At 30.7% G+C, this 279674-nt stretch overlaps 48 protein-coding genes and 2 pseudogenes across 56 annotated transcripts; 36 read left to right on the top strand and 14 right to left on the bottom strand.

Annotated features, from left to right (window-relative positions):
- The first annotated feature begins 9072 nt into the window (after positions 1 to 9072).
- Positions 9073 to 10624, top strand: LOC124916527. 2 transcript variants are annotated; one of them, XM_047457258.1, is made up of 4 exons: positions 9073 to 9472; positions 9563 to 9790; positions 9940 to 10073; positions 10384 to 10624. In XM_047457258.1, the coding sequence occupies exons 1-3, from the start codon at positions 9236 to 9238 to the stop codon at positions 10027 to 10029; spliced, it is 555 nt and encodes a 184-aa protein (XP_047313214.1). In that variant the 5' UTR covers positions 9073 to 9235; the 3' UTR covers positions 10030 to 10073; positions 10384 to 10624. The 2 variants fall into 2 exon arrangements, with proteins under 2 accessions (XP_047313214.1, XP_047313213.1); XM_047457257.1 differs by lacking the exon at positions 10384 to 10624 and having other exon boundaries at positions 9940 to 10303.
- A 1014-nt stretch (positions 10625 to 11638) lies between these two features.
- Positions 11639 to 14799, top strand: LOC124914097 (acidic leucine-rich nuclear phosphoprotein 32-related protein-like). 3 transcript variants are annotated; one of them, XR_007096799.1, is made up of 3 exons: positions 11640 to 13075; positions 13872 to 14247; positions 14472 to 14799. XR_007096799.1 is itself a non-coding variant. In XM_047454576.1 (2 exons), the coding sequence occupies exons 1-2, from the start codon at positions 11969 to 11971 to the stop codon at positions 14175 to 14177; spliced, it is 1230 nt and encodes a 409-aa protein (XP_047310532.1). In that variant the 5' UTR covers positions 11639 to 11968; the 3' UTR covers positions 14178 to 14799. The 3 variants fall into 3 exon arrangements, 2 of the variants coding, with proteins under 2 accessions (XP_047310532.1, XP_047310530.1); XM_047454576.1 differs by having other exon boundaries at positions 11639 to 12892; positions 13872 to 14799; XM_047454574.1 differs by having other exon boundaries at positions 13872 to 14799.
- Positions 14800 to 16445: 1646 nt separating this feature from the next.
- Positions 16446 to 19243, top strand: LOC124915445 (F-box protein At5g49610-like). 2 transcript variants are annotated; one of them, XM_047456159.1, is made up of 3 exons: positions 16446 to 16563; positions 17772 to 17991; positions 18082 to 19243. In XM_047456159.1, exons 2-3 carry the CDS (start codon positions 17776 to 17778, stop codon positions 19231 to 19233), a joined length of 1368 nt encoding a protein of 455 aa, XP_047312115.1. In that variant the 5' UTR covers positions 16446 to 16563; positions 17772 to 17775; the 3' UTR covers positions 19234 to 19243. The 2 variants fall into 2 exon arrangements, with proteins under 2 accessions (XP_047312115.1, XP_047312114.1); XM_047456158.1 differs by lacking the exon at positions 16446 to 16563 and having other exon boundaries at positions 17687 to 17991.
- A 357-nt stretch (positions 19244 to 19600) lies between these two features.
- LOC124916141 (extensin-like) lies at positions 19601 to 20417 on the top strand. The gene is made up of 2 exons (XM_047456875.1): positions 19601 to 20280; positions 20381 to 20417. Exons 1-2 carry the CDS (start codon positions 19601 to 19603, stop codon positions 20415 to 20417), a joined length of 717 nt encoding a protein of 238 aa, XP_047312831.1.
- A 68-nt stretch (positions 20418 to 20485) lies between these two features.
- On the top strand, positions 20486 to 22576 carry LOC124915492 (proline-rich receptor-like protein kinase PERK4). Its single transcript, XM_047456216.1, has 6 exons — positions 20486 to 20854; positions 20939 to 21028; positions 21634 to 21704; positions 21772 to 21848; positions 21917 to 22064; positions 22142 to 22576. Exons 1-6 carry the CDS (start codon positions 20518 to 20520, stop codon positions 22553 to 22555), a joined length of 1137 nt encoding a protein of 378 aa, XP_047312172.1. The 5' UTR covers positions 20486 to 20517; the 3' UTR covers positions 22556 to 22576.
- A 7617-nt stretch (positions 22577 to 30193) lies between these two features.
- On the top strand, positions 30194 to 35525 carry LOC124914382 (ATP-dependent DNA helicase DDM1). 2 transcript variants are annotated; one of them, XM_047454921.1, is made up of 15 exons: positions 30194 to 30325; positions 30471 to 30554; positions 30805 to 31059; positions 31137 to 31223; positions 31543 to 31886; positions 31983 to 32172; positions 32273 to 32448; positions 32915 to 32984; positions 33078 to 33267; positions 33841 to 33936; positions 34027 to 34121; positions 34249 to 34368; positions 34582 to 34701; positions 34803 to 35009; positions 35087 to 35525. In XM_047454921.1, exons 2-15 carry the CDS (start codon positions 30486 to 30488, stop codon positions 35342 to 35344), a joined length of 2277 nt encoding a protein of 758 aa, XP_047310877.1. In that variant the 5' UTR covers positions 30194 to 30325; positions 30471 to 30485; the 3' UTR covers positions 35345 to 35525. The 2 variants fall into 2 exon arrangements, with proteins under 2 accessions (XP_047310877.1, XP_047310876.1); XM_047454920.1 differs by having other exon boundaries at positions 31540 to 31886.
- A 12126-nt stretch (positions 35526 to 47651) lies between these two features.
- On the top strand, positions 47652 to 49741 carry LOC124916140 (cytochrome P450 90B1). The gene is made up of 8 exons (XM_047456873.1): positions 47652 to 47886; positions 47962 to 48289; positions 48360 to 48512; positions 48588 to 48857; positions 48954 to 49037; positions 49123 to 49201; positions 49288 to 49394; positions 49505 to 49741. Exons 1-8 carry the CDS (start codon positions 47669 to 47671, stop codon positions 49739 to 49741), a joined length of 1476 nt encoding a protein of 491 aa, XP_047312829.1. The 5' UTR covers positions 47652 to 47668.
- Positions 49742 to 51930: 2189 nt separating this feature from the next.
- Positions 51931 to 58464, top strand: LOC124914130 (succinate dehydrogenase [ubiquinone] flavoprotein subunit 1, mitochondrial). Its single transcript, XM_047454615.1, has 16 exons — positions 51931 to 52140; positions 52355 to 52519; positions 53424 to 53511; positions 53607 to 53753; positions 53846 to 53986; positions 55125 to 55210; positions 55302 to 55394; positions 55474 to 55537; positions 55657 to 55800; positions 56213 to 56400; positions 56658 to 56832; positions 56915 to 57085; positions 57276 to 57345; positions 57432 to 57552; positions 57652 to 57689; positions 58150 to 58464. Exons 1-16 carry the CDS (start codon positions 52051 to 52053, stop codon positions 58250 to 58252), a joined length of 1884 nt encoding a protein of 627 aa, XP_047310571.1. The 5' UTR covers positions 51931 to 52050; the 3' UTR covers positions 58253 to 58464.
- Positions 58465 to 59749: 1285 nt separating this feature from the next.
- Positions 59750 to 62028, top strand: LOC124915135 (SCARECROW-LIKE protein 7). The gene has a single exon (XM_047455799.1). It carries the CDS (start codon positions 60049 to 60051, stop codon positions 61849 to 61851), a length of 1803 nt encoding a protein of 600 aa, XP_047311755.1. The 5' UTR covers positions 59750 to 60048; the 3' UTR covers positions 61852 to 62028.
- A 47-nt stretch (positions 62029 to 62075) lies between these two features.
- Positions 62076 to 62887, top strand: LOC124915137. The gene is made up of 2 exons (XM_047455800.1): positions 62076 to 62501; positions 62589 to 62887. Exons 1-2 carry the CDS (start codon positions 62371 to 62373, stop codon positions 62800 to 62802), a joined length of 345 nt encoding a protein of 114 aa, XP_047311756.1. The 5' UTR covers positions 62076 to 62370; the 3' UTR covers positions 62803 to 62887.
- A 6737-nt stretch (positions 62888 to 69624) lies between these two features.
- LOC124915050 (phosphatidylinositol transfer protein 3-like) lies at positions 69625 to 71676 on the top strand. Its single transcript, XM_047455699.1, has 6 exons — positions 69625 to 69643; positions 70540 to 70625; positions 70700 to 70876; positions 70948 to 71046; positions 71120 to 71365; positions 71425 to 71676. The coding sequence occupies exons 2-6, from the start codon at positions 70551 to 70553 to the stop codon at positions 71659 to 71661; spliced, it is 834 nt and encodes a 277-aa protein (XP_047311655.1). The 5' UTR covers positions 69625 to 69643; positions 70540 to 70550; the 3' UTR covers positions 71662 to 71676.
- A 16576-nt stretch (positions 71677 to 88252) lies between these two features.
- On the top strand, positions 88253 to 88951 carry LOC124916139 (agamous-like MADS-box protein AGL61). The gene has a single exon (XM_047456872.1). It carries the CDS (start codon positions 88253 to 88255, stop codon positions 88949 to 88951), a length of 699 nt encoding a protein of 232 aa, XP_047312828.1.
- A 3118-nt stretch (positions 88952 to 92069) lies between these two features.
- LOC124914940 (7-methyl-GTP pyrophosphatase) lies at positions 92070 to 93785 on the top strand. Of its 2 annotated transcripts, none has more exons than XR_007096837.1 (9): positions 92070 to 92229; positions 92350 to 92421; positions 92593 to 92667; positions 92736 to 92819; positions 92904 to 92973; positions 93053 to 93144; positions 93226 to 93267; positions 93345 to 93430; positions 93525 to 93580. XR_007096837.1 is itself a non-coding variant. In XM_047455573.1 (9 exons), exons 1-9 carry the CDS (start codon positions 92203 to 92205, stop codon positions 93597 to 93599), a joined length of 618 nt encoding a protein of 205 aa, XP_047311529.1. In that variant the 5' UTR covers positions 92071 to 92202; the 3' UTR covers positions 93600 to 93785. The 2 variants fall into 2 exon arrangements, 1 of the variants encoding a protein (XP_047311529.1); XM_047455573.1 differs by having other exon boundaries at positions 92071 to 92229; positions 93350 to 93430; positions 93525 to 93785.
- Positions 93786 to 95505: 1720 nt separating this feature from the next.
- LOC124915602 (epoxide hydrolase 4) lies at positions 95506 to 97087 on the top strand. Its single transcript, XM_047456359.1, has 4 exons — positions 95506 to 96202; positions 96370 to 96459; positions 96553 to 96620; positions 96704 to 97087. Exons 1-4 carry the CDS (start codon positions 95567 to 95569, stop codon positions 96837 to 96839), a joined length of 930 nt encoding a protein of 309 aa, XP_047312315.1. The 5' UTR covers positions 95506 to 95566; the 3' UTR covers positions 96840 to 97087.
- Positions 97088 to 105383: 8296 nt separating this feature from the next.
- LOC124914845 (zinc-finger homeodomain protein 6-like) lies at positions 105384 to 107063 on the top strand. The gene has a single exon (XM_047455458.1). The coding sequence runs from the start codon at positions 105988 to 105990 to the stop codon at positions 106930 to 106932; it is 945 nt and encodes a 314-aa protein (XP_047311414.1). The 5' UTR covers positions 105384 to 105987; the 3' UTR covers positions 106933 to 107063.
- Positions 107064 to 110335: 3272 nt separating this feature from the next.
- LOC124916138 lies at positions 110336 to 111119 on the bottom strand. Its single transcript, XM_047456871.1, has 3 exons — positions 110968 to 111119; positions 110847 to 110899; positions 110336 to 110781 (listed from the first exon to the last, which is right to left on the bottom strand). The coding sequence occupies exons 1-3, from the start codon at positions 111117 to 111119 to the stop codon at positions 110336 to 110338; spliced, it is 651 nt and encodes a 216-aa protein (XP_047312827.1).
- Positions 111120 to 115195: 4076 nt separating this feature from the next.
- LOC124913910 (U-box domain-containing protein 45-like) lies at positions 115196 to 117523 on the top strand. Its single transcript, XM_047454344.1, has 4 exons — positions 115196 to 115552; positions 115634 to 115741; positions 115813 to 116564; positions 116643 to 117523. The coding sequence occupies exons 1-4, from the start codon at positions 115304 to 115306 to the stop codon at positions 117409 to 117411; spliced, it is 1878 nt and encodes a 625-aa protein (XP_047310300.1). The 5' UTR covers positions 115196 to 115303; the 3' UTR covers positions 117412 to 117523.
- A 17-nt stretch (positions 117524 to 117540) lies between these two features.
- Positions 117541 to 119531, bottom strand: LOC124913911 (tubby-like F-box protein 2). Its single transcript, XM_047454345.1, has 4 exons — positions 119177 to 119531; positions 118563 to 118943; positions 118410 to 118497; positions 117541 to 118315 (listed from the first exon to the last, which is right to left on the bottom strand). The coding sequence occupies exons 2-4, from the start codon at positions 118911 to 118913 to the stop codon at positions 117663 to 117665; spliced, it is 1092 nt and encodes a 363-aa protein (XP_047310301.1). The 5' UTR covers positions 118914 to 118943; positions 119177 to 119531; the 3' UTR covers positions 117541 to 117662.
- A 3945-nt stretch (positions 119532 to 123476) lies between these two features.
- Positions 123477 to 125481, top strand: LOC124915667 (laccase-11-like). Its single transcript, XM_047456428.1, has 5 exons — positions 123477 to 123596; positions 123665 to 123816; positions 123907 to 124151; positions 124215 to 124343; positions 124421 to 125481. The coding sequence occupies exons 1-5, from the start codon at positions 123477 to 123479 to the stop codon at positions 125479 to 125481; spliced, it is 1707 nt and encodes a 568-aa protein (XP_047312384.1).
- Positions 125482 to 126765: 1284 nt separating this feature from the next.
- Positions 126766 to 128918, top strand: LOC124915828 (putative glucose-6-phosphate 1-epimerase). The gene is made up of 10 exons (XM_047456577.1): positions 126766 to 126926; positions 127100 to 127210; positions 127345 to 127455; positions 127658 to 127709; positions 127793 to 127930; positions 127999 to 128097; positions 128175 to 128272; positions 128349 to 128456; positions 128544 to 128625; positions 128696 to 128918. Exons 1-10 carry the CDS (start codon positions 126853 to 126855, stop codon positions 128759 to 128761), a joined length of 939 nt encoding a protein of 312 aa, XP_047312533.1. The 5' UTR covers positions 126766 to 126852; the 3' UTR covers positions 128762 to 128918.
- LOC124915829 (syntaxin-112) lies at positions 128858 to 130030 on the bottom strand. The gene is made up of 2 exons (XM_047456578.1): positions 129968 to 130030; positions 128858 to 129869 (listed from the first exon to the last, which is right to left on the bottom strand). The coding sequence occupies exon 2, from the start codon at positions 129862 to 129864 to the stop codon at positions 128974 to 128976; it is 891 nt and encodes a 296-aa protein (XP_047312534.1). The 5' UTR covers positions 129865 to 129869; positions 129968 to 130030; the 3' UTR covers positions 128858 to 128973.
- A 236-nt stretch (positions 130031 to 130266) lies between these two features.
- LOC124916137 (transmembrane protein 53-like) lies at positions 130267 to 131576 on the bottom strand. The gene is made up of 4 exons (XM_047456870.1): positions 131200 to 131576; positions 130999 to 131101; positions 130740 to 130921; positions 130267 to 130671 (listed from the first exon to the last, which is right to left on the bottom strand). The coding sequence occupies exons 1-4, from the start codon at positions 131574 to 131576 to the stop codon at positions 130353 to 130355; spliced, it is 981 nt and encodes a 326-aa protein (XP_047312826.1). The 3' UTR covers positions 130267 to 130352.
- A 1634-nt stretch (positions 131577 to 133210) lies between these two features.
- Positions 133211 to 137130, top strand: LOC124914064 (pheophytinase, chloroplastic). The gene is made up of 7 exons (XM_047454537.1): positions 133211 to 133374; positions 133470 to 133580; positions 134321 to 134459; positions 135096 to 135266; positions 136159 to 136399; positions 136486 to 136577; positions 136658 to 137130. Exons 1-7 carry the CDS (start codon positions 133275 to 133277, stop codon positions 136923 to 136925), a joined length of 1122 nt encoding a protein of 373 aa, XP_047310493.1. The 5' UTR covers positions 133211 to 133274; the 3' UTR covers positions 136926 to 137130.
- A 123-nt stretch (positions 137131 to 137253) lies between these two features.
- LOC124914062 lies at positions 137254 to 141207 on the top strand. The gene is made up of 11 exons (XM_047454536.1): positions 137254 to 138822; positions 138894 to 139004; positions 139084 to 139116; positions 139182 to 139359; positions 139509 to 139690; positions 139980 to 140116; positions 140208 to 140303; positions 140489 to 140558; positions 140670 to 140744; positions 140816 to 140861; positions 140945 to 141207. Exons 1-11 carry the CDS (start codon positions 137632 to 137634, stop codon positions 140998 to 141000), a joined length of 2175 nt encoding a protein of 724 aa, XP_047310492.1. The 5' UTR covers positions 137254 to 137631; the 3' UTR covers positions 141001 to 141207.
- An 863-nt stretch (positions 141208 to 142070) lies between these two features.
- On the top strand, positions 142071 to 148001 carry LOC124916136. Its single transcript, XM_047456869.1, has 9 exons — positions 142071 to 142194; positions 142359 to 142387; positions 142598 to 142663; positions 143274 to 143381; positions 143465 to 143530; positions 143825 to 143945; positions 144108 to 144401; positions 146775 to 147102; positions 147947 to 148001. Exons 1-9 carry the CDS (start codon positions 142095 to 142097, stop codon positions 147999 to 148001), a joined length of 1167 nt encoding a protein of 388 aa, XP_047312825.1. The 5' UTR covers positions 142071 to 142094.
- Positions 148002 to 149092: 1091 nt separating this feature from the next.
- On the top strand, positions 149093 to 152352 carry LOC124915502 (gamma carbonic anhydrase 1, mitochondrial-like). The gene is made up of 5 exons (XM_047456227.1): positions 149093 to 149357; positions 150445 to 150588; positions 150814 to 150939; positions 151020 to 151171; positions 151810 to 152352. Exons 1-5 carry the CDS (start codon positions 149243 to 149245, stop codon positions 152089 to 152091), a joined length of 819 nt encoding a protein of 272 aa, XP_047312183.1. The 5' UTR covers positions 149093 to 149242; the 3' UTR covers positions 152092 to 152352.
- Positions 152353 to 152937: 585 nt separating this feature from the next.
- On the top strand, positions 152938 to 153312 carry LOC124916135. Its single transcript, XM_047456868.1, has one exon. It carries the CDS (start codon positions 152938 to 152940, stop codon positions 153310 to 153312), a length of 375 nt encoding a protein of 124 aa, XP_047312824.1.
- A 45-nt stretch (positions 153313 to 153357) lies between these two features.
- Positions 153358 to 154537, bottom strand: LOC124915042 (lipid phosphate phosphatase epsilon 2, chloroplastic-like). Its single transcript, XM_047455689.1, has 4 exons — positions 154261 to 154537; positions 153946 to 154171; positions 153772 to 153845; positions 153358 to 153688 (listed from the first exon to the last, which is right to left on the bottom strand). Exons 1-4 carry the CDS (start codon positions 154531 to 154533, stop codon positions 153449 to 153451), a joined length of 813 nt encoding a protein of 270 aa, XP_047311645.1. The 5' UTR covers positions 154534 to 154537; the 3' UTR covers positions 153358 to 153448.
- Positions 154538 to 162891: 8354 nt separating this feature from the next.
- LOC124916707 lies at positions 162892 to 163695 on the top strand. Its single transcript, XM_047457459.1, has one exon. The coding sequence runs from the start codon at positions 162939 to 162941 to the stop codon at positions 163623 to 163625; it is 687 nt and encodes a 228-aa protein (XP_047313415.1). The 5' UTR covers positions 162892 to 162938; the 3' UTR covers positions 163626 to 163695.
- Positions 163696 to 169170: 5475 nt separating this feature from the next.
- Positions 169171 to 169668, top strand: LOC124916134 (heavy metal-associated isoprenylated plant protein 2-like). The gene is made up of 2 exons (XM_047456867.1): positions 169171 to 169262; positions 169343 to 169668. The coding sequence occupies exons 1-2, from the start codon at positions 169178 to 169180 to the stop codon at positions 169666 to 169668; spliced, it is 411 nt and encodes a 136-aa protein (XP_047312823.1). The 5' UTR covers positions 169171 to 169177.
- A 1080-nt stretch (positions 169669 to 170748) lies between these two features.
- Positions 170749 to 173049, bottom strand: LOC124916133 (annotated as a pseudogene).
- Positions 173050 to 177238: 4189 nt separating this feature from the next.
- On the top strand, positions 177239 to 178982 carry LOC124913984 (AAA-ATPase At2g18193-like). The gene is made up of 2 exons (XM_047454440.1): positions 177239 to 178239; positions 178317 to 178982. Exons 1-2 carry the CDS (start codon positions 177256 to 177258, stop codon positions 178779 to 178781), a joined length of 1449 nt encoding a protein of 482 aa, XP_047310396.1. The 5' UTR covers positions 177239 to 177255; the 3' UTR covers positions 178782 to 178982.
- An 8941-nt stretch (positions 178983 to 187923) lies between these two features.
- LOC124916132 (AAA-ATPase At2g18193-like) lies at positions 187924 to 189432 on the top strand. The gene is made up of 2 exons (XM_047456865.1): positions 187924 to 188898; positions 188968 to 189432. The coding sequence occupies exons 1-2, from the start codon at positions 187924 to 187926 to the stop codon at positions 189430 to 189432; spliced, it is 1440 nt and encodes a 479-aa protein (XP_047312821.1).
- Positions 189433 to 195374: 5942 nt separating this feature from the next.
- LOC124916131 (60S ribosomal protein L23-like) lies at positions 195375 to 196342 on the top strand. The gene is made up of 4 exons (XM_047456864.1): positions 195375 to 195387; positions 195477 to 195791; positions 196161 to 196202; positions 196296 to 196342. Exons 1-4 carry the CDS (start codon positions 195375 to 195377, stop codon positions 196340 to 196342), a joined length of 417 nt encoding a protein of 138 aa, XP_047312820.1.
- Positions 196343 to 196657: 315 nt separating this feature from the next.
- On the bottom strand, positions 196658 to 197873 carry LOC124916129 (annotated as a pseudogene).
- A 794-nt stretch (positions 197874 to 198667) lies between these two features.
- On the bottom strand, positions 198668 to 199967 carry LOC124916128 (protein FAR1-RELATED SEQUENCE 5-like). The gene is made up of 4 exons (XM_047456863.1): positions 199573 to 199967; positions 199246 to 199402; positions 198779 to 199022; positions 198668 to 198702 (listed from the first exon to the last, which is right to left on the bottom strand). Exons 1-4 carry the CDS (start codon positions 199965 to 199967, stop codon positions 198668 to 198670), a joined length of 831 nt encoding a protein of 276 aa, XP_047312819.1.
- A 159-nt stretch (positions 199968 to 200126) lies between these two features.
- On the bottom strand, positions 200127 to 200945 carry LOC124916127 (protein FAR1-RELATED SEQUENCE 5-like). The gene is made up of 2 exons (XM_047456862.1): positions 200799 to 200945; positions 200127 to 200723 (listed from the first exon to the last, which is right to left on the bottom strand). Exons 1-2 carry the CDS (start codon positions 200943 to 200945, stop codon positions 200127 to 200129), a joined length of 744 nt encoding a protein of 247 aa, XP_047312818.1.
- Positions 200946 to 207966: 7021 nt separating this feature from the next.
- Positions 207967 to 209567, top strand: LOC124913985 (AAA-ATPase At2g18193-like). The gene is made up of 2 exons (XM_047454441.1): positions 207967 to 208947; positions 209014 to 209567. The coding sequence occupies exons 1-2, from the start codon at positions 207967 to 207969 to the stop codon at positions 209476 to 209478; spliced, it is 1446 nt and encodes a 481-aa protein (XP_047310397.1). The 3' UTR covers positions 209479 to 209567.
- Positions 209568 to 222485: 12918 nt separating this feature from the next.
- On the top strand, positions 222486 to 224019 carry LOC124916126 (AAA-ATPase At2g18193-like). The gene is given in 3 exon segments (XM_047456861.1): positions 222486 to 223466; positions 223544 to 223663; positions 223665 to 224019. Coding segments are annotated over 3 exon segments (1416 nt in total). The 3' UTR covers positions 223980 to 224019.
- Positions 224020 to 228255: 4236 nt separating this feature from the next.
- On the top strand, positions 228256 to 229972 carry LOC124915056 (AAA-ATPase At2g18193-like). Its single transcript, XM_047455704.1, has 2 exons — positions 228256 to 229251; positions 229320 to 229972. The coding sequence occupies exons 1-2, from the start codon at positions 228271 to 228273 to the stop codon at positions 229788 to 229790; spliced, it is 1452 nt and encodes a 483-aa protein (XP_047311660.1). The 5' UTR covers positions 228256 to 228270; the 3' UTR covers positions 229791 to 229972.
- A 3115-nt stretch (positions 229973 to 233087) lies between these two features.
- On the top strand, positions 233088 to 237439 carry LOC124913905 (phosphatidylinositol/phosphatidylcholine transfer protein SFH12-like). 2 transcript variants are annotated; one of them, XM_047454340.1, is made up of 15 exons: positions 233088 to 233323; positions 233517 to 233607; positions 233798 to 234029; positions 234430 to 234529; positions 234621 to 234887; positions 234999 to 235076; positions 235194 to 235295; positions 235373 to 235422; positions 235520 to 235619; positions 235699 to 235794; positions 235996 to 236097; positions 236379 to 236505; positions 236619 to 236989; positions 237067 to 237147; positions 237244 to 237439. In XM_047454340.1, exons 2-15 carry the CDS (start codon positions 233589 to 233591, stop codon positions 237283 to 237285), a joined length of 1767 nt encoding a protein of 588 aa, XP_047310296.1. In that variant the 5' UTR covers positions 233088 to 233323; positions 233517 to 233588; the 3' UTR covers positions 237286 to 237439. The 2 variants fall into 2 exon arrangements, with proteins under 2 accessions (XP_047310296.1, XP_047310295.1); XM_047454339.1 differs by having other exon boundaries at positions 236583 to 236989.
- A 483-nt stretch (positions 237440 to 237922) lies between these two features.
- On the top strand, positions 237923 to 239895 carry LOC124913907 (mitogen-activated protein kinase 7-like). Of its 2 annotated transcripts, none has more exons than XM_047454342.1 (3): positions 237923 to 238392; positions 238523 to 238978; positions 239059 to 239895. In XM_047454342.1, the coding sequence occupies exons 2-3, from the start codon at positions 238553 to 238555 to the stop codon at positions 239725 to 239727; spliced, it is 1095 nt and encodes a 364-aa protein (XP_047310298.1). In that variant the 5' UTR covers positions 237923 to 238392; positions 238523 to 238552; the 3' UTR covers positions 239728 to 239895. The 2 variants fall into 2 exon arrangements, with proteins under 2 accessions (XP_047310298.1, XP_047310297.1); XM_047454341.1 differs by having other exon boundaries at positions 237923 to 238396.
- Positions 239896 to 241204: 1309 nt separating this feature from the next.
- LOC124913908 (bZIP transcription factor 11-like) lies at positions 241205 to 242202 on the top strand. The gene has a single exon (XM_047454343.1). The coding sequence runs from the start codon at positions 241562 to 241564 to the stop codon at positions 242051 to 242053; it is 492 nt and encodes a 163-aa protein (XP_047310299.1). The 5' UTR covers positions 241205 to 241561; the 3' UTR covers positions 242054 to 242202.
- Positions 242203 to 250885: 8683 nt separating this feature from the next.
- Positions 250886 to 252972, bottom strand: LOC124914543 (pentatricopeptide repeat-containing protein At5g44230-like). The gene has a single exon (XM_047455119.1). It carries the CDS (start codon positions 252943 to 252945, stop codon positions 250990 to 250992), a length of 1956 nt encoding a protein of 651 aa, XP_047311075.1. The 5' UTR covers positions 252946 to 252972; the 3' UTR covers positions 250886 to 250989.
- Positions 252973 to 253443: 471 nt separating this feature from the next.
- On the bottom strand, positions 253444 to 256000 carry LOC124914959. Its single transcript, XM_047455594.1, has 7 exons — positions 255354 to 256000; positions 255135 to 255277; positions 254799 to 255070; positions 254561 to 254715; positions 254214 to 254476; positions 254022 to 254084; positions 253444 to 253932 (listed from the first exon to the last, which is right to left on the bottom strand). Exons 1-7 carry the CDS (start codon positions 255622 to 255624, stop codon positions 253672 to 253674), a joined length of 1428 nt encoding a protein of 475 aa, XP_047311550.1. The 5' UTR covers positions 255625 to 256000; the 3' UTR covers positions 253444 to 253671.
- A 7289-nt stretch (positions 256001 to 263289) lies between these two features.
- On the top strand, positions 263290 to 264453 carry LOC124915693 (peroxidase 72-like). Its single transcript, XM_047456455.1, has 3 exons — positions 263290 to 263523; positions 263591 to 263782; positions 263872 to 264453. Exons 1-3 carry the CDS (start codon positions 263290 to 263292, stop codon positions 264451 to 264453), a joined length of 1008 nt encoding a protein of 335 aa, XP_047312411.1.
- A 1107-nt stretch (positions 264454 to 265560) lies between these two features.
- Positions 265561 to 266310, top strand: LOC124915643 (50S ribosomal protein L7/L12). The gene has a single exon (XM_047456399.1). It carries the CDS (start codon positions 265739 to 265741, stop codon positions 266276 to 266278), a length of 540 nt encoding a protein of 179 aa, XP_047312355.1. The 5' UTR covers positions 265561 to 265738; the 3' UTR covers positions 266279 to 266310.
- A 62-nt stretch (positions 266311 to 266372) lies between these two features.
- On the bottom strand, positions 266373 to 267695 carry LOC124915642 (probable ubiquitin-conjugating enzyme E2 16). The gene is made up of 6 exons (XM_047456398.1): positions 267540 to 267695; positions 267199 to 267302; positions 267011 to 267113; positions 266874 to 266937; positions 266713 to 266801; positions 266373 to 266623 (listed from the first exon to the last, which is right to left on the bottom strand). The coding sequence occupies exons 1-6, from the start codon at positions 267672 to 267674 to the stop codon at positions 266528 to 266530; spliced, it is 591 nt and encodes a 196-aa protein (XP_047312354.1). The 5' UTR covers positions 267675 to 267695; the 3' UTR covers positions 266373 to 266527.
- A 927-nt stretch (positions 267696 to 268622) lies between these two features.
- On the bottom strand, positions 268623 to 276248 carry LOC124915213 (D-2-hydroxyglutarate dehydrogenase, mitochondrial). The gene is made up of 16 exons (XM_047455890.1): positions 276034 to 276248; positions 275186 to 275517; positions 274480 to 274581; positions 274308 to 274355; positions 273507 to 273577; positions 272565 to 272683; positions 271768 to 271863; positions 271547 to 271656; positions 271353 to 271433; positions 270863 to 270963; positions 270317 to 270425; positions 269844 to 269949; positions 269548 to 269633; positions 269341 to 269466; positions 269075 to 269171; positions 268623 to 268854 (listed from the first exon to the last, which is right to left on the bottom strand). Exons 1-15 carry the CDS (start codon positions 276146 to 276148, stop codon positions 269082 to 269084), a joined length of 1692 nt encoding a protein of 563 aa, XP_047311846.1. The 5' UTR covers positions 276149 to 276248; the 3' UTR covers positions 268623 to 268854; positions 269075 to 269081.
- A 385-nt stretch (positions 276249 to 276633) lies between these two features.
- Positions 276634 to 277796, bottom strand: LOC124915278. The gene is made up of 3 exons (XM_047455969.1): positions 277433 to 277796; positions 277180 to 277301; positions 276634 to 277098 (listed from the first exon to the last, which is right to left on the bottom strand). Exons 1-3 carry the CDS (start codon positions 277668 to 277670, stop codon positions 276934 to 276936), a joined length of 525 nt encoding a protein of 174 aa, XP_047311925.1. The 5' UTR covers positions 277671 to 277796; the 3' UTR covers positions 276634 to 276933.
- Between the last annotated feature and the right edge of the window lie 1878 nt (positions 277797 to 279674).

Genomic DNA, 279674 nt, shown 5'->3' with positions numbered 1-279674 from the left:
ATCAGAAAACTAACCAAATCGAAACAAATCGGGTTATCCAAAATATAAACAATCACAGAATAAATTATCTAACTCTAATGATTTCAAGAAAAACCTAAGTTAATTGTGTTTTCATTTTTCTATCTCTAAATTCTAATTTAAGTGACTATTCAGTAATACAATGATAGCCTGTTTTTTATAAATTTTGAAATTTGAGTGTGTGGTAGCTAGCATTATTTAAATCATTTTTAGTGTGTTGTCTTATTAAGAGGGCAATAAACGTCTCCCATGCAATATGAACAAAAAAAAAAAAAGGTCACAAGTTGGCATTGCCTGTTGACTTAACAAAACATAAAAAGGTCCGTCATTAAATATAAATCCAGTGCATGCCACTGCTTTTCCATCAAGAGGGGTCAGTTCAGAGTTCAGACTAATTATCAAATATCGACAGTATAGTAATAAATATAATATATATATATATATATATATATTAAAATAATAAGAAAATTAAAACATACCAACACCCCCACCCGTTATTAGAGTTGGACAATTATATATTAAAATTTAGAAAAATATAATGATACCATCAATTCATTATTAGATATCAGAGTTGAGACATTCATATTTTCTTTGTCTCTTGTATATTTTATCTTACAATTTTTTTTACCACAATTGCCTGAAAACATTCTTTTTAATATAATTGTTTATTACATCATAAAATATACTATAAAGTGTAACCAATCTCAAATTAAACTTTGATATTTTAAATATTTTGAAAAATTCTCTCTCTATATAATATACATACTATATCAAACGATTTTTTAATTGTGTAACTGTGTGTCATTGTCGAGTTATTTAGAAACAACATAATTCGTGCTCTCGCGCATGATTAAATATTCAACTCTAATTACGTGACTCACTCATTTTTTGTGAAATTTGGAAAGATACCTTTATATTTATTTTTATTAGTTTGATAATATTAACATTGTATGTATATTAAAAGTCAAATATTTAGATACAATGAATTTCACATTATTTATATATAAATGTATATAAAAATAAATTTTGTTATAACTATTTTATTTTGAAATATCCATGTACTCTCCATTTTATGTCCACATACTTAAAATCCTATATTATTCCTATTTTGTTGCTTCAATTGAATTAATTTGAAGTTATATAAGATAACAATTTTATTATTTTTAACTTTAAAAAAAAATATTTAATTAAAACCTAAGATCATTCTAGCTCTTATTGTTTTTTTTTAAATACTTTATTAAATTATTAATGTTTAGATAAAATATTTATTTATGTTTATAATAATTAAATTAATTTTTGGCTTAAACAATAACAATCATGGATAAAAATAGAAACAAAAATAATAATAAAATATTTAAAAAAAAAAAAATAAGAGCTAGACTGATCTTAGGTTTTAATTAAATATATTTTTTTTTTAAGTTAAATAAAATAAAATTGTTATATCACTTTCATTCTAATTATCTAATTATTTAAATTTGGAAAGGGTAAAAAGTAACAAATTATTCAATATTTTATTTTATTTATACATATCCTATGTGCATTAAATTATTCAATATTTCATTTTATTTTTCATTTTATCTATACATATCCTATGTGCATTATTATCTATCTCATTAATGTGTGTTGTGTTGGTGTGTTCCTGACCCTCCAAACAGAATGTGATAAAATTAAATGTACATAATTTTATTAAATTGGTTGCTTTATAATAGAATGACTATATTGGGTTAAGATTCCAAATCAGTTTGTGTTAAGTAACCGTGTCTAGTAATAATAGTTATCTCAATTTTATTTAAAATATGTTTAATAGGAATCTAATTTGAGATATTTAATATAAATTTTTGTCGAGCTAAGTTCACAGTTTAATCCTATTTCTCATCATTCATTTTGTTTTTCACTATTGTTCACAAATCCAATCAAATCATGTTTCAATTAAAGAGCAAAAACACAGAAAATTTAAAATGGTATTAGATTCAATTTATATATGCCATACAACTAGTTTAATTAGAAAAAAGTTTTGAGATTATATATATATATATATATATATATATATATATATATATATACACGAAGATAATTGCAATTTTGATTTTGTTAAATTTACATTTTAATGGGTTTCAACATTCATATCACTTAAAAAAACAAATTGTGTTAACTAATTCATAATACATAATAATTTATAGATTTTTTTTTAAAAAAAAATTAGAAAATGATAAAAAAGAAATATTCATAGATAAATGTTACACTAAAACAAAAAAAAAACACAAACTTGTTTTTCAGTAAGTCCAAGATGGCCATGGTCCACCTATGAGATCTCATACAATTATGTGAACATAGAAATGTGACTAATTTGCACTAACATAATAAAAAATTTGGTCAGCTTCTTATGAATAAAATCAATAATAATATTAAATGATATAATTTAGCTAGTGGGTTGTTATGAGTTATGACAAAGTAGCCAATATCACAAAAATAGGAAAAGTGTTTAGTAGTCAATTAATCTTTTTTTATCAAATAAATTTCAATGGGACAATTGTCTTCTTTTTCATGGTTTTTGAATTGGATTTGGTTTGCAATTTCCATGGTGTAATGTGATGCAATGGAACACGTAAATATTAATGCTCAATCTATTAATTTAGTACTAACATTAATACTCCTAGAGCTAATATGATGTTGAATTTTTTTTTATTATATTTTAAAACTAACTCATCATTCAATATAATAAAATGTTCTTACTTTTTTTATTTACAAATTTAAATTTTAAATACAAAACATTATAATAATTCAACTAATTAAAAACTGAAACATAATTTATCAATAAACATTGTTTTTTAAAAAAATGCAATAAAAATCCTAAATAACCACCATCAAGAAACTCTAATAAGTAGAATACTAATACATATAATCATAATTGACAAATACATATACCTAATCATCCCGACTCTTTTTCGTTTTTTTATTAATATTTTTAACCCACAATGTAAAACGTGTATAAAATATATATATAATAAACCACAAAAATAAAAGTCAATATATATTATAATATTAAATAGTATAAATTTGTGTTTACACATCTTTACTCCAATGCAAAGCAAGTCAAGACAACTTTCTCTTACATTAATTTGGAAAACAAATTTATTATTTTTTTTTGTTATATAATGAATCAATTAATTATATAAAATTAAGTTTAAATAATAGGAAAGTCTATTTCATATTTATTTACATTCTGATGTTGCTATTAATGTTGTTTGGTCATTATCTGACAAGACCCACTACCCCATAAGCCATATATTCGATCCAATTTATACCGAAAGTTTTGGTAATTGATAAAGCAAAAAAAACTTTCAATTTTTTTTTATGACTTGATTTAGTTGTAATTACTTTTTGTGACTTATAAACTTGGACATTAAGATTTGTTTTCGTGTTTTTCCACTCTTGTAATGTTTGTAATTTTTGTTGAATTTAACTTTTATAGAAAAATTTAATAGAACACAAATAAATTATGATAACAAATTAAAGAAACTCAAAAACAATATGACAATATATAATGGAGAAAGCGAGAGTTGCATATGAATGAGTTATGAGAGGGTCATTCCCAACTCCCAATATGAGTAAAATGAAGACCATGCATTCAATTCTATCTGAATAAGTGATTTTTGAAATGTGAAAATTTAAAGAGTTCCTTTAAAATCAATAAAAGAAAATCAATTTTGTATCTTATTTATATCAAATACATCTATATATATATATATATTTATCTTAAATACAAATTATTTTTATAATACTTCAAATATTGAATGGTTTAGGGTAAAGAAATGTATTTGCTATTTCTATATATATATTTGTCATCCTAGGAATAATGGGAAAAAAAAGTAAAATAAAGAATAAAGAGTCAATCAACATATATGTGAACTCCTCGAACATAATCATTTAAAACGGTATGAACCGATCTTATTCAATTCAAACTAAAACATTTGATCAATTGAAATAAAAATCGATATAACACGGTCTAATATAAGGTTTATTCAAACACCCGAACCAAATAAATCACTCTAGAAATATATTAGTTAAAATTATGATGTTAGGAATAAATTTTATGGATATATCAACTTGATTTTTGTTTTTATTTAATAAAAAAATATTTGAAATTATTATTTTCTTGACATTTTGTAGTTCATTTTGTTTTACTTGGTTAAAATTAGTTTACAAGTTGTCAGACTATAAATTATTGGATGTACATGTATGGTGAAATATCCAAACAAATTTATTAAACTGGCTCAATATAAGATATGATATTGATAGAATATAACTCACATATTAGAATATTATAAAATTATAAAAATCAAAGAAACAATCGAATATAATCTTCAATCATCCCATTAATTTCACATGATCCCTACTCACCCCTCACTATCCTTATTAGTTGAAACAATCATTTTTTATATATATTTATTGCATAGATAAATATGTATTTGTATATTTGTTTGACATGATTTGTCATATTTTTTTATTTTAGTTAATTTTGTTTATAAATATAAAGGGATTGTTTGTATAATAGAAATAACCGTTAAAAACATAATTAATAAAATAATATTTCTAAATTTTTACTGAAAACACTCTTAAAAATGTTTTGATTTGTAGTGAGAGTCATGACTATAAAGTGTCATTAGTTCTTTTAAGAAAAATAATATTAATGCTCTAAACAAAACTAATATTGTCATGTTATAGTAAAAAAAAATGCCCCGATTTTTTTTTTACTTTTTTTTCCGCTAATTAGATGGCCGCCAGATTATTTGGTATTTCACCTTTTTTTCTTGCTAATGTTAATAGTTAGGCCACAAAATTAATGTTGCTTATTATGTATGCTTAAAATATCACAATTCTAGCAAGTCATTTAATAACTTTTACATTTAGCCCAATCCATCGCACTAAGTTACTCTTTCACCAAATATTCTATCATCCTTGAGTTTTCTAGAAATTTCCACAAGCTTCTAGGTTATTCCTATCCTTCTATCTAACATCTTCTATGGCCTCGTTTGATTAAAGAGTTTTTGGGATAAAACTCAGATTTTATCCCAAAATTCAAACATCTTATCAACCATTAAATCAAATAATTTTATTATATAAATATTAAAATTACTCTCTAATTTTATCTCATCTCAATAAACTATCATTTTCTCACCTACACCATATTTTTTAAAGTCAAAATGTAAATTAGTATTTTAATTTTAAAAATTAATTTTTTCCTAATTTTTATCAAATAAGAGTTTTTAGGATAAAACTCAAGTAAAACAATAAAAAACAAGAGGAAACAAGCTCACTTTCTAACAAATTTCCAAATTTTGAATGATCAATTCAATAATATTTCAATTTTCAAATATAGCAAGAAAAACCTAGGTCACTGACTCATTGTAAGCTTTTGAAGTATATTAATTTTTTAAAAAAATTAGCATGTATAGTCAAATTTAAACTGTAAAAGAAAAAAAAGATTGGGTGGACTTCACATCCCCAGTCCTGCATAAAATAATTATTTATTGTGGGACGTGAGATTAATTTAATGCTAATACTTGTATAGTAAATAAAAGTAGTACTTTTCTTAACCGACCAATTATCATATTTTGATTATCATGAAAACTATAAAAAAAATATATATTAATTACTAGTCTATTATTAATTTTAATTAAAGGGTTATTTTGTGATAATAAATAACATTAAAATGTACAAGAAAAAATAAACTAAAAATATTTAGTAAAAAAAAGCATGTAATTCGACATGATTGTTGTATAGAAAATATCGATTACTATTTCGTTTTACTACATCATAATAAGTATTAAGTTTTTTAATATAAAAATTTTGCACGATAGTGAGTAATCTTTTTTCAGTTCAAGACATTTTAAGTAATAATCGAACTCGTAATTTTTGGTCTTTTATTTTAATTTCGTTATAATAGTTAAAGTTATTAAGATGTAGTCTAACTTTAGAACTGTCTTTTTATTTAAAATAAAACAAATTAGGGATTTAGTTCAATTTCTATTAAAAAAACGTTATAAATTGTGTTAAATAATTGAGTTACCTAAAATAAAAAATAAAGAATTCGGCCTTAAATATTTTTTTTTTGTTGGTAAAGTTGTTAGGGCATGCTTGGGCCTAAGAGTAATCATTTATAGATTTAGCTTCTTGGACTTTGAAATGGGCATTATTGAGCCTTAAGAGTAAAATATGACCTTATATTTAGCCTGATTCAGTAATTCTGTTAAGCTTCTTGGACTTTGATATGGGCCGTGGGCGACCCTTGGAGCAAGATAAAAATATTATTACTGTATGGGAATATAGCTCTCAAGAGGGCCCAAAATTTGTAAGATGTGTTAAAAGATTAATTCTCTATATTAATTTGGGCTCTATTAAATCTATATTTTCTTGGAAAAAGTTTGAATTTCAAAATCAAAACTTTTCTTTTTGTTTTTAGTTTAACAACTCAAAAGTAAGAGAAATGACCAATTATCAAGGCTAAATTTTGATTAAAAAAATTAAACTATCTAAGAGTATCTAATTAGAAAAAAAACATAAATTACATAGAAGCAGACAACTAAATCATACAAATCCTATTACTTTCAATTTAGCCAACATTATTTCATCTGCTTTCGGATCCCAATCTGATGCTCTCGCAGACTCGCAGCCCAACCACTTTGCATAATCATTTGTTACTCTATGCTTCATTATTAGTGATTGAACTGTTATATTTGATGATAATTGCTTGTAAGCATTGACCTCATTCCTTTTGATTAGTTTCTTTTTAGAAGAGTCATCACTAATATGATAAAAGGAATTCTGTTTCAATATTTTATGAATTACCTTTACTTGTACATTCTTTTACTTCATTTTTGTTTGATTTTATTCAGTCTACTTTCAAAGTTTTCTTTTCACTTTTCTCCATTGCATTTTTATCACTTTCTTAATATAATTTTCCTTTACTTTCATTCTTGATTCTTCCCATTTTTCATCATCTGATTCTTCTCATTTTTCATCCTTCAATTCTTTTTTTTCATTCTCTAATTCTTCGTCCTTTGATTCTTCATCATTCACATTCTTTGCATCTCCATCTTCAGCTTTCTCATTTTGATTTCTCGATTATTCAGTTTCAGTATTCTCATTCTGCTCCTGAATTTTTAACTTTTCCTACTAGCTATTTTTCAATTGCTTTTTCACATTTATTACTGGAATGTTCAAAAATATTATTTAACACACATTTGTTTGGCCTTCAATCATACGTAATATCCATGCATGTGGGTTTGCCTCTTATGTCAATTACTATCATATTTTCTAGTAAATTGCTTCTATGATGCACTTCATTTTTTATGTGATGTATTTGTTTTCCTCCGTTATTTGGTCCATATATACAATAATTTTCTCAAGAGACTAACGAAATGGCTAAGTGCTTCTGCATTATACATATGAATGATAATGTTTTTTAGTTTGAACTAAAAATCAAAACTCTGTTGAGCCAAACATATCACTTATAAGGTCTTGAGTGTCCTCGATTTTGATATATATCTGATTTTGAAGAAGTAGACAATGTAAGTTTGTCTTGAGTCTTCTCGACTTTCGATTAGTATATTATTTTGAGGAAATAAGGCGATGGAAGTTCATTTTGGATGTCATCAATTTTCGATAGATATATAATTCTGAAAAGGAATAAGACATAAATAGAGAGGCAAATCAAGATGAAGACAGTCGTTAAGAATAAAATCTATGTTTCTTCGACTACTTTCTCTTCACTCTCTATATACCTAGGTTTAATTATATATTTCCGTCATTGGTGAAGATACATTTTATATATATGTGCCATCTTTGATGATTATGATGTTTTTGAAGGTTTATGTAATCCGTTATGTTGTAAATCTTAATTTGCAAAAACATTATGTACCTTATTATATGTGATATAATGGATGATTTAAGTGGTCTAAGGGTCTCATGGTTTTACTCTTGTCGAATGGTTTTCCATGCTAAAGTTCGATGTGTGGTTGTACATCGAGATGAGAATAATCGAGGCAAGAGAAGTTGTTATCAAGACTTTAATTGTTGACAAATCAAATGATGGAAGACAAAAAGGAGATGACTTGTAAATCAAGGTGGAGGTATATTAATGGTACACAATTTTGGTACAAAAAAAGGAGTATATTCAACCCAAAAAAAACTATATATTTTGGTGTATCATTTTGATATTTGGAAATAAGATTAACACAAAAAAATAGATATTTTTCTATGAAAATATAGTTAGAAAATGTGGTAAGAATATTTTGGAAGCTATAGGAGAGATTTGAACAAGATATTGATATTGACCTAATTAAGAGTTTATTTAAATATATAGTTGGTCGCTTTAGAAAACCAAGTCTTTGCCTAAAGAGCATCACTTTCTTATTAATTGTGTGTGAGTTTTCACTACGAGAGAATAATTGTAATACTCCTATAACAATCTTGATAATAAAGTTGAGAGTCTTTTGTTCTTCGAAAGTGAATATATAAATATATTTTGACCGAACCACTATAAATCTTGTGGTTGCGTATTTAGTTGTTTTATTTCGTTTCAACAATTATGCATTAAAAAATACTCCATCTTCTGATATTCCAACAATTGTCATCATTTTATTGTCAAAATTTGCTGGCTTATTTTATATTATTTTATTATTATATGAAATAGTGACCAGTTGAATCAGTAATCTAGTGACTCAATCCCTTCACCGTATTGATGACCGACCGAGTTTCAAAACTATGTTTTTAACTTAGACTATCTTTTAAAAATTTAACTCATAAGTTTTTTTTAAATGCTTATTTTGATTCTTTTTTAAGTAGACTAATCTTTGCGAGTTAAACACATAAGCCCACAAACGCATAGAGTTTGTGGTCTGACGTACCTGAACTCAGGTACTGAGACCGGATTTATACTATAATTTTGATTTACTTAAAATTGGTTTGATAATCACAATTATGTATATTTATCTATATAGAAAAAAAAAAAGTTTTCTTTTCACCTGAAAAAACACTTCCCTCTATGTGGGTGATCAGATCGATCGATCGTCTTTCTACCAAACCTGTTTGTTCTTGGAGGACTGTACGTAACGTATGTAAGTAATAGCTCAAATGTGATAAAATTAAAGATCATCCATCCATCCACATAGAATCGAATCGTACCCATCTATCTATCTATTGTGATCGCAGCAGCATGAAGGATGACGATACTCTTCCTGTATCAATGTCATTTTCAAGGAAAGAGATCTCCGATTCTACGTACCACCCATTTGGTAGGGGTAGGTATAAATTCTGGGCTCTAACCGCACTTTTGCTCCTCGCTTTCTGCTCCATCCTCACCGGCACCGTCACTCTCCGCTGGTCTCTCGGCAATCTCAATCGTTTCTCCGACGAATTCGACAAACTCAATTCCGACGATTTAGATGCCCTTGTAGGAAGAATTCCACAAACTCAATTCCTGAAAAGAAAAATTCAATCTTTATGCATATCTTAATCAGGGTCTTAATTTGTTTGTCTGCAGGAATTGGAGGAGAGGGCGGTGGTAGTTAATCATATGTGGGACGTGTACACGAATAGCCGTCGGATCAGATTGCCTCGGTTCTGGCAAGAGGCTTTTGTGTCTGCCTATGAATATTTAACCAGTGATGATTCTGGCGTTCGTGAGGCTGCTGTATCAGAGATCGCTAAGATGTCCTTGCGTTCACTCAGTCTCGATCTTCCTCCTTCTTCAACTATCCAACAACTGCCGGTTAGTAGCTTAAGAAAATTTCAGTAAAGAAAATTTCAGTAGATGGGTTATGGTTAAAAGACTTTGTTTTACAAAGGGTTTGGTTATTGAACCATAATTCTGTGACATGGTTGTTATTTGAGTGATGAATTCATATGTTGTTTGTACAGAGTAAAGAAGAAGGTAAGGCAGTGCAGCAGGAAACAGGAATGGGGAAGAATGAGAAGATGAGTTCTAAGGAAGAACGCAGCAGTCTATGAATTTGCAATGCACAAGTTTCTCAGTGTTTCTCTGCCATTGACATGTATTTACTAACACCACTTATTCTTCTTTTTCTTATGAATAAGATCAAAGTTTGAGACCAAATAGTTCCACATTGGATTTTCTACACTAATTGGAGAATAACTTATTGCTTATTCAATGGGAAAACAGTTATGCAAAGTTAGTGTTCATGAGACATTTGGAAAATTTGAAGAAACTTTTGACATGCATTATCTGAGTTATAGAAAGAATGAATTGAAGATTGCAAGATCTATGTTCAACAACATGTTCTGGTTATAGTCAGATCAAAGATTTTACGAGATAACTTTGAGTTGAATTATTAATTTTCGCAGAAAATTTCAGCAGAGGCATTCGATCTCACCTTATAGTCGAATCAAACTTTTTACGAGAGGACTTTGAGTTAGGATTCAAGAAACTTTGAGAATTTTTTATCAATATGATGATGACTATCTTAGTTAATGGGAGTTTTTGAGACTTTTGTATGATTCTTGTAATGTTTTTGAGTTTAATTTTGTTTTCTTCTTTTATGATCACAAATGTTTGATGATCCCATGATTGCCTTTTGAGATTTATGACAAATTTTATAATAATTTGATTTGTATTGATATTTTTTCACCTGAGAAGTTGCATGATTGTATCATGAATCATTTGGAAACATTACCATATTTAATCAATTTATTTGAACACACAATTAGGTTGGTGAAACATATCATAAACAATCTTCAATATGTGAAATATAGTGTGGTATAATAGTAACCCATCAACATTTCTGAATTAATTAATTAACCCTTTTATCAAATCATTATAATTATCTAATTTCTTATATTTTTTATTATGTGACCTAAATAACCTAATTAATATTTTTTCTAACAAAATAACCTATTAATTAATCCACTTTTCATCAAATCATATTAAAAACAATTTATTTTAAAATAAACTTAGATCAACTAACCCTTATTTTTACTTTCTTATGTCAAAGTGAAAACAAAATTAATGATTAATTATTTAATTACTGTTCAAAATATATATGTATTAATTTTAGTTTTTCTATTAATTATAAAAAAATAACACAATCAAAATGGAGAATGTTGACATTTGAGCTAACTAATAAACTTTAACACATTAAATGCAAAGTATATATATATATATATATATATTTATTTATGTTTTTTTTATTAATTTTTTTTATTTAATATTAAATATTTAGGCATCTTTCTTTGGAACTAAAAAAAAAGTCGGACGTAAATAGCTGAATTCCTTCATTCTATATGGGTGTGGTATTCCAGTAAATAATTGGATAGAACGGGGTAAATCCGTAATTAGCAGATATTTACAAAATGCAATGACGTGTCCAACTCGGGCAGCGCGATAATTTGATCAAATTCTCTCCTTGTATTATCTCGTCCCCATCCCAATAATAATATTGACAGCCTTCCAGAAAACAAACACACTTATAATACATCTCCACCGTTTATTTTCTCCAACTCATCGATCCGCGTCTTCTTCATCCAACGGCTGTAGTGCCCCAAAAGATGAGCGGACAAAATAGTCAAATTTGCCCAAACCCTAGGGTTGGGTCAAGTTAACCCAGTATTGTATGTGTATGTGTGTGTGTGAGAGAGATACATAGAAAGGAGGGAGAGCAATAGAGATATATAGAGAGAGAGACGGGTCCTATAAGCCGTTCGAAGTTGCAGAGAAGGAATCTTTAAAGGGTAGGGTTTTGAGCCGTGAAAGGGGATTAGATAGATAGATATATATTAGGTTTTGATTTCTCAATTACCCATCATCTTCTTTGCCAGTTTTTGGAACCCATTCAGAAAATATTATAAAAAATCTACTGATTTCCGTATTGTGAGTTGATTTTGTTGTCTGAAAATTGTTGCATGAGATAAGAGCACAGGATTGATATAGGTTATGGACGAGATCTGGGAAAGGGCTGTGGAGACGGCGCTCGATGGACAAACGGATGTTGCTTCTGTTCGTACCTTAACGTTGGACGGGGCTGTAAAGTGCGTTCACGGCCGTCTTCCTCCTCCTTCGATTCTAGAGAAATTTCATGGTTTACAACATCTTTCCCTTGCAAACATCGGTTTAGCATCTCTCGAACAATTTCCCCGCCTTCAAAATCTTCAAAAACTAATCCTATCTGATAATAGAATCGCTGGCGGGCTAGAGCTTCTTGTTGAAGCTGGACTACAGTCATTGAGAGATCTTGATTTGTCAAATAATAGAATCCAGGATATAAATGATCTGCAGCCTCTTGCTGAGCTTAAGGTTGTTTCTCTTGACCTATATGAGTGTCCAGTTACTCGTGTAAAGGACTATAGATCAAGGGTTTTTGGTTTGATTAAGTCTTTAAAGTATTTGGATAAAATGGATGCTGATGAGAATGAGAGACCTGAATCTGATGATGAGGAAGAGGATGATGATGAAGAAGATGATGATCCGGGAAGTGGTGAAGTAGATGGAGAGGAACATCCTTTAACTTTGAATAATGGGCATAGTTCTGGGGCTGATGGGATTGTTGATGTTGATGAAGATGAAGAGAGTGATGCAGATGAAGAAGAAACTGAGACTGTTAGGGGAGCTGGGCGTTCAAATCAGGCTCTTACTAATAATGTTTCAAACGGATTTGGAGTGGTAGCTTCTGGGAATGCAGAGGAAGATGAGGATGATGGGGATGATGAAGAAGATGATACTTATTCAATGGAAGAGATTGATGAAGATGATGGCGAGGATGAAGATGTTGTGGAGGTTCATGATGTTGATGATAGTGACGATGAAGATGGGGTTGAGGATGATGATGAAGATGATGAGGAGGATGATGATGAAGAAGAGGTTGATAACGATGAAGGGGATTTGGGGTTGCCGGAGAGTACTGGTAGATTGACTAGTACTGAGGGAGAGATAGATGGGCATGAGCAGGGTGAGGAAGGTCCTGACGAGGATGATGATGGGGAAACTGGAGAGGAAGAGCATCTTGCTGTTGATGGTGTTGATTTTGAGGATGATGAAGAAGAGGTATACAATTTTCCTCTTTACTATTAATTTGACATCATTTCCACTGTCCTGCATCCTTTTTTAACTAACTTTGCAGGTAACATCGATCTTATTATTCGGGTTCATTCTTGCTTATTTTTTGCTTTTTTCACTTAATAGTACTGGTAGAATAATTTTCAGTTTCCTTGTTAAAATACCCAATGATTGACCTGTTTTTCTTTAAAATTTGCTTTCAAGCTTAAGTTGGCTGTTTTTCGAGTAAATGCTTGATTGCTTGCAAAAAAGTTACATGGTTCATTTCTGTTAACAAAGTTACTGAGAAAGATGACAATTATGCTCCTTCAATGGTCATTTTGATCATTTTTTGGTTCAACGGAATAGTCAGTTTGCTAGCCATAGCTAGTGATTGAATTGCTCTTTACCTGAGTTTTATAAGAACTTCCCTCTGTCTTCAATTGTTGGTTGTCTGCTTCGTTCTTAGTATTTAGAATGATCTAGTTCTTGCTCACATGATCCTCTTTCTGTTCCCTTTTAGATTCTTTAAGCAACATTCACTGCTTCAGACCCTCATTTTCTTTTGATATTTTTGAAGGGAATACTATTTTTGTTCTTGTTTTGTGAAGTTTAATTTTTGGACAATGATGTCACCTCACCAACACACTTTCAGATTAGAATCTCCCATCTCAAGATATTTTGTTAATTTCATGATTTTTTAATGATCTGACATCTGTAAATGTCTTTAAAATGGCAGAATAACGATTTTTGGTTAAGTTTCTGACATCTTCCTCTTGGATATAATAATATTGATTGTTTGCAGGATGAAGATTATGGGGAAGGTTACTTGGTTCAACCAGTTAGTCAAGTTGGAGATGAAGTTGATGCCAGTGATATGGAACCTGGTAAAGAAGATGACGATGATGACGACGATGAAGATGGCTTGGAAGAAGATGTGGAAGATGAAGAAGGAGAGGAAGACGATGATGGCGAAGTTCAGGCTGTAGCACCTTCATCCTCTCATCCAAAGAGGAAGAGAGACGATGATGATGATGATGACGACGATGATGGCGACGATGATGATGATGATGATGTGGAGAACAGTAGATCTTCGTCAAAGAAAAGATAGTAGTGTGTGATGATGATCATGAACATCCATGGTGGTGGTTGATTTCATGAAGAAGAAGAAAGAAGAAGAGGTTGGTAACATAAAACTATTAGTATTAATATTAGTGGATGGATGGATGGATAGCTTTTATTTGCTATGAGCAGCAGTAGTGAAAAAATGGCGCCAATTTTTAAGATGGGAATGATGGTAATGCATGCCATCAATCATCATCATCATAATTCAAAAGTTAGTTGGTCCCCTTCTTTGCCTTCCTACCTATGTAGTAACGTTAACTTTTGTGATTTCAAATGGTAGTTTATTTTGGCGGTTACTCTTCACGGGTCGGGCATTGGCAAAGAGGTAACTGGTAAGAAGAAGGAAAAAAAACTCCGGATATATGTAATCTCTCTCTCTCTCTCTCTTTTTTTTTTATAAAAAAAGGAAAAAGGAAACTCTTGGATGATGGTGGTGGTATTGAAGTTGTTATTATTGTTTGTAAAGAACGGTTGTAGATTACTTTGGGTGATTCCTGCAACATTGAATCATCCCCTCCTCCCTCCTACTGAACTTGTCAGTAATTGTGCTTTTTTCTCATTTGACGCGTGGATTTTGCTAAATGAATCTTTGTTTTTTCGATGGTTGACGTGGCGTTTTGTAGTAGACACTTGAGACACTAATATATTTCTTTTCTCTCTCTCTTACCATTTAATTCTTCTTCTTCTTCTTAATGGGCCTTGAAACATTTGTATATTGTGTTATCTATGGGCTTGCGAAACTCAACTGTTGGAATTGAATGGTGGGCTTGGGTATGTAAGAACATTGCGGGATTCTTTTATTTATTTACATTTTCATATAAGAAAGTTCACCCACAGCTTGATCTATCTGGTTGCTTTCATGTTTAAACTTTTACAAGATATGAAAATATATTTTTAGTAATTTAATCATTTAAAAACACCAATAATAACATATTATTTTATCAAACAATAAGCTTAATAAAATCTCTAAATAACTCAATCAAACAAGCTCTTAATAGGAGGGAGTTTGCATGATATACCTAACTTTTAAAATCATACTAAGAAGATTGACTGTCTATACCTGTTTAGAAAATGAAATAAATTTATTAACTTTGAGAGAATTAATACACTCTTAGAGCAACTCCAACAGTGGACACCTATTCTCAAACTAAAAATGGGTTTTCATCAATTTTCTCTCTCTTGCAAATGCAAATATACGTTTGCATTGATCACAATATAAGTATATACAATTTTTTCAATTCTAACTTTTTAGTGATGTATTTTTTTTAATTAAAAGGAGGTAGGTGTAGGGATGATAATGGGTACCCTTATATCCGATACTTATGGTACCCAATGGTCGGGTTTAGGTTTGAGTATTTTAAATCGAGGTCGAGGTCGAGGTCGGGTATGGGGCGTGAAAATGATTACTTGGTCGGGTTCAAGGTCGGGAATGGAGAGTGTACAAAACCTAAACCCGATACTTCATACCCGAAATATTATATATATATTTATTAAAAAATTAAATAAATTTTCAAATTTCATATTAATACCATCATTAGAAATTTATATTAAATATATTATTCAATTAATTATACCAACACTCTAAGATTCATTCCTGCATGCCATCATTAATTTAATTCATATTTTCTATTACTTTTAATCTTTCATTTCTTTAATAACAAAATATATTTTCTTTCTCTAATTATTTATTACTTTCAAGATTAATATCTATCTATTCGTTTTTTTCAACATTTTTTTTAATTTTTGCTAAACTTCTCTTTAATTTTTTTTAAGTTCATATATATTGTTCAACTTCGATAATATAATTATACAAGTAAGTAATATTTTTTTATATGTGTTTTTAATATTTAGTATTTAGTATATTTAGAAAATAATAAATAAAAATTCATTTTTAATCGGGCAATTGGTACCCGTCGAGTATCGGGTACCCAATGAATCGGGAATGAAGATACAAATAGATATACTCGGGAATAAGTAATAAAATAAAAATCGATTTTGGAAATCTTCGCTACCCAACCGTTGTCATCCCTGTATAGGTGAAAAGATTAATATAAAAGGATTGAAAACCAGTAAAATTGAAAGTATTGAAATAAGGGTTTTATTTCTTAAAAAAAAAATTCAAACAAATAGACGGATTGAATTTGACAGGTGGCTCATTTGTATTTTCATTTTTTTTTTATAATAAACATTTGAATTATTATTATTTATTTAAGGAAGAAAAGACCCAAAATAAAAATGAAGGAAAAGAGTATATTTAGGCTACCTTACCTCGTATAAATAGTTAATTCTTCTTCTTCTAATAAGCGATCCCACCCACTATAGGGAATTTAAGAACACGTACAGAGTTTGAAGACGAAGTCATATCTTCCCAGGTATATTCATCCTTCTATATATCATCATGATTAATATTGATCAATTAAATCTTCGTACATTATTAATCGTTAAATCATATTATTCAGAGGAAATCGATTCTTATGCTTTGTCTTTCTACCAAAATCACTAATTAGGGTTAATTTTATTTATGGGAAACACAATCACTTTATTATATAGTTAATCTTAAGATCCCATTATTATACATTTAGGGTTTTATAAATTGTGGATTCAAGATTGAAGAATTTCAATATCCGGTTCTTATTTTATTAGGCATAACAAATCTCTAACATCTATGCGTTTTGATGAACATGCTTGCGGTTATGAGTGTTCTTCGAGGAAAGATGCAATTTCAGAAAAGAAAAAGAAAACCTAATATCCATATTTCATTTTACAGTGACACAAAATTCAATATAGGGACAAAAAACTCTCACCTAATCTATAATAAATATGTTAAATAATACATTGGTGCATATAACACCTTAAGTCTAGCTCAATTTTACTTGATTTTTTCAACTTTCTACTAATCTCAACATATATTAATGTTTAATGTCAGTTCATAATTTTAGGCTTACTTGTTTAATGTTTAATCTGAATAAACCCATTAAATCAATGATCCTATGACTCTTATAAAAGTATAGATAAAGCTATGTCTTTTTGCTTCATTACAAACTCTTTGCTTTTCTTTACATGACTTACTTTTTTCAATTTGCCTTTATGTTTTTCTTATTTCATGTTGGAAATTCATTTGGGTTTGCTTTTTTTTTTTTTTTTCTTTTAGTTTCGAAACAAAAACAAAATGCTTGAAAATTCATGATAGTGAATGGTGATTTATGATGATTGATTAGGGTTAAATTATGTTGATCTAGTTAACAGTGATTATGATGGTTTCAGTTTTCATTGAAATGGATAATTAAATGAACCATTTTGTTACTAGTTATCCAAATGACATATGCTTTTTTACTTTGTAATGAAGAAATGTAGTACTATTATATTTTAAGACTTGATACTAGTCAAGCCAATAGATATTTGACACGTTTATCACATAAACAAACAATTTCTTCCACATTGCTAAAGTCGAAGAAATTAAGATTGGAGAATTGAAAGAAAGACTGTAATTCATTTGACCCACAATAATCATCTTCTCTCTAATCTGTTCTTCTTCACTGGTTATATTTTTATGATTCGATCAAACCCTTGATTCATACAGCAAAATGGAACGGCAGCTGTCTGAAGATGATGATGATGATGATAATTCATATGTCATAGTTGATTTCGAGAATTTCCCTAAAATCTTTAGTGATTCCGACAAGATATCATATGCATCCGACAACTCCTCCGGCGAGGTACAAGTAACAGAGCCGTCATCGGACACAGACACAGACACGAGCAATGGTTGTTGGGAATTCAACAACGATGTGGAAGAAGAGGTATGTATGTATGTATGTTGAATGTTTTCTCCTTTTTTTTTTATTTTTTTATAAAACTTGATGATTTTGATATGGGTTTCTTCTTCCCAGCAATTATGTCCATTTGAAACCAATATCTGTCTGCAAGAACCTGATAATCTTAGCTGTCCTTATGAAGTTGATGAGAAAAACAGAGAACTGAAAGACATTGTCAAATTTGAAGTTCTTCCATTACTTCCTGCAAAACTGCTTCTCAAATTCCGGTCTGTTTCTAAAGATTGGGATAGATGGATCTCCTCACCCTTCCTGGCTCATCAGCAAAGCTATCTTCACAGAGATTTATCGGGATTCTTTCGTCAATCAGGCCAAGATGAAGATGATAATCCTACTTCTATAACTTTCATTGCGTTTGACGACAAATCTTCATGTTCTGGCATTCCCAAACCACTTGAATTCCTGCCTGAATCTATCTCGTTGATAACATCCAACCATGGCCTGCTTTTATGCAGAGGCAATGGTTGGGAAAATGAAGGGGCTTACTATGTCTGCAATCCTTTGACCAAACAATATCGTGAGCTTCCTAAAAGCAATTATCTTCACTGTCAGGAATCTGCAATTCTGGTTTTCGAGCCATCAGTGCTCAATTTCGCAGCTGAATATCAAGTGGTCGCTGCCCATTCCATGATGGACCAACCCTTTGTCCTTTTCGAAATCTATTCATCTAAAGACAATACATGGAGATGCTCAGAGACTATTTGTTTGGAACTTGAAGAGAATGTTGAATTCGTTGAATGTTTTTACATGAAGGGACATGTATATTGGCAAACAACCTCTCGTTCAATTCTGGCTTTCGATTTGAAAACAGAACATTGTGGTGTTATGTCACTTCCTATGGCTGTTGGGTTAAAGAAAGGGGTGTTAACTGAATTGCAGGGCGAGTTTAGCTATGTTCAGATAGAGTCACGTCGATCATCCGATGCAATCGTGATTAATATCTACCAAGGATGGGATTTTGGGGTGATGAAAACATTGAAGTTGCCGATTGCTCGTAATGCGATGACTGCGGGGATTATTGATAGGGATGATTGTTGCCGTCTTCTACAATCTGTTGAAGGTGAAATATTGATTCTATTATGTGAAGACAGGGTTTATGGTTACCATTTGAAGGAAAAAGAAATCGTTTTGATGAATAAAAACGTGGGTAACAAATGGGAAGCTAAGTACCTTACTTATGTCAACAGTCTTGTTACTGTTGATCCTTAAATCTAATCACTTTTATGTTTGTTTTCTTTGTTTTGTTAGAGATTCCTCTGTTTTGAATCAATGTGTGTTTTGAATGTTGAATAAAAGTTTGATGTTTTTTTTGAAAATGGATCATATTAATTTGCTATTCTATTATTAGTATGGATATGTTTAGGAGCAAATAACTGAACATGTTAGATTCTTTTTAGAGAGAGAGAGGGGGTAAAAACAGAGAGAAACAGAGGGGAGAGAGAGAGAGAAGAGATCTCCTCTCCGTTTCGAAATGGAGAAACCCAGAAAGTAATATTGAGAATCATTGTTCAATCTTTAATAATAATAATAATAAGGTTTAAGGATTTCTGTGAGCAGTTACGTTTTCCGGTGAAAGATGGCCAACGTGACTGCTCCGGCGCCTGAATCAAATTCATCTCCACCGGACAAAACAGCATTAGACACTTCATTAATGTCAGATTTTTCTTCTTCACCGACCAACACTGATTCATCTCCTCCGCCACCTGAATCATCTCCTCCCGATGAATCATCGACACCACCTCCACCTGAACCGTCAGAATCGCCTCCACCTCCATCTGAACCGTCAGAATCTCCTCCTCCTCCTCCCCCACCTGAATCATCAGAATCTCCTCCACCGCCTGAACCGTCGTCAGAATCTCCACCACCACCGTCTGAATCGTCAACAACTCCTCCCCCATCGCCTGAAAAGTCAAAAGATGAATCTTCACCACCTCCTTCCAAAAATCATGATCATGAAGCTTCCCCGCCATCATCTTCAACAGTTCCATCGCCACCTCAGCAGACGAATTCTCCTCCATTTTCAGAACAAACACGGCCACCTCCGCCGGCTGTTAAGTCTTCGCATTCGTCGTCAAAGGACAAGTCCCCTTCTTCGGGTTCGTCACGAACATCTCACCCAGGTGGGTCATCGGGAAATGGGTCATCTTCAGAGAATACGGGATTGATTATCGCATTAGCAATAACCTGTATCATCATTTTCGCGATGGCAATCATCGGGGTAATTTGTTGTATGAGGAGAAAGAAGAGAAGAACGCCGTACCCTCCACCACCCGCGGGTAAAAAAGCAACCTTTAATATCAAATTAACAAAAAAAATCCAACTTTTTAACAAACATGATAATAATTTTAAAGATCAGGTGGCAATTTATATGGGAAGAACACGGCGGGGGGTGATCACATAGTAAAGCTTCAACCACCACCGGGAATGATGGGTTCGTCTTCTCAACTAAATAGCTCTGGTTTCTCAGGTGGGCCACATTACACGCCTGTGTCAATGTCTCCGAGCATGAACCTAAGCGGGAACAACATCCTATTCACTTACGAAGAACTGGCAGCCGCCACCGGTGGTTTCTCTCAGGCGAACGTAATAGGTCAAGGTGGGTTTGGGTTCGTTCACAAAGGGATATTGCCAAATGGAAAGGAGGTGGCAGTTAAGAGTCTTAAGTCCGGTAGTGGGCAAGGAGATAGAGAGTTTCAAGCAGAGGTTGATATCATTAGCCGTGTTCATCATCGTCATCTTGTTTCGCTTGTTGGGTATTCCATAGCCGATGGTCAACGCATTTTGGTTTATGAATTTGTTCCTAATCAAACATTGGAATACCATCTTCATGGTAATATTAATCAATGGTTTCCTTGATTTTAAGGTTTGTTTAACCATATTGTGAAACAAAATGCTGTTTTTTTTACAATTACAGGTAAATCAGGTCAGGCTCCCATGAGTTGGGGAACTAGGTTGAAGATTGCCCTTGGATCAGCCAAAGGACTTGCTTACCTTCACGAGGATTGTAAGTCTACAAAATTCAAAAAACATATAAATTAATAGTCATGATCATATAATCTTCATCCACTGTCAAATACATTATAAAACAAATATTTAATTTAAAAAATAATAAATTAAAATGAGTTTTAGGAGAAAAAAAAAAGTCAAATATACAAATAATAAAGAAAAGTGTCAAGATTTAACCCTTAAAAAACAAAATATGTTATGCTAGAAAGACAAAAAAAAAAATCACATATGTGTAAATGGGCCGGATCTACATTAAAGTTGAGTTGGAAGGGCTAAGTCCAACCTAAAAATGTATCATAACCCTAACTTTTTAATTTTTTAATTTATATTATTATTTATTTTTTTAATTCTTAAAAATAGGCAAAAATCTAAGTTAATCTATTCGTTTAAATTTCCAAAAAAAATTCTAACTTCTATTCAAACTTTTTTTTTTCCAGTTCACCCTAACTTTAATTCTTGATCCGTCAGTATTGTATTATCTAACTTGTCAAAAAAAAATTATGAATCGGTCAGAACTCGGTTTTGATAAATCGGTTTATAATTATTTTAGTTGATTTTTCATCGATTTGACTTTATTTTTTCGATTTTTTTTACGCATCACAGGTCATCCACGAATTATACATCGGGACATTAAAACTGCCAACATCCTAATAGACTACAACTTTGAAGCCATGGTAATTAATAAGTTTTTACTTTCATTTTTTCTTGATTATAATTCATTTATTTTGCTTACCAATCCAGGTGGCTGATTTTGGGCTAGCCAAGCTAACAGTTGACAACGATACTCATGTCTCCACCCGAGTTATGGGAACTTTTGGGTAAATATTTTACCAATACTTAATTCCTATAATGAGCAATACTAATAAAATGGTGATTACTAATCTAGGTATCTAGCTCCCGAGTATGCATCGAGTGGGAAGCTTAGCGAGAAATCCGATGTCTTCTCCTTCGGTGTTATGCTTCTCGAGCTTATAACCGGAAGAAGACCACTAGATCCGACGGGCCAAATCATGGAGGATACCTTGGTAGATTGGGTAAGTATATTCAATATTCAAATGTATTTTAATTTGATCAACCAAATAAAATAATTAATCTAAGAATTGTTTATCAGGCTAGGCCACTTCTTGTTAAAGCCCTAGAAGATGGGAATTTCAATGAGGTAGCGGATCCATTGATGGAGGGGAACTATGACCATACTGAGATGTCACATATGGTTGCTTGCGCTAGCGCTAGTGTTCGTCATTCTGCTAAAAGACGCCCAAAAATGAGCCAAATTGTTCGCAGCTTAGAAGGGGACTTACCTCTCGACGCTCTTAATGATTCTAAGTCCGGTCAGGGTAATTCGTCGGCGTATGATACGGGCGCATACAATGCCGACATGACCAAGTTTAGGCAGATGGTTATGTCTAATCAAGATTTCAATAGCAGTGAATATGGTGATACAAGTGAATATAGACTCAATCATTCTGAAAGTTCGAGTGATTCATCGATGGAGATGCGATCTATGGGAAAACCGAGAATTTAAAAAGATTACGTTATAATACTAATAAATAAAAGGATAACAATGATGAGGATGAGATATATGTATTGAAATTTTTTACAACATTAATTAGTATTCACGACTAATTCATGACTAATTGTGTTTAAATTTTTTGATTAGAGAAAAAAGAGGTAAATTAAAAATATTCTAATAATATTTTGTGAAAAGGTACAAAGATGCCGATTTATTATGGACCACGAGGTATGAGTGAACGTACGGCTAGTTAAAAGTCTGACATCACTTTTCATGAAATGTGCCAAAGTTTCAAATTTGTTATTGAAGAAAAATAAAGCAATAAAAAAACAAAAGGTCAAAGCTCAACCAAAATAAGGGTACAAAAGTACGATTCACCTTAATTTTATTTTTGTTTGCATTATGGAGATAAAGAATTTATTTATTTTTCAAAAATGGTTAGACCTAGTCTCGTTTGATTTGATGAAAGAGTTTTTGGGATAAAACTCAGTTTTTATTCTAAAACTCAAATATCTTATCAATTATCAAATCAAATCAAATAATTTTATCATTTAAATATCAAAATTACCTTCTAACTTTATCCTTTATCTCTAAACCACCATTTTCTCACCTACACCATATTCTAAAAATTCAAAAGGCAAATTAGTCTTCAAATTTTAAAATCTATTTTTTTTCTATTTTTTATCAAACAATTTTTTTTTTTAATAAAACTCAGGTAAAATCTAAAAATTTCTTTCCTCAAACAAGCCCATAACCTAACCATGGTTATGAGTTCCATTTTTATTAACAATGTTTTAATTAAAGTAAATGACCATTACTAGTAATAACAATGGAACATATTTCTTTTCAAGATTATTTTACTCTCAATCTATTTTACTCTGGGATATGGATGACAATGGTTATCCTACTTATTGGGTACTCTTCTCCGAACCCGAATTTTATTTTATTATCCGACCCCAACTCAAACCCGATGGGTATCTCTATTTGTATCCCATCCCCAATTCGTCGGGTACCCCATTACCCTATTAAAATATGATTTTATATTTATTATTTTCTAAATATTAAAAACAAAAATAAAATATTCTTTACTTACATTGCATAATTATGTTATTGAAGTTGAAAATTATAACAACTATATTGTTATTATATATTAGAGTTCAACAAAACTAAAGAAAAAGTGGAAAAAGTTTACAAAAACTATAGAGAAATTAGAGAAAGTTAAAAGATGGTTGAAGTTGAAAATAAAAAGTGAGTTTTTAGTGGTTAATGCAGATTTTGAATCTATTAGTCTAATCAAAGAAGGGATTACATTTGGGCACACAAGATAGAGGAGGAAAAAAATTAAGTGGAAAATTTTTGCACCCTAAAAGAGGAAGGAGGGCTAGGAATCAAGAGAGCGTGGAATAGAATAGAGACATCACTATCCGTCATATATGGGCCCTTAAAAAGAAATCCAACTACCTATGCGTTAAATGAATCCACACAAGATTAATGAAAAGATAAACTAGCATTTGGACATGCGGAATTAAGGAGGAAATGACATGGTCATTAAAAAAGTCATAATATACAGAAAGGAGGCGCATAAGATAATGAAATTCAGCATAGACAATGGAATGGAGTATTATTCTCGCATTATCTAGGGCTATAAAATAATCTCTTAATTTTTATAGAAGAATTATAAACAAGAACAATAAGAGAACAATCTTTTATCCTCGAATCTCGATCAGAGACGTAAAACATGGAAGATACAACTCAATCCTGAGAAGCATACTAGATGGAAGAATAATATTAAGCTTAATCAACAACACGTAGTTCAATGAAAAGGTTGATACTAAATGCTGGAGAAACTGAAACAAATGGAAAATTTGTAGCGCAAAAAACTTGGAAAATTTTTAGAACAAAGGAAAAGGTAGTCGATTGGCATAAAATCGTTTAGTCTACAGAGATTATCCCTCAAATTCAATTCATCTTTTGGATGACATATAAGAAAATATTGTCGACAAGAGACAGAATCAGGAAATACATGAGTATTCCAGACGTTAATTGTCCAATCTGTACAATATATGAGGAAAACATTAATCACTTGTTTGAGGAATGGTCGTTTGTATCTCAACTAGGGTTAGCAATGGGTACCCATATACCCGATACCCGTGGATACCCGATGATCGGATTCGGGTTTGAATATTTTAAATCGGGGTCGGGGTCGAAGATGAGGAATGAAAATGATTACCCGATCAGGTTCGGAGATGGGGAGTGTACAAAACGCAAACCCGATACCCGATACCCGAAATAGAAATATTAATATTAAATATATATATATTAAAAATTAAATTGACTTTTCAAATTTCAAATCAATACCATCCTTATAAATTTACATTAAATATATTAATTAATTAGTTATACCAATACTCAACCACCCACTCCCCACGCAATAATTAATTTAATTTATATTCCCCATGACTCTTAATTTTCCTTTATTTAATAACAAATATTTTCTCTCTCTATTCATTTTTTATTTTTAAGATTAACATCTCTTATTTCTCTCTTGTTTCAATTTTTTCTCTAATTTTTGTTGAAGTTCATGTATGTATATTGTTCAACTTCTACCATATAACTATATAAGTAAGTAATATTTTCATATGTACTTTTAATATTTAATATTCAGTATATTTAGAAAATAATAAATAAAAATTTATATTTTAATCGGGTAATTGGGGTACCCGTCGGGTATCGGGTACTCGGCGAATCGGGGATGATGATACAAATAGATATATATGTCGGGTTCAGGGTCGGGGATGAGTAATAAAATAAAAATTGGGTTCGGGGATGGGTACTTCACTACCCGACGGGTAAGATACCCGTTGTCATCCATAATCTCAACTTTGGTGTAAATTTGTAAAGATATGAATATTTCAAACTTTCTAGGTACATGGAATGAAATCAAAGAGCTAGTAATGAGAATGCTAAGGGCGACAACTTCTTTGTAAATGTATTCAAATTTTATTTTAGAGCCCTGGTCTACAATACCTAGAGAGAGCGAAATACAATAATTCATAGTATAAATCAAATATCAGAAGAAAATGTATAGAAAGATATAATCACATATGAAAATGCATTAATTTACACTTTGAGATGAATTTTGGAAAATGAAAACAATTTAAAGCTAAGTCGAAGAAAGAAAATTCTTTTCAAAATTGTTACAAAGAAAAATAAATCCAAAATTCAGTGTACTTCGGTTTGTTTGTGTGTTTGTTTTTGTAATTCAGTTTGGTTGCTTGAAACTTATTTGTTGTTTTCAACAAAGATATGACTTGTGACACTTGTCTAATTTGAAACTCATTATCTACTTTAATTTTTTTTTAATGAAATGACAATAAATCTTTTAAAAAAATAAAGAGCGTTTTAGTTTGGGAAGATTCAAAATTTATATAGGGTTAGTTTGAACTTAGTTAAAATTATAACATGTGTTATTTTAAAATAATGATTGACCGTAATTTTGAGAAATTATAGAATATTTTTGATAAAAATACTTAAGAGATTTAATATATAAGATTAAAATATAAATTAAATTAATTTAAAATACAATATATTTTAAGTATTTTAATTAATTAATAAAGTGATATAATATGAATGAAATAGAGTGAAATGACATTTTTTTTAATTATTTAAATAATTCAAAATAAGAACTTAATTTAAAAGAATATATATATATATATATATATATATATATATATCATTCAAATCGTATACATAGAGAGAATATGTAGTTAGACTCTCATATGTTAAAGTTATGAATGATGTTGTCATCTTTTAGGAGTCTCTCCTCTCTTACCTATATTATCTATTATGTTAATTATTTAAATTAAATTTATCATTTATTTATAATACAATTAAAATTGTATTATCTATGTAATTTTTTTTAAGAGATAAGTAAAAACTTATTATTACACTTCACTATAAAAATTACAATAATTGACGCATTAATTATTAAATTTAAATTAATATTTTATTAATTAACTTTTAATTAATTTATAAATTATTTAAATTTATAATTATATATATATATATTTATCTCATTAGTTTTGGAAAAAATAAAAACTGATGAGAAAGAAAATTTATTAATTCTTTCTCAAATTAATTATTTCAATTATTTATAATATAATATATCACAAATTTAAATATATTAGATAATATAGGTATATTTATCATTTATATATAATTATAAATTTAAATAATTTATATAATTGAACAATGAACTAATAAAAATATAATTAATTAAAAATGAACTAATAAAATAAATTTCATAATTAATTTTTCATTTCTCTTTATTTTTTAGTATAAGAATTATACATTCTAAAATTTTGATTATATTAAAAATTACAAATAAGTAAAATAAAACGAAACAAGTTATTAAACATTATCATTATGTTTTAAATCAAATATTATTTTTAAATGATATTATGCTGTTTGAGTTTGCAAAATGAATGTTTAAGGCATATACTTTAAAACAACATTTAAATATATATTTATTTGTAAATATATTTCATTATATCATTTAATTGGATTGTGTCATCCATATGATTAAGATAGTAAATTAGTGGATAAATATTTTTAATTAACATAATACAATTAATCATTATATATTAAAATTTGAATAATTTTTATTATTAAAATTAATTTTCATATTTTTTTAATAAATATAAGAAAATAAATTATTAAGCCTAAGAAATAAGTAATTAAAAAAATATTATTTTTCACTTTCTTTATGTATATATATTAAATTAATTATTTTTTTAATTATAAAAAATTTATATATAGATATATTAATAAAAAATTCATATATAATAATAATTTTATATACATGTAACAAATTGATATATATAATTTTGAAAACATATTAATAATAAATTTTCAGAGAGAGAAATTATTAAGTATTTTTTTAAAAATAAAAAATTAAAGAGAGAAACCATTAAATACGTTTAAAAAGACACGTCACATCTAAAAATAAAGAGACTGCAATAATACCGTTATTAACTAATTATCGCGGTTAAAAATAAATTTCAACTGTATCTCAATTCTATTCTAAATGAGATTTATTATTAATATATATATATATATATATATATATTTTTGTAGTTTTTAACATTCTAAATCTGATAATGCAAAACAACTTTTTTTTTTTTTTTTTATAATTAAAAAATAGTTAAAAATAGATGATCATATTTTGATAATTTAATTAAATTATAAAATAGTTAAACATAAATATCATATTTTGATAATTTAATTAATATTAAATAATGAAATAGGATGGTGATTAATATTTTTTTTCTATTAATAAATTATCTCTATTTGCCTATTAATTTGTAAATATATAATTAATATTTATTTATATATATATTTTAAATAATACTACTATTGAGTATTTATTAATTTGCAAATATATAATTAATATTTATTTATATATATATATATATATTAAATAATACTGCTATTGAGTATTGAGTGATAATTTAATAAAATTTGAGATTACACTATGTAGTTTGATTATGTAAAAATATATATTTAGATGATAGACTTTAAACAACATTGAATAATTTATTTTTGATACATATATTTTATTTACAATTGGATTGAACTATCCATATAATTAAACACTAAATTAGTGCGTGAATGTTTTTAATTAAATATAGTTCAATTAATCGTTATTTATCATAATTTGAATCATTTTCATTATTAAAAATAATTTACAAATTTTTTAAATAAATATAAGAACATAAATTATTAAGTCTAACAATAAATAAATAATTAAAAGAATATTTTTTTTTCACTTTCTCTCCCTATTATATTAATTATAAAAAAGTTATATATTTATATATAAATAACAAACTTAATATATATATATATAATAAAAATAATAATAAATATATATAGCAAATAAATATATACAATTTAAAAAACATATTAATAATTAAAAATATTAAAAAAATTATTAAATATATTTTTTAATAATAAAAAATTGAATAGAGAAATCATTAAATACTTTTATAATGATACGTAATGTTTAAAAATAAAAATAAATAAAATACGCGTTCTATTTTAAAGGTGACATTAACACGGACAAATAAAAAATAAGACCGTTAATAACTAACTATAGTTGTTGAACTATATATAATACCGTTATTAAGTAACTATCTTGCGGTTAAAAAGTAAATTTCAACTAACTATCGCAGTTAAAAGATAAATTTCAACCGTATCTCAAATTTTATTCTAAATGAGATTTATTATTAATTTATATATATACATATATTTGAGATTTTTTAATATTCTAAATTTGATAATGCAGACAAGTCTTTTTTTTTTATAATAATTAGAAAATAGATGATTATTTTGATAATTTAATTAAATTATAAAATAGTTAAACATAAAGGATCATATTTTGATAATTTAATTAATATTAAATAATAAAATAGGATGGTGATTAATATTTTTTTTATTTTTCTATTAATAAATTATCTCTATCTGCCTATTAATTATTAAATATATAATTAATATTTATTTTTATATATATATTTTAAATAATACTACTATTGAGTATTTATTAATTTGCAAATATATAATTAATATTTATTTATATATATTTTAAATAATACTGCTATTGAGCATTGATTGATGATTTAATAAAATTTGAGATTATACTATGTAGTTTGATTTTGTAAAAATATATATTTAGATGATACACTTTAAACAACATTTGAATAATTTGTTTTTGATACATATATTTTATTTACAATTAGATTGAACTATTCATATAATTAAACACTAAATTAGTGTGTGAATGTTTTTAATTAAATATAGTTCAATTAATCATTATTTATTATAATTTGAATCATTTTCATTATTAAAAATAATTTTAAAAAGTTATATATTCATATATAAATAACAAACTTAATATATAATAATAATAAATTTATATATGTAGCAAATAAATATATATAATTTTAAAAAACATATTAATAATTAAAAAATATTTTTAATAAAAAATATTAGAGAAATTATTAAATATATTTTTTAATAATAAAAAGTTGAATAGAGAAATCATTAAATACTTTTATAATGATACGTAATATTTAAAAATAAAAACAAATAAAATGATACGCGTCCTATTTTAAAGGTGACATTAACACGGAGAAATAAAAAATAAGACCGTTAATAACTAACTATAGCCGTTGAACTATTTTTAAGGTGCGATATAAAAAATATGACCGTTAATAACTAACTCTTACCGTTGAAAGGTTATCGTATCTATTTTCAACTGTATATACATCTTAATTCTAATTGCGATTTATTATTAATATATATATATATATAGTTTTATTATTAATATATATATATTTATTTATTTATTTGTGTTTTTTTTTCAACATTCCCATCTGATAATGCAGAGAAACTAATTAAAAAATAGGTGATCATATCTTCTAAATAATAAACTAGGATAGTGATTAATTTCATATGAAGATTAAATAACCCAAATGACTCAAAGTAAGAATCAACAAATTGCATTGCAGGGGTATGTTTAGTAAATAATGGAGAATCGGGGGGTGAATAAAGATCTGTCATCTCTCAAATTCCCGCCCAAACCCTATAATCAGAATTTGTCTAGAAAGGCACTTCGGCGTGAAGCAGTCGGTCCATTTCTCCCGCTTTTTAGAGTTCCTTCACTACACTAAGCGCTGTAATCTCTCCAGATCTCTCTCTCTCTCTCTCTCTCTGTAACTCGGCGAGGTTTGTCACTGCGTCATTTCTCTTCTTTTGTTTGAAGATGTTATCTATGTTTGTAGCATTCTAGTTCTAGGGTTCCTGTAATACTGTCTTTGAAATCGATATCTCATTTTTTGATTTTTTTCTTACAATGAATGTTTTGTCACAGGACATCTACATCGAAATGGCAGATGATAACGAAGCAATACCTGAGTCTTGTACGGAATCTCCGACCTCCGTACTCGAGGAAGAGGTTTGTCGTTTCTTATTTACTTTATGCATGTTTGTTTATCATTTACGATATTGGAGATTTATGTATGCGTTTCTTGTACCAACTCTATGCCGATCAGGATTAATGTATGCTAATCACTTGCATCTACCTTGAAGTAATGATGTTCCTTGAGTTATGAGATCATTAGATACAAGCTTACTAAGGCAGCGCGGTTGTATTGAGAAAATCTATCAGTGTTCTAATATGCATTTTGTTCTATTTTTTTCATTAGGAGGTGGTAGGAGTAAAGCTGGAGGAAGAGATTGTTCTTGATTCAAAAAATGGAGATTCTTCTCTCATTTCTACTTCCATGATCAAAGAAGAAGAAAAGCTAATGGAGATCCGTATGAAGGTAGAGGAGGAAAAAGCAAAAGAGCTTGAGGCACCAACACTAAATGATTCACAGTTCTCAAAATTAGACGAACTTTTAAATCAAACCCAACTTTTTTCAGAGTTTCTATTGGAAAAGATGGATCAAATAACAACAGTATGTCTTCATGCCTGATTATTAATTTATGGTAATTTTTAATGTTACTAATAAATTGAATCTTCAATTGTTGTTAGGATTATGCTCATGAAGCTGATGGAAACGTTAAAGAGAAAACTAAAGGCCGAGGACGTAAAAGAAAAGCCACTACTGTTATCAACAATGTAACTCCATGTTTTTGCATGTTTATCTATTCACTAATCATTTTGCTTCCCAAAGTTTTTGTGTACCAAATATAACATAATAAAGTGTTGGATTTTATTTGGAGATATATCTTGACTGCTGTAGTTCTTCCAACTTGTTCAATCACCTTACATTATGGTTCCTTTTGTGTGTTTAACCAGTTTGTTTTGTGTTTACATTCATTTACAGTTAGTATATATTAGATTTCATCATTTCATTGTTTCTCTAACCCTGAATTTGTTCCTTTGTTCATTAGATATTTTTTTGGTCTCTAATAATATGTTGCATATTTTTTAGAAGAAGGCCAAACGTGCTGTTGAAGCAATGCTTACGAGATCCAAGGAAGGTGATTCTGTTGAAGATACGAATCTAACTGAAGAGGAGAGACTTGAAAAAGAACAAGCTGAACTTGTGCCTTTGTTGACTGGTGGAAAACTGAAGCCTTATCAGATTAAAGGCGTGAAATGGTTGATTGCCCTATGGCAAAATGGATTGAATGGAATCCTTGCAGATCAAATGGGATTGGGAAAAACAATTCAAACTATAGGATTCCTTGCCCACCTGAAAGGGAATGGATTGGATGGCCCTTATTTGGTTATTGCTCCTCTTTCAACACTTTCAAATTGGGTAAATGAGATAGAAAGGTACTTCCCTATTTGATTATGGCCAATTGCTATTGTTGACCTGCAAATACAATAACAAACCGTTTACTTATTTGCTTGCAATTTATACATTACTAGGTTTGTGCCCTCCATAAAAGTAATTATTTATCATGGAAATAAGAAGGAAAGGAATGAGATAAGGAGGAAACACATGCCGAAGGAAGTTGGCCCCAATTTTCCTATTGTTATTACATCATATGAAATGGCATCTCTTGATGCAAAGAAGGTTTTGAAGCACTACAAATGGAAATATCTCGTGGTTGATGAGGTAAAATAGAGACTTCCCTTTTACTCACATATCTTGAATGTTAATTTGCTTTGTTGTTTGCGTTTGATTTCCTTCAACTAACTTAGATTTTGTCCTGAAGGGTCACAGGCTAAAAAATTCGAAGTGCTTGCTAGTGAAGCAATTGAAAGTTTTGCAAGTTGAAAACAAGCTTCTACTAACTGGGACACCACTGCAGAACAACTTAGCAGAGCTTTGGTCCTTGCTGAATTTTATCTTACCTGAAGTATTTGAATCTCATGAAGAATTTGAGTCATGGTCAGTATATATTATCTTTTCTGTGAAAGTTACAAGAAATAAAACCTTAGGCCAATCTTGAGCAATGTCTGGTTACGTTTCTCTGCCATTTTGTATCCAGTACTGTCTCAGTCTGAGATAAGGGTAGATTTTAGGGCACCATAAAAAGCCATTTTCCTCTACTCACAATAGCCATTATCATTAAATTGAACCTGAGGATTACTTGGATCATCATGCAACTTTTTCTGATAGAATGATAATTTTCCATTTAGCAGTTAGTAAGAATATTAAATTTCCATGTAAATAAATAGCCAAGGAACATTTTTTGTGTGGAAAATTTAATAACTAGACCATTCTTGTTCACCAAAAAAGTTTTTTAGCATCTTTTTAACTGGTCATGAATTTTCTCAAGCTTTTGTTAGCTTGTTGTTCTTTCCTGAACATGGTTGTAATCCATTTCCACTTGGATTGCATGTAATTAAATCAGGTTTGATCTGTCTGGTAAATACAACAATGAAGAAGGAAGCGAAGACATTGAAGAGAAGAGGAAGGCTCAAGTATGTTATCTGTTTGTGCCATAGAGTGAAATATACAAGTTTTCATACAATCTACTATGTACTTGATATAAACATTATTGCATTTTTCTGCAGGTAGTGGCAAAACTTCATGCAATTCTACGTCCTTTTCTTCTTCGTAGGATGAAATCAGAAGTTGAAAAGATGCTTCCTAGGAAAAAGGAGATAATTATTTATGCTAACATGACTGAGCATCAAAAGAACTTTCAAGATCATCTAGTTAATAAGACATTAGAGAACTATTTGAGCGATAAGGTGGAAATAGGTAATTATATCACTTGCTTGAATCATATATTCTCTCTAAGGTATACAATTGTTATAAAAATAAAAGGAGAAATGAAATGGTGAAAACTTTTTATTTTGTCTCCTAAATAATTGAACTATGAATGCTGACAAGCATGTTTGCTTGTTCAACTTTGTTCTGCCTATTTGTATTGTACAAGATTTGAGATCATTTTGTGAATCTCTCTAACTGGCATGATTGTTAAATGGGGAACTTTTATACATTGTTCAGAGTATGATTGTGAAATGCTATTAAGATGGCATGCATTAGGAAGATTTTCTGAATAACCTTAACTAAATGCAGCATGTTAGAACTCCAAATCATAGTGTGAATAATTTGGAGTGCACAAAACTTTGATTTTAGGGCACCATTTATGTGATTCTAAAAACCGTCACTCTGATTTTAGGGCACCATTTATGCGATTCTAAAAGCCATCTTCAGATCCAAAAATCTCAATTTTTTATATGAAATTTCTTTAGTTCAGTCTATCGATTACTTCGTATAATTTCTTATTATTTTATAGGTAAAAGCACTATTTAATATGTTTGCATGCAGGGTGTGGAATGAAGGGAAGGCTTAACAATTTGATGATTCAACTTCGGAAAAACTGCAATCATCCTGATCTTTTAGAGTCTGCTTTTAATGGCTCCTGTGAGTATTATTATATTATTTTTCTGATAACTGTGGAATTTTATTTTATGCTTCAGCTTATTAGTTCATTTTCCATCTATTTCTTCACAGTTGATTATCCTCCTGTAGAGCAGATAGTTGAACAATGTGGAAAGTTTCAGTTGTTAGAGAGATTGCTGGAAAAGCTATTTGCACACAACCACAAAGTATGTATCTATTCCTCATTTTTACCTGGCATATGAATATGTGATTTCCGGGTAGACTGTTATTAGGTTATTAGTTTCACATGCTGTGTTCTTTATCATTGACATATTGTGTCAACTTCACTTGCAGGTTTTGATATTTTCCCAGTGGACTAAGATTCTGGATATAATAGATTACTATTTCAGTGAAAAGGGATTTGAAATCTGTAGAATTGATGGATCTGTTAAATTGGATGAGAGAAGAAGACAGGTATATAGTGTCCCTTGAATGTATGACATCAATTTATGCTCATCTGTACTATCTTCACTTTTAACACCATTAAGATTGGCATAAAACTTGGACCTTGTTTTATTTTATCTAGGGTTATTTCCAAAAGTTATAATGAATTCATAGAGGGTATTTTGGAATTTGGATTGTTGATATTTGGCATAAGGTCCTGATTATTTCTCTGTTTTACTACAGATCAAGGAGTTCAATGATGAGAACAGTACTTTAAGGGTATTTCTTCTTAGCACTAGAGCTGGAGGGTTGGGTATCAATCTCACTTCAGCTGATACCTGTATCTTGTATGACAGCGATTGGGTAATATATATTGTGGCTTGATCTGTTAATTTTTTCTTTATAAATGTGTTTCTCAACTTACTGTCTACTTTGTGTGTATAATGAATTGGGTTGTGGTTCAGAATCCCCAAATGGATTTACAGGCAATGGATCGCTGCCACAGAATTGGTCAGACGAAACCAGTTCATGTTTACAGGCTAGCAACCGCCCAATCTGTAGAGACTCGAATCCTGAAAAGGGCTTTCAGTAAATTAAAGCTTGAACGTGTGGTTATCGGGAAAGGACAATTTCATGAGGTTAACCATAAGAGTACAAATGATGTGATGGAGGTTTGTTTGTACACTATTGTCATATTCAATAGAAGTGTAAGCATATATAGTATTTATTGGTTACTTGTTTTAATCAGGAACAAGAATTGCTGGCTTTACTAAAGGATGAAGAAGATATAGAGGACAAGTGGGTTCAGACATCTATAAGTGATGAAGATTTGGAAAAGGTGATGGACCGGAGTGATCTCGTGGTTTGTCCTGCTCCTCCTCCTACGGATCTGTCCAGTGAAGAACAGACCGCGGGTGGCGTTTCTGTGCTTCCAATCAAAGGACCAGGATGGGAGGTGGTTGTGCCAATTTCTGGCAGTGGAATGCTCTCTGCAATTAACAACTAAGTTTCTACTTATTACCAAGGCATTTCAATGTCTTTGCTGCATAATTAGACCTATTATGCCTTTTTGGTTTCTTTTCTGTTTGCTAGAAAAATTCCTTTTTCTATTCCTATTTTTTTGACATGCTTGAAATAGGAAACAATGTTTGTATGCTTATTAATTGAAAACTAAGCTCTTGGCTCCATTCCATTCTTCTGCTTGTGTTATTTAAAACTTTGATTCAGAATTTATAAATTTTGTTTCATTTTATGGGAGATTTGAAATAGAAAAAATAAGTGTCAAGAACCAAAAAAAAGTTTCAAACCCGGGTCTCCCGGGTGAAAGCCTGGAATTTATATGATGTGAAAACTTGTCTTTCAAGAAATAACCATCTCTCAATTATTTGATGTATATACTATATAGATATTACTTTAATTTATCTAGAAAGAGTACATTATATCCTATTAAAGTAGAAAACAATGATTGTTATTTACTAATAATTAGTTACAGATAGAACTAGTTGTTACCCACTCATGTATGATTAGACAAGGCCACTATGATTAGATTAATCATATATGTTGTACTAAAATACTAGGACTAACTAGCATTGTTTGATGGTCATGTTAGGCTAATGATGATATAGCACAAAACTATCTGATTATAAGCTTTTTAATGATTGCTGTAAACATGATTAGCCCTACTTTAGTTGCAAGTGACATTGCTGCTGATGGTAATGTAATTGACAGACAAATTTGACCATTCAAAAAAGTTTATTTGGTGCATGTGGGTCGGGAAAGGCAAACCTCTGGTCGTGCATTATATTTGTAGAAATAAGAAAAAATAAAATGACCCAAGCATCATTCATGGTAGAAAAAAAAATGACATAATAATTAATTGATCAAGCATCACATGAAGTAAAGGTGTCAACCAACCAACCCTTAATAAAAAGTAAAAATTTATATTAAATTTTTTTATTTGAAAAAGCTAGCACTCCAAGTACGGATTTAGGTTAGGGTTAGGGTGGACTACAACAAACCCATTTTTATTTTATAAAAAATTGGAAAATGACATAAACCTCTATTTTTTTTTCTTTTTTAAATAGTTCAAACAAAATAATACAAATGAGAGTCGTTTAAACTCAACGACAAAAATATTACAAAAATTGAAAGAAAAACATTTAAAAAAAGCACAACACAAATAGTTCACTAATGATCAAACAAAAAGAATAAAATTTAACGAGCACGGAGATCTTCAAAAATATCAATAAATTTTGCAACTGACTCAACTGGTTTACCTAATAAAATCTCCTTGATTGTCATAATAATAGAATTATGAATTAAACGCATTGGTGAATAACGATAACTGAACGTTCTAAGGTTTCTTTCAAGTCAAATGGTCCACTAGAATATAAGCGAGATAAGGACCCAACGACTCAGACCAACTAAACTCACTGTCTCTATCCACACTTTCTAACAACAAACGATAAACGATGGATTATGACATAACCCACTAAACACCAGTCATGTTCTATAATCAATTCCAAATCACAATCACTCCATCACAGGACAACAGTGACACATTCTGCAACGACTTGCCATAATACACTAATTTTTCACGCATTTATCATTTGTCAAAATTCATCCATGCATGACACTCCATCCAAAGAACGAGATATTCGATAGGAACTTATAGTCCCACAACTTCTCCCATATGAGACCGTAAGAAATATTTTCCGCTAACAATCACTAAAATTAAAATTATTAATATTTTAACAATACAAAATATCACACAAAGAATGATTCACTTCTTTACATCCACCAAGTTCATCACTCTATAATATGAAGCTAACTCTTCAATATTTTGTCTTCTTCTATACCTGATTCTCATTGCAAAACCATTAGAACTCGCGTCAAACATGTTTTTGACTGTAGCATCTCTACATATAGACTATAATAATCAAGGAAAGATTTCTGACACTACACCATACGTCATCCCAAAAACTAATTGAAGAATCATCGCTAACCAAAAATCTGCATTGTCCGCGAAAAGACTTCCACATTAATGAGATGTCACTCCAAATATTACATCCTACTGCCCGATTAATAGGTTTGGTGAATTAACCAGACCAATTCTGCCCATACTTGTATCTGATCATAGTAGCCACAAAGAAGTAGGCTTCGAGAAGTATCTACTACACCATTTTGATAAAAAGATCTTTGATAAACGAAGTCAAATCTTGTATACCCAAGCCCCCTTGGTCCTTAAATTTCTCATTTTATCTCAACTTACAAATGACAGAAGGATGACTAAGAGAACCTCCAAAGAAATTTACAAATATTTTTTTTCATCTTCACAACCACACTTTTAGGTATAAGAAATAGATACATCATATAAAAGACATAGATTCTAAACCACTTTTGATGAGAACCAAACACCAACCTTTTGAAATCATCTTGCTCTTATATATTGATAGCTTTTATCCCAAAAGTTTTTAAAACGGGATTAGCACCTAAAGGCATCACAAGATAAGTAGACGGAAATGATCCCATCTTGAAGCCAAGATGTTTGAAAGTGTCATCTTACTTCTATTGGATACGGAGTTTGAGAAAAAGATCTTAGACTTAAATAGGCTTAAAACAAATAGAGAATATCTCAAAGATGTTTGAAATTTCTGTGAGTGACTTGAATCATGAATAAGGTATCGTCCGCAAAAATCAATTGAAATGACAAATGGAGGCCTCCTCATCTCACAAGTCACTCCTTTAATTAGGCTAGAATGCTCAACGAAAGTCAACATTTTTGAAAAAGCTTCCATGACAATGACGAACATGAATGAAAAAAGAGGATCACCCTGTCAGATTCCCCTGGAGCTTTTGAAAAAACTTTTAGAGCTTCCATTCATTATTACAGAGAACTTAGTTGTTGACCCGTATAATTTGATCCAATCTGTCCACTTCTCTCCCATACACATTCTACCCATCACATCAAATAAAAATTCTCAATTAACATGATTATAAACTTTTTCAATATCAAATTTCACCAAGATACACTTATCTCCTCTGAAATTTGTTGAATCAATACATTAATTTGCAATAAGGGACGCATAAAAAATTTGGCGATCTTTAATAAAAGCCATTTGATATGTCGATATCACTAAATAAAAAATTCCGCGTAGTCTATTCGCCCAACATTTATACACAATCTTGTAGAAAGATGAAACAAGACTATTAGGTCTAAAATTTTTCATATCAATAGTCTTGGGTGCTTTGCGAATCAGACATATTAGCGAAGAGTTCCAACTCTTGTCAAATGATGAGAATTTATAAAAATGCTTGATCGTTTCCATGATATTATTTTTGAGAAAAAAATCACATTTAAAAAAAAGGCTAGATTAAATTCATCGTTTCTCGCTGTCTTATCATTCCTACAACCCATTACAGCTGCCTCCACTTTTTTTGTTTTTTCCGTTAAACGAGTTTTCAATGTGTTTTTTGCTCCACAGTCCACACTAATATTAGCAAAATTCACACCATCCAACTTCGGTCTAACCCTATGTGTGGTTCATTGAATGAATCTTTATAAAATTGCACAATCCTGTTTGAAATCGTAGGCTCACAATCATGGACAACACTTTGAACGAAGAATCTAGAATTGGAGAGCGAGAGAGAAGATACTAGGTTTGAATTAGGGAAAGAACATAATACTTTTATTTTGTTCAGTTTGATTTTATTATATAACTAGTTTAGGTATAATGTCACATGACTCCTTAAACTCTTAAAATATTTACATAATAACCTAAAACTAATTACAATTAAACAAATCAGCTTAAATCAAATTAAACTAATTCGATATTCTCATATCCTTTCCTCAAGATGAAAGTCTTGCAGATTTAATCATATTTTTAGCTCTGCTAAGTGGCTTCCTTCGACTGCTTTGGTGAAGATATCCGGTTAGACTATGTTATATTAGTTGATATTATATTAATATTATTATATATGATTAAATGGGCCGAAGATACAACCCATTAGGTTATAGAATGCTCATGTATATATATACTCTATACAAACCTTATTCAGGGTTAAGAATGAAATTACATTTGATATGGTATCAGAGCGTAGCAAGCACATTGAAATGGATTTACATTTCTTACGGGATCATATCCAGGATGGGACTATTGTTGCTTCCCATGTTCCCACGACTTCTCAATCGGCTGATATTCTCACTAAGCCTCTTGGGAAACAATTATTCGACCATTTTAGATCCAAGTTGGACATCTGTGATTTGCATACTCCAACTTGAGGAGGGGTGTTAGACTATGTTATATAATTAGTTGATATTCTATTATTATATATGATTAAATGGGCCGGAGATATGACCAATTAGGTTATAGAATACTCATGTATATATATACTTTATACAAACCCTATTCAGGGTTGAATGAAATTACATTTGACATGTCCGCGATTTGTTGTTTTGTTGAAATGTGATTCAAATTTATGAAATCATTTTTATATTGATTTTCGATATTCTCATACACTTTGCACCGAAATTGAGTTAATTGCATTGTTCCTAGGCTGCGCTTTTGAGACCCCTTGAAAAAATTCTAATTTTCGAAATGACAAAATTCACATTTATCCACTCGTTTTATCAATAATTTTTCTTTTCTTTTATTTCAAACCCACCTAATTTTTTAAAAATCCAGCCCAACTCTATTTCCTAGATTTGTCAATAGCTAACGCGATCTCACGATGTTGACTCTTACTTTAACCAACTCGTTATAAATGAGAATCAAACTCCATCACCTTTGTATAGGCACAATAAACACAATTAACATCCCTAATAAATTATCATTTCGTTCCTATCATGCAATATATATTAAATTTTACAAAAGTTTAGTTGTGAGTAATATTATTTATATTACATTTAAAAATAAATAAAATTTATAGAGGAAACAGTTGCAGTGGAGTGTAACTTAATGCAATCATTATTCATTAAATTATTAAAAAATTAACATATTACGACAATATAGAAGTCATGTAACCCCGGAAATTGCGTCCATAATATATATGATGATGGTATGTTCATAATTGTTTGTATTATGCTTAAAACTTTTAAATATTTGTATAGTTATATTTTTTGTTTACATAATCTTGTAAAAGATTGTTATTGTTTTAAAAAATATATATAAATCTGGTTGATCTTAAAAAATAAAATATAATTAATTTATAAAATAGAGAGAAGAGGATCTGGACACGTATTTCCTTGGTCGTCGGGGTCTACTCGTGCGCAATAATGAGTGTTATTTTGGCATTAATCTCTTGATTATGCCCTGCCCTACTATAAATAGATTATAGCCTATCTCTTAAGAAAATGAAAAGAGTGCAATCAACTATATATGGATGGTGGTTAAAGAAACAAAAGAAAAAGACATATGGTAGACTTAAAATCATATCATATCATATCAAATCTCAATTAAATTTAATTATATCATTCAAACACCAATTTCAAATTTAAATTCATTTGTTAGATACTTCACATCAATACCTACGTGTCTAAATATAATGCATCTCTCTTTAAGTTGGCTTTATGTGTATAATTTTAAAATATAGTCAAACTTCTAAGAAAGATTCCTTTAAAAGACTAATTTATCGAGACAAATATTGTATTTTTGGGATTTTGATTATTTAAACGATAAACTAATTGATTTTATTAAAATATATGTATAAGATGATGACTTGTTTAAATAAGTTGAATTGAAACCCTTTTATAAAGGCTATGGATTTTTGGGGATGTAGTGTTAAGCTTGTATTTAACAATATTAATTTTCATCCTTAGATATGTTTTGTGAAATAAGGACATTTTGTTTCTTGATGGCCAAAAGATCACAAGGATGGGTATTGCTTGTGAAGTTCAATTACTTTAACTTAAATATATTGTTGAGATAAGGAGTGTCGAGTGAATTTTGTATAAATCGAGACTAAATTAGATTATGCGCAATCTTTAGAAAGTTTTATAGTCAAGGTCTAAAAAAAATTAGAAAAAATATCACTTTTTGAAAATGGAACCGAAAATTGAGTTTGGCATGTCTTAGTGAGAAGTACATATTATTTAAAAAACGGAAGTCGATATATGAAAAGCATTAATGATTTAAACTGATAAACATATTGATCTCGACATCAATATATATTGAAATATGACATGACAAATGAAAAATGTATAGTTATAAAAGATATATAAATTGACTTGAATTAAGAAGGTGTCTGGATTAAATAAACTTAAGCCTTGTTCTCTTTGGGATTTTTTTAAAAGTTCGTCAAAAATTAATTTTTCAATCAATCACGTCTCACTAATCACATCACTCATTTCATTAAACAAAATACTAAAATACCTTATATTTTAAATTATTATTTTTTATTTTATTCATATATATCAATACCAAAAATAATCATCACCTCCTCAAAATCATCATCAATCATTACTTTTTTTCCTCTTTAGGTTTTTTCAAAACCCCAATCCGAACGAGGCCTTAGTTTCTTAATATTTATTTAGAAAAAAATGGTAAAGAAAAATATATATACCCAAGGGTCGGCCCTGTGGTAAGTTCGACAATACGGGTTAGGGCAACCCATTTAATAAAAAAATAATTTTATTTAAATTTATTAAATTTTGAACGTAATATTGTATAACATAACATAGTGTATCAAGATGAAAAAAAAAATTTATTTGGTCATGGATTCTCAATTTTCATAAAAAAAAAACACTTTTTTTTAACAATTTCTTCTAACTAAAATTAAAGCATTAAAAAAATTCACGACTTTTTTACATGGGATGGGCAGTCCATTATTGAGGTCGGCACTGTATATAGTATATACCCCATCCTTAATTTTTAACCTCTAGTGGTGGTTACGATGATGAGTGATGAGTGTGACTGGTGGTAATATCTCCAATTTATTATAACACATTTTACTATTTTATTTAATGTTTTTTTTTTGTATCACTTTGTAATAATGAAGTGGTTAGAGGAAACAAATTGATTAATGTTGGCAGAGTGGAGTCCGATCGATACATATCCTTCCTTTATTTAATTACATCCCTATATTTCTTTCTTCATCTCTATTGTATAATCAATAATTCAATAAATATATATATACACTTATATTAATATGGCATGGTCTTACCAAATTTGGTACTCCAATTTCCAGCTAAGCATTATTGGGATCACTCACCCTTTTGCTTCACTTGTCCCATCATTACCTAATTAAGTTTAATATATCACTAATTCATGAGGTAACTCAAGTGGTTAGTGAATTTTAAAATGAGTTCGGTTCCTAATTAAAATATTTTAAATAAAAGTGGAGATGTCATATTTACTTTTTACATTATATATATATATATATATATATATATATATATATTAAAGCTCTTACAATTTTATTACTCAATCTAACTTAAGTTATTTTGGGAATTAAATTTCAATATTGTATGTAAGATTTTTTTTTTATTTAAGTAACTTATGTTCTAATAGGTTTATTAACTGAGTTCAAATATGCTGTTTCAAATGATATGTTTTATTTTATACCACCTTCACAAAAATGAATTATTTTAAAGAATAAATCAAAAGTAATAAAGAGAGAGAAAAAAAAATCCACATATTTTATAAAATGGTACAAAGTGGGAACATAAATTTTGAAACCGTAGATCTCATCTCTTATTAACTTTAAGGAAAATATATTTTCTATTAATTTGTTTGTTTTATTCTCTTAACCTTCTTTATAGATTTGGTTATATTTGATTGACCTTAATTCATAATTGTCTATAACAATGTTTTTTACTAAGTGCTTTGGTTGTTAATATATATAAAAATTAATTTTATAATTTGAATTTATAATAGTTATTTTAAAATGATTATAAATTAAAATAATTTTTTTTTAGGAAGTAGGACAAGTGTTGAAATCGAAGTGGGCCAACCCGCACGAGTGGTAAGGAAATTGGACTGTTGTTCATTGATTGTTAGGTCAATATTGGCCCATCATCAATAGATATGATTTGTAATTATATTGGTCCACGTTTACTCATTCCTGACCCTTTGATTGGATAGCTTTTATCGAGAAAATTGTTATCCACGATTTTGATCTCTTAGATAGATTATTTTCATGTATTTTATCTACATATTAAATATCATGTAAAAGTTAATAATAATAATTTTCAGCTATTTAATAGAATTATGTATATAGGGTTATAGTATGAACAAATGACAGCAAAGAAAAGGTAATAATGAATGTGATAATAATTCATGATTGATAATTCTGAGTGGTGTATTTATTATATGCATGGGAATTGAAATTTGGTGCATAGCCCTTAGCAGAAAAAGTGTCGATGTCGTCGACCATATAATTGCATATCCATGTATCCACATCATTCATTTCCCCACTTTCTAATTACCTCTTCCAAACAATATGGTCAAATGCAATTTTGTTACATCTAACTAATACTAATGATAATGTTTTATTATTGGTTAAGGACCACATTTTTAATTTCAATGATTTGGATTTGAGTGTAAATGAGAATAAGTATCTTTTTTGGATTAATATACTAGTCATTACATGAGTCAATATATATATAATCAAACCAATATGATTGGTTATAGGAACATATTTTTTTTATTTCAAATTATTTGGATTTAAGTGTAAATGAGAATAAGTATTTTATGTGATTAATATAATAGTCATTACATTAGTCAATATACGAATCAAACCAATGATTAATATCAATTAATATATTAATACGTAAATTATAAATATAAATTAACCATTTTAAATATTTAAGAATTAACGTGGTCATATTTAAAAAATTATTAAAAATTATTATTTTATCAAGTTATATATACGTGAGAGGGTAATGACAAGTTAGTTGGTGTAAAATATCGTTAGTGAGGATAGAAGGTTGGTAATGACGATGAATTAATACGCGTAAGTGTAAAAGAGATTTAAATTGAATATCTGTAATTGTTAAAAATTTTAAGCTTACGTTAATGTTCTTATTTTAATGACGATGAATTAATATGCGATTTACGTGTGAAAGAGATTTAAATTGAATATATGTAATTGTTAGAAATTTTAAGCTTATGTTAATGTATTTATTTTATTTAATTCACAATTGATTTCAATGAAAGTAATAATGGAATATTTTATGTTTAATTATTTTTAAATAAAATATTTCTTTTATTTACTTATTTGTAGTCAATATAAGTTATATAATATATGACAAATGTTGATTTATACAATACATGTATTTTACATAATTTTTTAAATAATCTAATTAGTTTAACATTACTTTTATTTACATAATATATTATTAACATTTTTTGTGTGATTATAATCGTATTTTGGAACACATTATTTTTTTTCGTGATATGTTCGTAAAAATAAAATGGAAAAAATGCCAATTTTACACACCAAGTTGTAAGAATGTGTCAAATTTATTTATTAAGTATCAAAATTCTATTTATGTATACTAACTTGTCAAAAAGTGTCAAATTTATTTAAAATAACGGAAAAGTTAAACGGAGTTAAAAACTTTGCCACATGTAATATACACTTATTTTTTTATTTAATTTAATTATTTGTACTCAATATAAAAGTTATAATATATGGCAAATATTTATTTATACAGTACATATATTTTACATAGTTTTTGAAATAATCTAAATAGTTTGACCTTACTTTTATTTACATAATATATTAATAACATTTTTTGTGTGATTATAATCGTATTTTGGAACACATTATTTTTTTTCGTGATATGTTCGTAAAAATAAAATGGGAAGAATGCCAATTTTACACACCAAGTTGTAAGAATGTATTAAATTTACTCATTAAATATCAAAATTCTATTTATATATACTAACTTGTCAAAAAGTGTCAAATTTATTTAAAATAACGGAAAAGTTAAACGGAGTTAAAAACTTTGCCACATGTAATATCCACTTATTTTTTTATTTATTTTTAATTTACATTACTTTAATTTTTTTTCCATTTAAACAAAACATCCAAATTTTTTCTCTCTTTCTTTACCCCAACTCTTCATTCTAACTGTTCATTTTTATTTCTTCATCTCTAATATGAGTAATCTGTTTTTTTTCTAAAATCTTTATAATGATCACGAACACCATTTCTATAACTCTCATTGTCTATTTTTGTTTATGTTATAGCTGGAATTAAAATTGATCTGATAGTGTATAGGTTACTGTAACGAAGATTAAATTATGAAATAATGAACTAATCATTTATAAAGATCTTTTCTTTTTTAACTTTTTCCAGAAAATTAAAGAACCAGCTAGGTTGAAGTCAGATAATAATATTGTGACGGAAGAACAACCAAGTGGCCGAAAAACTGTGACGGCGGTGAAGGTGGACAGCCGATGAAGTGTTCGAGATGCGATTCTCCAAACACGAAATTCTGTTACTACAACAACTACAGCCTCGCGCAGCCGATGCATTTCTGCAAGACTTGTAGAAGGTACTAGACAAAAGGTGGGACCCTCCGTAGACTTGATATTTAATGAGTAAATTTGACACTTTCTTACAACTTGGTTTGTAAAATTAACATTTTTCCCAAAATAAAATATATGCCTAAATTAAAAGAGAAAAACATCATTTTAGATTATTGTCAAAGTTAATCATATAATAATTTAATTAAAATGGTAATATGTCCGTTAATAATTATACCTCAATAGCTATATGTGCAAATCAACAGTGCATATTGCAAGTAAGTAAACGTTTAGTCTACTATATTTGTAATAAAATTTGAATTTACTTTTAACATTTAATGAATTAAACTTGATATTTGTTATGAATTTTATAAATTATTACGTATTTGATTATGTATTTTAACTTTTAATTATCAGCAGTTAAGTTTAACAATAATTTATTTCGATAAAATCCACACAAGTTTTTGAATTTTGCGAGTGTTCGCCTATAACTTTTCAAGATTATTATTACATTTCTCAATTTTTTAACTCACTGTATATACATATTAAAAATGAAATTCACATCATAATTAATATTTACAAATAGTTGTTATATATGACTTCTTGTGTGAATATTATAATTTTTTCCCACTAATTTGTAACAAAGAAAGAATTAGTAACTAATTTAAAACACTTTACTAAGGAACACTTTTTGGTGGTCACTGTGTTATTTTTCTTTTATTACTTAGATAATGTGAATGTAAGAATTTTATTTTGTAAAACATCTATAATGATGGAATTTATTAGTTTAAAGTCCCCCCCCCCCCCCCCCCCCCCCTGAATATTATGAAATTATGAAGATGACATAATGTAAATTATGTATAGAAGAATGATTGTATTGAGATAATGCTCTAGGTAATTTGAGACAAGAAAAATTGAGTTTGATTATAACAAGAAGGAAGATGTGTTTGGTTGATCATAACTGTCAACATGACTAGAGGAAGATTTATTAGCTAGAGGAAGATTGTCTTATAGCTAGCTGACATATAAGATTTATGTGAATTTTGGTGAAATTATTGTTGTATGAGTATCATTTTAAAGAAAGAAAACAAGAGTTTTTACTTTTTATAGATTAAGATAGAAAATAGATCTATAGTAACTTCTATTGTTACCCAATAATATATTTTTTCAGTATTGTTCTTCATCTTTTTTCTTGTACATTCTTAGTTGTAACAACTTGTTGACATATAATCAATGTTTTTTTCTGTCTTGACAATGAATTTAAGTAATTTTGAACTAACCCACTATAAATTTGATATTCTTTCTTTATTACTCATTTATTTTATCTTTCTCCAACTCTTGAGGGGAATAAATTATGTTGTTAGGATTGTTTTGTATTATTTCCTTATTACTTATTTATGTTATCTTTCTCCAACTCTTGAGGGGAACAAATTATGTTGTTGAAGATTGTTTTGATTTTGATTGTGTGTTGTTTTAAGATAAATTTAAAAGCATTAGAGGTGCTCTATTGGCTACTACACATACTATATTTAAATGAAAACTCGGCTCATTAATAGTGAAAAGTTCGAGATAAAAAGAAAAGGACTTGAAAGAGCCGATTCGTTTAATCAACCATTCTCATATTTGTTTCTCAATTCTATCTGAAAAAGAGTTGAGCTAGTGTAGTGATTTTTTTTATTGGAATTCTTTCATTTTTATTGTGTTTCTTTCTTGACCATCAACTAAAAATATTTTTACTTTAGAATATTTATATAATTAAGCTCAAAACTACTATTTTTCCCTCTATAAATAGAAACATGGTTTCAACTAATATGTTCCACCAACTAAAAAGAATAGAAAGAAAGAAGCAAAACATATCAATGTCTGACATGGAGTTTCTCATCTATGTTTTCTCATCAGTAGTACTGTTGTTGTCGGTACTAATGTTTATATTTGTCTCGAAAAGCCTGGGGCAAAACCCTGATCTGAATCTTCCACCAGGTCAATCCGGTTGGCCTTTCATTGGCGAAACAATCGGTTACTTGAAGCCATACACAGCCACCACAATAGGTCAATTCATGGAAGAACATATATCCAGGTATAACAAAAACAGAGCCATCTTAATTAATATATATTACAAGTTAAACTAATTAATGAATATATATCTCTTCAGGTACGGAAAGATCTTCAGGTCCAACTTGTTTGGAGAGAAGACAGTCGTGTCGGCCGATCCTGGTCTAAACAAGTACATATTACAGAACGAAGGAAGGTTATTCGAGTGCAGCTATCCGAGCAGCATAGGTGGGATTCTTGGAAAATGGTCGATGTTAGTCCTTGTTGGGGACATGCATAGAGACATGAGAATGATCTCTTTAAACTTCCTTAGTAATCATAGGCTTAGGACACTTGTCTTGCCTGAGGTTGAGAAACAAACCCTTTTCGTCCTCAATTCTTGGAAACTCAATTCCCACGTCTTTTCAGCTCAGCACGAGGCTAAAAGGGTAAGTACAATTGTTTTATTTTTTTTAAAGATTCGAACTCATGACATTGAAAACACGAGTTTATGTGCAGTTTACGTTTAACTTGATGGCGAAGAATATAATGAGCTTGGATCCAGAGAATACACAGACTGATGAACTGAAAAAAGAGTATACCACTTTCATGAAAGGAGTCATATCTCCTCCTTTAAACTTGCCTGGGACTGCTTATAGCAAGGCCTTAAAGGTTATTATCATTAATGATCATCACCAAATTGAAATATATACTAGTTCTTAATAATTTTTTAATTGTTTTAAGCAGTCTCGATCCAGGATTCTTAAATTTATCGAGGAAAGAATGGAGGAAAGGAAGATTGAAACAACAAGATTAGTATTGAATGGTGAGGAACAACAAGAAGAAGATGTTGATGATCTATTGTGGTGGGTCTTAAGGAATTCAAATCTAACAAAGGAACAAATCCTAGACTTGGTCCTTAGCTTGCTTTTCGCCGGCCACGAGACATCTTCGATTTCCATTTCCCTCGCCATCTACTTCCTTAGCTCTTGTCCCGACTCTGTTCGTCGGTTGAGAGTAAGATTGCAATATCAATATATCTATTATTATTATTGTTATTGTCTTGAATTAATTAATTAAGTTCTATTGATGATAATTGATAATGATGATCAGGAAGAGCATAGTGAGATTGCAAGAGACAAGAAACAAACAGAGTTAAATTGGGATGACTACAAGAAAATGGAGTTTACTCAATGTGTGAGTGTCTCCATTTCTCAATCTTGAATAAATAAATAAATTAATATGTGTGTTGTTTAATTTAATTATGAATTGAGTTAATTAGGTAATTAATGAGACATTAAGGTACGGTAACGTTGTAAGATTCCTTCATAGAAGGGCTATAAAGGACATCAAGTACAAAGGTAAGTACCTACTTTGTTAGGTATTAAGTAATAATATTTTGTTAAAAAAGTGAAGATACCCTTAATTATTTTTGAAAAAAATGAAGGATATGACATTCCACGTGGGTGGAAAGTTCTACCAGTGATTGCAGCCGTGCATTATGATCCATCAGTTTTCGACAATCCTCATCAATTCGATCCATCGAGATGGCAGGTTCGTTATTAATTTACATGTCTAGGTACTAGGTACGGCACACGCGACGTATACATGTCTTGTTGTGGTGTGGAGATTTAATTGGCCTTGATTTGAAATGAACTTTGCAGAGTAGGAGTAGAGAAGTGGCGTCGGTTATGAACAACAACTTCATGCCGTTTGGGGGAGGGGCTCGGCTTTGTGCGGGGTTAGAGCTGGCCAAATTGGAAATGGCCATTTTCATTCACCATCTTGTTCTTAATTTTCATTGGGAGCTTGTTCAACCGGTAGACCATCCTCTTGCTTACCCTTTCCTAGATTTCCCCAAAGGTCTTCCAATTAAAGTATGGCCTTGCACCACTTTATAATTATAAAGTGTACCATGTTCTATAATAATGTAATCATATATATAATTTATGTTTTAAAGTCAATAACACCTCTTTGTTATTGTTATTTTAAATTATAGCATCTAGTGGGAAAATATTGATAGATTTCTGGGACCTCTGTTATTAAGACTTGATACAAGTACTAGAAGTTAATATGAACCTCAAATTAAAGTGTTTGTCCTTCACTTGTTTATAAAGGGGATGGATTAAAAGGTTAATTCACGTGCAAGGACATTAATAGTAAATAGTAATGCATGTGAATCATTGCAAGTGGGTTGAAGAGTGAAAGGGACAAAACATGACTTTTTAGTACGTATCTAGCTGCTAGGGGGATCAAGCTAGCATATCTTATAAGGATGATGTATCATTATCCATTAATTAGGTAATGTGACCGACAGAACATTCAAGTGCAGAACAATTACTTCACACTCCACTCGTGTGTCCAAACAGATCTACCAGGGTCCGAAATTATTCTAAAACTAAAAATTACAAATCATTATAATCATTATCAATATGGGCAAATACAAGCTAAAGTTTCAAATCTACCGAGCTATTTTTTTTTTAAATCTATCCGGACTAGCATGATTTAAGTAAAAAATAAAATAAATCAAGTTTATTGTCGATTATATTCTTTAGCGACGAAAAACATACAAAAGATATTGGGCTACCCGAACGGTTGCCCGGGCATCCTTGTACCCATGAATATGGGTTTTAATTTAATGTTGCTTTGTAAACTTTATTTATTGTCTTCATGTTTTTTTTAAATATGTTACTATTTCCACACTCCAGATTGACAAGTTAATGAGTTGAACGAAATTAATATGAATATTATATGTTTAGTAATTTGGATAAAAAATTCTAATATGAATCTGATATGTTTATTTGTAATTGACACGAACCCAATATGAATTAACCCGATATAATTAATTCGCATCTCTATATTTCAATTTAAAATGACATAAACACAAAATAAGAATAAACTAAATTATAAATTCCTTTACAAAAATCATACAAAAAGAAATAGTAAGTAAATAGAAAAAAAAATCATAAAAAAAAAGGTAAACAAATTGACGTGTTTATTAGATTTTTGACCTGAACCCAACCCAACCCAACCCAACCCAACCCAACCCAACCCAACCCTACCCTACCCTTGATTTTCCAGGTCTTCAAGATTGAGTTACTAAGGATAAAAATTAATATTTTAAATGGTATTATTTCATATTATTGTACCCATTAATGAATTAATGAAATTTTGGACAACATAAATATACACTGTTTCTGGCCCAATAAAAGATTGAGTAAGTGGCACTTGAGAAAGCCATTACAAATGGGCTTGGACTTGACATTATACAGCCCATAATTTTGTGAAGAATAAAGAATTTTTAATGGAGCCCAGTAACGACGTGGGAGAATGTATAAAGTAATCTTTTAGTGGATATGAAACCTGAAGCGCGTTACACTTATTAACCGTAAACATTGCTTGATTCTCTTCTTCCCCTTCATATTAGGCTAACCATCTTCAATTATGACTTTTCTTCTTAATATATATATATATATATATATATTTCATTATAGCCGCCATAAACTAACAACAATACTAATCTCAATGCCAAAATATAAGCCCCCAGACCTAACAATAATAATAAAAAGATATAGAAACATTATAGTTTAGATTTGGTACGAGTAACTCAGTCACAAATCTTGGTATAGAGAATTTAAAAAAATTAAAATGTCTCAAATTTAATACTTAAAAAAAAAAATACTAATGTGTCAATTTCATTAATAGATTAGCCCAGAGTTTGGATAATGTCATTACGGAAAGAGATGTCAAAATGTTAGCAATCATAACAAAAATAAAAGGCAAAACAAAGGAAATGACTAATAAATCACAAATTTAAATAATTTTTTATTAATTAACAAATAATTAAAGGTAGAATAGTTTAATGATGAAACATATTTTAATCTAAACCCTAATTAGGATAACTTATGTGAAAAATGTATTGATTAAGTTTCAAATTTGATTACTAATGGATTAAGTTGAATAAGATTAATATATATTTTTAATCTAAATTTAATTAATTAAAAAAAAAGAAAACAGCGGCAAAAAGCCTAAAATCATTGTAATAAATGGGGAAATGTTGTTTTACTAATTTCCTAATATCATTTTTCAGACCTTCTTTTCACCATTACCATCTGGAGGGGAAGAGCCGCCCGCAGTCAGTCGGACACACGCCCATTCTCGTGTATAGATCTGTAGAGAGAGATACAGAGAGCGGCAGAGAGACACAGCGATGTGGCGTTGCGCTTCTCGCGGATTTCGTTTTCCTTCAAAGAGATCGATAGCCGGAGAATCTCTTAAAAGACTTTTCTCTACGCAATCGGTGAGTCGATTTCTTAAGATTATATGTCTATCTTAAGATTTAGAACCTAATTCTCATTCTGCTTTAAACTCAGTTAGTGTCGATGCTTGTTGATTCTTCATTCATCTGTGTCGAGTTATACTTTCTTTTTTTACTGACTGATATATTTGATTCCGATCTTTTGTGCGATTTTATGCCTTTGTAATGTGATATTTGTTTTTACAACCTTTATCAGAATGCTGGAGGATCATACACCATTGTCGATCATACATACGATGCTGTTGTCGTAGGAGCAGGTGGTGCTGGATTAAGAGCAGCCATAGGTCTATCTGAGCATGGATTCAATACTGCTTGTATTACCAAGCTCTTTCCCACTCGGTCGCACACTGTTGCAGCTCAGGTATTTGCCCCAGACATTCTATGATCTATAATCGACTTGATACCATATTTAACCTTATAGCACTTATCACTGACTATATCTAAGAGTAATTCACACACTAATTTGACTATCCTATTGAGTTAGGGTTCATGTGAAGCACAAATCCTCTTGTATGGTATGGACAAGAGTACTTGAAACCATAATCTCATTTGAATGCATCAACTTCATTGATCAAATGATTTTATAGGCTTTAACATGGAAGGAGGAAGAAATATAACATTCCTGTTATCTCTTTTGTTTATCTGTTTACTGACACCTTTAGTTGTTTTTATGGTATTGGCCAAGCTGCTTTTTTTGTAATTTGCAATGCATATTGATGATTCATGTACATTGTCGAATATGTGTTGCTACAAGCACCAATAAGAAGTATATATATATTTTCCCAAAAGAAGTATATTTTCATTATAAAACATGTTATAGGTTCTGTTTACATTGCCTTTCAAAACTAGACAGAAACTGATCCAAATCATCCTTTTGATCCTCAATAAGAGCACCTCAATGAGTATTAAAATCCTTGGACATGCACATTATATATATTTGCACTGCTTTAAGAAAATATATATTGTTCAGATTATGAGGCATCGAGAAATGTGACTATGGCTAGCTTCTCTGATGCATGGCTCATTTCTGCTTTTCTTTTATTGATGGCTGCACATTACAAGCATCCTTTGCAATGTGCCAAAACTATGTGCCTAAAAACACATGTATTGTGATTCTTATGAAGCTATGCATATATTGCATCTAGATCATTTTATTGTCTGTTTGGACGCTTTTATTTGTCATTTCTCGGGTGCTATGACAATGTTAATCTGATATTCGCAAACTTGATGCTGTTCTAAATACCAATGAAAAATATTCTGTGCAGGGCGGTATAAATGCAGCCCTAGGAAATATGACTGAAGATGATTGGAGGTGGCACATGTACGATACAGTCAAGGGAAGTGATTGGCTAGGTAAATGTTAGCAAATATGTAGATAGTCATTTTTGTTTTGTGTGGTTCCGTCTAATATATCTCATCTCGATGTCTTTGCAATCATAATCCTCCAGGTGACCAGGACGCAATTCAGTATATGTGTAGGGAGGCACCAAAAGCAGTTATTGAACTTGAGAACTATGGATTGCCATTTTCTAGAACTGATGAGGGAAAAATATACCAACGGGCATTTGGTGGACAGAGTTTGAACTTTGGGAAAGGTATTGTTAGTTGTTTCAGTTGTCATGTCAATTGTGTTATTTTAGTCCTTATTTAAGATTTATCTGGCTTGATCTCCTTCTGTTATTTGCAGGTGGTCAAGCATATCGTTGTGCCTGTGCTGCTGATCGAACTGGACATGCTCTTCTGCATACTCTTTATGGCCAAGCCATGAAGCATAACACCCAGTTCTTTGTCGAATATTTTGCATTGGATTTGTTGATGTCCAGTGATGGTAAGATCATATTTAAAAAAATGTTACTTATATATATGCATACGTTTTTTCCTGCTTGCTGATTCAACAAATGGACCAATATGCTTGAACTGTAGGAAATGGATATAGAATAGTTATTTATTTTTATTCTTTTACAAAACCTTCAGTATATCGAGTAATAGAAATATTTTGACTAAAAATACCCTTAAAAAGTAATAATATTGATTGATATTATCATGAATGAGTAAGAGTAATTGTAATGTAAAAAGTGATTGAATTTACTTTAAGTCATCTTAGAAATTGGGACAGTCATTTATAAGCTTTCATGAATGAACATGGGGAGTATATTATTTTAAGGGTGTTTTAATGTTTTTTAACCAAAATAATATATGAATTTTGAAAAAGCTCATAATTATACTGTTTTTTCTCAAAATTTCTATATCCCTTTATTGGTTACTCATTGTGATTTATGCCCTTCAATTTAAAGAATTAAAGAATATCAGCCTAGGATTTAATGGAAAAATTAAAGGTGACCTTTACCGAACTAACATGCATGGCTGTCATGTTAACAATGTAAAGGGATTAAATTAAAACCTTACTAAATAAATAAAAAGTGAAGGAACAGGTTGAAAGCCATTCATAATATGAAATTGTTTTAATTCTGTAAATTGAAAAATGCGGACAATATGGGTATAAATATAAAGATCAAGAAATAAATTTTAAAGGTTCAGTGGATTTTCTCAAGAATATTCAACATTGAAACCTACCCCACTGAGTTAACTCTGTAGAGGCGTAGAGCTAAACTTTGTATCTACTGATGATGGTTAAATATACTTTCTTGCTTTGTACCTGCAGGTAGCATTATGCAAGTAGAAACCTACAGAATCTCGATTCTGAAATTACTACTTGCAACACATATTCATATAACTTGACACAAAAGTCTTTGCACTCTATTTGTATAATGAAAGCATTGGTTCAACAGGTTCATTGAAAACATGTCTCACAAAATCTGCCACTGACATTGCAAAAAAGTTATAACAGAAAAACTGACCCATCAATGAGCTTTCTTCAAGCAAGTTACCTATAATTCAACAACAGAGATTATGCATCCTGAACAAAAATATGGATGGCATTGACTAATAGTTGCTCTGAATGTCAGGTACCTGCCAAGGAGTGATTGCATTGAACATGGAGGATGGAACTTTGCATCGATTCCAGTCTAAATCAACAATTTTGGCTACAGGGGTATTTATTGACCTCTTGACTACAATTTCACATTTCAATTTACCCATAAATATCTTTTCATTTTGTTCTCACCTTCCCATGCATATAACAGGGCTATGGGAGAACATACTTTTCAGCCACCTCAGCCCATACGTGCACTGGAGATGGCAATGCCATGGTTGCGCGTGCTGGAATTCCTCTGCAGGTTATTTTTCTTTACGTTGTAACTTCTCTAGAAAAGTTAATTTTATCTCTTATTGAACTGTTTTTCGCTCTCCTTGAAGGATCTGGAGTTTGTGCAATTCCACCCAACTGGAATATATGGTGCTGGATGCCTCATAACCGAAGGTTGCTCCTTGTAAAGACCTTTATATGTTTCTGTTTGTATAATTGCAGCATACAAAATTAAATGAAGATTTTATTTATGCCTTCACCTGGGCCTTTTTTTTCTTTTTCTTTTCCTCTAGGGTCTCGCGGCGAAGGTGGTATACTTAGAAATAGTGAAGGAGAGCGTTTCATGGAACGTTATGCCCCAACTGCTAAGGATTTAGCATCAAGGGACGTCGTTTCAAGATCCATGACAATGGAAATCCGAGAAGGGCGTGGTGTAGGTATGGCTCAACAATCGGTAGTGGAAATCTTATTTTATCAATGGTTTGAGCTCACCTTGTCTATCTACTGTTATGCTCAATTAAAAGCTCTTATCTTGGAGGCACCCACCTACCCTGGGTTGCTCAAGTGGTAGGAGTCTTGAACTAAAAAAGAGGAGGTTTTAGGCTTGAAAACATTGATTGAATTGGGGGGTCATGGTGGTGGGATGTTGTGGTAACCGCCTCCTTCAGGGAAAAAATCATGTTCTTAAACAAAATTTAATAATCTTGGAGACAAAACATTTCTTCTTGAATGTGTTGGTGCTTGCATTTCCTTTGTTCTTATATTTTGATTGTACTTTGTAGTTCCTAGTGGTTTATGTGGTTCTGCATAACACTTATAAACTCATGTGGGTATGTTTCCTTCCTGTAGGACCTCTGAAGGACCACATATATCTACACTTGAATCATTTGCCTCCTGAAGTCCTAAAGGAGAGGCTTCCTGGTATCTCTGAAACTGCTGCCATCTTTGCGGGTGTTGATGTCACAAAAGAGCCAATCCCTGTTCTACCTACTGTTCATTATAACATGGGTGGAATTCCCACAAATTACCATGGAGAGGTAGAATCGAAGCTTGTTTTATATAGTTTATTATTATTATAATTATAAACAAACCAATTTTTCTGAAAAAAAAACTTTTTTTTTATGTAAAAGTGGATTATACTAAATGACTATAACATCATTTGTATATAATATTTAAAAAAATAAAGTGAAGGTATTTTAGTTAATGATATGTTTGATGATGAGATAAAGGATTATTTATCAAACAAGGCCTATATTTCAAAGGTCCAACTATGGTGTTTTTTTCTTTTCACCAGGTTGTGACTATTAAAGGCGATAATCCAGATTCAGTGATTCCTGGATTGATGGCTGCTGGTGAGGCAGCCTGTGCATCGGTTCATGGTGCAAATAGACTTGGAGCTAATTCCCTTCTGGACATTGTTGTGTTTGGCCGGGCTTGTGCAAATAGGGTGGCAGAGATCCATCGCCCAGGTAAGTTTCTCTCCGAGTTTTTGATCTATTCACCATGAATAAATGAAGTAATAATTAAATCTTCACTTGCTTTTCTATACAGGGGATAAACAAAAGCCTTTAGAAAAGGACGCAGGCGAGAAGTGTATTGCATGGTTGGACAAGCTGAGAAATTCCAATGGCTCAATTCCAACTTCACAGATTCGTTTGAATATGCAGCGAACAATGCAGAACAATGCTGCTGTTTTCCGCACCCAAGAAACATTAGAAGAAGGTAAGAAAATAGCTTGTTTGATGTAGGGTTTTTTTTCTTAAAATAATCCGTTTGTTTTGTAAAAAACTTTGATAAAAAAGTGAATTATTTAGTATTTTAGTTGAAGAATTGGTTCATTGATGGGATAAGGGGTTTTATTTGGATCAGAATTTGTTTTTCTCCTTGGTAAATTTCAATGCAACTTTTGCAGGTGTACAGCTGATTGATAAAGTATGGAACAGCTTTCATGATGTAAAATTGGTGGATCGAAGTCTAATATGGTAGGATTCTGAAAGAAAGTTTGATTGATTTTGGTATATTATGCTTTTTTTCCTCACTAAATTTGTGGAGACAAATTGAAATTCAGGAACTCGGATCTGATTGAGACTATAGAACTCGAAAACCTTCTTATCAATGCATGCATAACAATGCACTCTGCTGAAGCTAGGAAAGAGAGCCGAGGAGCTCATGCCCGTGAAGATTTTACGGTCAGTTTTGACTGGCATAACCTCTATATTAGTAATTTGATTTGTTATATCGCCGATGAATATGACCTAATGTAGTACATAAATGCCCTTATCCTGCAGACAAGAGACGATGAGAATTGGATGAAACACACTGTCGGGTAAGTCCTATTGTTTCTTTCTTTTTCTATGTTAACTCCACTTTCCTTTGCCTTCCCGAAAATTACTATTCTCGTATAAGAGTCAATAAATATACACCATGTTGAGGTTTCTGTTTAGGGCGTACAACTTTACAACCTGATGGCTTAGACTACATTATTATTTTGCTTCAAATGCCTATTTTCCCATCTTTGTGACCTGTCATCTACATGCATGGTGGCCCCCAACCCCAACCCCTTGACACTCAGCTAACTCTACAACTTCAGAAAAAAAAAAACGGTTTTTGTTTTCGTGGACTAATTATTGGAGATGAACAGTTTTACCAATATTGTGAAATGTCAAGTAGGAGTCGGGGGACCACATGTGGCCATTTTTTATGGCCATGGTTATGCCGGTGAAGAAAAGTATATAAATTATTTAGCCATTTTGTTATGTTCCCTTAATGGATCTTGTTTTGTGCAGTTATTGGGAGGATGAGAAAGTTCGTCTAGATTACAGGCCTGTTCACTTGAACACATTAGACGACGAGGTTGAGACATTCCCTCCTAAAGCTCGTGTGTATTAATAATCTATATCAATGATTTTCTATCATAATAAGTTGATCAAAATTCAAAACCTGATATTACTACCCTTTCCTATAATAACAATAATAATAATGTACTGAATAATGCCCTTGTGGAAGGAAGCCAAATTACATGTGGTATTTCCTTTTCTTAATTTGGACATTTTTGTGTTGTTGGTTTTTATCACATGGACATGTATCAGTCCATTTTCAAATGTTGCAGTTCCATGTCTTATTTTATTTGATTTATTATGAAATTTATTGTGCAAAACCATCTATTCATCACATTATAATTAAACTTATTTGCTTTTTATTCAAGATAAGGCTTTAGTATTATTAATTGTTATTTTTTTGTACTCTATAAGTTTGATTGAATGACGTCTATGACAATAAGGTTTATCTTACATTTTGAAGATAGGGTTAACGAGAACAAAGTCATCAACAGTTGAAAAGCTTATATTAGTGGTGTGTATTGATAGTCACTATTATGAAATTATATTGGTGTTAAAGCTATAACTTAATTATAAAGTAAACAGATTGACATTATCAATCTCTGACATCAACCTTTAAGTTTAAATTAATATATGATTTGGTTAGTCACGTTATCAATGATCATAATTTTGTCTTTTTGTTTCCCAATCTTAATTATTAATTCGAGTTAGACAACACTTGATTATTAAGTTTAATAATAGCCTAAGCTTCTCTTTAATCAAGACTTGTTAAAGGAACGTTTGTTTTCCCAATAAAAAAGGAAGCTGTTCAATGTGTAAAGGTGTACTAATTAATAAGAAAGTTGGGTAAAAAGAAAAGGGAAATGAAGATGATAATTAAAGAGTCTTATTAAGGTAGAAAATAGATTGTTATGGCATAATGACCCACATTGGAAAAAAAAAATGAAGAATGTAGAGAGGGGATAAAAATTGTTATTTCCCCCCAAGATTAATGGTCCTGATTGAGATAGAGATTACTTTATATCTTTTAGAACTTTTGATCTTTTGACTTAAATCTTTTACCACAACATACATTGCCACTATTTGTGTATGGACATAAAATGGTGGCATGTCCTTTCCCATTTCATTTCCCTTATATTCATTTTGCAAGAATAATACCATATAGTCTTGAACAAGTAATATATATTTAGTCATTCCCTTATTCAAAATTCTTTTCACTTAAAACTTAAATTACCCGTTAAGTTAACTTAAATATTCTCTCGACAAAAATAATTTTTGAAGAGATGAAATGTCAAAAGTTTGATTTTCATTCAATAGAACCTCTTAAATTGAAGCGGAGTGTTATAATTATGCGGTCATTCCACGTGATCAGATAAAATTATTACAAATATTTATAACAAAAAAAAATAAATTAAAACATAATCATCAACCCAATTGTAACCATCCCATCTCTCTCCCTGCCTCACAAAAATAAAGAAGATATTTATAAAAAATAAAGAAAAGAAAGATATACAAATGAACACCATTGAAAAGAAAGAAGGAACCCTTCATAATCGCCAACCAGAGATGATATGATGACGTCATATTAGAACTCTGATATAGAATAAACCATCATCATCTTTACTCTCTCTCACTCACATACACGTAGATAGAGAGTTGCGGGCGCCTGAAGTGCAGAGTTCTGTTTGCTGTGTGTACTCTACTTCTGGAAAACACTACTGCAGAAGAAGAAGTAGGAGGAGAAGTGTAGTCTATAACCCATTTGTACTTTGAATCTCAATCTACCTCAGACAGGCAGAAAGATATGCTTTTTTAACTTCAATCCGCCGCGAGATTTGGCCGGAGAATATGGCATATATGTGCGCCGACAGCGGAAATCTGATGGCCATAGCCGAACAAGTCATCAAACAGAAGCAACAACAAGAGAAACAGCACCAACAGCAGCATCAGCAGCAACAACAACAAGAAGAACAACAAGATCAACAGCAACACCTCTTCTGTCTCGCTCCATGGACCTCCGCTCAGTCTCAGCAGGCTCTCTCCACGAGTCCTACCCTCTCCTATGGCCTACCCAGTTCCGGATTTCCCGATCCCTTTCATGTTTCAGGCCCTCCAGAGCCGCCGGATTCTGGGTTTCAGTTCCCTAATCTTGACCATCATTCGCAGGGATTCAGGTTCGCCGATTTCGGCGGCGGGGCGGCTGGGGAGTTTGACTCCGACGAGTGGATGGAGAGTTTGATTGGCGGTGGAGATTCGTCTCACGCCCCGAATCTACCTTCTTCTAGCTGCGACGCTTGGCAGGGGAACCCTGATTTCTCCTCTATCTACAACGCTGATCCTTTCTCATCCTGTCCGAGTCGACTCGGCGGCGTTAATCCGGCTTCTTCTTCCTGTTCCGATCCCAATCGCGTGGCGTTACCAAACAACACTAAGTGGGTTCAATCTTCGTCTTCTCAGTTGCCACCGGAATCATCCTCCAAGGATCGGAAACAGCCCAAGACCACCGCTTCACCGGAGATAAATCTTTCAAACTCAGTGTTGAAAACCCTTCTAGAATGCGCCCGTCTCGTAGATTCAGACCCAGATAAGGCTGCAAAATCATTGATTCGACTTAGAGAGACAGTTAACGAACAAGGAGATCCGATAGAAAGGGTGGCCTTTTATTTCACTGAAGCTCTGTACACAAGAATTTCTAACCAATCAAGCAAAGAAACTGCAATCCCCGGAATCAGTGCTGCAGAGGAGTTTTCTGTATCATACAAAGCCTTAAACGACGCTTGCCCATATTCCAAATTCGCCCATTTGACAGCAAACCAAGCTATCCTTGAAGCAACTGAGAAAGCTTCGAAAATTAACATAGTTGATTTCGGAATTGTCCAAGGGGTTCAATGGGCAGCTCTTCTACAAGCTATGGCTACAAGACCAGTCGGAAAACCCGAATTGATTCGAATTTTCGGCATCCCAGCTCCTGGTCTAGGGATATCTCCCAGTGCAGCACTTTACGCTACAGGGAACAGACTAGCTGAATTTGCAAAGCTGTTAGATTTGAAGTTTGAGTTCGTCCCTGTTCTAACCCCGATTCAAGATTTGGATAGGTCGAGTTTTAGAATTGATCAAGACGAAAAGGAAGAAGTAACCACAGTTAACTTCATGCTCCAGTTATACAATCTACTCGACGAAACTGACAGAGCTGTGGAAACAGCTCTCCAGTTAGCAAAGTCATTGAATCCCTGCATTGTAACGGTTGGGGAGTATGAAGCGAGTTTGAACGATGACGATTTTGTGGGTAGGTTCAGGAAATCGTTGATTTACTACTCTGCTGTGTTCGAATCCTTGGAGCCGAATCTGGGGAGGGAATCATCGGAGAGATTTCAAATCGAGAAACTGCTGTTGGGTCGGAGAATTGCGGGTGTGATCGGGGAAGAAGGAAGTGGGAGGGAAAGGATGGAGGGAAAAGAGAGGTGGGGAGGTCTAATGGAGGAAGCAGGATTTGAGTGTGTTGGATTGAGTAATTACGCGAGAAGTCAAGCGGATATACTGTTGTGGAGCTATAATTACAGTTCTTTATTCTCTCTGGTTCATTCGGATCCGGGTTTTCTGTCAGTAGCTTGGAGAAATGTCCCTGTTCTTACTGTTTCTTCATGGAGATGAAGAAGATGAAGTTCCATATAGCATTCTCAGATATACTTCTTCCCTTGAATTAAATTGTTATTTTTTTTTTTTTGTAGCTTTTAAGAAGATTTCATGTGTCATATACATTCTTATATAGAAGTAGTCATTTGGGCTCTTAGCATAAAATAAATATAAATGCTAGTCATTTTAATCTTATTACTTTGATTTATTGATTGATTGAGTTGGAGTTGTTTATATTGTGTTAATTTAATCTAGTCATTAACTTAACATATAATAATCTTGGTGAAATTAGATCAGTTTTTTCTCAATAGACTTCAATTGAATTTTAACCCTCCTTTGCTAAGACTGCCAGCACTGCAGGACAGGTGTCAACTTCAATGGGACACGTGTCCGATGTTTGAAAGTTGTACAGCATGACGAGGACGATGATAAGAAGAAGTAACCATTTTCGATCAACCAACAACAAATATATTTATATTTATAGCTAGGTTTGATTCTGAATCCAATCAAAAGTATTCGGTTTCAAACAGGTTCACTATGCTTGTTCACACAATCATAAGATTCATCCGCCCAACAACAGTTATCGGTCGAAGGTCTTTCAGTACACTTTCGAAACATACCGACATGGCCCAGAAGAATAACGACACCGACCCCAAACAGACATCCGGGTAAATAAACAAAATTTATAACTCTGTAATTATATATATATATGCATGCATTCCTTTAATTAATTTCTTGATCATATTGGAAAAAAGGGATGAAGAATCGCATTCATTTGGAGAAGGGTATTCTACGCGTTCTGACGATGATGGATTCGGTGCTAACCAGCAGACGCAGCAGCAGCCTCTCAATAATGATGATCAAGAAGACGCCAAGACCAAGAATTTAATCAAGGAAGGCCATCCTGAATTCGATCATACTCAGGGAAGCAAAGTTGCCGAGAAGGAGAAAGCAAGATTCCAGAAGTAGAAGAGACACAAGAAATCTCAACTCTGTTTTATGTTTATGTTTTTGTTGGATCGAGGTTAATGAATTTTACCCATGTTTGTTTCCAATTTTATTCACAGCCTAGAAAAATAACATGGCCAGACCGACCGTGGATTCTGAATCCAATTAATTAAAACACACTCACCAATTAATTAAAACTGAAATTACATATAAAACTCAAGGCCATCTACGATGCGGATCGAATGTCGGCCGTCTCTTCTTCCTCGTACTCGTCATCGTTTCCTCATGTGTCAAACTGAAATTACATATAAAACTCAAGGCCATCGACGATGCGGATCCGCAATGAATGTCGGCCGTCTCTTCTTCCTCGTACTCGTTTCCTCATGCGTCGGTCTTTTCTTTGTTTCATCCGAGCCCTGTTTTCCGTTTCTTTTTCCAAACAGCTTGGTGAACAAGTACCATGGGTTTCCACCCTTGCGAATTCTTGGGAATTCATCGTCCTCAGGCGGCGGCGGCAGCCTCATCGAGGACGAGAGGCGGTGATAATCGGCATTTCGGAAGTCGGAGGCGAGCAGGTCGCTGTTTGAACGGCAAAGTCTGCAGTCGAGCATGCTCAGGCTTCTGGTGATGGTATCCTCAGGCTTCTGGTGATGGTATCCATCTTTCTACCACAACCTTGATAGATAGATGATATTTAACGACATGGGTTTTGATTTTTTCTATATAAATAAATAAATGTTACCAACAAACAACATGTTAGACACCAACTTATGGCAAATAACAAACAATAGTCAACTATAGTAAGACATGGTTAATGAAAATTAATTAATTAGAAATATGCAATCTTGTTGAGGTTAGGTTTGGTGTTAAGAACAAATACTATCACATGCGTATGTTGTACCTAATTAATGTTTTTTTAATTATTTGGTATTTGAACTTGTAAGGTTGTATTTGGACTGATGTGTTTGTTAATTTAAGAAATTTCATAATTATTATTATTTGGGCAAGATAAGTGATGAGGAGTTTGAAAAAATAAATATAAAATGTATAATTTGGCTGGACTCATATACCGTGGGCCGTGATGTTTTATGGGTTGCATCATCCCTTAGCAAGGTCCATTTGAGTTTTGATTTGCAAGAGGTCCACGTCAAGATATTTAAACATATTTTATTTGAATGAAAGCAATAATTGAATGTAATCCTTAATTAATTTTTTTTTTTTTTTACCCTCACGAGTTTAAGGTCCTTGGGTATAATTCTAAGTTTCTAAGACCATCTCCAACCCACAAACCTATTCCTAAACCCAAAATGCAGTAAATGTCACTTCAAACAGTAATTTATCTCCAACCCAAAAACCCATTTTCAAACTCAAAAGAATATTCTTAGAATATTCTTTTCTTACACTAACTTTTTAACCTTATTAATATTATCTATATATTTATTAACTTTACATATTTAATCCTAATCTTTTTTTATTTTTAATAAAATTAAAATAAATTAATTATATATCAATAATTCATACTTAACATATAATTTAATAATATATTTAAATAAATAAACATATTATACTAAAATTTAAGTTATAGAATATAACATAAAAATATATAATAAAATAAAAAATAAATTAAATAAAATTTAAGTATAATAAAATTTAATATTTAATTATAGAGCAAATGAAATGTTTCAAATAATTCATATAAACAAGTTTAATATTTAAATTAAAGAGTGTATATATTTCAAGAGTTTATTTGAAAATTTATAAAAAAAAATTGGGAAATGAACAGTAACTACGCATATATGGGTTTTTTTGTTTTGAGAGAGAGTAAATTCTCATTTTGGGTATGCGAATGGTGGCCGGTTGAAGCAAAAATGGGAATGCGTTTGCGTTTTGGTGTCCGGTTGGAGATGGTCTAAGAACGATATAATTTCTAAAATTGTCAGAAACCATTTCATTGGCCCATATCGGGAAAGCACAAAAAAAATAAGGTTTAAACTTTAAACTTCATAAAAGGCAATTTAAATAACAAGTTATAACTTGACCAGTTAGTAATAAGTTCCAAGTAAATCAAAATACAACTCAAAACAAGAAGATAAACTCTTATTTGTTAGGAAATAAGTCAAATGTATTTAAATTTTTCTTTGTTGGTTTTGATGAAGTTTGTTTTAGAAATTTTATTCAAAATTTAACCATTTCATAGTATATTTTATCAATCATTAAATCACTTTATTTATAAACTAAAATATATTTATTTTATCTTTATAAAATTTAAATTTTAAATACAAAAAACATATTATAATAATACAACCAATTAAAAACTAAAACAACATAACTTTTCATCAAACATTAGTTTTTATTTATTTATAAAACTTTTTTTTTAACAAAATAAAAAATAAATAAAAGTATCCCTATTTATTTTATAAAACCTATCAAAAATTCTCAAATAACTAACATCAAACTACCCAAGTTAGTTAACACATATTTCATCATTAAAATTTTAGGGTGAATTTAGAAATAATATATAATATGCTCTTCTACAAAATAAAGAGAAAATGAACATATAATTGATATATATCAGATCTATTATATCAATTAAAATATAAAATATGAAACAAAATTATATCCATTAAATTATCATAGAAAAAAAACATTATATTTAATTCCGTTTAGACAATTAATGGATCTCCTAGATCAACTTGTAATCCGCCAGTTATAGATGCATGCACGAGGCTTCATGACCAATAAAATATAATAACATTTATTCACTATCATGTACCAATAGTAGGTATCTAACAAACCATTGTAATATAAAACTTAAAATATATATTTTATTTAGTAAATTAATCTCACAATGTGTCGCTGTCATATCCCTTTGTTAAAGAGATAATCTTAAATTATCAATATGGTTTGTTAGAGATTGTTACTATTTTTTTAGATTTTTTACTTATGTTATATGATATAGGAAGAAATAATTTTAAATGAATAATGAAATATGCTTATATTAGATAGAAAAAAATAAAATTATAATCACCCACTTGAACTATTGTAATGAATTCATAAAATTCATAACAATTAATAATATAAATATATAGAATAAACTCAAAAGTTTATTGTAATTATAATAGATTAAATCACAAACAAAAATTATTGTATTTCTCTTCCTCAAATAATCTTGATTTATTGTGGCATACTGGCATGTAAACGTCTATCAACAAGCAAAAACGACAATATAATATTGAAGTAACAAAAACATTTTGATTGTTATTCTTAGAACTAAACTGCCATTTATCTATACATTTAAATCTTTATATATTTTTTAATTTATACATTTATAATTTTGTGTATTATTATTATTATTATTATTAATTATTAGCAAATCTATGTTCTTTAAATGTTGTTTGTATATATATTTCAAAATTCAATGATTGTAATATTGTTAACATCTAAATATATGTTATAATTTAAAAGTGTAACAGAAAGAACAAATTTAAATAAATAATTTAATTCATCTTTTTAATATAGATATAACTAAACAATAAAAAACAATATTTTTTTTTGTTATTTAATATGAGAGATCTTTTTATTTCAAAATTATTATTCTCAAAGAAAAATTAAAGTCTATAGGTTGAACATGTGTTGGATTTTTTTTAGAAAGGTTTTGAGGTCCTTCCAAATTCCGATAACAAGTCTGTGTATTTTTTTTCATTATTCAAGGAATCTGTCCTAAAACTAATAAAAATGAATAGAGATGGAAGACTAGTCCCCAAAATGATTATTATAAAACAAAACTATGCAAGATTCTCTTATGTAGAAGTAGTATGATTTGAGTGAATGTTGAGTTCTTTCATAGCAACTAATGAAAAGTTTCATTCTGGAATAACTCCTCACGTCTTCCATTAAGCATACATAATTTCTGGGATGGAAATTAAAGCATGGATAAGTAGAAATGACAACTACTCTCGAATCATACTACTCCTACATAAGAGAATCTTGCATAGTTTTGTTTTATAATAATCGTGTTTTGGAGACTAGTCTTCTATCTCTATTCCTTTTAGTACAAATTTTTGTTCAAAGACGCTACATGTTTGATTCATCTTTAATTTGTTAACGTCTAAGAAACCAGTGTAATAGAGTCCCGCCAAATTGATAAGTTTATACCAATATGATAAAAAAAAACTGGTAAATGGTAATCTAAGGACTTAACTCTAATCGACGTCATCATTTGGCACCTTGACCACGACTCATCACATTCTGGGTTTAAATAAATGGATTAAGATATGTGCATTAGATAAATAAAACAAAATAATAAATAATAAAATCTCAAGAATGGTGAATATGATTAATTTGGATAGAATTCTAGGTTTATATGTTATTTACACTGTTTTTATTTATTTTTTTTGTTAAAAGTTTATTTAGAAAATGAAAAATAAAATAAAATAGATTTAAAATATAAATTAAATCAAATCATCCTTTGTAAGGCTTTATAATCGACTATAAATCATATATATATATATATATATATATGATTTTGGAAATTGTAAGATTTATAGTGAAAAGGAATAGGATAGTATTATCTTTATCTTCCAGAATAAATTTTGATTTATGAAATTTTAATAAACAATATTCGCATCCTTCTTTTATTCTTCTTTATGTAATTAATCTATATTCAAGAATTATAGTTTAAACACATCACTTTTTACAATAATATATATTTTTGAAATTATTTTGTACGTGTCAAAAAGTGGGGACAGGGCACCTAAATGCTTTTCTATTTTCTTACTATTAAATTATTATGATCAAACTATGTAAGCTATGACTTTACTATTCAAATCAAATCAAATCAAATTCTTGAACAAAAGTAACTGACTTTTTATTTTTATTTTTGGTCAATAATTTAAGTTATACAGTGTTTTACTAATTAAAATTTGATGTTAATTTTTAGTCAATATATCATTTTTTTAATACCAAAGTGTTTGACCAAGTTTGATATGCATAAATTTATTTCTAGAAGAGATTACCACAACAATGATTTGATTTCCAACGTTGTAGAAACATAATAAAGTTGATTACTAATCGATGGACAAAAGAACATTTTTTTTACCTTTGTCATGATATTCAATATAGATTATTTTGAGATCATACCTTGGTTCTTCAAATTATTTTACCTCATTTCTTTTTGTTGTTTAAATAATCAAATAGGTTTATCTATGTAGAGCCTAAAGTAATGGTGTTACTATAGTCTATATATGATCTTGGATTTTTGGCTGAGTTTTTAATGTCACATATTATTCTTAATCATGTCTTGTATGTGATTCACAGAGTCGGCCCTGGTGTAAGCCCGACAAGTCCCAGCTATGGTAGCCCACTCTCCAGGGCAAGACTAGGGCAGCTCAAAACTCGGTTACTCGGGACCGACTGACATTCACTGTTTAAAATTTTGATACAATTTTATTTTGTCAAGATTGTTTCTATGGGCATCTCTAATTTCTGTGAAGAAATATGATCATGAAATATTTAATATTACCAAACATAATAATAATAATAATAATAATAACAGTACTGATTATAACAAATGTAAGATCTATTTCAAAAATAAATGTTGAGCTACCACCTAAAAGAAATCTTATCATATCATGAAACACACTGGTACTATGTATTGAAAAATATTTGATAATAAATGTGAAATTATTGCAACTGCTAACAAATTAAGTCAACTCAGCCATGTTATTCTGTTCACATATTTAAAATATATATATATATATATATTATATTTAAAAAAAATCAATGAAAATTAAAGTGTCCTTAAAAAAGCACAAATATGTATGTATAAATAAATATTAATGTAGATGTTATAAGTATCTTCTATGTAAAAATGATCAGTACTGTATTTTTATTGCGCAATAACTTATAGATGAATTAACTTTAAATTTAGTATTTTATTTGTTAAGTCCAATAAGTGTTAAATTTAAACTTTAATTAATATAAAAGTTATTGTGCAAATGTATCAATGATCCCATTTGACCGGGATGATACACAAATTCTGAATTAAAAAAATATAAAATATGTATAAAAATATTAAAAATTTGTTAGTCTAAGTTTCATATTCACGAGTCTTCATAACCAGTTTTACAATTAAAACCATTATTTAAATATTTCAAGCACTGTATTGGTCCAATCTAAACGGAAGAATATATATATATATATATATATATATATATATATATATATATATATATATATATATATATATATATATATATATATTATAATAAAAATAAATATCAATTAATGTCATGACTGATTTTAGTATTAAAATGAAATGAAATATTAAAGTTTGTAAAATGTTATATTTCTCAAATAATTTTTATTTAATTGAAAATTTTATTATATTTTGATTATTATTTATTTATTTAGTGAGAAATTCTTCAATCAATTATCATTATTTATAAACTTGATATTTATATTTATTTATATTTATCATGTTAATGTTTTCATATAATTTTTTTTTTTATAAGTGCGTGATCCACGACGCTCTTCTAGATAGTGCTATTAATGATAAGTTTGATTAAGCTTTTCTATTAAAATTGTGTTTAAACTTAATTTTTTAAACACAATTTCTGCGTCAACTTACAACAAATTATTACAATTCAGTATGTGCGCGGATTAAATGCCAAATAAAAGCGCAGCTCACCAATCTGGACTCTCTCTTTCTGGGTTGAAAATTGAAACCAAACCAAACGCGATGCTTTTCTCTCTTTTCATGTTTTTGTTTGTCCAGTACATGTTGTTGAAAGTAAATGGCATTCTCAATTCGTGAAAGCAACTAACTTCATTTATCTTCTGTGTTTCTCTCTCCCTCTCTCAGGTATGTATTTGCCCTAACTCTTAATTAACTGTCATACTTACCCTACACAAAACCCATGCATTTCTCATGATCGAGATCTGCTCTTCATCATTTCGTTTGAGCTCATTCATGACTACTGATTTCGATTCTTACAATACTAACCGATTCTGCATAAATTCGTATGTTACTGTTAGCTGCTTGCTTAGATATATAACTTTATTATATATGCTGTTTCTTAATCTTGTCTTTCTCGTATTTTGATGAATCCGGAGTTGCCGGCCGGCCGACCGACGGTGTTATTAATTTAGTTTGATCTTTAATTTGGTCTAAAAGAAAATTATATATTTGTCTAACTGGGGGGCCCTGACAAACAGACGGCCATAGGAGAATTCTCCTCCTTCATTTATTTTTCATCGTCTACTGAATAGGCGAATACGATTTAGTCAACTTTGAAAATTTTCAGGATGTATAGTGGACCTCAAAATTCTATATTGAATTATTGATCCCTTATTGGTCACAATTTTGAACATGTTATATATATCACAATCCAGATTCCACATTGATTGATTTGTCAACATTAATAATAAACCGTAGGAAATGTGTTTCTCTTGTTCATTTGTCTGTTAGTCACATACAAGAATTTCAATTTGTTTGGTATCTAGCTAATTATTCTTTTTAGGGATGAATTTTAGAAAATTAAATAAAGCATCTATCTAATCTAACCTTGATTGAGTTGGGCTAGAACAAAAGTCTTAGTTTTTAGGTTGATGGGTATCTCTCATACTATTTTCATAATCTTTTCAGCTTCCATAAGTGTATGATAGATAACCTATTTAGAAAGAAAGAAAGAACCCTTAAATTAATCCTCAATTTAGCGAAATGGGGAGTTTCTTAATTAATCATTGTCTTTAAAACAGTTGGCATCATCATGTATGGAATGTCGATCTTCCGGGGGAGAAACTCTGAGAAAAAGCTGGATGATGATTCTTCTAGATTTGCAAAGGTAATGATCAGGTGTTTCTTATAAGAATCTTCTTTACAATTATGTAGATTAAATTCTCCTTTTTTCTCTAGCAGGTTAGTGAATTAAGGGATGCCCTTGGTCCTCTAAACGGTAGGACCTTACAATACTGCAATGAGGCATGCCTTAAGAGATATCTTGAAGCCCGAAACTGGAATGTCGATAAGGCAAAGAAAATGCTTGAAGAATCAATCAAGTGGAGGGCCACTTACAAACCGGAGGAAATCAGATGGGTAAGTAATTAAATTTACCTTATATATATCATACTGTCAAAATCATTTTCCATATGATTTGTTGATTTCAGCATGAAGTTGCACAAGTCGGTGAGACCGGACTTATCTCCAAGGCAAATTTCCAAGACCGGGATGGTAGGTCTGTCCTTATAATGAGGCCAGGAATGCAGGTATGTTGAGATAAGATATTTTCTTTCTTTCTTTTTCAAAAAATGATTGTATTGGTTTGGTTTCTGGTTGCAGAAAACAAAAGCAGGAGAAGGAAATCTTCGGCATCTGGTGTATCTATCAGAGAATGTTATCCTAAACCTCCCTGAAGATAAAGAACAAATGACATGGCTGATTGATTTTACTGGATGGACAATGAACACTAACGTCCCGATTTCAGTTGCAAGAGATATCATTAACGTTCTACAGAATCATTATCCTGAAAGGCTTGGTGAAGTTATCCTTTACAATCCACCTAGAATCTTTGAGGCATTTTGGAAGGTATGACAATCAATTATTCATTTTCATCATCAAAGATTGTAAATTTTGTATTGGTGCAGGCAGTGAAGCTGTTTGTTGATGCCAAAACATCCAAGAAAATGAAGTTTGTGTACCCAAAACGAAAAGACTGCGAAGAAGTTATGAATTCATCTTTTGATATTGAAAGCCTTCCAGTTGAGTTTGGGGGGAAAGTTCACCTGAAATATAATCATGAAGAGCTTTGCAGAGAAATGGCTATGGAGGATGTTAAGACTGCTAAATTTTGGCAGATCGACCCAGTTCTAATCACAGCTTAACCATTTATAATATTATTCTATAATACCATATTTGCATATCAACCTGAGCAATTTGTCAAATTTAATTATGTACTAAAAATATTTTACTTATGGTTGTGAACATTATAAAATGTATCAAATTTACTTTAACTAACATGAAAGGAAGAGTAAGGATATAAAATTTATATATAAATATTTTAAATAAAAATATTTATTTAAATATTTAAATTTATTTTAATTCAAAAAAAAAAAAATTCAAATTTAATATTTACATATATTTTTAGAATAATATAATATTCCTTATTTGTTAAATTATATAATGTTACATATTTATTTAATTATATATAAAAATAAATAATTAAATATGTGATAATAAAAAATTTATTTGAATAATACAATGTCTTAATTTATTTTTCTTATAATAATAAATAATTATAATATATAATTAAACAAATATAAAAAATATTTAAAAATAATATAAAAAATATGTCACAATGAAAAAATAATTCTTTTTAGTCTTAATTTGTTTTTTTTTATAATAATAAAAAAAATTTAAATGCATTTCTAATTAAATTTAAATTTAAATATTTTTATATACTTTTTTTTATAGTTTTATTTTTGTTTTTAACAAATATTTTTTTTATTTCTTTTATTTCAGTCTTTTTATTTAATAATATTAAATATATATATAATTATTATTTTTTATTAAAAAAACATTAATAACATTAATTGATATTTTTATTGACTTAATATTTTTTTATAATAATAAAAAAGTTTCAAATAACTTTTTAAATCATTTTAAAATTTATTATAATTATTTAAATATATTTAAATATTTATTTTCTAATTTAAATATTTTTTTTATTATTTTATGTTAAAGTTTCTTTTATTTTTTTTATGAAATATTTTTTATTTCTGTTATTTCAATCTTATTATTTAATAATATATTTAAAAATATATGATTATTATTTTTTTATTAAAAAATAACATTAATAGTTATTTTTATTTAATAATAATAATTTAATATTATAATATTTTAGTAAAAAATAAATAGACCATTATAAATAAAAATAAAAAATATTTAATAATGATTTAAAATATGTCAAAATATAATATTAAATATAGTTTTTTAGATTTATTATTTAAATATATATATTATCTATTTATTATATTTTATAGATTTTGTATGCATATTAATAAAAATAATTAATAATTTTAAAATAATAAACTAAAAGGAAAAAATATTATGTTAAATATATTAGTTTTTTAGTTAAATATTTATTAAATAATTAATTTAAATTATCATTTTACTTAATAATTATATATTATATATTATATATTATAAATATGTTATTATTAAAAAATTATAATAATAAAAATAATTATTAATTACCTTAACTATTAATATGTATATTTTTTTTCCATTTATGAATAATTATATAATTAAACATTATATATAATTAAATAATTAAAAATTTTATACTATATTTTCTCAATATTGTAACCATGAAAAAAACCCTTTTTTTTTTTTTTTCAATTTTGAAAACTCCGAGAAATTGAACATCAATGGTTTGCCTATTATGATTTTTTTCCATTTAAAATAATTTTTTTTTTTAAAAGATTTAAATAATTCTTTACAACCTTTTGAAATTTAATAGATTTTTCAAGATTCAATTTTAAATAATACAAAGATTTACAATATTCAAATCAAAATTTGATTTTTTAAAATTTTATTAGTTTAAATTAAACATAATTAATTTAAAAGATTATTTATTTTAAAATAAAGAATTGTCGATTGACTTTTTAAAAATCAATAAAAATTGGTTTATATTTATAAACTTATTGACTAGAGTTTTTTTTAGTTTGTAATTTTGAGATATTCGGGAAAAGACTTTTGCGCGCTTCATTCGCTTTACTAATTTTAAAAACGGTGATCTCTACTTTTGAAAATATATTTTTTAACATTTGAGTTTTAACGGATTATTCTTCCGTTCTTAGTCATTCTTCTAGATTTTAGCTTTATTTAAAATATTAAAATAACAATATGTAAAATGCTAGTATCTTTTACGGATGATAATTAATGGAGATTATACATAAAGAATATCAGTCATTTTAAGAGTGTTAGGATTTAGAATTAAACACTAAACTGACTTTAGTCAAAATAATTTGTGGAAATATCCAAAAATATTTTGAAAATATTTTCTAAATTTTCGAGATTTTTAGAAAATAGTTTAGGGTCCCAAAATCACAAAAATAATTTTTGATTTTGAAAAGTGGAACCAAACAGGCCTTATGATGACCCTCGTTCTGGGTGCTAAGAACTCTCGGTCTTTGGTGGAAATTACATGTCTATGTGTATAAACTTATCTGGGCTAGCTCAGAGCTAAGTCTCTCAGTCGAGGTGTATAGACCTCATGGTCCTATGCTAGCGTTAGGCTAGGTCTCTCGGTCATGGGGTTGAGAGCTATCGGACCCAAGTTTTGGATTTTCGGTCCCAAAGTTAAACCTCTCGGTCTTGAGGTTTTGGAGTCTCGGTCCTGGGTTTGGAATCCTCGATCATAGGTGAAAATCCTCAGTCGGATTTCTCAGTCGTAACTCAAGAAAATTGGTCGGACCTCTCAGTCCTGTTGAAATTCTTGGTCATAGGTTCAAATTTCTCGGTCCTAGGTTTCGGTCTAGACCGAGAATCATCGGTCAGATCAAAAATTCATTTTTTAGCTTGGATTCTTTGATCCAAGGGTTTGGGTAGTTTCACAAAGCTCTCAGGAACATTTGATCATCATCTCAAAGTATCAATCGGGTTTTTGATTTTAAAGTTATTTTAAAGTGTAAGAAGCTATCCAATAACTTCATTATACTACATATACTTGATTGGTACAAGAACAAGAATACTAGCCGTTCGTTTTCACCAAATCAAGAACTCAAAATTTTTAATTTATTTTAAAAATAAATTGATTTTGATCAAATATAATCAGGATGGATCAATCATGATCCAAACAGCTGCTCAATATCATTACTATTATGTTGGGAAACTTTCTGAGCTGTAATTCAATAGAATTAACCCAATAACAGCAAATCCGTTTTTTTTATTAATCGGTTATATCTTATCCAAATAGTTTCTAAATAATTTTAGGATCATTATTAAACCATAAAACATCATAAACAACAAGTATACAAGCTTTTGTAATTTGAAATATAAAAATTTCAAATTCAAACTATAATTATGAATTAGAGGGTGATTGCACTACAAAAAAAGTGAGATATAGCAACGCTAAGTTTGTAACAAAAATAAAATGTTGTGGTTTGCATCTAAAATAACAATAATAAAATAAATATATTAAAAATTTCAACATATATTACGACTAATATTTTGTAATTAAGAAGACTAAGTTGCACAATATATTGTAAATAAATTAGATACTAAAAATATTGGTATTGTACCACACATTTTTCAACTAATTATATTGCTATAAAATGAGTAACACTTTATTGAAACATAGTTGTAAAAAGTGTAAGCAGTTTTTTATTTTATTTATTTTTTTATATAACCTCGATACATTTTAGATATACAATTGCAAAGTTAGTCATAACAAATTAATATACAACTTATTATGCAACATTTTATTTTAAATGTTGAAAATTTAATTGCTATTATTTATTATTTATTTTTTTGTTAAAATAATTTTATTTAAATAATAACAAATTGTATTGTAACATTTAATACGGCATTAAAAATAATAAAATAATAGTGTTATTGCTGTAATTTTTGTTATTTGTCTGTGTTATGTAAAATTATGCCATATAAAAATTATTATATAAAAATTATTGTGTAACATATTATTCTATTTTTAAAATTTATATGTTATAATGCTTGTTGTTATTTTTTTTTATTATTTATTTTTAAAGTTGTGCAACTTTTTAGTAAAACTTTATTCAATCATTAATATAATAAAAAGAAATACAAATTACCCAATTTTATGTATTTTGACATAAATTTGTTTTGATAACTGAGTTAATTTTTGTTGAAAAAATCAAAGTTATTATATATAAAATATGAAAAAAAAAGTAATAATTAAATATCAATTACTTATGCAACATTATTTTATTATAACCAATAATAAAATATATATATATCAATTTATTAAAACTAATAATACAACCAATTAATTTTTTTTTATCTATGGCTACTTAATTAATTAATATATAAAATCATTCTTATTACAATTCATTATAGATACTTTTATAAATACAAATTAAAAAAAATATATTCATTTATTATGTATATCTTAATAATTATTTGATTCAAATTAATTAAGTATTTAATTATTTTGATTTATTATATATATTGTTTAAATTGTAAAAATATAAATGTAATATTATAATAATATGTGTTGATATTTATTATTGAAAATAATATGCAAATAATATGCCTACATAAACTACATCAAATTATTTTCTAACTTATTATTCAACACTTTAAAATTTAGCGTAGAAAATTTGGTTAAATATTTTATTTATTAATTATTTTATTTGTTATATAGTTAATATAAATTCTTATTATAATTTTGTACAACTTTTAATTCAACATGAAATCGTTGAGTGTCGATAATTTTCTGCTTAAATAAAATTATTTGTTTATTATTTATAAAAATATACAACATAAATTATATCAAATTATTTTCTAACTTATTATTTAACACTTTAAAATTTATGGTAGAAAATTTTGTTACAGGTCTCATTTATTAATTATTTTATTTGTTATATAGTTCCAACTAATTTACTAATATATTTTTGTACCACTATTATTTTAACATTAAAATTGATGAGCGTGGATAATTTGTTGTTTTAATAAAGTTATTTATTTATTATTGATAAAAGTGTGCAACCTAAATTACATCAAATTATTTTCTAACTTATTATTCAACACTATAAACTTTAAGGTATAAATATTTGTTAAATATCTAATTTATTAATTATTTTATATATTATATGATTCAATCTAAATTAGAAATAAATTTTTGTATAATTGTTAATTCAACATTAAAACTAATGAGTGTCTATAATTTATAATTTTTTGTTTTAATAAAGTTACATCTAATTATTTTCTAACCTATTATTAAACACTTCAAAATTTAGTATAGAAAAATGTGTTGTATGTCTCTTTTATTAATTATTTTATTTGTTATATGGTTCAATCTACTTTACTAATAAACTTTTTTACAACTATTAATTCAACAAAATTATTGAGTGTCTATATAATTTATTTTATTATTGATAAAAATATGCAACATATATTACATCCAATTATTTTCTAACTTATTATTCAACACTTTAAAATTTAAGCGTAGACAATTTTGTTGCTGGTCTCATTTATTTATTATTTTATTTGTTTTAACGGTACAATATAAATTAATAATAATTTTTTTTAGAATTATTAATTTAACATTAAAACTTACATAAATACAAATAAGTGTGTTTATAATTTATTGTTTTAATAAAGTTATTTATTTATTATTGATAAAAATAATATGCAACATAAATTACATTCAATTATTTTCTAACCTATTATTCAACACTTTAAAATTTAGGGTAGAAAGTAGTGTTGCATGTTTGGTTTATTAATAATGTTATTTGTTATATATAGTTTAATTTAAATTACTAATAATTTTTTGTACAACTATTAATTCAACATTAAAACTAATGAGTTATATAATTTATTGTTTTAATAAAGTTATTTATTTTATTATTGATAAAAATATGCAACATATATTACATCCAATTATTTTCTAACTTATTATTCAACACTTTAAAATTTAAGCGTAGACAATTTTGTTACTGGTCTCATTTATTTATTATTTTATTTGTTATAACGTACAATATAAATTAATAATAATTTTTTTTAGAATTATTAATTTAACATTAAAACTTACATAAATAAAAATAAGTGTGTTTATAATTTATTATTTTAATAAAGTTATTTATTTATTATTGATAAAAATAATATGCAACATAAATTACATCCAATTATTTTCTAACCTATTATTCAACACTTTAAAATTTAGTGTAGAAAGTAGTGTTGAATGTTTCGTTTATTAATAATGTTATTTGTTATATATAGTTTAATTTAAATTACTAATAATTTTTTGTACAACTATTAATTCAACATTAAAATTAATGAGTTATATAATTTATTGTTTTAATAAAGTTATTTATTTTATTATTGATAAAAATATGCAACATATATTACATCCAATTATTTTCTAACTTATTATTCAACACTTTAAAATTTAAGCGTAGACAATTTTGTTACTGGTCTCATTTATTTATTATTTTATTAGACAATTTTACTACTGGTCTCATTTATTTATTATTTTATTTGTTATAACGGTATAATATAAATTAATAATAATTTTTTTAGAATTACTAATTTAACATTAAAACTTACATAAATAAAAATAAGTGATTAAAACAAAAATATGCAGCATAAATTACATCAAATTATTTTTTAACCTATTATTCAACACTTTAAAATTTAGTGTAGAAAATAGTGTTGCAGGTCTCATTTATTAATTAGTTTATTTGTTACGTGGTTCCATCTAATTTACTAATAAGTTACTGTACAACTATTAATTCAACATTAAAACTTATCCACTATTAATTCAACATTAAAACGAATGAGTGTCTATAATTTGTTATTTTAATAAAGTTATTTATTTATTATTGATAAAAATATTTTGTTGAAAAAGTCAAAATTATTATATATATATTTTAAGATGTAAAAAAAATTACAAAATTACTTTTATGTAACAAATATTTATACGTTCTTTATTTCAATCAATAATACAACTATTATCACTTTTAATTTATATATATATATATATATAATTATAATTATAATTATAGGTTGAAAACTATCATAATTAAAAGAATAAAATAAAAAATAAAATAAAATTATAAATATATTAAAGATATAATATAAATTTTATTCATGATCTAACTATATTTTGTTGAAAAAGTCAGTGTTATTAACTTATTATTATCATAACTATTATTATATATTAAAGATAAGTAAATTATCAAAATTATAAAAATAAGCAAATAACATAATCAAAATAAGCTATAAAATAGGAACATACATTTTGATATATATATATATATATTATCGTATATATTTTTAAAATAAAAAATACACAATTTTTATAAATATAAATAATAAATCATCTATATATATTCTAGTATTATATTATATATATTAAATAAATAAAGATGTTATATATATATATATATTATTATTACACATGACTTATATTTTTGATTTATTATATATTGACTTTTATTTTTGATTTATTATATATTTTTTGGAGATTTAATGCGTATGTCCGTGGAAAGTGATAAACTTTAAAAACAAATAATTAAAATTACTAAAAGTAACCTATATTATAGGATATTGTTGATATTGGGTTTTTTTAATTCATTCACTATTTAATAACCATATATATATCACCTATTTTCATATTAGAATTCGTCTATGAAATAACCAATTGGAAAAGTAAGTTTTTACTTTTTTATTTAAAATTTTACCTTTAACATTGATTATTTATTTACCAAAGTTTAATGGAAAACTAAACATTCCTTTATCTTATACAGATTATAAACATGATAAGGTATGATCGTCTTTGGATGTATAACTAAAATTCATTTGATACTAAGTTTTGATTTTATTGTTAATTTATATATTTAAGTATGTGAGAACTATATATATATATTCATGAGTATGCAAATCTGGATGATCAAATATATGTATGCAAATCTGAGAACCGGCAGTTTTAGGTCTAATTATATCCATTATGTGAAAGAAATTCTTACTTAATTATATATTGACAACTAATTTTGCTCCGAAATATATGATATTCTTCATTTTTTCTTTTACTAGTATTCTAGGCTGAAATCTAAATGGGTTATCTCCTCCCTGCTTTTCTATTAGTAGAATTAGTAACTAACTATGAAAATTTTAGGGAAAATTGAAAACTTTGATATACATTAGTAAAAATAAACTTTTATAACTAAAAATTTGGCTATATTTTCTTGATATATATATATATATATATATATATATATTTAAGTTTAATTCTATTATTCTTATTTTGAAATGGTATTATAACTATAATTATATTTTATTTCCTTATTTTTTGTTATCAAACAAATAAATGATCTAAAATTCAAACTTACTGTAAATATTCTTGAATAGATAATAATGTATTATAGAATGAAAGCTATTATATCTTTTTGCAAACTAAAGTGCATTATAGATAGATTTTTAAGTTAAAATTTTGAAATAGAAATGAACATTAATTTTTTGTTGCAATAAAGTTTTTAGAAACATATGGATTGATTATTGATTTTGTGTTTTAAAGAAAAATAATAATGACTAGGCGTGGTCATCCACGCAAATTTGGTGGTGGTTGCAAGTTAACAAATTTTGATAATCCTTCCCAAGACATTTCTGGAGTCTCTTCAAAAAAGGTATATATATTTTGAATGATGACTTTTCAAATAAATTAATTATCTTATGATTAATTGATATTTTGTTATGTGCATTAATAGGTGACACCCAAGAAGAAGCCCACAAATTATAATAATGTAGCTAGTGGTCCTTCTTTCACATTTTCTTCCCAAATTCCTAATACTCAAACTATGGTACAACCAACTAGAATACCTGAAACGATAATTCCATTTCAACCTAACGATTCCGATACAACACAGTCACCATCACAACAAATGAATGAGATGAATGATGGGAATGATTTGAATGATGATATGAATGATGAGAATGAGATGAATGGGATGAATGATGGGAATGAGATGAATGGAATGAATAATGGGAATGAGATGAATGAAATAGATGGAATAGAAGTTCACCAAAAGAATATGCTTGGAGTTGTAGAAATTGCTCCCGATGGAGAAACGTAAGTATGCAAATATATTAATAGTTCCATCAGATTATGATTACACTATTGTTCGTGTTATTTCTTTTTGATTATTTTACTTTTATGTAGAACTACTCCGGATGTTACACGTCATGTCAATTCCACTATCACTAGTTTATGGAGGGGTTCGTATCTCAATTGGAGTCAAATACCCCAAGATATTAAAGACTTATGGTGGTGTCATTTTAAGGTATGCACCAATTACTTAATAGATCATTTTAGTTTTTAATAATTAATTGATTTGCAACTTTATTATAAATAGAGTAATAGTTAGGTTAATTGTATTAAATGTGAAAGATAAGTTTGTTTCTCATCTCTAAGCATTTTAGGTTTTTCACTTTTTCCTTCCATCTTTAATATCTCTTTTATCTATCTCTTATCCATTATATACCCTCTGTTATAGTACTATGCATACCTAATACCCTAGATATGTTATAATAAGCATACCTTATTATGACCGAACTAATGGGGAAATTAAAAAAAAAATATTCTACATAATTGGATTTATTTAATTCAACAGAGAATTACAAGTCTTATAAGTCTATCTTCAAAGGAAATATATTAAATATTTTTAAATATAGATGATGTGTTTGATTTTTATTGGATAAGGTTATTAGTTATTTTTATAACTAATTAATGTATTTTCCTGCTAAATAATTGGATTTATTTAATTACACACAATTACAAGAATTAAAAGAATATTAAATATTTTTAAACATAGGTGATTTGTTTTATTTTTATTGGATAAGTTTATTAATTATTTTTATAACTACTTAATGCTTTTTTTTCTGTTATGGATTTATTTAATAAAATAGAGAATTACAAGTATTCAAAGGAAATATAGTAAATATTTTTTAAACAGTGAAATGCTTGATTTTTATTGGATAAGCTGCTGATTATTAATTATTTTTATTGAATGTATATGATTGTAGCAATACTTTACTTGGCAACCGATTCATGAGGTACAAATATATAAATTTTTTAAACGAGAAGCTAGCATGAAGATTAGGAGCTTTGTCACGAGGGCCAAAAAGACTTTAAAAAAACCCATGCATGTAATGCCAGAAGATTGGGCAAAAATGCTCGATAAATTCAAAGATACAACATACTTACATACTTAGAGAGATGTAAAAAGGCAAAACAATCTCGTGATTTTTACTCAAAAAATGGGGGAGCAGTCTATTGTGGTGGCTCAATTAGCTTACAAGAGCATAGAAGAAGACTAGTAAGTACTTATTCATTCATATTTTATAATTTTTACTAATAACTTATAATTATATTCTTTTAATCTAATTTTCTCTTGTCTTATTGATAGACTATATCCCTTGGCCGAGCACCAACCATCCTAGAAATATTTGAAAAAACACATAAAAAAAAGGATGGTACATGGAGCGGTCAACGAGCTGCTATTGTTGTGGTATGATTTTTATTAGTAATATAAGTTAATCTATTATAATTATATAATATTTTAAAATTATTTTAACATGTACAGGAAAAATATGTTGAATTACAAAAGGAGCAAGAAGATGTTCCGGAAAATGAGAAGGCACCAGAAGAAGATATATGGATGAAAGCCGTTGGAGGTCCTAACAATGGACGTGTATTTGGATTGGGACATTATCAAAAATGTCGTCTTTTAATGCAAGGTTCGTCAACCTCGCTACTCATCGATGAAGTCACAACATTAAGAAATTCTTTAAGTGCAATGCATTTGGAGAACACGACCATGCACGAGACGATGAAGACTTTACAAGCTCAATTTGCTGAGACGAATGGTCAAGTAGCGGAATTGATGGCTTATATACGTAATAGGCCAATTTAAGATTTTAGTGCATATGAATTCATTTTAGTATGTTTATGATGAATGTTTGAATATGATAATGTTTGGTAGATAAGACAATGGTTTTAGCTTTGATTTTGGTTAAAAAATATATTAACTTTGGGCTCTATTTTAATATTAATAGTTAATTTTAATATTATTAAATATTTTATTCTTATATAAATATTATATTATTTTATAAAATTTATTGAAATTGTTATTAATTTATAGTTGCAGACAAAATAGTTCATAAGTTTGTTGTTATAATTGTTTTGTCAAATATTATATTCTATGTTGGTGATTAGTTGCAAAGATAAATAATTAAATTGATATAAATAGTTTCTAATTTAGATGCAAAATAATTGCACAAAATGTTTTAATAAAAGTTGAAAAATAGTTACAAAGTTTAATAGTTGCATAATTTAATAGATGCAAAAAAAGTTTGAAAGGTGTATATTCAATAGTGTTACAAACTTTATTACAAAGAATAGTTATAAAATATATTACAAATTATTTTTTAAAATAGTTGCATAAAGAAAAATATTTATTTTATTGAAAATAAATAAATAAAATATAGTTCAATAATATGTTGAAAATATAACGTGAAAAATAAAGTTGCAATGTTCAGTTGAAATTTTGGTTGCCAAAAATTCGTTGGAATAGGATTGGTCCATTCTGCAATATTTCCAAGAATCGAGGGATTATTTGTTGTAATTTTATCATGTGTCGCCAAAATTATTACAAATTATTTTAAAAGTTACTACTTTTGTTGCTGTATATGCGATGCAAAATATCATTTTTTTTGTAGTGTTGGATCCTTACCAATGATTGGAGAACACTACTTAGACTTTAGAAAAGTTGTTGGGATGCACAAATACAAATTGTAAGGCATTATCCAAAGTTTTCAAAAAATCCGAAAGCTTGAAGTTTTAATGGCGGATTTCTGAAAATCGAAGATTGGAAGGTGGAGAGTGGATCTCTTGCCTTTGGATCAACTCAAGGGAGCTATTTATAGCTGTACAAGGTTGGTTGATCCATCCAAGTGAACTGAATTAGCCAAAATTCATTTATGGTGTTTTGACTGTTCTTCCTCAAGTTGTCCGGAATAGGGATAATCATCCATATTCTTGTAGGAGGAATGATCACCATCGTAGGGTGATCATTCTAGGCTTTAAATCAACTGAAAATGTTGACTAACGAGGGAGTTCCAAAAAGATAGGATCAAAGACAGATCTTTGATCTTATCTGCTCTGGCATCGCGTTGGAGACGAAGGTGAGACTCAAAATGACGTCGTTTTAAGCGCATACATGCATTCTGTTGGCGTTCTATCAAGCGTTGTTACATTTGGGCGATCCATTAGCGTCATAGATAACGAGGCGTTACACAAGTTTCGACTACAACCGGCTATGCAAAGCGGTCTAAGGCATTGGATGATATTCCAACGTCCATCCAATGGACGCGGTTCCTGGTGTAGCCAATTCTCTCATTTTCGGCCACACTAGATTGCTGATTTATTTTTATTTTAAAACTTTAAGGGTTTATTTGAAATTGATTTTTCTTTCACTCTTTAGCCTCTAATTTTGATTTTTAAATACACAAAATATTAAAATAAATATAACAAATATTTTACCAATTTTTATTTATACTTTAAATGTTTTTAGGGTTTAAATAAATAATTGATTTTATATAATATGGATACAATAATTCATCCAAAATTATTTATTTTTATCCCTTCATTTTTTTAAATTATATTGAGATATAATGGATACAACATTTATCCAGAATAATTTCTTTTTAGCCTCAACTCTTAATTAATTTGATTAATTATCACAATAATTAATGTTAATTAATTGTTTTAATTGAGTTTTGACAATAAAATTAATTAGTTTGATTTTATTTATTTAAAAATAAATTTAAATAATTATTTTAATATTATAAATTAGAGTGTAAATTTTTAGATTGCAAATATATTATATAATTAAAAATATTTCTCTCATAATTTCACTCTTTTATATATATATATATATATATTATTCTAATTAAAAATATTTCTCTCCTAATTTATTTTCTAATATATAATAAATATATAATATTACATATTTATTTATTTAATTTTATATATATTATATTTTTTCTAACTAATATATATTTTTCAAATACTAAATAATTTTTAGTATTATAAATAAAGAGAGAGAAAGAATTGGGAGAAAGAATTTGAGAGAAAGAATGAGAGAAAATGATGTGGTGCAATTTGATTAGTAAAAAAAAAATAACAAAATTTCTCCATTTTCTCTCTCCTCACCTTTTATCATTTTTTCAAGTGACACATCATTCCCTTCCTATACCTCCCTCAAATTACATCCTCTATCACTCCTCATATATATATATATATATATATATATATATATATATATATATATATATATATATATATATATATATTATTTATATGAATATAATATTGTGTTTTAATAAGTTAAAAGATTTTATTTATATATAAATATATTAAGAGAATAAAATATTTATATGAAATTAATGATAATAGTGATTAATTTTTAATCTCATTATTTTTTTAATTTATTTTTAATTTATTTTTTATATCATATAAATAAATATAAAAAAAATATGCTAATTAATATATTTTTAAATTCTTGCGTCAATTCTCAAATATTATGTCAAGTATATAATGTCTTATTTTATTTTTTCTATAATAATAAATAAATCAAAAAGAATTTTCCGATCTTTAAAACCAAAAATATTTAGTTAAATATGTTTTTAAATATATTTTCTAATATATATATATATATAAATAATAAATAATTTTATTACTAAAAAAGAAAAAAATGTATTATTAAAATATTTATCATACTCATATATATTATATAAATTGTTTTTCAATAATACATTATTAATCTTTTTAGTAAGCCACCTGTAGGCTTCAGTCCTATCTTACTTTTTCAAAAGTGAATCCTGGCCATCCCCAAAATTCCTACCATATTAAGCATTAGATATGCATTATTAACCATAATCATTCTCAGTTTTCATTGTACTTAAGTTTTAGATTACGTTTTTTTAGCATGATCTTTGTCTTTGACTCACTCTCCGTGAAGAACTTTAAAACTTTAATAGTGCATTCTTAGGTTTGATTACACCTTTTGACATGATTTTAGACTTGAATCACTCTCCGTGGACGAACCTTTAAGTTTTCTCACACATTTTTTATTTACTCAAGCCAACATTCCATCCTGAATAAACTCTTAGGTTTTTTTTATCACCAATATTTGCGTTACTAAAGCCTTATATGGACGAATTCTTAAGTTTTCTCATCAATGTTTAATTTACTCAAGTAACATTCATTCTATGAATTTTTGTATGCATATATATATATAATTAATAATTTTAATACTAAAAAGGTATAAAAAATGCATTATTAAAATTATCTCTCACACATATCATCTAAATTATCTTTCAATGATGCATTATTAACCTTAATCATTTTAAATTTTAATCATACTTAAGCATTCGACAAAGCCTTATATGGACGAACTCTTAGGTTTTTTCACCAATGTTTTATTTATTCAATCCGATATTTCCTCCGTGGATAAACTCTTAGGTTTTATCACCAATATTTGTGTTATTCAAGTACTCCGTGTACGAACCCTTAATTTTATCACCAACATCAATATTCACGCACACATATAATAATTATTTTTAGAGAGATTCAAACACTGATTTTAAATATGAAATGTTAACACTCTAACGGTTGTACCATTTGTGATGTTAAAATAATTTTATAATTTTATGTATATATATATATTTTAAGTTAAATTTTGAATAACTATATACATTATATAAAATTTTCATACTCATAAATCATAATATTAAATAAGAATTTTCTGTTAATATATATATATATATATATATAATATTATATATAATAAAAATAATTAAATTTTTTATTCCAATTTTTTTCAATATATTATATAAATTTTTTAATAAAATAATTTTTAATTTTTTTCTTTTATATATATATATATATTATTTTAATTAAAAATATTTGTCTCATCATTTATTTTTTAATATATAATAATTATATAATGTTACATATTTAATTATTTAATTTTATATATAAATATTTATATAATATTTTTTCTAACTATTTTAAAATAATACTATTAAATTTGTGTGTTTTATATTTCTATATATAATTGTGATTTATTACGTTAAGCTTTTATTTATATATAATTATAATAAGATAAAAATTATTTATATAAAATTAATGATGATAGAGATTATTTTTTAAGAGAAATGATTAGGTGAGGGAATTTGGTGAGGGAATGACGTGGCATAATCTTATTCGCTAAAAAAATCAAATAATTTCTCTCTTTTCTCTCTTTCCTACGACTATTACATTTTTCCAATCAATGAAGGTGATGTCACGTCATTCCCTCACCAAATTCCCTTACTAAATTCCCTCCCTCTATCACTCCTCATTTTTTAATTTCATCATTTCATTTTCTTAACTAATATTTTATTTTATTTTTTTCTATTTAATTCAATATATTCATATGGATTAGTGAGATTATAAGGTATAAAGAAAAAATAAAATTAATTATGAAAGAAAAATTAAGATGAAACTATTAAAATTAATTTGTATATTTTGGGAAATTTGACCTAACGATCCTAATAACAACCCCGTTATTTTGCTAAATGACTAAAGCCTTCTAATGTTGGTAATAATGACGTGAGTTTTAATATATATATTTTTTTCTTTTCTCTAAACCTAAAATATTTAAATATCTTATATAAGTATTATATTTTGGTACGATATTAGATGTTATTAACTTAGGTTTGATTTATTAAATTTCTTCTCTTAATCTTTTCGCATTTGTATGACAATAAAGTGTGCGACTCTCCGAAGTCACTTCGCATTTGTGTGATACAAAATTGTGTCTCATCACGCGAAAAAGGAGATCTCGCGACGCGAAAGAAATGAAAAGGGATCTTGTGAGGGAGTACAGAACAGAAACTCTTGATCTAAAAGAGGATCTGAAAGACTTTTTCAATGAAAAAAATAGAAATTATAAGTTTGAATAAGTTTCTAATTTAATATGTTTAATTATCACTTCTAGCCAATTACTGCCACCTTCCCAAATCAACTGATTCGGGAAGAGCAAGGATTATCACTTCTAATCACGCATGAAATATAATATATAATATCTATCTAAAAATTAGATTAAAATATTTTTAAATAATATATAACTCGTATTTAAATAGTTATTATAAAAATATTTATATAAAAGTTAGAACTTTTAATTTTATTAAAAAAACTACAGTTTCAAAATATATTATTATTTTTTATTTTATAAAGATAAAATAATTTAGTCAAAATGTTAAATATATATTAAAAAAAGATTTTATAAAAAAAATAGTTCTAATATTTATGTATCAAAATATTTTATTTAAATAATAATAAATATTATTAATTTTATAATATTTTATTATATATTATTTTTAAATAAAATCATTAAGTTAAAAATATGAGTTATATATTATCAAACTAAAATAGTTTTATTTATATGATGCAGTTGATTAGATATTATCCCACTTTTCATATATTATTATACTATTCATTTGATTGATTAGGATAATTGAATATCTTTTTTAAATTATATTTACTTCCAAATATAATATATTTACTTCCAAAATTAAAAAAATTCATTCACTTTAAATAAACTTAGTAGAATTAATTAAGACTTTTACAATATAATTATTCTCCTCCAAGCATCTTCTTCTTCTTTCACCATGTCCACCAATATAATTGGATTGAACGGCTCCATTAAGAAGAAAAAATTAACATTAGGCCGTCAGAAAATAGAAATAAAGAAGATAGAAGATGTTAATCACCGGCAAGTCACATTTTCAAAGCGACGCACCGGCCTATTCAAAAAGGCGTCGGAGTTATGCGTCTTGACCGGAGCTGAAGTGGCTGCCATTGTCACTTCACCTGGAAACCGAACGTTCGCCTTCTGTAGCCAGACAGACCCAACTGCGTTACTGAAAAACTGTCTATCAGAAGGTGATGGTTCGCCATTAGCTCAAGATCAGATGCAGAATCCAGAGAAAGTTAGGGAATTGAATGAACAATATTCGAATTTGTTGGCGGCGCTTGAAGAGGAGGAGAAGAGAGGGACGAGGATCGTGGAGGAGAAGGGAGAAGGAGGTGGGTTTTGGTGGGAAGAACAAATGGATGGTAATATGGGTGTGGAGGAATTGGAGAGATATATGTTTGCTTTGGAGAAGTTGAAGAGGAATGTGCAGGTTAGGGCTGATGAATTGATGATGAGTAGAGCTAGGGATATGGCTGCTAATCCTTTGCAGATTCAACCTGCTTTTTGTTCGTTTAATTATGATCCTAATCTTGATCCACATTTGTTTTTGATGCCTAATAATCATCATCATGTTTATGATACATTTCCTCGTGGCCAGCCTCCTCCGCAGTAATGTACGATAGCTAGTTTAGGAATTTTAATTTTTTTTAAGTTTGTATTCATTGTTCTATGTCATCATTGAACAATGATTTTAGTTTATTTCTATACTTTTTCAGTTAACAATGTTTAGTTGTTAGTTCCCTTTAATATTAAAGACTTTTACTTTGTGTTTATTTTGCTTCAATTAATGTGCATTTTGGTCATTACATCAGTCAAAACCAGTCATTTAAGCAAAACTTAAAAGACGGAAGCAATAAAAATCCAATCTTCACAATTTTATGTACCGAACTAGGTCTATTCGGATGCCAGTTTAGATAATAAAATACCTGCAAAGCTTGTCAATGTTAGTTGTAATGGTTGAAAATAGAGGACCAACCAAGACCCCTAATAAAATTTTGTTTGATTAAGGCAACAGTGTGATTATTTGTAGTATTTTTTGGCACAAAAGTGGAGTTCGTTCGAAGTTGTCGCAAACTCTACGATTGAAGCTTCAACACAGTCACTTCTTGTAAACATTTTTATAACGCTATACTGTAAAGCGCATTTTACACGATAGCAGTTGTACAACGCTCTCATATAAATTGTGTTTTACACGATAGCTGTTGTACAATGCACTCTAGTAAAACGCGCTTCACAAAATTCACACCTTCATGAAAATTGATTCACACTTCCATGTTCAAACTTTGCCTTATCAATATTACTTTGCACATTTACACTAGCTCTTAACGAACCTTGATAGAAAATTGCATTTGAATTTTTATTGGGAGCTAATCTAAATGTGCAAAAGTATTGTAGGATAAGCGTTACTAAATTTGTGTTAACTTCTCAAGACGAAAACTTGAAATAGGCAAAGAATCGTAAAATAGGGTTTCGGTAAAAAATCGTGAGCTTCTTTTCGAAAACATGAATGATTTAAAAAGAAAAATCGTAATAAATAATAAAATTGAAAAAGAAGTGAAGTGATAGAGCGAGAAAAGTAAATTTGAATTACTAACGCGAAAGGAGAAAGGAACGGTCAGACTTATGTTTTGAATATATATATTTTTAAACTATCTAAATTTTAATAAATAACATTTAAACATTTTGATTGGTTAGTAATAGATCAATGGAAGTTTGACCGAGGAGATCGTACCGAAAAATTTGACTAAATGATCCTAATAATATTTCTAATTAGAAAAATGACACAATGTTAATAATGTTTGTCAAAATGATCTTTTTAACCTGTGAAATGTACATAGTGCCTTAATGGGTCTTATACCCTTCCAATCAGGAATCCCCATTCATGCTTCTTTTCTCCTCCTAAAAACATAAACTTTCAAACTCAACATCAGCAGCCAACTTTCCCTCTTCCTCTCCCTAAGCCCTAATCACTCTTCTCCATCTTTACGACTCTCCATTCAACATTAGCGCGTGGATGGTTTCCCAAACTAACTAACCTGGTTTGACGTTCAACTTTCCAAATTAACATATTTTTTTTTATTTATTTTCAAACTAACCTAGTTTACTGTTCAAATTCAATTTTCTTTATTACATTTAAATTTATTATATATATATATATATAAATATATTTTTAAATTAGTATTTTTATAAATTTAATATATTTAAATTATTATTTGTATAAACTAAATTATTATATTTTGATATATAATTTAAATTATTATTTTTATAAATTTGATTATTTATATTTTGATATATAATTAAAAAAAATTATAAATTTTTTATATTTTAATATAAACATTTTAATTATTCTTTATATAGTGTAATAAATATTCCCTTTAGTATTTTAATAAATAATTGTACTAATAAATTTAAAATATATTAACCATAACAATATTTTAAATTTATTAGTATTTATCAATTATTTATTAAAATGTTAAAGAGAATATTTATTACACTATATATAAAGAATAATTGAAATATATATATATATTAAAATATAAATAATCAAATTTATAAAAAAATATAAATAAATTATATATCAAAATATAAATAATTAAATTTATAAAAATAATAATTTAAAATATATATAAAATATAAATAATTTAATTTATACAAATAATAATTTAAATATATCAAATTTATAAAAATATTAATTTAAAAATATATTTATATATATATAATGAATTTAAATGTAATAAAAAAACTGAGTTTGAACCGTAAACTATATTAGTTTGAGAATGAATAAATAAAGTAGGTTAGTTTGGAAAGTTGAACGTTAAACCATGTTAGTTTAGAAAAACCATTCCTTGTTAGCAGCCAACAACACTTTCTCCTTCATCCCCACAACTCTCCGTTCAACCATCACATTCTTTAATTTTAATTTGTATTTTATTTTATAGTTAGTTGATTTGATTATTTATTAGTGACCTTATTTTGTGAAAATACTATAGTTGATTATCATTACATGTATTGGTTCTTCATACTGTATAGTTCCTCGTGAGTATGAGTATTTTGTGAAATTTATATATTAATAAATGGTGTTAGTAGGTAAACTGCATAACACTAGCTTCATTTAGTCCTCTTTTTAACAGTCACTTGGTTACAAAATAGAATTTATGATTACAAAAGTCACGAAGTAAAAGGAAATTAGAAGCATTTCCATATAACAATTTCTATATAAATTGATATTTAGGCTTCATTGCTTACTTTCAATGGTCATAATTTTTCTTAATTTAAATAAAATAAAAAAAATTTGACGAACATTATAAAATCTTACGAATATTATTAAAATCGCGACGAACATTACATTAAAAATTATGACGTGAAATACATGTTGCACGCACATGACAATATGGACATTTTACATGCTCAAAAAATTATTTTTACAAGTATTATCGATCTTCATTATTTTTTAATTTAACCTATTATTATTTCGTCAAATTTTCTTCCGGTCATAAGTAAACAAAATCTATTAATTGATAAGAAGGAAAAACCTAATTAGATAGTTGATTATTTTGTAAAAACCAAGTTTTAATATAATTTGTATTTTTTTTTTTGTGAGGTACATAATTTAAATAAGATAATATTTAATTTATAATATTAAAAAACTGAACATATAAAAATAAAATAAGAATAATAATATTTCCCAAGAAAAAGTAAGAAATAGCGTGTAAAAAAAGCTAATCTTGGTGGATATTGGTTTCCATTTGTTTGAACTAAAACGTTCGATCGAATTAACACCGCACCCTGCTGCATACATAATACTGCTCTTTGTACTCACAGCCAAGCTTCTTCTTCTTCTTCTTCATAGCTTTCGACGCAGAAATGGTCATCGGGAGTTCTTCATTTAGGGTCATTCCTTTTTCTCTCAATCTCATATCATATGCTCCTTTCAGTTCCTTGTCTGTAGGTAGTACCCACTATTTAATTTATACTCTTGCTTACAAAGTTCATTTCATTTTCGGATTGAAGATAATTCTGGGTTCAGCTTCAATGGCTCGTCGGCGAATCTTAGCCGAGATGGGCTATGAGTTCACTGTCATGGTATACTTTTATCTTTCTTATTTTTGTATGTATATGGCCACAAAGAGAAGCAAACATATGTAGGGTTTAAGAAGCCAGATAATTTCAAATTCAGCATAAATTATTAGGTTTATTTTGAAGAAATTCACTTTTTGCTCTTGATTCAGTATTTGGATATTGGTGCATTTGCAGACTGCAGATATTGATGAGAAAAGCATTAGGAAAGAAAAGCCAGAAGACCTGGTGATGGCCCTAGCTGAAGCAAAGGTATATCTATCTCAGATTGTGAACAAATAATGTATTGTCTTGAATGTTCTTCTTGTAATTTGTCGCAGGCAGATGCCATTATGTCGAAAATTCAAACCGCAAATCATGTGAAGGATGATTCTCGTGATACATTGTTAATTACAGCAGATACAGTATGCCTCTTTCCTACATCTTTATCAAAATGAAATATATCTTGATATCTTTCTGATAGCAGCATATGATGTGATTCTGATCAGGTTGTGGTGTACCAAGGGATTATCAGAGAAAAACCATCAAGCATAGAAGAAGCTTATCAGTTCATTAAAGGTTGTCTTTTAAACATCTTCCATATTTCTCCACTACAAATTGTTTGTTTAAGAAGTTCATTCATTATGATTCCAAGTAGGTTACTCGGGTAGTCATGCAGCAGTTGTCGGATCCATCTTTATGGTGAACTTAAAGACGGGTGTCAAAAGAAGTGGATGGGAAAAAGCCGAGGTATGTGCTTTTTAAGATCATCCAGATTTTGGAAATAAGCTCAATTGATCTTGTTTGCTGCTGCTGCTGCTTGTTTTGCAGGTATATTTTCATGATATACCAAATGAAATAATTGAAAATCTGGTAAGCCTTACAAAACCATGTTTGTAAAATTGTAATCTAGTGGTGCATGGACATGTTTATAAAAGTTAAAATTTCAGCCCAGATAGAAGAGAGGATTACATTCAATGTTGCCGGAGGTTTGATGCTCGAACATCCATTGATATCGCCCTTTATTGATTCTGTGGTTAGTCGTCTGAAACAATTCATTAATCGATTGGTTGGATTTTTATTATATTAAGTTTATAGTTTGTTTATAACTCTGTGATTGGTCTCTGCAGGTTGGAACTACAGATTGCGTTATGGGGCTTTCTAAAGAGCTCACATCTAAACTAATTCAAGAAATCGTCGAATAACACACGAATTGATCATCATCGACCTAATCAACTGCGATGATTAATTGATCAATCTCTTTGTTTGGTATTGACTAGTAGTGTTTCTTCTTCAGACTAACTCATTGTCACTTTTTTCTGTAAACATATATGATTTCTTGGGGTATACAGCTACTAATCTACAGTGACTAAAAATTTTAATTTCCAGGATTATAGGTGAATTTTTCTAACTGTTGTAAGATACTAATTTTGAAAATAATAGCTATTTAAAAACTAGGTCCAACAATTGTGATGGTAGGTGAGCTATTTTTCAACAAATATTGCAGGGAAAGCGACAATTCCTTCATTTAATAACTTTAGTGATAATTTGTTTTGCATCACAATCAAGATTCATATTCAAATGAAAGAATTATATATTTTTTTTCCATAATCAAAACTTAATAGGGTGCTAAGTATTGAAACAGAATTATGACTATGAAATTGTAAACCTTTTTAAAAAAGGGTAAATAAATAAAAATTAACATCAACTTATTTTAGATTGAAAATAGGAATTTATGAAATCAACAAGTCATTATAAGCCGTGCCTACTGTTGGGGACATGCATTCAATTGGATAGGTATATATTATGAAAAATGTCACATCTGAACTTGTATAAATACAATAAAATTTAACCAATTAAATATATTAACCGATCCGACACAACCCGATCCGGCCGTTTATTAACATTATATAACATTCTTAGGATAAGATATAAGTTATCCCATTTATAGTGTTTTATTATAAATGTTTGATAAAAGCAGGTAATTAGGTACAAGTTTATATCAAATATTAATTAGTTGTCACACCTATTCAATAGTTATGCGGAAACGTTAATGGTTATTGAAAGACATAGATCCATCCATTAAAATAACATATTTATCAGATTAATTTATGTCCTTCTAATTTTCTAGTGAACAATTAGTAAAAAAAAAAAAATAACCAAACCAAAGTAGGTGTTAAAGATGATTCACACTGTGATTATCAAGTTGGTGATTAAGTTAAGAAAAATCGTAAAAACCTTCTAATTAATTAATTAACTGTATTTTTTTAAATTACTTTTTCTCTTTTTGTTTTAAACTTTCTTTTCTATTTTTAAAATGATATTTATTTTAATTGGAATCATATATATATATATATATATATATATATATATATTGTTATAACCATAACCTTGTTATTAGCTCCAAATCTAAAATTTTAAATATCATGAATAAAATAATTTTTTTCATTTTTATTGTAGAAAAAATTTAAATTATAATGACAACATATTTAATATTATATATATATATATATATATATATTATAATTTAATTTTTTAATTAATAGAATAAAAATAGTAATATTATTATTATCATCAACATTTAGGCATTGTTTATTTAGGTTATTTCATTAATAATAACTTTAAAACATCACATTATTTATCTCTTTCTTATCAAATTATTCAATTTATTAATTAAATTATTAAATATTAATACCCTTTAAAAAAAAATAATCACTTAAAAATCATCACCAATCATTTAAATAACCCATAAAAATCTATGCTCACACTATTACTATTTTTTTTATAATTAACTAAGTTTTTAAAAACAATTTCATTAATTTACTTGATCTAAAGTTATGACCAACACATATCATAACTAGGTAGGGTAAACATCAAATTTAACATGTTTGCCCACCACCCAATAAGAGGCCGGACAAGGGCCACGGAGGTTGTGGTCACCAATCTGAACACATACATACTTATTTTAACCATTTTATTAATTCACATGAATTAATAATACATATACGTGGTTGTAGTAGGCAGAGTGGTTGATCGACAATCAATCAAACAGCCTGACCAATTGATAGTGACGATGACATTAACAACACCCCCATGAACCAAAAAGTCACTTAAATGCCAACATTTTAGAAACGTTAATTCCTGTGTGTCTCTCTCTTTCTCTGATCCAAAAATGGTGAATCTAGTAGCAGCTCAGAAACCCCTTATTAACTGGCTAATGAAAATGGCCGGTGTTGTTCCTCACACAGTAGAAATCGAATCAGGGACCACAATGAACATATGGGTTCCAATCGAAACACTCAATCACAAGTCCTCATCCAAAATTAAACAACCCAAACCAGCCGTGGTCCTCATCCACGGTTTCGCCGGCGAAGGGATCGTCACGTGGCAATTCCAAGTAGGACCCCTTGCTAAAAAGTACTCTGTTTACATTCCCGACCTCCTCTTCTTCGGTGGTTCCATAACCGACAACCCCAACCGGTCTCCTGGTTTCCAAGCTGAGTGCCTTTACAAGGGCTTGAAGAAACTGGGTGTTGATCAATGCGTGGTGGTTGGTTTTAGCTATGGAGGGATGGTGGCTTTCAAACTGGCCGAGCTTCATTCTCATATGGTTCGAGCCATGGTGGTTTCCGGTTCAATTCTAGCCATGACAGATTCAATCAGCACCTCCACGTTGGAACAACTTGGGTTTTCTTCTTCATCGGAGCTTTTACTTCCGACGTCGGTTAAGGGACTCAAAGCTCTTCTCACGGTTGCTACTCATAGAAAACTCTGGTTCCCTAACAAGCTACATAAGGATTTCCTTGAGGTATATATATATATATTAATAAACATAACAAAAATTAATTATTTTGAATATAAAAATCATGGGACTAAGATTGAATCAAACCCATTAAAGTATTCATAAAATTATGGGTAACCCTAGTTTTCAATATTTTTTTTAAAAAAAACTAAGATTTGGTCATAATTGGACAGGTGATGTTTAATAATAGAAAAGAAAGGGGTGAATTATTGGAGGGTCTAGTGGTTAGTAATAAGGATGCCACTATTCCAAGATTTTCTCAGGTAATTAATTAAGTGGTAATTAACCCTTTACTAGATCTCTTTTAAAATTATATATTCATGGATTTTTTTATTAATAAGGATTTCTGTTTACAGAGAATACATCTTTTATGGGGTGAAAATGATCAGATCTTCAAGCTAGAACTTGCTCAAAACATGAAAGAGTAATTTTTTAAAATTTTTTTTATCTATATATATGTAAGGAGAGAAGTGAATATTAATTTTGCATAATATGTTAATTTGTTAGGCAACTCGGGGACAAAGTAACAATGGAAGGGATAAAGAGAGCCGGGCATTTGGTCCATTTGGAACGGCCCTGCATGTATACCAAATACCTTAAGAATTTTCTTGATTCTTTACCTAACAATGAAAAACAGGAATAGCCCATTCTTGAGGAAGAAGAAGAAGGATCCCTAGCTAGTAATTCTGTGATGTTTGTATGATTCTAATGTGTCTAAGCATATATATATAAACTTAATAAAGTGTGGGTGATCGATCAATTATTATTGTTTGCAATTCTACTTCATATTTAAGAATTTGTAGAGTTATGGTACCATTCAATTTAGAACGTTTTAAAGTTTAAGTAGTAATTGAATATGCGACTTTTGGTATTTTAAACGCTTGTTCTTTTGTTGGGAGGGTTATATAGAGTTTTTAATCGAATATATTAGACAAGATTTTTTACATTATAGCTACACTAATATTATTATTATTATTATTATTATTATTATTATTATTAAAATATTCTTATGTATTTTCTCTACTCATTCAGAAATTAATCAATAGGCCTGCTTTGAAGAATGGAATGCTCTTATATTATGGCTGAAATAGTGAGCTTAATTATGGGCCTTTTTCAAAAGATGGGCCTATTGCTAAAAAAAAAATACGGAAAGGTTTCTCTCAATTTTTTAATTGAATATTTTGGATATCGGTTTTATATTTTCTGTTTAAAAGAAAATGCATATGATTATAACATTTTAAGTACATAACGTGATTGTAAAATTATAATTCAAACTTGAAGGGGGTTTGCAACTAATAGGGAAAATTGAGATATGAATTTCACTTTAATAGACATAAAATATAGTAGTATATTTGAATCTCGGTGAAAATGAGTAGGCTTTGAATAATAATATTCATATTAAATTTTATAGATGTACCCAAAATATCTCTAAACAACGTCAATTTGTTTGAAGAAACAAATACAAGATCATTAGTTATAAAAAAAATTCGAATTTTTTTGAGATAATCGTACATCAAATATATAAAACAATTAGTATATGATTGTAAGCTTTCCATAACTTATCCACCTTTCAAGTCAATTTAAATTATTTTGTTATCACCTTCAAACTTTCAAAGTCAATTTGTAATAACATATAAAACTGGTAATTTGATTATACATGTAATCATGTATGAAGAACCAATGAATTGAAGGCTGTAGAATTAAAGGGGAATTAATTAATTAGGTCAAATTATACAAATCAAATAGGAGATTACATATAAAAAAAAATACATAAATAAATAAATAAAAAATTTCACTCTCCAAAAAATAAAAAATAAAAAATAAATATATAGACAATTTGTCTTTACTCTTTTCCTGTTTTTTATTTTTACGTGAGATGATATTTTATTTTTCTTTTCATCACTCAAATTTAAATTGGTATTGTATTTTATTTGGTTTGTCATTCTATTTAACCGGATCAGATTTGTAATTTTAGATATTTGTAATCCGAATAATAATTTTAATTTTTGATGAATCGTTTGTTGTTTATATCCTCCAATAATGTTGGTGACCATTTCTCTAGTATGTGTCCGTCTTTTTCTTTGCAGCAAAAGAGAGGATGTTTGTCTTAATCTTTGATGGATCGTTTGTTGTCGTCTTTTTGAAATTTATCTTTGATTTGAAAGCTTTTTACTGTACTATAAATTTTTCGTTATTTTGACAATATTGATAGATACTCAGTTATCATTCGATAAATGTTTTTTCGACGTTGCTTACCTCAAAGAAAAAATTAATACCACTAATAATTTTGGATAGAGATTTTTCTGACACCGCTTAATTAATTTATTTGACTTATTTTCTTTCACACATTCACACTTATTGTTATTCAATTCAAATAAATTTGTCTTTTGAGTTAAAGAAATTGTGTGATTAAATGATCATTTTACAAACAGACTTAAAGAAATTATCACCAACTCTAAATGAGAATTGAATTGGAGATCTTTTTATCTCGATCTTATATAAGATTTTTTTCAATTGAAATACCTCGTCGGTGAATAATAATAATAATAATAATGTGGGATTACTTGGTTTGCATGTAGATTGTATTTATAAGAGTAATTTAATTATGAAGATAAGTGGTTGGGTATAAAGTAATAAATATTGAGCATTAATAATGCATTAGATTATAATTAAGAGTTGAATAATTTAAGATAAAGATAATGATAAAAATTAGAATCACGCCAAAATGGGAAGGAAGTACCTCGTGCGTAGACACTAGACAGACATGTCTATATTGTACGAACACAGTTAATCAATTCAATCCAAACCAAAACGTGGTCCAGAGACGGCCACGTGGCTTAATCCCGACACTCAGTTTTACCCATTTTCCACGTTAATCATAAACATAATTAGCCTAATTCTAATTAATTTACAAAAGTGCTAGTTTCAAGTTTCAACGGTTTTTCTCCACATTATCAACATGTTTTCTTATAAGATCTTGAACTGAATACCGAGTAATGTTAACCATAATGCCTTTACGAGGCTCGTAAGTATTTAAATCGATCTATATACACATCTTAGTTTAACTTAAATAAGTAATTAATCAAATATGGCCTACTACAAATGAAAGGTTAAACATAGCATATAACTTAATTTGGTCTTGTATGAGCTAACTAATTATACCATTCACCTAAACTTGTCTATAAAAAGATCTCGTTTTCAAATAAGTCTACTAGTGTTGGATATTGTTTTTTATATGTGTGAATATTATGGTACAAACTACAAAATAATCATATATTGACTATTAATTGTGACAAATATCAATTGTTTATACTTCTATATGGACCTTACAATAAATATATATATATAGATAAATGTTATTTTTAGTTTCCTATCTATAATAACTATTTACTTACTAAATTGAGTATTTATTCTCTTGGTATGTAGTTTATTCTCAGAAGAAAAACCTTATTTTTGTTAATTATTAAGAAGGAACTAACCAAAAGATAAAATACTCAATTTAGTAAGTAAATTACTATTTATTAATGGAAACTGAAACTAACATTTATTTTGGAAGAGTAACCTTAAGCTCATATAAGTACCTTTCTTTCTTCTTACAAATACAAACAGTTTATTGGTATAATATTTAAATTAATGTGTACGGCTAAATAATGTATCATTCTCATTGTAAATTATGTGGATAGAGTGAGTCTAAAGATAAAACATCTAAGAGGGTGTGTTCGGTAAGTCTGAAATTTGAATTGGAATTAGAATTAGAAGATCCAATTCTAATTTCTAAAATTGGTAGACCATTTAATATTTAGAATTGGAATTGGAATTTTAATTCCAATGGAATTCAATATAGTGTAATTTTATAGTTCTCAATTTTATTATTTTTAGGTCGGAATTATAATTCTATTTTTTTATATATTTTTTCAAACAAAATAACTTATTATTTTATAATTTAATATACGATTAAAGTTTTCAATCGATAATTTTTATCAAATTAGGATGTTAAAATATCGAATCGATGTGATTTTTTATTTATTTAGTAAGTTAACATTTTGAACTAATATATTTTTTTTAATCTAAGAAATTAAACGTTGAACCGATATTTTGTTTTTGAATTTAATATATTTTAGTTTTAATCTATTAAGTTAACCGGTTGAACTGATAATTTTTAAATAAAAATCGAAACTTAAAAAATCTTTCAAAACTCGAGTTATTTTAATTGGTCATGTCAAATTAATATTTAAAAAAAAATAGATAATGTATATTAAAATTATTTTTATTATATATTTTTTTCAAACATAAGAATCGAAGGGTAATTCAATGTCAATTATCATAAAATTAGAATTATAATTCCAATATCAATTCTAATTTTACTAATCTAAACATACCCTTAGGTAAGATTCTTAATGTATTAAACATCTTCGTTTAAGTAAAAAAAAAAATCTAGGGGATAGTAGCCTTTTCATTGAATAAATTATGATAGGAAAAAGTATGTTTATATAGATATTTTTTAATAATGTTTAAAAAGTAATTTTAACCAACTTGGGAGTTGTGTTGTCTAAGAAATAACTTTGTAAATTAAAAAGTAATAATAGGATCACATTTTTGTGGAAGATATAAAAGTAATTATTGGAATAATTAAATTATTCTAACCATATTTTTAGATTGTTTGATATTCTTTTATTATTGGTACAAATTGATACTCTACAAACTTATAATTAAATGGTCAATACTTTTTTATATATCTTAATTTATATTTTTTTAATTATACTTTAATTATGTATAATATATTATTGTAATATAATTAATTAAATAATAATTTTATAATTTTATTAGAAGACGCATTGAGAGTAACATCAAAAAAAAAATTCATTCAATATTTAATTATGATAGTTAAAACATACTGGTATAAGAATGTAGTGTAGATTTCTTTCTTAATTTTTATTAAGATTAATATTCTAATTAAAGTTACAGATGTATATTATAACTTACTGTGTGTGTGTATTTTTTTAATTTTTAAATGCAGAACGTTAACATGTGTAATGTACTAATTTAAATATAACAGGCTAGTATAAGTATTTTAATTTCACCTTTTGATTTTTATTAAAAAAAAAATTAATTAAAGAGTTCTAATTAAATCTCTTTGTCTTACATAATTTATAGTTTAAATTAAGAATTGATCAATTAGTTCTTGAAGAGTTCTTGAAAATAAGGAATGAGATAATAATAATAATAATAGAAAAGATAATTAATTATATTAAAAAACTTAGAAATTAGTTAATATATTGAGCTTATTAAAATTAATAGGATGTATATCAGGAGGTATATCAATAATTTATCTTACTTGCTTAAAACTTTATCATCCCTTTAAGAGAAAAGGTAAAGCACAAATCGTGAGCTTGTTACATAAAAGAGCAAATCGATGAGAAGTAAGACTTTTGGTGGATATATCAGGCAATTGATCTTCAATAGAAATGTACTTGATGAGTAGTTGTTTACGAGCAACTTTTTCTCGAATAAAGTTAAAATTGATTTCAATATGTTTTTTGCGATCATGAAATATCGGATTTGCTTATAAAAATGCGGCACCAATATTATCACACCATAGAACCGGGGAAGAAGAAAGTGAAACTCGAAGTTCACTAAGTAGAGATTAAATCCAACAAAGATCAGCAGTTGTATATGCAAGAACACGATATTCAAATTCGGTACTAGAGCAAGCAACTACTTGTTGTTTTCTTAGAATTTCAAAAATGAGGTTGTCACCTAGAAAAATACAAAATTCAGTTGTTGAACGACGATTATCAGGATATCCTCCCAAATCAGCATCAGAGTAGGCAGCAATAGTAAATTGTGAAATTGGACGAAGAAATATCACATGACGAGAAGTGTGATGAAGATATCGAAGAATACGTTTAATCGTTCCTCAATGAGAAGATGTGGAAGTTTGCATGAATTGACAAACTTGATTGACAACAAAAGCTAACTCAGGACGAGTGAGTGTAAGATATTATAGATTCTCTATACTATACTCCGACAGAGAAACAAATCAAATAAAGGATCACCATCATGTTTAGAAAGAGATGAGCCAACAAAGACAAAAATGTGTAATGACTTTGCTTAAAGTATATCAGTCTGAATGCGAATATCGTCAATATACTTGGATTGATAAAGAAATAAGTCATATTTGATACGAATGACTTCCATTCCAAGAAAATAATCCAAGAAAATAATGTAATTGACCTAAATCTTTAACTGTCTTTTAAGATGGTTATGAACCGATGCAGTTTTATTATTGACAAGGCTAAATACGTGGCTCCCTGTATTTTGGTGATATATATGAATATATTTTTTCAACATTTTGGTTAAGTTGTTTATTTTTTATATTTTTCTTCTTTTGATAATTTGTGAGAACTTTTGTTTTTGGAATTGTCCTTGAATTGTTAATGTAATGAAATAATATCCAAATATTACTTACTAAATTAAGTGCTTCTTGACTAATTGTGTTTTAACTCTCAAAATGTTATAATATTTTATTTTAAATGTGAAAACTCAATTTATGGCATTGTCTACATAAGTTTCAGTTCTATCTAGCTATGAGCTACCACAAAGCATGTTAATTTTTTTTTATAGGTTTCTTTATACACTGGTAACTAAGCTATATTGTTTAAAAAAACGAAAAAAAAAGTTGTTTTTATAATTAAAATGGCAAGAAGAAAAAAATGTTCAGCTCTTTTAGTTAATAGGAGTTTGAAGATTTATTGTGAAATTTTATATAATTTAAGTTGATTATATTATAGAGAGAAATAAATTGATTAACCAAACCACTTACATGGATATGTTATGTTTTGGGCTTAGATTGTCATCACGAATAAGATAGTCTTCAAAACAACAAAAATAAAGAAATTACTTTTTACTTTAGAAACAAATAAAAGCAACTGAAGCTTAATTTAGTTGAGATTAATTTATTATGTATTATATTGTAAATTTGTAATGATTTTTAAAATTTTCCTTTTTAAATCTGTGGTTGAAAATTGTACGATAATTTTTGTAAACTATTTTTATAAATAATTTATTTGGGCCTTGTTTGGTTAAAAAAAAATTATCCATAATCAAAACATTACTTCATTCACTCTCTCATTATTTACACATTCATTAACTAAAATAATAAAATACTTTAAATTTAAAATAAATATATTATCATTATATATTAATACATTTAAAATGATTTTACAACCATTAATCTTCTCAAAATCATCTGTTCTATCCATTTTTATTTATTTAAATAACCTTTACTCCCAACAAGCTCCAAGTAATTTTGTAATTTGCATCATTAATATTTTTGAATTGAGGTTATGTACTACCTATTAGTGCCCTTAATTTCCGTTCTTTTGAAAATATCATGAAAATTTGATCAAGATATTTGTGCCTTTTATTAAATTAATAAAATTCATATTTTTAAAAACAAAATTTTGATATATTATTTTTGAAAAAAAAAATGAACATTTTATAATTAAATATATATATATATATATATATATATATATATATATATATATATATATATATATATATATATATATATATATATATATAAACATAACTCCTGAAATAAACAAAAAAAAATACTATAAACTAAACTGAATAGCAACAAAACTAGTTAATAACAAATTTTTAAGCATCAATATTTTACCGCTCCATTTAAATAATTAATAGAGGTAACAATTTTATTTCATATTCCATTTTGAATAATATATTTCACATTTCTAAATTTCTTTCCAAACTACTACCTCGTTTAGGTAATTTAGAACAAAAATCACTTGTATTTCTTTTATTCAAATTTCATGCATAAACACAATCTTCAAACGAGTATTTGCATAGAATAAAAAAAAAGTAGTACTCGTAATTATGATTATGTGACATTAATTCAATCATTGAGAAGATTAAATTTGAGTATGATAAGCGTTGGTTATAAATTTAACAATAATAATATTAATCTGAATTAATGACAGATACGATAAAATATATAACACGACTAGTTCCTTGGAGAGTGCTCATCCTATAAACCTTTCATAAAATAATGATTCAAGTAACTCTAGTTAAATGATCTTTAATTCTTTATTTATAAAAGACATACACTCATTAGAACTTATTAAGACATAAATTCTAAATAAATAAGTCTAAACTTAAATAACATGGTTTTTTGTTAGGAGAACTAACCAAAGTACCCATTTTGTTTGGACCAACTATAGTCACTTAATAAGAACACCTTTGCTTTTAATTAAAGAATTGGAATATATATTATTTTCATTTTTCTTAGACATCCCAAATATTGAAGACAGTAAATGTCACTCATTTTGAGATGGGATTGACAAATGTATGGACGGAAAATAATAAAAGTAAGGAAATAACCCCTACATTTATAGTTATGAGGTAAATAAGGAACAAGTTAGAAATTGAATGAAATACATAATATAGCTAGTTGAGAAGCTATGATTATCCTATTCATATCCGTGTACGTACGATGATGTTTGTTTACATTCTATAGATAATCTAAAACTCATTGAATTGAAAAGCTAGCATCAAATTAATGGATCGAAAAGACACTAGTATAAACTAGAAGATGCAAAGCACAAGTGGAGCTATCTATGGACAATAGACAATGGACAATGGTATATACGGTCATGTAGACGGGAGAGTGGACCAATTAATAATAATGTTATTTGTTTCCCCACTTCGATCACTAACTAAGGCTAAGCCCACCCAATGTCAAAACCCATCATCATAAAAGGCCAAGCTAGCTAGCCTTCACTTCTCTCCTCTCCTCTCTGCCTTAAGATCAGTCTAACCTTCATTTTCAACCTATCATTTGTTGTTTGTTAGGCTAAGAAAGCTGTTTTTTTTAAGGTTTTGCAGGAAGATTCCATGAGAACAACTAACAATTAAGCAAGAATGAATTCATAGTGAAGAGAATAGAAGAGAAGAGAAGAGAAGAGAGAGATGTTGCAATAATGAGGTCAATGGACCAGTGTGCAGGCCCTAAGAGAGGACCGAACGTGACATTGTCGGTTGTTTCCAATTCTCTAAAGCACTCTCTCTGCATCTCCAATTTTTTCCCTTCTTTTTTAAAAGCCCGAAAACAAAACTAATCAGTGTTCCCTTTCATGGATGGATCTCATGACCTTGAGTGGACGGTAGGAAACATATCTCTTTCTTTCTCTCTCTCTCTCTCGATTCATCTAGAGAGATTATTAGGTCTTAAACCTAGATTTTGCAAGGTTTAAGCAAAAGTTTAACACTATTTTAATATTTTAATCACTGTATAAAGTGGTATAGGTGGGTGTGTCCCACCCTTACAGTCTTCTTAGAGTTCCAAAGATTCTTTTTTTCATTATTTTATTTTATCTATATCACACATTCAGACAGACTCAGATTTAATTAATTATTAATTCAACCAAAACACAATTTTCTCTGTCTCTACAGTCTCACGTCTAGCTTACGTGGTGAGATTATTAGGGTTGAAAATTAGCACTTACCCATTTTTATTTTAGTGGGTTTAAGCAAAGCATCCCATAACGTCCAAATCAAACGAAAAAGAAAACCACAAATAAGATTACTTGGTTTATTATCTCTCTCTCTCTCTCTCTCTAGTTCTTCCTTCCCCCTATCAGATAAATTCTTCATGAATTTTTACTGAAATTGATCGAGCTCTAATCTCTTTGATTTGATTTGATTTGATGATGACGATGATGATAAATAAGAGATGGGTTATTATTATCTATTGAAAAGATCCGACCTTGATGGAGATGACAGGGGAAGAGAGAGGAAGAGCTACCATGGCAATGCGTTTCAAGATTCCGTCTCCTTTAGTGGAAGCTACCAGAAGAAATGACTCAACCCTAATACTAAATCCGTCCAGTCTAGACAATCTTCATCTAGTCAAGCAAGTTCAGGCGATTTCTGAAAGAAATCCCGACACAGATCAAGATTCCGACCCAGATCCACCTCCACCGCCAGGATTTACCGCCGCCAATACATCCGTTACTCCGCCGCAACAGTCCGCCGCCTCATCAGGGTTTACGGTAATGTATAAAGAGTGTCTTAAAAATCACGCCGCAAACATGGGTGGACATGTCGTCGATGGATGCGGCGAATTCATGCCCGGCGGCGGAGACGACGGTTCAGAGACCGCTCTTAAATGCGCAGCTTGTAACTGTCACCGTAATTTCCATCGGAAAGAAGTCGAGGGCGAACCGACCGCCGGATATAATCCTTATAGTTCCGTTAGAAACGGAAGAATAATGAATCCCCAAATTCCCATCGCGCCGCCTCAAGCGGCGGCGCCAACATCCGGACACCATCTGTACCACCAGCACCACCGCCACAATTACCCAATGGGTCATCCTATACCGCCGATGATGATGGCGTTCGGCGGCGGCGGAGGAGGAGGAACGGCGGCGGAATCTTCTAGTGAAGATCTAAACATGTTGCATTCGAGCGGGGGAGGTCAATTCATGTCACAGCCTGGTTCTTCATCATCGAAGAAGAGATTTCGTACGAAATTCACGGCTGAACAAAAGGAGAAAATGCATGAATTGGCTGAGAATTTGGGTTGGAAGATCCAGAAACAAAGTGAAGATCTTGTTAAGAAATTCTGCAATGAATTTGGAGTAAAAAGGCAAGTTTTCAAAGTCTGGATGCATAACAACAAACAGGCCATGAAGAAGAAACAACAAATTCCGTAAGCCAAATTAATTTAATATCTTCTTCCTGCAGTATCATCCATTTCATTCCATTTTGGGAGACATTATTATCGAAAGTATTAATGTCATTTTGTCCCTAATTAATTAATTAATCATTTAATTAGCTTCTTAATCCCAGCAATCTAGCTTAATTTAACAAGAAGATAATTATAAGATTAATTAATCCTAGCTAATTCATTTATAACAACTGATAGTGCATGTATAATTAGGGATAAACTCAAAATCTGATCTTGCTAGCTGTTGTATTAAGGTGTAATTAGTAGTAACTAATCCATCATTTTTCAGCTCGATAATAATTAAAATTGGATCTATGTTATTAATTATTAACAACAACAACATGATATATATGGTTTATCCTTGTAATTAACCCTAGAATTTATGCAGAATTCTCAAGATCTATTAGATACCAATTTTCAAAATATTTTTTTTGTTTTCTTTAGTAATTGTATGTAGATATATTAATTGTGGGAACCTAATTAAATAATATTAATGCTTCTGTTATATTATTTTCTTAAATGACTGTAATCATCGGGTTCATATATACACATGATATATATATAATTGAGATGGAGTTTTATATCAAATCAAAATATAAACATAACACATGATAATGTGATTTGTTTGTGGGCTAGACATGTTTTTGATAATGCTTATGTAGTAGTAGTTAATTAGTACCTAGTATATTGACAGAATCGTACGGATATATAAATTTTAAGATTCTTAACAAATTAAGACAATTTTTTTGTGTGACTATCGTCCGTACAATGGTATATGCGTTTATGTAAATAACACTAACTATTATTAGGGTTTGTTTGATTTGGCTTAATTACTCACTACTTATTCGATCTAACTTATTCGTTAAACATTTTGGTTCGAAACCGAAACCGACTTCTGAAAATGTAGAATGTACGGTCAATGTTGCACGCCTTGTGCAATATGATCATATATAATAAAGTAGCTAAATATTAGACCATGGAAATCTTGACTCCATTAGTAATAAGCTAGCTACATTTTGTATTATTTGGATTTGGGTTCAAATATATTTGATAGAAAGACCTAATTGAGTGGAACATATGTTAAATTGTGACACTTACAAACACATCCTGAAAAATGGGTGAAAGGAATTGCTCCTCCTACCAAGAATATTGTATGACAATCTAACAATCCAAATAACTTGTAATTTGGTCAATTGCAGTTGTCTATTACCCCAATTTGACATTATCCATATACTGTCACTACTTTTTTTTTATTAATATGTATCTAAATCTTAGTTTAGGTTTAAACGAGAATAAAGTTATCTATATACTGTCACTACCTTTTTAATACGCATCTAAATCACAGTTCAGGCTTAAACGTGAGATCAAATGAAAACCGATGTAGAAATTTTTAAAACTATCTTAACAAAATAGGAGTTTTTAATTTTTTACCTAGTCCTAACAAATTAATACATTTTCAAATGAATATTCCTACTTCCATAATATATTAAAGGTCATAAATTAAAAATAAATATATAAATAACAATAAAATCCAAAATACTAAACAAAAATTGTGGTTTCCATTTATGTCAAAATGAATTATAAGAACTCTGGATAACAGAATCCTTATTTTTAGGTGCTCAATAACTTATCATTGCATATTCACTTCTATTTTCCATTAATTCATAATAAATAGAAAATTCCAAATAGAGACAAAAAGTTCTATCACATTGTTGTCACAAATTAATTAACAAAAGAAAACTAAATATGTGTTTGATAACTCTTACAACAATTTTACATAATTAATTACAAATAATCTTCATTTGATCACCCATGAATATATATAGTTTGATACAACTGATCACTACATATATAAATTCAAATAGTTGAAACTGTACTCTCTTGCACTCTAATTAATGTTGAAACTTTAAGTTCTAATATTTGATTACATCAAATAAATTAAGATAATTAAAGTTATATGAGTAATTTTTAAGAGAATAAATGTCTTGAGTTGTTTGAATTGCTGGTGTAAAGAAAAAAAATATTGAACAAAAAAAAATATGTATCTTTTTAGTGTATAATCTTGATCTAAAAAATAAAATTAATACAAAGAAAATCTAATCTTTTGTTAGGGTAATATAACTAGGAAAATATCATAACAATATTTTAGAGATTTTTATACTAAAATATTAGTGTTAATCTAATTGAGGTTTATTTAAAACTAAAGTATTTGCTTTTAAAACATCTTTTCAGTCTCAGTCTATATTTGATAGGGTTTTAGAGACCGAGTATATAAACTCGTGTCATAACTCAGTTTATCATGATTCAATATTTATTATGTTCTTCTTAATAAGATTTCCTCTTCTGATGGATATAGTCAAGTTTATCGATCTTGATGAACCACGTTAAAAATTTGTGTCTTTTTTATTATTTACATCATTTCACGTATTTTCAGTTATAAGAATTCGATTTTCACTTAAAACACAATTATCATCATGAAATTCTACCTCATTGAAAAAAATGTGTTTAAGTCAGCATTGTTGTCCATTACATGGTCGATGCTTTTTGAGGTTTCCCTTTTATTATTGTGTTTTAATTTAATTACATCACATTGCAACCTTGATCAGCTTTGATTGACAATATTCTTTCCCTTTTGTCCTCATTTATATTAAACTTTTTAATGTATATAGTAAGCATTGTCGTCTTTGACTTAAAAAAGAGACCCAAAACGTTAATCTTTTCAACATTAATGTATAATTAACGTTGTTGCCTGACTCTTTTTGGATCTATGGGTTATAAGTATTTCTTTGGCTTTTATATTGCACAAGGTCTTATTTAAATTAAGTTTTTAAATGATAGTTATAACTCAACTTAAGTTGTTTCTAGTAAGAATTAAATTCAAAATTTTATTTTTAGGTAAGATAATGACACTTTTACTATCTAATATGTTAGGTAAAAGTACTTATTAAAATAAGTTATTTTTGTACTTGGTTCTTTTCAAATTAACCCTAAAGGGACCAGGCTATTAGATATCAATGTTAACTATTAAGATTAAAACAATAATCATTTATAAACCAAACTATATATATTATATATTGTTCATATTCAGGTGCAATATTCTAGATTTATATATAACGTTCATATGCATGCAAATAGTCTTTAGTTATAGTTTGATTTCAATAATTAGTTATTTTATTAACATAACAAGATACATATATTATATATATATATAAATAAAATCTAATTGTCTATGTTGGTAATTGGCTGGTTAACACACATAATACAAAGATGGTCGCTTTAATTTACAACATCCGACCAAAGCAAAGTTAAAGAACCGGATTGAAAACAAAAAACAGAAATGAAAGCAATTACAACAAGATAATTAATTAATATATAATACTTACGATTGTTCAAAGCTCTGTAATTTTGGACTTGACCTTCTCGCCAACATCACCAGCGGTTTGTGATGCTTTCTCCTTGGCGGTCTGAACGGTCTTCTTTGCCTGGTCGGCAATAGATTCCTTAGTAGTTTCAATTTTCTCTCCAGCAACATCTTTAGCTTCAAAAGATTTATCCTTAACTTCCTCACCCTTGTTGGAAGCAAGGTTTACGGTATCAGAAGCAGTTTTCTTTGCCTGATTTCCTTTTTCAGATACATAACCATAAGCTTCAGAAGCTTTTCCTGCACTTTCACTTAATATGCGACCTGTTTTATCAGTTGCTTGTTTATAAACGTTTGAAGCTCCTTCCACAGCCTTGTTAGCCGCTTGACCAACCGCCACTTTTACGTTGGCTGCTATGTTAGATGCTTCTTCCTTTGCTTCATTTGTCTTTTCACCCGCCTTTTTCGAAACATCTGTGTAATATTCATCAATTCAATTTCAATTCATTTTATGAAATTTGAATTTGATTTCGACTTACCCGACGCCCCTTGAGATGCTACATTGGCTGCGTTCTCCCCCGACTTATATCCCCTGAAATAAAGATTCAATTTTTAAGCAATATTCAAGAATTGAATGGAATGAAGAAAATTAGTGCATACTCGGTGAACAAGCCTTTAGCCCATTCAGCCCATGAATCATCTACTGTTTCTTTGGCTTTATCGATTATTTCGGGCGCCGCCCACGGTCGCTGGACTTCGACCGACATGATCGCCACCATAAACAGAGCCAATATCGCTGCCCGTTTCCCCATTTTGTCAAAATTATTATTGTTCTTGTTGAGGAGTTAATTAATTAAGTAATGATGGTTGAGGAATTAAAAGTGCATGTTTATTTGAGGGAAGGGTGGTTAGTATGCAATCAGGCTCTCTGGATCAAAAGTAACGTGGAGAGACCTATAAGGCTTGCCCGCCACGTGTCCGGACAGTTCCATTGCCAACCGTTTTTTTTTAATTTTAAATTATTATTTGTGTATGTGATTGTTTAATTTCATATTGTAACCAACCCTAAATGAAATGTCACATATTATTGTTTGATAATGGATACTTGGCTTATATTTATAAATGTATATATAGCTCTTTTGCCTTATGGTTGGATTCTGTATCATTTAATTATTAATTGGTCTATGTATGATTAATTAAGGCCTTGCCTAGATAAACAACATGGCTTTTTTTCTTTCTATTATCTATAAAAAAATAACATTATTGATAAAAAGGACATGGATGGGTTTTAATGATAACCTTTTTAGTGAATCCTTTATTTGCTAGCTACTAATTTGTATAGTTATTTATATATATTGATAACTATTTTTTTAAGTTAATACAATAAGTAATTTGGGTCTCTTAAAACACTTAAACAATACAGCATGATAATGTGTCAAAAAAAATGTCAGGGGCATTGGGTTTAAGCCCAGCCCAAAAAAATATATATAGTATTAAAAATATATATTTACCCCTACTTGTATAAGAATTTATAAGTTTTTATAAAATTTAATATTTTTTTTTAACTTTTAATTTTATATATTATTAAGATTTTAATTTCGGTGATATTTTAAAATATAATAATAATAATAATAATAATAACTATAGCTAATTATTTATTTATATTTAACTGTATGTAATCTTCTAATTTAAATAATAATAATAAATAAGTATTTTCTTGTTTTTATTTGATTTTTTAATTTATACATAATTGAATATAATAATTATTTAAAAAAATAATAGTCATATATAAAATTAATTTATAAAATAAAATATTATTGTTTCGATTTTCTCTCTTTAATGTATAGTTCTGGTTGCAGCTCGGTGTAGGTAACAACTTATGGATCAATTGTTTGATGAGTTGTTATCTGGTTTTACAAGTGATTATCTCATTGTTAACATTTTATCATTTACCCCAAATAATTATTTTTCTTTTCAAATTTTAAAAAATATATAGTATTACAAATGAAGGTAAGAAAAAAGAAAAGATAAAGTGATGAGTTTCCAGGTCTCTTCCATTAGCACTTTAACTTTTGACCAATACCTAAAATGGTCGAAATCATCAACCAAGGAAGACCAAACCAAACCAACGCTAAAAATTTAATTTGAAAATGAATTTGATATGAACATTAATATTTGTATATTAAAAAGTCATTATCTGCTGATGATGATTATGTAAATAATTTAATTGTACTGGTTTAGGTCAACCAATTTGTCAAAATTATAGTAAGCATGATTAATTCACGGGTTACTTTATTTATGCACATATACTTTGTCTTGTTTTTCAACTTCATTTAATTCAATGTCCTTCAAATATACAGAAAAGTTGTTAAAGTTCAAGGACGAACATTATGTTTTTTTTTTTAAATATATATATATATATATATATTGAATTACAAATTTAAACTTTATTATTAAGCTTAATTAAATTGAATCCACACTGAGACAGGCATAACATGATCTTATTCTCTGGTTGATACACAAAAAATAAATAAAATTTTATATTTTTAAATTTGTTAGAAAAAAACTAGATAAAGAGAATAATTTCAAATGTGACAAATCAATAGTGTTAAGTGATTGTGATTTGTGCCTCAAGTGATACAATTCGAATAACTTTGAGAATTTTAAATATAACAATTGTTACACAAAGTAAGTTTATTTTACAAATTATTAATTTTCAATTTGCTTTTACAAATATATATACACGGACTAGAGCTGTGGACGGTATGGTCCGCATAAAAAGGATCATGTTGCAGAAAAAGACATAATAATAACATGGTTGATGTTTTTTTTATTTTGTTATAAAAAAAAAAAAAAAAGAAAAAAAAAGACCATTGATCACGAAGAAGCCGCCAGTCAATTTTCTGGAAAAGCTGATTCCATTTTCTGGAAAAGCTGTGTCCATTTTTATATAATATTACCCAAACAAATATGATAATTTGGATTAATTTTAAGATGCAATTACTTATCATACAAATATCCTTACAAAAATAAATTATAATTGCCATATTTCAAACTCCATTTATGAATTTTGCAAGGTTGATTGACTCTATGATTTATAGTAGATTCCTATTATTTTTTTAAAAAAAATTATAACACATCTCTCCAAAGGACTCCGATCCCTCTTTCTTTTGAAAGAGGTTGAAAGAGGGGTAAAAATTAAAAAAATTATCTAAAATCTCATTTTTTATTAGAAAATGATCAATGGAGGAATACTGACATCTAATAATCGGAAGAAGAAAATATTTCATATTGTTGGTAAATGTAACATTTGTTTAAAAAGTGAATAATTCATTGATAATATTTTTTTTATTGTGACATTGCTAAGAGTATGTGGACTCTTTTGCAAGTTTCATTTTCATTGGAATACACCAACAAAAGTCACTAATTTCTGGATCAAATAGATTGAATGGAGTTCTAACAATATTAAGGATGAAACCAATTCCTCTCATCATGGTGTGGACAATGGGAAAGAAATAAATATAAGAGTTTTTTAAAAAAAAAATTATGGATATAATCCTCTTAAAATAATGTTACATGCGTTCACTTCAATTAAAAAATGAGGACTTGTACAAGATGAGAATTTTTTGATCTTATTGTCATTTAAATTTTTTACATTATTTTCTTATTTATGGTTTAATTTTTTTTCTTTTTATATAACGTTTTGAACGCATCTTAGCTTTTTAATTAATAAAAATTAACATTTAAAAAAAATTATAATGTTATAATTTTGTTGATTTGTATTATACAGATCATGAATACTATTACTGCAATGAATTGAGCCGTTTTGTCTAACAATATTAGCATATTGGTTTATTTATTAAATATCAATTATAATATTTAAAAATCACAATATATAATATTGGGTAGTTGTTGAGAAATTTGAAAAAATTGTTGTTGATATGTTTATAGAAAATAATTTGGAGAAATTGTTGTTGAGAAATTTGGAAAAATTGTTGATATGACATAGTAATATATTTGAGTTATCTTGGACGGGTAGGAGATAAATAGTTGAACTCGATGCGTATCATTTATAATTTTATTATTACGACGTTTTTTAATATTCGTTTCGAAAAGTTGATGGAGTCAAACGGAGAGTTATTATTTTTTCGAATACTAGTAGCTCATAACATATTGAATACTATATTTGTATTAGTTTCATATTGAATATTTTGTGAAATTTTTAAATTTTATTTTCTCATGTAAATGGACTAATTTGTCAAAAATAAAATAAAAAATTAACAATAATATTAGCTAATTGATTTTTTTTTAAATAAAAAACTTGCATAATGTTTCCATTAATAAATTTAGTTGGTAAGTAATGGGTCCTTTTTTGTTTTTTTATTGTAAACGTCACATTTAGCTACCATTAATACGTCATACATTTTAGTTTTTTTATAAAAAATTATCAAAGGGGTAGACAAAATAATTTCAAACTTGTACATATATGAACTATTAAAGAAAAGTCTTTTCTTATATTCCATTTCTAAAATATTTAATTATTTTTGTAGGATTGAGTTTAAATTAAGTTTCCTTCTTTTTATCATTCTATATAAACTAATTCAACATTATCTTTAAAAAAACACATTAATTGCAAAAGTCTATTATACCTTTCAATTTCTCATTCAACAATTCTCAATTTTAATTGGTAGTTCAAATGTCAAATAGGCTATTGGCTAAGGATTAGGGTCCACACTTAATTTATTTCAATAAAAAGTATTTCTTCTTCTTTTTACTTAATAACTATGAAGCTTCCATAACCATCTTTAATAATAGTAATCTTTTTGTTCTCTTTCGATCTCCTTCCAAGAATGAATGGTGGGTTCTGTAATTGTCGGGAAAATGTTTTTCTATAATACCCACCAAATTTATTGCTATTTATTCCCACCCAACAACTTGCACTACTAAAATCAATCTCTTTTGTTTCAAGCTAATCTACTTTTCTCTTTGTTTTTCAATGGGGGCTGATCAAAACTGTGATGAAGATAAGATTACTACAACAAATTCTCGTTCCATAAAGGTTCATCGATCTATCTGTTCTTCGCTGATTAAAGTTGTTGAAAGAATTTCAACAATACTTCCACAGATTGAAGAAACTCGACCAGGCTCTTCATCTGGGATTCAATCTCTTTGTTCTTTGAAGAATGAACTAGATAAAGCCAATTCATTGTTTAACTATTGTTCAGATTCTAGTAAACTATACTTGGTATGTCTCTGTCGTAATTATACTCATACAATCATACCTTTTTAGCATGTTTGTCATCGTTCTCCGACAATCTTGTTTCAGGCTTTAACCGGGGATGTAATACTGCAAAGATTTACAAGAATCAGAAACTTATTGAATCAAAGTTTAAACCAGATTCAGTATATAGTTCCAGTTCAGTTAGCTACTGAGGTTAGTTCATTATTTTACTAATGAATTAATGAACCATAATAGTTAACTAATTTCACTTTATTTCAATTCAGATATCAGTTATAATCTCTGATCTCAAGAGGGTGAGAATCGTCTTGAATTTGTGTGAAGAGGAGGCTGGTAAAACGGTGAAAGAGTTCCTGAAGAAAGGATTAATATCATCATCTGAATCAGATGTAAAGGAAGCCATTGATGTGATGAGATTCGCAGCTTCAAGGCTGAGTATTGTATCGGAAAAAGAGTTGATGATCGAGAAACGTTCAATAAGGAAGCTTATTGATAAAGTTAGTGCAGACCAGTCAACTAAAATGAACATCTTAGTATATCTATTGAACCTGCTTAAGGATCATGGTCAAACGATTGTAACGGATCTAACAGACAACTACGTGCCAAACGATGATAGTAATGAAAACTTCTCGTTTACACAGGAATATGGATCGTTTAATGTCGACTCTTCTTTGTCTTGCACATCTCTTGCCAGCTTGAGAGGTTGCTTCAACAATTTAGCTCTTGTTCCTGGAGATATGAGTAGTGTGTCGCTAAACGATAATTATTCAAATCATTTTCACCCGGAAACTGTGGATGAATCGAAAAACAATCTGCTTGTAGAAAACCTAGATTCACTTCCTTGGGAATTACAGTGTTCTGCTGTAGAAGATCTCGAGAAACAAATGCAACACAATCGTTCAACAGATGATATCGTCGATCCTCTTATTAAATTCGTGAAGGATGCATTTGGTTTCCAGGATTCGAGGGCACTGAAAATCGGTTGCAGGCTGTTATCAACATGTTTCAAGACATTCAAGTAATATATATGTGTATATAACACACAACCAAAACTCCAATTTTGGATTTCTTATACTGATTGTATGTTAATTTGCAGAAGGAGTTCGTCGAATTTCCAGGCGTATGAACTTTTGGCATCGCTTCTGGATTCTGGAGCGACGGAAGAGGCCTTGTCTATAGTAGAATCATTATCGTGTCATGAAGATTGCAAGTATACAATAGCATCATCAACTGTATTTTCTTCGGTTCTGAAATTGCTGGTGGAATCAGATTCCAGACAAATTCAGAAATCAGCAATCCTGATATTAAAGAATTTGTCGTCGAACAAAGATACTCATTCCTTCATCGACTCTTCTAATCTCATCCCAACGTTAAATCGTTTATTCGAAGGAGACATGGATCTTGCAGCAAATATAATAACTGTGTATGACAATTTCTTCCAAACAGAAGAAGGATTCACAGCTGTTGTTGCTGAAACAGATGGATTCATCAGTCAGATCGCTAAGCTACTCGAGTTTGAAAGCAGTGAGGTCCAAGAACATGCAGTTTCTGTCCTCCATACTCTCTGCAAACGGAAAGGTCAAAGTTGTCAATTGGCGAAGAACGAAGACATTATTCCTTCCTTGGTCATCATATCAGCTAACAGCAATGAGAGAGTGAAAGAGATGGCGATGGTGGTGCTCCAGGGGTTCCAAGATGATGCCGAAGTCCAAGTCGTCCACGAAGAACAACCACAACCACAACAACATATTGAGAGAAGCTGTGAAAAGCAATTCATTGAAAAGAAATCATCTTGCAAAAGAACAGTTCTTGGTATGAGAATACCCTTGTTCTCGAAACGGCCAAGCTCTTTAGCTCGAAAATGACATAATTCAGTGTATATCTTCAGTGTGTTCTAAATCTATCAATTAATTTGTTTGTAAAGATGATAATCTGGTTTGGCTATGTTTGTGCACCCTGACATGATTTCTGACTGAATTGAATGGAAAGTGTTTACATATCAAATCACCTGATTCTATATATAATCCATATGATTCAAAGATGGTTGAAAACACAGATACAGGAAAAGAAAAGAAGAAGAAGAGGTGAATTTGTTATACAACAACACAAGTGGATGTCATTCGCAGATGGGTTTTGTGTCGAAGCTGCTCAAGCAGATGGCAAACGCTTGGAAAGCCGAAAGGGGGTATTGATAATCCATAGTGAAAATGTCCTTCCCTATCTTTCCAAACTGTAAGATCACTCTCTCTTGATCCGATACCGAAATTTTGTCAGACGGTTCTGCAGCCAACTGGAAATTCTTGACAGAGGCAACAGTTACACGACCCTTGAAATTTAAGCACCAGCACTGTAACTGTTCGTGCCATCTGGGAAGCTTGTTCTTAAGAATCAATGGTTTTCCATTCTCCTCAGGGAGTATGGATAACATGTTGCATTGAATTCTCCTAGGGCCTCTTGTCCTCAAGATATTCAGCTCATAATTTAAAGTGGCAATTCTGTAGTTACACGCAGGTAAACTTGGAGTTGGAGTTACACGCTTAGAATGGAATCTGCCACTCGATCTACTATTTTGTTGAACTTCATTGGAATCTGCAGGTTGGCTGTCGTAAATGGTGAATTTGGAGCACAGGAAATTAGACCTAAGTTTTCCAACATATGTATTGCTGGCTCTGGAAAAGTCATCAGCAACCAAAGATATTATGAACTCTGATCTAACTCCCCTTCTAATCTTCTTAGCAGCCAACAATAGTTTGTCGTTTTCATTCTCAGCTGCAAGTCCAAAGAATGTTTATCATCATCTATGAATTGTATGACTATAACATGAAAACCGCATTACAGGGAAAAACTATGAAGTTACACTTACAAGGGGTAAGACCATAATACAGACGATAAACTGCAGTTGCTCGATCTCTTTTAATAAAGCATTGAATTGGAGAATCGCTTGGTCCAGGCTATATACAGAAATGATTAGACGCAAAATAAGAAAGAAATTGAAATGACTTTCCTCGTTCTTTACCTGTTTCAATGAAATAGGAAAGGTGAGTCTCCCACATTGCTCAGGTGTCTTGACAATCTCCTTTGTGATATCCCTCCATGACTTGCAAACTGAAGCACAAAAGACAACTGCATTCCTTGCAGGCCATGAAACTTCACTCTCTTCAACTCTACGGATTATATCGAAAAGAAGTTCAGGTGGCAAATTTGCCCATTTCCCTTGTTTGATGGTTTCAGATGGGATTATATCGGGAACTATATGCGATAAAGTCCGTCTTCTTCGCCAATGCTTGCCCTTTGTCCATCCCCTTGATAAACTTCCAATCACTTCCAACATTTCCACCAGTTCATTTACTATGGATTTGAAGGACATCTTTATTTGAAAGTTATCAAAATAGACCAACTGCAATCAAAGAGTAAGCTTTAAGGAGATTTATAAATTATAAACCAAATCAGACCAATTGAAAGCACCAAATGCTTAATGTGTAAATTGTAAAAGGAACCCTAATTTAGAGCAGGTGAATGTATAGTAGATCAATATTAACTTCTGAAATGTAATCGTTTCCGTAGAAATTCAACAATCATTAATAACAGTACAGAAAAATTCAAATTGACAGCATTAAACAATAAACAAACCTCTACAATTTGCCGGAGAATGGATGAAAAATGTGTAAATCAGCTAAAAGGCACCTAAAAGTTTCGGATCGGCAACGTTAACCGTCGGAGTTGAGCAGCGTTCGCCGGCGATTATGAAAACATCACATTTTCCGACGAAGCGAGCAACATCAGTCCCGGCGCCGTATCCTAAACCGCCTCGCCGGAGTAAACTTCAGGTATGTAAATAATAAGGCAAAAGAAGTTCCATCTCCTCATTTATCGATCCCCTCAATCTCAAAAGATCGAGGAGGATGAGGAGATTTCTTGATATTCCCCGTTAATCGTAACAAAAGTATACGAGAATTTCAAGACACGTTAAATTTAAGATTGAAAACATAATCCGGTGTGATCGCTACTATATAACTAAGAACATGAAAGCAACTCCTGATCATTACACGTGGATAAAGATGTCAACAAACATTATCTTCTTTGCGGGTCCCAAATTATAAAAAAAAAATTATGTTACCAATCCAAATTAAAGCATTTTTTTTTATGAGAATAAAATCTGATTAATTTGTAGTATTTGATTTTTTATATTTGATTTGGATTCATGTGAGACAGTGTTATAACATAATTTTTGGTAAGAGAATTTTTAAGAGCAGACGATTTCATCAAAGATCTCGTCTTTTGGATAGAGCGTTATTCACATTGAAATTATTACGGATGATATGTGCATGAAAAAAGTTGTATTATGGTTAGTCGTATGAGTCGCGAGAAGTTTGAATCATCAACTTACTTATTTTTGCATTATCGATGAGTGACTAGTATTTGAAGTCTTTTTGGAGTATCATTAGGATTCATTGAGTGATACCGAATATTATGATACCCGAGTATTTGGGTACTTGTTGGGAAATTTGGATTGATGTGACTAATATGTTAGGCCTACATAATTGGGTTAGTATCCCAATTATTTTTTGTTAGACTATCTGGTTGTAAAGAAATCGTTGAACTTTTACTAATCGTAGTTGTCCGATGAGTATCATTCATTGTGCTATTATTATAATGTTTTCTGAGATTCATTCCGGAAAACAGGTAGAGTCCGTCGGGAGTTGATCGTTTTTCTCGAGAACTTACGAACTCGATAACCTATTGAGTAACGTTTTTATTTATTTATTTTCTCTTCATATCATTATTTGTTGTTGTGCTCAAACGATTTTCATCATTATTAATAAACATTGACATAGGGCTATATAAACCATAATTAAATTCTGGACGAATTTATGACATGTTATATTCCTATAGAAAATTGAAAATAATTTTCTTTTTATAGATTCGGCTCCTATAGTCATGACTCATGTATATGAAGGTAAGTAAAGTAATAAGGTGATAAAAAAGAAATAATAATAATAATAGGATCAATAATTGGTGTGGTAAGTGAAAAGATAGAAAGTTGTGTTTTTGTGCTTGTTGTTAGCTAGGCATGAAGAGGAGGGCCCCGACCGGCTGGCCGTCCCCCATGTATCATCATGTTGAGTTATGTTCTGGATTGAGCTGGAAAACTCACATTTAGTTGACGTTGAGAGATGGGCCGGATTATTGGTGGTCTGCATCTCCTTTAATTCATTCGTGTGTTTTAAAAGTAAATGTATTTTTCATCTTCTACAATGATAAGGTTCTTGTTGGACAATAGTGCAACTAAATTTATATTTTTTTTTAACTCTTAATGTTCCCACAATCAATTAATTTAATTAATTAATTACTTGGTCTCTCAATTCTTTTCAATATCTTATCGTATATTGGTTTATGTGGATGATGGAATCCTTTTTTTGAGAGGAGGCATGACGTGGAGTGTGTTTTGCGGTTCTCTTTCTCGTATTTGCCTCTATTGGTTATTGCTATTTGTAGAGATGACACGATCAATGACATGTATTACTATTACTCTTGTGATTTTGCTCATCGTATCAGATGTAGAAGAGGTTATCGTTTCAGAAAAATTCTCTCGTAATAAGTTGTTATCTTTAGCCAACAAAAGGATATTCTATTATTAAACTAAGATGCCATATATGGATACATCACCAAGGTAGCTTAGTGGTAAGGGTCGGCTTAAGAGACCAAAATGTTAAGGGTTCGATTTCATCTGAAAACACTTTGAATTTAAGTGATGATATAGTTGTGGGGTATCACTAGTTCTACTTTAATTCCAAAAAAAAAATGTCATATAGGGATATTGATAGATTTTATGTGGGAACGTTGTTATTTTCTTTTCGATAAAATTGTCCCGACTGTGTTTTGTTTAGAGAAAATATGGGAGTCGAGGGTTTTCATCATGATGAGATTTAGCTGACGATAGATGAATGCCTAAGAGACTTATCTTAGTTAGTTGATATTGTTTGTGCCTCAAAAAGTGAAAACGACCCCTCATCTTGTGTTTACATTGTAAGAGTTCGATAGTATTTAGAGTATGATTTTAAGCATTACTAGTATCTATTGTTTACAGTGGGAACCATTGGTACGTTTTGAAACGTGGATTGAGACTGCTAGAATTGTGCAGAGATGAATCTATGTAGGGACTCGGGTGGGCTGAAGCCCACCCCGAAAAAAATAATAATAATAATAATATATTTTTTTTACGGTAGAAATGTAACATTACCCTTAATTTCTTAAAAAAAATTAATATAATTCATTATTTTTTTTTATCTAATTATTAAAAAATGATAAAATTTTACTTTTATATACTTGTTTTTTTTAAAATTTTCTCGTTATTATTTTATGCTCACCTTAAATTTTTTTCAAGCCCACCCCATTTCGAAATCCTGGGTCCGTCCCTGGACTTGTGGATTCCGAGTCAATGGGGGATATCTATATTATTTTTTAATAGATAATTTGATTAGAAAATAATCATAGAAACTTCACCAATCTATAATATATATATAAAAATTCATATTCGTCTATATATACCACAGAATAATTTTTTTTAGTTGGATTAATGAATGGTTACTTAACATAAACAATGAATGTTTTAGTTTGGACTAGCTTGTAATCTCTGGTGAGAGTTGACTGTAAGTTAATCATACTTCCAAATAAACTTAATATTTGGGGTGTCATAACAATAAATATCCATCAAGTTGGAATAAATATCAAAATTAAGATATCATGCAAACAATGTGTTTAATAATCAATTGATTTACTTTTATATAAAAAAAGGAAAACACTCACACGATGTTGATATATCAATTAATATATATCTTCTATATATGTACTACAAGATCCTAATGATAGTTTTGAAAAAACAATAATGTTCAATAATAATTAATACATATAGTAATCCATGTGCATGTCATTTATATTCAAATAACATTGGAAGTCATTAATATGGCTATATTATTGTAAAAAGTCTGACCAATATATTGTATTAATTATGAATCGAAGAGAAAATAATAATAATATGACAAGTGTGGGTAATAAAAAATTGACCTATTGGTAGAGTGGGATAAGCCCGGCTCGCCCATGTGAAAGAAAGAGAGGCAGGAGTAAGTGATTTTTTGTAAGTGTATATATATATGGTGTACATTCGGGTCGGGTCGGGTCACCTACTAATCTAGAGTGAAACCGTTACAATTATGTCCTCTTTCTTTACTATAGGACTATTTACTAACATTAGGGTTGAAGACTTGAACTAGATAAAACATTTACAAATGGGTTGTCCCACACGCCTTTGGAATGATAATACCCATTATAAATAATTCGGGTCACATCATTTTCATTTGGACCGGGCAACAATTAGAATTTGGTCCGGGAAGAACCCATTCAAAACGGGTTGCATTGCAATTTACATTTGGGACTGATCCAGTTCTACTATTAATTTGGAAGACATATTTGTTAACTAGATGATTATCTAAATCTACCATGTCATGACCAAATTTAATTATCTTTGTGATAAATCAATTTTGTTGTTAATTATCCATATAAACAGATATAGCAAGGAAGTTATTATTGTTAGCTACCAAACCCGATCAAAATGCTAATATAATAATAATCCATACTAATAAAAGCAAACTTGTAACGTGTAAGAATGAGCATGCTTATAATAATATGCACATGTAAGTATACCTGAAAAAAAAACATACAAAATCCGAATCCTGACTCAAACATATATAAATTGTATGCATGGCTGTCTCCACATCACTCTCACACCATTTCTTCAAAGTCAATACCCGAAATTAACACCTAACAAACAAACCAAACAAATTAACTAAACCCCATTTCATATAAATATTGTCATGAGTATCTTAATCTCCATCCCCACAAATTTAAGGTTGTCTCTTAACTCTCAAAGAAGATGATCAACCATGAGGTTTCCTTTCCTGCCCGTTTCTTTGTCGTCGTTGTTTTCGTTGCCTTTCTTGGGTTGGTTTCTGTTGCCCCGATTGAAGGTCGAGTAAAGAAATACCAATTTAACGTAAGTTAAATGCTTTAATTTGTTGAATAATTATATATGTCAATCATAATAATATTTGTCTGGATCAGATTCAAATGAAAAATGTGAGCAGACTGTGTCATACAAAGTCAATTGTGACTGTCAATGGGAAGTTTCCAGGGCCAACACTTCGTGTTAGAGAAGGACAGAGGGTTATCATCAATGTTACAAACTATGCAAACTATAACATGTCTATTCATTGGTAATTACATTATTAAAGTAAATTAAACATCACCATGCATGTTACATGTACAATTACATAATAAGTAAATGAGTCAAACCGGGCATGCAGGCATGGGATAAAGCAATTTCGAAACGGGTGGGCTGATGGACCGGCTTACATAACACAATGCCCGATCCAAACCGGGAATAGCTATGTGTATGATTTCAATGTAACGGGTCAAAGAGGAACCTTATGGTGGCATGCTCATATTCTTTGGCTTAGAGCAACTGTTTATGGTGCTATTGTCATTTTGCCTAAGAAAGGAACCCCTTTTCCTTTCCCACGCCCTGATAAGGACCAAGTTGTTATGTTAGGTAATTAATTTCATTATTAATATTGCTACAAATGCAATTATAACATCCAAATTTGAATTTCAGGGGAATGGTGGAATAAGGATGTTGAAGAAATTGAAAACCAAGGGAACAAAATAGGTTTGGCTCCAAACACGTCTGATGCACATACAATCAACGGCAAACCAGGCCCACTCTTCCCGTGTTTTCATAAACGTAAGTAATAATATACACAGTAACGATAGAGAACAAGAATTTAGTGTCATGAATGATGTTGGTTGATTATTTTTTAGATACATTTGCGATGGAGGTGGAGCAGGGGAAGACATATCTCCTTAGAATAATCAACGCTGCCCTAAACTCCGAGCTTTTCTTCGGCGTCGCCGGCCACAACATGACTGTAGTGGAGATCGATGCGGTCTACACAAAACCCTTTACCACCTCCACTATACTAATCTCCTCCGGCCAAACCACCACCGTTCTGGTTAAAGCAAACCAAGCTCCGGGCAAATACTTCATGGCCGCCAGCCCATTAATCGACATCCCGTTTGTCATTGACAACAAAACAACAACCGCCATATTCCAATACAAAGGCGTTTCCGTTTACGATAATAACGTTATTCCATCTCTCCCTAATCTTCCTTCTCTAAACGACAGCTCATTTTCCCTGACATATAATCGTAAACTCAAGAGCCTCAATTCTAAACACTTTCCGGCCAATGTTCCCCTGAAAGTTGACCGTAGGTTGTTTTATACAATTGGGTTTGGGTTGAACCCATGTCGGACCTGCACTAATGGGACCCGTCTAGTGGCTTCTTTGAATAACATAACGTTTGAGATGCCACAGGTCGGGTTGCTTCAGGCCCACTATTTCAACCAAACCGGTGTTTTCACAACGGATTTTCCGGACAGACCGCCTCAGGCTTTCAACTATACAGGTGTTCCTTTGACCGGGAATTTGCGGACTGTTGAGGCAACTAGGTTAACTAAGATTCGGTTCAATTCGACGGTTGAGTTGGTATTGCAGGACACGAATATGATCATTGCTGAAACGCACCCGTTTCATCTTCACGGGTACAATTTCTTTGTAATGGGTAGTGGGATTGGTAACTTTGACCCAAGGAAGGATCCGAGAAGGTATAATGTGGTGGATCCGCCTGAGAGGAATACGGTGGGAGTTCCAAATGGCGGGTGGACGGTTATCCGGTTCAGGGCGGATAACCCGGGAGTGTGGTTTATGCATTGTCATTTGGAGCTTCATACCGGTTGGGGACTGAAAACGGCTTTTTTGGTTGAAGACGGCGGTCCGAACTGGTCTGTTTTGCCTCCGCCCAAGGATCTCCCTTCATGCTAATACCCTATCATATAATTAGTTTTTTATTTCATAAATCTGTTTATTTTTTGTTTTAATTTATTTGGTGACAAAATAAAATGATTGCTTTCTACATAAGCTGTATAGTGACGGGTTTGTTTGGGACCAAAGTGCAAATAAAATTTATTGTTGAATTTTTTTTACAAGTATTTTTTTTAGGTTGATCTTTGGACCTGGAGATTGGGTCTAATTGCACTCCCTCTACTAAATGGTTTCAAAACGAAGTTCAAATTATTAAATTGGGCTCCTTAACTAATTGAGATTTAGACTTTTTCTTTTAAATCTTACCATTAGAGTTTCTCAGGGTTAAAGACTTAAAGTTATACAAAATGAGATTTTTTCTTAACCGTTTAAACGCCGTAAATTTATTATCTAATTGACATTTATAAATAAATAAATATAAAATATTAATATCATTAATTTAACTATCGAATTTCACTGAATTGAGTTAAATTTATTATCTAATTGACATTTATAAATAAATAAATATAAAATATTAATATCATTAATTTAACTATCGAATTTCACCGAATTAAGAGTTTGACTACTGAAATTCAGTCAAAACTCTCTATTCGTTAAAATTCAATAATAAATTAGTGACATTAACTTTTTATTTATTTATAAATCTCACGTAAATATTAAATTTATAGTGTTTGAAACTTTTTAAGACAAAATCTCTTTTGATATAATTTTAAAAATAAAGAATTACAAATTATGAGATAAAAAAAAATCAAAATTCCAATAGACTGCAATAAGAAACTCAATTTGACCAATTGATTTTTTCACCTTACTTTTATTTTAATTTAAAACTTTAATATTTTAATTAAGAAACTAAATAATTTAATAATTAAAAAAAAAATATTTTGATAAAAATCCATTTATCTCAAACAGATTTATTTTAATAAGAAATGAATACCTAACATAAGAGAGAATATCCTATTTTGTAAACAGCATATAAATAACTACCCACTCATTTTATTATCATTTCAGTTTATTCCTTCAACTTTTAAGAAGTCAAGTCTTATAAATATTATTGTATTTAGGAAATATTATCATCTATCATTTTTTTTAGAAATATTTAGATGAGATAATATAATTTAATTAGACATATAAATAAAATTTTATTATTTAAATCCAAAATAAGTTCCAACTCAAACAAATATTCCAATTGAACAATTGGAATAACACCAAATGCATAATTGAATTGTATATTTTTTGGTTGCTAAGTGGCAATATTATATTTGCAATATGGTCCTATAGAAAGTTAGAAACATGCAAAGTAGTCCTAATACTATTGTAAAAGCATCTCCACCAACTGACTAACTACAGTGCTATCAGCTCATCATCTTGTTAATGGCGAAGGTCTGTCTGGGTTGGTCTGTTCCTCCGGTCAACTCCTCTCCATCTAATTCCCGGAGAATCAACAGGTGGGTTCACTCTATATCTCTCTCTCTCAGACTCTATACCCGAGTATTAAGCTTTGAATCATGATTTCCGATCTATCTTTTCAAACAGAATGTTGTCAATTGCTTCTTTTACATAGAATTCTCCCCCGTTGTTTGTCTGAATGGTTCGAAAGCTAACCCATTAACACTCGCAGACACACATCCATAACATTTGCTACTTTGAAGGAGTCTCCAGCTTTGGGAGTGAAAGTCACGGAAGGCGAAGGGAAACTGCCAAAGCTCGTGCTCAATTCTTCTAATGGAAGGTATTCTCTCTTTCTCTATTGGTTCTTTATGGACATTTTGGAGTGACAAGAATTGCTATGTGACAAGAATTGTTAGAAGAAATGTGTTCTTACTTGAAATCTAGAAGATGATACCTATCACTTTTCTCTTGCAGTGAGGCTGAGGTGTACTTATTTGGAGGTTGCGTAACATCTTGGAAAGTTTCAAACAAGGATTTCCTTTTTGTTAGGCCAGATGCTGTGTTCAATGGGCAGAAACCAATCAGGTCTCTTGTTTATCTCTCTTATACTATTCTTTCTATCATGAATTCAATTGAATCTTTTCCATGAAAGACTGTAGGACCTTCCATGTTAGGTTTATTTTATGTAGAATGAATCAAATCCAAACATTGTCATATTACTTGCAATGTATAGCATTATGTGGACACTGACGTATTATCTATATTGACCTTATTCTTCTTTGGTCAGTGGAGGTATTCCTCATTGCTTCCCTCAGTTTGGTCCTGGCCCAATCCAGCAGGTAAGATTTGTTTCTTGTTTGTTTTTCAAGTTCATTCTATATATACTTTTCTGATTTCTCAATGTTTGAATGCTGTCCTGCAGCATGGATTTGCAAGAAATGTGAATTGGTCACTTGTTGATTCTGAAAATGTCGAGGGGAGTCCAGAGATTACACTAGAGCTGAAAGATGGACCTTATAGTCGGGCTATTTGGGATTTCAGTTTTCGAGCTTTGTATAAGGTTGAATCTCTTATTTACTTAAGTCTGTAACAACTACTTGCAGTTTTTAACTGGGCTTTCTTTTGTAGGTCATTCTTCAGGACAAGAGCCTCTTAACAGAACTGGTCATTACAAATACAGACAAGAAAGCATTTGTGTTCACTACCGCCCTTCACACATACTTCAGCGTTAGTTTTAAACCTTCTTCATTCATTTAAAATCTAAGGTTCAATTTTAGCATGATCTTAGTTTGTTACTTTTGCAGGCTTCTGTGACAGGGGCATCTGTTAAAGGTTTGAAGGGCTGCAAGACCCTGAACAAAGACCCAGATCCTAATAACCCTATTGAGGGCAAAGAAGAAAGGTTTCTCCTATATCCTAATTGACAAGCAACCGCTTATTTCAGAAAACTCACTCGAACTGCTTTAATCTCTCCATAGGGATTCGGTTAGTTTTCCTGGATTTGTAGATCGCGTGTACCTAGGAGCGCCTAGTGAGATCTTCCTTGAGAATGGTTTGGGAGATACGGTATCCATCACAAGTAAAAAGTGAGTCAATCATAATTCCTTTTTGAAGCAATGTGGTGAAAATTGAAATGTGCACTTATGAAGTTATGTATCTTGATTCTTGCACAGTTGGACAGATGCTGTTCTTTGGAACCCACATCTTACAATGGCATCCTGCTACAAAGATTTTGTGTGCGTTGAAAATGCTAAGGTATGGTGGCTGCATCATTCTCTAAATCTACAACATGACCCTTTATTGATATTTTTTCAAATAATTTCAGCTTGAAGAAGTAAAGCTAGAGCCCGAGGAGTCTTGGACTGCCACACAATGCCTGAGCATTGTCTGAACTATCTGTTCTTCATGGTTAGCTACCTATATTCTTCTCTTCAGTCTTTTAATTATTTTCCTTTTAAGTTGGATCCAAAGAGCATTTCATCATAAATGAAGAACAATACATTTTATTTATACCATATCAATGAAATGAAGATCGTTATAATTGTGTACAGTACAGTACTATATAGAAAGTATATTATAAAAGTCTTGAGAAAAAAAATATTATCAAGAAGACAACATTCCAACAAAGCATACTAGTAATATTATCAACACCACAGCCCAAACAGCAAAACAGCATTTCCTGCCCTTCTTCTTCATCTGTTTGGCGTAGAACAGACTGTTAGTCCCTCCACTGACGAAACTTCCTGCATTATTCACATTTATCTCGATATTGTCCATTTGTTCTCCTTGTTCCTCCACGAGCACTGCCATGTCGAGAAATATCTGATGGAGCTTGTCCAAACTCCTTTTAATGACAATTACAGCTTCATGGCGCTCTTTGTTCTCCAAGTAAAGTTCCGAATTGTCTTTACAAATCTCAACTTGTTCGCCGTTTCCTGAGACCATCATCTTTTCAAGCACTTCCTCGTTTGGAAACTCACCATTTGCGTTATAGTAAGTCTTTTTCAAAGCTTCTCTGTGATCAGATATAATTCTCTCCCTAACCGTCTGAAAATCATTCATCATCTCCCTAAGCTTCACCCTTAAACCGTTTGTTATATGCACCCTGGTTCGATCAACCGCCCCTCCTTCCACGAACGCGAGTGATATCTTCCGATTGGCTAAATTCGACCGGTCAATTGAATGCAGTTTCGCCTTTATTAGACCCGCCTTCCGAAGAATAGAAACCACGCCCGAGTCTATCTGGTCTCTTATCCCACGTAGAATCTTGGCACTATGGATGGACTTGGTCTCTTGATCCAGTCTTTGAAGATCGGAGAGAAGATTCGAAATCTGTTCCATTTCGGATTTTGTTGCTTCGATTTCTACAAAGAATAGAGACAGGTTTTCTTCTTCTGAGGGACTGAGTTGTCCCCCTTCTTCTTCTACGTCAATCTTGGCCTGTTTCTTGAGTTCCACATAACTTAGAAACGACTTTGTCATTAAATCATTCATCTTTTCTGCAAAAATTACTTGGAAACATAAGATTGAAATTCATATCCAAGAATCAATGGGTCTATATAACAGAAAATTGAAGTGGGTTTAGTTTGAACAACACCTTTCGATGTCAAATCGCCGATTCGCGATTTCTTTTTCTTGATCTGTTCTTCCCCCACCCTTCTCTCTCTCCCTAATGAGAAAAAGTAACAGTTATTCTAAGCCAACAATGACCCGCCAAGAGGGATATAAGTAGCCGTTAAATCCCTTTTTCCAATTGTCTTGAACTGAAGTAGCCGTTAAATCCTTGCCGCATATCTTTGTCTAAACTGTTTATTATTATTATTATTATTTAAAAAAAATATATATAGATCTTAATAATTTATATCTTTCTCAAAAAACCCATAAAATCTTTTACTGGAACAGAATTCATAAACTATTTGGGTAGTTTCACTTGTTGATACAACACTTAAATTTTACATGCCCGGTCAAGTAAATTACAGTTTTTACTTTTTACTGTCTGTGTCTAAGTCGTCTAAGCCAGCCGTTGGAATTTTGTCATTTCTTTTCATTTGGGCTAGACTCTGGTCCAAGAAAGTATGTAGTTGCGATGAGTAAGTTTCCGGGAAGGTCCTGTAGTGATCGACGTGAGGCGATGTTCCGAAGTTAAAGGAAAAGACCTTTTTACCCCTCTGTTCTTGATCTTCAATGAATGATTCCACAGATTTATATGGAATCACCTTGTCAGCACTGCTATACAGGTAAAGCTGAGGGCAACAAGGCTGTTTGGTTTCTAGTGTATCGATAATCTTCTTCTTCAGCCTCCTGCACGAATATTAGAGATCGAGTTAACTATTGCCGGAAATTTGAAAAGAATTTAGTTATTTACTCACCGATTTATGTCAGGCTGGTTAAGAAGAACGGTGAAGAGCTTATCTAGAACTTTCAAAAGCATGGATTCCATGAAAGGGGAATGATCGTTTTTTTCTACTTCATCGACGATATTACATGATGGGTGCACTGAATTCGAACTACGTTTTTTCAATAGAGCTGAAGCAAATCCAGCTGCCCACACCTGCTTAATTACGTTATGTTATACCCAGATCATATATATATTTTTCAAATTTAATCAAAATTAAAGAAAGATCAAACCTTTGGATTTAAATCAGGGTCCCCTCCTGAATCAACAACACATCCTATAATTTTCTCCAGAATATTCTTCTTTCCTTGCAGGTTCTCAAGAATTGAACCATATCTGTGTCAGTAATCAGTATGACAAACTTGGTTAATCTAAGGAAAAACTAATTAAATCAAAAGAAATGAATATATATATGTATATAGACAGAAACATACGTAAGCCAACCAGTGTTGCTGAAAGTGTGGAAGATCAAGAAACGTTGGCGCCCATCCGAATAGCTCAACCACGACTCGATTTCACGCGACAACGACGCGACTCGCCTCTCCAATCTCTTCCCCTTATCGAGCGAAAGAACTTCTTTCACCGAAACCACAAAGCTAACAGTGTTTATTCCTCTCGAACTGTAAAGTTCAGCGTATCGCCTCAAGTGTCTCGGCTTCGCCCCCAGCCATCCCAGCAACACAACGATCACTAACGGTCCATTATTATTATTATCTGAATCTGCCGCCAAGGGTGGAACCATGAAATGAAACTGCTTGTTGGGAAAGACAGTGGAATCACATAAACAGAAAAATCTGATGGAAGTTTCCATTTGGGGTTACTTAATGTAAATGCTAATGGGAACATTCAAGAAAGAAGAGATACCCTGATGAATACATAACATATGGAACTATATTTATAACAAAGTTTCTATTTTTGATGAAATTTTGCAATAAAATGCATGCAATGATAGAAATGTAGTAGATGAATATATTTAATTAATGGTTTGGATTGATGCCAGCTCTATTATATGGATTATGTGTTGGCCCCCGTCGAAGTGAAAGCAAAGAGTCTGTCTATGGCTGATGTTTGACTTCGACAACCAACTTAGCAGAGTGTATTAATAATTCGTTGAATATAAGCTTTCATTAAATAGCATGTTTTGTATTTTATGGACCCGACCCCTTGTTTCTATCCTCAATCTTGCGGCCAACACAAATCTATAACCTACGTGTCCACTCCATATGGCTCAATTACTATTTGAATCTCAAATTTTGTGCAATTTTACTGTATGAATCTCGAAATTTAACTTGAGTCTTTTTATTAAACGAAGTTTGTTAGATTGTCTCATTTACTTGACACATATTTTTTTCTTCAAATTATATATATATATATATATATATATTTATTTATTGATTGATTATCCTTAATTTTAGTTTTGGTGTGATTACATTTGGGCCATATTCATTTTTTACTGTATTTTGTGTAAAATTTAAATAACTCTTGTTTATATCCTATTTTAAATATATATATATATAATATCATAAATAATATGATGGATCTACTAAAAAGAAACTTGTCTCACACATTGACAACTAACCCATATTCTGGGTCAACATCATCATTATTAGGATTTTTTTTCCAATTTTTTTATATTTTTTAAAATTAAGAATTAAAAAATAAATCATTACAAAGCTTGTTTGTGTGCAAAAGGCCACGTGGCTTGAGCATTAAACTTCTTTGAAAAAAATAGGTAGAAGTTGATACATTAATAGAGCAACAATGATTCATAATACATTCTATGTTCTTTCTTTTTATTCTTACTTTATAATAACATATTCCTTAATTAATTAGTTGAGTGGCAAGTAAGTTTTTAAGAAGTAAAATATCACATATTAATTTTCATTTAATACTAGAAGTGTATTATAATTGTGAAGGATTAACATTTTTCATTAAAATAATAAAAAATAAAATAATACATTTCTTGTTTAGTTTTTGTTAAATAGAAGAAAAGATTACCTGAAAAATTTACTGAAAGTAAAATATTGCTCAGAAGTGCGGATACTTAAAAATATTAAGTTTTAAAATTGATTATAAGAGAACGGTGAGATTGAACAACCCTAGAGAAATATTAATTTGTATATGATAAACTCGATATCAAAAAGAAGTAATTTGATTTTTTTAGATTGTTATTTTTAAATTGAAAGCTGAATTTTGAATAATTTTACCATTTGTTTGTACTAACTTTGTGATTTAAACGGCTTCGTATAACTGAATTCAATTTTTCTCTAATTAATTTTTTTTTTTTTTAATTTGACTAGGAAGTTTTTTTGTCTTTTGTCGGGCAAAAGAAATGAATTTTCCCGGGAAGAGAAAAGAGAACTTGGCTTCAGGTACACCACCAATGCCAAAATCAGGTGAACCACATAATCGCATTCCTAAAGCCCTTCAAAAGATCATCTTCTTCTTCTCAATTCAATTATAGGGTTTATACAAATTGGAAGAAAAGGTTTCATCTTCCCGCATTACAATGCCGCCTTCAATTCCTGCTATATCTCACCAGTCAACTACACAACTTCTTACTCCTACTGGACGCCTGTTCGTTGCTCCTTCCAACCATCGTCATCCCAGTAAACACCCTCCACTTTTCTTCATTTTATTCCTAACCCATTAATCATCTTTTGGTTGTTTAAGTTTTAAATATCATCTCTCCCTGTCTCTCAAGTCCAAGGAAGCAAATGTCAATTGACCAGGAGGAGTTTTTCTTTGAAAGGCATAGTAGCGGCGGCCGGAGCTTCAATCACGACCTCTTCTCCCCCGGCCGAGCCTGCTCAAGGTTTCTCACTTACCCATTTCCTTCTTTGTCGACTGGGCAGTAATGCTGCTGCTTAAAATTGAATTGAACATGGGTCTTAATTTACTTCATCTAACTATATTAAGAATACTGATTTGAAATCTATGGAATTGATTGTGCCAACTAACTTATTTCGCCTGAGCAGGAAAGCTAGACTTGAAGTTGCATTATGCAGATGCTATCATAGTTGTCAATGAAAAAGACTTGGCTATGGCCCATTAAGATTGAAACTGTCCTCACACATGCATATGTATTTTCACAAGATCAAGCATTAAATTCTTACAACCTCTTTTTTTAACATATTTTCATTAAATATTCTCAGAGTGAGTAGACTGTGATGATTTTGATTTTGAAGATGGTTATGGTAATTTGTTTCCATTATGTAGACGAGACTGATTTTAGCATGCATTTAAGGATGGATCTATGGACATTTTAATGTTTTTGCCTTTTATCTTCACTTCTATTGTAGGGATTTGATAGTAGTTAATTGCATTATAGTATGGTGAAGTTTCTATACTGTTAGGTATATTCATATTGAGGGTTTGCACTCTGCTTCTTATCTATAAAGAACTATGGGTTGGTTAAATATAAGTTGAATTCATACTTTTTTAACTGTTTCTCATCTAATTGGTAAGGACTTCTTTGCTATTTGGCAAAGTTCTGTAGACTGAACTGTTTATCTTGCTGGCCTGTATAATGTAAGTTGAAAGAAAATGTGATAGGTCTGGAGAGATTACCATTCAAGTCAGATGGATATAATTATTGGAAGTGGAGGGACCACAAGATTCATTATGTAGTGCAGGGAGAAGGAATACCAATCGTTCTTGTTCATGGTTTTGGTGCTTCTGCATTTCATTGGAGGTTAGTCATATTGCACTCCCTTGCTGCATTTAGGAAGAAATTACTCTTCTATCCTTGCTTTGGAAATCCTTTGAGTTTTTGTTATTATTCTAAGTGAGTACAATTATTCAAGGTAATATATATTCTTTAGGTTACCACATATTTGTAACAGGGATATTTACACTGAAATGACTAAGACCTTGTTTGATGTGGGTTATTTGAGATTAATTTCAAATAACTCATTATCCAATCAACAATCTATTCATCAATTGCATCATTCAAAATTTCAAATCATTAACCAAAATACATTCTATTTTTAAAAAATATACATATTTTTTCATTATATATTTATACCCCTAATGTCTTTTTACCCAAATAACCTCAAGTAACACTATTTTTAATAACTTATATCAAACAATGTTTTTCTGAAACAACCACTTGATTATTCAATAACCACTTGGAGATTTTCTTATTCATTCTTGCCTGCTAGGTAGACTAGCTCAACAATTTACTGAACAAAAACCAAGGTATCCAAGTGTTAGGTATAATTTTGCAGGGGATTGAACTTGTGTTTTGGTCCAAGGAAATCAAATAATTTCTTTGACACGTCAAGAACTATGTTTTGCTAATTAGGTATTTCTGCTTGCCCTTTTACAGGTACAACATTCCAGAATTATCTGCAAAATACAAAGTTTATGCAATAGATTTACTAGGTTTTGGCTGGAGTGAGAAAGCATTAATTGACTACGACGCTGTAATCTGGAGGGACCAAGTTGTGGATTTCTTAAAAGAGATTGTGAAAGAACCAGCTGTTTTAGTTGGAAACAGGTAAAACATGTCCTGAACTTCTATCCCTCCTCTCTCATACACACAAAAAATTAAAGGTGACTTTGAATTAGTCTACATTATCTTCAGGCTAGGAATCTACAATGAAGATATTTTTTTTAATCTTTTTTGAAAAAAATATAATTTCTTTCAAACCATAGTCAACCTATTTGTTTATTTCTATTATGGTGTTAAGTTTGAGAATGAGTGGACTAACTGCTATTTAGATGCTATTGGTAAGGGCCGAGGCATCATGATATACTCGGTCTTGATTTTTTCTTCTAAAACGCATTGCTCGTTTAACCCGCTCTTCAGATTTTTATCTTGTTTCCAACCCTAAAACATACTTGAGAATTCATATGGAGATGTGAAAAAACAATGCGTAGTTGTGACAGGTCATGTTATTCCACTTTTTATAAAATTGAGGACATTGAAATTTGAAAGGAGAAGTTGCTAGATGCTTTATGAAAAAAACACACATAAAAACAGGGAAGTGGGAAGACCTATATTTGAATACCTGGTCCCCACAGACTTAAGATTCTGATAGTTTCTTGATTTGCCAGTAATGCTGTCATGATAATAGATGATACAGTGAACTGTTTTAGTATCTATTATTTTTGTTCAATTGGATCCACAAAATCCACATTTGTTATGTTTGTAAAAAAATATCATAATATTGTACAAATAATATTTATACCAAATGAAGCAAATAATTAGAGGATAATCTGGATCTTGATCCAAAAAATAATCCTGATATCAGATGAAGCAAAATATCACACTATAATTTAGATCATGATTCAGAAAAATCACTTGTAGTTTTAATTTTAGCGATTTTCTACAAGTAATTCCTTTTCCAAGATAATTTGTGTCAATGTTTCACTCTTTGTGCTTTCAGCCTGGGAGGATTCACGGTTTTGATGACAGCGGCTGGATTGCCTGAGCAAGTTTCCGGAGTAGTCTTATTAAACTCTGCCGGACAATTTGCCAATGCAAATATTGAAGCCAAAGTGTCAGAAGAAACCATCCTCCAGAAATACCTTTTAAAGCCACTGAAGGAAATCTTTCAGCGTGTAATACTTGGATTTGTATTCTGGCAGTCCAAACAAGCAACTCGTGTTGAATCTGTCTTGAAGAGTGTAAGTTTTTTCCCAATTTTTTTGCCTGTCATTGCAATATATCTAGAGATATTTGATAATAAATAATATGGGATTATTTGTTTCAGGTGTATAAGAACACCTCGAATGTGGATGATTATCTGATCAAATCAATCACCATGCCTGCAGAGGACTCAAATGCTGGAGAAGTTTACTATAGGTGAGAAGGTCTAGAAAATGTAGTGATGTTGGTGATTGAACTTGTTCTAGGCTGGTGATTGAAACAATATTATTATGCAGACTGATGTCAAGGTTCATGACAAACCAAAGCAAGTACACACTTGACAGTATCCTGAGCAAACTGACTTGCCCGCTTTTATTGATTTGGGGAGATTTAGACCCTTGGGTTGGTCCTTCAAAGGCCAATAGGATCAAAGAATTCTACCCAAACACTACTCTTGTCAACCTGCAGGCAGGGCACTGTCCACACGATGAAGTGCCAGAGCTTGTCAACAAGGCTTTGATCGACTGGCTATCATCATCATCGTTTGCCTCTGCCTCTTCATAAACTATATAGAAGAACCATACATGATGATATTAATATCATCCTTTCAACTATTTTCTAGTCTTTATATAAATTATATATTTAGGGAAGCATATTTCTAAATTTCATTGTCTTCTCAGATTCTTGAAATCTTCTGGGATTTATTGTGTAAGGATGCAAAAATGGTTGATTATGTTCATAATATATAAATGAAAGGAGCTTTGAATAATTGTTTTTTTTGTGATATGAGATTAATTTTGGAATGGTTATCATGACCCTTCATTAATCATAGTGATCTTCTTCTCCATTCTCCCTTCTTTTTAATTTATTCTACTTATGGATAGGAAAGAGCTTTTACAACTAGAGAAACCTGGTGGGTTTTGAATAAAAAAATTTATATATGGATTCCGACATTGAATATTGTTGTTGTTGTTTCGATATGAACTGATATACGGAAAAGAGCTAAGAGGTTGATGCTTTTCGGCGCAAGCCATGCAGCATCGTCTTCATCGATGGGTCCGCTTTGTGTACATCGTTTCATCATGTCTCCATTCTACTCATCGTAGATCCTTATGTTTTAGTTTTCATCATACAGGTCTTACGAGCGAGGCTTCTTATGATGGAAAATCGGAACCTTACATTAGCGTTTTCCAGGTGTTCTGAATAAATCCTCAACTTTACTACTGTATTTTGATTTCTGAAATTAGAGAGAGCTTCAGAGAAGCCTTCAATGGGGGATTCAGCTCGTGGTACCAAAGCAACTCAACCTCATTGGCGAAGTGGTTATGAACCATCTGATACAGAGACTGAATGGCATGAAACTCCATGGCTGGATCGAACTAGAAGAAATGGGGAACTGGGTTTTGAAGGGGCGGCTGCTGATATGGGTTCTGATCAGACAGGTAGAATCAGCCCTTTGAAACTCAGCCGGAGACTCCCCGCCAAATTTGAACAGGAAGTTTCTCCTCCTCCTCCTCTTGCTAGGCCAGCTAGAACAAGCTCAGCCCGGAGGAGACATAGCAGGTCTCCTTACAAGCCAAACAGAGATGATAATCCAGACACAACTGGTTTTGATCTTCACAAAAATGTGAGTGCTCTGTCTCCTAAGCCTATTTCTATATCTAGACAAAATTCGAGTCCCTTTATGAAATCTGAGGTTCGTAGACGCCCATCCCCTTTCAAACTTATGAGAGAGGATACCAAGTTTGGGGCTGAGGAAGGAGGAGTTCATTCTCATCTGAGTGGAACTTCAAATATTGTCCAAAGATCAATGTCGGCTCCAAGACCACGTTTGAGAGAGCAAGACCAAAAGATGAGAAATCATCGTCCAGATCAAAATGGTGGAAGGAATCCTTCAGTGGGTGAAATCAATGAAATGGTTGCTAATGCAAAGATTTCTAGATTTCCAGCCAATCAAACTCCTGTGTATGAAAGCAGTGGCTCAATTTATCCAAACGATATCTTTTTCTCGCGCGACTACTCAGCCTTGCAAACAACGATGCAGAAGATTGTCCTTCCAAAAAGCAATACCAGATTGTTGAATGGAAAAAATCGTGCTGTTTATCAACAGACCAAAGTGAATAATGGTGGTTTCAATCACCCCAGGCAGAGTAATGGTAAAGTAAGTAAAAGTAGTAGTAAACGGAGCGACACCAGTGGGGTTTCGAGTGGAAGCTCGAGAAGATTTGCAGCCAACATGAGCAAACACCAAACAGAAACTTGGTTCTCTTGCATCAAGAAGGGATCTTCTTGCAGGACCTCAAAATCTCCAGAAAGAAAGACAGAAATCGACGAGTCTTCATTTATACAGAAGGCATCCGTAGTCGAAACCCTAAGAATGTTATGGGCTGATAAGCATCAGCCTGCTTCACTCAATGGATTCACCTGCCACAAAAATGAAGCAGAATGTCTAAAGCAACTAGTATGTTAACTTATTGAATTGCTTGCGACTTTATTTATTTATTTCTATTGACAGTTATGGTGTTCTTCTAGGCATTGCACCAAATATTTCCTCACATTATGCTAAAAGGACCAACAGGATCTGGAAAAAAAGCACTAACAATGGCACTGCTTCGCGAAATCTATGGAGATCCTGCTTCGAATGTATGTTCATCGATCATTATGTAAAACCATCTAACTTCTTTTCTCGAGAAACAGTTTCATGATCAACATCACTTTGCAGATTTCTCATGAATTAAGGCACTTCCATATCCAGGTACAAATTACAAATGTCTTGTTTTATTGTTATTATATTTGTAAAAATATGTATTTTTGTACAAGGAAATAAGAACAATTGAAGTTGCGGTTCCCATAACCTCCAGTGCTCATCATGTTGAGCTTAACGTGCACTTGGAACCTAACGCGAGTTATGCACTAATGGCATTAATCAAGCAAATAAGCATTAATAGTTCAGTCACCCCTGAAATCAGCGCTGTTAATTCGAAAGCAGATTTTAAAGGTTCCTTTTAAACTCAATTGTAGTTTTAATTCAAATTCGAAAGCAGATTTTAAAGGTTCCTTTTAAACTCAACTGTAGTTTTGGTAATTCAAACGAAGTTCCATTTAAAATCATATTTGTGAAATGTAAGCTGTGGTGTTATGTCACAGTGCTGGTTCTTTATGACGTTGACAAAGCAAGCGAGAACATCCAGCACTTGATAAAGTGGATCATGGATTGTTACACAGAATCGTGTAAACTCATACTCTGCTGTGAAGATGACACGAGTATTCTCAGTCCTGTGAAAAATCGATGCAAAGTTATTAAGGTTGATGCGCCCACGACACATGAGGTACATAAATAACTGACCTTTGGCCAATGTTTCTGCAAGTTGTTAAGGAATTTGCACAGGATGAGACTATTTCGATGCAATAGGAATCTAATATTTGTATTTTGTTTATTTTTCGTGTATTTTTCTTCATGACTCTTTTAAAATAAAATAATATTGCAGTGATTATTAAAGTTTGATTTTGATGAGAGGAAGACATGAATTACATTATAATAATGACAGTTTCTGAAGTATCTCGAGCCAAAACACATGACTAAAGTCTATTGCTTATATATTTGGCCAATACGAACAGATCATGGAGGTTCTTGCTCAAATAGCTAAGAAGGAAAACTTTGAACTATCTACGAGCTTTGCTGCAAAAATCGCTACCAAATCCAAGCAGAATTTAAGAAAAGCTATTATGGCCCTTGAAGCATGCAAAGCCCACAAGTGAGTTATTTTACCTTAAAAAATGATTTATTAGTTTGCATATGTTTGTGCATTTATAGTACTCAGTCCCACTTTGTACAATAAATCACAGTTATCCTTTTGTCGAGGAGCAACCAATTCCAATGGGATGGGAGGAGGTCCTAGAGGAAATTGCCTCACAAATATTAGAAGATCCATCACAGAACAGGTAAAACGGTAACTAGAAAGTACCCACCCTTTGGAGAAAATAGGAAAATTAAGTGTTGAATGTTAATATTGTATTTGAAGTGCCGAATCAGTTAGGTGTCTAAAAATAAATGTTGAATAAACCAAATGACTACCGATGATAATTTGTGTTATGGAATACAACCTAAGATTCTGTGTTTGCATCAGGTTATTTTTCATAAGAGGGATGTTTCAGAAGCTTCTTGTAGATTTTCTGCATCCCAGGCTAATATTACAGGTGATTTTTCTTTGATTAATTAACAAAAGTTAGGGTTTGTTTAGAATCCAACGTCTTTTAATGAAACAGCCACGAGCCACCTAATCCTCCTACTGATTTTGCTATATGCAGAAGCTCGTCGAGCAGTTTCTCAAGCGAGTGGATACTAGTATGAAAAGAGACCTTTATTATTGGCATGCTTATTATGTAAGCTCTGAGATTCTGCTCTTCTTTCTTTCTAGATTTCTCTCATAAACTAACTCATGGTCCATAAATAGGATAAGAGACTTCCTGTTGGAACAAGTGCATTGCTGAAACTAGAAGGTCCGAGGAAATTGTCTTCAGATTAGCATAATGTTTGAATTTTGATATGTCCGAGTTCTGACATTGTCCAACCTTGTTTGCAGAATTTGTAGCCAAGTTCATGAGCATATACAGGAAGAGTTCCATCAAGCAGCCATAATTTTATTGGAAGCTTTGGTTTTCGACGTGAGGACATGCAAATGCAATTCCGGGGAGAGTGGTCTCAAAAAGTTGGAAATTTCACTTTTTTTCATTTGAAGCAAGATTCTGAATTCAAGCTATGTTGATTTGAATTTCTAGTAAAATGTAAATGAGCGAGATAGTAAATAAAATAAAAATAAAGTTCAATTATTTGAAATTTTGTGTATTTGTGTGTTGAGATATTAAAATGCTCAAGAGTCAAAGTGTGGTAAGATCAATTTTTTTTTTTAGATATTGGAAATATAGATCAATATGTAAGTTATAGTATTTAATAATTTCTTACTGTCTCTAAAGTGTTGTTTTTAGTGAAGGGTTGATTTTTCTTTAATTTTTTTTTTTTAAGTTTAATCGAAATGATAAAATGATAGTGTCACCAAACAAGGTTCAAAACCCAACAAGATTAACCATTTTTTTCAAATGAAAACATAAACTACGGTTTTTTTTAGAGAAGATCTCTCGTATCGTCGTAATAATACCGTTGTGGAGTAAACAAATCGGTTTAAGGAATGTTTTACTGTGTTTCCGAGCCAAATAAAACCGATTCATCTCAAACTTTCTGGCGGGAAGACCCCTTTGAATGAAACCGGCAGTTAAATTTAAAATGCATCCATCCACCACAGAAAGCAGATCCCATAAGTACCGGCGGTAGAAGTAGAAGAGTTCCCCGTCCGGCCGGCCGTCCTGCCCACGCAATTCCAGAAACTTCGTCTTCTCACTGTAAGTTTCTCCTCTCAGGACGACGTTGATTTTCTTCTCCTTCTTATTCCGATTATATTCTACGTAACCGTCTACATAGATATAGTAAGCTTCACAATCACAATTCGTGGCTGTGTTCCGAGGTAATCGTTTCTCGTGATTTCGTTAGTTTTCTGGAACTACTGCGACTTCTTATATTGTATGTGCACTGCGTTTTATTTATGTAGATTCATACTTCTTGCTTATCATGATCCTTATTTTGTTGTTTCAATTTTTAATCACTACTTATGAAAGTGAACCTCAATTTGGATTTGTCGATTTTACTATGTCATGTGCCTTGTGCATTTGAAGGTTAATATGTCTAGAACCTACCGTGATGTTCCTCTCAAAGAGGAAGTACTGTCTACAATATCCACAAAAACAGTTGCTGCTCATCCATGGCATGACCTAGAAATTGGCAAGCTCATGCAATCTTTAACCTGTAGTTTTGGCTACTTTTAATATAAAATTATGATTTTTTGATATGCAAGCTAGCGCTGTAGAGTCTGTAGTTCATGTTGCATTAACAGTCAAATATTTTGTAGTACTGATGACCTTTATGATCAACTTTTCAATGTGCAGGACCTGATGCTCCATGTGTTTTCAACTGTGTAAGTTCCTTGTTACGTATTATTAGTTATTAGTACAAGTTAGATGAGTACAAATCTTCTTTCACTTATGTAATAATCCTGCACATTGAAGAGATCTTTAAGGTTTAGTTTAGATCTTGACGTTGTGCAAAATTTGCATGGCTAAAATCTGAAGTTGCTCCTTCCAGACACATTCTCTGGACAGAAATCACAAGTTTACTTCTGATGCAGGTTATTGAAATTGGAAAAGGCAGCAAAGTGAAGTATGAACTGGACAAGAAAAGTGGCCTTATCAAAGTATGATTACTTGCTTCTGGGACTTTAAAATTTTGTCAATTATCTGATAGCTTCTCTAGGGATTTAGTCTTGGGCAGGCAAGATATGGTATTGCAAGTGTTTATGACAACAGAGTTTATACTCTTGAAAGTCCTTTGTGTCATGCTATTAGTCCTTTGGAGTCTCCTGCATCAATGGAATCCACTAATTATGTTTGTATCCAATTATAGCCTTTAAGGTTGTACGATGATTCAAGTTGAGTACTACAGTGTAACGAGTGCAAATAATGTGACAGAAGGAGATGAGTTTGTTTTATTGAAAAAGGTAAATGCAATGAGAAGGAGATGTGGCGTAGAATGTAGTAGGAGTTAATACTTAGAAGAGTTTGTTGCGAAACTTAAAGAGTGAATAGGAGGTTGAGTGTTCAAGAGATCATCCATTGAAAGGATTCATTTCAATATTCAACATAACATAATAACCAAAGCAGCTACCTATTTATACTACTAATTTCTAACAATTAATATTGTCAGGCTCATTATAGGTGTGCCATATAGTTAACAATTTTGTGTAATTATTATATCTTTGATTTTCGATCAACCCTTTTATACAGTTGTACTTTTAATTGACACAGGTTGACCGAGTTTTGTATTCATCAGTGGTATATCCTCACAATTATGGCTTCATCCCCCGAACCATTGGTGATGATAACGATCCTATGGATGTTCTTGTACTGATGCAGGTAATGATGTAGTTTAGGAGATACAGAAACTTATGAAGAACTGGACAATTTATAAATTAGTGAATTGTCCATTCCCTGTTTAGGAGCCTGTTGTACCTGGTTGTTTCCTCCGAGCTCGTGCTATAGGATTGATGCCTATGATTGATCAGGTAAATGCTTTGCTGGAATTTTCCTTTTGGAAAACTGTGCAACAGCTCCTTGATCCATTCCTGGTTTGTTTTATTTTTATGTGGTAATTTAGAAAATTCAGTTTGGAAGTAACATAGTCCATAAGCTATTAGAGAATGTTTGGGTGCCATGATCTTAAAGTCTATTAGGATCTATGTATTTATATATGTCAGATTCTCTATATCTAGTTCTTTTAAAGTCCCAGTTTTCCTTCCTCTTCTTTTCCACCCCAAGCAGAACCTTCTCTGAATGATGATGCCACTGTTCTTTTATAGGGTGAGAAAGATGACAAAATAATTGCAGTATGTGTTGATGACCCTGAGTACCGTCATTACAGAGACATCAAGGAACTCCCACCACATCGCCTAGCTGAGATCCGCCGTTTTTTCGAGGACTGTATCCTTGACATTCAAGAATCTAATTTCACACCACTTTCATGGTTTTAATACTTGTAGTCAGGAATCTCCTTTTTAATGTTGATACAAATGTACATGTTCATTTGGTGCTTCTTTGCTTAATTATATTATTGCATGTCCTTAATTTTTCTGAATGATAAAGATAAGAAGAATGAGAACAAGTCTGTTGCAGTGGAGGACTTTCTGCCTGCTGAGGCTGCTGTGGGAGCTATCCTTCAATCTATGTATGTGGTTAATTATATGTTGGATAATTGCATTTTCTTCGATTCCTTACCGTTTGTTCTCCATCTTCATCTAGAAAATCCTATAAAATGTAGTCATTTAGAGCCCTCTAATCAGCAAAATTTGCTACAGGGTCCTTTATGCCGCCTATACGGTTCAAGGCTTGCTGCTTTGATTTGTTTGGTGCCAATTGGAGCAATGATTGCAACTGTATGTAGGTTACTGAATGTGGATTTGAATTAGGCTTAATAATAACAAAATTGAGGTCAGATTGCATCTTTTGTGAGGCTCAATGATTACTATGATCAGGATAACCTCTCTAGGATAAGAAACAAATCTTTGATGCATGCAATATATCATTTTTTGTTTTTTTTTTAAAGTTTTTCAAAATGGTAAGAGTCTAATATCAGTATTGTAGATCTATATGAGTCAAATATGAGGAATGAATTAGGCTCCTGTGACCTATTTAATAAAATTGGAAAAGCAATGCTGCTATACTGGGGAATTTGAGCAAATGACCCTAAAAACAGGGTGAAATGCGGAAAGTGCAGAAGTTAAAAAAAAAAAACGCTGGTGACCCCTTTTACTGTTTTTGGACGAAAATACATCAGGTTGCGTGACGCAATTTTTTATTTTTTTATTTTTCAAAAAATTTTAATTATGAATTTTTTTTGGACGAAAATGCCCCAGTTGCGTCACGCAACCCCAGTTGTCTTACGTAATCGCGTCACGCAACCCCTATTGCGTTCAAGCAATCGCGAGACGAAAAAAAAAAATTGAAAAAAAGAAAAAAAAAATTCGGTTGCGTTACGCAAGGGTACAATTGTCATTAAAAAAAGAGAATCACCATTGCTATTTAAATTATCCACCCGCACAATTGGTAATTCACCCTATCAGTGGGTTCATCTGCTCAAATTTCCCGCTATATGGAGTAACATTTCGCTTCTTTTTCCTTAGCAAAAAGAAAAGAATTGCAATTGTTTTAATCTGTTTTATATATAATGAACAGTTAAATAAGCAAATATTGTTAAGGAATTTTTTTTTTATAGCTAATATTCTGTTCAATATATTGACAAATATAATTTGTTTTAATTATTAAGAGTTAAGGATTGTGATTAATCCAAAAGCGATCTAATTCGAAATACTAATTTTGAATTTGATAGAATTCGGATTAGATTGTGATTAGATTAGAATTATCCAAATTACCTAAACTATCTAAATAAAAATATATTTTTTAATTTGTTGATTCTTTAAATTACATTTATTTCAATATAATATATTTTTTTTACTTATTTAACAATTAACATCACTAAGACAAGAAGATTTTTATTTTTTATTTTTGTAGATTCAAATTATAAATAAATAAAATTAATTATAACATTAAAAATATAATAATATTTTTTTATAATTAAATATATTAACATTAAGTAATAAAATAAATCTAAAACTAAGTAATTAGATAAAAAAAATATTAAATTGAACATTTAATCGGATTAATCTAAATCGAATCCGAATTAAAAAAAAATTAGGTTAGCTATTTCAATTGACTTTAATTCAAATTGGATTTGAGAAATCCAAAATAATTTAAATTATTTTCTTTTTACTTAAAAAAAATAATCTTTAATTAAATTATAGCTTTATTTTTTTATATATATAAAAAAATAAATATAAAATTATATATAATATATTTAATTTACTTTTAATTTACTTCTAATTAAATACAAATAAAATTAATTAATTATAAAAGAAATATTATGAAATAATTTTAAAGTGACACTTTATACTAATATAAATATTTTTTCGGTTGAATTCTACACCTCATGTTCAAGTAAAATGTTTTGAATTATAAATTGAATAAACTGATTAATTTTAATTGTTTGCTCACTCTTATATATATTTCAAAAAATTAATTATTATACATTTTTTATTTTTTTATGAAAAATGTGAAATGGGAAATTTGATGGAATAACCCTCGTAAGAGGGGAATTTCCACTTTTAACATGTGTTTAATAAGTTTTTCATTTTTGACATTTTGCCAAGGTAAAAGGTCAGTTTTACCCTTTATTAAAAAAAAAAAAAAAAAAAAATTAATTCAGTAGTGCGCATTTCAGTTACTGAAATGTCACTATCTTCACCCATTTCCCTCCTCTCCACCAACCGTCCTTTCCCCGTCCTTCCTTCATCAAGGTTCTTCATCATCAAGCTTCCTTCATCAAGGTTCTTCATCATCAAGCTTCTTTCATCATCAAGCTTCCTTCATCATCAACGGATCCTTCCTTCATCATCGACGATCGTCTTCAACATTCAGGTTAGACGTTCGTCGTTTTAGGGTTTTGTTGTTTAGAGTCTAGGATGTAGGTTAGGTCATGGAATAATGGTTTTAGAGCTTGGCTGATTTGTTTTACAGTGAAATATACATCCGACGAAGGTGACGAAGGCGACAGTGCATCTGTCGCAGGCGACAGTGCATCTGTCACAGGCGACAGATGCATTTTCCTCCTTGCATTTTCCTCCCTGCATTTTCCTCCTTGCAATTATCACTGACTGGTCACTGTCATTGACTTCTTTGAATTTTTTTCAATTGCAGATCACATGAATGTTGGTGTTTTTCTACTCTTTGATGGAGACTGGAAAACTGATGATTGTGGGGTTAGTTCTTTTGTCTCAAGTTCGTGTCGTGGTGTGAATGTACCCCGAAATGCTACATATGAAGAGTTAGCTTCAATTGTCTATAATGCTACATGTGTGGACAAACTAAGATATGACTTAGTGTTCAAGGTAAAGTATAATATGCTAATGATCAATTCTCCTCCTGCAACAATCATTGGAGATAGCGATGTGGCGTTCTATTTACAAAAACTCTCGTCTTCACTGCCCAATCATCGCGCCCCGCTATGTGTCTCCTTAGTAGAGAAGTCAATACCTTCAACTCAACAAAGTGAAAGACCAGAAAATGACATATTTGAGCAGCAAGATATCTTACCAAGGCATCGAGATGTGTTTGAGCAGCAAGATATATTCCCAAGTCAACAAGATGTATTCCCAAGGCAACAAGATGTATCTGAGCAGCAGGATGTGTTTGAGCAGCAAGATGTATTCCCAAGTCAACAAGATGTATTCCTAAGGCAACAAGATGTATCTGAGCATGTGTTTGAGCAGCAGGATGTGTTTGAGCAGCGAGATATATTTGAGCAGCAAGATGTTTTTGAGCAGAGAGATGTATGTGAGGAGCAAAATGTTTTTGAGCCGGAAAATGTCTTCCCAAGTCAACCAAGCACTTCCCATGTTAGGAATACATTCAGCCATACTGAGGGAACCAAGCACTACTTCTCATATGAACCACTCGAGATCGAAACTCCTGCTCCATTAATTGAAAATTAATTGGAAGTGGGTACGTTCTTTGATAACAAAAAAGAAATACAATTGAGGTTGCATAGACATGCGATGTCTAATCACTTTGTCCTTAAAGTGGTGAAGTCAACAAAAAATCTTTGGTTTGTAAAATGCATGGCTGAGAACTGCAAATGGAAATTGCGTGCTATGAAAGGAAAATTCTCGGAGATGTTTGAGATCAGAAAATTTGTAAAAGAACACACATGCTCAATTTTGACGAGACAAGACAATGTGAGGCAAGCACCATCATGGGTAATTGCGGAGTGTATCAAACGTAAATACATGGACCATCACCATGACCACATGCCTAAAAAAATAATGGAAGACATGCATACAAGTTATGGGTTAACTTTGACATATAATAAGGCTTGGAATTGGAGCTGCTTTTCCTGATCAACATCTGGTGGATTATTGTTCCTGAGAAAATGACAGTCGGGGCTTTCAATAGATACTGAAATTGACTCTTCATAGCCCTTTCCATAAGACCAAAGTGATTAAACTTGTCCTTGGTCTTTAACAAGCAGGTGCAAGTAGATTTCCATGAAACACGTCCAGGAAAGTTCTCAATTACAGTTTTGTTTTTGCATTTGGTTGGTGCCATCTGCAAAAAATCAATAAGTCAGAATAATGAAAGTAAATACCACTAATTTAAAGGAAATATGACATTTTTCGCAGACGACAGTGCATCTGTCGCAGACGACAGTGCATCTGTCGCAGACGACAGTGCATCTGTCGCAGACGACAGTGCATCTGTCGCAGACGACAGATGCATCTGTCGTAGGCAGAATATACTATTCGCCTGCGACAGATGCACTGTCGTCTGCGACAGATGCACTGTCGCCTGCGAAAATGCATCGTCGCCATCGACAATAAACCCAAAACCCTGCAACAGCCTTCGACAGAAGCATTTTAAACCCAAAACTAAATCTAAACAATAAACCTAAACAATAAACACTACCTAAACCTAAACACATACCTAAACCTAAACAATACCCTAAACAATTCCTCCATTATAACATGCATGGATATAAATCGGAGAACTAGGATAGAAACGGGGAAGATAAACTCACATTCGACGTATTTGAGTTGAGATTCTCGTCGGGGGCTCTTGTTTGTCGTCGGAGCTCGTCGGGGTTCGAGGGAGGGTTCGAGGGAGAGGACGTCGTCGATGTTTCGGGGGCTCTTCGGCGTCGTCGTCGTCTTCGGGGTTGATCAGTCGTCTTCGGGAAGTTGGAAACGAGAGAGAGGGAGTGAAAGGAGAACGGGGGAAAGGAAGACGGGGGAGAATGAAAATCAAATTTTTTTTTTTTTTTTTTAATAAAGGGTAAAACTGACCTTTTGCCTTGGCAAAAGGTCAAAAATGAAAAACTTATTAATCACCTGTTAAAAGTGGAAATTCCCCTTATGAGGATTATTCCATCAAATTTCCCATTTATTGTAAGTTTTTTATATAAGAAAATGTATAGCAAATAATGGCGAGAAGGGGTTTTATAGTTTTTCTTTTTTTATCTTACATTTATTTATTTATTTAGCATCTGGTTCCGAGTTCGTCGCACATTTCTGTGTGGAAACTGTGGCAACCACAATCGGGGGCTCAGCAGCTGAAACCAGCAAGCCGGTAGGTTGAATCTAGGAAGAGAAGAAGGAAGGAAGAAGAAGAAAATGGGGACTCTCGGACGAGCTATCTACTCCGTTGGATTCTGGATCCGTGAAACTGGCCAAGCCCTCGATCGTCTCGGCAGCCGCTTTCAAGGAAACTACTACTTCCAGGAACAACGTATGATTCAACATCAAACCTAACCTAATATTTCTCTCTTCAGATTTGCCTTGATACTTGCTCTTATGGCTTCTCGAGGGTATCGTTTATGCTAGTTCACTAGCTTCAGTTTTGACTAATTGGTTGATGTTCTCGTAGCGCTTGATTTCCTTTCGCAGGTTTAGATTATTGAATTTTTTCATCAATTTACGAAGGTCATTGGTTCAAATAGGCAATCTTTGTGATTAGAATCAAAGGGATCACTGGATTTTATCTTTCACTAGGATTTGGGGGATATAGATTCAAGCGATGGTTCAGATATAATAGCCATTTTCTCTTGCTCGTTTGAGTAATAAGAGATTGTATTCATTTGTAAATTTGCAATCTTTTGATTTCATTTATTGTCTTAGGTAATAGAAATCGAAAGAAATGACCTTTCTTGTGCTATCCTTAAGGAAATAGAAGAAATAATTTTCTGAGAAGACGCATGTTTCCTGAGCTAATTTATGCTTCACTCTGAGAAGTAGTCTTGCATAAAACTTTCTTAGAATGAGCCATTTAGTTCATTAGGATCTGCACATTTAGTCAAAGGAAACTGGACACCAATTTTATCTTGTGCATTACTTGGTCAGGAGTTTGATTCTGTAAATGTTTATCATTCTTGATGAAAGTGATTATTACTACTCTATCTGTTGTACTGTTCATTTGATTCCTTCTTTTTTTCTTTCATGTTCCTATTTCTCTAGGAATTACTTTCCTGTCGTTGATTTATGCTTCATTTCATCTGCTGTTAAACTCTTTCTAGAAGGATCACTGCTTAGAATTCTATGTTTGTCATTCAATGTCTGTGTATTTACAGTTCTATGCATATATCTAACTAACTAGTCAGGAATCAGGCTGTGGAGATCTCATATTGTCTTTGCAAGGCCCAAAGGAGAGTCAGTATTTTGCAGTTCTGGAAATTATATTATAATTCCACTTTAGAATAATGTGAATTAGTTCTTGTTAGATATCTGGGTGTTTTCATCTTCAGGAGTTTCCCTTTAGATTAATTTATCTATTACTTCTGGTGGTCATGCACTTTCCTGAACTTTGTGCTTCTCTTCAGTATCAAGGCATAGAACGCTCATGAACGTATTTGACAAGTCCCCTGTGGTTGATAAAGATGCTTTTGTGGCTCCTAGCGCTTCCCTCGTTGGGGATGTTCAGGTGGGAAGAAGTTCCTCCATTTGGTATGGCTGTGTTTTGAGAGGTGAGTAAGCATATTCAAAATTAGGTTTTCAGAAATTTGTACATGCTTGCTTCCTCAGATATCCTATTATCATAATGTACTTCTATTTGCATCGCGGGGCTGACTATTTCTTCTTTTGGTTTTGAAAAGAAAAATAATGGAGCTGATAGATTATTCTTACTATATCGATTTAGTGAACAAGGGACTCATTGGCTGGATTTTGCATTATTGTATTTATCTTTGTAGGCGATGTAAACAGCATTAGCATTGGTTCTGGAACAAACATACAAGACAACTCTCTTGTTCATGTGGCGAAGAGCAACCTTGCTGGAAAGGTTTTGCCCACTATTATTGGTGACAATGTTACCATAGGTTAGTGTAATGTTGCTCACTTTTAATTGATAAACACATTAATTTTGCATATTGTTTTAAAATTCTGATTTTTTTTATAGGCCATAGTGCTGTGTTACATGGATGTACTGTTGAAGATGAGGCATTTGTGGGTATGGGGGCAACCATACTAGATGGATCGGTTGTTGAGAAACATGCCATGGTTGCTGCAGGGGCCCTTGTAAGACAGAATACAACAATCCCCACTGGAGAGGTTTGTAATTCACTTAAGCTGTGATTGATAACACGTTTTATCTTTTAAACTAGATGCTTAAGTGTTTATTTGATAAAATTTATTTACGTTTAACTCAAATTAAGTTAAAAAATTTGACTTAATTGAGTAAGATATGAATGATTTAACTTGGTAACTGTTACACTTTCATAGGTTTTGTAAAGATAAGAGATGGATCAAAGAAAGAAATGAGAGATAATCTCTTAGATGAGAAAAGCTTGGAGAACCTCTATAACTAAGTGGAATACTCATATTCATTGATTATTAATAATCCCTAACAACATGGGGGGTAATATTTAACTAATATAACATAAGGGCCTCTTTACTACTAACCATAACCCTAGTAAGAGTGTTCAAAAGACACTTCAACCCCTGAAACTCAACCAAATTATGTCATTAAAGGGTAAAATAGACTTTAAATACTTTTCCAACATTAGTCCACATTTGATCAAAACTTAGATAATACCAAGTATTTAAGATTTAGATATTTTCATTTGGTTTATTCCGTATTTAGTTTTCGACACTTAAAATTTTGTATTGAACATTCAACACTTAATTTTCAGTGTTGCTAAGTTCGTTATGATTGTTGCTTGAACTATTTTGCAAATAAACAAATATAGGTTTGGGGAGGTAATCCTGCAAAGTTCTTGAGGAAGCTAACAGAAGAAGAAAAGGCCTTCATATCGACGTCAGCCATAAACTATTCAAACTTAGGTCAGGCTCACGCTGCTGAGAATGCAAAGAGCCTTGATGGGATCGAGTTTGAGAAGTTGCTGCGTAAGAAGTTTGCCAACAAGGATGAGGAGTACGACTCCATGTTGGGCATTGTTCGCGAAACTCCCGCCGAGCTTATCATTCCAGACAATATTCAAAACTCATCCAAGAAAGAGGTTTTGAGTTAGAATAATTGTTATTATTATTTTTTGGTATGCAGTGGAATATTATGCAGAATTTTTCATTTCAAATAATTTCTGCTGACTTATACACATCTCGGTCAGGATCATTTTAAGTTTCTGAGACATGGACCATGGTTAGCCTTGCTCTTATCATGGCTAAGTTATTATTATTATTTTGTTATGTTATTCGATTCACAAAATGGGAACTCAATTGATCGATCTACTTGTGTTTGTGTTTGACTTGGAAATAAAATGTGTTGTTTCCTATTCTTAGACTAATTTTCTTTGATTTTTATTTCATTCATATATGTCAGAACCCATCTATTTTTCTTCATACAAAATAGTGGGAATAGAATATAAATACTAAATAGTCAAATTTCAATATAATTAAGTTATTATTGTAACTATATATTAATGTTCTTTATGACTGGATCAATGAAATGTTGTATTACCTTTTCAAAATAAATAAAATGTTTCTTCATGATAAGAAAAAACATGTCTTAAAATACTGAAGGAAAGAAGCATTAAACTTCCTTCCTTCTGTTGACTGGTATTTATATTAGTGGCGTAAACATAAGTGTTTGAAAATAACTACAATTTACAGGAATGTTTGATCTATTTTTTTTTTTTATTTCCAAAACAAATATATATTTTTTAATGAAAAGAAATTAAAACAATTTTATATAATACACATTTTAGTGACCGTCCATATTTTATAATTGGGGGCTTCATAGTCATCATCACCTAACTCTTGTGACCCGCCAATTCATGCTTGGTCCAACTTCGAACATTATAAGTGTTGAACAAAAACTCTATTTTCTTCAAATTCACTTCAGAAATTAAGAAAGAAAAATGCTTCGAGCTTTCAGCACCAGAAGATATGAAAGGTTGGAAGGCGATGGCGGCGGCGACAATGAACACAACAACCACCCACCTCCTTCTCCTTCTTCTTCATCATTCGCGGGTAGCCTGAAAAGGGTCACCAGTCTTCCAGTCAAATTGCTCACTTCATCTTCAACAAGGAAACTCGCCCCCGAGCCCGACACTCCGGTTAAACAGACGGGCAAACAGGCGAAGAAGGCCGGAAATATTCATCCTCTATTGAGTCTTTTCGATCCTCGGCGGAGGAAGAAGGCAACGGCCAAGCCGGAATTCGCAAGGTACTTGCAGTATATCAAGGAAGGAGGTGTATGGAATGAGAAATCTGATAAGCCTTCCATTTACTAGACGATGTGGGTATTGTATTACATATTTTTTTGTGACAAAGAAATATACATGTAATTAAGACTATGATTGATTAATCCACATATATTATTATTATTATGCAATGAAAAAATCAATACAACAAGAAAGAAACAGTGTGTTATACAATTGGTTCGATGTCATACTTGAACCAATACCGGATTACATATCCAAGAAAACCAAGACAAATTCCGACAGTTGTTAAGAATAGTAAGATTCGAACCCATGAATGAGCTAGGAAAGCATTGAATACAACCGCATCCCATACCCAAAACCACACAACCGAGAAGACAGTGCCGACAATAGCTCCAACTGCTACTTGGTTTATTGTATGAAGCTGCTGAGAAACTCTTAGCCACGACTGCACATTCATCAACTTCATTAAACATACAAACAAACAAACAAACAAAAGCAAAGAAATTGATCATGCTGCTACTTAATTACCAGATAGGAGCCAAACGCCATGGTGATGACAGAAAGAAAAATGGTGATTCTGTTGACCCCAAAATACTGTGCCACTGTTAAACCATACAAGATGATGATTATGATGATGATTGTGAGGAAAGGAAAAGAAAAGAATTAGAAAGGGGGGATTATAATAATTATTATTATTATTACATGAGATAACAGCAAAAGTGAAATTAAAGAAGATGGATTGAGCATGTGAAGATGGCATTCCAGGGTCAGATCTTAAATTGCCAAAAGGTCTTTCTTGATTCAACAAATGCTTAAGCTTTATTGATACCCATGAATTTATTACAGAACCCATTGCAGCCCACAACGCTTCTGCGTCGTGTCTCAACATTATCACCGCCGCGAAGAATATCACCACAATCCACTTGCTCTGAAACCCAATTTACAAACACACACATATAAATAAATAAAACCAGATTCAGAGTTCATTCGAATTGTTTTCAGACAAATCTATCTCACCAGACGATTTAGAGTTGATTCGAATCCAGAGGTAAAGGTGGGTGAGGAAGAAGAATCGTCATCTTCTTGCTCAAGAGAGACGCCATTAGAATTATTAGCATGTGCTAGAATCAACCTGGGCATAACAGTGAGCTCTCGCATCAAGTGCCCCCTGCCGGAAAATCTGCCGGAATCGGAGGAGAGAGGGCGGAAGAGCAATTTCAAAGAGTTGGGTTTTCGAGAGAAAGGAGAACTCGTCGGAGGAGGAGGAATGGTTAATGTTAAAGCGAACATTTCAGGATGAATCAGGACTCAAAGTCAATCTAATTGTTTTAAGTAAAAAGTAATGTTTAAATTATTATTACTTTTTCTAAAAATAAATTAAATATTAAATTTATTATTTTTTTATTGTTGTTGGGTACAAAATAACATAATTGATTTTTATAATATATGCCTCTCCGTTTGGTAAAGAGTATAGCACTGTATATATAGTATAATTATAATTACAGTAAAGTTTATTAACTGTTTGGTTGTATACTTTTATAGCTACAGTAATTTAATCGGTATAATTTATACCCTAAACTAAGTATAAAATTGTAACTGAATTCACCTGTTACAAACCTTTAACATTTTTTTATTCCATTATTACCCTCACATTTTTATTCATCTTATTTGTTTCACATCCTTTTACCTTTCCTTTTATTTATGTATCTTCAACAAAAATAATATATTTTATTTATTTTATTATTTTATTTGTGATTGTGTTTTATAGTGTTGATATTATTAATTATTTATAAATATTTTTATAATTATAAAAATTAAATTATAATAATTATAATACAATAATAATATTTATCTAAAAAATATATTTATATAATAATTATATATTATTTTTTATTATTTTCAAAATAATTAATAATACAAACTATATTATAAAAAAATATATTATTTTGTATATAATTAATAATACAACTACCTAAAATAATAATTAAAAATATTTTATTTACATAAGGGTAAAATAGTCTTTTACATTTTTTACTATTTTTTTATACCACCAACCAAACATAAAATAATAAAACTTATATAATTTATACTTATTTTATACTCTCAACCAAACACTAATAACCTATATAATTTATATCTTCTAATACTTCATTACAATTTATACTCATTACAATTTATACCTACATAACTAATACCTTATACCAAACATTGCCTATAAAAAACAATATTAATTATACAATAGAGTATAAAATGGTTTATAAGATAACTTAAAAAAGTAATTGTATCAAAGACTAAATAAAATTTATATTATTATAAAATTAAGAAACAAACTTGTTCATAGAATATAGTTATCATGTTTATAATTTACTAGTATGAAACCTACATTGTACGGGGAAAATATAAACGAATTTTTTATAAAATATTTAATTTAATAAAAGAGAATATATTTATATGAAGAGAAAATATATAATATATATATATATATAATTAGAGAAAAAAATAGAAAAAATAATTATTATTAATTATTTCATAATATAAGTAAATTGTATAAAAATAAATAATAAACAAATAATATATAAATAATTGTGGAAAAATTATGTAAGGAAAAATATATTTATATAAAATTAATTATGAAATATATACATGATGTGAGAAAAAAGAATGATGGATTAAAACTGAAAATAATAATAATACAATACAAACCAAAAGGCTTGATTTAATTTAAACTATTGAAAGCAAAATAAAAATTTAAGTTAACACAATATTAAACAAACATTCATAAAAAAAAAATGTATAACTCTAGTATAATTTAAGATATCCTATATTATTATAATAATAGTTAATAATGTATACTAATAAAAAAAACAACTTCCATAAAATGAAATTAAAAAATTGTAAAATAAAAAATAAAAACTAAATTTTTTGTCTTTTTTGTCCTATCTCTTCAACAACTTTGTCTGTTACTCCTCCCTAATAAAATTTAATTAACATATAAAACACATTTCAAAAACTTAAATAAGACATTAAAATAGATAATAAAAAAAAAATCATTTGATCACAAAAAATTGAAAAAGTACCTCTTTAACAGCTTTGTTTGAAATTGATGATCCTCCCTAATAAAATTTAATCAAATATATATAAACTTTTCAAATATCTAAATAAGACATTAAAATAAATTAAAAAAACAATTTATTTGATAAAAAAATTGAAAAAGTACCTCTTTAACAATTTTGTCTGAAATTGATACTCCTCCCTTAACAAAATTTAATTTAATATATAAAACACGTTTTAAAGTTGAGCATAAAGATATCTAAAATATGTTTACCTGTTGAGTAATGAGTGATTGACTTGGATCAAACACTTTTATAATTGTAAAATTGTGTGATTTTTTCTTGAGGTTGTAATCAGTAATTTTAACTTGGAACACAAGTTTTCGCGATGACATTGATGATAACGGCAATGGTAAATCTTTGTCACAACTCGGATGTAATTGTAACAAATCTGAAACAGTTAGATTAACTAACTTATTTACAACTCTATCAAAAAGCACAAATAGTGCAGAACCTCAATCTCTAATTTATATCTAAAATAGATACAAAATAATTAATGAAAAAACAAAATAGTTATAATTAAATATATGAATATAGTTTGTTAATGATCAAAGAGACAAAAATAAACACCTTGGAGTAGGATTTTTTTGTAACTTTAACACATGAGTTGCAAAAAAAAAACATCGCCCTCGAGCGTTACTTTTCTGCGACAATCATCACAAGAGTAGTAAAACCAACCATTGTAGTTGCATACATTATTGATTGTCGCTTCAACGGTACGTATACATTCCTGTTAACCAATAAACTAGTAAGATAACTATAAAAATATTGAAATACCAATTTTACCAACCTTGCTTTCCTCATTTGACAATAGGTTGTATAATTCCTCAATTGTGTGTCGATCTTTCATCATCTCATCTTGTAAAGACATCGAACTTTCAACAGTATCATCCAACAAACATACTTGAGATGGATGGACAACAAAAATACAATTAGTTGAGTAAAGGTGGCACAAAAATAATAGTCATTAAAACAACAAATATTTAAACAAAGAGTATTGTTTAAAGAAAGACAATATCACCACCTTAAGAGTATTATAAGTTTTATATTATAATTAATATAATATAATAACTGAAAGTTAAATTTTATAATTAATATAATATATAATTGAAATTCTTAATTTTATTGTAGGTTTTAATGTTTTATAATTAGTATTTAATGCTAAACATGATAACTACATTTTTTTTTCTATTTTATAATCTATATATATCTAATAACGCTTAATTTGAAATGTTGAGGGTGTACGTCACGCTCTCTCCAAAATAATTCTCATATCACAAGGTATTTTTTCATATTTCTCTCTCTTCATTTATGAATTGTTTTTCTTTCCTTCGCTGTAAATATATTAATTAATTTTAATTTGTAAATATATATTAATGTTATAATTATTATTAAAATATATTAAAATTTAATATTTTACATATACACATTAAACCAAATATTTATCTATATTAATTGAGTTTAACATTAAATACTAATTATAAAACATTAAAACCTACAATAAAATCAAGAATATCAAATATATATTATATTAATTATAAAATGTAACTTTCAGTTATTCCATTATATTAATTATAAAATAGAAAAAAAAAATTATCATGTTTAACATTAAATACTAACTACAAAATATTAAAACCTACAATAAAATTAATAATTTCAATTATATATTATATTAATTATAAAATTTAACTTTCAGTTATCATATTATATTAATTATAATATAAAACTTAACCTACAATAAAATCAAGAATTTTAAATATATATTATATTAAGTTACATTTTATAATTAATATAATATATATTTGAAATTCTTGATTTTATTGCGGATTAAGTTTTATATTATAATTAATATAATATGATAACCGAAAGTTAAATTTTATAATTAATATAATATATAATTGAAATTATTAATTTTATTGTAGGTTTTAATATTTTGTAGTTAGTATTTAATGTTAAACATGATAACTTTTTTTTTTCTATTTATAATTAATATAATGGAATAACTGAAAGTTACATTTTATAATTAATATAATATATATTTGAAATTCTTGATTTTATTGCAGGTTTTAATGTTTTATAATTAGTATTTAATGCTAAACTCAATTAATATAGATAAATATTTGGTTTAATGTGTATACGTAAAATATTAAATTTTAATATATTTTAATAATAATTATAACATTAATATATATATACAAATTAAAATTAATTAATATATTTACAACGAAGGAAAGAAAAACAATTCATAAATGAAGAGAGAAATATGAAAAAATACCTTGTGATATGAGAATTATTTTGGAGAGAGCATGAAGTACACCTTCAACATTTCAAATTAAGCGTTATTAGATATATAGATTTATATTTCCTATGACTCTTAATCTTTCATTTATTTAATAACAAAATAGTTTCTCTCTATTCACTTCTTATTTTCAAGATTAACATTTTTTTTTATCTTTTTATGCTTCAACATTTTCTCTAATTTTTGTTGAACTTCTCTTTAATCTTGTTGAAGTTCATGTATACCAATTTAATTATTGAATAAATAATGATGTTGATAGAGAAATTGATGTTAATATAATTTAATTATTACTCACTTTAACCAAGATGAAATTCAAAAGATAGGACGTTGTTGTAGCGGCCTGAAATGATCAAATTCCTGGAAAAAAAACAATGAACAATAGATTGGTGAAACATAACATATTACCAATTTAATTATTGAATGAAAAAACGATGTTGATAGAGAAATTGATGTTAACATAATTTAATTATTACTCACTTTAACCAAGATGGAATTCAAAAGATAGAATGTTGTTGTAGTTGCCTAAAATGATAAAATTCCTGAGAAAAAAAAAGCAAAACAGTGAAAGCCGTAAAAGAAGACCGAATATGCAGAATATCACTCTTCTCTCTTAAATTGAACCTTGTTGATGTAAAATTATTTATAGGAAAACAAATATTTAGATGAAAAAGAAGATGAAATGTTGGGTTGATTTATTATATTGATTTGATTGCAGTTACACTATTTATGTTTTTCATAATTATTGTTTTTGTGTTAAATTTTATAATTATTATAATATGATAACTGAAAGTTAAGTTTTATATTATAATTAATATAATATAATAACTGAAAGTTAAATTTTATAATTAATATAATATATAATTGAAATTCTTAATTTTATTGTAGGTTTTAATGTTTTATAATTAGTATTTAATGCTAAATATGATAATTATATTTTTTTTCTATTTTATAATTAATATAATGGGATAATCGGAAAGTTACATTTTATAATTAATATAATATATATTTAAAATTCTTGATTTTATTGCAGGTTAAGTTTTATATTATAATTAATATAATATGATAACTGAAAGTTAAATTTTATAATTAATATAATATATAATTGAAATTATTAATTTTATTGTAAGTTTTAATATTTTGTAGTTAGTATTTAATGTTAAAATGATAACTTTTTTTTATTTTATAATTAATATAATGGAATAACTGAAAGTTACATTTTATAATTAATATAATATATATTTGAAATTCTTGATTTTATTGCAAGTTTTAATGTTTTATAATTAGTATTTAATGCTAAACTCAATTAATATAGATAAATATTTGGTTTAATGTGTATATGTAAAATATTAAATTTTAATATATTTTAATAATAATTATAACATTAATATATATATACAAATTAAAATTAATTAATATATTTACAACTAAGGAAAGAAAAACAATTCATAAATGAAGAGAGAGAAATATGATAAAATACCTTGTGATATGAGAATTATTTTGGAGAGAGCGTGAAGTACACCCTCAATATTTCAAATTAAGCGTTATTAGATATATATAAATTTCGTTTAATTTACTAATTCTTTTATTTTATTGAAGATTCAACTTTTTTCTTTTTTCAACTTCGATAATGGGTCTGAAAATTCAACACCATTATTCAACGCACCACAATTATGGGTCTTAAAATTAAGGCCCATATTTTTTTCTTGGTGGTCCAAATGTTTAAACTTTAAATATAATCCACGTATTTTGTTAAATGAATTAGAAGCGAGTCCAACGGGCTTTGGTATTTTCAAGAGAAATAGGACCACTGGACTTAAAAGAATAAAGCCCAACTTTGGTCTTTAAAGTTTAAGTCTTTGCAGATGATCCAATAGACTCTATGATCCATTGGGATTAATTAACTATAAATTATTTCGAAAAAAAAAATAAAAAAATTCAAACATTTTAAATAAAAAGAGTTTATAAATAATAAAATTGAGAATTTAAATTTTTTATTTTAATATAATATTAATTATATATTATTATTTATTAATTTAATAAATAAATAACACAAAAATTAATTATATGAATTTATTAATTTGAATAAGTATTTTTTTTTTTAATTTATAAATATATAGTTTTTTCTGAAAATCATAAAATAAAATAGTAAAAGTTTACACGAATTTGCAAGTTTTAGCCTATAGCGTGTAAATTTGAAAACGACTTTAATCCATGAAATTATAATTTGTGGTACTCATAAATACAAAATGTAAGGAATATCATTTTTATTTTGTTTTTTAAAAAAAGGAAGGGAATAATATATAGGAAACATCCACGCCCATAAGTCTTTTAAGCACACGAAATGAGAGCCTAAGAATAATATGCTTCAATTATGTCACTAAAGAAAGCCAATAATTTAAAATCAACTTAATTGAAGTTGAATTAAAATAATATTAATTTATAAGTTTAAGGAATAAAAACAATGATTATATATTTATTTATATTATTCTTACTATGAAAAGTAAAGGCATCTATCCATGTTTGCTTGTACTGAGTGAGAGTTTGATAAAAATAGTGTGTCTCTAAAAGAGGAAAGGCATATTAATAATAAGATTGAGAGTTTATCTCATCAGTTATATCACTACAGCATATTTATTTATGCCCTTCTCATATTCTATAACTCGCTAATTCTCACCCTTTACACACAATAAAGTGCATTCTTTTTATATGATTTCTCGACTTTTAACATTCTTCTCGTTTATATGCTCGCTTGAACAAATTCAGCCGGTCATTGTTGCTATTCTATTTCATTTTTAATTCTTATTTTATGAAAGGCATCAAGTATAAATGTTTTATGCTTTATTCTCTAATGATTTTATTATTGGTCTAGACTATGTTTTAACCAAAATAAATTAGAGTGAAAATGAAAACTTGTGTTCATGCATGCATCTTCTAGAACCATCTTCAGTTAAAAGGCTTAATTTAATTAGAGTTATTCATAATAAGATTGAATTGGTAGCATTTTCAGGAACTTGAGCAACCATAAAATAGCGGACTTGGTAAGGAAATGGAACTATTATACAATTAGCTTAATTAGTTTAATTAAAGAAATATCCTAATTAATTAAGTGATGATGCCCAAAAACTTCATAAAATAGTTAATTAAGTAGGAAAAGTGTTATCTAACTAATTAAAAGTTTAAAATAAGTTATTCTTATCACATTTTAAATTGAAGCTAATGAGTATTTTGAATCTTAACTTTTAAATATTAAAAAAGTAATTAATATATAGTTAGAGCCTGTTTAAATAAAAAATATTGTGAGATGAGTCAGATCACAAATAGTAATATCTTGTTTAAATATTTTTAGATAGTTTTAAAATCGACTTCTAAGGAGTCTTTCTGGGATTTATCGCTATTCGAACGGTAACCTAAGTAGCCCAAAATATTTTGTATTCGATAGTTTTTTGTTGTCACTAGAGGGGAGTAGTAACATTAAAGAAGTTTATTTTCATTTTTTACTTGAAATTATTTTCATTTTAGTTCGGTAACCGTGAATTTTTTTTAACCAGTTAGATTTGAAAGATAAAACCATTCTCATGATTAATGTGTGTATCAGCAGATGCATTAAACAAATTATTGTATTAAGTTCACAACACAGATTCAAGACAACACAAATCAAATTTTTTCAATCAAAGTTCAATTAGAAATTATTTGAGTTCAACAAATATCTTAATACCCTTTCAACGTCTTAACCAGCATTGCTAGTATTTCAATCATAATGGTTTCGTTGTGAATTTTGATAACTCAGTATGGGTTTTCATTCTTAACGACTTTTTAAAATTCTTTTCTTATTTTTAAGTATTTAAAAAAAAAATTATCGTTTTTTTAACTAATTAAAGAATTATTCCTAAGAGATTGTTACCAACAAAAACACTTTCACATCTCAATGGTAGTTGTGACATCCAAATCATTTGTAGGAATGTCTTCTTGGTATTATTATCTTCCCATTTTCATCACTTAAGATTTTGCTTTTTGTTTTTTTATTTGAATGGCTTATTACTCTATTATGTAATATTTCTTTAGTCCTTCACTCAACTCCCATTATAAATAAAATTTCATTTTAAAAAAAAAAAGTTAGTTAAAAGTAGAGTTTTGTTTACTTAACAAATAAAATATCATAAATTGGTATCTACACTTTTACAATAATCACTATAAAATAACACCATGAACCATTTCATCTTCTCCAAAGTTTCCCTTTCTCTTTCTTCTTTCAATCTCTTTCTTTTCTCTGTAAATTTAGAAAAAAAATGGCAGTTTTCGAACTAGACTGTATGAAAACAGAGAAAGCCAAAGCCATGTTTAAATTCAATATGCTCAAATTCATCTGGAATATATTCCGTATAATCGAATTAGCCCTAGTCATAATCTTCCTTCACTGGTCCTCTTCTCGTCTTCCTTTTGCCATTAGAATTTCCGGCGAGTATTTCCGGCGACTGGTTACCGTCATAATTAGTCCTATCTTCGTCTTCCTTATCAGCAACGTCATTGTCTTTACACTTGTTTTCAAAACCGGCCAAAATTCTACTGTCAACAATGTTGAAACAGATCTCTATGATGAGATAGTAATGGAATCGGAAAATTATCAGTTAACCGGAGAACTAGAAGAGATCATTTATCAAGACAAGCAAGTCATAATGGAGGCGAAAGTTGAAGATTCGGTTGAAGAAAAAGTGGAAGTTTCAGATAAGATGCCTTTTAAAGTTGTGGAATCAAAACATTATGGGAGGAGTCAGTCGGAGAAGATGATCGGAAAGACAACTTGTGAGAAATTCCGGCGATCTGAGACAATGAAAACGGTTGATTCAGACAGGTTGAGTTTGGTGGACGAGGATGAATTGAGTAATGAAGAATTTCAGAGGAGGATTGAATTGTTTATTGCAAGACAGGTTAAATTTCATCTAGAAGAAAAATCGGCCATTGTAATGTCATCATGATAGTTATAAATAATTATATATATAAGTGTAAGATTTAAATGGAATTAAGAAACTAGACAACTGCTTTTTTCTATATAATATTGCAGGGTTTTCTTTCTTTAGTTTCAATGTGTTAATGTTATTTGTATAATAGATTATTATAGCTAGATTATATATGCCCAATGTATATTTTATTCTTGAATTCATGGGTTCTAATTTCCTCTTTTAAGGAAATTTTAAAATATAAAAGATGTTAATCTAACCTATAATTACAAAAATATATTAATTATGATTCAATAAACAACAAATTTTTAACAAGAAAACACTAAAACTAAAATTAAAGACTAAAAAGACAAAACTTTTGAGTCACACATGATCAAATTTAGAGGCATGAAAACCTTAATAATCATATTGTCTAATCATTAACTTAGTTGTCTTAGTATAATTTAAATGCCCTATATATATAACCCAATTAAGTGGTAAGAGTGATTTTTAAGACACATAAACTAACTTGTTCGATTCTCAATAAGAATGACTTAAGTTGAAGTTAAAATTACGTTAATTCATTACATTTAAAAAAATAAATATATGTTTTTACATTTTTATTAATTTAAGTTCAATTAGTTTATAAAAACATGTTTTTTTGGTTTGGAGTATAAAGAGATTTTCTACTCTTCTACATTATTTATAGTTTTTAAAATTCAATAATGTTTGTTAAAGGAATTAATTATTAAAAGAAATATTTAAGTATTAACTTTTAGTTATATTTTTAAAATTGTAATCATGATCGATTAGGTTGACGATTTGTCGCAACTAAATCAACAAATCGAAGCTTTTAACAACTTAAAAAACTTTTAGTCATTTTGTTTCGTCGATTTAATTGAAATTTTTTTTACATTTTTAAGTTTTGAGTCTATTATCTTCGGTTCGGCGGGGGAACAGATTGATAGAGTATATGTAACAGCGTGCAAATTGATTGTGAAGAAAACCAATGAAATGATACATTATGATTATAGATAGTTGAAGATGATAAAACAAACATACATATTTTTGGTTGATGATTGAATTGAAAAAAATGTTAAATGGTGGAGGGAGTGAAGGGGACAATGATGATTACAGATCCAAGGCAGAGTCGACTTTAATGGAATGATGGATGTTTTAGTATAATCTATTAATTTTGTTTTGGCCCGCATGCCGTTAATAAAAGCACTCTTTTGTCCCCACTAATCAAAGTGTTGTTTATTAACATTTCTTTAAGCAAGGGATTTGATTTAAAATACTTAAAAATATATATAATTATACGGTAATAATGGCGTGCTCATTATTATTATTATTTTGTACTTTCACTTCACCATGTCCATGGACCCAACCCTCACTATCCATCCACCACACATTTGATAGAAATGTCGTATAAAAATAAATTTTGTATTGAAATAATAAAAAATTTGTTATTTTTTCAACTAATTAAATTGCAATAAATTACGTTTCCATTCTCTCCCTTAATCATTTTTTATTTATTATATAAAAATAAATTTTGTATTGAGGAAGAAGAAAGAGAGAAAATTTATTATTTTTTCAACAAAAGATTGTGTCACGTCAATTCCTCTAAAAGTTTCTCTCATAAATTCCTCTCTCCCCAATCATTTCACATTTATATAATTGGCCATCAGTATTATACTTAAACTATTATAATATTTTAAATATTAAATTTAAAGAAGGTTTTTATTTAACCTAAATAATCTATTTATTAATCAATGGATATATATTAAAGAATTTCTGCTTTTTAAAACATTTAGGTTAATAATTATTTTTTTTAGGATTTTTTAATTGTCATACTTAATCATAGACATAACTAGGGTTTGTTTAGTTTTAATTTCCGACTCTTCCATTTTTTAAATTTTAATATAAAAAAAAAACTTATAAAAGGAAAAGGAAAATATCATACAGTGAGTATAAAACATTGCTTTAATATAAAACATAAAATTATTGACGAAGTGATGTGCACATTTTACGCTTAAACTTTCTCTTCACTTTTGTCACCCCATCCACTTTCTTGTATTTATTTATTTTGGCTATAATCATGACTATCTCTACCGTGCATGACTCATGGGATTCCAAACTTTTTTTTTTTTTTCATTTCTTAATTACTTTCTATAATTAATGGATATTAGGTGTTCTCAAGATTCACTCAAGTCGGTGGTCTCCTAATTAAACTCTTTTAGAGGATTTTCGATTCTAAATTAAATTCAAGTTTTTTTTAACAAAAATGTGTATCTAAAAATTATTTCGGTTATACTAAATTTAATATCTACAATCAATCATTCATCTAAATGGATCTGGTAAATTAATTCAAATATTTGTATATGTTTTTGAAAATAAATTATCAATAAAAAGTTTTAAAAACTAGTTATAAAATTGTCTTATTGAAGTTTGAGAAAGACATTGCTTTGATTATTTATATATGTTATCCTATGTTGGATAGAAGATGTATAAACAAAGGTAGTATAAAATAAATGAGACTTAAACTAATTAATGTATCTACTGAACTTATTTAATAGAAAACCCATGAATTTGATTATTCTTCAAAAGAATAAACATTATTAAAAAAAAAAATAGTAGCTAATGGTATTTTGGAGCAAGTGATGACAGGTATATCTAAATCAACTCTGAATTGGTAAGACTTTGTTTTATCAATAAATTAACAGTTGGTTTAAATGAATTAAAGATTGTTTCGGGTAGGATTATGAATTTTTCGGTTAATTCTGGTCAAGTATCAATCACTTAGTTAATTCTTTTTATATTATTACGTTTTATGTTTATGTCATATGTGTATGAACTATTTTTTATTTTTTTAAGAACTTGGTAAAAATAATTGTTCTTAAAAAAATGTTTTCTATTTAGCCTACATGATATAGAGAACACAGTTTTGACGCTCATGAAGAGTACTTGATTCTTTTGATTTCCAGATTATGTTATGGTGTTTTGTTTTATTTCTATAAAGAATATGCAAATGTGGTAATCAGAAACGAAAAGAAGAACATTCCAATTAAAGAAGATTTGACTTAGAATTCTTAATTAACTATACATGAGTTGACATAAATATTTGAATTTTTATCATAATTAAATAATTAATACAACTTCAAGTATGGGTAGCAAAAACAAAAGTCTAGCTAGCTAGGTAGCAGGGGGATGTGGTGGTATTTCAAAAACTAAACTAAAATAAAAAATAATGTAGGGTGGTAAGTAGGTTTGATAATAATGGATAAAAGATATGAAGGAATCAAATTCCTTTTTATTTATTTATTTATTTATTTATTTATAATAAAGTGAGTTTCTTGCCACAATACAAGCCATGAATACAGGAGGAGGAGCTAGGCGCAGGCATATATTCCTTACTTGTGTCGCTCACTCACCAGCTATACCAACATGTCATTTTTTATTTTATTTCTTCAATCTTTTTAATTTGTTATTATTTCTCTTTATTGTAAAATTTAATAAATTAAACTTCTATGCTTAGATCAAAAACCTATAATATATGAAAACTTGGTATATATATATAATGCAAATTGCTTTTCCCACCCCTCCCATATTCCCACCCCCGCTTCACTCTTTAATTAATTCAAAAATGACTTATTTATCCCTACCACCTTTATATATTTACATTTCTTATTTTATTTATTTTACTTATTTTATTTTATTTATTATTAAGTTTTTTTTATTAAATATAATTAATTAATTTTTAATATTTTTTAACTTTATTTATTTAATTAAAAATACAAATATTATTATTTTTATATCATAATTATTTAAAATATATTAAATATTGAAATGTGTATTAATTTTATAAAATATAAATATTTAATATTTTATTATATTAATTATATATATATATTAAAATACTTATAAAAATTATTTATTAAATAATAATTAATAATTAGTCTAATCATAATATTTTAATTAATAATATTATATACTAATAATTAGTCAAACATAATATTTTTAATTTTAATTAATAATATTATATATTAATAATTATTTTTATTTTTAATTAATAATATTATATATTAATAATTAGTCAAACATAATATTAATAATTATTAATATTTTTATAAATAATATTATCTATTAAATAATAATTAATAATTAATCTAATCATAATATTTTACTTAATAATATTATATTTTAATAATTAGTCAAACATTATAAAAAAAATTAATTTTTATAAATATTTTAAAAAAATATATATAATTAATATAATAAAATATTAAATATTTATATTTTATTAAATTAGTAAACATTTAAATATTTAATATATTTTAAATAATTATAATATAAAAATAATAATATTTTGTATTTTTAATTAAATAAATAAAGTTTAAAAAATTACTAAAAATCAATTAATTAATTATATTTAATAAAAAAACTTAATAATAAACTAAAATAAAATAAGTAAAATAAATAAAATAAAAAATGTAAATATATAAAGGTGGTAGGGATAAATAAGTCATTTTGGAGTTAAGTTAAGAGTTAGAGAGGGAGGTGGGAATATGGGAGGGAGTGGGAAAAGCACCTCCCATATATAATATTTTAAAGTTGTTACAGGGGCATTTAAGCCCACTATATTTAAGTTTAGTTATATCATCATATCTTTAGTCCAATTATTTGGGTCTGAAAACAAATTCATTTAGAGTATAATTAAATTTGAACGAATAAATGTTATTAAATTTATTAACAAAAAAAAATAATTTTAATATTTTTTTTCCAAAACCCAGATCCAGCTCTTCTAAACAGGACAAAATTTCAAGTGCAAAATTAAAATCATACATAATTATGGGTTAATTCGATGCTACCACTACAGACACTACCATGAAGTGACACCTGTACACAAAAGTAAAACATTACTTCTCTCATTTGTTGGTTTTTTTTCTTTTTGTACATGTGGCGCTTTCTTAATGAATACATGCACTACATGTATCGATAGCATCGATGATCGAACTAACCCATAATTATGTGTCAACCTTACTTTCTAATTTAAATAGTAGTGTTTATTTTGGAATAATTAAACAGGTGATATTGTTGACAATTTTCAACTTTGTGAAATATTTATACAACCGAAAACCTTTTGCATTATGGAATTGCTCAATTTTTTTTATATATTGATTCTTATTATATATGAAATAGATGGAAGAAGAGGCCGGACGTGGATCCGGTGATAAAGAAACATTGAAAAATACGTTGTTATTTAGTTAGTTAAATTAAATAAAATTAAATATCCTCTTATCAACCAGCTAGCACACCACCATATGGCGTTACATATTACATATATATATTTACAGCTAGTTATAAACAAAGGTCTTGTTTTGAGATCAAAGGAACAAATAACTAAACGCTAATTATTTAATTAATTAATTAATCTACAACGCAATGCATTAATTAATAAACGGTGAAAACCCCAATGATTCGGCACTAGTCCTTGTTCTAATTAATACATTTGGCTTGGCCCCGTTTGTGAAACAAGAAAAAATCATATATATAAATTTTTAGTTAATTAAAAGAGTTCGATCGATCGATCCATGGTGCAAAAGACAGTCTTGAAGGTTGACATTTCGTGTAAGAAACGCAAGAAGAAAGTCCTTAAGGCAGTGTCTTCCTTACAAGGTAACATATTTTATTTTAGTGTAAATGGTCATCGATATTATGATCACGAGAACATGAGTTATTGTGGTTTATTATTGAAGGTATAGATAAAATAGAGATTGATGGAGCCAAGGGGACCTTGGCAATAACAGGGGATGCCGATCCAATTGATGTGGTTGACCGCTGCAGGAAAGCGGCGGGCAGGTTTGTAGTAGAGGTCGTGACTATTGGTCCTCCGCCCAAGCCACAAGATCAATCGGCGAAGAAGCAAGAAGAAAAGAAACCCGACGAAAAGAAGCAGCCTCAAATGATTGCTCATTATCCATGTCCATGTCCTCTATGTTCTAATAATTATCATCACTATATGCCTACTTATGCCCATTTAACGCGCTGGGAAGAACCTCAGCCATTTTGCACTATCTTGTGACTTTTTTTTCTTTTCAAGGGAACATAACATATTGCAACAACATTGTGTGTAAAATTTCTGGTTGCTCTTTTCAATTACTTCACCCTTTATTGAAACATAAAATAAAGTATTTTTAATGTTATTTCTTGAACAAGTATTAAATTAAATGATATTGATGTGTCTAGGCCCAATAAATAACATTCATATATTTTTCAAAAAAATATCTAATCATGACACTCTAGATTGGTTGATATTAATGTGTCTAGCCCAATAAATAATATTTAATATTTTGTATACTTTAGATTAGAAGGTGTAATAATAGACTTTTATACCCTTTGATGACGAGTTTTTTTAGAGGGTATACTTGCATATCTCGCGTAAGTTCAATGGTACATTTGATAATCATCCCTTTCACTGGGGTGTGAAAATATTAAACTTTGATATTAATTTTGTATATAAAATAATTATAGAGGTCAATTTAATGTTTTCAAATAATTAGACGGTTAGATTGATAATATTATATCTTATATAAATAATTCATCGATTCAATAAAATCGAATTTCCCCCCTTTTTCGTTGGAGCCCTAATTTCTACTCTGGATCGTCTTCATCGTGGACAACACCTTCATCCTGTTCGTAATTGATTGAAGAATCACACTAAATCATGAATCAGAATCAACATTAATATTTGGAGCTCATTTATCATTTCTCGAAACTAACGTGCCTTGTTTGTGTAGGGCACCATAAGAGATCGAAGGAAGACAGACTGTAAAATTAGAAAGGAAATCCAGTTCATGCAACTGCGGGAAAGGTAAAGTTGCACAAGCTATTTTTATTTATTTATTAAATAAGAATATTGTACATTTCTGCATGTCCCAAATGTATTAATGTTATGTAGATTGTGGATTACATAACATGATCAAGAAAAGACACACACTGTAAAATGAAAGACAACTCATGAGTGCATTATGCAATTACAACTACCAGAAAGGTAGATTAATTTGCACTAGTTTTTATTGAAGAATATTGTCCAATTCTGCATTCAGGTCCTCCATCAAACTGCATTTTGAAACCTGAAAGCCTGAAACTGGCGATTTGTAGATCAATTTGTTGCATGTTCCATGATCTTCAGGGTTATAGGATACCCACTTCTCAGTGTAGGTACAAGTACTCTCTTTTCCAGTGATGGGTCCGGATCATCACATGTCCAACTGTGCACAAATTAACTGATTAGCCACTTTTATCTGATCCAGAAACACATCATTCTGTTTGCTTGATTGCAATAATAGAGATTATAAATATTAATATGCCTTAATTACCTGTATTTACCAGTTAGTCGGTGTAGGAAAACCAACATCATCACCCTTGCCATGTTGATTCCCAAGCATGTCCTAACTCCTAATCCATAGGGCAAGAAGCTGTATGGCTGTTGCATCTCCTGGAAATATGAATTATCATGCATGCTTGTTTATTTAAGTACAAACATTATTGTTCATGATTCAAAAATAATATAATTAACATTTTGATGATCATTACACTAAATCTGGATGGGTTAAATTTCAATGGATCCTTGTAGATTGCTGGATCCCTGTGTATGTATTTTGCATCAATGTTGACAGTCCATCCTTTTTTTATCTGAAAACCTGTCATAAAATTCTCTGATTTATTATGTCACTCGAGGTAACGATCAATAATAAATTTCTTCTTTTGTTTCATCTGGTCTGTAAAAATTGTGAAATCTTGCCATCAACTATGCAGTCTTTAAGCGCAATACGTGGAAACCATTGAAGAGGATTCTCCATTCTTAATGTCTCTTTCATGACCTGATGAGAATATACATGTGATGTGGGGAGGGATATCAGAGTCTTTAGATATCAGAATCGTTTTGCAGAAAAAGAAAAAGGGGGGACTGAAAATCTCTGTGCAAGTATTTTAGTCCTAGAATGATAGATATAGTCATTTTCGAACCTGCATGCCGTAGGGCATCAAGTTCAGATCAGCAAGAGTAAGCAAGTAACCCTCAGGCTTGTTTCTAGATATAGCCTGTTGTTCAATCTGTGAGAGATCAACAAAAATCAATATATTACTTGTTCTAGGTTTGTTTCTAGATAAAGGACTCTTGTTATTGAAGATTCTAACCATTTTTAACTGAAAAAAAGAAAAAAATTGTTTAAAAGTTTTCTTACACACCCTGAGCTTTTCAAGAACTTTTTTGTTCTCATCCAGGAACTTGATAGCCCACATCATGGAAGCAGATATGGTGGTCTCCCCGGAGATTAACAATCCTATGAGGCTATCTTTAATCTCAGTATCATTGAGATTTTCATCTTGTGAGGTTGAATTTCTCTGTAACATGAACTGGAGGAAGTCATCTGATGGTTGCTGCTTCCCAGACCTACGACAGACAATTATTTCTTCAAAAAAGTTCATGAGCCTCTCACGTGCCTGCATGCTTACAGAAATACATTGGTTGGTCAACATGATCATAGGAATGAAATGCATTAATTGCAATATTGAAGTACCTTTATAGCTTTGTAATATTTGGTACCAGGAATATATATTGGGAAGCATAACATTGCATCAGAAACAGCCATAATATCACTCTCTAGTTTTTGCAGCAAGGTCTCGTCTTTGATGCTCATGAGCATGTCAAACATAACATCAAATGATATCTGTTTCATTAAATAATATCGAGATTAGAAGCATTTTTTTTTATTAATGATTAGAAAAAAAGTGTTGCACCTTCATATTGAAGTCCTGCAGGGAAAAGCTCTTTTGTTGCTCCTCTAGCAATTTGAGTCTTCGGCATAGCAAATTGTCAAATATATGGATATACTTGGACAAGGAATCGTTGGAGAAAATATCTGAGAGGAGATGCCTGATCCTTTTGTGGTCATCTTCACCAGAACAAAACAAGCTGTTCTTTCCGAGAGCATATACAATAGGTTTGAAATAGCCTTTGTGAAAGAGTTTAAAGTCATTTGTCATCACCATCCTTGCTGCCTCTACAGTTGGAGCAAATACATGAATCCTCCCTCTCACCCGCGTCTTGAACCAAGGTCCATACCTGTTTTATATGTATGTTAGAAATTTAATTTTGAAGATCGAGAAAGTTCATATAAAATACCAACCTTAGATGTCGGAGCCTGGCAAACTCATAAGCCCCTTTGGAACTATTGATAGCTGCAGCAAAAGAGAAAGTTTCACCAATGAAAGGCAATCCCAGCCAGCCAGGGATTCCCTCTTTTTCTACTCTATCTTTTTTCCATAGCTTTGGGAGGAGAAACACAATGCCTATGGCTATGGAGATCATGGCAACACAAATTGGAATAGTATTGTAATAGCTAATTTTCTTCAGGAGAAGGATGAGCTCTTCCTTTGACAGAATTACCAGCATCTCCATGGTGTTCTTTTCTTCAATTCTCAAGGATTGCTATATGCTATGTTTCTATTTAAGTACCCCACTAATTCTATCACTATATATTGCGGATTCTTCTCCCCTAATATTATTGGAATCAATTTTACTAGAACACATACATGATTTTTTATGCTCTCTTTGTCTTTGCAGTTAAGTGTATATAACATGGTTTTGCAGATCTCAAGTATCTTAAACTGTAAAATAGGAACGTGGGCAATATTTTATAGACACACTGCCCCATTCAAGGATGAATATAACTATTCTTTGTTTATTATTTTCATTGATTGATTAACCCTAAGATAAGTTTATTTCAAACTTACCCCTTGTTAGATTGGGATTTTTGTAAATCTAAAAAATAAAAAAATAATAATGGTTGATGATTTTGAAGAGATAATAATTATTTTTGATAAAAAGATTTAAAAGGTATTAATATATAAATAAAATAAAAAATAATAATTTAAAATAGAGTGTATTTTGGTTAATAAAATGAGTGATGTGATCGATTAAAAAATTAATTTTGTGTGAATTTTTTTTAAAATCCCACAACGAGTCTAAACCTAAGTTTCTCAGTATATCAATATTATTAATTTTTTCAACTTCAAAGTTTTAATTTCACATTATTCTTTATGTTTTTTGGGATAGGATGGCTGAATTTTCATAATTATTAATTTCATTTCAATTTAAGGTATTTTAAGTAAGAATTGAATTATAATTTTTTATTTTTAATAATCATTTTTGTTTTTAAGTTATTTTAGCTAAACGATGGTTAATTAATTTTGAAAATAATATAAATAAGAGATGATAAGGAGAAAGAAGTTGGAAGAGGAAATCAGGAAAAAAAAAATGACTTAACTAAAACAAATAATAAAATTTTTCTTTCTTCCCTCGTTACCTTTTTTTTTTTCGTAAATAATGTGATGCCACATTATTCATTCTCTCTTTCTCACTCTAAATTTTCCTCACCCTATCCTCTTCTAAATATATATAGATATATTTGGATGTGTTATAATGGGCTATGAATTTTTTGGAGGTAATTTTTTTTTTTTTAGAATTATTTAAAAAATATTAATATATAATAATTTAGTATTTTTGTTAATGAATTTAATGCTTTAATAAATGAGAGTGACAATGGGGCGGTTAAGGATACAGAATGTATTTATTATTCCTGCCCCGTTTTACTTCGAAGATTTGTTTTAATACCATCCCGCCCCGTTTTACTTCGAAGATTTGTTTTAATACCATCCCGCCCCGTTTCGGAAAATATGGGCACCATTTATATCATATTTTTTATAAAAAGAAAAGTTAAATTTTTTAATATAATATATATTTTAATATATTAAAATTTATATTATTATAGAAAAATAAATTTACAACTTATATAAAATATAATAAATAAATATATTAATAATTTTATATATTTAATTGTCTTCATAATGTTCAGGACGGTTTGGTTCGAAAAGATGACTGAATTATCATCGCTCCATTCTTAGTCAAATTAGATAAATATCGTCCCAAATAGGTAATTTGGTTATGTTAACTTTGATTTCAAATTATAATCTTAGAGAGAGAAGAATACCATCATGTTTTTGAATTTGAATTATTTAAACAATTCAAATAAAAAAAATCTATGATGATGTGTATTTTTATATAATCTAAGATTTTTTTTTGACTTGGGCCGGGCCTAGTCAAAACCTTCTACTTAATATGACTAACATCAATTTTTAGTCCATAAGAGAAAGAACTTCTAGAGTATTGGTTGTTTTTTTTGTTATTTTTATATGGTAAGCATATACGGATTCATGAATTGGAATTTGGATAAGCTTAATAAATAATTGAGGTGATTTTTAAAATAAAGAGAAGATTATGATAAACCAGTGAATAAGTGTTAAAAACATTTTTAGGATAAATTTTTAAGAAAATAATAAATTATTTATTAAAATATTTTTTTTATGAATTTGTACACATAAAAATTAATCTATTTCTACTAAATATAATTTATAACTATATCATATTATATTTAACTCATTTTAAAACAATTTTTGGGTTTGACTTTTGGGATGGGAAAACTTTAAATTTTATTTTATTTTATTTCATAAGGCTGTCTTATATGGATTATATATGGATTTATATTGGCAATAGATACTTACCAAAAAGAAATTCTTTAAATAATTTATTAAAGACTTTTCCTCCAAATTTTAAAATATAAATCAAACATATAATTATCATCCCTAAAATTATTATCAAATAGGTCTTTATTTAAAAAAAATGAGATATTATAACTAAATCATTTAAACACTGACTTATTGAGCTCATTTCAAAATGTATGCATTTCTATATATTTCTTTTTGCCTGGACAATATTTTATTTTTATTTTTCTTCCCTATCACAACATTATTAAGAAATTAATAACGTTAAAGGATATCTTTTTATACAGAAATGTCTTTTGATAATAACAAATAAAATCATGATTAAATAATAATTATAAATTTAATTTATTTGAGTCATTCAACTAAAAGTTTTATCTATAATTTAGGTAACGATTATTGAAAGTTCGACGATTTCTCTTCACCAGACAGTCCACCACAAAATAATTGGGTTGGTAATCCAATTATGTAAGTCTGTCATACCGCATCAATCCAAACTTCTCATCAACTACCAAAAGACTCGGGCATTAACCAATGAATCTCAATAATACTCCACAAAAGACTAGTCACCTCTCGACAATGCAAAAGTAATTGAGTTGTCGATTCAAACTCTTCATGATACATACGACTAACCATAATATAACTTTTCATGCACAAATCATCAATTAGAATTCTACAGTGAATAACGCTCTATCCAAATAACCGAGATTATTGATGGAATCTTTGACTCTCAAATTTTTTTCCAATAAAAATGATACGAAATCATTTTAGTGCACAACTTTTAGCAATGCCCCACAAGAAAATTATCAATATATTTTCAACGCATAACGTCTTGTTTAGACGTTGACACTTATTTGCGTCATACAATTTTTTTTATTATGAAACGAAGTCTTCATAATGTTTAATCTTCTTTTATATCTAATTTGGTCTAACATTAAAAAAACTCCTTAAACAAACCTTTATAGAATTTGACAATACTCATAAAGATTTTTGGTTCACTATAATGAACTTCCTTTTCAATCGAGATCAAATTAATCACATTATTTCAAATAATACAGTCAAATTTAAAACTAAATATCTCAACTTAGATTAATAACACCGTAAGTTTTTTTTATTCCTATCTTATACCGTACAGAAAACTTCGATATAGGAAAATCCATATAGTTATTATACCATTATTTCGTATACTGAAATTTTGGTAGATACAAGTAACATACTAATTATACTGAAATATTGACAGTATACTACAATATTTTTTTTTATAAGGTATCAATATTATACTGTTCATATCAAATATTATTAAAATTTAATTATATTTTGATTTAATTAAAAAAAATAAATTTTTATAATATTATATAGTAATATACCGAAATTTGAAAATCTCTTATATTTACCTTATCGAAAATTTCGGTATCGGTATCATACTTTATAATTTTTTTGGTATGTCGAAATAACCGATATTTTTAGTACAGTGTTGTATGATATTTTCGATATAATTTGTTTTCAATTATTTGAATTAATTAAAATTAATTTATTTATAAATCTAGTATATATAAATAATATGAACAAACATGACATAGCCTATAGGTCAAACAAGTACTAAAAAAGAGTTTTCTTATTCATTAAGTTGGAATCCCTTTTATAAAAACTATAATACTTTGCTGGAAAATATAATTTTTCCAAGAACACCCCCCTAATTCCAAAGATTCCTCAAGATCAAGATCAATCCTTGCTCCCTACGCTTTCAAATAGTTTTGCTTTCCAGTCCAAAATTGTTGGCCAAAAAATGTAATTATAATTCTCTTCTCTTACAAATTACCCCTTTAATTTCATTTTATAAAACTTAGGTCCTTTATTTCCCTGATTACTTTGGGCCAAATTATTTTTAGTATGTTAATTGAAAACAAAATGAAGAAAATAAAGTTCAGGACTAATTATTATATATTATATAAGTTCAAGAGCTTACTTCAGATCTTGATTCTATAAATAAAGAATTGATTTTCAGCGATTGCGATAGCGACCACAATCAAGATCTCTGAGATCAGAGATGTTTTCGCTCGAGAATATGCCGACGACGGCGTCTACTCTTTTCTCGGCGTATGCTTCTTTCGCCGCCTCTATGATGCTTTTCCGATCGGTGGCCAGTGAGATCATTCCAGCTCCGATTCGGTCTTATCTCGAAGCTTTTCTTCATCGTCTTTTCACTCCTTATACGCCGTCGCAGGCGACAATCGTCGTCGAGGAACAATGCGGGATTTCCACAAATGAGGTTTACGAAGCGGCTGAGTTATACCTGCGAACTAAAATCAGTCCAATGGCCGACCGGTTCAAAGTCGGGAAGACCCAGAAACAGAAAACCCTTCATATCGGCGTGGAGAAGGGCGAAGCGATTCCCGATCAATTTCAAGAAATTCATCTGAAATGGCAGCTAGTTTCCAACGAACCCAAAGATGGTTTGCGAGAAAAGAAGTCTTACGAGCTCTGTTTTGATAAGAAATTCAGAGACAGAGTTGTTAATGAATACTTACCCTTTGTCTTTTCCAAAGCCAATGAAATTAAGAACAATGACAAACCATTGAAGCTCTATACTAGGGATATTGACTCGAATGACGACGACGATGACGGCGGCTATAATGGAGATTGGGGTTCCATAACTCTCGATCATCCGTCCACGTTCAAGACTCTGGCGATGGACCCGAAAATGAAGGCAAATCTCATGGAGGATCTTGACAGATTTGTTAGGAGAAGAGAGTTTTACAAGAAAGTTGGGAAGGCTTGGAAAAGAGGGTATCTTTTGTTCGGTCCTCCCGGCACCGGAAAATCAAGCTTGATCGCGGCCATGGCTAATTATCTTAAGTTTAATGTTTATGATTTGGAACTTTCCAGCATCTATTCAAATTCAGAGCTACGAAGGATTTTAGTTTCAACGAATAACCGATCCATAATCGTGATTGAGGATATTGATTGTAGCGTTCAGATGCATAATCGTGATCAAACAGAAGATCAAGAAGATTCCCGGAGTAATTCTAAGGTTGCTGCTCTGTTTACTAAATGACATGAATCATGAATGAATTATTATTATTAGCTAATCATACTTGTTTTTTGCAGTTGACTCTATCTGGGTTATTGAACTTTATAGATGGGTTGTGGTCAAGTTGTGGAGATGAAAGGATAATCATCTTCACCACAAATCATAGAGATCGGTTGGATCCGGCATTGCTGAGGCCGGGTCGAATGGACATGCATATTCATATGTCTTATTGCACAATGGAAGGGTTTATGATTCTGGCCCGTAATTATCTGGATATTGGTGATCATGATCATGTGCTGTTTAAGGAAATAAAGAGTCTGATGGAGACCTCAGAGGTGACGCCGGCGGAGCTGGCGGAGGAGCTAATGAAGAGCGAAGACAGTGATGTTGCTCTTGCCGGAGTTGTTGAATTCCTTAAACGGAAGAAGTCTCCGTCGGCGGCAGCCGGTAAAAGTGAACAGAGTAAACCAGTAACAGCCCAAAAAGAAGAGATGAATAAAGCGAAGGTAAAGAAGCTGAAGGGACGAAAGAGAAAGTATTAATGTAGTACATAATAAACTTAAACCATTGTTAGCTCTTTGCATTGTTATTGTAGAACAAGCAAGGGCGATGTTGATGAATGATGATGATGATGAAAAACCAATAATTTTCCAAGAGTTAGATGAATAAAAAAATGGAACTTTAGTAATATTGTTTGTTAATTAATAAATGGTTTCTTTGGGTATTTCTGCATGAAGAATTAGTCATTATTAATGTTACTTAACTGTACGGTTTATTAATAGCAGTTACAACCCATATGATAGTATAAATTATACAGTTTATGACATATTTTGTATTAAAATTACTTGAAATATCTCTTTAAAATAATTAGATTTTTTTTTACCTATATTTGATTTTATAACTATATATAAAAATAAAATCACAAATCCCTTAGGGTGTGTTTGATGAGGGGAATTGAAATTGGAATTGGCATTGGAATTCTAATTCCAATTCCATGAGAATTGGCATTGAATTACAATTCAATTCCTATGTTTGGAAAAATGATAGAATTGTAATTCAATTTCAATTCCTATGTTTGGGAAATGATAGAATTGTAATTCAATTCTAATTCCAATGTTTGTAAAATAAAATATCGGTTCAAAATGTTAACTTTTAAAATATGTTTTCACGTTTTGGCACTTTTAATACGTTTTTGACATTTTTTGACATTTTCCACACGTTTTTCACGTTTTCACGTTTTTCACACGTTTTTCACGTTTTTGACATTTTTTCACATTTTCACACGTTTTTCACGTTTTCACGTTTTTCACACGTTTTACACGTTTTTCACGTTTTTCACATGTTTTTCATGTTTTTCACATGTTTTTTACACGTTTTAATACGTTTTTTTACACGTTCTCACACGTTTTCACGTTTTAGCACGTTTTCGCGTTTTTCACACATTTTAACACGTTTTTCATACATTTTTCACGTTTTTCACGTATTCACATTTTTCACGTTTTTCACACGTTTTAACACATTTTCACGTTTTCAAATGTTTTCACGTTTTTTACACGTTTTAACATGTTTTTCACGTTTTTCACACGTTTTAACAAGTTTTTCACGTTTTTCACACGTTTTAACACGTTTTCAAATGTTTTACACGTTTTTCACACGTTTTAACACATTTTTCACGTTTTCACACGTTTTAACATGTTTTTCACGTTTTCACACGTTTTCACGTTTTTTCACACATTTTTCACATTTTTGGCACATTTAACATGTTTTTGACATTTTTAATATGTTTAACATGTTTTCCACAAGTTTTGATAGTTTTAAAACGTGTTAAACCTATCAAAAACATTAAAATGTGTTAAACGTATCAAAAATGTGTTAAATGTGTCAAATAAGTGAAAAACTTGTTAAACGTGCCAAAACGTGAAAAACGTGTTAAATGTATTAAAACGTGTTAAATGTGTTAAAAATGTGTCAAACGTGTTAAAAATATTTTAAACGTGTTAAAAACATGAAAATGTGTCAAAAATGTGTTAAACATTCCAAACATGTGAAAAACTTGTTAAACATGCCAAAACGTGAAAAACGTGTTAAACATGTCAAAAATGTGGTAAATGTGTCAAAAACGTTAAAAAAGTGTTAAATGTGTGATATATGTTAAAACATGTTAAACGTGTCCAAAACGTAAAAAAAATGTGTTAAATGTGTCAAAAACGTGAAAACGTGTTAAACGTGTCAAAAACGCGTTAAATATGTGAAAAACATGTTAAACGTGTCAAAAATGTGGTAAACGTGTCAAAAACGTAAAAAATGTGTTAAATGTGTCAAACACGTGAAAACATGTTAAACGTGTCAAAACGTGTTAAATATGTGAAAAACTTGTAAAACGTGTCAAAAATGAGGTAAACGTGTCAAAAACGTAAAAAAACATGTTAAATGTGTCAAAAACGTGAAAACGCGTTAAACATGTCAAAAACGTAAAAAAACGTGTTAAATGTGTCAAAAACGTGAAAATGTGTTAAACGCGTCAAAAACGTGTTAAATATGTGAAAAACTTGTTAAACGTGCCAAAACGTGCAAAATGTGCCAAAATATAAAAAACATGTTAAACGTATCAAAAATGTGTTAAAAACGTGAAAATCATGTTAAACATGTCAAAAACGTGTTAAACGTATCAAAGACGTGAAAAACGTGTTAAATGTATCAAAAACGTGTTAAACATGTCAAGGACGTGAAAAACGTGTTAAATGTGTCAAAATGTGTTAAACGTGTCAAAAACGTGTTAAACGTGACAAAAACATGTTAAACGTGCCAAAAACGTGTTAAACGTGTCAAAAACGTGTTAGGCGTGTCAAGGACGTGAAAAACGTGTTAAATGTGTCAAAAACGTGTTAAACGTGCCAAAAACGTGTTAAACGTGCCAAAATATGAAAATATGTTAAACGTATAAAAAACGTGTTTAATGTGTGAAAAACGTGTTAAACATGTCAAAAACATGAAAAACGTGTTAATTTAGAATTACAATTCCGACCTAAAAAGATAAGAATTGAGAACTATCAAATTACACTATATTGAATTAATTGGAATTCTAATTCCAATTTCAATTCTTAATATTAAAGTGTCTAACCAATTCCAATGCCAATTCCAAGGTTATCAAACACACCCTTAGGGTATATTTGGACGAGTGAAATTGACATTAAAATCCCAATTCCAATTTCATAAGAATTGACATTGAATTTCAGTTCAATTCTCATGTTTAGAAAACTCTAAAATTGTAATTCAATCTCAATTCATATGTTTGTAAAAAAGAATATAATAAAAATAATTTTAATATATATTATTTATTTTATTAAAATTTTGATTTGACAAAAACTAATTAGGATAACTCAAGGGTCAAGAAATTTTTTTAAGTTTCAATTTTCATTAAAAAAATATCGGTTCAACATGTTAACTTCATATATTAAAAATAAAAATATCGATTTGACATTTTAACTTCATAAATTCAAAAACAAAATATCGATTTAACATTTTAACCTCTTAAATTAATATATGAAAAATAATAGGGAGAGCAAAGCTTGGGCAACGATCTCCCAGCGACGCCCCACCTGGTTTTCATCGTGAAAAAAAAGCCACGGTGGATGTATGACAGAGAAAAAAATTATATTTGTTTTTAATTTTTTAAATCACTCCCTTTCGATTCATTCTCTTTCTCACTCTCTCCATTTTCGAATTGTTCGTCTTCTTTCTTCCCCTCCCCCACTTCGGCGATTTCTTCTCCATTTTCGAATCGTTTCTTCTTCCGTGACTTAGAACTTCGACGATTTTTTCTTCATTTTTCGGCGACTTTGGACTTCGGCGATTTCTCCTTCCTTTTTCCGCGACTTCGGATATCGGTGATTTCTTCTTCCTTCCGAGCTTCGAAAATGGTAAGCCCTAAAATTAATGTCGAACAACAATGTTAGCGAACAACTAAAACACTAAAATTGTTTTACTTTTACTTTTCAGGAGAATTAGATTACTTCAACTACATATAAGTCTAACACTAGGTAAATTCCCTATAGTTATAGTTAGGGTTTTCCCAAAGAACATTTCCATTTTCAGGAACTTGATTTAATATTTGGAAACTGTATTTAATTGTGTTTCTGGTTTCTCTATCTGAGTTCGGAAATTTGAGTTATTAGTTTCTAGAAACGGTTATGAATGAATTCAAAAAAGCTATCAATAACAGTTGTAGAAAATACATGACAAAAACTTGAATTTTCATGTCAGGGATTGGTCCAGAACATGGTCATGTTAGGGACCAATTGGTCCCGAACATGACCAAGTCCGGGAAATTAATTTCAATTGAAACTGCTTTTATTCCTGTTTCTGTTTTCTGTTTTTGAATTAGGAGATTTGATAACATGGTATAGTAATTTTAATGTTTTTTAAGAATCCGACTTAAGGTAACATGTTTAGAATTCTTCGTAGCCATTTTAATGTTTTCATAACTCTTATTAAGATGTGTTTTCTTCATTTGTCTTCGCAGTGAAGTATTATTCAAGAATGACCGAGTCACGCTGACCAGAGAACACATGCTTACACTCAAAAGTGAAACATAATTAGACTTTGGAATAATTGATTTCTGAAGCCAATTGATCAATTACCTCTTAAAGAAGAAAGCATAGAAGAAAACTCACAAACATCATCCAGAAAATTTGTTTATCTTATTATGCTTGTAAGATTTTTTTTATATGATTATTATATATATATTTTTTATTTTTATATGATGTTCATTTGCAGAGTTTACATCCTTACGATGTTAAAGTTTTTGTCGGTGTAATTAAAGATGAAATGAATTTATTTCATTTATCATTTGAAGATTTAAAAAAGGCTGACATTGTAAGTGATCTCTCCAATAATTAAAAACATTCTCCTTTTTCGACTACCTAACCATATGAAAAAATGGTCTCGTTTCGCAGATTATGTTCCCTATTTTAGAAAAAGAACATTTTTATTTGTACTGCATTCGCATGAAACAAAAAGAAATCCAATTAATTGACAACCTACCCTTGTCAAACCATTTACCATGGAAGGAAAAATACATTACATCTTAGGCCTTGGTAATAAGTTGAATTTATCTATCTAAAAGTGTTTATTGAATTCATCTATCTAAAAGTGTTTTTTCTTGTCTTGGTAAAACAAAAAAATGCGTTTGTTGAATTCATGTATATCGTTGACCCGAGAATATTTACTTCAATAGCTAACTTCTCATTCAATATTTTGTAATTTCCCTGGCTAGATTGTGATAATAAAATGGATTGTGCAATCTACTACATGTGGCATATGGAGTCATATATAGGAGGAAAAACAAAACCGATTATTATTAACAACAATCACAATGTAAGTTATACAGTTTTAACATTGTTTGAGAATTATATGTACTAACCTGCTGAAACTTGTGTTTTTGAAGTTCTTAGCAGTAATTGAGTCGATGAGGATAAATTTTGGTGCGAAGATCCTAAAATCAGAATTGAACAAAATTAGGGGTCAATTACCTGAAAAATTAGAGAGTTGCTACAATGTTAGAAAAGAGGAAGATGATATGAATTAATAACAAAACATTGTTTGGTTGCTACATACATTATATATGAAATGAATTTTTAATTAATACCATTTGTTTATATTGAAAATTACTTAGAATGTACATGACCAATTAGTCCCGAACATGGCCATGTACAAGACAAATTGTTTCCGAACATGGCCATGTATATTTCCCACCTGGAGGTCGGCCTTGGCCATGCCTTTATTTGGCGTGGCTTCAGAATTCACGGCCTTTAAAATTCTTTTTATGTTACACTTTTTTTTATGTTAGGTTAAAGTTATGTTACCCATTTTATATTACACTTTTACACATTTGTATTATAAATAAAGGCAAAGTATTATGGATGGAGAGGTGTGAAATCTATTACACATATACAAAATGAATGTTTTATATTGAAAGTATCTTCTAGACTGAATTGCAGGCAAAGAATGGTACTTAACATTAAAATTATACTCAATTCAATATCCTTTCTTACTGCAATTTAGTCTGGAAGTGACTTCAAGCATGTTTGGGACCAATTGGTCATGTACACGGCCATGTCAGAACCAATTGGTCATGTACATGACCATGTTAAGGACCAATTGGTATGTTGGTATTTAATTTATATATATATATATATAATTAACTATAATTTCTTTTATATTAAAACATTAATGATGAATGTTGTCTTCACAAGTATTATATTACAACATACAACATTTTCATACAATTACTACTTTCGTTGAATGTTGTCTCCACAAGTATTATCTTATGGATATGTTTGAGAGGACAAAAGTGACGTGAAAGAATATTGAGTCGAGACTGGATCATTCCATTGTTGTTGTTGTGTTGAATCATGCACTATTGTTGTTGTTGCCTCATTTCCCTCATTTCGACCCCTTTTGTTCATAACTCTTTCAATTACAGATTGTTTACGTTTGGTTGGTGGTCGACCTCTAGCCCTTACTCTCACGGGAGAGTGGATCAATTGTGTTGGTGCATAAGGTGTTAGTGTAAAGGTGTATGTAAAGAAGGTGTTGGTGCAAAAGGTTTATGTGTAAAAGGTGTTGGTGCAGAAGATTTATGTACAAAAGGTGTATGTGCAGAAGTTGTTGACATGTTGTACAGTAAGACATATCCTAATGATTATCCATGATAATTAAAACCGACAAAAGGAGCAAATGACATATCACAGCGATTTGTCAAATATGTTGTGTCAAATATGATGACATCCGAGAAGTACTCGTATGCAACTCTACATCTTCCATCAGCCTAAAATACATTCTTTATCTGTTTTTTCTCGTCCACATTATATACATAAAAAAAATTAAATATATACTTTGCATTCAGTAAAAATGCTGACATTTTATTGAATATTTATGCTATATTACAAATGTTTTGCCTTAAAAATCAAAATTCACATATAAAGAAAAAAAAGTATATTTTTATTGAATATCCTATTAATATAAAGGGAATAAAATAGCATAAAAAAATAATATTATATAATTAAACTATTTCTACTAAAATATAATTTATAATTATATCATATTATATTAGACTCGATTTAAAACAATTTTTGGGTTTGACTTTTGGGATTGGAAAACTTTCAATTTTATTATAATTTTTTATTTTATTTTTTTAAGGTTGTCTCATATGGATTATATATGGGATTTATATTGGCAGTAAATACTTACCAAAAAGAAATCCTTTAAATAGACTTTTCATCCAAATTTTGAAACATAAATCAAACATATAATTATCATCCCTAAAATTATTATCAAATGGGTCTTTATTTTAAAAAAATATAATATTATAACTAAATCATTTAAACACTGTCTTATTGAGCCCATTCAATAGGTATGCATTTCTATATATTTCTTTTTGCATGGACAATATTTTATTTTTATTTTTATTTCATATCTCAACATTATTAAGAAATTAATAACGTTAGAGAATATATTTTTATATAAAAATGTCTTTTGATAATAACAAATAAAATCATGATTAAATAATAATTATGAATTTAATTTATTTGAGTTTTCAACTATAATTTAAAAACTAAATATCTCAACTTAGATTAATAACATGGTAAATAAAAATAAAATCTTATGAACTTTAATAATTTTATTTTTTTTTGCTAAAGTTTTATCCATAATTTATGGATTTTTTTATCCATAAATATACCATATACTGTACCAAAAGATATGATATAAGAAAATAATATTGTACCATTCAGTATACCGAAATTTCGGTAAAGTACAAATAACATACTCATACTGATCATACCGAAATATTGACCCTATACAACAATTTCGGTGCGGTATGAAAGTTCATAATAAATAATATTAAAGTTTAATTATATTTTGTTATTTTAATTTAATTTATAATATTATATACCGATATATCAAAATTTGAAAATCTCATAATTTTACCCCATCGATAATTTCGATACCATATTTTCAAGGGCGTATCCAGGATTTTTTTTTCACTGGGCCGAAAATATTATTAATATATATATATATATATATATATATATATCTTAATTTTTAAAGTGTCCGGATTGCCGGGTCAAGAGTTGTGGTTAATTTGGATACTAGGGTCGGATTGTGGGTTGATCCGCCCATAAACTTAAAACGGTTAAAAATAAAATTAAAAATGTTAGAGGTATGTTTCGAACTTACAATCTAACAAAAACAAGTACAACATTTTAACCAACTAGGTTACTAAGACTTTATATTTTAAATTCAATGGACGTTTTAACATTAATATAAGTTCAACTTTTTAACTAATTAATATATATATATATAAATAATAATACTGAGTAAATGAATACTTGGGTCAGATTGTGGGTTGACCCACTCATAAACTTAAAACAGTTAAAAATAAATTTTATCCGTAATTTTTTTCATAGTTTTTTATATTATTATTCTTGCAATAAATAAAACATTAATCAAATCATTCTATGAATATCCTTACTAAAATAAAATAAATATATAAAATCTAATCAAAGATAAGAATATTTCATTTAAAAAAGAAATTTATAAATTTAAAATTATATAGTTGAAGAAAAATTAAGTTTAAAAATATAAAAAGTTAAATTAATTAAATTTTAAATAAAAAAACTAATTATATAAAAAATATGAAAATATAATAAGTAAAGCTAATTAGATGAGATATAGGAAAAAGTAAATAAAATATGAAAATAATAATAAAATTATGATAAAAATATATTATTAAGTGAATAGACATTTAAAAAAAAATTATAGATCATTAATACATATAAATCATTTTCTAAAAATTGAGGGAGAGACTAGGGTTTGATCACCGATTTCCATATTATAATTTCAATCCAATACCAACTGGACCAAACATCATAATTGTTATTCATATACATATATATCAATTTTGTTTTAAAATGCTACCCTGGCTAGAGCCCAACTCAGCCCGTCACGTCGCTCCGCCGTTGCATATTTTACCATTTTTTTGGTATACCGAAAAACACGATATTTTTTGGTATCTTGTACGATATAGTATATTTGTTTTAAGTTATTTGAAATTAATTAAAAATAATTTTATTATATATTTATAAATTTAATATATTTTTACTTAAATAATATGAACAAACATGACTTTATGTCAAACAAGTACTGAAAAAGAGTTTTCTTATTCATTAAGTTGGCATCCCGATTTAAAAAAAAAAATATTCCAAAGATTTAACTGGAAAATATTATTTTTCAAGAAACCCCGTCGCTATTTCCAAAGATTCCTTGATCAATCCTTGCTCCCTACGCTTTCAAATAGTTTTGCTTTCTAGTCCAAAATTGCTTGCGAAAAATGTAATTATAATTCTCTACTCTTACAAATTACTCCTTTAATTTCATTTTATGCAACTTAGGTCCTATATTTCCCTGATTACTTTGGACCAAATTATTTCTTTTATATAAAGAAAAATAAATAGTAAATTTTAGTATGTTAAATGAAAACAAAATGAAGAGAATAAAGTTTAGGACTAATTATTATATATTATATAAGTTCAGGAGCTTACTTCAGATCTCGAATCTATAAATAAAGCATTGATTTTCAGCGATTGCGATAGCGACCACAAGCAAAGATCTCTGAGATCAGAGATGTTTTCGTTCGAGAATATGCCGACGATGGCGTCTACTCTTTTCTCGGCGTATGCGTCTTTCGCCGCCTCCATGATGTTATTTCGATTGGTGGCCAATGAGATCATTCCAGCTCCGATTCGGTCTTATCTCGAAGCTTTTCTTCATCGTCTTTTCACTCCTTATAGGCCGTCGCAGGCGACAATCGTCGTCGAGGAACAATGCGGGATTTCTACGAATGAGGTTTACGAGGCAGCTGAGTTATACCTGCGAACTAAAATCAGTCCCATGGCCGACCGGTTCAAAGTTGGGAAGACCCAGAAACAGAAGACCCTTCATATCGGCGTGGAGAAGGGCGAAACAATCCCCGATCAATTTCAAGAAATTCATCTGAAATGGCAGCTAGTTTCCGACGAACCCAAAGAAGGTTCGCGAGAGAAGAAGTTTTATGAGCTCTGTTTCGATAAGAAATTCAGAGACAGAGTTGTTAATGAATACTTACCCTTTGTCATTTCCAAAGCCAATAAAATTAAGAACAATGACAAACCATTGAAGCTCTATAGTAGGGATATTGCGTCGAATGACGACGACGACGATGGAGGCTATAATGGAGGTTGGGGTTCCATAACTCTCGATCATCCGTCCACGTTCAAGACTCTGGCAATGGACCCGAAAATGAAGGCAAATCTCATGGAGGATCTTGACAGATTTGTTAGGAGGAGAGAGTTTTACAAGAAAGTTGGGAAGGCTTGGAAAAGAGGGTATCTTTTGTATGGTCCTCCCGGCACCGGAAAATCAAGCTTGATCGCGGCAATGGCTAATTATCTTAAGTTTAATGTTTATGATTTGGAACTTTCCAGCATCTATTCAAATTCAAAGCTACGAAGGATTTTAGTTTCAACGAATAACCGATCTATAATCGTTATTGAGGATATTGATTGTAGCGTTCAGATGCATAATCGCGATCAAACAGAAGATTCCCGGAGTAATTCTAAGGTTGCTTCTCTGTTTACTAAATGACGTGAAGATTATTATTATAAGCTAAATCATACTTCTTTTTTGCAGTTGACTCTATCCGGGTTATTGAATTTTATAGATGGGTTGTGGTCATGTTGTGGGGATGAAAGGATAATCATCTTCACCACAAATCATAAAGATCGGTTGGATCCGGCATTGCTGAGGCCGGGTCGAATGGACATGCATATTCATATGTCTTATTGTACAATGGAAGGGTTTATGATTTTGGCTCGTAATTATCTGGATATTGGTGATCATGATCATGTGCTGTTTAAGGAGATAAAGAGTCTGATGGAGACCTCAGAGGTGACGCCGGCGGAACTGGCGGAGGAGCTAATGCAGAGTGAGGCTACTGATGTTGCTCTTGCCGGAGTTGTTGAATTCCTTAAACGGAAGAAGTCTCCGTCGGCGGGAGCCGGTAATTGTGAAGAGAGTGAGCCAGTAACAACCCAAAAAGAAGAGATGAATAAAACGAAGGTAAAGAAGCTGAAGGGACGAAAGAGAAAGTATTAATGTAGTACATAATAAACTTAAACCATTGTTAGCTCTTTGCATTGTTATTGTAGAACAAGCAAGGGCGATGTTAACGAATGATGATGATGAAAAACCTATAATTTCCCAAGAGTTAGATGGAATAAAAAAAGGGAACTTTAGTAATATTGTTTGTGAATTAATTAATAAATGGTTTCTATTGGATATTTCTCAACTCTGGTACGCTATTAGTCATTATTAATGTTAGTTAATTAGGTATTAATGCTAGTTAAAATTACAACATATGTGGTAAAATTAGTTGCCATACCTCTTAATTTAAAATAGTAAGGAGTTTTTTTTTATATTGCATTTTGTGACTATATAAAAAAAATAATAATAAATCCATCATAAATTCTTAAGGTCCTTAAGGGTATGATTGGATGAGTGAAATTTGAATTGACATTGAAATTAAATCTCAATTCTTATGTTTGTAAAAAAATAATATTATATAAATAATTTTAATATACATTATCTATTTTATTAAAGGTTTGGTTTGACACAACTATTTAAGATACCTCAAGGATAAAGAGATTTTTTTAAGTTTTAATTTTCATTAAAAATATATTGATTCGACATGTTAATTTCATATATTAAAAATAAAAATATTGATTCGAAATTTTAATTTCATAAATTCAAAGACAAACATGAGTTCAACATTTAACTTCTTAAATTATATATATATATATATATATATATATATATATATATATATATATATATATATATATATATATATATATATATATATATATATATGTTCAAAATGTTAACTTACTTAGTTTAGCTCGATAAAAAAAAATATTATCGATTGAAAATTTTAATGTATTTTAAATGTTAAAATAATAAGTTGTTTTGTTTGAAAAAAACATAAAAAAAAATGGAATTACAATTCTGACCTAAAAATAATGAAATTGAGACCTATAAAATTACATTAGATTGAATTCCATTGTAATTTAATTCTAATTCCAGTTTTTAATATTAAAGTGTCTACCAAACTTAAAAATTAAAATTAGAACCTCTAATTTCAGGGTTACTAAACACACCTTAACAGGTTTTTCTCTCAACATTTCTTATTCCTCCATTATCTCTTCCATAACTTTTCATAGTTTGCTAATTTGATAATTCTTCTTGAAGTCGAAATGATATCAGAGTTAGTTTTGATCTAACGCTGAGCATAATCGAAAAATTGTCGTTAAAATAGTGAATATAAGAGAAGAAACAAGCATCAGAAGTCCTAACCCTAACTATGGTACAAACCTACGGTCAATCAACCTCAAGCTAGTCATCAACAACCAATTTCAGTCAAAAGAAAGTATAACAATGATCCGTTAGTGATTCATCGAGCAGATCATCCATGTTTGACTCTAACTACAACGGTTTTAACTAGAAAAACCTATTTTGATTGGTGTATGAGTATTCAACTTGTTTTATAGACTAAGATTAAAATTGGATTTATTGATGGAACGTTTCCAAGGCCAATTGATCAAGAAGATAGAAGATAGAAGATAGTGGGAAATTCTTAACTCAATAGTTCGAGCGTGGATAATGAACACCATAGATGTTGGACTATTAAGATGATTTCAATCAACTAAGATCAGCCATGATTTGTGGTTGAAAGTGAGGTCCAAATATGAAGAAAATAACGGTTCAAGAAGATATTATTTGCAAAAAGAAATTTTTATTTTACAGCAAAGAGGAAATGATCTAGAGAAATACTACTCTAAAGTTAGACTTCTTTGGGATAAAATGTTCAGTTTGAAGCCATTAAGGAGATGCAGGTGTGAAGGAACTAAAATCGTTATGATGGATGTTGTTTTGAAGTTGAAAAATAATTCAGGACAACGAAGAAAACAAGTTGTTGTAATTCTTGATGGGAATTAACGATTAATATGATTATGTTAAAGACCAGATTCGAATGCAATAACCGTGACCAACTGTGTATAAAGCATTTACAATGCTTCAGAACGTAGAAAAGAAGAACTACTCTAGAGACGTTCAACAAGATAGCTCTATGTATGCCAGGGAAGGAAATGATAGGAGGAACAATTTGGATAAATATAAGTCCAAGAACTCAATATGCAATCATTATGGATGAAAAGGTCATATCAAAGAGAACTGTTTCAATCTAGTCGGTTACCCGAACTGGTGGAAACAATCAAAATAAAGACATAATAAAAATTAGAGAAAGAGAGTATGTTGTTAACAATGTATTTGATCAAGATGTATATGTTGATGCAACAATTGAAGAGTACATGATGTATAAAGACTTTCTTAAAAGCATGAAAGATGTGAAAGGAAAACAGGCTCCTAGAGCATCTTCAAGCGGCACATTTGTATTGTTCTCATCGGCAAGTTTTTATTTGAACTTAACATAAGTAGCAATAACTCAATAGGGGGATAAATATAAATAACTAATTGTCTCATGAGCATCTTGTCGTATGTGTAATGATAAAAATCTAATGAGTAATGTTAGAAAACTAAAAAAACTTAAACTAATGTACTTGGCAGATGGATCTTGCAAACCAATAGATGAAATATGGTCAGTTAAAATTTCCAATAGAATAACACTTATTGTAGTCTTATTTGTACCATATTTTAAGTATAACCTTATTTCTACTACCAAACTTGCCGATGAGAACAATACAGATTGTATTTTTTCAAATTCAATATGTATTTTACAAGAGCATAAACTTTCATTGTTGTTGATGATGAAATTTCCTTTACTCTCAAAACAATATTTATGATTGTAGTTTGAATGAACAATTAGTAATAATGTTGATGTTGATTCTCATGTTCTTCATAAAAGATTAGGACATCATTCAGATGGAACGATTAATACTGTTTTTCCAAAATATGTTGTTAACAATAAACATTGTTTCACATGTCCATTGTCTAAATCACATAGGCTGCGTTTCACACATAGCACTACTAAAACAAATAATTTTTTTAAATTAATTAATGTCGATTTGTGGGGGCCTTATAGAGAATAATCAGTTTTAGATTGTTCATTTATGCTCACAATTATTGATGACTATTCTAAGAGTAATTTATTTAATGTTTGACAAAACACTTGTCTTTGAAACTACCGTTAATGTTATTAAAACTGATAATGGAACAAAATTTATAAACAATAGGTGTTCTAATTTGTTATGTTATAAATAAAAGTATCTTGGTATAATTAATCAAACAACATGTGTATATACTCCACAACAAAATAAAGTTATAGAAAGAAAGCATATTTAGTTCAAGTAGTTAGATCTATTATGATTGATTCTAATATGCCTTCCAAATTTTAGTCATATTCATTGCTCAGAGCAACATATTTGATTAATCGTACATCAATGAAAAGACATGATTGGAAAACTCCAATTTATATGCCTAATAAATTTAATCCAAATTATAATTTTCTTAAAATTTTGGGTGCTTATGTTATGTTACAAATGTTTTGTCTCAAAAATCAAAATTCACACATAAAAAAAAAAGTGTGTCTTTATTAGATATCCCATGAATATATGAATTAGAAATTTGAATTATATTTGTTTCTAGTGATGTGAACTTGCACCGAAGAAATATTTTCATTCATGAAAGATAATAATTCATCAGATTATACTAATTTTTTTTTATTATTAAATTTTCATGTTTTTTTTATGATGAAATTAAGGATTTAAACATAAAATAGCATCAAGAAAATGATATTATATAATTAAACTATTTTTACTAAAATATAATTATTAATATATATTATTAGTGTAATTCACTTGTTCCCCAATTGTCAGCCCCCAATCAGAATTGGACACATGTTGAGTTATGAATTAAAAAAAATCTAAAATCTAAATTTACATCAGCTTCTCCCTCACAAACCCTGCAAATCCAAGTCATCTCCCGCTCTTCCACCCAAACCTTATAAATCGAATCCTCCGCCGGTTAGTATTACATTTAATGATTCTTAATTAATATATTACAGTTAGTATTATAGTTAGTATTACAGTTAGTGATTCAATAGTTAGTTCTAAATAGTTAGTATTACAGTTAATGATTCTCTTATACTCAACAGTTAGTATTACAATTAGCGGTTCTTGTACTCAACATTTAGTATTACAGTTAGTGATTCTACAGTTTAGTGATGCTTTGATGCTTTAAATGTGTTCATATCATTTATTGTTTGATTGCCTCTATTTCAGTATATATGTGACTCAACACACTTCTTGAGTAATCTTGTACTCAACGGTTAGATAATTTCTAATTCTAGACTACGCCAATGTTTTGCTTTTGAAGGACTATCATATTCAATATTTGTCTAATATAGAGGCTATAACTTTTTGTTTGGTTCACTAAAATATGCTTTTGTTGGTTATGTTGCTAATTAATTTTGTTGGTGTTGGTATTAGAAAGTTGAAAAATGAGATCGTGTTCATGTGACTAAACCAATTCCAAGACTTTTCCGATACGTCATTGCAAATGTTTGAACAAACGACCATGTGTTGTTAAGACATCTCAGAGTAACGCGAATCCGGGTAGATTATACTACGCTTCTTCATGCAATGTAAGTAAAAATAAAGAGCAATTTGTAGGTGGTCATTTATTCGAACAATAGAAATATCCATTTAGTGAATAATTGTTTTTTTTTTTTGTAGAGGATACAAAGTCATGGTGCTAATATGAATTTTGATGAAAGTGGACGAATACGGTTGAAAAAAGTGGAACAACACGTTTTATGTATTTTGGTCGTCGTACTTCTTATTCTTATGTTCATGATATTGAATACGTTTGTTTTGGTAATTATGTCTCGTAGTAGATGAAATTTAAGTTTGATGGATATTGTAATGTGAAAAACTTGGTTGTATTGTAACATCTTGAATCTCAATCACATTATTGAATTTATGTATTATAACTTGCATTTCATGTTAAACCCTAAAATAACATAATCAAAGTTATAATAAACCACAAAATAACGGGAAATTTGATGAAATGGCTCTTATAAGAGGTCTAATTCCAAAAAAGGCCCACGATTGATAAAGTTGGCAAAAAGGGCCTTTTTGCCTTGTGAAAAGTCTGTAATACCCTCGCGCGCCTGTTTAACCGCTCAATTACGAGAAATGTATTTCTCGCATTTGATATTTCTCGCATTTGGCTCAATTACGAGAAATGTATTTCTCGCATTTGGTATTTCTCGCATTTGGCTCAATTACGAGAAATGTATTTCTCGCATTTGGTATTTCTCGTATTTGGTATTTCTCGCATTTGGTATTTCTCGCATTTGCTATTTCTCGCATTTGGTATATCTGAGTATATATTGAGATTCAGACATTTGTAAAATATATGAAAACGGCTAGGGTTTCGAATCGATCTACAATAAACTACGAAAGAACAATCTTCAATGGAGGACGCTATCGCGATGCATTCATCTCTAGATATCAAATTAACACACATACATGACGACGACTCAAGACAAGAACGCCTTATCATCGGAGGCTCCACTTGCCCCGTCACCGTCGAACGCAATGTTCGCTCCGACCTCGACACCACACTTCCAAAGCCTTGTATGTATTCTCTAGCTAGGATCTTGTTCTTTCAAATTATCAGATCTCTTTGAGATTGGGTCTTTTTTCATCAAATATGCAGACTTGGCTAGAGGGTCGACAGCTCCTGATATGGACCATCCATAAGGAACAATAGGGCACCCTCAATATGGCATGAGTGTCCTCCAACAACATGATTCCTTATTTGATCAAGATGACAATGGAATAGTCATCTTTCGGCGCCAGGAATTGCGTTGTCTAACAATGACAGCAGGCTCAATTACGAGAAATGTATTTATCGCATTTGGTAAATATTCTCCAGCCACGAACCCTAAATTTAGTGTTCTCATATAAATACTCTAAAACCCTAATTTCACATTGTCCTTGTATTCTGAAGTTGCCAAAATGTCGAAGCGAGGTTAGTTTTTTCATCTTCTATACAATTCTCTGTTAACTACATGTTTGATACTTGATAGTAATTCAATGTTGAAAAACAACACGTTTCAGGTCGCGGAGGATCGGTGGGAAACAAGTTCCGCATGTCACTGGGTCTTCTTGTGGCGGCTACGGTCAACAGTGCCGACAATACCGACGCGAAGAATCTCTACATCATATCAGTGAAGGGGATCAAGAGTCGTTTGAATCGATTGTCGTCTGCTTGTGTGGGAGATATGGTTATGGCGACGGTGAAGAAAGGGAAACCTGATTTGAGAAAGAAGGTCACGCCTACTGTCATTGTTAGACAACGCAAACCCTGGCACCAAAAGGATGGAGTGTTCATGTATTTTGAAGATGATTTAGTAGATTTTGATTTTGTTTTGTGTTATAACTTGTTACTTGTTTAACCAATTTTTTGTTATTCTTTACTAGAACAATTAGACAAGAACTCACTCTTTTCACGATCTGATTGATACAATCCCTTATTTGTTATGTTGAGGATTTAGAAATTGTTTTTCTTTAGTATTGGTTTTGAAGGGTGTTTGGGTATTATATATACCCACTAAGATATTAAAGAAAGAGTATTAGGGATAATGAATAGAGTTTATGGTATGATGAATGATGTATTTAGAAACACTATACTCACTTATTTGTGTTCTAAGTCTTACCTACTTCTCGGTCTTTTTTATATATGAAATTTGTTGATTGTAATATGTAAATATCTTAGTTGATAAATATGTTGTTACTATGCAGATAATGCTGGTGTGATAGTGAATCCTAAGGGAGAAATGAAAGGTAAAAAATGTCTCAAAATGTGTTAAATTACTATATCATCTTTATGCCTCATTCATTCACTCACAATTATTTGTTTAATGGTAAAAAAACCAGGTTCTGTCATTACTGGTCCAATTGAGAAGGAATGTGCTGATTTATGACCCAGAATTGCAAGTGCTGCCAATGCTATTGTCTGATAAAGTCGGGGGACTCTTTTGCTTTTTAAAACTTGTCAATTTTGTTTTTTAGTTCACAACTGAGATTAGAATCATATGCCCTTTCAATTCTTGTGATTTTTATTGATTTGGTTTTGGTTTTATGCATATGCTTTGCTCATTACAAGTTGGATCATTCCTCTTTAAGATTTGAGATAATGGTGGTAACAAGATATATTGCTGCAACATATAATATATTGAAACACAATGCAAAAAAAACTTTATTTTCTTCTTGTTTGGTAGTACACTTTATTATCATTATTATTATCACCAAACAAGACTAAGAAGTTCTTCATCTTCTTCTTAGTACATCTTCCCTTCACTCATCTGCATCTTTGCAATGTAATCAAACAAACTCCCATCAAAACACCTTACTGCCTCTTTAGACAACATTCTTTCACTATCCCGAGCTAGAACATACAACATTATCCACTCCACCTTAGCCGCAAACCTGTTTAGCGATTTCAATATTAAAATAATACCAAAGGAAAACAAAAATCTTTTCTTTCTAGTTCATAGTTCATACATACCATCCAAAGAAGTCCGATGCCACTCGATTTGCTTCAGTCATCGCCCACATTTCCCCAAAAGTGAGCCTATCAGGTATAGTGAGTGCATACTTGCTAAACATGTTCTCAAAGTTCACCGACATGTACCTTCCTTCTGTATCATAAGTTCCAGAATCACTTCCATGTTTGGCTTTATGAATGTTGGCTATGTATATAGGAAGGAATGGAGAAGGTATCCATCCCTTCATCCATCACAAAATATGTTAGAAATGGATACAATTTCACAAGATTGGTTGATAACTCATAGTTCCGTTTATAAATATAGACATTACAAGAGATACAATAATATTGAAACTCAGTTGACGCAAATTTGCATCTCAAACAATATCATCAAAATCTAAAGAACCCATATTTCAAAATTGACAATTTCATTTGAAAATCTAAATTTTAGAGTATTTATATGAGAACCCTAAATTTAGGGTTCGTGGCTGGAGAATATTTACCAAATGCGAGAAATACCAAATGCGAGAAATACATTTCTCGTAATTGAGCCTGCTGTCATTGTTAGACAACGCAATTCCTGGCGCCGAAAGATGACTATTCCATTGTCATCTTGATCAAATAAGGAATCATGTTGTTGGAGGACACTCATGCCATATTGTGGGTGCCCTATTGTTCCTTATGGATGGTCCATATCAGGAGCAGTCGACCCTCTAGCCAAGTCTGCATATTTGATGAAAAAAGACTCAATCTCAAAGAGATCTGATAATTTGAAAGAACAAGATCCTAGCTAGAGAATACATACAAGGCTTTGGAAGTGTGGTGTCGAGGTCGGAGCGAACATTGCGTTCGACGGTGACGGGGCAAGTGGAGCCTCCGATGATAAGGCGTTCTTGTCTTGAGTCGTCGTCATGTATGTGTGTTAATCTGATATCTAGAGATGAATGCATCGCGATAGCGTCCTCCATTGAAGATTGTTCTTTCGTAATTTATTGTAGATCGATTCGAAACCCTAGCCGTTTTCATATATTTTACAAATGTCTGAATCTCAATATATACTCAGATATACCAAATGCGAGAAATAGCAAATGCGAGAAATACCAAATGCGAGAAATACCAAATACGAGAAATACCAAATACGAGAAATACCAAATGCGAGAAATACATTTCTCGTAATTGAGCCAAATGCGAGAAATACATTTATCGTAATTGAGCCAAATGCGAGAAATACATTTCTCGTACTAGAGCGGTAAAACAGGCGCGCGGGGGTATTACAGACTTTTCACAGGGCAAAAAGGCCATTTTTGCCAACTTTATCAACCGTGGGCCTTTTTTAGAATTAGACCTCTTATGAGGCCATTTCATCAAATTTCCCCAAAATAACAACGTACAAACTAAGAAATTACATTTCTATGTGATCTCTATACATAAACATCTTTACTAAAACTTCATGGTATGTCAAGCGTATATTTACGGTGTACTTACAATAAGAAATGAATTAGTAAAATTTGCAATAAAATATGAATTAGTATATTTAGTCAAACTGGCTTACATAGCAATGTCTCATTATATGAATTTTGACTTCCTTTTCAAATGGGACACTTAGTCCGATAATGACCTTTCTCGCCACAAATTGAACATTGATCAGGGTTTTGCCACTTTTTTTAACTTCAATTCCACTTTTAATTCTTGTTGCAATGTGAGGTATACCCTTAGTTTTAAATGGTTGCTCTAGATCGCGAACTGTAATGTAGTTGTTGTTTCAGATAGTAATATTAACATGAGCATTATTACTACCTGAAAAAATGGAGAAAAATGATTCAAAACTGTGATAAATAAAAAGGACTAAAAATAACAATAGACTATCATATACCTGAGACGAATGATGCAACTTTTGATTGTGAAAGAGTAAAAATTTTCAATGTATCTTTTTCATCAAGTCGTAAGATAACATCATCAAAAAAATTGTTTATATCTGCCAATACATCATCATGTTCTTTTGCCCGCCCAAGAACATTCAACCACTTTGTAGAAATTGTTAAATAATGAAATGATAGATCTCTAGTGATGCACTTCTCAACATGTGATGAACGATGTCTTACACTAGCTGTCCATCTCTTGAGTATAAAAGAATCAGGCAATTCAGTTACTTTTTTCTTTTTCAAAATATACATGGGATGTTGAATGTCTCAATTCGTGCACAACTACATTTTGCATAGTTTGGTTCATCCATTTTGATATTTACCCGATGCCAATTCTGTGTTTGAACAATAGAAACATCAACCCTATATGTTGTAGTTAGATCATTTTTTGTAATGTTTCATGTGTATATGTGTTAACTGCTTGATTCCATTCCTTCATAAATTTTGCATATATAGTGGCGGTGAAAAGTGCACCTGCTTTTACTACAAAGGCATGCATATTATCGGTGGAAGGCATTGTGTTCAAGGACTTAAAATCTTCATCCTCTTCTGCACGCCTCTTAGTTGAAATGGCACTGTCATATTGAATCATAAAACAATCCAACATTGTATTGGAATTTACAAATCCGTCAAAAAAAAACTATGCATGCTTTTACATCTGTCGCTAGTTGTCATCCCTGCAAAACTTATGTCCTGCAGAAATGCTTTGACCCAATGATGACGCAAATTATACATCCTACCCAACCAATTTCTACTACCCTCACTTAGTTCATACTTCTCGTAGAGTTTTGCCCACCTCTCCACAAATTCAGCTACCGTTATGCTCTTCACAACTTCCCTTAAACCATTGTTAAAAGTAGGATAGCGCAAATTCTCATATTGAAGATGTTCGACCATATGTTTTTGAATATGCCAAACACAAAAACGATGGCAAGTGTGGGGAAAGACACGTTTCACAGGATTACAAATGGCACTATCCTGATCTGTGATGATTGAAATAGGATGCTTATTGAACATACACCGCAAAAACTGGGTAAATAACCACACAAATGTATCTCCCTTCTCATCTTTTAATAGTGCACCACCAAATAATATTGATTGATAATGATGATTCACACCAACAAATGGTGCAAAAGGCATTTTAAATTTATTCGTGTGATACGTCACATCAAAAATTAGAACGTCCCCAAACTTGTAATATGATTCCCTTGATCTTCCATCCGCCCAAAAAACATTCCTTAGACTTCCATCTAGGTGCAAGTCCATAGCGAAGAAATGTGTATCATCAACATCGGCCTTTCACTTAAAATAATCTATGATCCCATAGCATTCCCTTCCCAAATGGCTTCTACGCTCTATGCCTAATATGTTAGACACTTGTTTTGAAGATATAATATCTTCTTCAACCCCTGAGATGACAGAAACTACTTTCTTTATTTGAACTGGTCTAAGACCACTTTGACTAAGCTCTTGTATTAGTGACTTGCAAGCTTTTGACCGATGAATGATCTTGTGAGACCTATGTTTCCTTGTTTTCGGAGGAGAAGTGAATTCATGGCAATGTATATCTTCAAATCTTGTAACGGCCCAACTGCCATCGAATTTTGATGAAATCTCCATCAAGGTCTTACAATTTATACGAGAAACCCTTAAGTGTTTTCCTTGAACTGTCATATTAGGTATATGGTCTCTACTTCTTCCTGCTTTATTACAAACATAGCGATATCTTGTGATAAGACTCGTCACTTTAGACCTAGTAAAATGTCGTTTCCTAATACCAAAACCAACGTTCAATACATAATTATTATACAATGTATAAGCTTCATCAAGTGAGCAAAATGTTTTACCAACAATTATGCATTCTTCATTCACAACATTTGGGTCCTCGATAAATACCTAACATAATATCAATTCTGATTATTCTAAATATTTAGACATGTATTATGTACATAGGATAAAAAATTTAAATACCTGGTCATTTCCACCATCAATTTCGAATTCAGATGGCCTCTGATTGTCATTTCCACCATCAACTTCAAATTCAGATTGTCTTTGATTAACGTCATTTTCACCATCAACATCAAAATCCAAAATGTTGTTGTCTAAACCTTCTTCCATTGTTTGTAAACCTTTCCGATTATTGTCAATATACAAAAACAAAAGGCAATTCTTACTGACGGTTGAATCTTACAAAAACAGAAGCATTAGATGATTTTACTGTTACACAATAAACTCAAATAACGGTCAGCCATATTTTAAATAATAAATTGAATGTCTTTAATGGTGGAGATCTCAAACGTTTCAAACGTTTTAGCAGTTTTAGTAATTAGGAGTCAGCCTTAAATGTTGCTGTTACAGTTTTTGTCTTTAATATTTGTTTTTATTTCTTGTACGTTTTGTTTTCTGTTAAGAGACTATAAATAAAGGTCTGTGTGCTGAATATGAGGCAAGAGAGAAAAGAATAATAAAAAAGTTTGTTTCAGTCTTAAAGAAGAAATCCTCAAGAGTCTTTCTATCTCCTCTTCCTCCAATAGTTTATTTTTTCTCAAATTGGTATCAGAGCGCCATGGAAAACAAAGCGCTGGGGCAGATACCACTACCGCGACTCACCAAAACCAACTTTGATAATTGGAGTATTCAGATGCGAGCTTTACTCGGTGCACAAGACGTATGGGAAGTAGTTGAAGATGGTTATGAAGAACCAGCTGAAACGGGAAATCTTTCGGCGACTCAGTTGAGGGCGTTGAAAGAAACACGAATGAAAGATAAGACCGCTCTCTACCTTTTGTTTCAAGCGGTGGACGAGTCGGGTTTCGAGAAAATTGCAGGTGTAGAAAACTCGAAGGCAGCGTGGGACATTTTAGAAAAGGTTTTCAAGGGTGCCGATCGAGTTAAACAAGTGCGACTTCAAACTCTTCGAGGCGAACTGGAGTCCATGAAGATGAAGGAGTCAGAAGGAATTTCTACCTACATCACACGTGTGCAAACAGTGGTGAATCAACTCAAACGCAATGGAGAAACCCTCTCCGATGCAAGAGTTGTGGAGAAGATTCTACGGTCATTGACCGAGAATTTCGAAAACGTCGTTTGTGCAATCGAGGAATCAAAGAGTCTGGAAGAGATGACCGTTGATGATCTTGCTGGTTCTCTTGAAGCACATGAGCAACGGAAGAATAAGAAAAAACAAGAGTTGCTCGAAGAAGCCTTACAAGCCAAGGCAACCATCAAGGAGGACAGAGTAATGTATGCGCAACACAATCGAGGAAGAGGACGCGGTCGTGGAGGTCGTGGTTATGGCCGCAGCGGAGGCCGAGGACGTGGAAACAATTATGAAGAAAAGGATCAGTTAAGCCAACAAAATTGGCGTGGGCGAGGACGTGGTCGTGGGAGAGGCGGCCGGTCAAATCATTCAACTGTTGAATGCTACAACTGCGGAAAACATGGGCACTATGCAAAAGAGTGCAAATCAAACGTCGAATGTTACAACTGCGGAAAATATGGGCACTATGCAAAAGAGTGCTATTCTGAAAAAAGGATAGAAGAGAACGCGAATCTGGTTGCGGAAGAGGAGACAAGAGAAGTCGGTGTTCTCATGATGGCCTATAAAGACACCACTTCCGACAAGGAGACGTTGTGGTATCTCGATACTGGAGCCAGCAATCATATGTGCGGGAACAAGAATTTTTTTGTGGAGATACAAGAGATAAAGAATGGGTACGTGTCATTTGGGGATGAATCGAAGGTTCAAGTAAAGGGCCGAGGTAGAATATGTTTCTCACAAGACGATGGAAAAGAAGGGTCAATTGAAAATGTATACTTTGTCCCTGACTTGAAGAGTAACATTATTAGCTTGGGGCAATTATTGGAGAAGGGATACTCAGTACTCATGAAAGACCGAATGTTGCATTTAAAGAACGAAAAAGGAAGGTTGCTTACACAAGTTGAGATGACCAATAATCGAACGTTCAAACTCAACTTGAGAAACGTTCGAGAACAATGTCTACAAGTGAAAATGGTGGATAAAGCCTCGCTATGGCACTTACGATTCGGACACCTGCATTACGGAGGCCTACAGGAGTTAGCAAAGAAGGATATGGTTCACGGGCTACCAGACATGGATTACACCAAGAAATTTTGCGAGGGATGTGTACTTGGAAAACAAGCAAGGAACTCATTCCCAAAGAAGGCGAAATATAGTGCAAGGAAGTCTCTCGAACTGATTCACACCGATATATGCGGCCCAATCACACCTAAGTCATACAGTGAGAAGAGGTACTTTATTACATTCATTGATGACTACACAAGGAAGACTTGGGTTTATTTTTTGAAAGAAAAATCAGAAGCATTCGAGGCATTCAAGAAATTCAAGGTATTAGTGGAGAAGACGACTGGTGTTTTCATCAAGGCCATACGGTCAGATAGAGGAGGAGAGTACATGTCAACCGCTTTCACAGTCTATTGCGAGGAACAAGGGATCAAAAGATTCTTAACGGCGCCCTACTCACCTCAGCAAAATGGCGTGGCCGAGAGGAAAAATCGGACTATCATCGACATGGTTCGGTCTATGATGAAGAGCAAAAACATGCCGAAAGAGTTTTGGGCAGAAGCGGTGCAATGTGCCGTGTATGTCCAAAATCGATGCCCGCACGCAAAATTGGCAGATCTAACACCACAAGAAGCTTGGAGCGGACAAAAACCGACCGTATCGCATTTAAAGGTATTTGGTAGTGTGGCCTACGCGCATATACCAGATCAAAGAAGAACCAAACTAGATGATAAGAGCAAAAAATACATCTTCATCGGATATGACGAGAAAACGAAGGCCTTCAAGTTATTCGACCCAATTGAAAAGAAGGTGGTCGTAAGCCGAGATGTGCAGGTGAATGAAGAAAGTGCATGGGATTGGAATAACCAAAAGGAGGAATCTCAACAGGAAGAAAAAGGAGAGCCATCAACCACTAAACCGATATTAGCACCAACAACCTCTCAAACATCTGATGATGAAGACGAGCCCAGACAACCGAAGATGCGAAGTTTACAAGACTTATACGAGTCAACAAGTGAAGCACACTTGGTGTGCCTTTTGGCAGATGCAGAGAGCATCACTTTTGAAGAGGCAGTGAGAGATAAGAAATGGAAAGACGCGATGGATGAAGAGATACGGGCAATCGAAAGAAATGAAACTTGGGAGTTGGCGGAGTTGCCGGATGGATGTCGAGCTATCGGAGTGAAATGGGTGTACAAGAAAAAGATGAATGCCCTAGGTGAGATAGAAAGGTACAAGGCACGCCTTGTTGCAAAAGGGTATAGACAAAAAGCTGGGATCGACTACGATGAAGTCTTTGCCCCAGTGGCAAGAATGGAGACAATCCGGCTTCTTTTATCCCAAGCGGCACATTTCAAATGGTCGATCTATCAGATGGATGTGAAATCAGCATTTTTAAATGGTGTGCTTGAAGAGGAAGTATTTGTGGAGCAACCACCCGGGTACACGAAAGTCGGGAAGGAGAGTAAAGTGCTGAAGCTAAAAAAGGCGCTATATGGGCTAAAGCAAGCGCCTCGAGCATGGAACACCCGAATCGACACCTACTTCAAGAAGAACGGATTCATACAATGTCCCTACGAACATGCATTGTACGCAAAGAAAGACGAAGGTAACCTGTTGTTAGTAGCTCTCTATGTTGATGATCTTATATTCATGGGGAACAATGATAAGATGATACAAGACTTTAAAATCGCTATGACTCGGGAGTTCGAAATGACAGATTTAGGGCTAATGAAATATTTCCTTGGTCTTGAGGTTAGACAGGGAAAATCTGGAATATTTGTGTCCCAAGAGGCATATGCAAAAGACATTCTGAAAAAGAATAAGATGGAAGAATGCAACCCAGTAGCAACACCAATGGAACTCGGAACAAAACTCTCTAAATTTGAGGGAGGAGATCGTACGGATGCCAGCAAATATCGAAGTTTAGTCGGAAGTCTACGATATCTCACATGCACAAGGCCTGACATTGCGTATAGTGTCGGCATAGTAAGCCGATTCATGGAGGAACCGAACTACACGCATTTGAAGGCTATTAAAAGAATTCTTCGATACATCCGAGGAACGTCGTCACTCGGGTTACTATACTCCGAGACAAAGGAATACAAGTTGATCGGTTATTCCGATAGTGATTGGTGTGGAGATATAGATGATCGAAAAAGTACATCAGGATATGTGTTTTATATGGGAGACACAGCTTTTACATGGCTCTCAAAGAAGCAACCAATAGTGACATTGTCAACATGTGAGGCAGAGTATGTGGCAGCATCCTGGTGTGTGTGTCACGCAATATGGCTAAGAAGTCTACTGAACGAACTACAAATCCAGCAACACGAAGCAACTGAAATACGAGTCGACAACAAATCAGCAATTGAGTTGGCAAGGAATCCGGTGCACCATGAGAGGAGCAAGCATATCGATGTTCGTTTCCATTTTATACGGGAACATGTGAAGGAAGGTAAAGTGCGATTAAGTCATGTTGCGAGTCGTGATCAAGTGGCGGATATTTTTACAAAGGCGCTACCAACTGTGTTGTTCGAAAATTTCAAGAGGATGATCGGAATGAAAGATGGAAAAGATTTGAGTTTAAGGGAGGAATTTGTTACACAATAAACTCAAATAACGGTCAGCCATATTTTAAATAATAAATTGAATGTCTTTAATGGTGGAGATCTCAAACGTTTCAAACGTTTTAGCAGTTTTAGTAATTAGGAGTCAGCCTTAAATGTTGCTGTTACAGTTTTTGTCTTTAATATTTGTTTTTATTTCTTGTACGTTTTGTTTTCTGTTAAGAGACTATAAATAAAGGTCTGTGTGCTGAATATGAGGCAAGAGAGAAAAGAATAATAAAAAAGTTTGTTTCAGTCTTAAAGAAGAAATCCTCAAGAGTCTTTCTATCTCCTCTTCCTCCAATAGTTTATTTTTTCTCATTTACATGTTCAACCTACCATATTTTAAACAAAATAATTAGTTTTATGTAAACCTTCGATTTTAACAATTTTAACATTGTTTTGACCCAAACAAAATTACAATAAAACTTCTTATTTGCATGATAATTGCATTTTTTATTTGATTTGGCAAAGAAAGAACCCAAATTTATAAATTCTTCATAATGAGCTTCATTTATAGTTTTACATACTATATCCTTGGATATGGGGGCATGAAAGAGAGATTAAGTGAAAGTCACATACATAATGAGACCGAAGTCAATCAAGCAATAAGCTGATATGAACGGCGGCAGAGAGACTGAAGGCGAAGAGCGACGGTGGAGGATTTTGATTTGTAGGGTTAAGGTGGGAGGAGCGGCCGATGGAGAGGAGCGGCGGTGGAGGGTTTGGATTTGGGTTTGGGAGGGAGGAGGGGTTGATGAGGAGAGCGGGAGAGGACATGGATCTGCAGGGTTCGTGAAGGAGAGGGGTTCGTGAAGGAGAGGCTGATGAAATTTAAATTTTAGATTTTTTTTAATTCATAACTCACCACGTGTCCAAATTGGGGGCTAACAATTGGGACAGAACAAGTGAATTGCCCATATTATTATTTCATAAGGTTGTCTAATAGGGAAATTTGACGAGATGACATTAATGAAGGACTTATTTGCCTCCTTGATCACCTTATAATTTTTATTATCTAGTGACTACTTTATTTTTTTGGACAAAAATACCCTTATCGTGTAACGCGAAAGAAATTTGCGTTTCGCGAAGAATTTTTTTTTTTTATAAATACTAAAAAAATTTCATTTCGTTATTTTCTTTATCTCTTTTCTTTCTCTTCTCTCTCTTCTCGCGATGGCACGACGACGGCATGGCGACAGCACGACAGCGGAACCTTAAACGAACACCTTATACAGATCGACGACTAAAACTCGTTCTAATATCAGGTGATTGGATCAATTTATGTTAGAACGGGTTTTCGTCGTCGTGTTGTGCCGTCGCGAGAAGAGAGAGAAAGAAAATAACGAAATGAAATTTTTTTAGTATTTATATAAAAAAATTCCCTTCGCGAAACGCAAAATCCCTTCGTGTTACGATAAGGGTATTTTTGTCCAAAAAAAAATGATCACTAGGTTAATAAAAATTATAGGGTGACCACGGATGCAAATAACAAATAAAATCATGATTAAATAATAATTATAAATTTAATTTATTTGAGTCATTCAACTAAAAGTTTTATCTATAATTTATGTATTGTTTTTATCTATACTTTATACCGTACCGAAAGTTTCGATGTAGAAAAAACATATCGTTATTTTGGTATATCGAAATCTTGCTAAGATACAAGTAACATACTCATCATACCGAAATATTGACGTATACCGTAATTTCGGTACGATATCAAAGTTCATACTAAATAATATTAAAGTTTAATTATATTTTGATTTAGTTTAAAAAATATACGTTTTTATAATATTATATACCGATATACTGAAATTTGAAAATCTCATATTTTTTACTGTGTTGATAATTTCGGTATCGTTACTATAATTTATCATTTTTTTTTTTTATAAAAAAAACCTTTATTTTTGGTATCTTGCTGAAGGATATAGTATATTTGTTTTCAGTATATTTGAATTTAATTAAAAATAATTTATATTATTTAATTAAAATAATTTTATTTTATATTTATAAATCTAATATATTTTTACAAACATGGCTTTATGTCAAAGACAAGAGTTTTCTTATTCATTAAGTTGGGCATCCCAATTTAAAAAACAAATATAACACAAACTGGAAAATATTATTTTTTCATGAAACCCCATCGCTATTTCCAAATATTCCTTCAATACTTGCTCCCTAGGCTTCCAAATCTTTCTAGTCCAAAATTCTTTGCGGAAAAATGTAATTATAATTCTCTACTCTTACAAATTACCCCTTTAATTTCATTTTATACAACTTAGGTCCTTTATTGCCCTGATTACTTTGGGCCAAATTATTTTTAGTATGTTAATTGAAAACAAAATGAAGAAAATAAAGTTTAGGACTAACTCTTATATACTATATAAATTCAGGAGCTTACTTCAGATCTCGAATCTATAAATAAAGCATTGATTTTGAGCGATAGCGATGCGACCACAAGCAAAGATCTCTGAGATCAGAGATGTTTTCGTTCGAGAATATGCCGACGACGGCGTCTACTCTTTTCTCGGCGTATGCTTCTTTCGCCGCCTCAATGATGCTTTTCCGATCGGTGGCCAGTGAGATCATTCCAGCTCCGATTCGGTCTTATCTCGAAGCTTTTCTTCATCGTCTTTTCACTCCTTATAGGCCGTCGCAGGCGACAATCGTCGTCGAGGAACAATGCGGTATTTCTACGAATGAAGTTTACGAGGCGGCTGAGTTATACCTGCGAACTAAAATCAGTCCCATGGCCGACCGGTTCAAAGTCGGGAAGACCCAGAAACAGAAGACACTCCATATCGGCGTGGTGAAGGGCGAAGAAATCCCCGATCAATTTCATGAAATTCATCTGAAATGGCAGCTAGTTTCCGACGAACCCAAAGAAGGTTCGCGAGAGAAGAAATTTTATGATCTCTGTTTCGATAAGAAATTCAGAGACAGAGTTGTTAATGAATACTTACCCTTTGTCATTTCCAAAGCCAATGAAATTAAGAACAATGACAAACCATTGAAGCTCTATACTAGGGATATTGACTCGTACGACGACGACGATGGAGGCTATAATGGAGAATGGGGTTCCATAACTCTCGATCATCCGTCTACGTTCGAGACTCTGGCGATGGACCCAAAAATGAAGGCAAATCTCATGGAGGATCTTGACAGATTTGTTAGGAGGAGAGAGTTTTATAAGAAAGTTGGAAAGGCTTGGAAAAGAGGGTATCTTTTGTATGGTCCTCCCGGCACCGGGAAATCAAGCTTGATCGCGGCCATGGCTAATTATCTGAAGTTTAATGTTTATGATTTGGAACTTTCCAGCATCTATTCTAACTCAGAGCTACGAAGGATTTTAGTTTCAACGAACATTCGGTCCATAATCGTGATTGAGGATATTGATTGTAGCGTTCAGATGCATAATCGTGACCAAAGAGAAGATCGAGAGGATTCCCGGAGTGATTCTAAGGTTGCTGCTCTGTTTTCTAAATGACATGAATATTATTATAAGCTAAATCATACTTCTTTTTTGCAGTTGACTCTATCTGGGTTATTGAATTTTATAGACGGGTTGTGGTCAAGTTGTGGAGATGAAAGGATAATCATCTTCACCACAAATCATAGAGATCGGTTGGATCCGGCATTGCTGAGGCCGGGTCGAATGGACATGCATATTCATATGTCTTATTGCACAATGGAAGGGTTTATGATTTTGGCCCGTAATTATCTGGATATTGGTGATCATGATCATGTGCTGTTTAAGGAAATAAAGAGTCTGATGGAGACCTCAGAGGTGACGCCGGCGGAGCTGGCGGAGGAGCTAATGAAGAGCGAAGACAGTGATGTTGCTCTTGCCGGAGTTGTTGAATTCCTTAAACGGAAGAAGTCTCCGTCGGCGGCAGCCGGTAAAAGTGAACAGAGTAAACCAGTAACAGCCCAAAAAGAAGAGATGAATAAAACGAAGGTAAAGAAGCTGAAGGGACGAAAGAGAAAGTATTAATGTAGTACATAAACTTTAACCATTGTTAGTTCTTTGCAATGTTATTGCAGAACAAGCAAGGTCGATGTTGATGAATGATGATAATGAAAAACCTATAATTTCCAAAGAGTTAGATGGAATAAAAAAATGGAACTTTAGTAATAATATTGTTTGTGAATTAATTAATAAATGGTTTCTTTGGATATTTTCAACTCTGGTCTACTATTTCTATTAGTCATTATTATTATTATTATTATTATTATTATTATTATTTTTTTGGAGGAATGACTTACGCCATTAATTAAAAAGATCCGAAAAGGGTAAAAGAAGTACGAGAACTGAAATTGAGCTTACAACAGTTTGCTCAAAGTCAACACACGATGGTCATAAGGAATCCACAGTTGGCCTAAAAAACACACACGGACATGAAATCATAGTCAAAAGTGAATAAGGAATGAAACTAACCATCAATCAACTAAAACAAGACGACAGAGGTTGATTTTCTCGGGCTTGTCTCTCTTGTCTTTGCCCTTGTTCTTTTTTTCCTTCTTTCTTGTCACCCTTATGTCTTTTTGGGATATATTTCCGGATAGAGTTTTGGCTTCTTCGTCTTCGCTAGCTTCTCTTGTCACTTTTTTTCTTTTGTGCTTGAGTTTGGAGTTGAGCGTATGAGTTGTTTCCCTTAAGGTAGTTTCTTTAACAACTTTGCGACTTTCTTTGGTTTCAGAGTTCATGGTTTTTGAGATGTTTTGGCTTTCACTATCATCCACGACGACGTCGGACTTTTCGAACTTGTTTAGTGGGAAAAGGGCCTCGGTTTCAGGCTCGGTGGGATCGGGATCAGTTTGGTTCTCGTTGACGTATTTGTTGTGATTTTCATCTACTTTGAGGATTTTGATATAAGATTTCTTAACCACCTTGAGATTCTCTTGTTCGGAGGTGGCCACATGTTTCTTTTGCTTTTTCCCATCCTCTTTTTCTAGTTGCTCGTACATGACCTCAACGACATCCATGTTTCCATTCCGGCACCCTAACTCGAATTTTTTCGATTTTGTACTCGTTGAATCGACCCCAATGCAAACACGGGCAAATGTGGCTCGTTCAAACGAGTCAAAATTAGGATCGAGCTTAAGCGACTTTCCAATGAGTCTGGTGAGGTAGGCAAGTGCTTTGGCATTACAAAGGTGCGGTGGAATATTTCTTAGTCTCACCCACACTTGTTTAGATTGTGGCGGTTTGCTATTGATGTCCATTTCTTCATTCCATTTGGCAAGCTTGAAAAATAAGCTGAACATGAAGGTGAAATTTGAGTCGGCAATGGCTTGGGCTTCGGTCTCCATGCCAAAAGTGAGGAAGAAATAGCCAAAGTCGTTGACTTTGACTTTTTTAAGTCCCTTTTCGCTTTATTGTCGGAAAAGAGCGGCCTTGATTGCTCAGAATGGGGCCTTGTGGGTGCCCATAAAGTGACCGACGACAACTCGCTTCCAATCGTTGACGTATTTCTCTTCAATTTCTAAGGGGAGTTCGATTTGGAACGGGTGTTCGAGCGTTTTAATTTTTAGGCTAGGATCCACATTGAGCTTGCCTCCATTTAGGGGTGTCAATTCAGGTGGGTCGGGTGGGTTCGAGTCGGGTTGAAGGAGGTGCATTATAACAAAATTTTCAACCCGAACCTGAACCAACCTGAAAACAATAAACCCGAACTCAGACCAACCCGACCAACCCGACTAACCCGAAATAAGGTTTTTGCTTAATAATAATACTTTAATTTAAATACAAAATAATAAAATTGGCATAAACATAATAATTATATTTAGAAAATTCAAAATTTTCACAAAATAAATATTACACAACGAAATTATGATATCATTATAAAAAAAAGTTTTCAATCATCACAAAAGTATTTTCAAGTTCAAACTTCACTTCTTCATCGTTGTACACCTTTTTGTATGAGCCCAACCTTGAAATAAGATATGAAACTAAAAGAAATTAAACTATAAAATCTTCTAAAAATATATTAAATTAACTTACTTACTTTTTAATATCAAATATCAATATTAATATCTGAAATCTGAATGATCTCTTCTCATAGTTTAAGTAGTATTTTTTAATTCAGGTCCACCCGGGTTGACCCGAACCCAACCCAACCCAATTTTCTTTTTCAGGTTATATTTTGGGTCTGACCCGAAATGATTTAAACCCAAAAACCCCCCAACCCTAACCTAATATTCTTCGGGTCGACTCGTGTCGGGTTGGCGGGTCGAGTTCATTTTTGACACCCCTACCTTCATTAGTTGTCCGTTTTTTTCCCCAAACCTTATTGGTTTGCCATGTTTAGTTTGTATTTGTTTGTGTAGTGTAGGCATAGGTTTTGGGACACTTGTAGAATTTTTTCATGACACTAACCGACCACAGAATGATTTCCTCGTATTCGGTTTTGTCGAATGAGTTCCAATCTTGCTCGAATCGGATTATGAATTGGAAAATTATTTGCTCGCTCTTTTCATTGGTCATGACAAATTCATGCCTTTGGAACTAGGTGAGGGATTTGAGAATTTGGTTCCTAATTCCTGCTAGATTTGCGATTTCATTTCGTCCCATGGTCCACGACTTATCAGTGATTTGAGCAGTCGGGGTGGGGATGTCGTGACATGCCGTAGTGGCTGAGGTGAACCCGACTGGAAAAACAGCATCGTGACCGGTCAAAGTGGCAACAACATGGTCTGTCGAAGGAGTAACGTTACTGGTTTGGTTGACAACATCCAGGATGGTCGAGGTGGAGGATACATGACCGATCAAGGGAGGGGCGTCATGGACAGTTGAGAGATGAGTCGGGAGATGGGCGCGACCGGTTGATAGACCAGCCATGTGAGTGGTTGATGCAACAGTTGGATTGAAGTCAACGCCATCTACATCAGCAGCGTTGTGACTGGTCGGACACCTAGAAGAAGTGGCCGCCCTTTCAGCCAATTTCTCTAGATTCCCTTTATATTTCCTTATGCTTTTCGTTCGGTTGAGGAGGCTAGTCGAGCGTAGACTCATCGTGGCTCAACTTGCACAGCAGACACCCAAATGCCTTAGCAACTATCAACAATTCAGACATGTATCAGAAATCAACACAGTAATATGTAGTAGTAGTAAATGACAATAAAGAAGCCAACAAAGCCACCCAATCCAGACCAGCCTAATTGAGGAATAAAATACAAAGTAAACGGCAACCAGCAGATCCCAAAAAAGCAGTCAAAAGAAATCAAAAACAAAAATAACAGTCAAAGTCAACTGCACAACAGAACATCGCTAGACAATATCGTGTCATACGTGCAGATCGGGTCGTGTCGTCTGTGTCTATTGTGTCGCTCGTGATGATCGTGTTGTGTCGCCTGTGCCGATTGCGCTTCCTTTGATTAATACAATATCTTGTTTTCTGTGCAGATCGGGTTGTGCTGTCTGTGCCTATTATGTCATCCGTGCCGATCGTGTCGTGCCTCCTATTCCGATTCCACTCCCTTTGATCAATGCTGATTTCGTCGTCGATTTTATGACTTCCGACTCAAAGATAATATCATGCCGCCTATGTTGATCGTGTCGTCGATGTGCCTATCGTGCCTATCATGTCGTTGTGCCAATCGTGCCGAGTTGTGCCGCATGTGCCGATCGTGCTTCCTTAAATTTTCTAGATCTTTTCTCTCTCTTTCTAGGATTTTGGGACTTCACTGATATTAGTCATTATTAAGGTTAGTTAATTAGGTATTTCTTTGGATAGCTTCTTATTAGCCGGATAAAAAACCGATATTCAAATTCATCTAGTCCATAACTGACAAACACACACTTCTTGGTATTTTCTTCTAACTTTGACCTATTATCTTTGGAAACATGCACATAAGTCATACACCCAATTACTCGAAGATGATCTTAAGAGACATTTTAACCACTCTAAATATGATTTGGAACATCAAAGTTCAAAGGAACACATGGTGTGAGATTTAACACATGTACCATTGTACTCAATGCTTCACCCGAAAGTATTTTGACATCTTTGCCTATGAAAGTACACATCTCACCCTTTCCACTAGTGTCATATTCATTCTTTCAGCCAACCAATTTAACTGTGGTATTTATGGAGTTGATTTTTGGTGACGAATATCTTGCGGTCGACAATACTCATCAAAAGGTCCAATGTACTCTCCCCATTATCTATTCGAATACATTTCACATTTTTTCCAGTTTTCCTCTCAATTGAGGTTTTAAACACTTTTGAATATGTCTAGCACTTGATCTTTCATCTTCAATGTATAGGACCAAACCTTTCGGAAATAGTCATCAATGAAGGTTACAAAGTATTATGCACCACTAAGTGATCATAACTTTATTGGCCCACATACATCAGAATGCACCAAGTCTAGTAATTCTGATTTTCTTTTCGATTCAGATGATCTAAATAACACTTGTCTTTATTTTCCAGCTAAAAAATCTGAACAACTCTTCAAGTGCATTTGAAACTCCATATAACACATTTTTCTTAGTCAACATGGCTAAGACTTTCTCATTAATATGAGTCAAACGTTTGTGCCACAACTCAGAAGAAGAATCAGTTTCACAAGTCTTGATGTAATATTTAGATATCTAGAACGAACAATATACAGATTCGAAAGTCTCTTACATTTAGCAACAACGATTGATCCCCTTTTAAGCTTCCATTCACCATTAGAAAAAGAATTACAAAAGCCTTCATCATCCAATCTTCCAACCGATAAAAGATTGAAGTGATTGTCAAGAATATGCTTAACTGTTTTAGAACAAGAGTACTGTCATTAGCCATCTTACCATAAACATTACCAATTCCAGTCACTTGAGCTTGATCAGTATTGCCCATACGAGCAATACGAAAATCATCAGCCTCATATGTTGAGAAAAAATCTCGCTGTGATGTAGCATGAGTAGAAGCACCATTGTCTATAATCCAATTCATCTCATCACAAGATACATTAACATTCTCAACATCACTATAATAAACAATTAGGAAATCATCAATAATAGCAACATCATCATGATTTTTACCTTATCTATGGTTGGAAGTACTGGGTATATTCTGAGTTTTTTTCTTGTTCTCCTTCTTCAATTTAAAACAAATTTTCTTAATATGACTCTACATTCCACAATTATGACACTCAACATTTTCCCACTTATTAGAAGCCCCACGAGATTTGCTACGATTACTTTCTCGCCATTTATTTGCCCCATGGATTTAGTAACCAAGGCCTCTGATTGTAAAGAACAATTTTGTGTATTTCGTCTCATCTCTTCATTCAACACACTGCTTTTTACTAAATCCATTGAGAGAACATCATCTGGAGCAGAATTAGATAGAATTGTTCTAAAAGTCTCACATAAATTAAGTAGAGTACCAAGTGAATATAAGTCATGTATGGCGTCATCAAAGCTGAGTTTCATCGCCTCCAATTGATTAATAATTCCCACAAAAGTGTTCAATTGATCAGTTATCGGAGAACCAACTTGATACCTTAAGGACATCAATTGTTTTTATAAAAAATAATTTTTTATTACCTATTTTTTTCTCATACAATTATTCAAGTTTGGTCTAAAGAGTACGACCATCAATAATAGAAATCACATGATTCAGAATATTATCATCAACCCATTGACGAATATAACCACATACTTGTTTGTGTGAAAAAATTTCAATCATCCATATTTATTTTTCTACAGGCTTAGTTGAAGAGAACACTGACAAATAAAAAAATTTCACATACAGTAAATTTTCCATTTTAACCTTCTAGATATTATAATTGGAACCATTCAAGCTCGTCATTCTGGATGTGTTAGTCTCCATTCTTATACTCAATAAAACCAAACTCTCATACCACTTTGATTGGAAAATATATTTCTTCAAAAACCGAATGCTTCCCCAATTTACTAAGTAAAAGAGATGAGCAAAACAGAATGAAATCAAAACGACAATACAAGATAAGTTTTAGCATGGAAAACCTCTCTTCAAATTGAGAGTAAAAACTACATGATCAATCCTCTCTTCTAGCGTAGAGACAATAAGAGTTAGATACTAAACATAAGTTCATTGGTTTGAGCCCGTTAGGCGGCAAATTTTGCGCCTAGTTAAGTGTGTTTGTGGGATACATAATTAATTCGTTGTCCCATTTTTAGCGGCAATAAGAGGTGGATACTCACCATAAAGTCCTGAATTCGAGCCCGTTAGGCGGCAATTCTGCGTCTGATTAAATGGTTAAGTGTGTTTGCGGTCTACATACTTAAACTGTTGTCTCATTTAAAAAAAATCTAAAAAACTACGGGACCAGTTAGACCACTTAACAATCTACTATCATCAACAATATTACAAACAGGGGTTCACTCTATATATAAACTAGAGTCATTAATCAATTGAATCAAGATCACACAACAATCTTGACAAATAACAACAAAGAGCATAAAGAGTAAGATCAATCAACCTTATTAATTCTGCAATTCTAGTTTCACTTCAACTGACTTAAAAGACCCAGAAAAACAGTTTTTCACCGTTTAGAATTTAGTCCCAGAAATAACCAATAAGTTGTCAACGTTTTAAGCCGATCAAACGATGCAAACTCTAACAAACAGAATCTTCAACTGCTACCTCAAACCCTTGAATCTGTTTTTGCTCTGATCTCTCTTTTGTTGTTTTCAAAACTCATTTAGCCTAAATGAAATATAATATCATTTCATATTATATACTCTGGGTCTAAATATATCCCACATCAAGTTGGGTCTCTCCAACTAGGAGGATAAAACCCATCAAATAAGTGTTCTAATTTGTTCAAATATCTTGGTATAATTAATCAAACAACATGTGCATATACTTCACAATAAAATAGAGTGGTAGAAAAAAATATAGACATTTAGTTCAAGTAACTAGATCTATCATGATTGATTCTAATATGCCTTTGATTCTAATATGCCTTCTAAATTTTGACCATATTCATTGCTCAAAACAACATATTTGATTAATCGTACACCAATGAAAATACATGATTGGAAAACTCCAATTTATATGTTTAATAAATCTAATTCAAATAATAATTTTCTAAGAATTTTTGGATATTGATGTTATGTTACAAATGTTTTGTCTCAAAAATTAAAATTTACACCTAAAAAATGAAGTTTTTTTATTGGATATCCCATTAATTAAAAGGATATAGTGTACCTATATAAATTAGAAATTATGTTACAAATGTTTTGTCTCAAAAATTAAAATTTACACCTAAAAAAAAGAAGTTTCTTTATTGGATATCCCATTAATTAAAAGGATATAGTGTACCTATATGAATTAGAAATTAGAATTATATTTGTTTCTCAATTTTGAGATCTGATTTTCTATGAATATTTTCATTCATAATATATAAAAATTCATCATATTGAACTTTTTTTTTTTTTTCTAGGATGAAATTAAAGAAGAAAATAGTATTATATACTTAAACTGTTTCTACTAAAATGTAATTTATAACTATATCATATTATATTAGACTCGTTTTAAAACAATTTTTGGGTTTGACTTTTGGCATTGGAAAACTTTCAATTTTATTATAAATTTTTATTTTATTTTATTTTATTTCATAAGGTTGTCTCATATGTATTATATATGAAGTTATATTGGCAATAAATACTTACTAAAAAGAAATCCTTTAAATAATTTATTAAAGACTTTTCATCTAATTTTTAAAACATAAATCCAACATATAATTATCATCCCTAAAATTATTATCAAATGGGTCTTTATTTAAAAAATGAAATATTATAACTAAATCATTTAAACACTCATTCCAAAATGTATGTATTTTTATATATTTCTTTTTAGCTAGATAATATTTTATTTTTATTTTTCTTCCATATCTCAACATTATTAAAAACGTTAGGAAATATAATTTTATAAAAAATGTTTTTTTTTTGATAATAACAAATAAAATCATGATTAAATAATAATTATAAATTTAATTTATTCGAGTCATTCAACTAGTATAGTCTTATTTAAGAACTAAATATGGGTTGGACTACAAAAAAAATTGTTTTATGCAGGTAGAATCGAGCTCGTTAAAATAGTCAACCTTGGAATTATTGGTTACTGAGCACAAAAGATAGTCATCCCAAAGAAAGTAATGACTGAACTCGATAGAATCATGAGAGATTACATCTGGGGAACACAAGGCAGATGAGGCAAAAAAGTCAAATGGGAGGATGTTTGCACTCCCATAGAAGAAGGCGGACTAAGAATAAAAAATCGTGTTGAATGGAACAAAGCTCTCACCATCAGGAGCTTATGGGAGTTGAAGCAGAAAACGGACTCACTATGGGTCAAATGAGTGCATATAAGATTTATGAAAGAAGAGAAGAGTATTTGGACACGAAGCATCAATGAAATAATGACATAGTCATTGAAAAAGATCCTAAAAACAAGAAAAGATGTCATTCAAATGGTGCAAACCACAATTGGAAATGGAAGATGGGTACTATTCTGGCATTATCCTTGGCTGTATAATATTCCTATTATATTCAAAAAAAGAAATACAAGGAAGTAGAGTTAGAAGAGAATACATCAAGTACTCATTTAGAGACGTCTATGAAGGTAAATGTGATTCACTTCTAAGGTGTATTTCAGAAGATGATAGAATCCTAAACCTAATGAGGTAGAAGCAATTCAATGAAAGAAATGATGAAATATACTGGAAAATAGAAAGCAACGAGGAGTTCATTATAGGAAAGGCATGAGAAATGGTTAGAGCAAGAAGACAGGAGGTACATTGACATAATGTGGTATGGTCTTCAAAAATTACACCTCATCACCAATTTATTCTCTGGCTGGTATACAGGAAAATGTTGACAACAAAAGATAGAATTCGAAAAAACATAAACATTCATGATATCAACTGTGTCCTATATTCATGAGATGAGGAAAACATAAACCATTTATTTGGGGAATGCTCTTTAATAATACAAATTTGGAGAAGGTATGCTGCAAACATGAACATCATCAACTTTCCAAGAATATTTGAAGAAATCCAAGAGCGGATGAAGAATAAAGCAAAAAAAAAATCTTCTATGTAAGTATGTTGAAATGCTACTTTGGAACAGTAATCTGCAATATCTAGAAAAAAAAATACAAGAACTCACATTGAAAGAAATAGAATTGCTGAAAATATTTAGGGAGATATAACTTGAGATGGAAATGCACTCATTCAATCTTGGAGAGGAATCGAAATGAATGAAGAGAATAGAAAGTTCTGCCAGATATGAGATATTTCGTTTGAGAAAGTCACAAGTAGAATCAAAGTAAAAACGTTATAAGCGCTAATTGATTGTTGTTGTCTATAATTCAATTTTTGTTTTATTGTCAAATTTAAAAATTGTCTAGATCTGATATTAAACTTTTGTATTTTTTTTCCTATTTTGATTTTTTTTAATAAAATAGCACTAAATTGTTTTCTAAAAAAAATATTAAATATAACAACTTAGATTAATAACAATATAAATAAAAATAAAATCTTATCAACTTTAATAATTTAAAATTTTTATTTTATAAATATTTTATCAATATAGTATCGAATTTTTTTTATCCATATCATATATTGTATGTATCGAAAATTTTGACATAGGAAAAAACATATCGTTATTGTACCGTTATTTCGGTATGACGAAATCTTGATAAGATACAATTAACATAATTTCGGTATTGATATCATACTTCATCATTTTTTTGATATACCGAAAACTTGATATTTTTGGTATCTTGTTGAACGAATATAGTATATTTGTTTTCAGTTATTTGAAATTAATTTATATTTTATTTAATTAAAATAAATCTGATATATTTTTACTTAAATAATATGAACAAACATGGTTTATGTCAAACAAGTACTAAAAAGGAGTTTTCTTATTCATTAAGTTGCATCCCAATTTAAAAAACAAATATAACTCAAACTGGAAAATATTATTTTTTCAAGAAATTCCGTCGCTATTTCCAAAGATTCCTTCAATCCTTGCTCCCTGTGCTTTCAAATAGTTTTGCTTTCTAGTCCAAAATTGTTTGCAAAAAATTAATTATAATTCTCTACTCTTACAAATTACCCCTTTAATTTCATTTTATGCAACTTAGGTCCTACATTCCCCTGATTACTTTGGGTCAATTTTTTTTGTATAAATAATAAATTTTAGTTATGTTAATTGAAAACAAAATGAATAAAATAAAGTTTAAGACTAACTCTTATATACTATATAAGTTCAGGCTCAGGAACGATCCAGGAATTACATGTATGGTGAGCTTGAAAATAAATTAAAATGGGTTAAAAAAAGTTTTTAGATAGAGTTGAATAAAATAATGATAAAATTATAAATTTAACGAGGGGATATTTGTAAATTTAACATTTTTTTTTAGTTTTGTACAAAGAAAATTATGAATAAAACTTTTTTATTAATGAGTCATGTCCCTCTCTTATTATAATTATTTTTTTTTTTTTTGTTAAAGCTCATTCTCAGTCCTAACCTAAATCCACACCAAAAGAGAGTTATTCTTATATATATAAGAGAATATTAAAAAAATATACAGGAACGGATCCAAAAATTACAGTGTGAGCTTGAAAATGAATTAAAATGGGTTAAAAACAAAATTTGGATGGGGTTGAATAAAATAATGATAAAATTATAAATTTGGATGTAAGTGAATTTAACATTTTTATAGATTTATATTTTTATACAAAGAAAATTATAAAAAAAAATTATAAAGAATTATTAATGAGTCATGTCCCTTTCCTATAATTTTTTTTTTTTTTTTTTTTTTTTTTTTTTTTTTTTTTTTTTTTTTTTTTTTTTTGTTAAAACTCATTCTCAGTCCTAACCTAAATCCACACCAAAAGAGAGTTATTCTTATATACTAGCATTTAGCCCGTGCATTTGCACGAGTAATAATATAAAAAACCGTGAAAAAAATTACGGATAACATTTTTAATTTTATTTTTAACTGTTTTAAATTTATGGGTGGGTCAACACATAATCCGACCCAAGTATTCATTTACTCAACATTATTATATATTAGTTAGTTAAAAAGTTGAACTTATATTAATATTAAAACGTCCCGCATTTATTAAATTTGGTGTTTGAATTTAATATATAAAGTCTTTGTAGCCTAGTTGGTTAAAGAGTTGTACTTGTTTTGTTAGGTTGCAAGTTCGAAACATACCTCTAGCATTTTTAATTTTATTTTTAACCGTTTTAAATTTAAAAATGGGTAAACCCACAATCCGACCCAAGTATCCAAATTAACCACAGCTCTCGACCCGGCAATCCGGACACTTTAAAAATTAAGCATCATTATATATATATAGATAAGGGAATATTAAAAAAAATATATGGTATGAAATCGAAATAAATTTAATAAAGCAAAATTTTGATTAAATTTTTATATAATTAAATGTAATAAAAATACTTTAAACTCAATTTGTAACTGATAAAATAAAAACTGTCCAACCAAATAAGTGATCACATTTATTACTGATTATATACCAACATTTAAATATAATTATTGCAGACATTTGTTATTAAATATAAATGAATAAAATAATAATTAATTATCATAAAAATAATTAATTTTTATTAGAAGACTTTCTTATATATATTTTTATTGAACATTATTATTTGGGATTAACTCAAAAAAAAATTTAAAAAAAAATAATATGTAAATAAAAATAATCATAAGATATAATTAAAAAAAAAAGTCAAAATAACTATTATGCAAATAATAATAATATTATTATTTTTGAAAGATTGAAATATACTAATTTAATATAATTATTTAAATAAAATAATTATTTATTATAAAAATATGATTTGAATATAAAGAAAATAAATTAATTAAAAGTTAAAAAATCCCCATAAATTATAAAAATACTATAAATCATATATATCAAAACAAAATCTAAAACATAATTAAAATCTAAATAATCATTCAAATCAAACAAAATAAAATAAATATATTTCTTTTATCTCTCTCAAACAATACCTAATAAACTCATTCTTTTATCTCTTGCAAACAATACCTAAGAAACTAATTGGTTACTTAACGCGTTCGTCACCTTCTCTAAATTGTATATATATATAAAATAAAAATTATGAATGAGCCCAACTCAGCCCCAAGCTGGGTTATATGTTATGAAATCAAATAAATTTAATAAAGCAAACTTTTATTTAAGTTTTTATATAATTAAATGTAATAAAAATACTTTAAACTCAATTTGTAACTGATAAAATAATAAAAGAAAACTGTCAAACCAAATAAGTGATCACATTTATTGTTGATTACATACAACATTTAAATATAATTATAACAAACATTTGTTATTAAATATAAATGAATAAAATAATAATTAATTATCATAAAAATAATTAATTTTTATTAAAAGACTTTCTTATATATATTTTTATTGAATATTATTATTTGAGATTAACTCCAAAAAAAATTAAAAAAAATAAATAATTAATAACTAAAAATAATCATAAGATATAATTAAAAAAAGGGTCAAAATAACTATTATACAAATAATAATAATATTATTATTTTTGAAAAATTGAAATATACTAATTTAATATAATTATTTAAATAAAATAATTATTTATTATAAAAATATGATTTGAATATAAAGAAAATAAATAAATTAAAAGTTAAAAAATACCCATAAATTATAAAAATACTATAAATCATATCAAAACAAAATCTAAAACATAATTTAAATCTAAATAATCATTCAAATTAAACAAAATAAAATAAATATATTTCTTTTATCTTTCTCAAACAATACCTAAAAACTCATTCTTCTCTTTCACAAAAAAAAAATATCTAAGAAACTCATGGATACTTAACCGTCGTCACCTTCTCTAAATTAAATTGTATTTATATAAAAAAAAATTATAAATAAGTTAGGGTGGGCTTAACCGACCTCAGTTGCGATCACAAGCAAAGATCTTTGAGATCAGAGATGTTTTCACTTGAGAATATGCCGACGACGGCGTCTACTCTTTTCTCGGCGTATGCGTCTTTCGCCGCCTCCATGATGCTATTCCGATCGGTGGCCAATGAGATCATTCCAGCTCCGATTCGGTCTTATCTCGAAGCTTTTCTTCATCGTCTTTTCACTCCTTATAGGCCGTCGCAGGCGACAATCGTCGTCGATGAACAATGCGGAATTTCTAAGAATGAGGTTTACGAGGCGGCTGAGTTATACCTGCGAACTAAAATCAGCCCCATGGCCAACCGGTTCAAAGTTGGCAAGACCCAGAAACAGAAGACCCTTCATATCGGCGTGGAGAAGGGCGAAACGATTCCCGATCAATTTCAAGAAATTCATCTGAAATGGCAGCTAGTTTCCAACGAACCCAAACAGGGTTCGCGAGAGAAGAAGTTTTATGAGCTCTGTTTCGATAAGAAATTCAGAGACAGAGTTGTTAATGAATACTTACCCTTTGTCATTTCCAAAGCCAATGAAATTAAAAACAATGACAAGCCATTGAAGCTCTATGCTAGGGATATTGCGTCGAAGGACGACGACGATGGAGGCTATAATGGAGGTTGGGGTTCCATAACTCTCGATCATCCGTCCACGTTCAAGACTCTGGCAATGGACCCGAAAATGAAGGCAAATCTCATGGAGGATCTTGACAGATTTGTTAGGAGGAGACAGTTTTACAAGAAAGTTGGGAAGGCTTGGAAAAGAGGGTATCTTTTGTATGGTCCTCCCGGCACCGGAAAATCAAGCTTGATCGCGGCAATCGCTAATTATCTTAAGTTTAATGTTTATGATTTGGAACTTTCCAGCATCTATTCAAATTCACAGCTACGAAAAATTTTAGTTTCAACTAACAACCGATCCATAATCGTGATTGAAGATATTGATTGTAGCGTTCAGATGCATAACCGTGACCAAACAGAAGTTCAAGAAGATTCCCGGAGTAATTCTAAGGTTGCTACCCTGTTTACTAAATGACATGAATCATGAATGAATTATTATTATTAGCTAATCATACTTGTTTTTTGCAGTTGACTCTATCTGGATTATTGAATTTTATAGATGGGTTGTGGTCAAGTTGTGGAGATGAAAGGATAATCATCTTCACTACAAATCATAAAGATCGGTTGGATCCGGCATTGCTGAGACCGGGTTCGAATGGACATGCATATTCATATGTCTTATTGCACAATGGAAGGGTTTATGATTTTGGCCCGTAATTATCTGGATATTGGTGATCATGATCATGTGCTGTTTAAGGAGATAAAGAGTCTGATGGAGAGCTCAGAGGTGACGCCGGCGGAGCTGGCGGAGGAGCTAATGCAGAGCGAAGTTAGTGATGTTGCTCTTGCCGGAGTGGTTGAATTCCTTAAACGGAAGAAATCTCAGTCGGCCGCAGCCGGTAAAAGTGAAGAGAGTAAGCCAGTAACAACCCAAAAAGAAGAGAGAATAAAACGAAGTTTCTGAAGGGACGAAAGAGAAAGTAATAATAATAATAATAATATATTAATGTTAGCTCTTTGCATGCTTATTGTAGAACAAGCAAGGGAGATGTTGATGAATGAAGATGATGATGAAAAACCCATAATTTCCCAAGAGTTAGATGGAATAAAAAATGGAACTTTAGTAATATTGTCTGAATTAATAAATGATTTCTTTGGGTCTTTCTCAACTGATGGCTGTTATTAGAATTAGTCATTATTAATGTTAGTTAATTGAGTATTAAGTTTACAACCATAATATGGTTATTGTTAGTTATATTATGATATATTTTATATTAAAATTAATTAAACTCTTTAGAATAGTTGGGACTTTTTTATACATATATTAGATTTTGTGACTATATAAAGTGATAATAAAATCGCAATTCATTTAGGGTATGTTTGGATGAGTGAAATTGATATTGGTGAGAATTGACATTAAATTGCAATTCAATTTTCATGTTTGAGAAAATTATTAAATTGTAATTCAAGCTTAATTCCTATGTTTGTAAAAAATAATATAATAAACATAATTTTAATATACATGATCTATTTTATTAAAATTTTGGTTTGACACAACTAATGAGAATAGCTAAAGGATCATGAGATTTTTTTAACTTTCGATTTTGATTAAAAAAAAATATCGGTTCAACATGTTAACTTCTTAAATTAATATATATATATATATAATATATTAATTTGTCTGGTTAAATGTGTTTGCGGGCTAATGTTTAATCTGTTGTCTCATTTTTTTATATATTAGTTCAAAATGTTAACTTACTAAACTAAAAAAAACATCGTTTCGATATTTTAACATTCTAAATTTCAAAAAAAATATTGTCGATTGAAAACTTTAATTGTGTTTAAATAATAAAATGAAAAGTTATTTTGTTTGAAAAAGCATAAAAAAAATTAAATTACAATTCCGATTTAAAAAGTATGGAATTGAGAATTATAAAATTACACTAGATTGAATTCCATTGGAATTCTAATTTTAATTTCAAATCTTAATATTAAAGTGTCTACCAAACTTAAGAATTTGAATTGGACCCTTCAATTCCAATTTCAATGCCAATTCTAGGGTTACCAAATTACTAGTTTTTTCTTAACATTTCTTATTCTCCATTCTCTCTTCCATAACTACTCATAGCTTTGCTAATTTGATAATACTTCTTGAAGTCTAGATGGTATCAGAGCTAGTTTTGATATAACGTTGAGCATAATCAGAAAATCGACGTTAAAATGGTGAATATTAAAGAAGAAACAAGCAGTAGAAGTCCTAACCTCAAGTTAGTCATCAACAACCAATTTTAGTAAAAAGAAAGTATAACAATGATCTGTTAGCAATTCATCCAACCGATCATCCATGTTTGACTCTAACCACAACGATTTTAATTAGAGAAATCTATTTTGGTTGGTGTTTGAGTATTCAACTTGTTTTATAGACTATGATTAAAATTGGATTTATTAATGGAACGTTTTCGAGGCCAATTGATCAAGAAGATGTAAGATAGTGAGAAATTGTTGACTCGATGGTTCGAGCATGGATAATGAACACCATAGATGTTAGACTACAAAGAATATTTCAATCGACTAAGATCAACCGTGATCTGTGGTTGAAAGTAAAGTTCAGATATGAAGGAAATAATGGTTCAAGAAGATACTATTTACAGAAGGACATTGTTATTTTACAGCAAAGAGGAAATGATGATTGTGATGGATGTTTTCTTGAAGTTGAAAAATGCTTCAGAACGACGAAGAAAACAAGTTGTTACAATTCTTAATGGGACTTAACAATTAATATGATTATGTTAAAGATCAGATTCTAATGCATTAACTGTGGTAAGCTGTGTATAAAGCATTTACAATGCTGCAGAACGTGAAAAAGAAGAATTACTCCATGAATGTTCAACAAGATAGCTTTATGTATGTCCGTGAAGGAAATTATAGTATGAACTATCTGGACAAATCTAAGTCCGAGAACTCATATAATTACTACTGAGGAAACTATCATCTCAAAGAGAAATGTTCAAACTAGTCAGTTACCCGACTAGTGGAAACAGTAAAAAGAAAGATATAATGAAAACTAGAGAAAGAGAGTTAATGTTGTTAACAATGTATCTGATCAAGATGTATATTATGATGCAACAATTGAAGAGTACATGATGTATAAAGACTTTCTCAATAACATGAGAAATGTGAAAGGAAAACAGGCTGCTGGAGCATCTTCAAACAACACATATGCGGGTAAGTCTTCTCACTTTAACACACATTAAAGTTTTCATATATTTTTGTTTGAACTTAACATAAGTAGTAATAACTCAATAGGCGATAAGTATAAATGAGTAATTGACTCAGGAGCATCTTTCCATGTGTGTAATGATAAAAATCTAATGAGTGATGTTAGAAAACTAGAAAAACCTAGACTAATGTACTTGGCAGATGGATCTTGCAAATCAATAGATAAAATAGGGTCAGTAAGAATTTCCAATAGAATAACACTTAATGAAGCCTTATTTACACCATATTTTAAGTATAACCGCATTTCTACTATCAAATTTGTTGATGAGAAGTTGAGAACAAAACATATTGTATTTTTTCAAATTCAACATGTTTTTGTAGGACCATAAGATTTCATCGGTTGTTGAAATTGAAAAGAGGACATGGAATCTTTATTTCGTCCCGGATGATAAATTTACCAATAATATATCTGATAAAATTTTCTTTAACTCTCAAAACAATATTTTTGATTGTAGTTTGAATGAACAATTTAGTAATAATGTTGATGTTGATTCTCATTTTTTCATAAAAGATTAGGACATCCTTCAGATGAAGCGATTAAAACCGTTTTTCCAAAATATGTTGATAACAATAAACATTGTTTCACATGTACATTGTCTAAATCACGTAGGCTGCCTTTCACACATAGCACTACTAAAACAAATATTTCTTTTTTTGAATTAATTCATGTTGATTTGTGGGGGCCTTATATAGAAGAATCGGTTTTAGATTGTTCATTTATGCTTAAAATTGTTGATGACTATTCTAAGAGTACTTGGATTTATTTAATGATTGAAAAACACTTCTCTTTGACAAAATACAATTTTATTTACACTTATTAAAAATTAATAAGAAATTACCGTTAAGATTATTAGGACTCATAATGGAACAAAATTTATAAATAATAGGTGTTCTAATTTGTTCAAGTATGTTGGTATAATTAATCAAAAATATGTGCATATATTCCACAACAAAATGAATTTGTAGAAAGAAAGCATAAACATTTAGTTCAAGTAGTTAGATCTATCATGATTGATTATAATATGCCTTCTAAATTTTGGCAATATTCATTGCTCAAAACAACATATTTGATTAATCGTACACCAATGAAAAGACATGATTGGAAAACTTCAATTTATATGTTTAATAAATCTAATCCAGATTATAATATTTTAGAATTTTTGGATGGTTATACTATGTTACAAATGTTTTGCCTCAAAAATCAAAATTCACACCTAAAAAAATGAAGTATGTCTTTATTGGATATCTATGAATAAAAAAGAATATAATGTATATAAATTAGAAATTGGAATTATATTTGTTTGTAGTGATGTGATTTTTCATATAAGAAAATATTTATATTAAATATAATAATTCATCAGATTGTACTAATTTTTTTTTTTAATAATGTTTCATTTTTTTCTATGATGAAATTAAAGATTTAAGCATAAGAAAATGATATTATATAATTAAATAAATTCTACTAAAATATAATTTATAACTATATCATACTATATTATACTCATTTTAAAACAATTTTTGGGTTTGAACAAACATTCAAACAATTACTAAAAAAGAGTTTTCTTATTCATTAAGATGGCATCCCAATTTAGAAAACAAATATAAGTCAAACTGGAAAATATTCTTTTTTCAAGAAACCCCGTCGCTATTTCCAATGATTCCTTCAATCCTTGCTCCCTACGCTTTCAAATAGTTTTTCTTTCTAGTCCAAAATTGTAATTATAATTCTCTACTCTTACAAATTACTCCTTTAATTTCATTTTATGCAACTTAGGTCCTACATTCCCCTGACTACTTTGGGCCAAATTATTTTTAGTATGTTAATTGAAAAATAAAATGAAGAAAATAATGTTTAGGACTAATTATTATATATTATATAAGTTCAGGAGCTTATTTCAGATCTCGAATCTATAAATAAAGCATTGATTTTCAGCGATAGCGATTGCGATCACAAACAAAGATCTCTGAGATCAGAGATGTTTTCGTTCGAGAATACGCCGACGACGGCGTCTACTCTTTTCTCGGCGTATGCGTCCTTCGCCGCCTCCATGATGTTATTCCGATCGGTGGCCAATGAGATCATCCCAGCTCCGATTCGGTCTTATCTCGAAGCTTTTCTTCATCGTCTCTTCACTCCTTATAAGCCATCGCAGGCGACAATCGTCGTCGAGGAACAATGCGGGATTTCCACAAATGAGGTTTACGAAGCGGCTGAGTTATACCTTCGAACGAAAATCAGTCCCATGGCCGACCGGTTCAAAGTTGGGAAGACCCAGAAACAGAAGACACTCCATATCGGCGTGGAGAAGGGCGAAGCAATCCCCGATCAATTTCATGAAATTCATCTGAAATGGCAGCTAGTTTCCGACGAACCCAAAGATGGGTTGAGAGAGAAGAAGTTTTATGAGCTCTGTTTCGATAAGAAATTCAGAGACAGAGTTGTTAATGAATACTTACCCTTTGTCATTTCCAAAGCCAATGAAATTAAAAACAATGACAAGCCATTGAAGCTCTATACTAGGGATATTCCATCGTACGACGACGACGATGGAGGCTATAATGGAGATTGGGGTTCCATAACTCTCGATCATCCGTCTACGTTCGAGACTCTGGCGATGGACCCAAAAATGAAGGCGAATCTCATGGAGGATCTTGACAGATTTGTTAGGAGGAGAGAGTTTTATAAGAAAGTTGGGAAGGCTTGGAAAAGAGGGTATCTTTTGTATGGTCCTCCCGGTACTGGAAAATCAAGCTTGATCGCGGCCATGGCTAATTATCTTAAGTTTAATGTTTATGATTTGGAACTTTCCAGCATCTATTCAAATTCAGAGCTACGAAGGATTCTAGTTTCAACTAACAATCGATCCATAATCGTGATTGAGGATATTGATTGTAGCGTTCAGATGCATAATCGTGACCACACAGAAGATCAAGAGGATTCCCGGAGTGATTCTAAGGTTGCTGCTCTGTTTTCTAAATGACGTGAATATTATTATTATTAGCTAATCATACTTGTTTTTTGCAGTTGACTCTATCTGGGTTATTGAATTTTATAGACGGGTTGTGGTCAAGTTGTGGAGATGAAAGGATAATCATCTTCACCACAAATCATAAAGATCGGTTGGATCCGGCATTGCTGAGACCGGGTCGAATGGACATGCATATTCATATGTCTTATTGTACAATGGAAGGGTTTATGATTTTGGCCCGTAATTATCTTGATATTGGTGATCATGATCATGTGCTCTTTAAGGAAATTAAGAGTCTGATGGAGACCTCAGAGGTGACGCCGGCGGAGCTGGCGGAGGAGCTAATGCAGAGTGAAGTTAGTGATGTTGCTCTTGCCGGAGTTGTTGAATTCCTTAAACGGAAGAAGTCTCTGTCGGCTGCCGCCGGTAGAAGTGAAGAGAGTAAGCCAGTAACATCCCAAAAAGAAGAGATGAATAAAAAGACTACCACGAAGGTGAAGAAGCAGAAGGGACGAAAGAGAAAGTAATAATAAGATACATTTTAATGGGAGTAAATAAACTTTAACCATTGTTAGATGAAGATGATGATGATGATGATGAAAAACCCTAATTTCATAATGGAACTTTAGTAATATTGTTTGTGAATTAATAATGGTTTCTAAGCTTAATTTTCCCAAATGTTTTGCATCCACTTGTTTGTGAAAGTGACAACCTTTATTCAAAGTAAAGTTGAAATGTTTTCTGATCGGATTCGGATTTGGAGTTATTGGAGACTGAATTAAAATATTTGATTAAATTAATGTCTTGAAGAAATAACTTCCTTGGAATTAATGCAAAATGATATTTTTTTAATGTGCAACAGTAACTTTAATTGAAGTTTGAAACTTTAGATTAGTTTAATTCAACTTAACTTAATTATTATATGCTTAATCAGCTTAATTACTTTAATTTATCATTTTTATATAATCTAAACAATCCTACTAATTTGTGTTTATTCTAAGGGTTTGTTCAGACCGAAGTTATTTAAATAAACAATTTAGTGATGATTTGAAAGAACTGAAAAAATAATTTATTTATTTTTGATAAAAAAAACTTAAAAAATATTAATATATATAAATAAATAAATAATAATAATTTTAAATAAAAGATATTTTCCTATTTTGTTTAATAAATTGAGTTATTTGATGAATGAAAGTGAAGTAAAATAATGTTTGATTGGACAAAAATTCTAGAAATCAAAAATAACAAAATTTATATATCATTAGAAATGTCACGAAATTTCAAATTCGCAAATTAAAAGTATATGCACAAATTGACAAAATATTATTATTCCACGTAAAGTAAAAATATATGCACAAATTGACAAAATATTATTATTCCACCGGCCATAGTGGCAATGCTGTTTTATGACACAGTTATAATAGGAGCAAAGAAAAAACCAGATTATAGTGATATTGTGATTGATTCGACCACACCAATAATGGATTGAAAATCACATTTTGTAACTACCAAACGTTACAACGTGAGTCCGTGACTGATGAATTAATTAATAAAATTAAAATTGATAGTATATAATTTTGAAAACTATTAAATGTGTGATCTGTCAATACAGAAAACAATAAAGATTTGTTAATGAGTAGCGACTAACAGAAGTCAAATAGATCTAACATGTTGAGGATGAGAAAGAAATATATATTTATTCCATTATATTTTATTTTATTTGAAATAGAGTCACATGTGTGAAATAGTTATTTATAAAATCAAAATAAATAATTCATATAGATGTCAAATTTATAAAAAAATTTAAAAATAAATTTCTAATGAGATGTGATTTTCGTTTACAAAAACGTTTAGATTTATAATGACCATACAACTTGGTGAGGGTTTCTCTAGAGACGAACTCATTTAAGTTCTTTAACAATGATAGTTTAAAACTCGAGCATCAACCTAGTGAAGGGACTGAGTCATTGAGTTACTAGTTAAACCGATGGGTCAACTAATTCAACTAGCGAGTTTCATATAATAATAAAATAATACAAAAATAGCAAAAATTTAGAGATCAAAATTCAAAATATAATCAAAGTAGAGATCAAAATTCAAAATATTATTTCGCAATTACAATCAGTTAATTGTATGTATTATGGATAACACAATTTAAATAAACACAAACTCTTAAGTTATGTGTTTCATATCTCATTTGTGAATTAACTTTAGTAAAAACTGCAATCTCCCCTTTGACACCCGCGAGAGATTGTTTAAACCGATGAATACTTTCATCCTTTATCAATTTTTCGCAATAGAGACAAATGAGTCTTTTTTTATTCTTGTTAATTACCGAGTCTTCTCTACAATGAGCCATACATGATCAATTTTTCTTCTTACAAAAGTTTGAGATTGTACATTTGAAGAATTTGGTGTTACATCTGTTGGTGTTTCTCCAAAAAAAAAAATCATGATCAAACTACACTTAAAAATATAATATAAAGACTTAATAATCATTGTATGAAATATGAACCTCAAAATAATATTAAACTACTAACATCAACTATATGAAGTATGAACTTTAAAATAAGACAATTTTTTATAAGAAAATAATGACAATAACTTAAAATAATTTGAAATAAAAGAGACTTAACTAGATTATGTGAGTGACAACTGACAAGGCTTCAAATCAAACTACAACCTTCGATTTTTGGATAACTATACTTTTATCTGGAAAAGAAACTAGGTTTAAGTTATGAATTACAATCTCATCTTAAATCGTCTTTTTAATCTGGTTAAAACGAAATCAGCTAGTTCAAATAAGAGGTGGAGCTTGAGATAAATGAAAGAGTTTGTCATTCTTAGTGTTTAGAACTAAAAATCGGTAATTTATCCACATTGAACTAGAAATAGGTAAACCCAAGAGAGAAACTAAGAGAGTGATAAGTGAGAAAAAAATAAATGATTTTTTTAAAAAAAAAAAATAGGACAAACCCGTTGGGTTAACCCGGGCTGCCAAATTTTCGGTCCAACCAGCGGGTTGCCCGTGTTTAACTGAGTTCATTGTATTTTCGATTTTTTCACCAACCCAACCTGGTTTGTCGACTGGTTCATAGGTTTGTCGGTCCGATCTTCAGACCGGATTTCAAAACTATGGTTGAAATAAAATAAGTCTAACCAATGAAACGGTTTAAGAAAAATCTCTACCTAATATTCTGAGCGACAACTAAAATTATACTTAACTGATGGTTGATAAATAACGCCGAAAAATATATTATCAAGTGAAATTTGATTATACAAACAGTGGAAGAATACATATAAGTGATTCTCCATATAAAAGATCAAATCGAGTATTTTTTATTGTAAAAATGAAAAATAACTTAATATTCGATTATTTCATATTCTTTGCTGCTAAAAATGGGACAAACATATACTCGAGAAATGATCATCAACACAATCAGAGGGTATGAGTAAGAAACGACTTACTAACGATTAAGAGTATTATTCAGACTATAAAAATTCGAGAAAAAAAAAACGATCCAACTAAACCGAATGCCAGACAAAAACAAAACGTAACATCAACTCAAATATAAGTTATGATAAAAAAAAAAAGACATCTCCTCCCAGGTTAAAAAAAATATCATCACAAGCAACAATAAAGTAATTTGTTTTTGTTCAATTAATAGATTTGGTGGGTGACCTAGGCCCTTAATTTATTGTATATATAACTAAATATACAATATGTAAATTATCTACTTGAAGGGTAAAATATATATATCTAATATTTGAAATAAAATAAAAAAGTGTAACGTTTTAGGGAGGGAAATGAATGGGCAGGCTTGCATTTCGCATGGAGAGTTCTTTCTTTCTCAGGAAGCTGATTTCAGTTTCAGAGAATCAATGGAGGCAAGACTGTATCGATACAGTAAAACAAATCCCATAATCTTGTTTCTTTGGCGCTTGTTTTTGCACTCTCTCTTTCCGTCTTCAACCGTTCATCTTCTTCTTCTCTCCTTCCGCTATCTATTCGGGACTTATATACTTCTCCTTCCTCTCACACCTCGCCGTTCCTCCGTAGGTAATCTCCACGTCTCCTCTATTCATGGACTTCATCTCGATTTCTCTCTTATCTTTTTTGCATTTCTTCATGCATCTTTGTTCTTTCAATTACTTTTTTCCCTTTAGGATCTATCTATGAGAGATTGTAAATTGTGAGCAATGCCTCGAAATCTGCTTACTATTTCCTTTTCAAATGATCTTGCTCTATATAGGCATTGCGCTGCCGCTTTTTTATGGCATCTCGATAGGAGGAGGCTTCATCCTTTGGCTTGGTTGCTATTACCATGACTGGGACTCAACCAGGTATATTTCTTTTCTTATTCATGCAATTAAATCTTTTGAAGAAGATGTATGAATTCTGTGTCTTCTTCATATGTCAAGTAGCCGGTTTATATGCTAGAATAGGATCAGAAACCCTGCCTTGCGAATTGCAATATCAGATTTGTGGTCTCTCTTGCAGCATCATTGATTCATATAATTTGTTTGGTTACAGCAATGGACAATGCAACCAGAATGGGGTCTTTCAAGAAGGCAGCAGCCAGTGCCTCCATAAAATTGAGACATTCTTTGATAAAAAGGAGTCGAAAGGGCAGCAAAATCATGTCTATGGAAATTGAGGATGTGCACGACGAGGAGGAGGTAAAAGCGGTTGATGCACTCCGTGAAGCCCTTATATTGGAGGAGTTACTTCCTGCAAAGCACGATGATTATCATATGTTGCTCAGGTGACCTTTTTTATTGGTTTCCTTTCCATTTGGAGAATGGTTTTGCAAGTTTTCAAATGGCTATTATAGTAGAATGACTTCAGTTTTGTGAACTTCTAAGGAATTGTCTAGGGAGTCCGGTTTAACAATCTACATTTTTTACTAGCGAACCAAGTAACAAATAATTCAAATGATAACTGTAAAAAGAAATAAACATTTCTTACTTGTCAACATGTTTTTTGATTATGATGAATTTGCAATAGGATCCTCTTTTTCATTTGCTTATTATAATTAATATGATAGTGATTTGAAGATAGTTATGCACCAAAGGTGGGGAGATCATTTGTTATTTGGGGTTTAACTAACTGTAGTTACAAGTTTCAGGTGTGTAAACACTAAAGAATATTTTTTTATACCTTAGATTTTCAAAGGCCAGAAAATTTGATATTGATAAAACAAAGCAAATGTGGGCTGCTATGCTTCAATGGAGGAAGGAATTCAATGCTGACACAATCATGGAGGTACTTGTTGTCCATTGGCGAATTCAATGTGGTCAGTAGAAAATTTTTCTTCATATATATCCTGTATGATTCATTCTTTATTTCTTTGAAGGATTTTGAATTCAAGGAAATTAATGAAGTCTTGGACAACTATCCCCAAGGACATCACGGAGTTGACAAGGAAGGTCGTCCCATTTACATTGAGAGACTAGGACAAGTAGATGCTGTCAAGCTTTTGAAAGTAACAACCATGGACCGTTATGTGAAGTACCATGTACGGGAATTTGAGAGGACCTTCATTGTCAAGTTCCCAGCTTGCTCGATTTCAGCAAAAATGCATATTGATCAAAGCACAACCATCCTTGATGTGCAGGGAGTGGTAGGTAAACACACTTGTAAGGAATTCAGTGGGACTTGGGATTTCTGATAATGATATCACTTCTACTGTTTTTTGTTTGTAAAAAGCTTGAACGGCACTTTTTGGCTGTAGGGACTTACAAGTCTTACCAAATCTGCGAGGGACCTTATCCAAGCCCTTCAGAAAGTTGACGGTGACAACTATCCAGAGGTAACTTTTTCTTTCATTTTCATTTTGAATTTGATTTGATACGATACAAAATAATTTCCATTTAAGCTAACTGCATTTTATGCATTCTTCTTCCACCATCTCTTATATTCCTTTCAGACCTTGAACCGCATGTTCATAATCAATGCTGGTTCTGGATTTAGAATGCTGTGGAACACTATCAAAACTTTCCTTGACCCAAAAACTACAGCAAAGATCCATGTAAGTATTTGGTCCTATATTTAGGAATTTCTAGTTTGGTCTAAATCATTACTAACATTCAATGCTTGTGATTATAGGTTCTTGGTAACAAGTACCAGAGCAAATTGCTTGAAATAATTGATGCCAGGTGTGACTTTTAGAAGTATCTCTTTTGATGTCTTTTGTTACTTATTTTTCACTCTGTTCCATTGCTTGGATTTCAATATTAAAATGTCCCCGTTCAGTGAGTTACCAGAATTTCTGGGAGGCAAATGTACTTGTGCTGATGAAGGAGGCTGCATGCGTTCTGACAAAGGACCATGGAAGGACCCAGATATCCTGAAGGTTGTCTGACACTTGTTCGCTTAATTTCTCCTGATTTTTTATGACAGCTTTTCACCCAATCAACACAATTTTATTGCAGATGGTTCAAAATGGGGGTGCTCGATGTAGAAAGCGTTGTGGTAGCCAAGTGGACGAGGAGAAGACCATCTTTGAGGATGAATCACCACTTCATAAGGTGCATATTAGTTAAGAAAACCATTTTCCTATATCATTACATGTGTTCTCCTAATGCATTGAGGTTTTATATTTGTCTGAAAAGCTCACTTTGTCTTTTCTTTCAGCTAGTCATAAGCTCAATTCACTTGCCTAAAGCTATCAAAAGCATTGCCTGTCTTCATTTATTCTTTACTTTTTAGCTGTTTCTATTTTAATGTAGGAAAACAGTATATCTAAATTGGAGGCAGCAGTAATCTTGGATAAATTGCCTTCTCTCACTTTGAAACATGCAAAGGATCATGAAGCACAGCCTCTTTCAGATGTAAGCATCTCAATTATCTTTACAAATTTCTGTCAAAGTGTCGTCTTTGTAGCAGTGAAGAGATCCTTACTAACATGACTAAAACAACTCTATCTAGCTTCTGACTCCAACCAACTAAAAAAATTTAGCATTTTCAATATTAATTTTCATCCATTGGGATGGGGAAGCCATTTACCTGTTGCTGGTGATGGTACTTGGTTTATTTTGCTACTGAAACCAGAGTTCTCATTTGTCTGTGAGCAATCTCTTAATAACATTTCTATTTGGGAAACAATTGGAAGGTTGTTGCCGTCAAAAATCCACACTCGTCGTTCAAGTACGATCCTTTAACAGCGGTGGGTGAAAGAAAAATGGACAATCCCTGGATGAGGATGGTAGAAAATGAGAAATTCACTACTCTGTCTAGTGGTAATATATTTCTATTGATTTTCTAAAGGCCAAATTATTCTATATGGAGTAAATGAGGTAAAGTATCTGTCTGTCAGGAGCTGATGTTTTGGCAATGCATTCTGCTTACAAAGCCCCAGAAGGGTTGAGTAATCATATCTTGACAGGTGTCATGACCGTGGTTATGGGAATTATCACGATGGTCAGACTGACACGTAACATGCCAAGGAAGCTGACAGACGCCACCCTCTATTCAAACTCCCTCCGATGCTGGGATGATGACATGGCGAGGATGGGAAGCTACTCACATTCCCAGAAGCTTCCAGAACTCTCCATCTCTCCCAGAGAGTACTTTTCTACGATAGGACGCATGACAGAACTGGAAGAGAAGGTTTCTTTCCTAACTGCAAAGCCAACAGTCATGCCACCTGAAAAGGAGGAAATTCTTAATGTTGCTCTGAACCGGGTTGATGTCTTGGAGCAAGAACTAGTGGAAACTAAGAAGGTACTTACTCCTGTTTATTATATATTCCTTGTCATTTTCTACAAGTTCAAATATGTGTTTGTTTCCTTTATACTTAGGCATTGGAGGACGCATTTGTCCATCAACAGGAGATAGTAGCCTATCTCGATAAAAAGAAGAAAAAGAAGAAGAGGAAGCTGGTTTGTATTCTTCCACTTATACCCAATTATATTTCACGTTTTTTACAGCTATTTTAACGCGTTTGATCCGAGTCTTCTTCATTTGAAATAATGCAGTTCAACGGGACGATTTTCAAGCAAGTACTCGGCCGGAGGTAGTTGGTATTCATTAACCATGTGTCCTCTAAACCGTGTTTCTGTTAAATTAAAACATCCCTAATGGTTGTTGTTGTTATTGTATATACATCCCTAATGACAAACAACATCCTTCTCTATAAATTAATAGTGCAAAAGATTTTGTTTCTACTCCCAATATCTGTTTGACTTAATGATGCTGTTTTTGTTAGGACGGCATCAATCATGAATTAGGGTTAGAAATTATTTAATCATTATTAGCAATCATTCACATAAATATCCAAATCCAAACAAACCTCTAGCTAGCCTCCACGTGTACGTCATTTAACTAATTCATATTAAATGGATCACGCCTAAGAAAAGTGGTCGTAGTATTAGTGTTCCTTTTTCCAATTTAATAAACTGTCAAAATATCTTGCCTAATTTTAGATTAGATTGAATACATTTGCCCAACTATGTATTTCTTTTTATTAGCTTAACCCACTAAACTAGTTAGAGTTTAGCGGTAACCAGAGGTGAAAATTCTCATCCTCGTTAAGAGGTTCTAGGGGCAAGTTCTGCGCTGATTAAGTGTGTTTGCGGGTTATGTGCTTACTTTTGTGTTCACGATTTTACGATTTCGGGGAATAAATAATTGGTATTTATCCACTAAGCTATGATGATGATGAATGATGAGAAGTTGAAGTAAAAAACGTGAACACCGACCGACCCATGAGGGCAGGAGTGGGTGATTGCTGCAATTTCCCACTGATTTGTTTCATCTGTATTACTATTTAATTATTAATATCTGTTGAAGTTGTATACGTTTTCAATGACTGTGATGTGCGGTGGATGATGATTTGAATAGTGCTATTCATCCAATGCAAGCAAGTCTTTGTTTTCTTCCTAACACAAAAGCAGATCATCATCATCATGATATATTCATGAAACCAGATCAAATTCCTGCTATATCTAACTATGTAATCAGTTACTCCTCCTCCTCTTCCTGGACGTCGCAATCAACGTACAGGACGACGACGATAACAACTGAGAGAGATAAGTAATCATCACTTTTGTTTGTCTCCTCTTCCTTATTCATCTTCTAATGCTCTGAGAGTACACGATCGGAGAAAATTGATTCGAAGAAATCTCGTAAGTAAGTATCGATTTCCCCCTTTTCTATCAGCTTAAAACGAAATTCGAGTTTCTTTTTATCTGATGAATTGATTGATTGATTGAATTAATGAATGAATGGGTTCTACTGTATCTTCCGATTAATTAGGGTTTATAATACTAGCTAGGAGGAGAGTAAATGGCAACAATATTAGAGGCTTCAAACAGTATGATTCCTGCAGGAGGAAAACATTGTTATACGGTTTGGCAAACTTTGTTTGAGATTGACACTAAATACGTTATAGTTAAGCCTATAGGTAGAGGATCGTATGGAGTTGTGTGTTCTTCAATCAATAGAGAGACGAATGAGAACGTCGCAATCAAGAAGATCATCAATGTGTTTGGGAACTGTATTGATGCTTTGCGGACACTTAGGGAATTGATGATTCTTCGAGTTATTAAACACGAGAATGTGATATCGTTGAAGGATGTTATGTTGCCGTCTAATCCGTCTATCTTTACTGATGTTTATATGGTTTATGAGCTTATGGATACTGATCTTCATCAGATTATTAAGTCATCTCAGCCTTTATCCAGTGATCACTGTAAATTCTTCATCTTCCAGGTATTATAATCTTTCACTAAACTCATAGAATTGCTGAAGTTGCATATCTTAACATAACACTGATAATTTCTTGAATCCAGTTGCTACGTGGATTGAAATATCTCCACTCTGCAAACATTCTTCATCGAGATTTGAAACCAGGGAACCTATTGGTGAACGCCAATTGCGAACTGAAGATATGTGACTTTGGACTGGCGCGAACAGGCAGAGACGATGGAAAGTTCATGACAGAATACGTTGTCACACGTTGGTACAGGGCGCCTGAACTCCTCCTTTGCTCTGACCATTACGGAACATCTATCGACGTCTGGTCAGTGGGCTGCATCTTTGCTGAAATCCTTGGCAGGAAACCGATATTCCCAGGAAACGATTGCCTAAGCCAGCTTAAACTAATAATCAGTGTTCTTGGCAGCCAACTGGAAACGGATCTTGAGTTCATTGATAATCCGAAAGCTAGAAGGTTTATACAAACACTTCCTTGTACAAGAGGAATACATTTATCTTCTCTTTACCCTCAGGCCGATCCATTGGCAATAGATTTGCTGCAGAGGATGCTAGTTTTTGATCCTTCAAAGAGGATTACAGTCACAGAGGCTCTCTATCACCCTTATCTTTCGGGTCTGTTTGACCCGAACCGGAACCCACCCGCTCAAGTTCAACTGAATCTTGACATAGATGAGAACTTGGGTGAAGCTAGTATAAGGGAGAGGATGATTAGAGAAATGAAATATTATCATCCATCCTCCTGATTAAGAAATTTAATTTTTTTTACTTGATTGAGATTGGAACTTATTGTTTTCATCTTTAATTTGCTTTGCAAGTTGTTTTTTCCTATTATAAATGTGTGTTTATTTAGTATTGACAATGTTATTTTTCAATATCCATAGAGAATGGAGAATAGACAAAATAGCTTATGATTCTTTTTAGCTAGTTAGTTAAATATTACTCAAAATGGGTTTTGATATTTGGGTCTTAATTAGGTAACCAGAATTCATAAAAAGTAAGAATTTGTTACTGTGAGTGGATGCAAAGGCCGGCCATTTAAGTCATGCAAAAGGGACATCCAAATAAAATAATTTGTGTGTTTATTTAGGTTTAAACTTAAATCACCTAGCATAATAAAAAAAATATACTTACTAATTTTATGGTTAAAATATTATATTTCTAAATAAAATAAACGTCACTTAAGCCACCCAAGGATCCTTTTGGCAGATACTTATTGGATTATAATATTAAACTTGTTTTTATCATACAAGTTTATGTAACTGGACTGAATAAACAATAAAATGGAATCAAGTTTAACAAAATAAATAATAATTCATTATTTTTGTTTAGGTAAAGTTAGTCAAAATAAAAAAATTTATTTAAAATTGTAATCTAGTTATAAATTCGGACAATCAAGATAATAGTAAGAGTTTAATTTATAATAATAATATTTTTATAATTTTATATTTTCAAAAAAAACATAAATTTAATTAAAAATAATAATAAGCAAGTATAAAAAATATATTTATCTAATTAAATATATTAATTCTTTTTATTTGAATAAAGAATGACTTTATTTTAATTTATAAATATAAATTCATTTTTTTTACTGTAAAATTGAAATTATTTATAAACTCTTCAAATTATAAAATCTTACTATCTTAAATTTAAAATAGTAAAAATTTAGTTATAAATTTAAAGAAAATGACAAGAGTAGAGAAGAAATGATGTGTCATTTTATGAATTTTCTGAATGATTTGAAAATTTAATAGGAGAGAATTTTCAGATTTTTAAACCACCCACTCAGAAAATGATACATCATTTCCCTATCACTTTTTTCAGCTCCTGTCATTACTCTTAAAACTAGTAAGAATTTAGTTAGATTAAGAGTTTAATTAAAATATTTCTTTAAAAACATAAAATAAAAAAAATTAAGAGTAAAATCTTAATTTTAAATATAATTTTAATTTATTTAATTTCTCTTTATTATTGTTAATGTTTTTATAACTATGTTTAAACTCGATCAATTTCGTAATATAATTATATTATTTAATTTAATAATATATCAATAAGGATTTTATATTTTTTTTTATTAAAATCAATAAGCAATCTCTAATTTACTTTGGGCTTTCTTTAATTGTTTATTTTTTTACAAAGAAGCCCAATTCGTTCCTTACAGACAATTGCTATATATATGTGCAAGTATTGATACTCTTCCTCTCCCCTTTCTTTTCCTCCTGCTAATGCTCTAAATTCTCTCAAGATCAAAAAGAGTTTTTCAAATAATTCCTGTTCATGATCTCTATGATCTACTATTCTTACCATTGCTATGTATTTTGTTAATCTCGATCAATCGTATAATTCATGTCTCCTGTTCTAAGTGATCAAGTCATCCTCCTCTCCGATTCCAGTCTCCTCCGCGGAACTCACCTCGTTCAATCCTTCTCCGTCGTCTTCCTCTACTGGTTCTACGTTTTCTCGTGAATCTATCTATTCATTTACATATATAACATTATATATATATATAATATCAGATCTATTAAGATCTATCATAACTAGCTAGAATAGTATTATATATATATATATATATATACGTACATGATCATGTCGTCGTCTCCCGGTGGATCTCATTCATCCGGATCGTCAACTGCTCAGATATCTATCTCCGGCTCCGACGAGCAACAGATGAAATCAGATTTGAGGCAGAGAAAGAGGAAGGTCTCGAATCGCGAATCGGCTAGGCGATCGAGAATGAGGAAGCAGAACCACCTCGACGGTTTATTGACTCAGGCGAGTCAAATCTCCAAAGATAACTCGTGCATCTTAGCCAATCTGAACGTCATTAGGCAGATGTGCATCAACGTAGAGGGGGAGAACTCGGTGCTACGAGCTCAGATGGATGAATTGACTCACCGGTTGAACTCGCTGAACGAGATCATCGGCTGCTTGAACCAGATCGATAATTACGGCAATGCCGTCGTTGATCAGATGATGATGATGAAGACGATGAACGGTGATGATTTATTCAATCCATGGAATCTGATGTACCTGAACCAATCCGTTTGTGCTGGAAACATGGTTATGTACTAAAACTTAATTAATTAAAATTAATTATTATTATGATGATGATGATATAATTAAGATCTATTACTTTTTTTTTTATTTAAGCTTTTAAAATAATGTGGGCCCTTGTGCTGATGTATTCCTTATAAGAAATGTGTGTTGTTCTATCATCTATCGTAATATATTATGTATGATTGTATTGTGATGAATTATTATTATTGTTTTTTTAATAAAGGATATGATTATATATAAAGTTCGTGAAGACATTGACAATACAAATACAAAGAGAAAACAAAAAAAAAATGGCATCAAAAGTAGCTTAAATGTGGAGCAATGATAAGTAGTGTCTAATTGAAATGAAATTAATGAACATCTATTAATATTTTTTTATTGATTTTCAGTTATTTTATCGATAATAAATTTTAAATGTATTATTTTTAAATGTTTTTACTTTTTAAGAGAGAAATTGGTCATAATTTATTTGTTATTTTCAAACTTGGGAAATTTGAAGAAATGACCCACTGATAGCATAAATTAAATAACGCTGGTGACCCTTTTTTTTTTTTTTTTTTTTATGAAAATGACCCAGTTGTATCACGCAACCCCGGTTGATCGCGTCACGCAATCGCGAGACGAAAAAAAAATTCATCTCGCGATTCCGGTTGCGTCACGCAACCTCCGAAATTGACAAAATCATCCAAAAACAATAAAAGGGTTACTAGCGTTTTTTTTAACGTTTTTTTTAAGGCCTGCACTTTCCGCATTTAAGACCTTTTTGAGGGTCATCTCCTCAAATTTCTCATGTTATTAAAAAAAAATAAATAAATAAATAAATAAAAAAAATAAAATAAAATAAAATGGTCATCACCCATCCATAAACTAACTATAAAATAAAAAAGCCAAAAAAACAAAACCAATTTCAATGGGCGGTCATAATCACATGTTCCCAACTAAAGCATGTCTAATTAAGTAGTAATTAATTAATGTATTGTTTTATTAAAAGATTGAAATATTCTTGTTATAAAAGCCTGTCCAATTAATGGAATTAAAAGACATGTCCCCGCATGGTCATGGTCTAAAGATTCCTTATAATTAAGTATGCAATTAACAATTAAACAATTAGAATATGCCCATCATGTAATTTATTATAAATATTTATGATATACATGCCACATATTACATATAATATTCACGAGCATGGATATGTTACAATTATATGAATAAGATCATGATCATGTATCTATCTATCTTGATTAAACATATGTAGTCATTATTTTCTTGTGACAAATTAAAAAAGGTCCCCATGCATTGAATAATTTAATAAAATATGTAACTCACCTAATTAAATTAATAATTTCACTATACATTATTAATTTAAAGAGACATTTCCAAATTCTAGACAGGATATTATAAATCATATCCCATAATCCATGGAGTAGATAGCTTCATTACCAATTATTTTTTAATCATAATTAAAATAAATTTATTAAGGTAATATTCTGATCAATAGTAACTTTATATATTATATAATTTATTTTGCTGTCTGCAAGCTGATGCAACGATTAATTATTTGAGATTAATTGAAGTAATAATTAATTAGTTTTAAAAGGTCACATTCAAGACCTAAAATCAAAACGTCATTAAATTTTTAATGTTAATAATATAACCAATTAAGGACCCATTCCTTTCTCTTAAAATAAATGCATGAACTTCATTGATGCCAAACAAAAATGAAACAAATTAATTAACCAACCATTCCCTACAAATTTCTCATGTTCTTCTATCCAATTTCCAATTTGACGATATCATTTACTTACCCGTGTTAAGTATTGGAAAATTCTTATTACCGATATGGCTGGGTGACAACTAAACATTAATTATTCTAAACAATTTTTTTCATTAATAAAAATAAAAGTATAACCATTAATCGATATCTATTATTCAATTAAAAATAATCATTTTTCAATAGACCCATTAAAAATCCTTTAAAAAAAATCTCGGAATTTAACTAGTATAGTAGCACAACTTTAGAATTATAAACCCTATTTCAACTTAAAGCGTTTTTGAAGTAAAAAAATAATTTATTTTAATGGATTAAGATTATATCTTAGGTAAGAGTTAGGTATTCTATCTTTTTGTGCAAAGAATTGAATTGTCTAATTAATATTATCTTAATATTACTTAGCGGGGAACAATCGGATAAAATGAGAATATGCTTCATTTTTTAACATCTACACCTAAAAAAATAAAATAACAAGGCAATTGTCTAATTTATAATGCAATTTAGTATATAAATTAACTAGAACTACTTCTAATTAACTTTGAAGTGGAGGCTTACCCACTATTTGGATTAATAAGACAATTAACTAATTAATTAAGTAGGTCTTTAATTGGCACTTTCTAAAAGAGAGTGATAAAGAAAATTACGTCATCTTTTTGTTGGTTTTGATTTTTATTTATTTTTTGGTTGCATGATAATAAAGGTCTCACCACGTCCTTAATTGATCTTCTTTTTTTTCTTTTTAGTATAAAAGAGATGACGAAAGTATGTGCTTTAAGTACCATTTGTCAAGAAAATGTGATCCTATCGTGATAAGGGTTTGCCTATCAACTTGTCTTTTTTATTTTAATTGATTTGATTCCAGCTATAATATATATATGGTTGATATTTGCTATCATTTATTTGATATTTGTTACCAATTTGCCGATGATGTAGTATATATATCATGCTTTATGTATGGTTAATGGGACGTTTTTTGGCCACGCTTTCATTAGTTATGGAGATTGTAAATGAGTATTGATTAATTCATAGATAAATATCCGAATATATATAAAAAGTTACTTACAACAAATATATTTATAAATATAATTAAACAACTATAAAAAAAATTAATGGTTGAATGCTCGAGTGGAGGTATCTTACCTAGGGATGGGTTGGGTCGGTACGATATACATTTCTTTTTTATTCATACCTTATACTTATCGAAAGTTTCGGTATAGAAAAATTTATACCATTATTTTACCTTATTTCGGTATATCTTGAGTTCGGTATACCTTAATTTCAGTACGGTATCGATATTATATTTTTCATACCTAAAAATATAATAATTTAAACAAAAAATAGTTACTACATAAACATTACACAAAATTAAATATATTTATCATAATTTTTTTTTTTAAATCTAACATTTTAAAAAACTAGTAAATGTTAAAAATTAAATTTAGTTACAAAAATTAAAATTATCAAGAATAAACATAATTATAGTTTTTAAGTTAGACTAAAGTGAATTCGAGAGAGATTCAGAACTATTTCCAATATCATTTGTATTTACATTTTTTATATATATAAATTGATAACACAATTCATGTTGAATAATAATAAATATTAATTAATTTAGACTTAATTAATAAAAATCTCTAACTCTTTTTAATTAGTTCATTTTCATTGAACAATTCAAGTTCATTAGGTGTATAATTTTATTTTAAGTTGAATTCATCTACTTTTTAGCCAATTATTTGTGTACACTAATAATTACACCATTTTAAGAATCAAGTTGCTCTTAAAAAGATCAATTATCCTTTTACTCAAGTTAAAGATAGACTCAATAGTAACCGTTAAGGATGAAATTGCAAAAATATCCCTAACATCAATTGAAAGGATGTATACATGGTTTTACTCGTTTCCACCGTTTCAAGAGATTGAAAGTTTGGATGGATCCTGTTTCAATCTTATCGTCTAGAGATGACATATATTGAATAATATTACAGTATAATTATATTTTGATTTGATTTTAAAAAAAATATGTTTTTATAATTAAATTAATATTAAATTTATTTATTATCTTATAAGTATTATATAGATAGTAATTTATAAATACTATTTCAGTACATCTCGATATATCAAAATTTTAAAAATCTCGTACTTTTACCGTATAAATAATTTCAGTATTGGTACTATATCTTACTTTTTTTCGGTATACCTTAAACATTCATATTTTTTATATATTGCGGTACGATATTTTTGATATACCTATAATATCGGTAATTTTTCTCACCCATAATTCTACCGTTCAGTTCTATTTTGGAGAATTTTTTTAAATACTATTTTCGTCTAGTTCAGTTTTCAGGAATTTTTTGCAGAACACTGTTTCATATCATATTTGTTATTTTATTTTTGTTTAAGACTAAATTATTTTAAATAATATACTAAAAAATCATATTTTATAAAAAAAATATACTTTAAATTTTTATAAAGTATAAATAATAAATAAATATATTGGTAATATTATATATTTAATTGTGTTTATTAATATTTCAAACAAAATTGGGATAAAATTGAAACGTAGTGGGAGAGGAAAACAAATATCATTTCGCCCATTCCCTGTTAACTACTGATCAAACCAAAAAAAATAATCTCATCTTCTAGTTTAACGACAACAATAGGTGGATATCTCCATCCTCCTTGAGAGGTCTTGGGTCTTGGGTTAAATGGTTAATTGTGTTTGGGCCTATGTATTTAACCCCTTTGTTCACATTTTAAAGTCTTATTAGTTTAATTGAATGAATTTAGCTTTCTGTTTAACCTAATATGCTAACCTAATTTTAGAAGGCAATAACAAAAAACAATAAAAATATCAATAAGGAGGCGGCTACCCCGAGGAGGCGGTCATCCCGAGAAGAAAAATGAGGACGAAGAGAACGGAGAAACGACCGGCTATGTATAGCCTAGCGCGCACTCATGACAAAGATATAAAGAAAAAAAGACTAGAAAACGAGACTGAACCTACAAATGGAAGGTACAAACTTGAATTTTAATATATCTCGAATTTTTAAATCTTAAATAGGCGTGTTTTAATGGAAATCTAATTGACGAGATTTGGGATTGAGGTGAGATCGTGAAATTGATAGGTTATTAATGTGAATTTGAATAACAAATTGACTATTTTGAGATCCTCTAAAGTTTCTTCTTCGGCTTTTGCATTGTAATTTTTTTTATGTATTTTTTGTTTTGTTTCTCACCTTATTGAAATTTTCTTTATTGTATTAAGGGCATTTTTTGTTCTGTTTTCTCGCATTTGATTTGGCTTGCAAACCTTTTTTGATTCAATTGTATATCTGTAAATTACATTGATTTTTTAATTTGTGAATGTAGTGGTAGCCTTTTGAAGATTACGAAATCAATCAATGAAGAAAAAAGTAATCTACCAGATTCAGGAGCTATACTAAACAAGCACAAGAGGAATCCTGAAAACTCAAGGACTAATGCATCAAGGAAGCAAAAGGTTTTCTTACTATCCTCAACAATTTATTATGTTTTTTTATTCTAAGATTAGTTAGATGTAATTGAGGTACCAAATCAAAAAATTTTTTAGTATGTATGATCTAGTATTGAAGAAGAGAAAACCCATAAATAGGCTATAAGCATCTATAGTAAAGATTTTCTTCATAATTTACATCTAATTGCACATTTTAAGAGAAATAAATATCAAGATCTTTAACACTATAGATAAAATGGGTTATTTCATTGTGGGGTAGTAAATACTATTAGAAAATGGGTTATTTCCCTTAGGAATTGGGATAGTTTCTACTAATTCAAAAAAAAGATTGTTTGTTCCAAAAGTTTATCAAATTTAAAGATTCTCAATATCAAAATGTTTAAAAGTTATACAAAACTTTAAAAATATGTTAAGAGCTTATTTATGTAGTTTTTAAATTTCTACTATAAACTATTTTCTTATTTCTTTCAAAATAACATATTCAATACATGTATTACAGTATAGATCCATGAAGGAGATCATGGCAACCGAAGATGTCAAAATATCGGAAAGCAACATGATTGTGGAATCTTTAGTGATTGATGATAAAATTATCATGGATATAAATGAGTCAATCCAATCATTTTCAGAAGCAACGATGGAGATTGTTCAAACTCTTCCTCTGTTAGGAAGACCTTTCTTTGAAGTGATAATCGGTGAAGATAATCTTGCACCATTTTATCAATTGGTAATATTCTAAATTCTATATAATAGTTTATCTATATATATGTTTCATAATTCAAAATAATTATGTAATTTCAATCAGGATGTTCCGGAGGAAATGAATAGGTTTTTACCCGAGGACAATGTTCGAGCCTTTTTAGAGCATGGTGGGAAGAGGTGGAAGATAGTTTATTATGGAAGTCACAAGAATAAAACAAGGTTTAATGGTAATTGGAAGACATTTGCTATCGACAACAATCTAAACTTGAAAGATGTGTGTTTGTTCGAGCTGATGGATGAGAGTAGCAGTCGTTGTATCATCTTTCGAGTAGAAATTCGGAAAGGAGCTCTTCCAATAACTGTGAAACAGGGAAATGAAGCTGAAAATGTTGGTAAGAATGTTATTATTATCGATTAGGAGTTGGCTTCTAGTTGAATTCTATTTTATTTTAGTATTGTTCTGACTTAATTAATATACATTTGATTGGAGATATAATTTATTTAGAGAATTAATATTGTATGGATTTATCTTTTTTTCATTTCTCAATTATATTTGAACAATTTTAGTTTTATTATTGATCTTTTATTACATTATTATTTGTTTATATTAGTTAGTTTAAATGAAAAAAAGAGATATAAATTTGTCAAAGTTGTTTTGAGAAAGAAAAACAAACTAATTATATCATTTATTTATATTTATGCAATTATGATATATAAAGGCTGCAAAAACAAAGCTAAAAAATATGGTTGTCATCACACATGAAATTTCATAAAAGTACTATTATTTCCTAAAATATCATAGATTATCTTAATTAGTTTAAAATAATAATTGTTTTATATTGAATTACAGTCATAAGAAATAAACTAGTACTACATTAATATATAATCATGGGATCAAAGTACCATACAAACTTGAATAAAGACCAATTAGAAACCATTTTTAAATATTAGAGACTATAACACAATCATTTTTTAAATATTAGAGACTTGAACACAAATTTATTTTTTCTTCTGAATATACAATATAATTTTGTAATAATCAAATAACTATTTATTAACTTTTTTTAAATAATTATCGTATAATAAAATGATAAGAATCATTTAATCACAACGATATGATATAAAAATTTACTCAATAGGTTATTGAGCTCGTAGATTATTGAGAAAAACGATTAACTTCTCGACCGACTCTTTCAGACTTTCGAAACGGAACACGGAAAGTGTCATAATAATAGCATTATTAATGATACGCATTAAAACTTTTTTTTAAAAAAAATATACGAATCAGACGACTACGATCATTGAAAGTTCGACGATTTCTCTCAAACTAGATAGTTTAGCAAAAAAATAATTTAGTTGGTATCAAAATTATGTATATTTTTCATATCAGTCACATCAATTCAACATTCTCGGTAACTACGATTCGAACGATTACGATCATTAAAAGTTCGACGATTTTTCTCAAACTAGATAGTCTAGAAAAAAATAATTTAGTTGGTATCAAAATTATGTAGATTTTTCATATCAGTCGCATCAATCCAACATTCTCAGTAACTACCCAAAAACTTGGGATCACATAATGAATCTAATTATACTTCACAAAAGACTTCAGATACTAGTCATTCCGACAATACAAAATAAATGAGTTGTTAATTCAATATTCTCGAGACAACTACGATAACTATTAACCATAACTTTTTTTTTCATGCACATTCCAGAATTAAAATAAACAATTATGATTAAACACTTTTATATTAATAGTTATTGTCATATTATTAACTCATCTTTTAATAAAAGATAAATGAACTTCTTTTTCTTTCGACAAGATGATAAGCATGTTTGGTTTTTACAAACAACAACCAACTACTCAAAATTCCTAACATCGACAACAATCCCCAAACCACAAAAGTCATCGTATAACATCCCTACCCATACAAGCCATCAACGTTTCCACCCCAACAAACATCACCTTCAAAAAACTCGACCCTTGTATCCCTTGTATATTTGCATCGTACACCACTGCCGCCAACAAACCCAACATAACCGAGCCCATTGGTATATTAGTTATCAAAAGATTATGGTTCACACCGGCACTGTTCGGACCAAACAACTCAGAAGTCACAGACACTGCCGCGGCGAACACGAATCCAGAGCTCAGCCCTACTATCGCGGTCGCCACACATAATACTACTTTACTCCCGGATATTATCAAAATTAAGAATGCAAACGGTAATGGGACTATCGACATTGCTAGCCATTCTGTCCTCGGGAAATACATCTTAATATAAACATTACATTGTCAATTACATCGTTCAAATCATTAACTAACATAATAATAATAAAATGACAAATTGGTAATAGAACATTGAATTTGAGGAAGATAAACACAATAAAAAAAACTTTTTGACGGATTATAATTATCATTTTTAGTACATTTGTCTTATGTGAGTGAATTTGAAGAAGATAGACACAATAAAAAAAATGATGTTTCATAATACAATTTTTGACTATTTCATTTTCGGGGAATTATGAGGAACAGAGTTATTAACATATTCAAAAATATATATATTCAAAATATATATATATATATATATATATATATATATATATATATATATATATATATATATATACTTCAAATTTGTTTATTATTAATATGTTTTGATACAAAATTTGGGTGAAATTGGAATTAATCAAAAAATGGACACAAATATCATTCTTCCCTATTCCCATTTAACTACTGCAACCCATTATAATATCGAGAAATTTGTGACGAAATATAATTATAATTATAATCTCTTTTAGTGTGTTGGTTTATGTGAGTGAATTTGAGGGACACATCAAAAAAAATGATGTTTCTTATATTCTATTTAAAAAATTGTAAAGAACAAAACCGAGTATAATATTAAGGCAAAGAATAGAATTTTGTTCAAAATTCCAACAATGTACATTAATTTATTTATGTGGCTAATTAAATTAAAACCGTCACCAAAACCCGCCGCAAGAACAAATGCCGCCACTAAATCGATGAAACCTCAAGTTATCTCTAACAACAATCTCTCGGCCTTCAGTCCGAGAAGTAAAACACATTACCGAGTGACAATCTTCACATATTCTCAAATTCTTCACAATCCTTATCGTGCTACCCTTCCTCGTACTCACAAGCCCATACGCTAAAGCCAACTTCTCGCTATGACCCGACAATATCTTCTTCTTTTCCACATCGTTCAAATCATAAGAAACGCAACTCAGGTTTACCTCGTAACCATGAGCAAACAATCGATTCAACAAATCATCCACCGCCCGTTTAATCTCAATGTACTTAGGATGCGTCGTATCACCAGCCACAAACTCGTAAACATCCCCATTCTCTCCTTCAAACCGGCTGAATCCAGGATTCTTTTTCAAACCTTTATTCCTCATCAACACTCTCACCCTCGAAACCTCGTCCCACATTCTGGCAGACGCGTAAATACTCGAAAGCAACACGTAGTTTCCTATGGAACTCGGTTCGAGCTCAAACAAATTCGCAGCAGCAATTTCAGCCACGTTTGGATTCTTATGAATGCGACAAGCTCCAAGAAGCGCTCCCCAAACTCCGCCAGTCGGTTCAATAGGCATTGTCTCGATCAAATTCACAGCTTCGTCTAGAAATCCAGCTCGACCAAGGAGATCAACCATGCAGACGTAATGATCTGACCACGGTTCAATATCAAAGCGTTCTTTCATCTCCGCAAACAGGTTTCTTCCTTTGTCAACTAAACCAGCATGACTGCATGCAGATAGAAGTCCTATGAAAGTAACCCCGTTTGGCTGCGTCCCTTTCTCAATCATCTCGTCGAACAATCTCATAGCAGAATCAGCACAACCGTGCATTGCAAATCCGTGAATCATCGAGCTGTAGGAATATACGTTTCTAACTTTCATTTTATCAAACACCTTCCATGCGTCATCTATACATCCACATTTTGAGAACATGTCTATTAGAGCAGACCCTATAACCACACTATAGGGCGGTCCAAACCCAGATTTCTCCGTGACATCTCGAGCCCGTTTGGCGTACTTATATGTGCCAAGCTGTGCACACGCGGAGATCACGCCGACTAAGGTAACCTCGTCGGTTTCAATACCCGCATCTTGCATCTTCTGAAAGAAATGTAAGGCTTCTTTAGGCAATGAATTTTGTGCAAAGCCAGTAATTATTGAGGTCCATGATATCATATCCTTGATGGGTAATCTTTCAAACATTCCAACTGCAGATTCCATATCTGCCTTTTTAGCATAAGCCACAATTAAAGACGTCCAGGAGATGACATCTCTTTGAGGCATATTATCAAACACTTGACGTGCATAATCCAAAAGGTCACATTTTACATACATATCAATCATGGAGTTTCCCACAAACAAATCCGAGCTGAAACCACCCATAGTAATCGTTTGGACATGAAACTGCTTACCCAATTCAGGATCGGGAACAGATGAACAAACCTTAAATATGGCTGTAAAAGTGAAAGAAACAGGACCCATGTCATTTCTTCTCATGTCAATGTACGTGAGAATCGACTTTCTAAACATGCCTTGAATAGAATAACCCCTAATTAAAGCAGTCCAAAGAAACGGGTTGGGTTGTTTCACCTGTTGGAAGACGAGACGAGCGTATGAATCGATTGGAGTGCCGACTTCAGTGAGCGCACGAACGAGCTTTGTGAGGACGAAACAAGAGTCGTCGAGGCCCTTACGAACAATATAGCCATGGACTTGTTTGATCCGATTGAGGTCGTCGCAGTCGTGAAGAAGATTGACGAGACGGTTTTCTAAGAGCTTTATCTGTTGAAGTTGAGAGAAAGGAATGAATGTTTGATCAGGCTTTGTAGCTTGTTTCTGAGACAGCAGTTGGCGAATCAGAACCGAAGGCTTAGTAGACAAAGCAGCCATCATCATTTTACTTAGTTCTGCCTTCTTCGTCTTCAGCTTTGGCTCTAATCACTGTTCAAGAACCTTTTAAACTCATTCTACAAAAGTATCAATAGAAAACAAGAATTTTGTTTCATAAGTGTCACGTGTTTTCACATCATTCCCGACACCATTCTTTCTAAAATACCCGTCATTCCCGACACCACTCTTTCTAAAATACCTGTCATCATTCCCGACACCACTCTTTCTAAAATACCTGTCATTCCCTACAGCACTCTTTCTAAAATACCCGATATTGGTTGATATTGCCTTCAGAATTCGGATTCTTTCATTTCAAACATATATGGTCTTCATATCCTTCCTTTGTTTTTTTTAAAACCAATCACATATATCTTCAAAATAAAAATCGAAACTTAAAAAGTATTCTTCATAAGAATCGAAACAAAAATCTGACTTGAAATCTTGAATTAACATAATAGATGGTTTAACAAAAATATACAAAAGCAAAACCTCTACCAATCAAAGTTCAATTTGAACCAATTCATCTATTATATGCCCAATTTCCTACTATAATCTTTTCAATCAAAAACAAACACCGGGGGAACCACATCACTATAACTTTCTTTTGCACCCAAATAAAAAAAAAAATCATCAGTTTGAAAAATGATATGGATTTCAATTAGCAATAGGAGATGGGGAAACCCTAAATTCTTTGCACACAGAAAATGGGGCATTTCTTCTTCTTTGTTGTTGTTAAGATCTGGGATGATGTTTAGCAGCATTTTGCAGCACTTCATTTAAGACAGCCGCAATTCTGTGTGCCATGTGGCGTTCGAGAAACATCTCTTTTACTCTCTCGTAACCTTTTTTCCCCATTGTAAGCCTCCTCTCTACATGAGTGGCAAGCTTTACTATATTTTTGGCAAGTGGGCTTACTCCCTCTTTTCCGACAGGGTGCAACAGACCTGTTGACCCGTTAACTACAATCTCTGTTGTGCCTCCTGCTGATGTTCCCTGCAATAGATACCGAAGAATTTGAGGTTAAACCAACTTATCAGATATGATGATCAAACTATGAAGAAATTGGTCTAATATAAGTCTACCAGCACAGGCAGCTGAAATGCCATTGCTTCAATTGTGATCCTACCAAAGCATTCTCCACGCGCCTAGATTGAGAAAAAGTGTAAAGACTAAGACAAAGGACTTTTCCCAAATAATCCATATCCAATCAATATTTTTGAAATAACCCTAAGATAGAAAGAATGAAGTATTCAGTCAATTGGAATAACCTCTACCTGGGAGTTTTGAACAAGGACATCTATGGCAGCTAGATAAGGAGCAACTGTGAGAGATTTATTTATGAAGTGAACGTGATTCTGGATTTTCTTCAATGTAACAAAGGTTCTAAGCTCAGTTTCAAACTTAGTCTGAGCAGCCATGTCGCTTCCTACAACTACAGCATGCAGAGGTGGTAACTGTAATTTCTGTTGTTTGATCAACTGCAAGCTTTCGTAAAATGCATGAAGAAACAAGTCCTGCCCCTTTCCACGAGAAACACCTGCATTCCATATTTCGAAAAATATAAGATAGAACATATATTTCAACATTAGTTGAGGCAAAAGCTGTTTAGTACAAGACATACTGTTTATTAGACCAAAAAGTATATCATCACTTCGCACACCAAGGGATTCCCTTACATGCTCCCGCAATACCCTCTTTGCAACATTATCTTCAGCAACTTCCATTAGTTCCTTGCTATTGCCCAGGTGAACTACATAAGTCTCCGGCATTTTAATCCTGCAATGAAACAGTAAACATTCATAACTAACAAACAAACTTTTAAGTGTAAATTCAAACAATTACTGTTCTATATCACATACTTGAGACGTTCTTGAGTCCTATTCTTCCAGTATTCAGCTGTGACGTGTGAATCGATCATAGCCCCAGCAACGAGAGGGAGGTGCTTCACATATTCCATCTTGAAGTAATGGCCGCGCATTTCATGAATCCACCACAATACCTTTGGAAGAACGAGAGGTATATTTTCTTTTACAACAGCACCTAACCATTTCCCAGCAACAGCAGTGTTTAAAACTACTAAGTGTGCCTTTAGAGTAGTATCTATTGCTTCTTGTCCCTTCGGTGATAGAACCTATACAGAAACAACCACCATCAGCATGATAACATAACCAAAGAATCGATAGTTATTAACTGACCCGCACTCCCCGATCCAACATCTTGTTCTCTAAACTGTATACAACATCATCTGCTTCAGAGGGCTTCTGATTAGTAATCCAGCAAACTTCAGCACCAACACCTCTTAATAGAAAAGCTAACTCCATCAATAATAATGGTCCTCCTGAAAGAAAAGTTGTACCATAGAAAATCAATGTGCATATGATCAAAAGCTTGAAGACCCACATTAGAAAAAATACCCGAAAGAGAGAGCTCGTGTGAAACAAGAAGAACAAGCTTAGACTTCATGAAACTGAGCGGATTCGAAGGAACTGCAGTATTGGTCGGCGGCGAGAGGGCTCGAACTGCTTTGGACGAAACATCGAAGTTCTGACGGTCGCACGCCGAGGAGCTGAAGGCGGATTTGATGGAGATGGCTATCAAGGTCGAGAGAGAAAGAGCAAGAAGAAGGGGCAAAAGCCATTGCTTCTTCTTGAGAGGAAGGAACCATCCGGCAGGGTGTTTCGCCATGTCCGCTAGGGTTTGTGAGCGTGGTCCCCTTGTTCAGTGTAGTAATTCCCTCTTCCGCATTTTAGGGCCAGGAATTGGGTATCCGCAAAGTGGAGAAGCGTGCACATCTGGTTACGAGATTCATGCCACTTGTAATGAATGGTTTGGCTAGAAGAGATTCTCGATTCTCAAAACTGCTGATCGAAGCAAGACTTTAAATTTCAAATTCTTGACTGCCTTTCTTCAATCCAAAAAGCGTAATTGCTTCAACAGGACAAGAAAACAAATGAATCACTTTCACAGTCCCTCTCAAAGATTCAAATCAGTGTTCGGCTGCTGCGCATTATCGGCGAGATCTTGTTCAATTCCCTCTTCATTCCTTTTTCTTATCATCGATTGGCGACGAATAATATTAAAACAATATTAATAATCAGTGCCCAATGGAACTTTAGTTTACTATGACAATGTTGAAAAAGAAAGAAAGTTGGATAATTTTTAAATGTGAATATAAAGATTCATTATAAATAAATATTAAATAAAAGAGATAAGTTATTAACAATGTTACAATAAAAGAATATTCTTCGGTTAATTTCATATAAAATACCTAGAAAGTAGTTGAATCGACAAAAATGATTTCTACGAAATAAAAGGTTACTAGTAGAGCTGAACAATTGGTTAGATCAACACAAACCAACATTATTTAACATGATATTAGACGGAATAACACTATACGATATTATCTCACTTAAATCGTGGATTGAACACGATACAAGCACACGACGATCACGATCACAACACGATTATGAGTTTATATGATCGTAACAATCACACTAGAGCTATTCCAAACATTTTTAATATGTGGTCTAATTAAACAACATTTTGTTTTGAACATAAAAGAGTCGACACAGACACGACATGAGAACAAGATATGATTTAAAATACCTTATTCTTTTAGATTTTTTAATAAAGCGGAGATAGTAGAGGGATATGATTTAAAGTTAGATGGAACACAGTCAAATACATTGAAGTTGAGAAGCGTTCGAGAGATAGAAGAAGTGAATAGTTTAATTCAAATATCTCCACTTGTTCTCTTTACCATCATCTTCTTTGTTCCATCGTTATTGACTTATATCTATATCAACCCTCAACTAATTCGGATGAACCGTCATAAAATCTTTTTATCAATTATGTTGATAATTCTTATAAGCATTCCCACAATCATTTCTTTTTGACGGTCATCATATATGATTGGGTTGCTACATGCTTTCTGAGTAGATTTAGTTGTTTGCAAGGCGGGGTTACACTCTTCCAAAGGATTGGAGCTGGAATTGCTTGTGTTTTTTTTATCCATGGGGATCGCCGAATTAGTAGAGAGTTAAGGGCTCCGATATCCATGGTTAACTCTATAAAAATATTGTTTATTAATAAAGAAGACGTTGAGTAGAGATAGACAATGTGTTAGATTGACACGAATGGACACAATCTAACACGATATTAATATGGAACGACACGATAAAATATTATCTCACTCGAGTTGTGGGTTGGACACGACACAAACACACAAGACGACACGATCACAGTATAATTATGAGTTTATACGACCGTAACACGATCATGAGTCGGCACAGACACGATACGAGTATAGACACAAGCACAAGATATGATTTAAAGTACCTTATTCTTATTAGATTTTTTTAATAAAGCGGCGATAGTAGAGAGATGATTTAAAGTTAGATGGAACACGGTCAAATACATGGAAGTTGAGAAGCATTCGAGAGATAGAAGAAATGAATAGTTTAATTCAAATATCTTCACTTCTTCTCTCTACCCTCCTCTTTTTTGTTCCATCGTTATTGACTTATATCTATATCAGCACTCAACTAATTCGATATCAGCACTCAACTAATTCGGATGAACCGTCACAAAATCTTTTTATCAATTATGTTTATCATTCTTATAAGCATTCCCACGATCATTTCTTATTTGACGGTCATCATATATGATTGGGTTGCTGCAGGTTTTATGAGTAGATTGAGTTGTTTGCAATGTAGGGTTACACTCAGGGCCGACCCTGGGGTAAGCCCGGCAAGCCCTCGGGCCCTCGGGCTAGGGCAGCCTACTCCCAGGGCAGCTCATTTGTTAAAAATATCAAAATATTTATTGCAATTTTAAACATAAATGGTAGTAGTTTGGTGATTCAGGTTATACATTTAAAGATTGAACGTGGTTATAGGTTCAAATCTCACCAAAAACAAATTTTTTTTTATCTATTTTTAAAACTCGACTTAGGGCAACAAAAAGTATATCGAACTTTTTTTACCGAAGCTAGGGCAGCCCAAATCTCGGGGCCGGCTCTGGTTACACTCCTCTAGAGGATTGAAGCTGTAATTGCTTGTGTTTTTTTTATCCATGGGGATCGCCAAAATAGTAGAGTCCGTGGCTAACTCTATGAAAATATTGTTTATTAATAAAGAGGATGTTGAGTAGAGATGGACAATGTGTTGGATCAACACGGATCGACACAATCTAACACGATATTAGTTAGAACGATACAATACAATATTATCTCACTCGAGTCGTGGGTTAGACACGACACAAACACACGAGACGACACAATCACAATATGATTATGAGTTTATACAACCGGTACACGGTCACGAGTCGACACAGACACTACACGAGTATAGACACGACACGAGCACAAGATATAATTTAGAGTACCTTATTCTTATCAGATTTTTTAATAAAGCGGCGATAGTAGAGGGAGGTGATTTAAAGTTAGATGGAACACAATCAAATACATGGAAGTTGAGAAGTGTTCGAGAGATAGAAGAAGTGAATAGTTTAATTCAAATATCTTCACTTCTTCTCACTGCCATTCTCTTCTTTATTCCATCGCTATTGACTTATATCTATATCAGCCCTCAACTAATTCGAATGAACCGTCATAGAATCTTTTTATCAATTATGTTGATAATTCTTATAATCATTCCCATGATCATTTCCTCTTTGACGATCATCATATATGATTGGGTTGTTACAGGCTTTCTGAGTAGATTGAGTTGTTTGCAAGGTGGGGTTACACTCCTCCACAGGATTGAAGCTGAAATTGCTTGTGTTTTTTTATCCATGGGGATCGTCGAATTAGTATAGAGTCAAGGGCTCCGATATCCATGGCTAACTCTATGAATATATTGTTTATAAATAAAGAGGACGTTGAGTAGAGATGGACAATGTGTTGGATTAACACTAATGGACACAATTCAACACGATATTAGTATGAAACGACACGATAAAATATTATATCACTCGAGTCGTGGGTTGGACACGACACAAACACACGAGACGACACGATCACGGTATGATTATAAGTTTATACAACCGTAACATGATCACGAGTCGACACAGACACAATACAAGTATAGATACGACACGAGCACAATATATGATTTACAGTACCTTATTCTTATCAGATTTATTAATAAAACAACGATAGTAGAGGGAGATGATTTGAAGTTAGATGGAACACGGTCAAATACATGGAAGTTGAGAAGCGTTCGAGAGATAGAAGAAGTGAATAGTTTAATTCAAATATCTTCACTTCTTCTCTCTACCATCCTCTTTTTTGTTCCATCGCTATTGACTTATATCTATATCAGCCCTCAACTAATTCGGATGAACCGTCACAAAATCTTTTTATCAATTATGTTTATCATTTTTATAAGCATTCCCACAATCATTTCTTCTTTGACGGTCTTCATATATGATTGGGTTGCTGTAGGCTTTATGAGTAGATTGAGTCGTTTGCTAGGTAGGGTTACACTCCTCCAAAGGATTGGAGCTGTAATTGCTTGTGTTTTTTTTATCCATGGGGATCGCCGAATTAGTAGAGAGTCAAGGGCTTCAATATTCATGGCTAACTCTATGAAAATATTGTTTATTAATAAAGAGGATGTTGAGTAGAGATGGATAAAATATTATATCACTCGAGTCGTGGGTTGGACACGACACAAACACACGAGACGACACGATCACGGTATGATTATAAGTTTATACAACCGTAACATGATCACGAGTCGACACAGACACAATACAAGTATAGATACGACACGAGCACAATATATGATTTACAGTACCTTATTCTTATCAGATTTATTAATAAAACAACGATAGTAGAGGGAGATGATTTGAAGTTAGATGGAACACGGTCAAATACATGGAAGTTGAGAAGCGTTCGAGAGATAGAAGAAGTGAATAGTTTAATTCAAATATCTTCACTTCTTCTCTCTACCATCCTCTTTTTTGTTCCATCGCTATTGACTTATATCTATATCAGCCCTCAACTAATTCGGATGAACCGTCACAAAATCTTTTTATCAATTATGTTTATCATTTTTATAAGCATTCCCACAATCATTTCTTCTTTGACGGTCTTCATATATGATTGGGTTGCTGTAGGCTTTATGAGTAGATTGAGTCGTTTGCTAGGTAGGGTTACACTCCTCCAAAGGATTGGAGCTGTAATTGCTTGTGTTTTTTTTATCCATGGGGATCGCCGAATTAGTAGAGAGTCAAGGGCTTCAATATTCATGGCTAACTCTATGAAAATATTGTTTATTAATAAAGAGGATGTTGAGTAGAGATGGACAATGTGTTGGATCAACACGGATCGACACAATCTAACACGATATTAGTCAGAACGATACAATACAATATTATCTCACTCGAGTCGTGGGTTAGACACGACACAAGCACACGAGATGACACAATCACGATATGATTATGAGTTTATACAACCGTAACACGGTCACGAGTCGACACAAACACTACATGAGTATAGATACGACACGAGCACAAGTATACACACGAAACGACATAAACACAATTAGTCAAATGACCTAAGCTACTCAACTCTACCTTTAACATTTTATCTAAATCTATTTACATTCTTATTCAATTAATAAATTATTTAATTTTATAAATGTAATATATATAATTAAAACTAAACATACTAAATTAAAATATTAAAACAAAATATTAACTTAAATATTGTAAATTAAAATAAAATATAATAAAAAATAAATATATGAATAGAAATGCGAGTCTTCTAATTCTCTCCGATATTATTTTATTAATATATATATTTGTTTATTTTTAAAATTATTTTTTAATTATAATTATTATTAATCCATTATATAATAAATATGAAAATAATTTAATTTTGAGAATATAATAATATATATTTATAATTTATACACATTTCCATTAAATTATAATATAATAATATATATTTATAAATATGTCAACTAAAATTTCATTTAATTTCTACCACCTTTCTGATTTTTTCCACCAAATTATCCATATTTAATCATTTACATTAGTATTTTTAAACTATCACGTTTTTTTAAATATATTTACATTTAATTAATAAATTATTTAATTTTATAAATTATTATTTAATTTTTTTTAATGAACTATTTGTAAGTTTTAAAACACATTTTAAATAATTGACTTTTAAATTATTATTTATAAATCTATATGTTAAAATTTATATATGAACGATTTTACATATTTAACATATTAATTAGTTTTTATATTTCACGCATTTAACTTATTAGATTAATTTAAGTTTTAAATTAATAATTATATTTTATAATTTTTACTAACACTATAATTAATATATATATAAATAAATAATTAATATTAGTGTGTCAAGACACGAAATGACACATATAAAAACGGGCATCGACACGATATAATTATGTTGAAACTCTAGTCGGAATATTTTATAATTTTTAACACTATATATAATTAATAGAGAGAGAGACAAATAATTAACATGAGTGTGTCAAGACACGAAATGACACACATGAAAACGGGCATCGACACAATACAATTAAGTCGAAACTCTAATCGAAATATTTTATAATTTTTACTAACACTATAATTAATATATATAGAGACAAATAATTAACACGAGTGTGTCAAGACACGAAATGACACACATGAAAACGGGCATCGACACGATACAATTAAGTCGAAACTCTAGTCGGAATAACACGAAACACAAATTTAAACACGAGTTACCAAGAAACGAATAAACTCGTGGACACGAACTAACACGACACGAAAGAGCCCATTGATCATAATATTTTGAATGGGTCATGACACGACACAATTGAAAGTCTAACACGACTTGCCCAAGTCGAATACGACCGTTTATGCACGATGTCCAACTCTAGTCAATGGTTCGATTTTCATTTAAAACACTTTAAATAAAAGTAAAAATTGTATTTGTGGGTAGAAATGTCCAATGGAAACCGGTTCCGATTAAGTATAGTTTTTCTCTTTATTTTATAAATCGATTAACCAAGATATATGTATTTATCTATTAACCGTGTTTAACAAACGTAATTCAATTTTTTAATGAACTTTATAGTAATTATAATTTCTTAAATTATAACTAATAATTTCACGTTATGTAATATTATAAAAATTATTTTACATATTTCAATGAAACTCTTTAAGTTGTTTTTATTTTATTTTATTTTTTATAATTTTATATAATTTATAATTTGAATTTTTAAATAATTTTATACAAATTATAATTTATAATTTAAAAGTAACTAATATATATAAATTATTAAATATTATACTATAGGTAATATTTATAAATAACTAATATAAAATATTAATATATAATTAAATTATTACGAATGAAAAATTGTTTAACCGAAAATCGAATAGCTTAACCGGTAAAAAAATTGGTTGACCGGAACCGCTATAAACAAGTTAACCGATAAAATGAAATCAGTAAGCTATCGGTTTAGTTATCGATTTTTTAGTTTTTTTTAACGTGTCAGGTTAGCTTCATATACCTAAAAAAAATTAAAACAATATATTGAGTTAGAAATTTTTTATTTATTTTAATTTAAGGAGTTATCACAATTTTTAATGTCATAATTTCATTTTAATTAAAATATTTTTAGTTAGAAATTAAATTTAAGTATTTATTTAATTTCAGACTCACACTATAATGTGTCAAATTATATAATGATTTGGGTTCTTGTAACATAAGTTAGATTGCTCTCTAGAGAATTTATTATAGTTCAAAATATTGAATTTGGTAACCTTATAATAATAATAATAAATACATAATAAAATATATTGTATTAATGAAAATTTTTTATTACTACCAAATAAAAGTGAATTATAAGTTAATAAAATGAAACTATATATCAACCTAATTTCTATTGACTTTATTTTAATAATACGTAGTGGAGTAGCTTTATCTACTACAAACATTTTGATAATGTGTTGTTGTGGAGAAATAAAACATATTTTCAAAATAATTGCTCTAAAATATAATATTAAAATTCTAATATATGTTAATTTTAATAAATTAACAAATCATAAAATAACTGTGTATAAATATAAACAAATGTAGAATGAATTTAGCTTCTTAAAATTAAAAAAAAAAATAAAAATTATCTTTAGTTAATTGGTTGACTAACTTCAATTGCTACACTAATTACATAAAAGTTGTAAAGACAGATATCTGCCACCAAATCCAACACACATATATTCTTAATTTCTCTAGAAAAAATCAAAATTTTCTCTATATATATAAAACCCATATCTTGTTTAATCAATCAAACTTGAATTGTGAGTTGTGCTTAATTAATTATGGGTCGCTCCATTGGATTTCTGATCATAATAATGATTAATGCTTGCTTTGCCCCAATTAGCCTACAAGGAAAGACAATTAGTAGTAATGGTTATCTTTACCCACAATTTTACGACCGATCTTGTCCAAGAGCTCAACAAATTGTTCAAACCGTCGTGGCCAAAGCTGTGGCCATGGATGCCCGAATGGCTGCGTCTTTGCTCAGGCTCCATTTCCATGATTGCTTTGTTAAGGTACATACCTAATATAATCTTTGTACAATTAAATGAAACAAAAACTTGATATGTAAAAAATTTGAAGGGTTGTGACGCATCGATACTATTGGATAGCACATCAAGCTTTACGAGCGAAAAGGGATCCAATCCAAATAGGAACTCGGTTCGAGGGTTTGAAGTTATTGACGAGATCAAATCCGCATTAGAGAAGGAATGCCCTCACACAGTCTCATGTGCTGATATTCTAGCACTCTCTGCAAGAGATTCAACTGTTATTGTAAGTAAATCAATTCTTTTATGGCTAGTTATGCAATAATATATTACAAGTAATGATCAAGGCCATATTTTGGACATACAATTAAATAGGCAGGTGGACCAAACTGGGAAGTCCCACTTGGAAGAAGAGACTCAAGAGGAGCAAGTTTAAGTGGCTCCAACCACAACATTCCAGCTCCAAACAACACTTTCCAAACAATCCTCACTAAATTCAAGCTACATGGTCTTGACATAGTTGATCTAGTCGCATTATCCGGGAGCCACACAATTGGTAACGCAAGATGCACCAGTTTCAGACAAAGATTGTACAACCGAAATGGCCAATTAGGTTCGGCTGATTACACGATGGAGCAGTCCTTTGCAGCTCAATTGCGGTTTCAATGCCCGAGATCATGGGGAGATCAGAATCTATTCTTCCTAGATTCTTCTTCACCGTTCAAGTTTGATAACAGTTATTTCATCAACTTGTTGGCATTCAAGGGTCTCCTAAGCTCTGATCAAGTTTTGTTAACCGAGAATGCACAGTCTATGGGTCTGGTCAAGATGTATGCAGAGAGTAATGACTTGTTTTTTCAGCAGTTTGCTAAGTCTATGATCAAGATGGGGAATATATCTCCTTTAACCAACTTCAGGGGAGAGATTAGGAGGAATTGCAGGCTAATTAACTCTTAATCATGGATAACTACAGATTTTCAATATTATTTTCTTTTATAGTCTGTTTCCATATGTATTTTCTTTAAAAATATATATATAAATTAATAATATGTTATTTATTTTATCTAAATAACTCATTTCTAATTTCTTTTATAAACAATTAATTCTCCTTAAATAGTTATAAATTTACAAATAATATAAAATAATATAACGAAAATATCTACCGATCACATAATATTTGATTATTGAGATAAAAATCAGTTTTTAACCTAAAACTCAATAATCAGATCACCAATCTAATTAATCATATTAATAATTAAAATACTAAAATTATCTTTTATTTAAATATTTTATTTTATATTAATAAAAAATAATATTAATAAAAGGCATATTTTATTGAAGGTATTTTGGTCATAATAATTTAAAATTTAATTTTTCTTTTAGTTTCATCAAATATAGGTTTTTGGGAAAAAACTCAAATAAAACCATAAACCAATTTCTCAAATAAGCTCATTTAATTTTTCGATAACTCTAAAGACAAATTAATTTGAATTTAAAAATAATAAGAGAGGAAAGAGAGTAAACGTAAATCAATTAAGCAATATCATCGTTCTTATAAGAATCTCAACCCAAAATTCTTAACGACAATAAAATTTATTTTTGTCTGAAAGGTAGACAAAAAAAAAAGTGATACCAAATAATTATTGATTTGGTACAAATATGATCAAAATAAATAAATAAAAAAATTGTTATTCAGATGAAAAATAAATTTTAAAAACTCTTTTAAAAATTAAAAAAAAAAAAAAAACTCTTTTAAAAATTAAAAAAAAAAAAAAAAAACTCTATATCTCATTTGCTGCATAGAAATGAGACAGGCGCAATCTTAAAATATAAACAAGGATTAAGAGCATTATTCGAATACGCCTCATAAAATATAGGATGAATTTTAACTATTTTGAAGTTTTTTTTTCTCTAAAAGAGAGAAAAGAGAAAAGGATAAATTTTCTTTTAGAGAATTTATTTATTTTATGTAAATAATAACTCACTTAAATGTGGGCTTTTATGGACCAATATAAGGCACGGGCTTAAAAGAGTCAATCCAATCTTTAGGGTGAAGAGGCCCGGCAATAAAAAAAACCAAAAAAAAAACAGCAATTGGAGCTGTGATACTTCCTCTCTCTTCTGATCATCGCCAACAGTTTACAACCGCCAGGCGCCGGCGAGGAGTACACAGACAGAAACATAACGCATCCAGCATGCGAGCTTAATATTGACAAGATTGTTATTTTCTTACCGTTTAACTATGGGATTCTCTCGAATGATGTCTCTGTCGCGGATTCTATCGAACAATTGTCGGACTATTCGACAAAATCCTTATCTGGGTTGTTCTAGATTCACATCATCCCCGCAGGTATCAACTACAGAAAGGGTTTCCTCCATCGTCGACGAAATCTCAGTCCTCACTCTACTTGAAGTGAGTGATTTAACAGAGGTACTGAGGAAGAAACTCAACATCGATGAGATGCCTGTGATGGGGGTGATGATGCCTGGAATGGGATTCGGCGGCATGAAAGGGGCTGCAAAAGGAGGTGCAGCTGGTAAAGGTGAGGAGAAAGCTGCGGAGAAGACAGCATTTGATTTGAAACTTGAAGGAGGATACGATGCTGGAGCGAAGATTAAGATTATAAAGGAAGTGAGAGCATGTACAGCTTTGGGTCTTAAGGAAGCTAAAGATTTGGTTGAGAAAGCGCCTTCTTTGTTGAAGAAGGGAGTGACCAAGGATGAAGCAGAGACCATTATCGCAAAGCTGAAGGAAGTTGGTGCAAAAGTTACCATGGAATGAGAGAAGAGGTATATTATTGATTTGAGTATTGTTTGGTTTGCTGTAATCCAGTTCAACTTTGTTTATCATTTCCTCCTAAACATTGCCATTGCCAGAATGTTAAGCTAGAACATTATTTGAATGAGAAAGCATCCTTCAGTAATAATATACAAATAACATAATCCAGAAAACACAGTTATTATATAAAGTAGTCTTTATCAGTGTTCTTCTGATGTAAATCAAAGTGGTAGTCTTTCTCGATTCTACTTACTACACTTTATCGTCATGGAACCACCACCTTGTCTCTTTTGGTGATCTCCCATTTCTACAGTTCCTTACATACCGATCATTGTCTTCAGGAAGTTGCTGCAATCCAAACCATTTACATACCGATCATTATTAGGTCAAATTAGAAGAATCATTTAGATTATCGAGAAGAACAAAATTCAGCAGACCTTAGCAGTTGAACTTGAAAGCATTGACAGAATGCTGATACAGATCGAGATAACAGTCATAGCTGGAGACCATGAGTCATACAAGATATCTACGACAAAAACAAAAGTGTTGTATAGATTTTTCTTCATCATCATCATCTAAGTTGAACTTACTTACTTACCTAAACAGATATGTCCATTACTGTAGATATGAGGATGCAGGGGAGCGGGTTGGGAAAAAATAACCTGCACTTAAGTCATATATTATGAATTATGATATATAGTGAAAAACAATCAAAAATTCGAAATAATAATGAACCTGTGGAGCTTCCATGGGATATTGTTCAGGAAAATCAATCTGCAGTTGATAGATTTCATTGGAATACAGAGTCCCTGGAGCTCCATGAACTTCTATTATCCACCTTCAAATCAAAACAAGGACCGACAATCTGTCTAATAATTCATTTCTATAACCCTAGGGTAGGGAGAGATGGCGAACTAACTAACCTTTGAAGATTATCTGTCACTTTGTGCTTGAAACCTGCTGGAGGATGTTGCTGCCACTCCAATAACTCCTTCTGAAGTCTTCTCGAAGCAATCGTACTCAGAGCCTGATCATAAGAGTACAAATTTGAGAAAGAAATACAAAAGGAAAAGAGATTGAAGATGATTGAGATGGGTGGAGGTTGGAATTAGAAACATGAATAATCAATTTACAATAAGGATGATTATGATTATGATTGAAGATGGATGATGATAAATAGTCGAATCAAAGATAGATAGATATTAATACAGGGAATCTATTAAACAAAACAAAACGGAGATAGATAGATATAGATAGAAAATACCTTACGCGACGCTGTAGAAGAAGAAGTGTTCATGGCTCGGCTCGGCGGAAACGATAATGGAAAAAGAACAGGAAGAAGAAGAAGAAGAAGTAAAAGCGAAATGCTGCTTTGTTGACGACACAAATGCACAATCATCGTCGTGTCTCTCCTCTTCAGTCTCTCTCTCCCAAAGGAAACATATATATATCCTTAAACTCTTTCTCATATTGGAACCTCCTCTTTAACTTTTTTAAATTGCATAATTTCACCCTAATTTCATTTGATCCACAAATATACTTTTCTTTGTAAAACACCTTCCTTATGTTTCATAATAGAATACTTTATTTTATTTTAACTTTTAATTATACAAGTAAAAATATAAAAATATTGTATTTATTATGTAACAATATATCAATATTAGTTTTACTTTAAAGAAATTAATTATGAATATTTATAAGCTAGTTGCAACTATGAATTACCAATTAAAGATTCACTACCTATAACTGGGTTTTTTTTATATATAATTTGGAGTTTATTTGATTGGGTTTATTTTATGTTTTTCTTTTATGTGATGAAAAGTTTGGATTATTTTGATCAAAAACTTAAAATTCTTCATTGATGATTTTATGGTGAGAATTGATTGAGGATGAAATAATTCAATTAAGCCCTAACATGAAGAAGGTTCTTAATGACTGGACGAGAAGTTAATGATACAATTTCCTTTTATTGTGGTGTGACCTTGTAATCCAAGAATACTAAATTCATGAATGGAGGATTAGCATATTCCAATCTTTGATTTCTGACTTGAGATTTCCTTTGTAAGTAGAATCATCAATTTATTATTATTAACCTTTCCCCTAAGCTTCCATGGAAAATCTTACCTTGTTTGCGAAAGCCTTGTTTACAAAAAAAAAATGACGACAAGGGAAGACAAATTGACTTATTTACTCATTGGTGACAAAGATGATCAGTTATCTACAGTGACTATTTCCAACTGCCTGTTTTTGTTTTGGCTAAGTTTACATTCATATTAAACTCCTTCAGACTTCGAGTTAAATAACATAAAATGGTGGAGAGTTAGTGGACAATGACATAATGTGGAAATTAAACAATAAAAGACAAATAAATAAATAAATTGTGATGATATTGAACATAATATTCTTGTTTATTTTACAGCCTTCTTATTATTATGCCAGAGCCACAATACTGCATTAGGTAATTGCAGTTCATTATTTGGTTAAGAGTTGTGTCATGTGTGTGTGTGTCTTACCTTTGCTCATAATTATAATTTCTTCACACTTGTTCTTGTTTCCCACCTTTCTATAGAAATGCACATCTGTACCAGAAGAGTAAGACAATCAAATATTTGAAAATAAGCAAAGATTTATGGTATTAAACGACTACATAAAGAATGACAAGTTTTTTTGTCCCCAAAACTACAGTTTTGCACATTCAGAAACCCTTCAAGTTAATAATAGATCAGTATATAGAGCCTATTACTACCTTTTTCAATTCTCGAAGTTTATTTACTCTGTAATAAGGCATTCAGTACTCACCTCGGTTTCAGATTATGAGAGATGGTGGGAGAACTTTGTATGGGTTCAGTATCGCATTGGGATCCACCAACTTCTTTATGGAAGCCATTAGATGCACCTGTGCAGTGTAATTGAATTAGTGTATTGCAAATATTTTCCATACATCTTTAGAAATGTAAAATTGAACACTAATAATACTCCTACAGTTCCTCAGATTTCCTCAAGTTAGTAATGATATAAACTTCAATCATAACATGCACTAAGAAAAACGAGAGATGAATTTTTACAGTTTCTGGTGCTTTGCTGTAGTAAATCTTGCTGGCTTTCATGAGTCCCATGCCATGTTCAGCGCTGATACTACCACGATGCTTGGATGTCCATTCATAGACATAAGGTTCGATTTGTGCAAATACCTGCAAGATTGTACAAAACTGAGAACCAAAACATTTCAAATTTCAAGATAGTCACTTGCAGATAAGAGCAACAAATAGTACGGCGTCGTCATATTTTGGTAGTGATATGTTTAGATGCAAATTTCCATCCCCAAGATGTCCATATCCTACTACATTGGCAGAAGAACCTACAATTTAGGATTTGAAGAATGAGTCAAACAAATATAATTAAAAAAAGCTGGTTAAATTAGTGGGAAAAATATCAATATCAATATCAAGAAATGCAAGCAATGTGGAATGCAAATCTATTCAATACTATTATTGTGGAGAGAAACATCTATATATAAGAATTTTGCATTTTTGGGAAGAAATGATGAGATGATTGATAATACAATTACCTAGTCGAATACGCATCTCTTTGACAAGATCATACATCTTCTCAACTGGAAGTGACAAATCATATTTGTATACAGCCCCTGCTTTCATCAGTGCTTCTGGAATACCCTGTGACCAAAAGTGAACCATTTTATGCAATGATGTGAATAAAAACAAGCAAAAAGGAGATCAATTCGCTTCACAACCGCTCAAGCTCTAAACATGTTAATCACTGCTACTAAGAGTATTAGGACCCCCTAATTCACTGCAGAGAAATCAATGCTTTAAGATAAATATTCTTATAAGCGAACACTTTTAAGTTACTATGAAAAGAAAATGATTATTTTTAAGACTCTTCAATAGTTAGAACTCTCATCTATAACCATAAGAATGTGCTAAATAAAATTCTTATCCATCAGGTACACAAATAATGTTTTCAACAAGGGAAGCTTGATTTAAGAGAGGAATAATTTAAAAGCTATGCATTAAAAAGAACCTCTCGAATATGCCAAAATGCTGATGCCTGGTTTATGTCCTGAGCAAGAGCTCCATCAGATATCAAACCATCTTGCATAGATCCAAGTAGGAATGCCTCAAGCTTCTCTCTGTAGACAGAAAATAATGTTCAAAAGGAAACAGAAAAATAAGAAAATGCACATGCCTTGTGAAATAACATTAAATTGTAGAAAAATACACTATGCAAGTTCCATGAACATAATTGTTTTAAGAACTGATATAACCAACAAGCAAATACATACATTATGCTATTAGAAGGATAATGAAGATACACGACTTATATTGAGGTTCCTCTTGCCATATTCCTTAAACTTCTAACATTTACCGCAGAAGCTGGTACTAAAACTATCTTTTACAGGATAGGGGGAAATGGAAGAATAAAAAGGGAATGCATGCATAAGGCATTGTTTATTTAGAAACACAGGAGTATCCAAACTGGGTAGACCATAACATAAATGATAAAACATTACTATTGTAGACAACTAGTTCCAACATCTACAATGCATCTAGTTAGCAAGAAGATTACTTGTCATAGGATTCATCACTGCCAGTTGTCTCAATCAGAACATAGAAGTTGTGCAATGAGGGAGGTAGAGGATTCCGTACACCTTCTAAATGATTCAAGACCTGTTCCATGTAATATAAAAAAAATATTCAACATCAAGTTCCAGAAATTTTCTAATCAATTTATCTTGAGAACCTAGAGTAGATGGAAAAAAAAGAAGACCTAGAGTAGTATAAGCTTGATGAATGAACTGATGGGGAAGTCTACGGTTTTGACAAGGTAAATGAAATGGCTATTTATATTATAAGTGTATTAAAGAACTGGGGTAACAAAAATGGTTGAGTGAAGATTGCTAGACGTTAGATTTTAATGAAACAAAAATGAACTGGAACTGCTGCACAACATAACAACATCAATTTCGGCACAAAGCATTTAAAGAAGAACATCAAAACAAGTCAATATACCCAAGCTCAAGGAAACATAAGAAATCAGAATTTGAAATTGAAATTACCAGATCCAGTGAGTTACTATCCAAAAACTCAAAAGCAGATAAAATATCTCCAAGCTTCCTTTTGGCTTCCATTAGCAATTTCTGATGAGCAGAATGAAAAAATATTATATATATATGTGTGTGTGTGTATAAACTTAGATGAAGTAATGCCTAAAATAATGACGCTAGTTGGATATACAGAAAATGAGTTTTACCTGACAACTCAAATAATCCTCACAAGCAAGAAAAGCTAGATTAACAGAAGCCAACTTCGGTGGAGTAAGCAAAGAAACCTTAGTGACAATCCCTAAGGATCCTTCACTTCCTGTTTCAGATTAGAAAATATCATTTTCATTCTGGATTGTAAGGACAGTGTGTGCATAACTTGCCACTAAACATAGCATGCCTACAAGTTGAATAATGATTGATAGCATACCTATGAATAAATGCTTTAAGTCATATCCAGTGTTATCTTTGCGTAATGTCCCTAGCATGTCCAGCACCGTACCATTTGCTAAAACAGCTTCCAATCCTGAAAGATTCTTACTTTTATTAGTAATTTGAGATTGTTGTAACTTGTATGAGCAATTCAACAACAAGAAACTAAGGATGACACAGCAGAAATTGTGACCTAATTTTCCAAGTAATGGAATGAATAGGGATTGAACCCATAGAATGAAGAATAGCATTGGCATCATAACATTTTAGGATTGTGAATAGCAGAGTAGGATTAGGATATTCGTGTAATAGTAGATGGTAAAGTTGTAAGCAGGATGTTTGTATGCATATAAAAAGAGAAATGTAATAGAATATGATATGATGAATGAAATGAAGAGTTATGCTCTCTCTTCTCATCTTTTGGATTACGCTCTGTTCTCTAGGTTTTGGCCATTATCCTCTTTTTTACCGTAATTCTTCTCTAAACCAAGAATTATGGATTTGGTATGTACACAACAGTTCAATTCTAATGAAGTAAGAGAAGGTTTAGGATTGTGCCCATAATAGAGCAACTAGTCAGGAATTTATTGTTCACCAATGTGAATCCCCCACCTTCACCTTTTGTAACAAAAGGTAAAATAGATGTCTATTGCTACAGGTTATATTTTATTTTCAAAACCTGGACACATGCTAACAAAGTGGTCTTTCTTCACGAAATCATTTTTACACATTTCAACATGTCAATTCACCATTAAAACAGGCTAGTGAAAGAAAAAGTAGGAGCAAAATAGTCACCAAGAACTGTTCCATGAAGAGATCCATAACGAATCAAACGCAAACCACCAGCATTAGTTGAGACGTTTCCACCAATTTGGCATGTGCCCTTGGCACCCAGATCTAACGGCATGGTAAATCTATTAGAGAAGTAATTGACCAGTCAACTTTATGTATGAGGATTTTAAGTTCCAATACAATCTGAATATATGACAAACTATTATAGTAAGCAAATTAATCAACATAATCAGATAATATTTAACGGTAGTGGAATTAATGTGCAATCAGGAATTTGATTGAAGTAGTACTACATTTTCTGTTACATATGATATTGGTACATCAAGAAGCCAGCCAGACCACCATAGTTTTTTTTATCTACTTTGTGTTATTTGTCTCATATCTAAGTTTTCCACGAATCTCAAGGGAAACATGGAAAAGAAAATTATACAAGTCAGATTGCAGGACAGTTGATATATTCATGTTAAATTTCAGAAATAAGCAAAATATGACAATCATACCAGGTTGAGAGAGAATAGTAAAGGATTTCATCATTAAGTTATTTACAATAAATATTGTGGGTTCTAGCATAACACTAATTGTGAAATCAGTTTCGTTGGATGTAGTTAAATCACTATTAGGCTTTTGAAATACATAAAACTAATAAGCATTGGGATTATTAAATGCAACCATTTCAAGATTGAATGCCAGAAGATCAATTGAATTGTTAAAACAACTACATTTTAAAGCTAGATATGTTTTGGGTATATTAGATATTTGCGTTTATGGTATTTTAAAAATTAATATTTTCGTATGAAATGAAGTTTTCCTAAACCCATAAATAACCCATAAGTTTTTCTCCAGAGAGGAATAGAAGTCTAGCTTAAAAAAACCTATAACCCATAAATAAATTCAGTTGCAAAAGGAAACCTATAATTAGCAATTTTCTAAAATAAAATAAAATACCCCTTTGTGTCCAGGAAAGACCCCAGGTTTTCCAAGATGCACCCTGCTTCACACACAAGGATTCCACTGACCTGAAAATTTGAGGGAACATAAAAAGTATTAGTCAAACACGTCGATTTGGAGAGTAATATTGATATTAGATATTCCATTTACAAATATTGACAATAATATACCTTTTTAAAAAAGGTTTATGCATATAATGAAAAATAGGTTGTTTTAGCATAACGACTAAAGAATGACATGGGAAGAAACAGGCAATCAGAAAATACTATTGACAATTGTGCATATGTTTGTAATTAGATAGTGGTAAAAGTGTATAGTTAGTGGGTTAGAGTAGAAGTTGTAGTAACTACACACTACAGCATTCTTTCATTTTTTAGATGTATATACTTTGATGTAATGCTTTATTTTCTGATCAATAAAAAACATCAGACAGTGAAGTGAGTCTGTTCCCATCTCTCAATCTCTTGGTGGCTTACAACAATAATGTACGAATATCATATTAAATAAAATGTAAATCTAAAAAGCTTTTCACTGAAGCACAGGAAAACCAAAAAGTTTTCACTCAAGCAAAACTACCTTGAGGAAAAAGACATGACCCCTTCCCTTCCCCCAACCAAAACAGCAAAAAGAAAGAGAGGGCGAGAGATAACTAACATAAAAAAAATTAAATAGAATAAGCAACAATACATTCATTATCCTACAGTTAAATTTTCATGCAATGTTATACTCATCCTAAAGTAGCTAGAATGACAAACATTGACATAGAATCATATATAATTCCCTAATCCTAAAGCTTACCTCATCAAATGATATTACTTTATCCATGGAAGCCATGCTAACAATAATCTGCAGTTTTCTTGATGACAATTGGAGACAATTAAAAATTACATTTTAGGAACAACAAAGACTACAGCAATGAGGATGGGAGATCTGGCAATGGGGCAACAAAAAAGGGGAAGGAAACCCTTACCTCATCGAAAACAGGAACACTGCCCCCAACAAGACCTGTATTTCCACCTTGAGGGACAACAGCTAAACATCTGGAATTGCAGTACTTTAGAATTTTAGATACCTGCATGGATGTATATAGATATTAATTGGAAAAAAAAATAATGATTACTCTTTTCATTTGATGGTAGACAAATAAAGAAACACACAGATGTTTTTAAGGAAATTAATGTTTCTCACAAAAGGAAATAGGGAATTAAGCTAGTCTCTCTCAGTGTAGTGATTTGTTATGTAAATGGCTAGCTTGTTACACACATTATTTCACATTTTTGTTACGATTCCAATTTCTTCAGATGCTCAAAGGTAAGAATTGAAGAAATCCGAATTATGAGTCCAACTATTCCACAAAACAAACATATCTTGTAATGTACTGAAAAATAGAATAGGATTGACCAATTAGCATGTAGCAATGTAGCAGTTCCCACTCTTACTCGTGAATGGTGAAATTTTGTTAGATATGGTATCTCTTCATCTAACCCATGTGTCAATCAATAAATTCATAGAAGGGAGACAAAACAAAAGTTCATTGATTGCATGTGAAACACTGAAAACAAGGTTTTGTTGTGAAGTTATGATATACACCTAAATGGCACATGCATTTCCCATAAACTGTGTCAAGGATGTGGAATTCAATTATTGAAAACAAACAAATATATATAGACGATAACCTCGTCAGTGCTCCTAGGTTGAAGCAGAAGATTACTTGAGCCTTTGTATTTGTTCATCCAATCTGCATTTGCAGCCAAAAGCCTGTCCTCATCCTGGATTACACTTTTCTCCCCCAATATCTCTTTGAAGTAGGCAATGTCATCTGAAGTTATGGATGAGAATCTCAGACTCCTCTTTAAGTCAGCAGGTATTGAACTGTAGAACCTATACTTGTTTTGGCCAGTACTCCCAGCATATCTTCCCATCCGAGCGAAATCCCAACTTTTATAGTCCCTTGGTGGATGAGATGGTGTTGGGTGACCTCTCTCGAGAAGATACGAGGAACTGAAGCCTGTAAATTAGAGGAAGAGAATAAATAACATATTAAAAATAGAAAATAACCTAAGGACCTTACTCTATTTCCTATCTCCATCCATTTTTACATAATGCATTTCAGCTAAATCATTGATCAAATGGTGCTTGCACGTTTGGAAATGACATCTAATTTATTTTGCTTCTACAAAATCCAATGAATCAAGAACAGAAAAAACTAAATCTTTGTCAGGTTATTCGTCTCTGATGCAAAGGGTAATTAGCAATGTAACAGTACTCTAAAAAAGCTGAGCTAGTCTTGAAAATATTTTGAAACGAAAGCTTTCTAATCAAACAGCAAAATCATGTCAATTTGTTAAACCCACGAAAAGATTCATATACTATACTAATTGGAACATCCAACTATATGATCCTTTTCTATATTTCGGCATCGAAGAAATATAATTACGTAAGGAACGCCCTTGATAATCATGCAGACGAATCTAGAATTCTTAGCAACTAAAGTATAGAAAATGAGACATGTATAAAGCAAAACCTGAGGCGAAGAACTGGAATTCATTGGTACAGCTAGGATTTAATAGACAACGTAAGACGCTTCTTTTTCGGTGGTTTCTGAGCAAACGATTAGCTGCTACGCTGCATCTCTCCATCGTCCTTCTTGGTTTGACTGTCGATTACTATCAGGAACTTGGGTTTTTTTTTTTTTTTTGCTCAGAAGAAGTTGGATTCTGTTTCTCTCTATTCTTTAGACAAATCTGTAAGCTATTTGGTTGTCTCATTTTTTTTTATTAGAATTTCATTTTTTCTTCTCTCTTTTTCAAAGTAGTTGTCTTGATGTGTTTGATTTTTTTTTTTTAAAACATCATAATCATTTATTAAAGTCACTCAAAGTGCAAAAACAACCTTAACCAAATTATTGACTAAAACAAAAGTGAATCATTTGTCAAATGATCGGGGGATTCGCCTCCACGCGAGAATGAGTATCATTTGTCAAATCAAATGATCCACTTTTGTCGAGTAACGGGATTCACCTCCGCGCATGAATGAGTTTCCATCAATGAGCACGTCCCAACATTAGTTCTCGTGAAGACCCTTGAGTGCATTTTGAGTGAAATTGAAGCTCAAAAACTTTAAATAATCCAATACAAATTTCATAAATCTTAGTAGATAAAAAGAACAGAATACATTAAACATAAATGATTCCAAATAGGCAGAGAACTGTTCAACTGGGGGTTTAAAGGCCTATTATTTCAATTTTCCTAAGAAATAAATTGACTATAGAGAAGCACCTGAACAACAAGTAGCAGATGATTACACAAAACCCAAACTCGAACAAGAAGCAATGCAAAAGAAGAAGATCCAAAAAACAGAGCATTCATTCATTCATCTGCTACCACTAAAAACAAGTGTTTTTGTTGTTGTTGTTGTGTTTTCTTCAAACAATGGCATTTTTAGGTTCTTTCTCAAGCAGCTGAAGCTCTGCCAGTCTTTCAGTCCAAGCTCTTTCTCTTGCAACAGCAGCCATCTTTCTTTCCACTTGCTTGATTTTCTTCTTCTTATTAGCATCCCTCACTAGAGCATTCCTTTTCTTTGCTTCAGACTGCACAATCATTAAAAACCCAGTATCAAGAATAAACACCCAGAAACCAAAGACAATTCTTTTTCATGTTTGAACACGCACCAGTATAAAAGCTCGCCTTTGTAACCTTCTTTTCTTAGCATTTCTATTCTTAAAACTTCCTTCATTTGGTTGATTGGGAAGTATTGGCTGCCCAGGCACGTATTTAACCCAAGCATATGGCCCTACATGTTTCAAGAACCAGATCAACAATTCCCCCATTTGAACCCAGAATCTCTAAACTTAAATCAATCATGAAACTAAAACCCTAGTTCTAATCAAAGAGAGTAAAAGATACTATGATGAAATGACATACCAGATGGTCTAAGACTGGCTCTTTTCCTGAGAGGATTATACTGAGGCCTTCTCTTTGGAAAGCGGGTGTCCGTCAAGCTGTGCAAAGGACTCGAACCCATGATCCATAAAGGATTTTGGCGGATCAGTGAGCCGGCGACAGGCGGAGAAGGGACGGAAGGAAAGGTTAATGCAGTTCTTGACATTAATATGGATCGAGAAACAGGTCGTACAATAGATCTTAGAGCTCCGAAAATCATGATTGCTGGCGTGAAGAATCTTCAGACGCTGCTGCTGGTAGGAAATGGAGAGAATCAATGTACACCCAAACGAGGCAAAAACGGCGGATTGTGATCCATTGTTAACAACTCAAGTTCATTGTTTCAAGTTGCGAGTTAACTCGGCGGAAGCGGAATAGATTAAATTGTTTTTTGGGCTATGTATGAATGTGGGTAGGTATGAGCCCAATATAAAAAGGTAGTTAATTAAAACCCAATCCAAATGGCCCATTTAGTTAAGCCTTTATTAGTCCAGTTTGTAAATGAGTTTGGGTTGGTAATAGGGCATTGATTTTGAAATCACAAAGAAAAACATTTTGAACAAAATTAATTTGAAACGGTTTCACTTTTAATCGAATTTTCAACTTCAATCAATCCCTTTTGGAATCTATTTTAATATAGGAAGATAACATAATTTCCGATATATCATTCACTTTTAACCTAAGGCGTTCTAATTATAAATTGAAATATCTTACAAATTATTTCAATACATTCTCCTAATCTCTATAGACTTTTTTTCTATTTCTAAACCAAAATGTTAATTTTAAAATAAAAATAAATTATAAAATAAAATAAAATATTGGGTCCAGCAGCACAAAGTCCAAAGATGCTTCTCTTTTGCCCTTTTTCTTTGGGTAGGGTTCTTGTTTTAATTTTGGGTCCACCACTTTATTATTATTATTATTTATTGATAAAAGGAATGGACACATCAATATATATTTATTAAATAATTTAGAAGTGTCAATATATAAAAATTAAATTATTAGGTTTTAATACTCAATAAAACTGAAGATGTGAATTAGAATTTGGGATATAAAAATTAAATTAAATAGGTACATGAAAGTTAATGGGCTCTTTCAGATTAAAAATAAACAAATACAATTTGTTTAGAAGAAATTGCAGTAAAAGTAAAAAGTAAAAGTGAGGGACAGTGAATGTATATATATATATATATATATATATATAAGAGAATGGTTAAAGCTTGATTTGTGAATAGAATATAGATAGCTAGTAGTAGTACTTTACACTTTAACTGTCAGGTAAAATACTTTCCAAATAACTAACTAACTTTGCCAATATTGGTTTTACTAACTGCTACAAAACATAATAATAATAATAATAATAATTAGAGTTGTTACTTGTTACTCAATAGGACAAATTATTGCATCATTCTCATCTTCTTTTTGTATATTAAATAAAAAAAATAAAAAAAGAAAAGAAAAGGGCCGAGCTTGCAAAGGCATGCTGAGAATTGCATTGATTTGGCCTTTGGACTAGACATGCATACCATGTATTCATTGTTTTTTTCATGGTCCCTCCCTCCCTTCAGTCCATATTAAGGCAACAACAACAAACACCCACAATTATTTCTTCACCCTTTCCTGTCTAAAAAAAACATCTTATTATTATAGTTGAGATATGGAGATTGCGGTTATTAATTTTATTTATAAAAATAAGATTCTCATTAAATTTAAATGGTTATAATTTATATTAAAATAATGGTGTAAATATTTACTGCCACCGACAATGGTTTAGGGAAAAAGAAGATCTAGACGCGGAAATCATCCGGTTGGTACCGCCACAACCTACTTTTGTAACGTAAGAATTAACGGCAATTAAGGAAGGCACGTTCGGGACCCAACGGACCAATCACCTAATCTAATCTCTTTCTCTCTCATGTTCCTTTGTTTCCCACCGTTCAAGCATCTTCTAATATGTTTATGAAATTGTCTAAATTATTAAATAAATAAATAATGTATAAATGTATGACTTATGTGTATACCTTTGCCAAATTTATAAATTTATACTCTTGGGTTTACAAAGTAAAAAAATAAAAAAAATACATGTGTTACCTCCCAATTGGTACTGATGTGGCAAAATGAAGTCTAATCAACTAATTTTTCCGGAGAATTCAACGATGAAAAATTAATAGCGGCCAAAAAAAATATTGCAGTTTTGGAGATGGAGAAAAAGAATGTGGCTAAA

This window comes from Impatiens glandulifera, chromosome 9, assembly GCF_907164915.1.
Source record: "Impatiens glandulifera chromosome 9, dImpGla2.1, whole genome shotgun sequence".
NCBI lineage: Eukaryota > Viridiplantae > Streptophyta > Magnoliopsida > Ericales > Balsaminaceae > Impatiens > Impatiens glandulifera.
The sequence above is the reverse complement of the archived record's forward strand: the minus strand, read 5'-3'. Positions and strand labels throughout refer to the sequence as shown.

Excerpts from the sequence above, each read along its gene's own strand:
- LOC124916132 (XM_047456865.1), top strand. The coding sequence starts at position 187,924 with ATGTTTTCGTTCGAGAATATGCCGACGATGGCGTCTACTCTTTTCTCG. Across the intron at positions 188,899-188,967 it reads ATTCCCGGAGTAATTCTAAG|TTGACTCTATCCGGGTTATT; the intron begins GTTGCTTCTCTG and ends TCTTTTTTGCAG.
- LOC124915643 (XM_047456399.1), top strand. The coding sequence starts at position 265,739 with ATGGGATTCTCTCGAATGATGTCTCTGTCGCGGATTCTATCGAACAAT.
- LOC124913985 (XM_047454441.1), top strand. The coding sequence starts at position 207,967 with ATGTTTTCGTTCGAGAATATGCCGACGACGGCGTCTACTCTTTTCTCG. Across the intron at positions 208,948-209,013 it reads ATTCCCGGAGTGATTCTAAG|TTGACTCTATCTGGGTTATT; the intron begins GTTGCTGCTCTG and ends TCTTTTTTGCAG.
- LOC124915445 (XM_047456159.1), top strand. The coding sequence starts at position 17,776 with ATGGAACGGCAGCTGTCTGAAGATGATGATGATGATGATAATTCATAT. Across the intron at positions 17,992-18,081 it reads ACAACGATGTGGAAGAAGAG|CAATTATGTCCATTTGAAAC; the intron begins GTATGTATGTAT and ends TCTTCTTCCCAG.
- LOC124913907 (XM_047454342.1), top strand. The coding sequence starts at position 238,553 with ATGGCAACAATATTAGAGGCTTCAAACAGTATGATTCCTGCAGGAGGA. Across the intron at positions 238,979-239,058 it reads GTAAATTCTTCATCTTCCAG|TTGCTACGTGGATTGAAATA; the intron begins GTATTATAATCT and ends TCTTGAATCCAG.
- LOC124913908 (XM_047454343.1), top strand. The coding sequence starts at position 241,562 with ATGATCATGTCGTCGTCTCCCGGTGGATCTCATTCATCCGGATCGTCA.
- LOC124916139 (XM_047456872.1), top strand. The coding sequence starts at position 88,253 with ATGTCCACCAATATAATTGGATTGAACGGCTCCATTAAGAAGAAAAAA.
- LOC124915828 (XM_047456577.1), top strand. The coding sequence starts at position 126,853 with ATGGCGAAGGTCTGTCTGGGTTGGTCTGTTCCTCCGGTCAACTCCTCT. Across the intron at positions 127,931-127,998 it reads GTTTTCGAGCTTTGTATAAG|GTCATTCTTCAGGACAAGAG; the intron begins GTTGAATCTCTT and ends TTTCTTTTGTAG. Across the intron at positions 128,098-128,174 it reads CCCTTCACACATACTTCAGC|GCTTCTGTGACAGGGGCATC; the intron begins GTTAGTTTTAAA and ends TTACTTTTGCAG.
- LOC124915278 (XM_047455969.1), bottom strand. The coding sequence starts at position 277,670 with ATGATTTTCGGAGCTCTAAGATCTATTGTACGACCTGTTTCTCGATCC. Across the intron at positions 277,302-277,432 it reads AGCCAGTCTTAGACCATCTG|GGCCATATGCTTGGGTTAAA; the intron begins GTATGTCATTTC and ends TGAAACATGTAG. Across the intron at positions 277,099-277,179 it reads AAAGGCGAGCTTTTATACTG|TCTGAAGCAAAGAAAAGGAA; the intron begins GTGCGTGTTCAA and ends ATGATTGTGCAG.
- LOC124914959 (XM_047455594.1), bottom strand. The coding sequence starts at position 255,624 with ATGGCGAAACACCCTGCCGGATGGTTCCTTCCTCTCAAGAAGAAGCAA. Across the intron at positions 255,071-255,134 it reads TGTTGGATCGGGGAGTGCGG|GTTCTATCACCGAAGGGACA; the intron begins GTCAGTTAATAA and ends GTTTCTGTATAG. Across the intron at positions 253,933-254,021 it reads CATTTCAGCTGCCTGTGCTG|GGAACATCAGCAGGAGGCAC; the intron begins GTAGACTTATAT and ends TATCTATTGCAG.
- LOC124915135 (XM_047455799.1), top strand. The coding sequence starts at position 60,049 with ATGGCATATATGTGCGCCGACAGCGGAAATCTGATGGCCATAGCCGAA.
- LOC124916131 (XM_047456864.1), top strand. Across the intron at positions 195,792-196,160 it reads AGATTTTGATTTTGTTTTGT|ATAATGCTGGTGTGATAGTG; the intron begins GTTATAACTTGT and ends GTTACTATGCAG. Across the intron at positions 196,203-196,295 it reads TCCTAAGGGAGAAATGAAAG|GTTCTGTCATTACTGGTCCA; the intron begins GTAAAAAATGTC and ends TAAAAAAACCAG.
- LOC124916527 (XM_047457258.1), top strand. The coding sequence starts at position 9,236 with ATGAAGGATGACGATACTCTTCCTGTATCAATGTCATTTTCAAGGAAA. Across the intron at positions 9,473-9,562 it reads CCGACGATTTAGATGCCCTT|GAATTGGAGGAGAGGGCGGT; the intron begins GTAGGAAGAATT and ends GTTTGTCTGCAG. Across the intron at positions 9,791-9,939 it reads CAACTATCCAACAACTGCCG|AGTAAAGAAGAAGGTAAGGC; the intron begins GTTAGTAGCTTA and ends TTGTTTGTACAG.
- LOC124915602 (XM_047456359.1), top strand. The coding sequence starts at position 95,567 with ATGGTGAATCTAGTAGCAGCTCAGAAACCCCTTATTAACTGGCTAATG. Across the intron at positions 96,203-96,369 it reads TACATAAGGATTTCCTTGAG|GTGATGTTTAATAATAGAAA; the intron begins GTATATATATAT and ends ATAATTGGACAG. Across the intron at positions 96,621-96,703 it reads CTTGCTCAAAACATGAAAGA|GCAACTCGGGGACAAAGTAA; the intron begins GTAATTTTTTAA and ends TTAATTTGTTAG.
- LOC124916127 (XM_047456862.1), bottom strand. The coding sequence starts at position 200,945 with ATGGAAGAAGGTTTAGACAACAACATTTTGGATTTTGATGTTGATGGT. Across the intron at positions 200,724-200,798 it reads TTGATGGTGGAAATGACCAG|GTATTTATCGAGGACCCAAA; the intron begins GTATTTAAATTT and ends ATATTATGTTAG.
- LOC124914130 (XM_047454615.1), top strand. The coding sequence starts at position 52,051 with ATGTGGCGTTGCGCTTCTCGCGGATTTCGTTTTCCTTCAAAGAGATCG. Across the intron at positions 53,987-55,124 it reads TTTGTTGATGTCCAGTGATG|GTACCTGCCAAGGAGTGATT; the intron begins GTAAGATCATAT and ends TCTGAATGTCAG. Across the intron at positions 55,395-55,473 it reads GTGCTGGAATTCCTCTGCAG|GATCTGGAGTTTGTGCAATT; the intron begins GTTATTTTTCTT and ends CTCTCCTTGAAG.
- LOC124916128 (XM_047456863.1), bottom strand. The coding sequence starts at position 199,967 with ATGCCTTTTGCACCATTTGTTGGTGTGAATCATCATTATCAATCAATA. Across the intron at positions 199,023-199,245 it reads TGAAGGAATGGAATCAAGCA|AGATGGACAGCTAGTGTAAG; the intron begins GTTAACACATAT and ends TTTATACTCAAG. Across the intron at positions 198,703-198,778 it reads AGTTGCATCATTCGTCTCAG|GTAGTAATAATGCTCATGTT; the intron begins GTATATGATAGT and ends CCATTTTTTCAG.
- LOC124913910 (XM_047454344.1), top strand. The coding sequence starts at position 115,304 with ATGGGGGCTGATCAAAACTGTGATGAAGATAAGATTACTACAACAAAT. Across the intron at positions 115,742-115,812 it reads CAGTTCAGTTAGCTACTGAG|ATATCAGTTATAATCTCTGA; the intron begins GTTAGTTCATTA and ends ATTTCAATTCAG. Across the intron at positions 116,565-116,642 it reads ACATGTTTCAAGACATTCAA|AAGGAGTTCGTCGAATTTCC; the intron begins GTAATATATATG and ends GTTAATTTGCAG.
- LOC124916136 (XM_047456869.1), top strand. The coding sequence starts at position 142,095 with ATGTCTAGAACCTACCGTGATGTTCCTCTCAAAGAGGAAGTACTGTCT. Across the intron at positions 142,664-143,273 it reads AGAAAAGTGGCCTTATCAAA|GTTGACCGAGTTTTGTATTC; the intron begins GTATGATTACTT and ends TAATTGACACAG. Across the intron at positions 147,103-147,946 it reads TGTGTCTCCTTAGTAGAGAA|GCTTGGAATTGGAGCTGCTT; the intron begins GTCAATACCTTC and ends ACATATAATAAG.
- LOC124916135 (XM_047456868.1), top strand. The coding sequence starts at position 152,938 with ATGCTTCGAGCTTTCAGCACCAGAAGATATGAAAGGTTGGAAGGCGAT.
- LOC124916137 (XM_047456870.1), bottom strand. The coding sequence starts at position 131,576 with ATGGAAACTTCCATCAGATTTTTCTGTTTATGTGATTCCACTGTCTTT. Across the intron at positions 131,102-131,199 it reads AGCAACACTGGTTGGCTTAC|ATATGGTTCAATTCTTGAGA; the intron begins GTATGTTTCTGT and ends TTACTGACACAG. Across the intron at positions 130,922-130,998 it reads ACCCTGATTTAAATCCAAAG|GTGTGGGCAGCTGGATTTGC; the intron begins GTTTGATCTTTC and ends GTAATTAAGCAG.
- LOC124915137 (XM_047455800.1), top strand. The coding sequence starts at position 62,371 with ATGCTTGTTCACACAATCATAAGATTCATCCGCCCAACAACAGTTATC. Across the intron at positions 62,502-62,588 it reads GACCCCAAACAGACATCCGG|GGATGAAGAATCGCATTCAT; the intron begins GTAAATAAACAA and ends ATTGGAAAAAAG.
- LOC124914382 (XM_047454920.1), top strand. The coding sequence starts at position 30,486 with ATGGCAGATGATAACGAAGCAATACCTGAGTCTTGTACGGAATCTCCG. Across the intron at positions 33,937-34,026 it reads GTCTGCTTTTAATGGCTCCT|TTGATTATCCTCCTGTAGAG; the intron begins GTGAGTATTATT and ends ATTTCTTCACAG. Across the intron at positions 34,702-34,802 it reads TCTTGTATGACAGCGATTGG|AATCCCCAAATGGATTTACA; the intron begins GTAATATATATT and ends GTTGTGGTTCAG.
- LOC124916141 (XM_047456875.1), top strand. The coding sequence starts at position 19,601 with ATGGCCAACGTGACTGCTCCGGCGCCTGAATCAAATTCATCTCCACCG. Across the intron at positions 20,281-20,380 it reads AGAAAGAAGAGAAGAACGCC|GTGGCAATTTATATGGGAAG; the intron begins GTACCCTCCACC and ends TTTAAAGATCAG.
- LOC124916707 (XM_047457459.1), top strand. The coding sequence starts at position 162,939 with ATGGCAGTTTTCGAACTAGACTGTATGAAAACAGAGAAAGCCAAAGCC.
- LOC124914097 (XM_047454574.1), top strand. The coding sequence starts at position 11,969 with ATGGACGAGATCTGGGAAAGGGCTGTGGAGACGGCGCTCGATGGACAA. Across the intron at positions 13,076-13,871 it reads TTGAGGATGATGAAGAAGAG|GATGAAGATTATGGGGAAGG; the intron begins GTATACAATTTT and ends GATTGTTTGCAG.
- LOC124915050 (XM_047455699.1), top strand. The coding sequence starts at position 70,551 with ATGTATGGAATGTCGATCTTCCGGGGGAGAAACTCTGAGAAAAAGCTG. Across the intron at positions 70,626-70,699 it reads ATTCTTCTAGATTTGCAAAG|GTTAGTGAATTAAGGGATGC; the intron begins GTAATGATCAGG and ends TTTCTCTAGCAG. Across the intron at positions 71,366-71,424 it reads TCTTTGAGGCATTTTGGAAG|GCAGTGAAGCTGTTTGTTGA; the intron begins GTATGACAATCA and ends GTATTGGTGCAG.
- LOC124915502 (XM_047456227.1), top strand. The coding sequence starts at position 149,243 with ATGGGGACTCTCGGACGAGCTATCTACTCCGTTGGATTCTGGATCCGT. Across the intron at positions 149,358-150,444 it reads CTACTACTTCCAGGAACAAC|TATCAAGGCATAGAACGCTC; the intron begins GTATGATTCAAC and ends GCTTCTCTTCAG. Across the intron at positions 150,589-150,813 it reads GTATGGCTGTGTTTTGAGAG|GCGATGTAAACAGCATTAGC; the intron begins GTGAGTAAGCAT and ends TTATCTTTGTAG.
- LOC124913984 (XM_047454440.1), top strand. The coding sequence starts at position 177,256 with ATGTTTTCGCTCGAGAATATGCCGACGACGGCGTCTACTCTTTTCTCG. Across the intron at positions 178,240-178,316 it reads ATTCCCGGAGTAATTCTAAG|TTGACTCTATCTGGGTTATT; the intron begins GTTGCTGCTCTG and ends TGTTTTTTGCAG.
- LOC124916140 (XM_047456873.1), top strand. The coding sequence starts at position 47,669 with ATGTCTGACATGGAGTTTCTCATCTATGTTTTCTCATCAGTAGTACTG. Across the intron at positions 48,290-48,359 it reads CTCAGCACGAGGCTAAAAGG|TTTACGTTTAACTTGATGGC; the intron begins GTAAGTACAATT and ends GTTTATGTGCAG. Across the intron at positions 48,513-48,587 it reads CTTATAGCAAGGCCTTAAAG|TCTCGATCCAGGATTCTTAA; the intron begins GTTATTATCATT and ends TGTTTTAAGCAG.
- LOC124915492 (XM_047456216.1), top strand. The coding sequence starts at position 20,518 with ATGTCTCCGAGCATGAACCTAAGCGGGAACAACATCCTATTCACTTAC. Across the intron at positions 21,029-21,633 it reads TGCTTACCTTCACGAGGATT|GTCATCCACGAATTATACAT; the intron begins GTAAGTCTACAA and ends TACGCATCACAG. Across the intron at positions 21,705-21,771 it reads ACTACAACTTTGAAGCCATG|GTGGCTGATTTTGGGCTAGC; the intron begins GTAATTAATAAG and ends TTACCAATCCAG.
- LOC124914062 (XM_047454536.1), top strand. The coding sequence starts at position 137,632 with ATGGGGGATTCAGCTCGTGGTACCAAAGCAACTCAACCTCATTGGCGA. Across the intron at positions 140,304-140,488 it reads GAAGATCCATCACAGAACAG|GTTATTTTTCATAAGAGGGA; the intron begins GTAAAACGGTAA and ends TGTTTGCATCAG. Across the intron at positions 140,862-140,944 it reads TGCATTGCTGAAACTAGAAG|AATTTGTAGCCAAGTTCATG; the intron begins GTCCGAGGAAAT and ends CCTTGTTTGCAG.
- LOC124915213 (XM_047455890.1), bottom strand. The coding sequence starts at position 276,148 with ATGGAGAGATGCAGCGTAGCAGCTAATCGTTTGCTCAGAAACCACCGA. Across the intron at positions 274,356-274,479 it reads GTGTTCCTGTTTTCGATGAG|ATTATTGTTAGCATGGCTTC; the intron begins GTAAGGGTTTCC and ends AGAAAACTGCAG. Across the intron at positions 271,864-272,564 it reads TCTTCATGGAACAGTTCTTG|GATTGGAAGCTGTTTTAGCA; the intron begins GTGACTATTTTG and ends AGAATCTTTCAG.
- LOC124915056 (XM_047455704.1), top strand. The coding sequence starts at position 228,271 with ATGTTTTCGTTCGAGAATACGCCGACGACGGCGTCTACTCTTTTCTCG. Across the intron at positions 229,252-229,319 it reads ATTCCCGGAGTGATTCTAAG|TTGACTCTATCTGGGTTATT; the intron begins GTTGCTGCTCTG and ends TGTTTTTTGCAG.
- LOC124914845 (XM_047455458.1), top strand. The coding sequence starts at position 105,988 with ATGGAGATGACAGGGGAAGAGAGAGGAAGAGCTACCATGGCAATGCGT.
- LOC124916134 (XM_047456867.1), top strand. The coding sequence starts at position 169,178 with ATGGTGCAAAAGACAGTCTTGAAGGTTGACATTTCGTGTAAGAAACGC. Across the intron at positions 169,263-169,342 it reads GGCAGTGTCTTCCTTACAAG|GTATAGATAAAATAGAGATT; the intron begins GTAACATATTTT and ends TTATTATTGAAG.
- LOC124913905 (XM_047454339.1), top strand. Across the intron at positions 234,530-234,620 it reads ATGCTGACACAATCATGGAG|GATTTTGAATTCAAGGAAAT; the intron begins GTACTTGTTGTC and ends ATTTCTTTGAAG. Across the intron at positions 236,506-236,582 it reads ATTCACTACTCTGTCTAGTG|GAGCTGATGTTTTGGCAATG; the intron begins GTAATATATTTC and ends TCTGTCTGTCAG.
- LOC124915642 (XM_047456398.1), bottom strand. The coding sequence starts at position 267,674 with ATGATTGTGCATTTGTGTCGTCAACAAAGCAGCATTTCGCTTTTACTT. Across the intron at positions 267,114-267,198 it reads GTGACAGATAATCTTCAAAG|GTGGATAATAGAAGTTCATG; the intron begins GTTAGTTAGTTC and ends TTTGATTTGAAG. Across the intron at positions 266,802-266,873 it reads TAATGGACATATCTGTTTAG|ATATCTTGTATGACTCATGG; the intron begins GTAAGTAAGTAA and ends TTTTTGTCGTAG.
- LOC124914940 (XM_047455573.1), top strand. The coding sequence starts at position 92,203 with ATGGTCATCGGGAGTTCTTCATTTAGG. Across the intron at positions 92,230-92,349 it reads TCGGGAGTTCTTCATTTAGG|ATAATTCTGGGTTCAGCTTC; the intron begins GTCATTCCTTTT and ends TTCGGATTGAAG. Across the intron at positions 93,145-93,225 it reads GTGGATGGGAAAAAGCCGAG|GTATATTTTCATGATATACC; the intron begins GTATGTGCTTTT and ends CTTGTTTTGCAG.
- LOC124915042 (XM_047455689.1), bottom strand. The coding sequence starts at position 154,533 with ATGTTCGCTTTAACATTAACCATTCCTCCTCCTCCGACGAGTTCTCCT. Across the intron at positions 154,172-154,260 it reads AATCAACTCTAAATCGTCTG|AGCAAGTGGATTGTGGTGAT; the intron begins GTGAGATAGATT and ends ATTGGGTTTCAG. Across the intron at positions 153,846-153,945 it reads CACTTTTGCTGTTATCTCAT|TGGCACAGTATTTTGGGGTC; the intron begins GTAATAATAATA and ends ATGGTTTAACAG.
- LOC124914064 (XM_047454537.1), top strand. The coding sequence starts at position 133,275 with ATGCCGCCTTCAATTCCTGCTATATCTCACCAGTCAACTACACAACTT. Across the intron at positions 133,375-133,469 it reads TTCCAACCATCGTCATCCCA|TCCAAGGAAGCAAATGTCAA; the intron begins GTAAACACCCTC and ends CTGTCTCTCAAG. Across the intron at positions 133,581-134,320 it reads CCCGGCCGAGCCTGCTCAAG|GTCTGGAGAGATTACCATTC; the intron begins GTTTCTCACTTA and ends AAAATGTGATAG.
- LOC124915667 (XM_047456428.1), top strand. The coding sequence starts at position 123,477 with ATGATCAACCATGAGGTTTCCTTTCCTGCCCGTTTCTTTGTCGTCGTT. Across the intron at positions 123,817-123,906 it reads TATAACATGTCTATTCATTG|GCATGGGATAAAGCAATTTC; the intron begins GTAATTACATTA and ends CCGGGCATGCAG. Across the intron at positions 124,152-124,214 it reads GGACCAAGTTGTTATGTTAG|GGGAATGGTGGAATAAGGAT; the intron begins GTAATTAATTTC and ends TTTGAATTTCAG.
- LOC124915829 (XM_047456578.1), bottom strand. The coding sequence starts at position 129,864 with ATGAATGATTTAATGACAAAGTCGTTTCTAAGTTATGTGGAACTCAAG.
- LOC124915693 (XM_047456455.1), top strand. The coding sequence starts at position 263,290 with ATGGGTCGCTCCATTGGATTTCTGATCATAATAATGATTAATGCTTGC. Across the intron at positions 263,524-263,590 it reads TCCATGATTGCTTTGTTAAG|GGTTGTGACGCATCGATACT; the intron begins GTACATACCTAA and ends AAAAATTTGAAG. Across the intron at positions 263,783-263,871 it reads CAAGAGATTCAACTGTTATT|GCAGGTGGACCAAACTGGGA; the intron begins GTAAGTAAATCA and ends ACAATTAAATAG.
- LOC124914543 (XM_047455119.1), bottom strand. The coding sequence starts at position 252,945 with ATGATGATGGCTGCTTTGTCTACTAAGCCTTCGGTTCTGATTCGCCAA.
- LOC124916138 (XM_047456871.1), bottom strand. The coding sequence starts at position 111,119 with ATGGGGAAACGGGCAGCGATATTGGCTCTGTTTATGGTGGCGATCATG. Across the intron at positions 110,900-110,967 it reads GCTAAAGGCTTGTTCACCGA|GGGATATAAGTCGGGGGAGA; the intron begins GTATGCACTAAT and ends TCTTTATTTCAG. Across the intron at positions 110,782-110,846 it reads AGCATCTCAAGGGGCGTCGG|ATGTTTCGAAAAAGGCGGGT; the intron begins GTAAGTCGAAAT and ends AATATTACACAG.
- LOC124913911 (XM_047454345.1), bottom strand. The coding sequence starts at position 118,913 with ATGTCCTTCAAATCCATAGTAAATGAACTGGTGGAAATGTTGGAAGTG. Across the intron at positions 118,498-118,562 it reads TTCCTATTTCATTGAAACAG|CCTGGACCAAGCGATTCTCC; the intron begins GTAAAGAACGAG and ends TTCTGTATATAG. Across the intron at positions 118,316-118,409 it reads GTATTATGGTCTTACCCCTT|CTGAGAATGAAAACGACAAA; the intron begins GTAAGTGTAACT and ends TTGGACTTGCAG.